This window comes from Chelonia mydas, chromosome 8 (genome assembly GCF_015237465.2).
Source record: "Chelonia mydas isolate rCheMyd1 chromosome 8, rCheMyd1.pri.v2, whole genome shotgun sequence".
NCBI lineage: Eukaryota > Metazoa > Chordata > Testudines > Cheloniidae > Chelonia > Chelonia mydas.
Genome location: NC_057854.1, coordinates 21,420,325 through 21,704,461, shown reverse-complemented (window position 1 = coordinate 21,704,461; position 284,137 = coordinate 21,420,325). Strand labels below are relative to the sequence as shown.

At 50.5% G+C, this 284,137-nt stretch overlaps 6 protein-coding genes and 1 long non-coding RNA gene across 23 annotated transcripts in view; 2 read left to right on the top strand and 5 right to left on the bottom strand.

The window, feature by feature from the left end:
* Positions 1 to 6,127, top strand: part of IL17B (interleukin 17B) — a 7,283-nt gene extending 1,156 nt beyond the window's left edge. Inside the window, exons 2-3 of the mRNA XM_043552903.1 lie at positions 1,410 to 1,744; positions 2,239 to 6,127. Of these exons, the coding sequence (XP_043408838.1) occupies positions 1,410 to 1,744; positions 2,239 to 2,500 (597 nt within the window). The 3' untranslated portion in view covers positions 2,501 to 6,127. The remainder of the gene's footprint in view (positions 1 to 1,409; positions 1,745 to 2,238) is intronic.
* On the bottom strand, positions 5,288 to 14,972 carry PCYOX1L (prenylcysteine oxidase 1 like). The gene is made up of 6 exons (XM_037907334.2): positions 14,452 to 14,972; positions 12,938 to 13,144; positions 11,986 to 12,160; positions 11,547 to 11,758; positions 11,179 to 11,319; positions 5,288 to 7,204 (listed from the first exon to the last, which is right to left on the bottom strand). Exons 1-6 carry the CDS (start codon positions 14,570 to 14,572, stop codon positions 6,546 to 6,548), a joined length of 1,515 nt encoding a protein of 504 aa, XP_037763262.1. The 5' UTR covers positions 14,573 to 14,972; the 3' UTR covers positions 5,288 to 6,545.
* A 6,860-nt stretch (positions 14,973 to 21,832) lies between these two features.
* On the bottom strand, positions 21,833 to 45,193 carry GRPEL2 (GrpE like 2, mitochondrial). 2 transcript variants are annotated; one of them, XM_043552902.1, is made up of 5 exons: positions 44,943 to 45,193; positions 33,139 to 33,327; positions 29,204 to 29,285; positions 27,534 to 27,745; positions 21,833 to 26,875 (listed from the first exon to the last, which is right to left on the bottom strand). In XM_043552902.1, the coding sequence occupies exons 1-5, from the start codon at positions 45,017 to 45,019 to the stop codon at positions 26,836 to 26,838; spliced, it is 600 nt and encodes a 199-aa protein (XP_043408837.1). In that variant the 5' UTR covers positions 45,020 to 45,193; the 3' UTR covers positions 21,833 to 26,835. The 2 variants fall into 2 exon arrangements, with proteins under 2 accessions (XP_043408837.1, XP_037762829.1); XM_037906901.2 differs by lacking the exon at positions 27,534 to 27,745 and having other exon boundaries at positions 33,171 to 33,327; positions 44,943 to 45,105.
* A 4,906-nt stretch (positions 45,194 to 50,099) lies between these two features.
* Positions 50,100 to 107,507, bottom strand: AFAP1L1 (actin filament associated protein 1 like 1). 4 transcript variants are annotated; one of them, XM_037907195.2, is made up of 19 exons: positions 107,362 to 107,506; positions 73,192 to 73,320; positions 71,366 to 71,449; positions 70,629 to 70,726; positions 70,102 to 70,228; positions 68,738 to 68,836; positions 67,644 to 67,855; positions 66,658 to 66,837; positions 65,044 to 65,139; positions 64,509 to 64,593; positions 63,834 to 63,986; positions 60,080 to 60,291; positions 58,853 to 58,998; positions 57,977 to 58,055; positions 57,615 to 57,726; positions 56,717 to 56,881; positions 55,090 to 55,268; positions 53,843 to 53,971; positions 50,100 to 52,546 (listed from the first exon to the last, which is right to left on the bottom strand). In XM_037907195.2, the coding sequence occupies exons 1-19, from the start codon at positions 107,375 to 107,377 to the stop codon at positions 52,523 to 52,525; spliced, it is 2,325 nt and encodes a 774-aa protein (XP_037763123.1). In that variant the 5' UTR covers positions 107,378 to 107,506; the 3' UTR covers positions 50,100 to 52,522. The 4 variants fall into 4 exon arrangements, with proteins under 4 accessions (XP_037763123.1, XP_037763124.1, XP_037763125.1 ...); XM_037907196.2 differs by having other exon boundaries at positions 70,117 to 70,228; XM_037907197.2 differs by lacking the exon at positions 53,843 to 53,971 and having other exon boundaries at positions 107,362 to 107,507.
* On the bottom strand, positions 101,239 to 106,054 carry LOC122461395. Its single transcript, XR_006283255.1, has 3 exons — positions 106,017 to 106,054; positions 105,545 to 105,644; positions 101,239 to 101,250 (listed from the first exon to the last, which is right to left on the bottom strand). It is a non-coding gene; the product is annotated as an uncharacterized LOC122461395 (long non-coding RNA).
* A 7,768-nt stretch (positions 107,508 to 115,275) lies between the features above and the next one.
* ABLIM3 (actin binding LIM protein family member 3) lies at positions 115,276 to 223,633 on the bottom strand. Of its 10 annotated transcripts, none has more exons than XM_007062376.4 (23): positions 223,157 to 223,632; positions 167,777 to 167,917; positions 162,232 to 162,415; positions 158,135 to 158,247; positions 152,576 to 152,702; positions 148,061 to 148,154; positions 141,989 to 142,076; positions 138,648 to 138,706; positions 136,999 to 137,070; positions 136,361 to 136,516; positions 133,345 to 133,374; positions 132,163 to 132,292; positions 131,059 to 131,157; positions 129,072 to 129,122; positions 126,326 to 126,460; positions 125,926 to 125,990; positions 125,020 to 125,167; positions 121,744 to 121,773; positions 120,144 to 120,202; positions 119,259 to 119,319; positions 117,847 to 117,854; positions 116,498 to 116,578; positions 115,276 to 115,550 (listed from the first exon to the last, which is right to left on the bottom strand). In XM_007062376.4, exons 1-23 carry the CDS (start codon positions 223,167 to 223,169, stop codon positions 115,437 to 115,439), a joined length of 2,058 nt encoding a protein of 685 aa, XP_007062438.3. In that variant the 5' UTR covers positions 223,170 to 223,632; the 3' UTR covers positions 115,276 to 115,436. The 10 variants fall into 10 exon arrangements, 8 of the variants coding, with proteins under 8 accessions (XP_007062438.3, XP_037763315.1, XP_037763314.1 ...); XM_037907387.2 differs by having other exon boundaries at positions 126,326 to 126,445; XM_037907386.2 differs by having other exon boundaries at positions 167,777 to 167,914.
* Positions 223,634 to 243,779: 20,146 nt separating this feature from the next.
* SH3TC2 (SH3 domain and tetratricopeptide repeats 2) lies at positions 243,780 to 272,302 on the top strand. Of its 4 annotated transcripts, none has more exons than XM_027824783.3 (18): positions 247,452 to 247,625; positions 248,822 to 248,941; positions 250,506 to 250,610; positions 251,441 to 251,568; positions 252,640 to 252,745; positions 253,197 to 253,340; positions 253,476 to 253,677; positions 254,468 to 254,541; positions 255,496 to 255,691; positions 258,040 to 258,170; positions 260,977 to 261,018; positions 261,119 to 262,828; positions 262,957 to 263,137; positions 265,579 to 265,729; positions 267,449 to 267,571; positions 268,399 to 268,549; positions 269,287 to 269,483; positions 269,694 to 272,302. In XM_027824783.3, the coding sequence occupies exons 1-18, from the start codon at positions 247,571 to 247,573 to the stop codon at positions 269,817 to 269,819; spliced, it is 3,942 nt and encodes a 1,313-aa protein (XP_027680584.3). In that variant the 5' UTR covers positions 247,452 to 247,570; the 3' UTR covers positions 269,820 to 272,302. The 4 variants fall into 4 exon arrangements, 3 of the variants coding, with proteins under 3 accessions (XP_043376972.1, XP_027680584.3, XP_043376971.1); XR_006283312.1 differs by having other exon boundaries at positions 247,477 to 247,625; positions 269,349 to 269,483; positions 269,694 to 269,707; XM_043521037.1 differs by lacking the exons at positions 247,452 to 247,625; positions 248,822 to 248,941 and adding an exon at positions 243,780 to 244,048.
* Positions 272,303 to 284,137: the final 11,835 nt, after the last annotated feature.

Below are 284,137 nucleotides of genomic sequence, written 5' to 3'. Positions count from 1 at the left end.
CACTTTATCTACCTCCGAGAGATGAGGGCTCAGTCAGTCTCCCCTGGGGGTGGGGGCGCTGGCCCTATCAGGGTTTGCACTAGTGGCTCCAGAGGGTCGGAGTATCCCAGGCTAAGCCTCCACTAGACACGTACTGCAGCGATGGGAGGGGTTCTCCCGGCGTGGCAGCAAATCCACCTGCCCCCCAGGCGGTGGCTAGGTCGACAGAAGACTCATCCATCGATCTAGCGCTGGCTACACCGGGACTTACGTTGGTTTAACGACGTGGCTTGGGGTGTGGATCCTTCACACACTCAAGTCATCTAGCTGAGTTGATCTAATGTTCTGCTGTAGATCCGCCCACCTGCAGCTACAACACCCAGAATCCCCCTCCCCACTTTTCATGACAACAAGTGGTCCACTAGAGATGCCATCAGGGTGGGAATTGCAGATGTGCACCAACACACATCCCTGTGGCACTGCCAGCCTTTGGTACAGCAGTGCATTCAGGACTGACTTTCCATGGTGGGTTTATCTTTTTGCATTTCACCAGCGAAGCTAGACTGGCCGCTGTCGCTCTATAATCATTTCCTCCTGCAGGTCTCTGCCATGCCAGCCCTGCAAACAGTGGCTTAGGAAATAAACAGACCAAAGCTCTGTTTGCCTTGGCCGTAGGGGAAAAACACAGAGAAACCCTTTCTATCCCATTAATAAACCAACCTGACATGGGGGCTAGTCCCCTCCCCCCAGCCTGTCCAGCTTACTAGGGAGTTTGTCCTGACTTTCTGCAAACGGCCTCCCCCCTACATCATTGCAACACTCAGGGCACTTGCAACAAGCAGCTATTCAGCCAGCCTAGCTTTGGAACTGCCACCATGGGGCTCTCCCCACTAGCAAGCTGGGAACGCTGCCAGCTGCTGGTAACTAGGAGCAAGGCTGAGCCAGCCAACCGCCCCATGTACCCAGCCAGCACAGTGGGCACCTGAGGCTGACACCTTACAGGATGTGCCTACAGGAAACGCCACCCCAGGAGCTTAGATTTCACAGGGCAATCTCCCCCCAGACAGATCGTTGCTGGAATCCCCGCCTGCGAGCCTGTTACAAAGGAGAACCTGTCTCATTTGCCCCACTTTACTGAAGCAGAGAGGTTGAGAGCTCACCCAGGGTCACCCAATAAGGCTGTGGCACTCAGGAATGGAACACAGGAGTCCTGCTGCCCTAGTCTGTTTTTACCACTAGACCCCATACTGCCTCCCCGCACTGATGCCCCTCTGGGACATTCCAGCCCTGGTAGGTTCGGCAATTCCTATGATAGAACATTGTTCCCTTTGAACATAACCTCCAAGGGCCCCAGCCCAGCATGGGCTGGGTGGAAGCCCAGTGCTGGTCAGTGCCTGGAGAGTCATGCCCTGTCCTGGCTTCCTTCTCAGCTTCTCTTCTGCGCGCTCTCTGTCTCCTTCGCGTGGGCTGCTGCTGCCGAACCCAAGCACCAAAGCAAGGGAGCGAAAGGAAAGAGGAAAGGACCGGCTAGGGATGAGGTCCAGCTGCCGGAGGCACAGGCACCTGGCCCCGACCGTGTGCTGAAGGGGAACTCCATGGCCTCAGCGGCAGACAGCCCCTACACCCTGCTGGAGGATTACGAACAGAGCATCCAGGAGATGGTGAGCCAGCTGCAGAACAGCTCGGAGCCAGCTGACAGCAAGTGCCAGGTCAACCTGAGACTCTGGAGGTCCAATAAGAGGAGTCTGTCTCCGTGGGCCTACAGGTGAGACTGCCGGGCAAAGCGCTCCTGGGGACTGGCACTCCCAGGGCAGGGCTCTCGCCAGCACCACAAAGGAACAGGGCAAGGCTCTGCTGTGAAGGAAACCCCACTTAGACACTCACCTGTGAGCCCTAATGGGCACTAAGTGGGGAACGCCTATGGGTGCTGTTCCATTGGGTAGTGATTGCACTGGGTGAGTGATCTGCATCCCTGAGCATGCATGTGCCCATTGCCCTATACGAACCCATTCCCCCAGGTGTGGGCTTTGCAACATGGGTGCCCATTAATCCATGCACAGGCAGAGCCCGGTGCAGGCTCATTTCTCCATGTGTGCATTATAGTGGCACGTATTCCCCCTTTCCCTGTGTGCAGGCACTGCCCCCTCACAAAAACACACTCGTCCAAGGCGCCTCCGTGTGCAAGTGGCCTGCACTCCTGCCCGCATCCCTGCTTTCCCCTACAGGCTCTGTCAGCCTCACGCTCCCCCTCTTCTCTAGTATAAACCACGATCCAACGCGGATCCCAGCAGACATCCCAGAGGCGCAGTGCCTCTGCACCGGCTGCATCAACCCCTTCACCATGCAGGAGGACCGCACCATTGTCAGCATCCCCATCTACAGCAAGCTGCCCGTCCGCCGGCTCCTCTGCCACCCCCCTGAGGGCTCGGGAGCCAAGACCCGCAGGAAGAAGAAGAGGTGCCACAAGGAGTACAAGATGGTCATGGAGACCATTGCTGTGGGCTGCACCTGCATCTTCTGAGGACAAGAGGGACCTTTCACCCTCACTCCATGCTGGCAGCACCAAACCCCCGGCCTCTATATGGACACCAGCTCCAGTCTAACCAGCCTCCTCCACTTGCTGGATCCATTTGGCAAAGGCCCCAGCCACTGCCCACCAAGCCTCTCCCGCAAGGAGAGGTGGTCAAGGCACAAGCACTGTGTGTGTGTGGTGGTGGGGGATCTGAAGCAAGGAGGCAGCTGCTTAGACTAGAGATGGTTTGCCCCTTTGCACCCACATATCCCTATCCGGCCTCCAGCATGAGCAATTGCCACAGGGCCCTGCTCTTTGGGGTGCCCAATGTGCCATGCCAGCTCTGCAGCTTGCAGCAGGGCCCTGAAAGGAAGGCCATTCTGCAACCCTCGCCCCAAGCTAGCTCAAGCAGAAGAATGGAGGGGAGGGGGAGACGGAGGTGGCTGCTATCCAGGGCTCCAAGGCTGCCACTCCCACTCCCCATGCCCCTCAAGACGGCCCCATCGGCTGCCACCTGTCACCTGCTCCCCTTGCTCAGCAGCCACTCAGTTCTGAGCTCGCGTCCACGCACTCGCATTGCTGCACAGCCTTTCGGGCTAACTGTCCCACCAAGTCCAAGGGGCCGCCCCTTCTCGCGGCCAGGCAGCATGACCAGAAGGGAGGCAACATCTCATGGGCAGGTCCCGAACCACCTCAGGCAAAGAGGCCGGGAGAGGCAGCTGCTCCTGGCCTGATTTCCCCTGCTGCTAGGATGGGGCGGCCTATCGCTCCCAGCAGTGCCAGCACAGGAGATCCAGTGTGTGGCCAGGCTAGCCCTGCACACGCCCCAGGTCTGCAAGGGGGGGCTTGTATTTGATGGTGAGTACAATGCACCCTGACTCCAGCTCACTGCAGCCGATTCCACAACTCTCTGACCTGGTCAGGTATTAGTGAGAGCACAAGCCAGGGCTGCTGTGGGCCACTGCCAGCAGCTTATCATTGGGATGGGGGCACATCTGCTGAACATAAGCCCCCGGCAGCAGATGCTGCCTTTGAAATTCCAGGCTCCCTGGACCCTGCCACTCCTGTTGGGCTGCACCCAGCTGTGAGGAACGTGCCTTATCTCAGTGCCACCGGGACCAGTCCTGGCCCCACTAGAAACACCTGATAGCAGGGTCCGGGTTGGAGCAGGAAGCCTGGCTGGCTGCCAAGGGCCTAAGGGCTTCTACTGCCTTCCAAGGGTAGTGTGTGCTAACAAGTGGGAAGCCCACCATAGAAATCACCCCTTGGGGAGGGGCAGTGCCCTCTAGAGAAGGCTGCCACATCTACCCATGCATGAAGCAAACCAGCCCCCCAGGAGCAGGGCAGGAGAGGTCTTGAGGATGGGGTCAGAAGACAGCTGGGAGTGGAATGGGGGCACAGCATTAGCTTCTCACCCCAGGCAAGCCTGGTTCAGGTACAGAGCCAGGCAGCATGAGGAAGGGGCTGGTTCCTGGCTGGTCTTTGGGCACTAGACCAGGACTGCCCCTCGGCACCCTGGGAGTGTCAATCCCTCCTCCCCTCGCTGATCAGAGCCCATCTCCCCTTTGCCAGCCCCTCCAATGCCCTCTTCTGCATCCACCAACAGAACAATGGCACCAGGCCCTGCTACTGCCCCCTCACAGAGCGCAGGGAGGGGACACCGAAAAACAGATGAAATCTGGCTGGGCCTAGCTTGAGAGGCAGTGTCTTCAGGATGAGCCTGAGGGGAGCTGGGCTCACTTTCAGCAGCACCATGGCCCTTCACACACACTGACCAACTCAGCTTCACAGCTGCTATTGTGTTACCCATTGTACACATGGGGAAACTGAGGCAAAGAGAGGTGGGGAGGCTTGGCCAGTGCCCTGGGCCAGGCAGTCCTAGTGCAGACCACTAGCTCCCTCTGTTTCTACTGAGGAAAGTATTTCTCCCCCAAGGAAGGGGTGACGGCCACCACCCCATCCCAGCCTCAGTCACTGTTCCCCCAGAGCCGGCACAGCAAGCAAGTCACCGACCCGAACAGCTCGGGAGCTTTAATGGGGATGGTCAGAAGGGAGGCAGTGCCCCTAGTGTCTTGGCCCTGCTGGAGCTGTGGTTGGCAGGGGGTGGGTTACACGCTCTGCTCTGTAGTTCAGAGATGGCACTGGAGGCTGACAATAAAGGGCATCCCTCACCCCAACCTGCAGGCACCGCTCCTTAGCCTAACAGGGCTCCTTGGCATTTACTTCTCCTCCAGCGCACTAGCCCCAGTGCATGGGCCCTCCTCCCGCAGTGGGGCCGGCCATTCCTCAAGGAGCCAGAAGGGAGTGCTCATGCTTTTCTTCTAGTCCCAAAAACTGAACTCCTCAGCCCCCCCTCTACTGGGGATGCTGCTGGCCAGTTTCCATCTGTTACCACAGGGCCTATCCAGCCAGCAGAACAGTCTCAGCTCCTCAGGGACCACAGGGATGCTGTGGGCTGGTGGTTGAAGCCACATGGCTCTAGGCAAGGAGAGCTTTCACTAGCTCACAAGCGGCTCTCAGCCAGAGGGCACCCCACGTCAAACTTTCTAGGCAGCACTGCCAGCCTTTCCCCTCATTCATGGGGTCACGCCAGGCATCGAAATCTGGCCCAGCCATCCCTGTATGACAGGGGCATCTGGGCCAAATTTCAGTGCGTGTTGTGACGGGGCATACGGGGTCTTCAATGCTGAAACTGAGAAATACTGCCCTGAACACCGGGTGGATATTAAGGTACGTGCTTTTAAAAGGTTTTCTAGCCTCTGCTCCGTTGGACAGCAGGATCAAAGGACTGATTTATTTCAAGTAGAATCCCCTTTATTGAAATCAATGTATTAATGGCCTCAAGTCCCTCTAGATTACATTGGACAGTCCCATTTTGTAAGGGGGCGGCTTCACCGGTTTTTTTAAAGATTCAGGGGACATGACTCAAGAAAGGTTGAAAACCCGTCTTACACTGAGCATCAATCCCTCTGCCCCAGGGAACCTGCCAAGGACCGCCAGCTGCTACAGCGCTTTCTGAGTGTGCGTTCAATCTGTCCCCACGCATGGGCTTAGAGAGGCTAGCAAGGCCCAAAGGGGTCAGGGTTATCGCTGGGAAAGAGGTTCGGACGTCATGCATGTACAGAGAGGGAGGTGAGTGGGCCTTGTGACTGCTGCAGCATCGGCCCTTCTAGCTGGCAGCTCCCTCCAGTTCTTGCCCTGCCTGCCTGTGTTTAGACGGGAGCTGATGGGCTTGGTTAACAAAGCAAGAGAGCAGCTCTGGGTGAGAAGCTGAGAGGGACCCACTAGCCAAACGGACTCACAGCACAGACATGGAGAACCACATACCTGTCGAGACCTGAGCGCTGGCTCCAGCACAGGCCTTGCAAGGACTGATGACAACCCCAGCAGCTAGAGCAAGGAGTGTGACTGCACTGCTAGCCAGGGGAGTCCTGCACAGGAAATGCTGGGGCCAGGCAACTGCCTAGACTCAGCCCTAGTCTATAGGATAGCTGGGTCTTGCTAGGTGGGTCATACTAGAAGGTCCATATCCATCTCTGGATCTGTGCCCATGGTACATGGTCCCATAGGGGTCAGGGCCCAAGGCACATGGCCACATATTTTAGGCCCCATATCTGCTCTTCCCATCATCATATCTTACCCCTTGAAAGTCTCATGGGATCCCACACTCAAGTCCCAGAAGGTAAGTGATCGGAGAATGGATTTGCACATCCCACCTCCACCCCATCCACAGCCCCAGCCCGACTTAGGATCTGAAATGGGTCCTGGCTGGCAGTTCCCTGGTAATGAGCTTAGGTTCCCTCCTCACCCCTCCCTGGTGCTAGCTGGGTAGGGAGGAAGCCTGAGCATTGATGCCTGTAGCAGGCACCTCGCATTAGCTCCACAGGGTGGTGCAGGGACGGCGTTACTGAAGGCAACAACATACAAGGACCTCATTGGTCAGACCCTCCCTTCCTCTCGGCCAGAAATCCAGTGGTCTCTCCCCCAACGATAAACCCTCAGCAGGCTAGTATATGAAGAGGCTCCTGGCCAGCTCCCCAGCAGCCCCCTGGTGTCACAGTTCAGTCTTCATCTTGTGCATCAAGTCCTTCTGGTCAATCTTCTCCAGGTCCTGGTACCACCGGTTGTATGCCAGGAGCGCCACATTCTTGGCTGCCACAGCAGCCATTTCCATGGAGCTGGCCACCCACTCCACACCATTGAGGTAGAAGAGGTTGTCGTGGAGGATGATGGGCGGGATGCTCTTGGTGGAGTCATAGTGGGGGTAGGCCTGCCATTCTGTCACCTGGACTGAATAGTAGGAGCGGAAGAGGGTCTTCAGCTGTTGCTTGTCCAGGGGCTGCTGGGAAAGGACCCGCCAGATGGCAGCCTCCTGGGGCTGCTTGCGTCGGAAGGTGCCTGAGATGTTGACGGGGCAGATGTTGTCCATGGCGTTGAAGAAGAGGTCAGGGGAGTCAGTGGTGAGGATGCTAGCGAAAGGGAAGAGCTTGGGTTCAGGGAAGCCGAAGTAGGAGGAGTTGAGGTAGCCGTGGATGACGGAGGTGATGGTGGGATGGAAGGAGCCTGGGAAGTCAGTGATGGGGGGGTCAAAGTTCTCAAAGGTGATGTTGCTCTTGCTGGAATGCAGCGGCGTGGCGATGACCACCATGTCGTAAAAGGCCGAAGCTTGGCCTTCGTCATCCTCATAGCGCACCTGGTACAGGGCTTTCCCGTCTGCAAAGGGACAGCACGGAGACTCAGAACAGCCATCAGCCCAGAGCATCGTTTGCCAACAGCATCAGGTTCAGCGCTCAGGAAGGTGGGGGCACCGAAAGCACAAACCATAGCCAGGCAAAGCACTGGGCACACTCCCCACCGCCATCCTGACCTGCAGCCCACCTCAGCTCTGCCAGCGCACCTCAGTGCTGACCTGCAGCTCCCTGCTATTCCAGTCCAGCCCCCCCCGTACTCCCACCGTATCTCACTATTAGACTGCAACATCCCCCCAATGCCCCCATTCCAGTCCTGGGGAGTCACCTGGCAGATGGCAGAGCAGTCAGGCAACACGGGGTCACGGAGCAAAGGAGACAAACTGTGGCTGATCAATAAACATTCCCATTCCCACGGCAGCAGACGGGGCTGGGGTAACAGTCTCCCTCCCCAGCACAGACTGGAGAAACACCTGCTGCCACAGAGATGCCGGTATCTCAGCGCAGAGCTTTTGAGCCATACGCTAGCCTCATTGCACCCTCTAGTGTGAGAGGTCTGCACTGCAGCCTCCCATTTCACAGCTCTCCCTCCTCAAAGACCTGTCCAGCCACAGCCAGCTTGGTCTGGGTCAACAGAGACAGCCACAGCCAAAAGAAGGGCACCGGTGAAGTAGGAGCCAGTGCCAAAAACCATGTGGGAGTCAGATCGGAGTCTCACCCAACAGGCCAGGCTGATTGTGACACTGGCAGAGCAGCCCACCTGTGTAAGACCCTTAGCAACTAAACTAGAGGCATTACAACTGTATCAGGACAACTCACTTGTCTGTGAATTACAAAGAGATGTACTAGACCAGCAATCACCAGCTCATTCATTTGTAGTAATAGAAATCAAGGGCAGATGCTAAATGTGTTTGCCTGAGTACCTGTGTCCTGTTAGAAGTTTAATAATGTAACCAAATTAGTTTGTAGATGCTAATTCCCTTTCATGTCGTCTTTGCCTTATATTATGTACAGCGTTCAGTAAACCTTAAGATCAAAGATTTGAGACGCTGCAGGGAACTAATAAGATTACGTATGTTGTCTTCAGCTTATCTGTTTCTGTTATAACGAATGATTGGCTGTTGTCTTATAGTGTAACTAGATTAACTGTGTATGCATAGGAAAGAGAAAATTAACTTCAAAGCAGTGGTCCACAAAATACCTGCATTGCCTATTCTTCCTCGGAGGAAAGCCCGGCTGTGACAATTTCTGAGAGGAGGCTTGTCAGCTTCTAGAAGCTAAAAAGAGAAACCTCTGGCTGATCCTTTCATCTCTAGTCTGCTGAACTTTGAACAGGGAAAGTTTAAGCCGTGGGACTTAGATCTTCCAAATAGTGATTTGGAATACCCTGGAAAATGCATGGAAAGACTATCAGACTTTCCATCTAACCTGCATTTGGATGCTAACCTTTTGGGATGATTCCAGAGAGACTTTTACAAGCCAGCAGATAACACCTCACTGCTATGATTCTGATCTAGGAACACTGAAAATCACTTGTATGTATACAATTCCTTAACCATTCAATAACTCTTCTTTTCTTAATAAATCTTTTGTTCGTTTACTAAGGATTGTCTGACAGTGTGATATTTGGGTAAGATCTGATTTATATTTTGACCTGAGGGCAAGTGTCTGATCCTTTGGGATTGGTAGAACCTCGCATATGGTGAAATGGGTTTTCAGTAAGCCCTCACTATATTAGACTTGGTTGTCTGGCAGGGAGCCAAGGGCTGGAACGCTTAAGGGGGATGGTGTTTGGCTTCTGGTTAACCAGCGCGGTGCTACAGAAGCTCTTGTTACTGGCTTGGTGAATCTAATTATAGAATAAACTAGGGCTGTCGATTAATCGTGGTTAACTCAAAAAAATTAACTGCGATTGAAAAAATTTATCATGATTAATCACACTGTTAAACAACAGAATACCAATTGAAATTTATTAAATATTTTTGGATCTTTTCCTATCTTTTCAAATATATTGATTTCTATTACAACACAGAATAGAAAGTGTACAGTGCTCACTTTATAGTATTTTTTATTACAAATATTTGCACTGTAAAAATGATAAAAGAAATAGTATTTTTCCATTCACCTCATACAAGTACTGTAGTGCAATCTCTTTATTGTGAAAGTGCAACTTACAAATGTAGATTTTTTTTTCGTTACATAACTGCACTCAAAAACAAAACAATGTAAAACTTTAGAGCCTACAAGTCCACTCAGTCCTACTTCTTGTTCAGAAAACTGCTAAGACAAACAAGTTTGTTTACATTTACGGGAGAAACTGCTGACTGCTTCTTATTTACAATGTCACCTAAAGGGAGAACAGGCGTTCGCGCAGCACTTTTGTAGCTGGCGTAGCAAGGTATTTACTTGCCAGATGTGCTAAACATTCATATGCCCCTTCATGCTTCAGCCACCATTCCAGAGGACATGCTTCCATGCTGATGATGCTCGTTAAAAAAATGTGTTAATTAAATTTGTGACTGAACTCCTTGGGGGAGAATTGTATGTCTCCTGTTCTGTTTTACCAGCATTCTGCCATACATTTCATGTTATAGCAGTCTTGGATGATGACCAGCACATGTTCGTTGTAAGAACACTTTCAGAACAGATTTGACAAAACGCAAAGAAGGTTGTGAGATTTCTAAGGATAGATACAGCACTCAACCCAAGGTTTAAGAATCTGAAGTGCCTTCCAAAATCTGAGAGGGAGGAGGTGTGGCGCATGCTTCAGAGGTCTTAAAAGAGCAACACTCTGATGCAGAAACTACAGAACCTGAACTACCAAAAAAATAAATAAATAAATAAATAAATAAAATCAACCTTCTGCTGATGGCATCTGACTCAGATGATGAAAACGAGCATGTTTCTGTCTGCTCTGCTTTGGCTCATTATCGAGCAGAATCAGTCATCAGCATGGACGCATGTCTTCTGGAACGGTAGTTGAAGCATGAAGGGACATATGAATCTTCAGCGCATCTGGTACATAAATATTTTGCGATGCCGGCTACAACAGTGCCATGCAAATGCCTGTTCTCACTTTCAAGTGACATTGTAAACAAAATGTGGGAAGCATTATCTCCTGCAAACTGTAACCAAACTTATTTGTCTGAGCGATTGGCTGAAGTAGGACTGAGTGGACTTGTAGGTTCTAAAGTTTTACATTGTTTTATTTCTGAGTGGAGTTATTTTTTGTACATAATTCTACATTTGTAAGTTCAACTTTCATTATAAAGAGATTGCACTACAGTACTTATATTAGGTGAATTGAAATATACTATTTCTTTTGTTTTTTTACAGTGCAAATATTTGTAATAAAAAATATAAAGTGAGCACTGTACACTTTGTATTCTGTGTTGTAATTGAAATCAATATATTTGAAAATGTAGAAAACAGCCGAAAATAAACAATAATAGAATATCATTTATTTAAGTAACAGTGTGATTAATCGCAATTCATTTTTTTAATTGCGTGACAGCCCTAGAATAAACCACCAGTTTTGGGGAGTGTCTACCCTGTTTCTTGCAGTCTGTCCTGTGTGTGGCATTCTCGGCGTGACCCATCCCAAGCACCCTCACATCGATGCTTTACAGTACCATGACAGCACAGGGAGAAGGCATCCACCCAAACCTAACAGGAACAAATGGGCAGAGCAGGGGGAAATGGCAAAGGCAGAGGGCAGGCAGAGGAGAAGGGAATCTAAGGCCTCTCAGCCTGCCTCATCCTGCCATCAGATCTGCTATTTTCTGCCCTCTGCTTCCCCCATTGCTCTGTTCATGCCCCTCAATCCAGAGGCAAAAGGGGAATGCACTAATCCTAGAGATATCCCTGCCCCACTGAGGCCCCTAGTCCTACAGACTCAGACCCCGCCCCACAGGCTGACAGTGCTCGTCACAGACATACAATCCCCAATGTCAACCTCCCCCCGGCGAAGGCAGGAGCCAGAAGGCCCAGCTGGCTCACCTGAGCTGTGCAGAGAGACACCTGTCACCTTGGCCTGGATCACGTTGGCTTTAGTTAGCTTCAGCAAACCCGAACACACCAGCTTGTTGCCACCTTCCACAGCCCACATATTGCCCTGAGCCCCTGCCAGCGACATGGCCCCTGGGAAAAGGAATAAGGGGGATTAGACTCCATTTGCAGAAGGGACGCATTTCCCCAGGACGCCTGCTCCCAGGGAAGATAAATGCTTGTCTTTGGCTTCATATGTCCCAATGCCAAAGTGTCCCCAGGTCCACTGAGCAGCACCAGCTGCCTGCTCCAAGGAGGCTCCTGGAGACCTCGCAGGGCAGAGCATGAAGACAGCACTGGCACGGCCAGCCAGGCCTCACCTGCAAAGGCGGGCACGAGCACCGACTGGCCGTAGCTGGAGCGCAAGACGGCTGCGATGACATCGTCAATGAAGCGCTGCGTGACGCCCACCTCCAGCAGGGACTCGGCCACAGAGCGCTGTGTCATGTTGACAAAGGTCTCGCCGCCCAGCGAGCGCAGGAGCTCCTCCAGGTTGGAGAAGGCATAGCCATGTGCCTGGTACTTGTAGATCCTGCAGGAGGCGAGTAGAAAGGGAGTCAGGATCAGCACACACACCCATCCTGGCCCCTGTGCCAAGCCTGGAGGGCTAGCGTGCCCTCTCTCAGCTTGGCCACCTGGTGACAGAGTCCCCTGGGGGATCGGGCATAGCACCAGGCCTGGGGCCGAGAGGGGGAAGGCCACACCCACACCCACTCCCTCCCCTCCCAGAAGCGCTGGTGCTGCCGAGCCGTCCCATACCTCATGAACTTCTCCATCACCTCCTCCACCCACATCTGCAGGCGCAGGAAGCTGATTCCATAGTGCCACCAGAGCCGGAAGAGGTTCAGCAGGTACCAGTCCGTCTCCTCCAGGACAAACTGCTCCCCACTGAAGATGGCGCTCTTCCCTGCCACCTCTCGTCGGTGCTTCAGGCCTGCAGAGGGTGACAGAGAGAGAAGCTATTTCACCCTCCTCTCTGAAGTCAGCCATCCAGAGCACGGGGGCCACAGGACAACAAGACTTTGCTGTATAGACTGATACTGCTGATGGGCCCGAGTGCTGGCGAGCCCACAGCAAAATGCCCCTGTGCGTGGGGCGGGAATGGGGTGAAGTGTCAGGATGTTGATCCTGCCCACAGCCCCTACTCTTCCAAGCCCAAGTCCCACAGGGCCCCTGTCGTGCCCCTCTGCTATCCCAGTCCTGAGACCTGTGATGTCCCTCAGGACGAGGGAGTGATAGGGCTCGAGTGTAACAAACATAGAAGGCAGGTTGTTGGCCACTCTCCGACCCTGCAACTCCCTGGCCCTCTAGCTCAGAATGAGGGACACAGCTCATGTCAGGGTCTATCTACGCCCTGCCTTGGGTCGAGCGGTCAGGGAGCAGGAGTGCCGACTACACCAGCCCTTTTTGAAGGGGATTCAGCTCATCAAGTTGGGATGTCACATCAACCTGGTGGGTTTGGCGATGCTGAGTCCCCCCATCCTCACCACACTCATGACTGGCCCCTAAGCTAGGTGGAGACCTAGGTGTCTGGAGGGGAGGGGAATTTGTGCTGCAAATACCCCAGCCCTGCAGGCTGGAGCAGAAGGTTTTTCCTGAGGAGCAGGGTCAGCACCGAGAACCTTCTCTTCCCAAACTCCAGGGAAGGGGCAAGGACACAGGGGTTCCCGCCCACTCCCCGTGTGCACCAGATGGGAGGGGCAGCACTCACCCAGGAGCTTGACGAAGTCCTGCATGTGTAGGCTGAGCGAGTGGATAGAGGCGCCACCGCACTCGTACTGCTGCTTGTTGACGAAGATGGTGGCCAGTCGACCCCCCTCGCTGCCCTTCTCGTATACGTCCAGCTGCACCTGTGGCCCAAAGTGCTGCTGCAGGAAATAGGCCACTGCTGAGCCACCTATCCCGGCGCCCACCACGGCTGCCAGCAGGGAGGCAAGGGAAACAGGCCTGTTAGACACGAAGCACGTACCCGCAGCTTTCACCACGGCCACAACAGAGCGGAGCAGCACATCCGCAGGAGGCTGCTTTCGCAGGGAGACGCAGCGTGTACAGAGGGGACCCCAAAGCGGGGGCCATCCCCACACACCGCACCAGATCAAGAAAGCCTCTGTAATGCGAGACCCTGGGATGGGCTTGAGCAGTGGCTAGGGCTCCCCAGGCAGCAACTCTAAGGTACTCCGCTCCTAGTGAGCCAGCAAGAAGGCTGGGATCAAAATAAAACCGGCCCCAGAGCCTGGGAAGGGCCGAGGAACCTGAGTGATGGGGGAAACTCCATGTAAGGGGACAGCAAGGGTCAGAGGTGTCCGTTACCAAACGCCAGACACACTCAGTGCGACAGCAGCATCAGCACAAGCATCAGCAGCCCGAGGGTCTTTCCTATCTAGAAGCTAATTCAGCTAAACAACTGACTGGACACATGCCACAAACCAGCCCTGACCTGGGCAGGGAGGGGAGCAGACATACACAGGAGCAGACCACCACCTTCTGGGCATGTGCCATAGGTCAGCTGTCTGGGGGACACTCAGATCAGTCCCAATCTCCTGGCAGCTCGAGGGCTAGTTTGGCCACAAACACGATCCTTGCAAAGGGCACTAAGCAAACCCGGCTCGCCAGGTCCGGGGCACCCTAGCCCCCTGAGAACTGGAATGCTCCGAGTTATTTCTTCTTATACCCCCCAGGTGAAACGAGTGGATTCAGGAGGAGAGAGAGACACGCTGCCTGGAACCTAGCACAGCACAGGCGAGAGCTGGGCAGGTAACACTGCTACCAAAGCTTCACCCACGCACCTCAGTCCCGATGAGCGGCATCCATGGGCGTAGTGCTCCCCAAGTGCAAGCCTCGGGCAGGCGCAGGATTCCCCCACCCCCGCACACATGCAGCCCCACTGGCCTGGCTGGAGCTGCCCCGTCCATACAGAAGTCAAACTTCGCCAATGGCTGCACCCCCTCCCCTGACAGGCGAGCACTGAAGGCCCACAGCTCTGCAAAGCTTCACCACCCTGATCACAGCAGCCCTTGTTGGACCTGCGGATACCCCTGAATCCTGGCCCTCAGCACCGTTCTTCCAAGGCTGGGTTCTCCCCCCACCCCCATTGCCAATGCCTCTTCAGCCCCCGCCACTCCTTGGCCTCTTCTGATCAGTGGCTGCCCCCCCCCATTCATCTTTTCTATTGTCCTGATCTCAGTCTCTCTCCTCCATTCTCCAGCGAGGAGGAGCCGCGCCTACCTATTTTGCCAGGCGGGGCATCCCCTGCTGCAGCTGAGGAGGGACCTGCCAGCAGCACCCCCAGAGCGACAGCTGAAAGGAGCCGCATTGCACAGGGCAGCGGCTGCAGCTCAGCCATCATGGACGATGCGGGGGGGGGAGCAGGAGGCTGCACCTAGCAAAAGAAAGAGAATGCACCAATCCAGCGCGTGCAATCAAATCATCGCCAGCCACGCTGCCCCCGGGCACAGGGGGAGCCGCCACACCCCAGCCGGCTGAGCACGGGGCCCTCGGTCCGCCTCGCGCAGCCCGCCGAAGGCGGCGCGGCTCCAAGTGCGGGAAAGGCCGCGGCCGCGGCTCATCGGCAGCCCAGCCCCGCCTGCTCCGTGCGGCGGATCCCGTGGTGCACTGGCCCCGGCGCCTGCGGAGGGACCTTCTTAAAGGGACCGCGCCCCGAGAGCGAACGCACTGCCGTGCCTGCCTCAAGAGAGCGCCCGGGCTGGCTGCCGCTGCAGGTCAGCCACCAGTCCCAGCTTGGGTGCCCTGTGTCTCTCTCCAGCTTGCTGCGAGCCCTGTAGGATTCACGGGGATGGAGCCGGCAGGGCCCTATCGCCATGGAACAGGCTGCTGCTAGCTAGACAAATTCACCCGTGGCCCTGCTCCTGCACTGTGGACACGGGGCCGTTGCAGTGGAGCTCACTGGCGGATAAAGGCCTATCAGAGAGGGCTTTTTTCCCCTCTTAAAGCCAGATCCTGCAGCTGGATCCCCGTGGGTGGACCCCAAAGCCCATGTAGAGCCCCAGAGAAGTCAGTGGTGCTCTGAGCTGCAGCTGGCACAGGGCTCTACCCATCCACCCACATCCAGTTGAAAGATCAGGGCCTTCTGTTCCACAATGACGTCCCTTTCCCTTGTGTGCATAGTCATCTTCACCCACTGCACCCTTTGGCTTGCAAACATGGCAGGGGAACCTGCAAAATTTCCATCAAAATTACAAAAAAGAAGAAAGGAAAAGGAAATACAGCACATGTCCGGTTATCTGAATTCCCTTGATCCCAAAATTCTAATTATTCAAATCCACAGTGCGTCCCGCATGTAACCCTCTGTTAGTTAATAGCCCTTCCATTTATCTGACTGTGTGGTTACCTAACGGTTTGGGATAACCCGAGCCCATGCGGAAAAACAGCAGTGTACTGAATGTCTCGGGTTGGAGTCTGTACAGTCTGAACATAGGCCTGTCTCTTTAAAGTAAAAATGATGCAAAGAAAATGACATGTTAATAACACCCTAAGCGTTGTGGGGCACTCTGGGAAGTGGCAGCTAGGAGCCACCCCGCATCCTCCTCTGTGAACAGCTCATGACTCCACACGCACTCCCAGCTGCTTCCTGCCTACACTTTCATTCACGCTGTGGCAAACATCCCCTCTCTCTGCAGCTTCAGGTGATGGTCCTGGCAAGTCAAAAGGTAGAGCCAGCATCCACCTTTCCAAAGGGACACTAGGGACAGGCAGTCAGGAATTCAGCATGTGCAGCAGCCCCCTAGCACCAGTCAGGCACTCAGGCAGGGGAGTTGAGAGTAGCATGCATCCCTATGGGGCGGGTGCCCTATACAGTCAAGTCAATTGCCTGTGCTCTGCTGCTGCCATTCTGGGCTGGTAGGCAATGCAGTAGGCTACTCCCCCACTTTTGCCTTTGGAGAGCAGCTTTCTAGGCCAGAAGTGAGATGAACTGGGCAGGGTTAGTGGACATTTTATCCTCCGCCTCCACACACAATTGGGGTTTTTTAGCCTGATTATCAGGCTCTGCCCCAGTGAGGCTCAGAATCATCGTGACAGGGCGAGAGGAAGTATGGCAAGAGGGAATTATTTCTCTCTCTCTTAGAGGCTCCAGTCTCTGTAGCGTCAAGGCAATAAATTTAAGGTGTGCTACAACAGACCAGTTCAGATCCTTTTTGTCTCTGGAAGCAGGGAGAATGTGTCTGCAGCAAACCCCACCCTTTACTTAGAACGGGCTGAAAGGCTCCAGCTTACTTACAAGCCTCCATGAAGGAGAGATGGCTGTTCCCAGAGCTCTTCTCAGAACAGTTAGCACATGCCTGGCCAGCAGTGACCCCTGGGACTTGCTGTCAGAGCAGCAGCCAGGATCTGACATCACCGGGGGTTAGAACATTCATCTTTCTATCTGCTATCATAATACTCCATCCAAAGCACAGAACATCTAGTGCTCTGCTGACCTCTACGACCCTTCTCTGAAAGGACAGCCTTGATTCACTCCATGTCATCAGAAGTCAGACTAGTGGATGACAAACTTGGACATCAACTTTTAATGTTCTTTCCAAGTTGCCACACAGAAGAGCCATGGGTGGAGAGCTCCAGCTTCCACCTGCCATACTTGTAAAGCCAGATAGGGGAAGAGAGATGTAATCCTAGCAACAGGACACACAACTCCATACCCTCCAGTCACCTTACCCATCTCTCCCATTCATGAGGCTCACTGCCAGGGCCAGAAGGAACTTAACCCAATACCACACACAGGAAATGGAAATTGAAGAATGTTAGACTTCCATGTCCTTCCTTCTCTGCCAGGTATGCGACACTGGGGTGTGGCTGTTGGAAGAGGCGAGTCATTGATGGTTATAGGGGGACTTGAAATGTTGAGAGGGTGAGAAAAGAAAGTAACCTGTAGTACAGAAAGCACTGGCCCAAACCCTCCTCTCCCACCCCCTTGCTACAGAGATCTGGTTCAGGAAAATTGAGGTGGTTCATGGGGTGGAACCCTGGGTATTGGTCTCCACAGTCTGCTAAGGGATGTACAATACTTTTTATCTTCAGAAAGACATGGTGTGAATTCAGCACTTTGTGAAGATGCCAAGTGTTCTGTCTCCAGGGCTGCCAAAGTTTAGCTTGAACAGGGGCAACTTCCATCGCACTGTCCCCTGCCTCCTTCCCAGCACAGGAATCGACTCCGGGGCTGAAAGGGGAGTCCTGTCTCCATGGCCCATTGACCCTTGGCTTCTTTGCTGAGACTGCCAACAAGAATATCAATCAGTGCCCGTTGCAGTGAGTGAACTGGACCCATGTCCTCTAGCTACTAGACGGACTCCCGTGCTTCACTCAGACATCACCCCAATCTCTTATTACACAGGCCATCAGCCAGCCATCAGATGGGAACAACTTGGTGGGCTGGGCCGGGCAGCCAACCCGACTTTGAATTAGTGACTGAAAGTGAGTGCACCCCCCTTGAATGCCTCTATGTCAGCTTCTCACACAAACATCTCCATGCCTTCATCGGCATGGCGCCTAACACATGGAATGGCTCCTACCCTCTCCCCCTTTAAAATCCTCCGTGAGATTCACTTCTACTGCTATGCTTCTAAGAAGTCAGCCGGGCAATACAGCTATCTTTAACTCTGTAACCCCCTGACTGTTTTCTCATTCATGTCCTCTCTCCCCACTTCTCTATGGTTCGATGCATTCACTAGAGTTATTTTTAATTAGACTGCAAGCTCAGTGGGGCAGGGACTGTGAGTCTGTACTGTGTCTGTCATAGTGGGACCCTTCTCCCAATAAGGCCTTTGGCTGCTACCACAACACTAAGAGTGAAGGCCTGTTTGCATGCCTGCAGATCCCAAAGGCCTATCAGATAGAGTGCAAGCTGGATTCCAGAGTGGCTCATGCAACAGTGGCATTGCTGACTAAACAACAAGGAGTCCATATGGCACCTTAGAGACTACCGAATGTATCTGGCCATAAGCTTTCGTGGGCTAAAACTCACTTCATCAGATGCATGGAGTGGAAAATACAGTAGAGCAATATAAATACACAGCATATGAAAAGATGGGAGTTGCCTTACCAAGTGTGTGTGTGGGGGGGTCAGTGCCAATTCAATTAAGGTGGAAGTGGGCTATTCTTAACAGTTGACAAGAAGGGAGGAAAAATCACTTTTGTAGTGCTAATGAGCTCAATGTAATCAACGTGGCCCATTTCAAACAGTTGACAAATTCCTGACTAAGTTTCAGTTGCACACTCCACCCTAGGCAAGTCAATGATCCAGTTTCTATCCCATAGCCCAAGGGTGTGGGTGGGGTTGGCACTAGGAGCTGGAATTTCTAACTGGAGCACGCTGGATAGGAGTCAGTGCAACAACCAACCATGACCCTGCAGCACCATGTTTATATCATCATTACAGTGCCTAGACAGAGCAGTACACCACACCGGAGGCATGGCATGGCCACCTAGGGAGAGCACTTTGCACTGAGAGGCAGGAGTCTCAAGCTCCACTCACAGCCTCTCTCTCAGCCACACAATCTATAGTCTGGGTGTTGCTCTACAGCGAGATGGTTGGTCTCTGGAAGGACAACAGCTACAGGCAAAAGGTTTTGGTTGGAGGAAACAGGCCTGAGAATTACCTCTGCTCAGCCATATCCAACACCAGAAAGGCAAACGTATCAAGCCAGGAACTGCTATCCTAAGAACCACTTAGTGCAAAGCAAAATAGAGAATCACCATTACCTAAAGAGCAGACACCTCTGCAGTCTGCTTTAGAGTTCTCTTAACCAGTGGCTCTCAACCTTTCCAGACTACTGTCCCCCTTTCAGGAGTCTGATTTGTCTTGCATACCCCCAAGTTTCACCTCACTTAAAAGCTACTTGCTTACAAAATCAGACATAAAAATACCAAATGCCATAGCACACAATTACTGAAAAATTAATTATGTTCTCATTTTTACTATATAAATTGAAAAAAACCAATTGGAATATAAATATTGTACTTACATTTCAGTGTATAGTATATAGAGCAATAGAAGTCATTGTATGAACATAAGAATGCCCTTACTGGGTCAGACCAAAGGTCCCTCTAGCCCAGTATCCTGTCCTCCGACAGCAGCCAGTGCCAGGTGCTCCAGAGGGAATGAACGGAACAGGTAATCATCAAGTGATCCATCCCCTGTTGCCCATTCCCAGCTTCCGGCAAACAGAGGCTAGGGACACCATTCCTGTCCATGATGGCTAATAGCCATTGATGGACCTCTCCTCCATGAACTTATCTAGTTCTTTTTTAAACCATTATAGTCTTGGCCTTCACAACATCCTCTGGCAAGGTTGACTGTGCATTGTATGAAAAAATACTTTCTTTTGTTTGTTTTAAACCTGCTGCCTATTAATTTCATTTGGTGACCTCTAGTTCTTGTGTTATAAAGAGTCAATAACACTTCCTTATGTACTTTCTCCACACCAGTCACGATTTTATAGACCTCTATCATATCCCCCCTTAGTCATCTCTTTTCTAAGCTGAAAAGTTCCTCCCCTCAGATGGAAGCCATTCCATACCCCAATCATTTTTGTTGCCCTTTTCTGAAACTTTTCCAATAGATCTTTTTTGAGATGGGGCAACCACATCTGCAGTATTCAAGATGTGGGCGTACCATGGATTTATATAGAGGCAATATCATATTTTCTGTCTTATTATCTATCCCTTTCTTAAGGATTCCCAACATTTGGTTTGCTTTTTGACCTGCCACTGCACATCGAGTGGATGTTTTCAGAGAACTGTCCACAGTGACTCCAAGGTCTCTTTCTTGTGTTGTAACAGATAATTTAGACCCCATCATTTTATATGTATAGTTGGGATTATGTTTTCCAGTGTGGATTACTTTGCATTTATCAACACTGAATTTCATCTGCCAGTTTGTTGCCCAGTCACCCAGTTTTGTAAGATCCTTTTGTAACTCTTCGCAGTCTGCCTGGGACTTAACTATCTTGAGTAGTTGTGTATCCTCTGCAAATTCTGTCACCTCATTGTTTACTCCTTTCCCAGATCATTTATGAATATGTTGAATAGGACTGGTTCTAATACAGACCCCTGGAATTTTAGTTTGTACTGACTTAGCTAATACTTTTTATGTAGCCTATTGAAAAACTAGGTAAATATCTAGATGAGTTGATGTACTTCCTTGAAGACCTCTGCATAACCCTGGTTGAGAACCACTGCTCTACACCGTTTAACTGCCTCATTTTCACCCGAGCTGTATGTGCAAGTGACAGGGAGGCAGCATAAATAAATAGGTGTGCTAATGATAAGGCTAGTAGGTGTTTGATTTGGAGAAACAGCAGCGTACTCTTACCTTCCTTCAGCTATGCCTGTAAAGACTGCCCCAGCCTTGTCTGCAGACATTCTACAACTGGGTATCATTAGTGTACATATGTTTCCTCATATTTACAAGATCTCCAACTGACCTGGTTACACAGGTATAACCATGGTGGGGTGATTCTCATTTAGGAGTTCTTGCTTCTGGCTGTTTGATAGACTAGAAGAACCATTAGCATGCATTACACGGGGCAGCATACAGCACTTGCTGGGCTGGTTTTGTCCTTACGCTGGGCCACTCTAGACTAAGCTGCCACACTCTGCCACTCCTAGCGCCACAGCATGGGACAATAGTAGCGCATAGAAGTCCCTGCTGTGGCACCCACAAGGCAGTGGCCTCTGCAAACAGGTGGGGCAGGTTTTATCACTGCTGTCTGGTAGCTAGGCCCCTTTGAGCAGCAGCTGCCTTTCACATAAGAACTGGGAGTTCACCCCATATTGGCCACTTGGAAATAAACTGCAGAGGTCCCCTTAGGAATAGGTGCTGTACAGGGATAATCAAAGCTGCCGGCAAAATTAGGAGAGTGGGACCCACCAAAAAAGGGGTATAAGTTCCCGACATTCAGCCAAAACCAGAATGGAGGGCAGACCTTGTACAGTATGAAGGTCTGGGGCGGGGACAGGACAAGGCAATAATAAACAGGCATTTAGTCCTAGGGGAGCAGGAAGCCTGTCCTCCTCAGTAAATCCCAGAGACCATAACCTACCTTCGGATGACAATGAGTTCCAGTTGAAGAGGGTAACACTGTACAATAAAGCTATTTGAAATGAGTCGTCAATAAGGAGTAAACTTGCTCGAGTATATTGCATCCAAAAGGGCAAAATGCGACAGACCGTGAGTCACGTAAGGGCAGTGATTTGCAAGGTGAAGTATTGGGAGATGCAGTAGCATCCGATCATTTTGCAGTAAGGCATTTCTCTGTGCAAACGGGCTTAGATTGAGGGCTGTATTTATGGACACGGCAAACAGTCCAGGAAGCATGGGATAGCAATGATGCCATCACATCACCAGATCGTTTAGTCCAATACAGAGATCCTGGACGGCATACCTGTGGGAGTGTGAAAGAGCCTGCTCAGAGCCTGTCAGAGACATGAACAATATTTCTGGGAGTTCAGATGAAGGATCACTAAAAAACCCAGATGAATGCGTCTGACTCTAAACAGCAGGAACTAGAATAGCTACAAATCTTTAACCCTACAGTACTGCCCCCATTTAAACAGCACTTGCAATGCACAATACATTTCAACAGTCAAAAAATCCTGAAAAAAAATGTTTATTAGCGCACACACAGTATCCAGACATCTAGAAGAAATCAGCAAATTCCAACATTAACTCAAATCTCTGTCATCAATCATCAGCACCACTCCCCACACTTCCATATGAATTTCCCTTTCATACAGCTAGAACCTTTGGGTAAATAAGAGCATAGAAACATATGAAAAAAAACCATACAGAAGGTTTCCTATCAACTACAAGGATGTAACTTTTTGGAGATCAGCAATTCTTTGTTCATTTGACTCAGCAAAAGTGATATCAAAATACGTTGTGCTTTAAAATAAAAAAAATACTAAAATATAAAAACTTAAATATTTTTAAAATCAGAGTGCTAATAGCAATTGATTTATCACAGCTGTTTCAACAGAATCTGTTAATGAAATATTGAGAATTTGAGGTCCACATAACATTCACATTTTGCGCTGCATACAGACAGGCTGCCAAACTTATATGATCGTGCCACCGGGAGCCTCATGGAAGAATTGAGCCCCAATGTGCCCCACTGGCAAGATCTACAGAGGTCATGAAGTAAGGTGATTGCTAATATAAAGGAGGTTGTCAGAGTCCAAGGGCAGAGAGCCATTTCTACTGACCAACACCACATAAGAACAGCCATACTGGGTCAGACCAGTGGTCTATCTAGCTCAGTATCCTGTCCTCTGACAGTAGCCAATGCCAGATACTTCAGAGGAAGTGAACAGAACAGGGCAATTTATCAAGTGATCCATCCTCCGTTGTCCAGTTCCAGCTTAGGGCAGTCAGAGGTTTAGGGAAACCCAGAGTAGGGGGTTGCCTTCCTGAACACCTTGGCTAATAGCCATTGTTGGACCTATCCTCCAGGAACTTATCTAATTCTTTTTTGAACCTAGTTATACTTTTGGTCATCACAACATCCCCTGGCAATGAGTTCCACAGATTGACCGTGCAATGTATGAAGTACTTCCTTATGTGTTTTAAACCGGCTGCCTATCAATTTCATTCCGTGTGTTATGTGAAGGGGAAAATAATACTCCCCTGTTCACTTTCGCCACGCCAGTCATGATTTCATAGACCTCTGTCTTCTCCCCCCCCTTAGTCTCTTTTCCAAGATGAACAGTCCCAGTTTTTTTAATCTCTCCTCTTATAGAAGCTGTTCCCTACCCATAAATCACGGTTGTTGCCCTTCTCTGTGCTTTTCCCAACTCTAATATATCTTTTTTGAAATGGTGCAACCACAACTGCCCGAAGTATATAAGGTGTGGGTTTACCATGGATGATATAGTGGCATTAGGATATTTTCTTATTATCTATCCCCTTTCTAACAGTTCTTAACATTCTGTTAGCTTTTCACATTGAGCAGATGTTTTCAGAGAACTATTCATGATGAGTCCACAATCTCTTTCAAGAATGGTAATAGCTAATTTACATCCCATCATTTTGTATTTATAGTTGGGATTATGTTTTCCAATGTGCATTACTTTGCATTTATCAACACTGAATTTAATCTGCCATTTTATTGCCCAGTCACCCAGTTTTGTGAGATCTCTTCGTAACTCTTCATAGTCAGCTTTGGACTTAAACTATCTTGAGTAAATTTGTGTTGTTTGCAAACTCTGCCATCTCACTGTTTACCTTTTTCCAAATCATTTATGAATATGTTGTATAGCACTATTCCCAGTATAGATCCGTGGGGGACCCCATTATTTACCTCTCTCGACTGTGAAAACTGACTGTTTATTTCTACCCTCTGCTTCCTATCTTATCCCATGACTCCAGCTGAACACACATTTGTTATCCAGTCATCTACATTAAGTGCTCAGGTTCCAAGGTTCATGGGTGTATTAAAGTGGAAATGATTAGTGTTTATGTGACATTTTCCCTCCTCCGCCAAACCTTCCCTTCTAATACACTTCTGTGTTCAGGTCAGGCCATCATAAAGTGACTGGGAAGAAAAAGCCAAAGGGCCCAATTCCTCCATGGTGTAACTCCCTGAAGTGCAAAAGAGTTATGCCAAAGAGAAATCTGGCCCCCTGTGTTTAGTGTGCAAACTTTACACAAACCATGGAAGACAGCAAGGGGACAGGAATCTCCACAGAAGAAATTCAACTTAGCCATAGACAACCGACACCACATGAGGGATGTGTGTGTGTTTGAAAGGCAACAGGTCCAAAATTAGCCTAAGCTGTCTAACTCCTGCTAGGGAATTTGGGAGATTGGCCCAAAGGTTTGCTAAGTTGCACTTTCCTTGTGGGATTCAAAGTGAAGTCAAAAACTAGGAACAACAGCGGCGATACCATGCCTCTCTCTAGCACATTTAGTCAAAGGAACTCAAAGCACTTTATACACCTTAAATTAATCCTCACAACAGCCCTGTAAGGTACGCCAGTATTGTAGAAGTTACACAGATAAAGAAACTTAAGTGGATGTTTGCTAGAACTTCCCATGAAGTATTGATTTCCAGGGCTGAGATCTCAAGTACCTGCCTCAACATCCTAAATGGTCAGAGGCACGTACACACACTAAGAAGTGTTTTGTAATGAAGAATTGGAACGCTGAATCACCTCCAAGGGAACTATGGGTACCGTTGTCATTAAGAGGCAGTTTTGCACTAATCATAAGAGACAAGTCATGTCTGTCTTTGAATGAAACTCATTCAGATGAATATGTTCTATGTTTATGGAATCTTCCCAGAAAGTCTTAATTTGTAGCTGCCTATTGAGGGAGGCTGTAATCGAGAGCCATCACAACAAGACCATGGGTACCTCTCCTGCCTTTTTCAGCATCTCACATCTGCAAAGGAATACCTCCTCTGAGCTAGAGCTGGCACCCGCACTAGACAAAAGTCTTTGGAAGCAGAGCCCAAACGCCTGCCAGACCATAGGTTTGATAGCAAGTGAGAGGGCAAGAACTCCTGAAAGAACCACCTGAAAGTACACCTGTTCACCCTCCTTGCCTTTTATAATGCAGCTGATAGCTTGGGGTCTTCTCTTTCGTTATTTCTTCTGCTGTTCATTAAATGAGGATTAGATTCCCATTTAGCTCAGAGATAGACATTAGTGTCTAGTAAGTCAGTAATGCTCGGGATGAGGAGTCTACCCATCCTTTCAGTTTAGCTGAAGGTATCATACATACAAACTGTTCAGCAACAGAGATACACATGCCCTATGATCTTTCGCCAGGCTGCACCAGCCAGACTGCCTTGAGCTAGAACACTTTAGGCCAGCTCCCACTCTCGACTGGCACTTGGGTCCCTGCCTCTCTTCACTTGCTCATAATTGCTGCTGCAACTGATTCAAGGACACATTTTCATCTAAAAAAAATGAAATAAAGCCTAAATTTGATGTCTATCCACAGCCAGGCAGAAATAGGCTATGAATTAGGGTTGGGAAAGTCATCAGTGTTAACTGTGTATCTGTTAGCTGGTATTTTGTTGACAAAATAAGAGATCATATTTCCCTTTTCAGGGTTAGTAAAGAGTGAACCGTTTCTGGTGCTTGGAAGCTGTAGCACAAACGATCTAGAGATAGATTTCCCTTCTCTTAAAAATACTTCTTGTTTGGAGAACAGGCCTAGATCCTTGCTCGGTGGCTGAGACTTGAGAATAGTTCCTGCTCCCCCTGCCTGGTGTCACTCCCACTGTTTAACTTCAGTGAGAAGCAGACAGGTCTGCAGGGCCGTCCCTAGGGAGGTGTGGGGACCGGGGCGAAAGTGACATCACTTCCGGGACTGACTGCGCCGGAAGCGGGTAGGAGAGGCTGGTGGAGGCGGTGCCTTCCCAAACAGCCAAGTGTGGCTCTCCCTCCCCCAGCCAGCAGTTCACCCACCGCCCATGCGGCGCCGGCCCATGGGGGTCCTCAAGTGTGGGGCTGGGAGCGGTCACCCTGATTCACTGTCCCCTAGGGACAGCTCTGCAGGTCTGAAGTCTTAGCTGGAGAGCAAACATTAATCTGATCAAGTTTCAGTTGATAATTTTTTTTTTTAAAAACCCTCATCCATACTCAAATACAAGATGATTAAGGCTTTGTTAATTCAGAATTGCTTTTTCTGAAGAGAGATGAGAAAAGTCTGGCTGAAAATGGCAGATGCTTTCACAGCTCCTTCTGCCTAAGGGAAACGGGGGAAAAAAAAAAAAAAGACCACAAAAGAGTCTCATAATAATATTTAGCACTTAGCTAGAGCTCTTCATCTCTATGGTGCATCTCGAATATTATTTAATCCTCACAATGGCCCTGTGAGGTGGTCAGTAAGTATTATTATATCCCTATTTTACATATAGGGAAACTGAGGAAGAGTGGCTAAGTGACTCGCCCAAAGCCAGGGAAAGAGTATGTCAGAGCTGGGATTGGAAGGCATAAATTCCTGGCTCTCAGATTCTCTCTCCCCAACTCCCTCTTCCCCCAGTGCAAGTTTTGAGAGAGACATGAATCCAACAGAGAAGGGGAGCTAGCAGTGCCACATGCTTCTGATAAATAGCAGGACTCCCAGTATTACATACACTCAGAAAAAGTGACATTAAATAATTGAGCCTCTTGGAATTAAAGCCAAGATTATGCACATGTTGTGAAGAAGCCAATGTACAATACAAACCTAGCTTAATAAATAAAGAAAAGACATGCAGCTGCTATCGCCACTGTGTGGCAGAGTCCTCAGCTCATTAAGGTCCCAGATCCCAGTGGGTGCACCCACCACATTACTCCTGCGACTCTACTGCCACACCAACTTGTGCGTGTCTGATAGTGCGGCCGTGGAGTTTATAGCCATCCTGAGTCACTAGGGCCACTGTGCCCGGCTGCATTCCCTCTGCTGGCACATGGCAGACTATTTCATGGTCGTATGGATCATATTTGCCACCGACGGGGTTCATCTTCTGAAGGCCATGCTTGGCAAATACTCTTTGCAACTTGGCCTCTATGAGGGAGAGGCCTTCATAGATCTTCTTGAGGGTTGGTTTTGGATCACTAGGCTCTGCTTCTCTTGCAGCACTCTCAGTAGTCTTCTCCAAGATATCAGCTACCTCCACCAGGTCCTTGCAGAAACTCTGGATCCCTGCAACCACATACACAAATAGGCAGGATGTTAAGCAATGTCAGTTCATTGTACAGTGGTAGACAGTGCAAGGCTACAGCATCAGCCCTGGGCATATTGCCATGCCACACTGGAAGGGACTAATCCTAAGAGATGACTGCCTTCAACTGCCACTTCAATGGTAACTGAGGGCATTCAGCATCTCCTGCGACTGGGACCTCAGTATTGTAGGACCTCAGTCCTTAAGAGTGCACTACAGGCTCCCAGAGACCATAGTAAGGGGTGAAGTATATACCTAGGCAGATCAATAGCTATGCAATATACACAGGTTCCATAAAGCAGAGTTATTTCACAAAGAGTCTCAATACTTTGTTTGTCCTGTAACCTGGGACATTACAGTGAGACTTCAGGTGACCCCTGGTAACATAGGCGTGGTCTAGAATCCAAAGCTTGTTGCCATTTAGGAAACCCAGCTCAGTTTGTATACATTTTGGGCAGCTGTATATTTCTGGTTGCAGAGAATCTGATATGAAGATTGACCAAAAAAACCCTCTCTCAGGTAGTAGGCACATGCTCACTGAGGCCTGGTCTACATTGGCGGGGGGGAGATCGATCTAAGTTACGCAACTTCAGCTATGTGAATAACGTAGCTGAAGTCGACGTACTTAGACCTACTCACCGCGGTGTCTTCACTGTGGTGAGTCGACTGCTGCTGCTCCCCCGTCGACTCCGCCTGCGCCTCTCGCGGCGCTGGAGTACGGAAGTCAACAGGAGAGCGCTCGGGGGTCGATTTATCTTGTCTAGACTAGAGGTGATAAATTGACCCCCCCGGATCGATCGCTGCCTGCCGGGTACTATAGACATAGCCTTAGTAACATAACAAAAAGGGATCTGAGATAGATGGGAGAGGAAAGGGGAAGACATTAGCAACAATTAAACACTGCATACTCCTTCATATATAGGCTTGACAGCTATGTAGAGAATCAATATGGAGGAGGAGGAGGAGGAGGAGAATGAAGAGAAGAGAAGCATCCATAGCAGATCAGATATTGGCCTATGTAGCCTTGCATTCGGGCTTATTCCAATGCCTTACTGAACCCCATGTCTTCCCAGCTGACCAAGTCTAATGTAAAGCAAGAATCTTTATTATTTCCTTCAAACCTAAAACATACACTACAAAAACACCCCAAGAAATTCAAGAGCACCAACAATGTAGATGGACCCTGAATGCAATAGCTATTTCCAAACAGACCAGGCAGGCACAAAGCAAAGGAAATATAGGCACTCTTACCCAGGATAAACTCGAAGAGCCTCCAGATAAGCGTTAACTAATGAGAAAAAAGGAAACTCCTAGGACTGATATGGGCTACAGAGCTTTCTATCCTTAGGTTTCTGGCTTGAATCAAAGTCATACCACTAGTATCCTAGAGTGCTACCATCTGATGATTACTTGGCAACCTACGTGATATGAGGTGGACGACTCAGCCCAGTTCCAAGCTGACAGGTACCCACATCACATAAAACCATAACTAGCATTTTTGATGACAGTCTAAGCAAAGGTGCCCAGGACTGGATTCTCCATGGGGACTGAACTATCCTCTCACCCCTAGAGGTAGTCCCTTCACAGAAGGGTTAAAGTACATTGACAGGACAGAGTTTGGAATGCTTGCTCTGCTGTTTCTCATGTTGCACCTGCTCTGTGGATAATCAAGGATATCAGTCTCCAGAGCTATCAATCCAGCCCATTTCACCAACACTAAGTTTACTCAACATATTTTAAGAAGAATACATTAATTGAGAAACATTAATTGGCCTCTATCCCAGCATGCACTACATCCATTAATTTCATAGTGGAGATGAAGGGAAGAACAGGATCTCAGTACTAGAAAGAAGATTGCGGCTTGATGACATTGCACAGAGCATGGAATAAACTCCAAGTGCCAATTCTCAGCTGGTGTAAATCATCTTCGATGAAGTCAAGGAAGCTACGCTGATTTACACCAGCTCAGCAGCATTTTACAAATACATTCCCAAAATCCAAAAGGATGTATGGTTGATTAGTATAGATCATTCTTACAAAACAGACCTTGGAAAAAAGAAACAAGCCCTAGGGCTATCACCGAGATAAGCCCACAGGATTTGGGTGAACATGCAGATACAACAGCTAGCGAGTCCAGCCACCAGTCACTTCAGGCCAAACACAACAGGCTTTAGAAAGAACAAGGGCAGAAGGACGGGGAGGGGAAGCTGCTTATTTGTACTTTCTGCTCTGTTTCTTAACTTTGCTTAGCCAAGCAAGTCACACTGCCGCAAACAGCTCCTGCACAGTGCCAGCAGCTCTTCACTTACCGAACAGCTTGGCATCTTCCACAAACTTCTGTGTTCTCCTCCGGACGTTTTCAGAATCCGCCAAGGCTTTCCGGTATCGCTCCTGCACACACACAGCAATGGGCACAGGCATCAGACAAGGGGAGTGATCCATCACAGGGCCACACCTATTGCTGTAGAAACTTGTATCCCCCTACACAGACAATCTATTTAAAGAGATACTCCCCCTGCAAGTTACCAGCTCATGCTGGCTCCCCGACCCCAGTTACAAAGCACACACATGCCCAAAGGCCTCTCCCATTGCTTGAGGAAGCAAAACTAGGAGCAGATTAACAGCACCCAAGTCACTGGTCAGGAGGATTTTGGGCACAGCTGAGCAGACCACTCTGCACGGTCAGGTCAGTCTGCTGTTTTTGAACCATTCAGGATGCAGCTCTTGATGGATTCTTTCACTTAGCAGCTGACTGGGAGGTCCTAGCAATGAATGTGCAATCAGCTGATGCTTTGCTGGTGCAGAAGATAGCTGCTGTCAGGGCAATAATTTCTCGAAAAGCCCTGCATCTTTCCCTCTTCTTTAGCCTTTCCTACTCAAGGGGGTAGCTCCAAAAAAAATCTCACCAGTGCAGCTGAACCAGTGTTGGCAGAGGTGGCACCCCTAGGGAAGATTAGCTCTTTTTAGTACCATGTGAATTAACCCTGTTTGGAACAAGTCTAATCACGGTGCTCAAATCGTTGTGACAGAGGGCTGCCAACACTGCTCACACCACAGTAGCTGAACCAGTTGCTCTCCCCAACTGGACAGTGATGGCACTGTGATAAAGTAGTATTGGTGACCTCTCTCTCTCTCTCACACCCCCCCTCCCCGTTTGTTTGAGTGAGGAGTAACATTTCTCAGAAAGTGCCTCAGCAGAAGTGGAGTCTTTTACAATATTTCAAATTCTATTTTCACGTGCCACATTGGTACGTTTGCCACCCTCATTTTCTTCTTATCCCAATGCAAATGTACCAATGTGGCAAGTGAAAATAGAATTTGAAATATTGCAAGATGTAGAGACAATAGAGAAGTCCAATAAAATGCATTTGTTTGTAGCACCCTTCATAAAGTGATGATGCGCAGGAGGAATCTCAAGAGAAGGCTCTCAACTCTACTGTTTGCCTGCCCTGTTAGTTTGTCAGGCCAGAGTCTGTTGCCCTTAAGGCACAGTGTATCCATGAGGGAGCTTGGAGCCATCTTGGGGAGGAAGTTCATATAGTTAATACATTAGTGGTGTGCTAATTCACTATTTGCTCAGGAACTTATAGCTTGGTGGATAAACCCATTTTATAAATGTAAACAGTACAGAATCATAAAGGGATTCAGAGCATCAGCCAGTAATGACGGCTATGAATTTACCTTAATTGTGAGCTCAACTGTAAGGAGTGAGTGAAAGCTCATAAAATGGCACAATCTATAATAATACAAATTGATGGAAAAAGATGCAAAAGGGAGACAAAGGCTGAATTAATCCAAACAAAAAGGCCTACTGATGTAACTCAAGGACTGGGTTACAATCAAGCCTGATAAACAAGAGAAGCTCTCAACTGGAAATCAATTAACCAAAATCAGGGTGCTGGAAATTAAGCCTACTTGGTGAACATAAGGGGTTGGGATATTTTGCCCATCACTCCCTTTTGGGATCCTTAAAAGACCAGACTTTTGGGAGAAAAAAATATCAAACAGCAGCAGCAGCTGTTTGCCAGCAACTGCTGAAGCAAGCTTTAACACCATGGCTGCCACCCCCGCTGTCTCCTGGGATCCCACGGTCTATTGTAACACCCCTGGGCCGTCCTGATCCTGAGAGATGCCCTGACCAGACTGGACCAGAGAGAGGGACACAGATGACATCACCACCTGCTCTCTCTAAATCCCAACCACCACCTGGGATCTGACACTGTCACATACCTCCAGACCCATCCCATGTGTCCTTTTCCTTCTTCACCTTATTTCTTCTCTTTCCTACCCCTCTCCTTTTTCCTTCTAATAAGAGTCTGACTTAGTTGGCCAAGACTGTGTATTTTGCAACACCATTGTAAACCAGAGAGGAAGATAAAAGCAATGCCCTAAACAGCCCGATGTGAGTACAAGTTTGCCAGATCTCAGAGCGGCTAATAAGACAGTGCATGATGCCTCTGTTTCTCCAATAGTGAGGTTGCAAGTGAAAGTCAATACCAGAAATGGAAGTTGCATTTTCTATCTTTGTCGTTCTTTCTTCTCTTTTGTTAGGTTTCAGAGTAACAGCCGTGTTAGTCTGTATTCGCAAAAAGAAAAGGAGTACTTGTGGCACCTTAGAGACTAACCAATTTATTTGAGCATAAGCTTTCGTGAGCTACAGCTCACTTCATCGGATGCATACTGTGGAAAGTATTCTCTTTTGTGTGCATCTTATTTTGTGTTCTTGAAAATGGGACTGGACTTTAACAATAACAGCAGCTCCAGCCCATTTCAATTAACTTTCTCTCTTTTCCCTAAAAAAGGGACAGTTATTAGGATCTTTAATACCATCGAAGAGACTGTCAGCAAGGGAATTTTCCCCACTAAAGACTCTATGGCAAAAAGGAAAGGGAACAAGGCAAGCTGTTACAATGAAAGCCTTACATAATACTTTACCTGTTTTCCTTTCTTTTCTGTATCTTTAACAAAAGATAAAAAAAATTTTCATCATGTGTTTGCCATGAAACGAAGCAGGCTGAGATCTGTTTAACGTTGGATTATGACAGGGTCACATTAACATCTTTGACCCCATTAATCCAATTGAAATTAGTACAATGGCGGAAGGGTTACAGAATGGAAGTAACTCATTGCTTTGAGGTGGAAGTATGAGGGTGTTCCAGTTAAGATGATTCAGCACAAATGAAACAGCCATCTCTTTCAACTGTGGAGAGTCACAGGGAGAGGACAGGGAGGAGGCCAAGTCTAGAAATGCAGAAGGAGTGGGTGAGCTAGGACGTGATTACAAGTTCACAGAGATGGGATGAGTGATTCCATTCTAAAAATGATGAGAGTGATTAACTGATAAGATGAAGGAACTGAGAGGGATAAAGGCAAGGGTAGAGGCCCCCACTCCACCTCTTCCCCCAACCCCCCCACCCCGCCTCTTCCCGCCCCCTCCCCTTCCCCCTAGTGCCTCCTGCAAGTCCCTGAACAGCTGATTGCAGTGGGTGGGAGGGGCACAGGGGAAGGGGCTGATCTGCAGGGCTGCAGAGCACGCACTATTTTTTCCCCTGGAACATCCATGGAGTCGGCGCCTATGGTAGAGGGAAGAAACACTGCTCTGCTACCTAAAGCAAGAGTAACTTGGCCACAACACCTTGTACCTAGAGTTTAGAGAGCAGGATTTCAGAACGGATGCTGATTTCCAAATGCATAGGAAACCATCTCCTCAAATAAGAAAAGCAGCTAAATACATTCCACACATCAGGCCTGCCTGAGCTGGATCATTTTGCACATTTATCTGAGCTGTATAAACCCTTCTAAGACCTGGTGATCCTTGAATGCCATAAGGCCAGGCTAATCAGGATCATCATCCTTTGAATTCTCACAAGACACAGGCAAAATTACTGCAGGTCTAAATAGACAACACTCAGAGATTTGAACAGGGAATCTCTAACACACTCAGGATTTCCTAGCCAGGACCAGACTACTTGGTTCATCCAGTCTGGTCTCCTATTTCCAGGAGTAATCAACAGCTGATGTTTTGGAGGAGGACATAAAGCACTTTGCTAACTGGGCATTGCCTCCTAACGTTATGCAAGGGTAGCTGGTTGTCACCCTGCAGCCTGGAGATGGCTGCCTTTCCGTGGTGAAGAGCTTTGGGATGAAAGATGTCATCTATAATGTATTCAGGCAGGTGGCTTAACAGTGAAATGAATGAGCCCTCCCACTTTGAAGGGACTGAACCCTGAAGACATGGGGATACCTTTGCAAAGATGCTGCTAGTGGTAGACTCACAGTTAAATCACGGACTTGTTCTTCCAGTTTGCTGGCTTTGAGCTCTAGAGTTCGCTCAGAAAGAGGATGCCTTGGCTCATCGCGGGGATCCTCTGGTCCACATTCATCTCCCGTGCTCCTCTGCTGGGCCGCAGTGCTGAAGACACACAGGCAATCTCTGAAATACAAGCCAAGGGCAAAGAAGGAAGAGAAACATGATCCAGAGCTCAGAAGGGAAGATGTTGCTTTGTGCCCATCATCAAGGTTAAAAGCACATTCTGTTTGGAGACACCTAGGTAGGATCTTAACTCATGTAAAATAAGCAGATATGAAAGGCAGATACCACGCTTTGGTGCTTAGATAACACAGTGACTGGTGCCAATCAGACACCAAGGCCTTGCCCACACTACGAAGTTTTGTCGGCAAAAGCTGCCTTTTGCCGACAAAACAGGGGAGGTGTCCACACTACAAAGCTACTTTTGGCAGCAAACCTCTGCTGTTCTGCCGACAAAATAAAACCACCTCAGCGACAAGCATAAAGTTTTTTGCAGCAAAGTTAAAGCGACAAAGCGTTAGTGTAGACACTGCTGTTTGTTTTGTCCACACAACTGGCTTCCACCAGTATCCCACAATGCCTGCCTGCTCACTATTTTGATCTCTGCTGCCTCACAGGCATGTGCCCCTCCCCTTTCAAAGCTCTTGGAAGTATCTGACAACTGCGTCCTGCTCCGTTTGGGGAACAAAGAGCAAATCATTAACATGGAATGCTCCTGTCCTGCCCTGCACTAGGAACACAGCAACAGGCTTGAATAGGGACTGGGAGCGGCTGGCTCATTACAAAAGCAGCTTTGCCTCTCCTGGAATTGACACCACCTCATCTATTATTGGGAGTGGACTACATCCACCCTGATCGAATTGGCCCTGTCAACACTGGTTTTCCACTTGTGAGGTAACTCCCGTCTCTTCATGTGTCAGTACATTTATGTCTGCATCTGTAATTTGCACTCCATGCATCTGAAGAAGTGGGGTTTTTACCCACGAAAGCTTGTGCTCAAATAAATCTGTTAGTCTTTAAGGTGCCACCGGACTCCTTGTTGTTTTGTGGACACAGACTAACACAGCTACACCCTGATACTTAGCAGCAGGCAGACTGCTGCTGCAGGGAGCAGGGTAAGTGGGGGTGGGGGGGGAATGACAGACTACTGTGCTGCTTTGACACTCCTCAGCACAGAGAGCTCACCAGGCTGCTCAGACTGTGGCTCCCAGCAGCTGAGGAGACTGTGGGAGAACTGGGAGGGAATCACAGGACCGCAGGCAGAGCGGGCTGCCTGGGGAGAGAATGTTAGTTCCATCATGGAGGATAGTTCCACCAATGGCTGTTAGCCAGGATGGGCAGGGATGGTGTTCCTAGCCTCTGTTTGCCAGAAGCTGGAAATGGGCAATGGGGGATGGATCACTTGATGTTTACCTGTTCTGTTCATTCCCTCTGGGGCACCTGGCATTGGCCACTGTTGGAAGACAGGACACTGTGCTAGACAGATCTTTGGTCTGACCCAGTATGGCCATTCTTATGAGAGACTGCTGTGCCACGCAGAGCCGAGGGCTGACGTGGGGGGTGTCCCCTTCCCCCTGCCTCAGGATAGATCGCTCAGCCTGCTGTTTCCCCCGCCCCAGATATACCACTCTCCTCTCCCTCCCCTCACACAGTTCAGTTGAAAAGCTGACAATCTACTAGGAACTGGAAGCTCCGAGAAGGATGGGATTGAGAAACCCCCATCAGGGGATGCTATACCTGCCCCCCCATGAAGCATTGCAAACCCTTCCCAAAGCACCCTGCCGCGACCTATCCTGAGGCAGGAGGAAGGGGACACCCCCCATGTCAGCCCTCGGCTCTGCTCGGCACATAAGTCTCTCATAAGAATGGCCACACAGGGATAGCTACCACAGTGTTTCACTGCTCTCTGTGTCGATGCAACAGCTGTTAGTGTGGATGCACTTTGCTGACAAAAGAAGCTAGTGTGGACATGCAACAGTGGTTTTAATTAGAGCTGTCGATTAATCGCAGTTAACTCACACGATTCACTCAAAAAATTAATTGTGCTTAATCGCAGTTTTAATCGCACTGTTAAACAATAGAATACAATGGAAATGTATTAAATATTTTTGGATGTTTGTCTACATTTTCAAATATATTGATTTCAATTACAACACAGAATACAAAGTGTACAGTGCTCACTTTATATTATTTTTTATTACAAATATCTGCACTGTAAAAATGATAAAAGAAATAGTATTTTTCAATTCACCTCATACAAATACTGTATTGCAGTTTTCAGAGTAGCAGCCGTGTTAGTCTGTATCCGCAAAAAGAAAAGGAGTACTTGTGGCACCTTAGAGACTAACCAATTTATTTGAGCATAAGCTTTAGTGAGCTACAGCTCACTGGGGCCCCCGAGGGGCTGTGAACAGTTTCAGGGGAGCCACCCTGTAGGGCCAGCATTAGACTCACTAGGGCCCAGAGTAGAAAGTTGAAGCCCCACCACATGCGGCTGAAGCCCAGGGCCCTGAGTCCTACTACCCAGGACTGAAGCCAAAGCCTGAGGAATGTAGCTTCGTGGGGGTCCCTGTGGCATGGGGCCCCTGGCAATTGCCCTGCTTGCTACCCTCTGATGCCAGTCCCGGCTTTTATATGCAGAAAACTAGTTATTGTGGCACAGGTGGGCCGTGGAGTTTTCATAGCATGTTGGGGGGGCCTCAAAAAGAAAGTCTGAGAGCCCCTGAAATAGTATTTTTCAATTCACCTCATACAAGTACTGAAGTGCAATCTCTTCATTGTGCAAGTGCAACTTAACAAATGTAGATTTTTTTGGTTACATAACTGCACTCAAAAACAAAACATTGTAAAACTTTAGAGCCTACAAGTCCACTCAGTCCTACTTCTTGTTCAGCCAATTGCGAAGACAAACAAGTTTGTTTACATTTACGGGAGCTAATGTTACACACTTTTTATTTACAATGTCACAATAAAGTGAGAACAGGCATTCCCAGGAGACTTTTGTAGCTGGCATTGCAAGGTATTTACATGCCAGACATGCTAAACATTCGTATGCCCCTTCATGCTTTGGCCACCATTCCAGAGGACATGCTTCCACACTGATGACACTTCTTAAAAAAATAATGAGTTACAATGTTTAAATTTGTGACTGAACTCACTTTTTCAATTCTGGCTCTCTTTTACCTGCATTCTGCCATATATTTCATGTTATGGTAGACTCAGATGACAACTCAGCACATGTTGTTTTAAGAACACTTTTGCTGCAGATCTGACAAAATGCAAAGAAGGTACCAATGTAAGATTTCTAAAGACAGCTACAGCACTTGACCCAAGGTTTAAGAATCTGAAGTACCTTCCAAAATCTGAGAGGGATGAGGTGTGGAGCATGCTTTCAGAGGTCTTAAAAGAACAACACTCTGATGCAGAAACTACTGAACCAACAAAAAAGAAAATCAACCTTCTGCTGGTGGCATCTGATTCAGATGATGAAAATGAACATGTCGCACTTCTTTGGATCATTATCGAGCAGAACCCGTCATCAGCATGGATGCATGTCTTCTGGAATGGTGGCTGAAGCATGAAAGGGACACATGAATCTTTAGCGCATCTGGCACATAAATATCTTGCGATGCCGGCTACAACAGGGCCATGTGAACCACCTGTTCTCACTTTCAGGTGATATTGTGAACAAGAAGCAGGCAGCATTATCTCCTGCAAATGTAAACAAACTTGTTTGTGTGAGCAATTGGATGAACCAAAAATAGGGCTGAGTGGACTTGCAGGCTATAAAGTTTTACATTGTTTATTTTTGTATGCAGTTATTTTTTTGTACATAATCCTATATCTGCAAGGTCAACTTTCATGATAAAGAGATTGCACTACAGTACTGGTATTAGGTGAATTGAAAAATACTATTTCTTTTGTTTTTTACATTGCAAATATTTGTAATAAAAATAAATACAAAATGAGCATTGTACACTTTGCATTCTGTGTTGTAATTGAAATCAATAGATTTGAAAATGTAGAAACATCCAAAAATATTTAAACAAATGGCATTCTATTATTGTTTAACAGTGCGATTAATTGCACGATTAATCATGATTAATTTTTTTAATCGCTTGACAGCCCTCGTTTTAATTAAAGCGCTTTAATTAAAGCGGCATAACTTTTGCCGACAAAACTTTGTAGTTTAGACAAGGCCTAAATTACTTGGAATACGTAAACAGAGTTCAAATGCAGAGAGTTGCATCTGCTCTTTGGGGAAAAAAAGCAGATATAGCCCAGGTGGACAATAAAACTTATAACCATACAACTTGGCATGTTCGTATCTAGTTCAGAATCCTTGCTTTCAGGTTGCTTCACCTGCTGAAAAGTGTGCGCACCTAAAAGCTTGGAGACTAAGCTACTGTGGTTCACGCTGCAACAGCCAGGTCACTCACCCCGGAGAGGTTTCAGAGTAACAGCCGTATTAGTCTGTATTCGCAAAAAGAAAAGGAGTACTTGTGGCACCTTAGAGACTAACCAATTTATTTGAGCATAAGCTTTCGTGAGCGACAGCTCACTTCATCAGATTGATTCTAGAACAAGCTGGCTCCTACATTGGCAGCTGAAATTACAGAACCACGAGAGTCAGGAAATTGGACTAAGCTGTATAAACGCTAAGTACTATCCAGGTTCATAGGAATTTGTCCCAACACAACTTGGTGACTCTCTCAAAAACTAGTTAAGTAAATAGAAAAAAAATCAATCAGCATGTGAGACATTTAAGTCAACTTGCAAAACAGGCAGCAGGTTGCACAGCTGCAAAATAATTAAAACATTTAGCACTTATGTGGAACTTCAGAGCCTTTGGCTAACACTAACCATAATGCCACCCTGAGAGCGGAGTCACTATTTAACACCCCTAGTCTACAGATGGGACACTGAGGCAGAGAAGCAATATCTTTCAGAAAGTCACAGAAAGAGTTTATGTCAGAACCAGGACTGACACTCAGGAATTCGCTGGCTCCAAGTCCTGTGCTCACCCCAAGCCTGCCTATCATCCTCTCAAACTTCACACCAGATTAGGATTACATTCATAGTTTGGGGAAGTGTTCCTCCAAGAAGGCTCCATTCAGAAAGCACATTGGCATCTGCTGAACAAAAGAGTTTCTAAATTCTTGGGACTGCCTGTTGAGCTCTCCCCCAAACCAAGATTTTCAATATCTCCTTTAAAAAAGGCTTGTTGTCATGGGTAACCAAAAGCTTTACACCAACCTATGACCATCAAGCCTAACTATTAGTTAACAGCGAATAGTGTTACAATTCCTCACTCAGCAGGCCACCTTCTTCGCTCTTTTGTCTTTGAAAGGAGGTTGTCCCATGTCCCACAAGACCAACAACCGATATCCAGAAACTTCCTTATCCCTTCCAAACTACATCTGCATATAAATATCTGCTAATTAGGTGCTTAGTGCACCATCTGCATGGCAAACTGTCCCTTTTAGTGTGCGGCAAGCCAGGGTGCGAATCTATAGCACACTAACTTGCCCTGTGAACCCTGCTACCATGAGGTGGCTGTCCTTACACTAGGCAATCCTTACGTAATAACCCAAGAACTATCCTAGGGCCTGTCTACACTAAGCTGTTTTCCAAAAAAATTACCCATTATTCCAGCTCTATCTGTGAGAATACCAGCATAGACAAGGAGCTGACGGCTGCTAGCATTTTAACCACCACAGCATGGAGACCTGTTCTGGACAGAGGGATGTGATTTGGAGCACTTTTAAGGGGCCTATTGCTGTGATATCTAAGTGCCAGCCAAATCTATGTTGGTGACGGTTTCCCCCTCAAATCTATTATAATGGCTGAAGACTGAGCAAGCTTTTGCACTACAGAATAGACTTCACAATGCAACATTAAAGAGATAGATTGAGGATCTCTCAGTGTACAAACTAACAGTGGTGTCCCATTTGCTTTATTAAACTTAACCACTATTGAACAGGGTATCAATGCTGGTTTAAAATTGAACCAAAAGCTGAGAACAAGTATGGTTTGCATTCCTTATGTAAAGCCATAAACAACTTTTGACAAACAATTTCTATTTCTTTCCAACTTACTCCAGCTAAATGGATTCAAGAAGGATGTTGATAAATTGGAAAGGGTTTAGAGAAGAGCCCCAAGACAACATGCCATATTGTAACTGAGTTCCTTGAATCTATTTTGTTTAACAAAAGGGAAAGTGAAGCAGTGATGTGATTACAGTCTATAAGTACCTACATGGGGAACACATTTGATAACAGGCTCTTCAGTGTAGCAGAGAAAAGTAAAACATGATTCAATGCTGGAAGTTGAAGCAAAACAAACTCAAACTGAAAATACATTTTTAACAGTGAGGGTGGCAATTAACCACTGGAACAATTTACCAAGGATGGTGGTGGATTCTCCATCACTGGCAATTTTAAAATCAAGATGGGATGTTTTTTTCTCAAAGATATGTTCTAGGAATTATTTTGGGGGAAGTTCTATGACCTGTGTTATACAGGAGGTCAGACTAGATCAGTGGTTTTCAAACTGTGGGTCGCGGAATGTAAGGCACTGGGTCGCAGCGGCTCTGGTCAGCATCGCCGACTGGGCCGTTAAAAGTCCTGTCGGCGGTGCTGCCCGGCTAAGGCAGGCTAGTCCCTATCTGTTCTGATACCGCGCTGCGCCCCAGAAGTGGCCAGCAGCAGGTCTGGCTCCTAGGCCGGCAGAGGGTGGTGGTGGGGCCACAGGGCTCCGTGCGCTGCCCCCCTCCCTGAACACCACCTCCACACTCCCATTGGCTGGTTCCCAGCCAATGGGAGCTGGGGTGTGTGAGGGGTGCCTGCGGGTGAGAGCCTCGTGGAGCTGCTTGCGCGCCTAGGAGCTGGACCTGCTGCTGGCCGCTTCCGGGGCGCAGCGCGGTCCATGGTGCCAGGACAGGCAGGAAGCCTGCCTTAGCACCCCCACTGCGCAGCTGACTGGGAGCCACCTGAGGTAAGCCCATGCCCCAATCCTCTGCCGCAGCCCTGAGCCCCTTCCTGCACCCCAAACCCCTCATCCCCGGCCCCACCCTGGAGCCTGCACCCCCAGCCCAGAGCCCTGACCCCCTCCCACACCCTGAACCTCTCATTCCCAGCCCCACCCTGCAGCCCTCACCCTCGAACCCCAACCCTCTGCCCCAGCCCCCTCATCCCCAGCTCCGTTGGTTCTCGGGCATCAACAATTTTCTCCAACTGGGTCACCAGAAAAAAATTTGAAACCACTGGACTAGATGATCACAATGGTCCCTTCTGGCCTTGGAATCTGTGAATGAGATTCTGTGTCTCAGTGGAGAGAGACTATCCCACTAAGAGATAGATAAAAAGATAGGACGCAACTGTCTAGCCAGTCATCCCACAAAAATGCACTATCACAAGACAGAGAGAGGCGGAGACTTAAAAATAACTAGGGTGTGTTATTTTAGAATTAAAAGCTGCAAATAGCAAGCAGTTAATTAAAAGTTGCTCTTTAAAAAGAAGGTAACAACATTAACAGGTCACTATTTCCCAAAATTAAAAGGAGACACACAAACTGTAGGGGGAAAAAATTAGCTTAGATTTCAAAACAGATCAGTGCAAGTTTGGAAAATTTTAAGATTTGTAAAGGAAAAAGTGTATATGGGTTGAGTATATGAATTGTAATTATGACTTCTGACCCATAAACTTTTTACATTTCATTTACATAAACTTCAGTCACTGAAGTTAACAAACATGCAGCAGATGAACCATTGAGCCAAAATAGCCTTGAAATGTAACTGGCAGCTCAATCACCTACAGTTTTATAATCCACAGATCAAGACAAATTTTGCTTTAAAACCCTATATAGATATTTCAAGGTGTTGCTGCTCATTCACTTCCCAGGAACAGAAGTTTAGTGAGCTGTTTGCATGTGACTTGTGGTGGTGGGTGTGTATGCACGCAAGAGCGAGAGAGGAATAAACGAGCTAGAGTTTCAGCCAGAGAAACCTGCCTACGTGAAGCAGAGAGCTGCCTGCATGGACTCCCTTTCCAAGCTACTGAAACCAAATCCAAGTCTCAAAACACACCCTCATCCTACAGAAAGTCCCAACTCCCACATGCTGTTTGGATTAGCCTGCCTCATGTGGCAGAGGAGGAACAAGAGCTCTCTCACAGAGCAATGTTTAAAAGGGGTTTGCTCAGAACTGCCATATGGAATGGAACACAGGGAAAAGCTGCAGAGTTTGCTTCTTCCTAAGAGATATGAGGCACATACTACACTAAGGAAACAAACAAGTGTTTATCTGCAGCTACTGTAATACTGTCCCGCCTTCCAGACACAGTGTTAACCCCAGTTTTCCTAGGAAGAGAGAGACAAGGTGGGTGAGGTAATATCTTTTATTGGACCAACTTCTTTGAAGATGAGCTCTGTGTAGCTCAAAAGTTTGTCTCTTTCACTAACAGAAGTTGATCCAATAGAAGACATTACCTCACCCACCTTGCATCTCTAATATCCTGTGACCAACATAGCCACATCAACACTGAAAACAACTATGAATAGATAGTAATTATACGAGAGGAAGTTAGGAAATTCTGACATGACAGTGACAGCACTGGGGAAATCTCTGAAGGAGCGAGCTGGGTGTGAAAGACTCTGAAACCAGTGCCAGAGATGGACAGATCAATGGGGGTAGAAGAGGATTTAGGGGACAACACCCAAATCTATCCATATAGTTTAATTCAGTTATCCTTAAACCTCAGACTTTAAATGATGAGACGGGTAGGTGTGTGATAAGATACATAGCACCATCTCTCCTTCCGCCATACAGGATGTCATACAACAGTCTGAAGTTCCCTGATCCACTTTCTGAACACCCACCTGTCTCATATTATCTCTTCTCCCAATTCAAGCTTCTCTCCATGTTCCCTTTTTGGATGTGAGGAAGCCTGCTTCTCTAACGATAATCAGTTACACATCCCAGGCACACATGTCAAAGACCCAGGACAGACAATCCAATCTGAATGTCACTTTCTGCAATGCAATCATCCACCTAACAGTCACTTTATTAGCATGACAGTGTGCAATTGGAGGATACATTTAACATTTTGCATCTATGGACTGGTTTCACACTACTGATGCGGCTTGACTGTCTGTCATGAACTATCCCAATGACACCATCTACAGATCAGAGGCCACACCTATTTCAAGCCGACAGCACATTTACAAGGATAATTACCCAATACACAAGAGTGCATGAAGGGAAGGATTTCTGGACATAACATGCTTTTACTACAAACCCCAAGCCCAGCAGTTCCCAAAGCACATATGGGAACTCTCCATTTTATTTTGCTTAAATTTTCTTATTTCCCTTTAGAATGATAAATATGGAATAAACCTGTGAGCCCTTTGTCTTTCCCCTTCTCTGTTGTCTGCATTTCAACCAAGGAACCAACTAGTAGGCATCAGTTGTGCTTTAACACAAGGTCTGAAGTGGGACTCACATAGAATGGACACTCCAAGTTAAGCCTCCAGGTTAAATCACCCAAAACAGGAGTCAACTACCCCAATCAGATACAGTGTATCTGAGTACAACTGTATTCAAATCTTGCTAGAAACTAAGCCCAAGAAACACTTTAAGAATATAAAATATTAGGTTATGTATGTAATGGACAAAGCAGCAACACTACACTAATTGACAAATTTAAAAGCCTTTTGCAAGGTGTTTATAGAGGCACAGAACTGTATTCATAAGGCCACTTGTCTGCTTTTCTAACACTGAGATAAAGTCAGTGGGAGGCGAGGGCAGAACTTGACCCACTGCATTTACTATACAACCACTTCCTTTTAGAGGCAAGCTGAACTGTTCAAAGAACCTGCTTTTCAAAATACATCTTGCTTTCACGATTATTGTTTGCAGTGTTGCTATAGCCATGTTGATGCCAGGATATTAGCGATATAAGGTGGGTGAGGTAATATCTTTTATTGGACCAGCTTCTTTTGGTGAAAGAGAAAGAGGAAAAGCACTAGGCATCTGCCTGAAGAGCTCTGTGTAAGCCTGAAAGCTTCCTGTTTCACCAGCAGAAGTTGGCCCAATAAAAGATATTACCTCTCTACTTTGTGTCTCTTATTTCTGACTAGTTATCTGAAAATCCATTTAATAGACATTCAGATTCTATTAAGATAGCTACGTCTATACCCAGGATGTTTCACCAAATTTTTCCAAAGGTTCATTGCACCAGTGGGATCCCCTGCGTAAGCAAGTTTCCTGCAGCCGAGACCCACTTCTAAAACTATTTTAGTTAAATCTTTTGTAAGCTCATGTATTTAGAAGAGTTTTTACAACAGGTTCAGCCACACGGAGCCTGTCCACACTACGCCCTCCACCAGTGCAGCAGAAGCAATGGGAACTTGTGTGCCATTTTCCCTCGTGTAACCAAGACTGGTTTTTATGTTTTTTTTTTTTTTTTAAATTCTAGACAACAATTTGCTTTCTATATACTCACTGCAACAATTCCATACCTAGAGCTTTGTCACATATACTAACTTCCCCACACATATGCCCCAATATGATTATTTATTTGTATTATTGCAGTCTCTAGATGACCTGGTCATGGACCAGCTGCAGCTACATTTGTTTCTGGCCTCAAAAAGAAACAGGGGCCACCCACGTTCTCATTAAAAGCCTTAAAAATGACTGCAGTGAACACGCCTCCAGCAAGGTCTATGGTTGGAGCTTTCCTGAAACACATAGACTGAATTATTAGCCCTTGTGCCCCAGACGTGATTAACACCTGTTCCTCCTTACTTCCAGTTACCTTCTCCTCCTCTCAGTACCAGCACCCAGCAATTTTTCTTCCTTTTATTGCTAGAGATTAAATGAAATAAAGTACCTATTTACATCTGATTTAGGAACAGGAAGGCCAAGCTGAAAACACAAGTGCAAGTCGAGGGGGAGGTCGGCTCATTGCTGGGAGAGGCCCCTCTCCCCTCAGCGGGCCAGGCCAGCACTCAGCAGCGACCCTGGCGCGGGGAGCGGCTTGAGGCTGCTCGCTCTGCTCCCCCGCGGGTCGGAGGCGCACAGCCCCAGGTGAAAACCAGTCCCGAGGCCCTCAAGGTGGCCTCCCAAAACGGAGGAGCTCGGACCAGGGGCCGCGTTTTAAGGTTTTAACCTGGCTGCACTCCGACGCCTTCCCCCTCCTCCACAGTAGCGTAGCCGTCCGGGCGGCCGTCTGCCTGGGCAGGGCACCGGACCCCGGCCGCGCCGCGCCGCGCCCCCCCGTCCAGCCCCGTCTGCCTGGGCAGGGCACCGGACCCCGGCCGCGCCGCGCCGCGCCCCCCCGTCCAGCCCCGTCTGCCTGGGCAGGGCACCGGACCCCGGCCGCGCCGCGCCGCGCCCCCCCCGTCCAGCCCCGTCTGCCTGGGCAGGGCACCGGACCCCGGCCGCGCCGCGCCGCGCCCCCCCGTCCAGCCCCGTCTGCCTGGGCAGGGCACCGGAGCAGCAGCCAGGCAGTACTCAGCAGTGGCACACAGCTCACCCGAGAGTGCAGCCGCCCGGGCTCCCTTGCTAGCCCGCAGTGGATCAGCGGCCAAGCCCCCCACGCTGCACAGCGCGGACAGCCCGGGCACCACGGTGAGGGGCACACAGAGAGCACGGGGGACAGGGGAGCGATCGGGGCCAGGAAACGCTGTGGACGGGGCCCCTGGGTGATAGGATGAGTGGCCGGCTCCCCCCGCCTTACCTGCTGGGCCGCCGAGCGCCCAACGAGAGCAGCGAGATGAGGTAGTGCCGGGCCGCCCGTAGGGACCTGCCAGCCATGCTCCCGCCTCCCTCCCTTGGTCCGCTGGCGTGTGACTGAGCGCCTCCCGCCGGGCAATGCGCCCGCCCCCGGCAGAACTACAGGCCCCGTCGGCCCCCGCGCCGCCATGGACTCCAACTCCCATTAGCCCCCGCGTCAGCGGGCACGGGCCCGTGTGCATGCTGCCGGCAGCACGGGGCGGTGGGGACTACAACTCCCATTAGCCACTGCACACGCGGCGGCGCTCCCCATCCCGGCAGGCACCGCGCGGAGCTGCCCTTTAAGCCAGGGCTTGGGCGCCTGTCGCTGGAGCGTGGCGCTGGCAGGAGGATCATCCTTGCTCCCACCCCCGGGTCTTAGTGCTGCCGGCGGCTGCAATGTTACACGCCGCCGCCCGTAGCGGTACATGGCGTCTAGACCAGGGGTTGGCAACTGTTCAGAAGTGGTGTGCCGAGTCTTCCTTTATTCACTCCAGTTTAAGGTCTCGCGTGCCAGTAATACATATAGAGGGTCTCTTTCTATAAGTCTATAATAGATAACTAAACTGTTGTTAGATGTAAAGTAAATAAGGTTTTTAAAATGTTTAAGAAGCTTCATTTAAAATTAAATTAAAATGCAGATGGCCAGGACCCAGGCAGGATGAGTGCCACTGAAAATCAGCTTCTGTGCTGCCTTTGGCACATGTGCCATAAGTTGCCTACCCCCGGTCTCGACTCTAGAGATCCCTTGGGCTGCCCTGCCCAGGCTCTGGTGCAGGTTGGGGGAGGTAGCCTGTCCCAAGCTGCCCCCTCTGTGAGATATGGGTTGCCAGCCTTGCATAGTCTGATGGCTCTGCCCTCCCCCATCTTCTGGAGGCAGGTAGGGTTGCTAATTTTCTAATCGCACAAAAATGAATACCCTAGCCCCGCCCCTTCCCCGAGGCCCTACCCCTGAACCCATCCCCGCTAACTATATTCCCATTTCCCTTTCCCTTAGTGGCTTGCTCTCCCCCATCCTCACTCACTTTCACTGGGCTGGAATGTGGGAGGGGGTGATGGCTCCAGAGTGGGGCCAGAAATGAGGGATTAAGGGTGTGGGAGGGGGCTTTGGGCTGGGGCAGGGGGGTGAGGGCTCTGAGGGCTCTGGCTGGGGGTGCAGGCTCTGGGGTGAGGTCAGGGATGAGGGATTTGGAGTGCAGGAGGGGGCTTAGGTTTGGGGGGGCTCAGGGCTGGGACAGGGGGTTGGGGTGCAGGCTTACCTCTGGCCACTCCCAGTCAGCAGCACAGCGGGACTAAAGCAGGCTCCCTGCCTGTCCTGGCTCTGCACTGTGCCCTGGAAGCAGGAATCAGTAGGTCCAGCCCCAGCTCCCATTTTCCAGGAACCACGGCCAATGAGAGTGCAGAGCCAGTGTTCAGGGCAGGGACAGCGCTCAGAGCCCTGTGGCCCCTCCGCCTAGGAGCCGGACCTGCTGGCCACTTCCAGGGCACAGCACGGTGCCAGGACAGGTAAGGACTAGCCTGCCTTAGCCCTGCAGCACCGCTGACCAGAGTTTTAACGGCCTGATTGGCGATACTGATCAGAGTTGCCAGCGTCAAAAACAGGACACCTGGCAACCCTATGGGTGGCATGTGCCCATCACACTGAACTAGATGATCTGTCAAGGTCCCTTCCAGTCCTACACCTCTGATATTTAGAGTGCTCCATTACTTCACTCCTCTTTGGACTTGAAAAATCACCTGGACCGTACCACATTTTAAAAATGTTCAAGATAGGTCAAAGGTCTGATGATTAATAGCTGTTGGGGAAGGACTCCTGCAATCTGTGCTTGCCCTGACTGACATTCTCAAAACTAAGACCACTTTATTTCTGAATTTAAGTATTCACGCAGGGGTTTAAGGTGCTGTAATTTATGTGCATCAACTCCACAGCTGTGTCACACCATCTGCAGGCCCTTATAAGGGAAGAGGATAAAGGAAATTGAAGGGGGAAATGCTGCTGTTAATTCCTTTAATTTAAAATGCTTTAATTGGTTTTCCATGACACCCACACAATGGCAGGCTGCAGACACAAACACCTCTGGTGGCGAAGGAGCAGTGTTAGCCACAATCCATCTGAGACTTGTCAGGCTCTGAATAATAATTTAACACCTGAGTCAACATTATAGGCACTTAACACTGAGAACAGAAATGTGTGTTTTTTTTCATGGGGCAACTTATGCATTAGCCTTCCCCCTGTAAAAACATAGTGGAGACAAGGCACATTGGTTTCTCCAAAAGGCAGCCAATGCAAAGGAGTAACAGGCTAATTCGTCTTAAAAAATTGATTTTGGCAGTGAAAATCGTAAGGAATATCACTGAAATGGATCATAACAAATCTGTAGCATACATAAAAGGCATTAAAATATGCAATTAGAAGTATAAACAATTTAATAGAAAAATCAACATTTATGTATTCAACAAATGAAGTAATAGAAGAGGCAAGTGTGCAAGTCAGTGTTTGCAGGACAGGGAATTACATACAGAAACAAAAAGAAAAGGAGTACTAGTGGCACCTTAGAGACTAACCAATTTATTTGAGCATAAGCTTTCGTGAGCTACCCCTCACTTCATCGGATGCATCCCTTACAAAAACTTTTTGTGAGGGATGCATCCGATGAAGTGAGCTGTAGCTCACGAAAGCTTATGCTCAAATAAATTGGTTAGTCTCTAAGGTGCCACTAGTACTCCTTTTCTTTTTGCGAATACAGACTAACACGGCTGCTACTCTGAAACCATACAGAAACAAGGATTTTTAATAATTTTTCAATACAAAGGGGGGGGAATCACATATTACTGGAAATCCAAAATGGAATTGAATGTTATACGAGTGTACAACGATTTTAGGTATATGGATTCTTTGGGAAAGTAACAGCAAAGTATGAAGCTAACGTGCCCTAAAGGCTCAGAAACAAAAAGGCAAATTAAGAGGACTCTAAATGTATTTATTCATTTTAATTTAATGACTTTTTGGTGTAGAACATGATTTTTGAATACTTATGGTTGTCAGTTTCTCTCAGGGTTGTAAATGTATATTTACTAAACATCACAGTAGAAGTTTGCCTTTGAAAAGGATTACATACAAGATAGTACAGTATAATGCCCGTAGGGACAGATTTTTAAAAGAATTTAGGCAACTAGTGGGATTTTCAAAAGCATCTAGGTGCTTTCACCCTTTAAAAGTCTGGCCTGTGGTGAATATTTGGGAACCAAGTTCCAGACACAAGTGATGACATGAAAAAGCACTAGGGTGCTAGATAAAGATGCAAAATAACTGTTGACAAAGGCAATCCCCATTGGCTGCTCAAAGGCATCTGAAAAGCTCTGATGTCAAACCAGGAAATGTCAGCCTTGATGTCATATAATCCCAAAAAATAAACTTGTGCATAAAAAATGAAAACAAACAACACAAAACTTTAGAAATAAAAACTAACGTTGCAATACCAACCAGAAGCGGTCTACTAGAAACTCTGTGAGACGTTGTTGCTGAAGCTACGAGTAATTATTACTATTTTCAATGATTATTTGCTATTAAAATATCACTTAATAGCACAATGACATCCATCTGCACAATGCTGATGAAGCTAAATGACAAAGTGCTACGAGTAATTAATATAGCATTTTAAAAAGGAAATAATTTAAAGGAGTGACACTCCATTTACAATGGAGTACAAGAAACAGGCAGTCCAATTCAGGCAGTGCGAACAGCAGAAGAGACAAATTTGTCTATGAGCTATGAGGCTTTATACAGTCTCTAAAAAACTGTGTGACAATTACCATTTCTGGAAGTGGGTGTATGTGAAATATTTCACTGACTCAAGCCTCCTTCGGCAGCTCAAGACATCATTTCAGACAGGGAAGAGCTGCCTTGCCTAGGCATTGGGACACATGGTGCTTTTAAGAACACAGCTCTGGGAAGCAGGTGCTGAGCTGTACTGTCCTCTGGCCCCCTCTCCCTGCCCCCAACACCCTATTTTTGCAGCCACTGCAGGTGGCTCACTCCATCTGGGGTAACTTTTATCTTCTCTGCCCCTGCTGATGTCGGGTTTGTCCCCCTTTGTCACTGTCTGGCAGCATCTCAAGCTAGTTCTTAACCCCAGCTCCTATCTTCTGCCCCTGATTTCCCCCCCTCCACCCCTCTTTCCCCTGCCTCCAGCTGTTTGACGTTCCTGTGCATTCAGTCCTTCTCCCCACCTCTGACTCAGCCCATCCCTCCCCTCCAATTTGCCCCCTCTTATCCTATTGAGCAGCAGGGAGTGCATTGTCATCACAAGGGAGGGCAGCGGCTTCAGCAAATGTTATGGAGCAGCCCCACTTCGTGCCAGCAAAGCCACAGATTCTGAGGGGCAGCAGTTTGTAATCTTACACCTGCCCAGCCAGGGATCAGGCTGTGGGACCTGCCCCTGCCAGAGTCCCAGTGTGCACACCACCAGCTCTGCTCTGGCGACCCCAGGGCATGAGCAGCAAGCCCGGCCTGTGCAGCATCATGGTGTTGGGTTGCTGCACCAGGCCCCCAGTGGGAGGGAGCAGCTAACCCCTCCTCTTGCCTAAATCCAGCCCAGGCCCACCCCTGGCTGAGCTCAGTAAATGGGCACCGCCTGGGTTCTGAACAGCAGTCTCTTTATTAGGGGAAAGGACACAGCTCCATGGAGTGCAGATGGTTCTTACAGAGGAAGCATGGGGCACAACGTGCTGAGCCAGGCGCCTTCCACCCCCACATCCAAAAGCAGGTGGCACAAGGCTACCCGGGCAGCAGGGAGGCCCACCAGGCGTGGCCATTCCCACGTTTCTGTCTCCACGTTCCTGCTTGTTTCCCTACCCCTCCCAGCTTCTGTTAAGGCGGCAGGGCTGAGAGACGCAGCGAGTGAGCCCCCATCCCGTAATCATAGGGCACTGGGCAGGCACCGTACGGTGAAAGCCTTAGTTTCTTTGTGGGAAGTAGCAGCATATGTCTAGCTCATTAGTGAGCGAGCACACCTGTGCCCCTGCTGGGCTGAGTTATAGGAGAAAAGGATGGCTGCCTATCCTGAAGTGACACCTGCCTTCAGCCAGGAAGACCAAACAGAACTGCAGGAGACAGAGGGAGCAGTATGCCACGGCAGGGACATGCTGAGAGATGCTCTAGCATATGGCAGGAGCAGCTGTGGTTGCTCGGAGGGGGACATGTTTCAAGGAACAGAAGCATCCAGTTCCCCTTCTTCCCACATCTTTGGAGACAAGGCCCAGCCTTCAACCAAACTATCAATTAGCACCAATCACAACGTAGCCTTGGGCATGGCCAGGGCAGTGAGACCAGCAATGTTCTTTAGCAGCCTCAGCCATAGCATCCCATCATGGCTTGGAGACTATCTAGGGGCCAGGCCAAGGTTACTGTTGGGAGCAGGGAATGGGGAGTCTCCCCAAAACTGCACTTTTAGGAAGGAGCATAGGTTTATCCAAGTGCGCCATTCACTTCTGTTCACGGATGCTGACTGCATCCGAGGCAGGGAAAAATCCCACTCAGGCACCTACTGGTGCAATACTCTGGTTTGACACTAAGACAACTGAGGCTAGCAAGAGGGACTGTGAATCAATATTAACACTGCTGCAGCATAATCTACTCTGAACCGTACTTAGACTGACTGTAAACCAGCTTGAGCTCTTGTGTATGTGGATGCAGGGTGCATTCAAATTGGATGAAGAGCAAGTGATGCGGCTTCCCCTCCTCCCCCCATGTATTTCTTTAGTGCAGACACTAGCTGGGGGTGGGGGATTTACAACTACAGAACAGCTCACGGCCTGCAGTGGCAGGAAGGAACACACAGATGGTTTTGAGCCCAGCTGTTTACCAGCAGTTGCTATTTTTATTAATGGTTGCTTAGCTCGTTATCAGACGAACACCCCAGGCAGTGAGTTCCCCAGGTTCTGTTGTACTGAAAGCTTACTGGCACCGTGTTCCTGTACTACATCAAAGGGTAAAGAGGAGTGCATTGGGCTTTCCCTCTAGCCCCCAGGCTTCCTGGTTCTGCTTACTCTTCTCCATACTATACTGGCTGAAATGGTTTCCCTTCTCTGTTCTTGCCCCCTTCCCTGGCCCTTCTCATCTGCTGCAGGCTGTCGCTGAAATGAAGGTGTCCTGCCCTGCATGCAGTGTTGAGGACGTGCCATTATTTCAGGCAATACCCTCATCTTCTCCCCCCCCACGCCCCCCGCCCATCCCCTTCTCCACACAGCTCACCGTCTGACAGTGCTGTGAGGAGGCAGCTCCATATGGCCCCGCCAAGGTGCTGAGCAAGGCCCAATGGGGGTGCTTTCAAATGTTGGCAGCAGAGCTTCCCCAGAGTTCGTTCTCCAAAGGCAGTCAGCCCTTGCCCTGCACGGGGCAGCACTGCCCTGCACCACAGCCGTTTCCAGCAGGAAGGAGACAAGAATTAGATAAAACAGTTGAGCCAGAAGCTACAAACTTGAGACAAGCTGGCCCCCCACTGCTCAGAGGTGCTGAGCACACAAGCTCCATGTGCAGTCAGGAGAAACTGGCGGGGGAGCAGAGAATTAAGCCCAGGGTGGCTCATGAACCCCAACACAAACATCCAAAATCAGTGGCCACTAAAGTTTTAGCCTCATCGCTGTAGTAGCTTCATAGCCTTCCTCTTCCCCCGTTGTGCTGAATTTACCTGACGTATAAAAAATATGAAAGGACACCTGCAATGAGACAGAAGAGACTGCAAAAGGGCAGAAGCACACCAACTGAGTCAGAAGCTCTAAGGGTCGGAGATCTAACAAACAATGCACAAGAAAGCCCCATGGTGACACGGTCGCCTTCTTCTAGGGCCTCTGGGCTTGGCCGCTGCAGAGGGCAGAGACTAGGCTAGCTCCACACAATCTCTGCTCTGGTTTGGGATAGAGGACTAACTGCGCCAATAGCCCAATCCAGTAAAAATCACACGTAAATAGCACCACTTCCATGTAATGCCTATAACGAAAGCTCCCCCCACCCCTTGCTGGAGGATAGATCATACTGACCCACAATTGAGAGAGGGGGGAAACTGAGCACCAGAAGGCAAAGCACAATCTAAAGTCACAGACCACCTGTGGCACAATCGAGACTAGAACCCAGGCGCTTGGACTCTGAGTTACCTGCACTCTCCCCTAGCTCACGCTCCCCCATGTTTCTGTTAGTTTGTTACCAAGAGCAAAACACATCAGTGGGGATGGCTGACGTTCCAGTCCCAGTGGGGTGCTCCTCCCCAGAGCTGGGCATTCCAGCTGCATGGGAGCCTTACTCTTGAAAGATTCCCCCCGCCCCATTCCCAAATATCCCTCCCCTCTCCCCCACACCCAATCTTGTCTGCTTGCCAAATGTCCCCACCCTTGGAAGGTGGGTGCTTTCCCCATGCCCCCATCCCCCTGCTGGAGATCCAGGCTTGCCAGAATCCTCTTCCACTCTCCCTGGGGAAAAGGGGCTCGTGGCTCTTCAGTGTGTCCCAGGGCCCGAGTCTGTTTGCTGCAGGCAAGGCCTGGCTGCCCCAGTTAGGTTTGCTTCATCTCCCACTCCTGCAATGTAAGGAAAAGAAAAAAGTTTTCGGGCGTGTTGGCATGAAGAAAGAATCAGGCCCAACAGCTACAGCTACTGAGCCCCATGCTGTAGACCCTCAGGAGCCAGCAGGGGTACGTCTACCCTGCAATTGAACCCCCGTAGCCAGCCCACAGCAGCTGACTCAGGCTCGCGGGACTGGGGCTGTACAATTGCTGTGTAGACGTTCGGGCTCAGGCTGGAGCCTGGGCTCTGGGACCCTGGGAGGGCAGAAAGGTCCCAGCGCCTAGGCTCCAGCCTGAGCCCAAAATGCCCACATGGCAGTTTTATAGCCCCGCAGCCTGAGCCCCACGAGCCCAATTCAGCGGATACGGGCCAGCCGTGGGCGTTCAATTGCAGCACAGACGTACCCTGGTGGGCCAGGGTACAGCTCTGAGTAGCTTCTTTAGCTTGTGAGAGACTGTGTGGAAATTGGAGATGGGGAAAGCCTGAGGAGGCCCGATCTAGCTCCGCCATTCAGGGACCAAGCCAGGCCAGCTCCCTGCGCTACTGCCTGCTACAGGGCTTTGGCCACTCTAGATTCCAGTCTTCAGTGACTGAGCCACCACCATTGCCCTGGAAGTCGGGTCATGAGTTGGCACTTCCATGAGCTCCGCCAGCGAGCCTGGTTCCTCTCAAGTCCCAAGGCTTCCCACCCCCTCAGCAGCCATAGGGCAGGCAGCTCTGCAGAACCTGGCAGAGCGACTGATGCATTAGAGCAGGAGTGGCCAGAATTTAACCAATGTACATTGCCAAAGAGCCACAGTAATACGTCAGCACCCCCCGCCCCCCGCCATCAGCTCCAGCGCCTCCCGCCCACCGGCAGCCCTGCCAATCAGCGCCTTTCCCTGCCCACCCCCGATCAGCTGTTTTGCGGCATGCAGGAGGCTCGGGGGCAGGGGGGAGCGAGGGCATGGCAGGCTCAGGGACGGGGATGGGAAGGGGTGGAGCGGGCGCAGGGCCTGTGGCAGAGCCAGGGGTTGAGAAGTGAGCACCCCCCGGCACACTGGAAAGTTGGCGCCTGTAGCTCCAGCCCCGGAGTCGGTGCCTATACAAGGAGCCGCATATTAACTTCTGAAGAGCCGCATGTGACTGCAGGGGTAGCCACAGGTTGGCCACCCCTGCAGTAGAGTGTGGTGTTGGGGGAAGCCAAGAATGGAAGGGGGAGAGGTGACCAGCTGATTCCCCGGCCTCAGGGTCTAGGGATGGTGCAGTGTCCAAACACCTGCTGGTGAGGCAGAGGAGGATGCTGCCGGGCAGGGAGAGCACAGCTGTACCTTGGCCTTCTGCAGCACTTTCCCCTTGTTGGCAGGGAGGATGGAGGGGCTCCTCTTCCTCATTTCTGCTGCACAGTTCACTGGGACCAAGTGCTCTGTGGGGTTCCCATTCGGCTTATTGCCAGTCTCCTGGGGGTGAGAATAACCCTTTAGAGACCCAGAAAGCAGTGACAGCAGGAGACAGGGAGACAGCTAGGGAACCCAGATTAAAGCACACTCCACAGCTTCCGAATGTGGCAAGGAACATTTACCATCCACTAATGGACTGCTGGGATAGGCTGAACATTGAAGGGCACCGGCAGAGCTGGTGGGAGCCCAGGACTGGAATAGCAGAGGGGTTGAGGGGTCACCACACAGCTGGAGAAAATCCTAGGACTGGAATGGCCAAATAGCAAGACAGCCGGGGGCTGCAGGGCAGGGCTGCCTCGAGTGGGATGGGGTGAGCATAGCAGAGGGGAGGTTGCGGGTCTCAGGACTGAGGTGCATTGGCCCTCCGCTTGTATCCCTATGTCTCCCACCTGAAGCAGGCACAAGCCAACAGAAAGAAAAAAAAAAAAAAAAGAGTCCCACCCTTCTGCATTAGTAGGAGCATTGCCAGCAATTTGACGGAAGTGATTATTCCCTTCTATTCGGCACTGGTGAGGCCACATCTGGAGTATCACATCCAGTTTTGGGCCCCCCCCACTACAGAAAGGATGTGGACAAAAATCGGAGAGAGAGTCCAGCGGAGGGCAACGAAAATGATTAGGGGGCTGGGACACATGACTTACGAGGAAAGGCGGAGGGAACTGGGCTTATTTATTCTGCGGAAGAGAAGAGTGCGGGGGGATTTGATAGCTGCTTTCAACTACCTGAAGGGGAGTTCCAAAGAGGATGGAGCTAGGCTGTTCTCAGTGGTGGCAGATGACAGAACAAGGAACAATGGTCTCAAGTTGCAGTGGGGGAGGTCTAGGTTGGATATTAGGAAAAACTATTTCACTAGGAGGGTGGTGAAGCACTGGAATGGGTTACTAGGGAGGTGGTGGAATCCCCATCCTTAAGAGGTTTTTAAGGCCTGGCTTGACAAAGCCCTGGCTGGGATGATTTAGTTGGGGATTGGTCCTGCTTTGAGCAGGGGGTTGGACTAGATGACCTCCTGAGGTCCCTTCCAACCCTGATATTCTATGAACCCTAGTCTTCTATGATTCTGCAGGGGAGCAGGAACCCTCTGGGAGACCAGGATTGTGGAAAGGAAGGCGACTTCGTACCCCATTTTCAGCTTTGCTGGTCATGATGAGCCCCAGAGCCGGCCCTCCTGCTAGCGACTGTTTCAGCCGGTCCTTCACCTCCGTCAGCTTGAGCTCCAGGTCCACGCGCTGCTTCTCCTTCCCTTTGCACTGCTCCTCCAGGGCCGCCACCCGCTCCTCCAGCTCCTTCAGCTTCCTCCCTGATTGAACGAGACAAGGAACAAGACCAATCAGGTCCCATCGGCTCAGCACAGAGCCGGGGAGAGAGAGAGTTTGTAGATTGAAGGAGACTCCAGAGCCCAAATTTACCACCCCCTCCAGTGAGTGTGGTTTGCAGGGGACAGCAGTGATGTGCCAGCAGCTAGGAGATCGCAGATCAGCTGTTCTGGTGAGGGCCTGTTTCTAGTGTCAGATACCTGTTAACCACGCTCTGCTGCAGCCTCACTCCTTTGCTAGGATTTGTTAGTACGGTAGAACCTCAGAGTTACGAGCACCAGAGTTACAAACTGACCCGTCAATCACACAGTCAGGCAGCAGCAGAGACGAAAACTCCCAGTACAGTACAGTACGGTGTTAAATGTAAACTAACAACAAGTAAAGGGAAAGCAGCATATTTCTTCTGCATAGTAAAGTTTCAAAGCTGTATGAAGTCAACGTTCAGTTGTAAACTTTTGAAATAACCAGGATGTTTTGTTCAGAGTTACGAACACCTCGGGAATGGAGGTTGTTCGTAACTCTGAGGTTCTCCTGTGTAGTACTAGTACGTTTCCTGCTCTAGCTTTTCAACCTTAGAAGCTGAAAAGGAAACAATACAATGACCTGCCTCTTTTACTGGAGGGGGACGCACCTGTTCGGCCACTAGGTGATGCTGTTAGGCACAGTTTGAGGTGGCCACAGCAGCAGGTGGTCAGATCCCCGCTGACTCAGCACGACAGCTGGGCCCCAATGTTCTGCCCAGCGGAGTGGAAAGCACTAGCCAGCCTGGCAGAGGGCTGAAGGCACCGCCCCGGCTCTGAAAGGGGTGCCAGGAACAAGGAGTACGAGGAACAAAGGAACACAGCAGCTCCAGCAGAGAGCTTTCTACTGTATCCATGCTGGTGCTGGGCCAGCAGGGAGCCAGCAGCACCAGGGCTGGGAAAGAAGATAGTACAGTCATGTGCAACCCCTATGGGGGAGCAGGGGTAGGAGTGGGAGTTTGCTGCTGAATAATAGTTGGCAACTACACTACTGGCTAGCAAAGAAGGGAGGTGGGCCTGTCTGCTCAGTTGGGAGGGGAGAGAGGAAGGGGCTTTCTCGGGTTCAGGGTGTGGCCAAGGAGATGACAGGACTGTCATGCTCATGAGAAGCCTGGAGGACCAGCAGGGAGCCTTACCGATGGATGGCCAGAGCTGGGACCAGAACAGGTCAGCAGCAGTAGGTCAGGCTAGGGGGCATTGGCAGAGCTGGATGGAGGAAACTTGCACCGTTTTGCTGGGTTCTATTCACCCTGACTCATTCCTGCTTTGCTGGGCATTAAAAATCCACCAGCCTCATTGCCGAGATGTTCTCTGGTCTAGCGACTGTTGCCATGATCCCCTATTGCGGGACTCAGGTCAGATCAGCCAGGGGGGTATTTCCTCTCCTTCCCGGGCCGCAGCAGGCTCCATACCTGTGCTGCTTTTCATGGCCTCCCGGAGCTCCCTCTTTTCCTTCCGCAGGGTCACCAGCTCATTCCGGATAGAAGCTCTCTCCTTCTCCAGCTTCTCTTTCTCCGTCAGGAACATCCTGGCATCCTCCTCGGCCCGGTTCTTCCCATACTTGTACTGGTTGGCATCTACAGAACAAGGACACAGCTGGTCAGGCAGGGAGTTTGCACACTGGCCTCTGCCTCGATCGAGGAGAGCGCAAATGCAGGCTCAGCGAGACGAGTTCAGGACTTGCAGCCTTGACGCCTCAGTTTCCATGATGGGAGTGTCACAGATGAGCCGGTCACTCCCAAGGCTCCACTAGGCCATGGTGGGGAGAAGGGGCTGCTTTTGGGAACAGGGGCATCACATCAGTCTTCCCAGGAGGCACAGGAGAACGCACTGAAGCCCATGCAGGATCAGCCTGAAACTGGCACCTCCTTCCCCACTGCCTGTGGAGGGGTCGCTTTTCGTTAGTGAATTCAGGGCAGGTGAAAGGTGCCAGAGGAGCAGCTGAGTCCCCACTCTGTCCTTAGCAGGGGCAGTTCACACTTCCCACTCACCACAGCAGGCCAACATACCAGAGTCCCAGCTGGTAAGGAGAAGCTGCAGGCCTCTCAGATCATGCTGCCAGTTACTCCAGTTCCTAAAGGACACGTGGCCACCTGTGACCATCACTAGCCCACATGGGACTAAGACCCCACCAGCTCATCTCATGGAACAGCCAGGGCTGGGAAGGGCTCCTGCCATTAGTGACCTGGGGCTCAATAGGAAATGGTGGCCAGAAATGGGAAGTCCCAATCCCTGAGCCAACTAGGCCCCTCCCATGTGGCTGAGGTTTGGTCCCAAAGCACGTCGGCCAGCAGGCGAATCTCAACCTACTTGATGCATGTCTCTTGACTTTGACTTGCGGGTCCACACGGCGTGACGACTCACTGCAGGACGAGGCATGGCGCTTCACCTGGGCCCCGGAGGGCCGCGGTGGCTCCTCTACCTGCATGGATGAATGCAATGAAAAACAGATCCCAGCAGAGACGCTGCATGGCATCACTACCAGGCAGGAGCAGAAATCCACACTCAGGGCAGGGTGGCTGCTGAGAAACGATGGACCCCAAGTGCCACTGAGGGGAAGGGGGCGCCTGTCTCCCCAGCATTCAGTTACTTGGGGGTTGCAAGAGGTTGGGTGGGAGAAGGACCATGGCCTTTCTGTGGGGAGTGTGAAAGGAAGCAAGCCACATTCGTACCTGCACCTTCTCGTAGGGGACGTCATCATACACCACCCGGGAGGAGTCAGCCTGGCTCTCGTGGGAGGCGCTGGCCCACCTGGGGAGGAAGGGACGGGAAGATAAGAGTGCGTCAGCCCCTTCCCACACAGGGGCAACATGCCATTCTTCTCTAGCTCCTTCCACCCAAAGATCTCAAAGCAAACTTTGCAAACTTTCACAAGTTAGCCCTGCCTCCCCTCCCCCATGCAGTCCCCAAACCACTGTGAGCCAAGTCCTGCTTCAGGGAAATGAAGCCAGTCAGGCACTGCCACCCCACCTGGCCACATCCATGTGCAGGTAAAAGCCTCTCCACCCCCAGCTTGCCCTTTGTACACCCCGCCCACCTCCTCTCAGAGGCAGGTGCCCCACACTTTTGGAAATGTGGTAGTAGATATCCCATTCCAGGGGCAAATGAGGCACAGAGATGCGGTGACTTGACCAAGTCCACTCAGCACAGCCAGAGCTGCCAGGTCCCAGTCCTGAGCGCCAGTCCCTAGACAGCTTTTAGAAGGCACACATGGCTCAGGGCCCCACAAATCATAACCCACCGCTGCTTTCCCCGCTGCATGTCCCTACCCCACAATGCTACTCATGCGGCAGGTGGTTTATTCTGGCTCTGAGGCTGCATTCAATGACTTGGGGCTTTGTTGCCACGAGGGTTTGAAGACACAAGATGCATCCATGGTGGAAGTGCTGGCTGGGATGGCCTCACAGGGAGTTTTGCTCTCCCAGGTCCAGGCAGAGAGGGAGTGGGCACCAGGTGAACCTCATGCCGGAGCTGGATCACACCCCCCCATCCACACCCCCCCATTGCCTTAACAAAAGCTCTGAAGCAATGGGAGGAGAGCCCCTTACAGATAGGAGTGTCGCACAGCAGTGACTATGTTGGCTATTGTCTCTACATCCACGTAATCATAGTGCAAGGCCTCCGGGGTTTTCTGGGAGCCAGTCTCAACCAGCAGGATGCCAAGCCAGCGGCCCAGATCTTCAGAGCAGTTTGCCTAGGGGGTGAGAAAGCCATCATCATGAGCATCTGGGCCCTGGATATGCATCTCCCCTTCACATCTCTCCAGGTAGATGACCCATATCCTTCAGATCATGGGCAGGGAGTTACAGCAATATTTCCCCTCACCCCCCAAAGCCTCCTTGCTTTGGGTCTCCCCACACCAGCCCAACCCATCCATGCCACACAAGAAAGCACAGGCCTCTGCTCATATGCAACACACGTGCTGAGACGCAGTACGTCTTCAACCCTGTGTAGTGAGGGGGTTCCCAGGGGAAATGGGAAGACGTTACCCTCCCTAGAGAATGAGGTTGCTCTCTCCACACGGTGCCAAGCTGGATTCCATCAGCCCAAGCACCTGCCAAGCTCCGCTCCTGTGTGGAGGAGCTATTGGGTTGAAGCTAAGAGTCAAATGAGTTCATTCACCTGCCGTGATTTGCCTGGTTCAACCAATCCAGCAGCTTCTCTGTGCGGATACTATCAGCATCTGGGCTGCCCCTATACAATCATTCAGACCCAAGTGAAATTACTTTGTATATTACATTCACTTGTCTGAAACACATTAACAGGGCGCCCCACGCATGCCTGCTTTAATCAATTATGGAATAAAAACTTCACATAGCCTAAGGGATCTTGCCAAAATAAAGATTAGATTTAAAAGACCCCAAATCCCTTGCTTGTGTAACGAGGTGCACCACAGATGATTAATGAAAGAATTTCAGAGGCTGCTCAGCATGGTTTATGTGATCGCCTGCATTCGGCTGGGCTCAGCAGTGAAAAAGGACTTCGCTTTTTGGTTCTAGTCAATTTCACTTGCCCAGGCCACGCACCAGCACACCTGGCTGAGTTTGGGGTCTCAAAGCACAGCCAGGGAAGGGGTAAGTTAAATTGTCCCTGGAGGTTTCCCATTAGACTCTATTCTGTGTCTCTGTTCAGTTCTCGGTTTCGTTAAACCCTTAAGGAAACAAACAGCCCAGGATTTGGACCCAAACTGCCCGTCCATACCTTCCAGAGGGAGGCAGGAAAAGCCTCCACAGCCTGCATGCCTCACTTGGAGCCGCTGAGAATGAAACACTCACCTCCAAGGCAGAGACCTCCTGCCCACTGCGAAGGATGCGGAAAGCAAGCGGGTGTTTAGGGCCCAGGCCTGGCACCACCTCGCAGCCACGCAGGACGATGGCATTCACGTGCGTCCGCAGGTCGGAGCGGTCCTTGTGGAAATAGAGCGTGTTGCCTTTCAAGCAACACCAACGCTCCTTCCAGCACTGGTTAACCAGGACATTCAGGTAACCTGCAGGGAGAGCCGGTTCCCCAAGGGAAGAGAGTCTCAGTGCATTTCAGCTGGACCTAATGAACCAACAAGCATGATGCTAAGGGGAAGGTGAAAAGCGAGAGCCAATAGGGGCAGTGTGGGAGCCTCCAAAATGTTGTCTTATCTCGCTGTACTTCTGTCAGAGGGTCTGTCTACACTGTAATTAGACACCCACGGCTGGCCTGTGCCAACGGATTCAGATTCATAGGGCTCGGGCTAAGGGGCTGTTTAATTGCAGTGTAGACGTTCAGGCTCAGGCTGCAGCTGGGACCTTCTCACCTCACAGGGTCCTAGAGCTGGGGCTCCAGCCCAAGCCCAAAACCTGTAGACACAATTAAACAGCCCTGCAACCCAAGCCCCAGAAGCCCAAGTCAGCTGGCACAGGCCAGCCATGGGTGTCTAACTGCAGTGTAGACAAACCCAGAGTCTGAAATGCTGCTCTGCGATATCCTACCAAGATACGTCCAGGCCTGTCAGTGAATCACTGCCCATCTCCCTACCTTTGGGTAGGCCTTGTTCCCCCACATTGTTCCGGCAGTGGAAGCACTCCACAAAGCACTGCACTGGGGCAGGACCCTCTCTCTGGGCACCAGGAGATCTGGCCCTTAAAACTGCAGAACTCAAAAATCAAAGGCCCAAGTGCGGCTTGGTCTTTAGTAAGTTCATACTCTGCAAAATCTCTGCCGAAGTCAACGGGATGTTTACCCAAGTAAGGACGTTAGGATTTGTCCACAGAAACTATAGATGCAGAAGCCCTATGCGGTCACTATGCTTATCCCCTCCCTTCTGGGGGCAGAATTCATGAGGTAAATGGTCCAGTGGTTAGGGCACTAGCCTGGGACTCAGGAGACCGTTTCCAGCTCCACAGCAGATAGTCTGTGTGATTGATCACTTGGTCTCTGTGCCTCAGTTCCCCATGGGATAACAGCACATCCCTATCTCCCAGGGATGTAGCAAGGATAGCTACATCCAAGATTGTGACGCACTTGGGTGTTATGGGAATGGGGGCCAGTATGAGTATCTCAGACAGACAGACAGACATGGAGCTTCATTTATTTTCTTTAGCAGCGTCTTATCTCAGAGGATGCTTATCTTTTGAGCAACTTACTAACTCAAAAAAACCAGGGTGGATGTGGCCCATTTCCAACAGTTGATAAGAAGGGGTGAATATCAATAGAGGGGGAAATTACTTTTTGTAGTAAAATGGGCCACATCCACCCTGATTGAATTGGCCTCATTAGCACTGACCCTCCACTTGGTAAGGCAACTCTCATCTTTTCATGTGCTGTATATTTATACCTGCCTACTGTATTTTCCACTCCATGCATCTGATGAAGTGGGTTTTAGCCCACAAAAGCTTATGCCCAAATAAATTTGTTAGTCTCTAAGGGGCCACAAGGACCCTAGTTTTTTTTTTGCTGATATAGACTACCACGGCTACCACTATGAAACCTGTTACTAACTCATAGAATCATAGGGCTCGAAAGCACCTTGGGAAGTCATGAAGTCCAGCCCCCTGCACAGAGGCAGGGTCACGTAAACCTCGATCATCCCTGACAGGTGTGTCCAACCTGTTCTTAAAAGCCTCCAATGATGGGGATTCCACAACCTCCCCTGGAAGTCTATTCCAGGGCTTAACTACCTTTACAGTTAGAAAGTTTTTCCTAATATGTAACCTAAATATTCCTTGCTGCAGATAAAACAATTACTTCTTGTCCTACCTTCAGTGGATATGAGGAGCAACCAATTCCCACCCTGTTTATAACAGCCGTTAACATATTTGGAGATTGTTATATCAGGTCCCTCCTTAGTCCTCTTTTCTCAAGACTAAACATGCTAGTATTTTTAATCTTTCCTCATAAAAGATTTAGAAAACCTGACCTATCATTTTTGTTATTCTCCTCTGGACTTTCTCCACTGTTAATAAACCCCAGAATAATTATAGCCTTTTTCGCAACTGCATTACATTGTCAACTCATTCAATTTGTGGTCCACTATGTGGTCCCAGATCTGCAGTACTACCATCTAGCCAGTTATTCCCCCTTTTGTAGCTGTGCATTTGATTTTTCCTTCCTAAGTGAAGTAGGTTGCACTTGTCTTTATTCAGTTTCATCTTGTTGATTTCAGACTAATTCTTCAATTTGTCAAGGTTGCCTTGAATTCTAATCCTGTCCTCCAAAGTGCTTGCAACCTCACCCAGCTTGGTGTTATCTACACATTTTATAAGCATACTCCCCACTCCATTATCCAGATCATTAATGAAAATATTGACTAGTACTAAACGCAGGACTGAGCCCTGTGGAACCCCACTAGATACACCCTCCCAGTTGGACAGCAAGCCACTGATAACTACTCTGACTAAGTGACAATTGTCTTTCAACCAGTTGTGCTCCCACCTTATAGAAATTTCAGTTAGACCACATTTCCCTAGTTTGCTTATTAGAATGTTGTGTGGACTGTGCCAAAAGCTTTACTCAATCAAGACATATCACATCTACTGCTTCTCCCCACATACTAAGCCAGTAACCCTGTCAAAGAAGGAAATTAAGTTAGTCTGGCATGATTTGTTCTTGACAAATCCATGCTGGCTATTCCTTATAACTCTCCTTTTCTCTAGGTGTTTACAAACTGATTGTTTAATACAGGGATCGGCAACCTTTGGCACACGGCCTGCCAAGGTAAGCCCCCGGCGGGCCGGGCCGGTTTGTTTACCTGCCACGTCCGCAGGTTTGGCCGATTGCAGCTCCCACTGGCCGCGGTTCACCGCTTCAGGCCAATGGAGGCTGCGGGAAGCGGCGGCCAGCACAACCCTTGGCCCGCGCGGCTTCCCGCAGCCCCTTTGGCCTGGAGCGGCAAACCACGACCAGTGGGAGTTGCGATCTGCCGAACCTGTGGATGTGGCAGTTAAACAAACCAGCCTGGTCCGCCAGGGGGCTTACCCTAGCAGGCCACGTGCCAAAGGTTGCCGATCCCTGTTTAATAACTTGCTCCAATTGTTTATGTAACTTGCAGGCTTTAGCTCTACTGCTCTAGCTTGGAAGAGAGAAAACCAAATCACCCTGTTCAAATGGCACTTAACATAACAGCTGTGTAGTCCCCAGCACCTTCACAGATGTGTACCCGGAGTGCTCTGCCCTGGGTGAAACAGTCTGGTCCTGCGATCATGGACTGGGGACACTGAGCTAGAAAAGGTGTGTGTGTCTGGGTGTATATACATAAGGGATGGAGGAGGTCAATCCCAGGCTACATGCTTGTAGCAGGAAATCCCCTTCCATGTCATGGCAGAGTCCCCGATGCTGTCACAGGGCTCGTGAGCGATGGGTGGAATTCAGAGGAAATAGTGAAATTCCCTGTGTCTTGGATAGCATCCCCATCCCTCTTCTGGGTGGTCTGGCCCGTGGGCAAGAGAAAGGCATTGTGGCACAATTTACACCTGGCACCAAGTCCCCTATGAACAACATCCACCTAGACCCAGGATACCCCCTTCTTGCTCCTATCTCCCCAGAGCCCTAGGTACGAACCACAGCAGGGGAGGTCTTCCTCGGTGGAGGATGTCTGCGTGTCCTCAGGGGACGGCTTCTTTTTGGAGAAGCTGATGATCCTGGTGATTTTCCTCCCTGCTGCCCGGCTCACTGAGCCCTTCAGTTCAGCCAAGCCGCTCTTCTTGCCTTTCCCTGGGAACAGGGAGGAGAGCTCAGCTCAGGAGTAAACGGCAAGTCTCCCCACCAAGGCTGGCCAAAGCGGAGAGGTCACTATGGTGCTGTCCTTCAGGCTGGGATTTGCAATGAGAGCAGGAAGGGGTTTCGGGTGTCAGACAGTGGCAGGGAGGGGAGAGCAGAGTGGGAAGAGATACACTGACTGGGAAAGAGCAGGACATCCCCACCCCCAGCAACTGTTGCACTTCAGAGGACTGGCGCATGGAGCCAGGGGCAGATTAGGCAGAGGATGTAAATATTCCTCCGTGTCAGGGGCTTTAGCAACTCCACCACATGCAGCAGGGCCGCATGGCGGTGTGGGGAAGCTGTGCCAGCAGGCGTGCCCCCTTCCTACCTCCCTGCAGCAGGCGGCTTATTGAGACAACTGCAGAGAGGTGATGAGGTGGGAGGATGCTTTCTGCAGTGGGGTGGACCCTCCCCTCCCCACAGCAGTGCCAGCTCATGGGCCCACAATGGTCAGAGCAGGGCTGGGGCTCTCACCGTGCTCCCTTCGGCTCATGGGGGTGCAGTTCTCTCCTGCTGCCACGCTGTCTGAGTCAGATGCCTGTTTGTCTTGTGATAACCTCTGCGGGGAGGAGGGCAGGCATCCATTTCAGTGCAGTTCCTCTCCCAATCCCTTCCTCCCGCTTGAGTCCCCATGGCTTTTAACCACTTCAATGCCGCACTGAGTGACCATCCCTGACCAGAGTTCTGCGAGTCTGGCAAAGGTCGGTGTCCAGCCTAGCTCCTGATAGCCCCACCCTAGGCAGGGGGAAGGAAAGGGCATATGCCCCACCCCCATCTCCATTCCAGGGCGGGCTGGGGAGGTGGTCTTGGCTCTGTCACCCATTGGAGAGGGTCCCCTTCTGCTATCATAGGGGGTGCCACAGAAGGGCCATGCAAACATTGGGAGCAAGGCTGATCTTGTAGAACCAAGAAACCCAGCCTTCAGCTGCCTGATTCCTGTGAGTTTAGTCACTGTTCCCTTCTGCTGTGTATCACTAACCCCCCAGGGGAGAGACAGAGAGCAGGACACCTTGTCAAGGTCCATCTTGCAATGTAGCACAGGGGATGTAGGGGCTTCAGTCCCACCTGTTCCTCCTCCATTGGCACTGCTCCCTTCCTTTATCACCTGTGGAGACAGACCACTCAGCACCGGCCTCTCAGGACCCATTGGGAGCAACTGAGCCCCGAGTCGTTACCCCAGTAACCACGGAGCTCTGACCACACAGCTTGACCCAACCACAACAAACTGCATTTTGCTGTAGCTGTTTATGAATTATCCCTTCCTGGAATGATTGATCCAGTTCCCTGCTGCCTTCCAGAGGGGACAAAGCAGAATGTGGCACCCTGCAAAGCTCCCTTTGGAGCAGGGTCTTCTTAAAACTCCCTCCACAAAGTCCTGTTTGAGATAATAAACGGTTTGGCCGTTAAAAAGGTTTAGGGGCATTTAACGAGGACTCAGACTACAGTCACAAAGGCCCCTTGGGTTCCAGCTAGCTGATCTGGGAGGCTTTGTCCATCTCCTACAGGGGTTCTGCCCAAGGTACTTATACAACCCCATCACCATAGATAGCGTCTGAGCACCTCACAATCTTATGTACTGATCCCCAGGAAGGCTGTAGCAGAGCAGGTAATTGAGCCTGCATCTCCTAAGCCCCAGACTAGGGCCTTGACCATCCTTCCTGTGAGGTTGTGGTGAACCTAGGCTCTCTGGGGAGATGGATGCAGCATGAGGACAGCCCACCCTACTTCAGCCTTCCCACGTCCCATCCCTGCCAGCCAGGGAAAGGAGAGGGGTGAGGAAAAGCTGCTACAGTCATAATGTGGGCAATAAGGGTGACCAGAACTTCTTGCTAATCTCCACACAGGTTCAGCCTGGGAGAAGTTCTCCCATCCCTCTCCCTCCCACACATGGCCCTTCACCAAAGCACACGCAGTAGCCAGGCTGGGTAGGGCAGATCTGACAGGAGCCCTGGAGTGCAGTGTAATGGGGCTTGGGGGGGCGGAAATGGGGCAGGCTGGCGTCCCAATCTCTCAGCGGTGAAATGCCCCACATCGGCAGATTTGGGGTGGGCAGGGGCTCATACTCCCCGGGGCAAGATGGTGCTATTTAAACACACTCCTGTTTCAGGCCTTTACACGTTGCCAGCTCAGAGGCAGATCTGGTGACTTCACCAAACAGCTTCCAAGCTACACAGCCTCCCACTGGCAGAACAAAGGCAGGAAAAAGGAGGGGGAGGGTAAACAAACAGCTCCCCTCTCCCTTTGCCCATGGGACTCCAGCCTATCACACAGGGAGCGGAAAGGGGCCAAGGCTCCCTGGGCCTGGTAGCTCGCCCCACAGCTGGTGTCCCAGTCTGGCAGGAATGATAAAAGAAGGGTGGAAAATCCCCTTCCCTTCAGAGATAAGGCAGCACTGGAAGCCAGGCCTTTCCCAGGAAGGCAGCTAACCTGCCTACCCACTTATGTCAGACAGGGATCACAGGAGCTAAGCCATGTACTGAGACAGCACCAGACCACGGAGGACGTTCCACCAGAAGAACAAAGGCTGGTCAAATGGGGAAAGGCTGGATTTTGTGGGGGGAGGAAGCCTGTGTGACCAGTGGTGTGGGCTAGGGAGAAAGGCATAAGCTGCAGTAAGAGGTACCTTAAGCCACTCCTCAGCCTGCTCTTTGCTCTGCACTGCCAGCACCAGGGCCTCGGCCCCTGGCAGAGAGAAACGCAGCTCATGCTTCTTGCGGCGCCCGTCCTTGGGCACATAGATGACGCTGCAGGCACTCAGGGGCACCTCCAGGTGTGGCTGCCGGTCCTTGGAGCTTTTGTAGCACTAAAAGAAGTGGAGACAATTGTTTCCCAGAGTCGAGGCCTGACTGCATCTCCTGCCAGGCGGTGGAGCGTGAGCATGCTAGCACAAAGGGGGAATATCCCTGCTGAAGCGCTGTCTGCCCTTACACAGGGCTTCATCTAGCGACCTCGTAGTAATTCACAGAGGTGGCACAGTATCATTAGCCTCATTTTACAGAGGAGGAAGCTACAGGGGAGTGAATCAGCCAAAGTCACAGAAGGGGCCAGGACCAGAACCCAGGAGTCCCTGCTCGTACCAGCAGACAACACTCCCTTCCCAGAACCAGGAACAGAACCTGATAGTCCTGTACCCTACCCTCTGGGCCACACGGTCTCCCAGCTAACTGACCTGCATGATGACTTTACTCATGACGTTTTGCATTAATTTTTCCAGTGACAAATATACAGGGTGAACCCATATGGCTTCTGGGTAGAGATCTGGACTGTGGGCCTCGTGGTATAAATGTTTCCAGGGGTGCTGTTATCCTGCACGGCAGGTATGGATTAGATATGCAACATTGCCATGAAAGGCAGTCTTGGCCCCACTCACATCCCCATGGAAGACACACCCTTTCATTTACTCAAACAATTCACTGAACATACATGGTTAGGCTACTTGAAAGCAGCAGCTTTGCCAATCCCTGCCTGTCCTTTGGTGCACTTGGCTCACTTGCACCCTATACACAGGAGGCTCCCCGTTTCTCCAGCCCAGGATCTCTCAGACTCTAGATCGCTCCAAAGATTTCCTGTATCCTGGGTCCCCCTGCACTCCAGAAGCTGAAGTCTCACCAGAAGTTTGTTGTCCTTGATGACCGTCAGCTGCTTGGCCCACTGCCCAAAGCGCTTCTTACGCAACAGGAAGGCACAAATCCTGCAGTCCTTCACCAAGTTCATAGAAGCTTCCTCTGATGGCCATTGGTGTGTCAGCCGCTGGCCCTTCCCATCCTCCTCCTCTTCATCGTATGACTCATAGGAGCTGCTCATCGCATCAGAGTCATTGTCTGGAAGGAAGCAGAGACCCTCCCAGTCACCCCAGGATGCTATTGACAACGGAGCTCCAATGCCCTGCACATGGAGTGGGACTTCAGCCTGGAGGATCACCTTCTCCTAGTAGTGTCTTGGGAGAGAAAGCCTTTGTGTGCGGGGAGGGGGCGGGGGGGAATGGAGGATCAAACTCTGGATCAGCAGCAGTTCAACACTAACTATTTCCATTTTCCTCCAGCTCCTATCCAAGTTGCACTAGCATTTCTCTTTATGAAATATGCAAAACATGGAGGGTTCTAAGTGACCTCTTACATGTGACAAACCTTCTCTTTAGATGGAGAGATGCTCTTGGAGAAAACCAATGGCTAGGACATGCAAGAGGCCTGACTGTTTCTGAGCAGCCTGTGTAAGAGCAGCGTACATGTCTGAATTGCTCAGGGATTACTGACCTTCGAGAGATACTCCAGGATGCAGCTCTTTACCCAGGCAGCTGAAGAGACTGGACAAGAAAAGTCCCACCTCTTGGGTTGTGCTAGAGCTTTTCTCAGGTTGCTTGCTGCTGTCTTTGTTTTCATTGCACTGGTACTTTAACTCAAGTCAAGGGCTCCCAGAGCAGCAGGTGGGTGCCTCTTATACATGCAGTTATAAACTGCCAGAAATAAATAGACCCTGGCTCTCTTCCTCGCTCTCTTTGCAACACCTAGAGCGATTCCTGCCTTGAAGGCCACAGAACTACCACTGATGGTTACCACAGGGCTGTGGTCCACGCAGACGCTTAGGTACTCTTTGGCTCTGTGTAGGATTCCCCACCCCCATCCATCAGGCTGATGGCTCATCCCCTTTGGCTCTTTCCCCCTGGTTAGGCACCTGTCTTGAAGAGTCTTTGCCCTGGTACCTACAGGAGTTTTTCTGCTCCCCATTCATCCTGGTAACAGGGTAGTTGCTGTCGGCGTCCTCATAGTAGCCATCCTCGATTGAGTTGGGGGGACTGGAGCTATCTGCAATGAGAGCAAAGGGGGTGAAATTTGTGATGGAGACCCCTGCATAGGGACTGGGATATTAACGGGGCACGTGCATGGCACAGACACTGGTGACAGGGCCCATCAGAAGGCTGCGCTGAAGCAAGTCATGCCACTGCTTGGAGCTCTCACAGTTGCCAACATGAGCTCCGCAGCAAGGCCAAGTGTAATGGATTAGACATGGGTGCAGTTATAGCTGGATAGAAGCACGAACTGGTGGCATAAGGGGAGGGACTTTGTCCACAGGCTAAGCTGAAAAAGCCTCAGCAGCAGAAAGCCTCCCTCCCTTCCTCTGCCAGCTCTCCAGGAGCCACCGGAAAGCTCCACCCACAGGAGGAAGGAGACCAGCTGCCAAGTGACCTGGTTTGGGAAAAGCACCCCGCTCCTTTCCTGACTTTCCTCCAAGGTCGCAGCCACTCCCGGGGAGGCTCAGCACTCACTCCCCCTTCACATACAGGGTCTGGGAGCGCTCTGTCCCCTTCCCCTCAGGCTGCTCTTCACACAGGAATGGAGCTCAGCAGCCAGGAGATGAGGGAGCGTTTGAGGGGCTGAATCCTACAGCTGAGAAGACCAAGCAAAACCTCCCACTTTGGGGAAACCTCTTGGTTTCTTCCTTCCCTTGGGGAGTGTTGGAGCCCCGGCCCAAGGGAGCTCCGGGCAGCTGCCCCATATCAGGCCCTGGACAGTACCTCCTTGGGAGCCCAGTAACATCACCCCCGAAGGGGCTGGCAGGTGTTGCTACTGGGTGGAAGATCCCCTTCACTCTCTCTGCACACAGCAGGAGCCAGGACTGGGGCTTTGTTCATTCCAAAAGCCTCAAAGAGACCAGGACTTGACGCAGATCAAAGCCAGCTCTCACTGAACCCTCTGCCCCTTAGCCACCCCCTCTCCCTGCCGTAAGCCATTAGGCCAGCTGTGGGAGGATTGTCTTGCCTCAAGATCTCAACGTTCCTGGTCACTCAGCCCTGACTGAGGCGTTTCTGGAGGGGTGGGTGCAAACAGCCCCTGGTACCACCACCACATGAGGATGGGAAGGCAGCAGGGACAGGAGTGCCATTGCCCCCACCCCAGGTCATTGCCTTCCCCAAGACAAGCCAGTGAGGGTCTGCCCCTTGTGGGACTCTGGCGAGGGCCCCCTGTTTTGATAGGCTGGCCTGGGAGCTGCAGAGCCACTGTACAGACATTCCAGGGGCCAGCCCGCTGGGTGTTCTCCAGTCCCCTCCCCACAGGTGCTTCCTGTTTACCAGGGTCGGACTCACTGCGGGAGGTGATGTATTCGGGGGCCTTGCCTGGGCCCAGAGGTAGGGCCTCCTCGTAGTAATCTTCAGGTGGGGGGGTTGTGGGAAGCGGTGGAGGAGGGTCCCTAGGAGCCTACAAAGGAGACAGAGAGAGACCAGTGTGAATTAGAGTGAAGGAGTGGGATGGGGCTGAGTTACAGGATGTCCAAGGGGCCATCAATAAGAGCTGTTCCCAAAACGGCAAGAGAAGGGTAACAAGTCTCCTCCCCATCCTCCTGGATCTGTGGGTGCCTCTCCCTGTCCAAGAGGTTATCAAACCCAGAGCCCAGCCCCTCCTCCTTTTGCTGTCTGCTTCCACCCATTCAGAGCAGGCAGGGACTGTGACTTGAGAAGCCCCAGCCCAGCCACCCAGATCCACTGCCACAGTCACGTTCCAATCCAATTGCTTCCAATTCTTGTCCTTTCACTACCACATGACTGTGACAGGGCCCAATGACCTGTGAGGATGGAGATTTTGGGGTTGCTGGACTCACATTTTTAGATGGATGGCTCCTTGTGAGCTCCAAGCCAATGCCCTCGCTGGTGTCCCCATCGTCCTCCTGCATATCCTGGAGATCCCGCAGGTCACAGTCTGGAGGGGGGTTGGAGAAGAGATGCTAAGCCAAGCTATGATGCCAGGGACAGGGCTCCCCAGACAGACCTTCAAGGAAGGCCTTTCTCTTCCTCAGTGCTACATACACTGACCACCCCTAGCCCACACCAGAATTAGCCTGTTGTCACAAGAATGTCATTTATAGTCCACTTTACACCACATCATCATCTTCCCAAGCGGAACAAGCTTTGGGGTTTCTATAGGTGAGTTCGTATTTGGGTGCCCCAAAGTGAGCTAGATATGGGGGGGGGAGGTGAAGGAACTGCCTAGACCACTGTGACGGCAATGGGGTCACACCCCGTTTTGGGCAGTGGATCTGGTTTTACTGGTGCTGTGAATGTTCCCACTACACCAAGGTTACATCCTGCTCTTTCCATCCCTGCCCTGGGAGTGGTCACCTGGGCAGCCAACAAAGAGGGGCTAGAGCCCTTGAGTAAAGGATGGGGCTTCACTCCCAGTGCTGAGGGTGTCAGCCCTCTGCCTGGGGTTGCGGGAGTTGAGCTCTCAGCCTTGTAGGCTGGAGCGAGAGCTAGAAAGTCACGGCAGTTCAGCTGCATAGCCAGCGAGGTGTGGAAGGGGGTCTCCAGACCAGTGATGAGCTGGCTGAGCTGTACGTACCAAACTCTTCAAAGAGGGACTCCACGAAGCTGGTGCTGTTCTGCAGGGCTGCTGTGTTGGCGTACATGTAGTCCAGAGCCTTCCCTGGGAAGGAGAAAAGACGTTATCGCTGTTGGGGAGGAGCAAAGTCAACTTCTGACTGCAGGGGCAGGGCAGGATGGCATGGCCAGCACAGAGATCTCTTTGGTGGACCCCACTCATCAAATGGGCACATGCCCAGCTCCCCAGGAGTTGTAACCCAAGAGACCACCGCAGCCATAGGGGCACCCAGTCCAGCTAATCAGACTGTGCATGCTCATGTGAGGCACCCCTCACGAGGGCACCTGGTTCCCAAGGACAGCAGCCCGAGGGAGGGGAGAGCAGAAGGGAGGTGGCTGGCGGAGGAAAGGGAGTGCACAGAATGACACAGAGCCAGGATAAGGAAGCAGAGGGGAAAAAATCTAAAACTCTCCATCCCACTGAAGATCATTTCAGAGGGTCCCACAGGGATAATTTTCACTCTGCCATGGGGAGGAGGCGGCCCTCCAGGTGTGAGGCCTGTTGGGATTTCTATGGAAAACCCCCCTCAGCAGAAACTGCCGGCAGGAAGGCCGGTGGGAATGAGCGTTTCCACAGGAAATGCAGAGCAATTCCAGCCCAGTCACAACAATTCCCTTCCCTGGGCTGGGTCTGTTTGCACAGGAGCTGCCGGTGTCAGCGCGCAGCGGCGTGCCAGGCGGCCTGACGTACACCTGCTGTGTAACTCGGGCGCCCGACAGCTGGGGAAAGGGGAAAAGAGGTCTCATGGGGGCCCTGCTGCGGCAGGGATCTGCCAGGGTTTGCCAAGGAGTAGCGCCAAAGGCCGACACGAGCAAGCGCTTCAGCCGAGGATACAGAGACTCGTCGCACCGAAATCAGAGAACTTTCCGTCCCAGAGCACCTACAGCTCCCATCGCACGGCAGGTGAAGCCGTAATAAATACAGAGAGCTCGTCGGTACCCAGAAGGCTTGAATAAGTCAAAAGGGTAGAGCAGCAGGATCTTGCCAGCTATTGTTTAAGGCCGGTATCTCTGCTACTCAAGGTCAACTGGAGGACTCTTTCTTTGCACAAAAAAACCACCAGAGGGAGTCATGCGCCTCATCAATAAAGGGGCCTGATATGCAGCCAAGCAATAAATGACTCTCTAGGGAGAGATCCAAGGGCTGGGCGCTCCACCTTCCTGGCTGGATGCTCTGCCTGATGAGCTAGAGGAGAGCCAATGCTAGTTCATTCATGCCTCACCTCAGTCTTCTGCATCCCCATTTTATATTCACTGCACTGGGTGAAGAAAAAGGCAGTTTCTACGGCTGCTCCAAATTACCTGGCTGCTGCAGAGGAGTCCAGTCCTGAACTACAACCTCCCTCTGTCCCCAGCCAGGAGATCACAGTGTCTGTTTGCCATGGACAGTCCTTGGCTGAGACAAGCTTTTCTCCTCCCCAGCTCCACGGACAGATCTGTGAATCCCCCAGGATGGAGATAGGCTGCAGGAGTGAGGGCCTGGGAGCTGCCCACAGGCAGGCTTTACCCTAAAGCACCAAGAGGGGTTCTGACATCTAGTCTAATTTAGAACCAGGCTTTTCCATCCAGGGCATCCTCCAAAACGTAATGCTGTAACAGCAAGCGCACTGCACAGAGCAGGCCTGCGCTGAGGCTGTGCAGACTGGAGGTATGACACTGCCCCCCGACTCTGAGTCAGGGGCAGAGCCTCCTTTGTAAAGCCAGTTAAACCTCAGGGCAGTCCTGGAGAGAAGTGGGGGGAGAAGAAGCTGAGGATGGGTAGAGTAGGGGCAAGGAGAGCTTACTGACCTGCAGGGGGCTGCAGCTTCTGCAGGATAGTGGAGACGGCCAGTTTCTTCTCCATGGTGGTAGCGCTCAGGTATTCATGATCCAGCAACTTGAGCAGCAAGCTGAGCTCCGGGAGGAGCTGGTCCAGCACTGGGGAAAGCAGCAGAGAGAACAGGAGTCAGGGAGCCAGCTGGGGGAGGAGAGAACAAGATGATCCAGGCTGAAGGGTTTGGGCTCCTACAGAGGCTGGAGGAGAAAAAGCAGCTTGGGGCAGGGACTCTGTGTTTTGAGTTTGTACAGTGCCTAGCACGATGGGGCCCTGGTCCGTGATTGGGGCTCCTAGGTGCTACGGTGATACAAATAACAAAACACACACCACCACCTACTGAGTGTTTGGACAGAGATACAGCAGAGCCTACGAGGAAGCTGGAAACACAATAACTCCATTTCCGGCTGGTCCCACAGGAGGGCACCCATACTGTTAGGTCATCTGATCATCGCCTGCTGGCAGGGAACCCTGCTCACTGCTTTTGGATGCCCTCTATAAAAAAAACAACCCTCTCGGGGGTCATTTACATATTGGTTTGAAGCCAGGGTCCATTTTTCAGACCCCCTGAGGTTTGGGGCCAAAGGGGATGTCAGATAAATAGTCTCCGGTAAACTAAATGCACTTAACCCAGAACTAAAACACACTGCGCATGTACAAGCAGAGGCAACTGCAGGTGAAGAGCAAAGGGGAAGATGGGCGAGCAGAGACTCTAAGGGTACGTCTACACTACGAAATTAGGTCAAATTTATAGAAGTTGATTTTTTAGAAAGCAATTTTATACAGTCAGTTGTGTGTCCCCCTCCACACTAATGCACTAAGCGCGTTAAGTTGGCGGTGTGCGTCCACAGTACTGAGGCTAGCTTCGACTTTTGGAGCGTTGCACTGTGGGTAGCTACCCCACAGTTCCCGCAGTCTCCACCGCCCATTGGAATTCTGGGTTAAGCTCCCGATGCCTGATGGGGCAAAGACATTGTCGCGGGTGGTTTTGGGTACATGGTCATCAGTCGCCCCTCCCTCCATGAAAGCAATGGCAGACAATCGTTTCGCGCCTTTTTTCCATGCAGCCGCCATACTGCTTTCAGCAGATGGTGCAGTAGGACTGCTAACCGTCATCATCGAACCACTGCTTCCGTTGCCACTCTGCTCTCCTGCTCGTCTCGCAGGGCCGCTTCTGCTGCAACTCTGCTTGGCTGCTCTTGTCTCGTCATAACACAGCAAGCGTGCAGCCCGCTCAGCTGTTGTGTCCTGGCAGCAGATGGTTTGCAGACCTCCTGCACCATCGTCATTGAACAACTGCTTCCGCTGCCACTCTGCTCTCCTGCAGATGCCATACCACAGCAAACATGGAGCCCGCTCAGATCACTGCGGCAATTATGAGCCTTGTAAACACCTCGCGCATTATCATGCGGTATATGCGGAACCAGAACCTGCAAAAGCAGGCGAGGAGGTGATGGCAGCATGGTGACGAAAGCGATGAGGACATGGACACAGACTTCTCTCAAAGCACAGGCCCCGACAATTTGGTCATCCTGGTGGCAATGGGGCAGGCTCATCCCATGGAACGCTGATTCTTGGCCCGTGAAACAAGCACAGAGTGGTGGGACCGGATAGTGTTGTGGGTCTGGGATGATTCCCAGTGACTGCGAAACTTTCGCATGCGTAAGGGCACTTTCATGGAACTTTGTGACTTGCTTTCCCCTGCCCTGAAGCGCAAGAATACCAAGATGAGAGCAGCCCTCACAGTTCACAAGCGAGCGGCGATAGCCCTCTGGAAGCTTGCAATGCCAGACAGCTACCCGTCAGTCGGGAATCAATGTGGAGTGGGCAAATCTACCGTGGGGGCTGCTGTGAGGCAAGTAGCCAACGCAATCAAAGATCTGCTGATATCAAGGGTAGTGACTCTGGGAAATGTGCGGGTCATAGTGGATGGCTTTGCTGCAATCGGATTCCCTAACTGTGGTGGGGCCATAGACGGAACCCATATCCCTATCTTGGCACTGGAGCACCAAGCCGGCGAGTACATAAACCTCAAGGGGTACTTTTCAATAGTGCTGCAAGCACTGGTGGATCACAAGGCATGTTTCACCAACATCAACGTGGGATGGCCAGGAAAGGTACATGACGCTCGCATCTTCAGGAACTCTGGTCTGTTTCAAAAGCTGCAGGAAGGGACTTTATTCCCAGACCAGAAAATAACCGTTGGGGATGTTGAAATGCCTATAGTTATCCTTGGTGACCCAGCCTACTCCTTAATGCCATGGCTCATGAAGCCATACACAGGCATCCTGGACAGTAGTCAGGAGCTGTTCAACTACAGGCTGAGCAAGTGCAGAATGGTGGTAGAATGTGCATTTGGACGTTTAAAAGTGCACTGGTGCAGTTTACTGACTCGGTTAGACCTCCGTGAAACCAATATTCCTATTGTTATTACTGCTTGCTGTGTGCTCCACAATATCTGTGAGAGTAAGGGGGAGAAGTTTATGGCGGGGTGGGAAGTTGAGGCAAATCGCCTGGCTGCTGATTACACGCAGCCAGACACCAGGGCGGTTAGAAGAGCACAGCAGGGCACGCTGCGCATCAGAGAAGCTTTGAAAACCAGTTTCATGGCTGACCAGGCTACGGTGTGACAGATTTGTTGGTTTCTTCTTGATGAAAACCTGCCCCCTTGGTTCACTCTACTTCCCTGTAAGCCAACTGCCCTCCCCTCCCCGCTTCGATCACCACTTGCAGAGGCAATAGAGTCATTGTTGTTGCAAATTCATGCATTCTTTATTAATTCGTCACACAAATGGGGGATAATTGCCAAGGTAGCATGGGAGGGGTGGGGGAGGAGGGAAGGACCAGGCCACACTGCACTTCAAAACTTGTTGAATGCCAGCCTCCTGTTGCTTGGGCAGTCCTCTGGGGTGGAGTGTTTGGGTGCCTGGAGGGCCCCCCCATGTTCTTGGGTGTCTGGGTGAGGAGGCTATGGAACTTGGGGAGGAGGGCGGTTGGTTACACAGGGGCTTCAGTAGCCATCCATGCCTTTCCTGAATCTCAACCATACGCCAGAGCATATCAGTTTGATCCTCCAGTAGCCTCAGCATTGCATCTTGCCTCCTCTCATCATGTTGCCGCCACCTTTCCTCTTGATCCCGCCACCCCTCCTGTTGCTCCCACCACCTGTCCACATGTTCATTTTGTGCTTTCCTGGACTCTGCAATTGTCTGCCTCCACGCATTCTGCTGGGCTTTCAGTTTGGGTGGACTGCATGAGCTCAGAGAACATTTCATCGCGAGTGCATTTTTTTCGCCTTCTTATCTGTGCTAGCCTCTGGGACGGAGATGCTAGTGGCAGCTTTGAAACATTTGCAGCTGCGGGAGGAAAAAAAAGGGGATGGTAAAATTGAAAAAGACACACTGGCCATTTAAAAAGGAGGGGCTGATGTTTTCGGGTTAACATGTAGCACAAACCCAGCTAACCCCCCCCACACTCAATTCTCTGGGATGAGCGCTTCACCCCTCCCCCCACCACAAGGCTAACAGCAGGGATGATTTCTTTTCAGCCACAGGCAAACCGCCCAGCAGGAACAGCCACCTCTGAATGTCCCCTTAATAAAATTCCCCTATTTCAACCAGGTGACCATGAATGATATCACTCTCCTGATGTTAACACAGAGAGATAAAGAATGGATGTTGCTTGATTGCCAGCAAACACCGGGACCACATGCTGCCAGGCTTTCTTATGCAATGATTCCAGACTATGTGCTACTGGCCTGCCGTGGTAAAGTGTCCTACCATGGAGGACGCAATAAGGCTGCCCTCCCCAGAAACCTTTTGCAAAGACTTTGGGAGTAGATCCAGGACAGCTTCATTGAGATGTCCCTGGAGGATTTCTGCTCCATCCCCAGACATGTTAACAGACTTTTCCAGTAGCCGTACTGGCTGCAAATGCATTCCAAGTCTTCAGGGCAAATCATTAAACATGCTTGCTTTTAAACTGTGTATTATATTTACAAAGGTACACTCACCAGAGGTGCCTTCTTTGACTTGAAGGTCCAGGAGCCCGGCTTCAGGGTGATAAACAGTTCCTGGCTGTCGGGGAGAATGGTTTCTCCGCTTCTCTGGTGTGCGCTATCATCTTTCTTGTCCCCAAAATCCTCATCCCTGTTGCCTGAGATTCCCTTGCAGGAGTCCACGTACAGGTGTGGGGTAGTTGTAGGGGCACCCCCCGAGAATTCAATGCAGCTCATCATAGAAGCGGCGTGTCTAGGACACCGAGCAGGCGTTTGCCTCTTGGGTTTTTTGGTAGGCTTGCCTGAGCTCCTTAAGTTTCACACGGCACTGCTGCGGGTCCCTGTGATAGCCTCTGTCCTTCATGCCCTTGGAGATTTTTAAAAATATTTTGGACTTCCGTCTTTTGGAATGGAGTTCTGATAGCACGGATTCGTCTCCCCATACAGCGATCAGATCCAGTACCTCCCGTTCGGTCCACGCTGGAGCTCTTTTGCGATTCTGAGACTCCATGGTCACCTCTGCTGATGAGATCTGCATGGTCACCTGTGCTGATGAGCTCACCTGGCCAAACAGGAAATGAGATTCAAAAGTTCCTGGGGCTTTTCCTGTCTACCTGGCCAGTGCATCCGAGTTGAGAGCACTGTCCAGAGCGGTCACAATGGAGCACTGCGGGATTGCTCCCAGAAGCCAATACCGTCTAATTGTGTCCACACTAAGCCAAATTCGACCCGGCAATGTCGATTTCAGCGCTAATCCCCTCGTCGGGGAGGAGTACAGAAATAGATTTTAAGAGCTCATTAAGTCGACAAAAATGGCTTTGTTGTATGGACGGGTACAGGGTTAAATCGATCTAACGCTGCTAAAGTTGAGCTAAACTCGTAGTGTAGACCAGGGCTAAGGGTGTGTCTACACTGCCCATATCATGTGTGCAGTGTAGTCACGCTTTATCGCCGGGGGAGAGCTCTCCTGGGTATAAAAAGATAGCCACCCCGAATGAGGGGTGGTAGCTTTCTTGCCGGCAGCGCAGCTCCTGGCGATAAAACGCTGTCTATAGCGGTGCTTTTCAGCGCTAAAACTTTTGCCGCTCAGGGGGGTGTTTTATCACACCCCGAATGACTAAAGTTTTCGCGCTGAAAGTGGCAGTGTAGACACCACCCAAGCCTTGAGACTGAGCAGGTCTTAACCTGACACCCAGCTGCCAATAAGGATGGTGTCAAGAACGTTATTTCCCCCTATTCCTTGACCTGAACTTCAATTCCTATCACGGTTTTTTAAATAACCCCCCTCCCTGAAAATTTGGGAATTACGTTCCTTATATTTTTTTTCCCCCCCCGTGAGGCATGGACACAGCACTGGTATTGTAGGGTAGCTCTTGGGTGCTGGAAGCCAGTTTCAGAGGAAGAGCACGGGAACAGATGTTTTGAAATCAGAGCTTCCCGAGGACCTTGCAGGCCTAGCATTCTGAGCCTTCTGACTTCGATGCAGAGAGGGGCTGCTTCAAAGAGTTACCCATGATTGGTGTCGTTTTAAACTGGTTTAGGAGCCCTTTTTGCTTTGTGGCTTCTCCTTCAACAAGGCCAGCTGGCCAGAGACCCCTCAAGCCGCCTCTGGGCTCCTGCAGCTTTTCACACCCCTGCGTGGAATGCAGCAAAAGCCAGCTGGTATCGTCAGAGGTGCTAAAAATCAAGCTGCTGCTACAGAGCAGGGAGGGAGAGAGATAAGAGGGGCTGAAGGGTGGGGTTGATGTTGTGCAGAGCACCCTTTGTCATCCAGAGAGCGGCTGCTCTCCTGTCCAGACACCTCTTGGACAGTGTTTACTGTGCAAACACACACACATACAGACTCTTCAGACCTTGTGTCACAGGCAGGAGACAGCTGGCCACCTGCAGAGCTCACTCGGGAACACTGGCCTATCAGATCACTATTCAAATGGCTCAGCAGGGCATTCCTCAACTTCTGATTGGCATATAATACAGTGCCCTGGTCTATTATTTATCACCCATATTACCATAGAGCAGAGGTGGGCAAACTACGGCCCGCGGGCCTGGCCTGCGGGACCATCCTGCCTGGCCCCTGAGCTCCTGGCTTGGGATGCCCCTGCTGTCCCCCCCTTCCCCCGCAGCTACGCAGTCACACGGGCAGCGCTCTGGGAGGCAGGGCTGTGCGCTCATGCAGGGCATGCTGTTCTGAGTGCCATGGTAAGGAGGCTGGGGGGCAGTCAGGGGACAGGGAGCAGAGGGGGTCTGGATAGGTGGTGGGGTCCCAGGGGGGCGGTTGGATGGGTCAGGGGTTCTGAGGGGGGCAGTCAGGGGGCAGGAAGTGGGAGGGGTGGATAGGGGGCTGGGGCACAGCCTTCCCTACCTGGCCCTCCATACAGTTTTGCACCCCAATGTGGCCCTCGGGCCAAAAAGTTTGCCCACCCCTGCCATAGAGCCTAATGGTCCCAGCCAGTGTGGGGCCCCATTGCGTCACCTACTGTACAGGCAGACAACCCCTGCCCCAAAGGGCTCACAGTATTCTTGAATACCTACAGGAGGCCTCCAGGAGAGCTGACAATGCAGCATAGACTCAAGTGCCAGCAGCACACAGAAGACTCTCAGCTCTATAGTCTGTGTGTCAAATGGGAACTACACCATGGCCTAGTTTTCTCCATGCCTGGCCCAAGTCAGCAGCTGGGTGAAGAACAGCTGGCTAAAGCGGATCCTAGGCAATATTGGGGGGCGTGGGGAGGATACTAGCTAGATCAAAACACAAACTGAAACTGCTCCACAGAACTTGCCTCCACTCTAGGTTTGTCTTGGCTAGGTTTTAAAGGTGATGCTGTTAGTAACATGGTCTAGTGGAGACAGATGACGACTCTGCCCTGTCTCCATCAGGCGTTTGGGTATGTCAGCACAGCAAACGAAGGCACGACTAGCGCTGACAGGCATAGCCCTCAATCTAGCTAGCACCGATAGCAATAGCGGGGAAAATGCAGCAGCACAGGACAGCAAGTAGGAGTACAGGCTCGCTGGGGACCTGAGGTAAATACTCAGGTTGTGAGCCCATGCTGAAGCCTGTACCACTACATCTACACTACTCCTGTCGGTTGTACCAGCTAGATGCCCATGCTGGTGTCAATGCCTACCTGTGCTACAATCACACGTTCACTGGTGGTGTAGAAGTACCCATCGAATGTGTGAAAAAGTGCCAGCTAACCCTGCACCTTTAAATCTTACTGATAGCAAGCCTACAACATCCCCTTCTTTTGAGGGCATCTGCCCTCAGACTGGCAAGTCACTACACTGCTCAGTGCTACTGGATACCCAAATAACCATGTGGTGAAACGGGCCCACTTCTGTCTGCACCTGATGAGAAGATTGCAGCCCCTCCTATAAGACCAGGCCTGGCTACCTTGATCTATGCATTCATGACTTCTGCTTGATTATTGAAATTCATAGCTAGGAACAAAGCACTGGGTCCCAAAAGAGATTCCAGCTGGAACAAAACATGGCAGCCTGTCTGCTTCACAATACAGACTGGCATGAACTTGCTCCTGGCACTGGCTCCCCATTGAATACAGAGCCCAGTTCCAGGTCTCTGTTCTGTTATCCAAAGCTCTCCATGGAATTGGCCCAACTACCCAAGAGATTGCCTCTCTGCCCATGGCCTCAGCCTCCAGTGGCAGTAATGTTCCGTGGAACCGCGAACCTGTTGACCCTCAGATTAGTCCAGGAGGCAGACTGCACTTGGACTATGGCCACAAACTAACCACTTCCACAACTGAATGCAAGACTCACTTCTTCAACTTAGCTTTCCCGCTCTTTCCTACAGGCTGGGAAGAAAGAGACATCATTATTTCTGGTTGGAGGGACTTGGAGGTGCTCAGACAATGTGCTGAGTTATGTGGGGGTGGAGGTGGGGAAAGCGGATCTATGAATCTAGATAGCGAGCTACATTCCAATAAGCAGGTGTCTACCACATAGCTGTTAACCCAATTCCTTACTCGAGTTCCCATCTCCGTGCACCCCACGGCAGACAATACCCTAACCAACCATATATACTACAAAAACACACTCTGCAGCTTTCATAGCGCTTCTCCGAGTATCCCTGAGGCTGAGCGGACTGGCTTCTCCCTCCCCAGCACAGAGCTACCATCCAGGGGTTTGGCCTGCATAGGGAGTGCAGGTTTAGGCTTGTTAGATTAGGGACATGAGAGCTGGGGCGGATAAGATCCAGACAGGGCACAAACATCACACAGCCTGAACGAAGCTGCTGAGAGTTAACGTTTGCCCCTCTACTTTGTTCCATTATTTTTCATTTTCACGCTGTCCCAGTTCCTAGCGGACAAAAGTGCAGCGTGACTGGGCCGTCCTTGTGGTACTGCTGGTCCAAATGGAAGCAGCATCTCGCTGGATCTCTCACGTGCAAGCCTCACACAAGATCTCCAGCCCAATTTTGCAGACTCAGGGGATTCTGAGGAGGTCTGGAAATGCACCTGAACTTCTGGGGGCTAGCTTCGATCTAAAACTAACCTTTAAGGTTTGCCCATCGCTAGTTATGGCACAGCAGAGACTTCAACACTTAAAAAAAAAAAAAAAAAAAAAGGCAGCTCTTTGAGAGCAGAAGGCAAGTCAGATGCAGAGAACACCAGGGACAGGAAAAACCTGCCATTATAGAACAGCAAAGGGAAGAAACATCAGAAGCCAGAGATAGAGTCTTTCTTTAGGCATGTCTGAGCAATCACCTGTTGCCAGCAAATCTGGGAGGACAGGAAAGTGTGGGCTAGGGAGGGAAAGGCTGAGGACTCAGTGGGAGAATTGCAGTTGAGCCAGCCACTCATCTCTGTGTTGACATTAGTGTAAGTCATAGGACCTCCTTGCACCACAGTTACCCAGATGGTAAAGAATAGGCCGTGAAAAGAAACCAACCAACCAGGCCCAGCATGAGCCAAGATCCCCTGGGGGAAAGCACGGAGGAGGAGGGGAAAAAGGACTTGCATGCCCCAGTCACTGCAGCTTGCTCGGAGGTAGAAAGCAGCATTCCCAAGTCAACAAGAGCTCTCTGCTGATTTCATACAGCTCAGCAAGCCCTCCACCTGGGACCCTGTCCCATCGTGGGAACCTTCTCTCTCCAAACTACCTTCAGCCCAGCCCTTCCCCCACTGCCTCCAGGGAATCAGTGTGTCATCAGCACAGCAACAAGATACCCCTGAACTAATCTGCCGCTGGTGGGATGAGTTTGTCAGCTGCTGTTACCCTCCCCGGCACACCCAGTTCTTGTCTTGCTTGTGGGAGGTCGGAAGAGGGAATAGGACAAGAACAAACTATACCCAGGCCCAAGTTCTCCTTTGATTTCATCATGGGTCCTGGAGACCCAATAATAATCCCTGCCAGCTGGTCACCATATGAGGCAAGAGTGTACTGAGTGCACCAGTGGTGGGTGCCAACCTGAAGTCAGGCTCTGAAGGGATCCAGGACGTCCCTCCCCTCATTCCAGGGCTACCAGCAAGTTTGGAAGGCAGAGATTAGTGAATCCCAGTTCAGGGGGCCAGAGGAATGCGCAGTGAACCCCATTGCTGCAGGGGTTGCCAAGACGATCCTGCACCAGTACAAACGTCAGCCAGACCCTGTTCTGAGATGTGCACGAACTGTGAGTCAGCGAAATCAGAGCACGGCACGGTTCACAGCGGGCTCCAGGTCTCCGCAGCCAGAGTGGTGGGAGGCGAGTTCCTGGGGCTGACCACAGGAGGATTCTAATGTGCTGACGAATGGAGCGGGGCGGACGGTCGAGATACGCAGCATGTGCATGCACCAGCCCCCCAGAACAAAGAGCTTCAGTTCTATGGCGTGTGGGAGGTCAACAATCTGGCCCTCGAGGGGAGGGTGCCACCCCCTAGATTGGGATGCCTGCACAGCAATCCCCAAACCACACAGGCCTCTCGTTGCCATTCGAAATGGAAGCCTGGTTAGCCACCTGGCCTGGGGGGATTTGGTGTTGTTTTTAAACAGGATTGGCAGCGAGACCTGCCACAACACCTTGCCATCTGTGTTAAGGAGGTGCTGAGAGGAGCGAGCAGCTCCAAGCGGAGCTCAGTGGGGGTGCTCCGCCTCCTACGGGGTGAGTATCAAGGCAATGCTCCCGCATGGTGCTAGGGGGTGCTGTGCTGCATGAGGCATTGGAAAAGAAGGGTCCCCGATTGCTAATGTTCATTAAAGACCCTGTGGGCGTCTTGCAATAGTTGGGGACAAAGCCCACATCCTGTCCAAATGCCAATTCAGACAGCGGTCTACGGTTCCTAAATTCCCCCTGCAGCTTCCATGGGAAAACGGCTTTGCTGTGCAGCTTCAAGACAAGATTCTCCTTCACTTGGTGTGGTGTTGCTTTATGGCTGATGGCACCTTCCATCCCAGAGGTAGCTGCATTTCAACAGAGCTCAAAGGGATGCCAGTGTCTAAGCGCTTGCGGACGGAGTCCAGGCTGGTTTCTCAGGAGTTCAGCCTAGGCGAGGTAGGGCGAAGCTGGCTTTAAGCCACCCCAAGCAGCTCAGGCTCCAGGCTGAACTGGGGGCCACAGCACAGCTCTCCCTTACGGCCGCCGTACACAGCGGGCTCTAGGTGCTCTGGCCACTCGCACGCCTGCCCCCAGCACACCCCTCTGCCATTGCCAGCGCTGGAGGGAGATAGCGCAGGATCAGATGGAGCAGCTCTGCATGGGTGGGGGGGAATTCCGCCAGGGGCTGTTCCAACCCCTTTGTGCCCCAGGAGATGTAGACGGGGCTTTGTGAGCTCGTCATTGTTCAGCTGCTGGGCGGGGGCGTCTCCAGCTCATGTTCAGGCCGGTTATGTCTCCCTCCGGGGGAGGCTCTGCTCCGGAGGAAGGATGGAGAACTGAGCAGTAAGCAGGGGGCAGTGCTGGCCCAGCTCAAGAGGGAGGGACCCTATAGAGGAACCCGTCCGGCTGCTACTCCCAGACATGGTGAGAGACACTGGCTTCTTCCAGATTTATTTCCAAAGATGCTCTGGTCTCAGATGGAGTCTCTATCTGTCACTGATGGGTTCACCAGCCTTGAAACATGGCTGCTTTGATAAATGGACTGAGAGGCAGAAGCCGTCTAGTTCCATGATCATGCTTGTGGCCTCTGCAGAAGCAGGAGCTTGTAGTCGCATGCGGCAGCCCCCCTGGGAGCTGGCACTAAGCTAGGTTGGTCCATGGCTGTGGGGAGCAGCAATGCTAAGCAGGCAGCCCTGGCCAAGCTGGAGAGAATACAGCTGAGGTCCAGCTTTGCCAACTCTTCCGATTGTCTCTCAATGTTTGGGGGTTTCTCAGAGCCCCAGCTCGTGGTGCCAGAGGACTGTGAGAATCTCGGCTTTCTTTTTAAAGTGAGCCCATGTCTAGCCCTCAGGATTGCAGAGAGCAGCCGGAAAACGGGAGCTCTAGAGGCTACGAACCAAAGACAAGAACCCAACATTTTCAACGTCGGTTTTTGGGGGGCTGGACTTGAGTTTTGTTCACTTTGGGGTGGTGATTCTGCAGGTCTAGAGCCGACGTGGACTCTGAATCTGGTAGAGATGGGCCCAGCCACACCCAGGTTCCCCCTACTCTCTCCCCACCTATCCTCTGGCTGAAGGTGACCAGACAGCAAATGTGAAAAATCAGGACAGGGGGTGGGGGTGGGGTAATAGAAGCCTATATAAGAAAAAGACCCAAAAATCGGGACTGTCCCTATAAAACTGGGACATCTGGTCACCCTACTCTGGCTGGACCTGAAGCCCTGACAGCTCTGGTTTCTGGGGCAGGTTTCTAATCCAGGTCACTGCCTGTCCAGGATGCAGGCAGGATACGGCCCTCACAAGCCTCTTCCTGCCTCCTCAGCTGATGCACTTCTATCTCCACAAACCTTCTGTTTCCTTCTCCCTCACCAGAGCCAAACTAGACATTAACCCCTTAGCACCTTGGTGGAGATGGATTTGTCAGTGCCTCTCTCTCCACCAACCTCCGTGCAGGGGGTTTGCTGACGCCCTGCTCTATCGCTGGGCTCCAGACCATGAGGGGCTAGGAATCAGATCTCCACCCCTCTCCGGAAAGCTTAAGCAAGGCTTGGGAGCAGGCCCCACCCAGGTGGTCTGTGATGGGAGAAGGTGTGTGTAACACTTGGCTAAGAGAGACCAGGGCTCCTGTGCACTATAAACACAGCTGAACTCCTGAGTGGGAAAGAACAGAGACATGGGACCAGCCTGCTTAAAGAGTGTCAAGCTACTGTAGGAAACCCCCTTCCCTGCTAACGGCTCCAGAGCCACATGGCCCAGTGTGCTTGAGGTTAGGGTTGCCCATTTTGGTTGGACGTATTCCTGGAGGTTTCATCATATGACATTAATCTTTAATGAAAGGTTAATCTTTAATCCTGGAGAGTTGGCAACCCAGGCTCCAGACACCACCAACAAAATAAATGGATTTCTTCAAACGCAGAAGCTAGGGGAGGGGTGGATGAGGTCAGATAGTATAACGGGCTAGGACAGTGCTCAGCTGCCACCTAATCAACCTTTCATTGTCCTCATTCTCCAGGAACCTGTGGGTGCGGGGGGGGGGGGGTGCTCCCAGTGGGACAATCTCTCTTCACAACCCCTTGAGGTCTACACTGGAATATCCCCTCAGGACACTGGACCAACAAACCGCAGCAAAACCACCACCACCATCCAGAAACACAAGGATGCTCCACGGGCCAAGAAAGCAAATCACCCCTTTGGGGTGGGGGGTGGGGGTGTCATTCCTCCATAGCTCAGGAGGGGTGACAAGCTGGTAGGGCACAAGGGTTGAATGAAGTCTCTGGGATCCTCCGTCTATTGTGCCCACTTGTCTTTTGGCACATAGCTGACCCAGGAGCCTTGTTGAGAGGCTCTGGCGGCAGACAGGGAAATTCAGTCCAGCCAGTGTAGGGAGCGTGTCATCCACACACACCCTCCCACTCCCCCACATGGATGGGAAGTTTGCTGTCAAGACCCCACCTACCTGGCAGCCCCCACTATAGTTCTCTTCCCTTCCACTTCTCAATCCCTCCTCCCAGTCACTGACCCAGTTATTCGCTCTGTACATTAACAGGGTTTCTGAAATAAAAGGGACACTCACAGCTGCCCAATACCTCTGCCCTCAGCCACCTTTCGTTATTAGCGGTTCACTCAGCTAAAGTGACATTGACGAGCTAAGTTAAAAATCACCCAGAGACACAAAATTCACTGTTCGCCCGAACGAGCCCACGTCATCTCCACATCCCACCACCGGCTGGGGCAAAACCAGGCTTAGGGAAAGGGAACAATGCAGCCCAGGAACATCAACTCCTCTGGGCTGCCCTACTGCAGAACAACCCGTATGTCCCCTATAGCCATACTTCTAAAGCTGACCTTGGCCTTGGCGGTTAAGAAAAAAAGCAATGCCCGAGGGCACTAAGAAACGCCCTCCTCCCATGCAAACAGGGCCATTCTAACAAGTGGGACCTTTGTCCTGAACCTTGCACACCCCTCCCTGCCGTGCCCAGACTAGCCACCCATACCAGGCGCTAGACCTCAGTCTGTGGTGCAGGCTAGGCCCTGGCCTCTTGCCAGCCTGAGTCACAGCCACCAGCTCCTGCCCGAGGGTGTCAGACTGGCAGAGGGTGAATGGGCAAGCGGCTGGTCTATTAATAGTCCCAAAGCAGGCGCAATGTGGTATGAGGGGGTGACGGGGAAGGGTCAGGAGACCCCGGCGTGTACACAAACTCCAAGTAGAGTCTGCAGAAGAGGCGAGAGCCCTGATAAGTGAGGCTTGTAACGCAGCATTGCAAGCTGGTGAGCTCATCCAGTACTGCCTTGACGGATGGCTCTGGAGTTGGGGTGCATGAAGCTAGGATCCGGACCGGCACTGAGGGCTCCTTTGTTTTCCCCTTGGCTGTCCCTGCCTGTCTCCCTTGTTAAACGCACACCAAAATACAAATTGAAGGGGGGAAAAGCCAATCAAAGAGGCCTGTGATCCCAGCTGGGGGCATGCGAGTCGCTGAGCTGAGTCTGCCCTGGGGGAGGGGAAGGAATTAATTTCCGACCTCGTTAGGCTCCCAACCCAGATAAGGTTAATGTGGTGGCTGCAGGAAATGAGAGAGGAGACTGTCTGAGGCTTGGCTCTCAAGGGGCTTTCCCCCACCCCCATTTTGCCAGCAGCTTTTGCTAGAGTTTGGGGTGCTAGGCAGGTAACCAACCTCCACTGATAGTGGGGAGTCTCATCTTCACCCTCACCTTCTCATTTATAATGGGGTGGTGCATGGTAGCAGGGAAATGCCAGGACCTTCCTACTCTTCAAGAGGGTACAGCCACGATACAGGGGGCGGTGGCTGGGGGCAATGGGGTAGGATATGGCACGCTGCTAAAGGGAAGATGCATCAAGGAAAGTCCCAGTTAAGGCAGGGAAATCTGAGACATTAGGTGTGCCTTGCATCTCCCCTCAACAATGCAGGATTGCTCCCTGTACTGTATTCTCCCATCTAAAATAGCTCAAGAAATGAGGCTATCATTTTGTGAATTTTGTGTCTGCTAGCCAGGCCCCATGGCAAGCACTCAAACCCTTTCCCTCCCCCGTTTCTGGAAGGCACCACTACTGACCCACACAGCTCTATTAATGCTAAGGAAACCCAGGCAGCCATTCACTTCGCCCCACACACACCTCCAAACCCTGTTTCCTTTAATGGGTTCCCTTCTGCTCTCATAGTTGCTCATCAGTTTGTATCTGAGCATAGTATAAACCCTAGGTAGGCTTCCACAATATTGCTCTGCTTCACTCAGCACTGTACAAGTGCTCTGTTCAGCCACAGACAAGTCCTCTCCGGCTGGTAAGACTTGGAGCACTGGAAGGAGTAGAGGGAAGAAGAAAGAATGCCGGGTCAGCAGAAATGGACTTTGCATTAGCATAGTTCAGAGCCCCGCCTCCCAGCACTGAAGCCTAAGTGACTAGATTGTCACCCGGAGGCAAATTACTCAATGGCAGGATGGAAACAGCTTCCAAGACAAATACAACCAGTTAGTAGAGATCTACCTTCGTAAAATAGATTGTAATAGTTTGCCCTTCTCTAGCACCATCCATCATAGGAGCCGAAGCTCTGTACAGACATTAATTAATCCTTCTACAACCCTGTCAAAGTAGGCAAGATTTTTACACTGATTTTGCAGATGGGGCAACCGAGGCATAGATCAATCACATGAGTTGCTCACAGTCACACAGCAGACCAGCAATAGACCAGGAAAAGGAATCCAGGAATCTTTCTGATTGGTAGATCACGGTCAGAAGTGGTCTTAGCTGTTTTGCCAGCAGGGCAGAAGATATTTTCACCCCCCTTTCTCCCCCCCCCCCCCCAAAAAAAAACCCCCCAAAAACCCAGCAGAGCAAACAAAAGAGCTAGACAATCGAGAGCAGAGCAATATATATATAGCCAAGTGGCAAGCAGTTCAGTGCCCCCTGGAGGTCGGTACCCCAGTCCTGATTGCTCTCCCTCATGGATATTAAAGAAGTGACATAAGCAAATCTACTTCTTTGAGATTTCTCTTTGCCCAAGAAATTGAAGACTCAGACCAGAGGCCCCCCGGGAACCAGAGCACCAGGGCAGGGGCTGTGCAGGGCCTTCCAAATGGCCTAGTGTTTTGGGGGGTTTAATGTTCCGAGTGGCTGGGCGTCTCGTGTTCTCCCTCGAAAGCATTTGTGTCAAACAAACAATTCTGGCCTCAGGGGCTCGATCAGCCGCAACCGTGAAACCACAGAGCCCTGGAACAGAAACAACAACTGAGACATCAAAAGGGCCTCCCTGCTCCCCAGAGGGGAAACTGAACTCCACATCAAAGCTGGCCAGAGGGTCTGAGCAGGTGAATGCAACCAACAGAAGACCCCACGCCCTCACCACAGAGAAGTAGCCTAGCTGATGAGGCATCTATAGGGGGCTTCCCGCCCTTATCTGGCTTTAATGAATGGCTCTCACCTGTTTGTTTCTTCAGGGACTTCACTAACTTGCAACTGCTTGTTTTTAACCCCAGACTTAGTTACCTGGAGCCCTGCGGGGCTGAGATGCCCCTGGAAGTAGGTGAGTCTAGGATGGAATAGTGACAGAGGCCTTTCTAGGGAAGGGGCAGCCTGGTCCCTCCCTTGGTATCCTGGACCTTCCCCAAGAGGGAGCTGGTTTCCAGCCCCTGCTTTTGGGATTTGGAAAAGGGAGGGAGGGATTTTTAGTTTGTGGGAGATAGGGAGTTGTGGAAGCAGCTGGTTTGGTGCTGGCACTGACTGCCATAGTGGGGAAGTGGAGGTGACTCAGCTGAGCTGTTGTGGGAAGCCCAAGCCTGGAGTAGCAGAGGTCAGGACTGAGATGCATTGGCAGAGCCAGTGAGGTGGGACAGCACTGGTCTGCCCACACCATGCCTGGCTCTGGCCAGTGCTATCAGCCCCTCACTTTCTTGAATGCCAAAAATACCCCACCAGAAAGCAGATGCGCTGGCTTCCCTGCTGGCTGTGCAGTCAGCCCAACCCCTTCGGGGTGGGGGTGGGGGGGGTGTTTATCCTCCTGTGCAGAAGGGAGAGACTTGATCAGTCCTGCCATCGTGGGTGTAACTCCTCTTCTGTTTTGTTTCTTCAGTGCAGAGAGCTCTATCTTTGGAGCACCGCTATTTCCTCGCGGTGGGGGGGGGGGGCATTCCCACATTGCCGTGCCATAAAGGCATTGTTTGGTAGCAGTTAGCAGCTGCTGGCCCTCCTCTGCGGTGCTGCTGCTGCTAGGCGCACTCCCATCCAACCTGCAAAGAGCAGGGCACAGGAGAGCTTTTGCAGCAGTTTCCCAACCAGCGGAGCCTCAGGGAGGTTTGTTTCACTTGGAAAGGGCAGTGGCCGGACTCGTGGCATTGATCCATACACACGGGCTGGTGAAACTACTATGTGATAAGGCCCAGCCACTTACAAGGACAGGTCCAAGCCGGTGACTAGGAGTCTCAGTGGGTTAATGCACTGGCCTTTCACCTTGGTTCTAATCCTGCCCAGAGGTCACAAGCAGGATACGGAGGCCCTCGCCTGCCCCCGTGTAGGACAGGTGGGCATGGTGCCCGCTCCCAAGCCTGATTGGCCAGGGAAGAGCTGTAATGAAAGTTGAGAAGAAAGCATCTCTGGAACCCCCTGTATCTTCTCTGTGCTTGGACTCCCAGCCCCAGGCCTGCAGCACTAGAATCACTGAGCTGCTGAAGCCCCGACGTCCTGTCCCTTCCTTCCTGTGGCTGGACATTTACAAGCATTTCCTTCCGATCACAGGTGAAGGCCAGGAGTGGGAGAGTGAATGGGGGAAAATGATGACCATTGTTTGTAGCTAAAATAAAATACACACTTCCCGTTGCTGTAGGCAGGGCCCCAAGACAATGCAGCTGCCAGTGGAGGGTTGTTTAGAGCAGCAAACAAACCAGCAATAAACAGAAACATTTATAGTGCTACTGACCCTTGGAAAGCCATAAATAGCCAGGGAGCCCAGGGACAGCCATGGAAGGGAGTGAAAATTGGGGAAGACCAGGGAAAAGGGAATTAGCCTGCTACATTTCACTTTTACAAAGGTGAAAACTCACCCCTGCTGGAATTGCTCAGCTGCCTGGATAGAGTAATGCACAGAGAGCAGCTCTGATAATGCAAGATTCATTTGCTTATCATTTATTCAGTGAAATGTGGCCAGCTTCATCAGATAAATTATTCCCATCCACTCTGCATCCAGGCTAGTCCTAAACAGACAGCCTGCGGGCCCATAGGGGATTCTTCACACTAGAAGCTGGTTCTCCTAACTCCCAGACCCCGCCTGTCACACCATGCCTGGGTTTGGCTGTTCTGGCCACTTCAACTGTAGCTCACATCAAACCCGGGAGCCTGGTTTACTACAGCCAGGAAGGTAGGTCAGGACACCATGGTTCTTCCCTACTGGTTTGGGAAGTGCCCTTAGATCTTTAGAGTGCACCTGGACAGCTCCCCAGAGAAGAGTCATGTGAAGTGAGCTGTAGCTCACGAAAGCTTATGCTCAAATAAATTTGTTAGTCTCTAAGGTGCCACAAGTCCTTCTTTTCTTTATGTTTGTGACCATGCAGGCCCCTGCAACATGCTCTCAGAGGCACTCCTCCAGTTCTGCTGCCTGCCTCCCAACCCATCCACAAGCCAGCATTCAAGGTCTTGTTTATTCACTGTAAAAAGCTGCAATTGCTGGAGCAATTTGCTGAGGGCCCCTGCTCATTCCCCACGCCTCTTCCATTCACAAGCTGCTTTCTTTTCAGTGGGGAAGGAGGTGGAGGGGGTGGAAAGCACAGGCCCCAACAGGCAAGGAAGTTCCCTGGTGTTGGAAAACTCGGCTCTCCCACCATTGTTCCTTTGTGTTGGCTGTATTATTTTGAACTTCCAGAAGAATTGTTATGAAGCTGGGAACCTGCAAAGTTTGCTCCCCATTGGGCCTCTCCCAACGCCTCAAGGGAGGTCCATTGGCACATGCTGTAGTGTGGATGGGTGTCCTAGGAGGACTAGGTGTACACAGCTGGGGCAGCAAGAAACATGGCAGCAAAGAGGCTGAGAAATACAATGGGGAGAAGGAAGGACTTTCAGAATCCCCCACCACACCAAAGTCCCCCGCAGAGTGTGGGAATGAGAGGGCTCCCTGTGGCACCTGCTCCCCATGAGATAGCGCTCATGCTGTTGGCCACCCCCCCCCCCCAACGTGGCTGCGTTTCAGTGGTGATGCGTGCATGCAGATGAAGCACCTCGGGACTCACTCTTCTCTAGAGTGCTTCGGTCATTAAGAAGCCCACTTAGGTCTTACAAGATGTTTCCAGAACTGAAGGCCTTGGGGATTCATGCAAGCCTAGTACCCATACTCAGGCTCATCTGGATTGTCTGGCTAGAGAACACCCAACCCTCATCCCCTTCTATTATTCAAGTGCTGAATACTCTGAGGACTGGGTTACTAGAGGCAGTTTGCCCTGGAAGAACCTCTGCTAGGCTGAGGTGCTCCTTGCGTAGCCCCTGACCCCGACACCGTTGTTGCATTCTAGTGCCCAATTGCTGAGCAGGAGCCAATGCTAAGCTCTCCTAAAAAACCATCTCCACTCATCCCCACCCATGTGTGGGTTTGCAAGCCTTCTGACCTCATTGGACTGCCCCGGAAGGGAATTTACCCACCCCACACATACAGCAATCCTCCCTGCAGCCTCTCCAAACAGGGGACTCTAGGATCAGAGACTGGCCGGCTTTGCCTTTCAGAACAGGTTAAAAATCTCCACCATAAGCCAACATTGTGTGAGTCAAGAGAGGGATGTGTGTCTCCGTGTCCCATTGTGGTGATTAATAGCCTTACCTGATAACCCTAGAAAAATCAGCCTTGAAGGATTAACATGAGAGCCACTCAAAGGCAGGGGGAAAAGGGGGGCGGTGTGGTCTCAGTTCACAATGTAATTGCTAGCTGGCTTCTCTTTTTACACAGGATGAAGGAGCCTGCAGGTTTCATAAGAGGCCCACTGGCTCCTTTGTCCTGTCCCAGTGCTGGGGAGAAGACATGGGAGAGCCAGAGATTAGATAGTAAGAAGGCTGCACCAGCACTGACCTACTATTCCTTCTTCACCCGTGGCTCCACTGCCAACCATGACTCGCTGCTGAGAGCAGCTGGCAGCAATGGGCTCCCCTCTGGGCCAGGCTGAAATGCTAATGTAGATAGGCCCAGACCATTTTCAGTAGTGTTACAGCTCCCAACGTTGCTGGCTGCACTGAGTTCAAGTTCAATTTGGCTCCTGACCTCATGAGTGCCAAGCTGTTTTCAGCACTAGTTGAGGGGACCAGGAGTCCCCCTGTTGATAAACGATTGCCTGGAATGGACCATTTTCCTGGCATAAATAGGGCTTTTGCTAGGGAGCGCTTATCACTTATTAGTGTCAAGTCTCTCAATTACACAGGAAGACGCAGAGATCCTGGCCCTAATTCTCAGTTATGAACTTGTGGCAGGAGCAAGGAGTGTGCGGAAGAAGGGGGCAGGACAGTGCAAGTCAAAAGTGAAGATGGGCCCTGGGAAGCCCACAATAGCTGTTGTTCAGTGTGTCCTACATGGCCTACACCCTTCCTCCTCCTGCCCCATTTTCTACACCAGGGAACAGTGCTGGTTTAGAGCTCTTCCATCAGCTCAGCCCCTTCACCAGCCAGAGAGGCCCATAGAACAAATGGTATTCTCAGGGAGTTCATTCTACCCCCTTTAAGAAGCCAGAGCAGCAAAAAGCGGCCTTAGTGTAAGAGGACGGGGCCTGCTACCTTCAGTTCATAAAACCGAGTGCACGTGCCAACAGTCCAAGACCCAAGGAAGGGGCTGGAGGGAGAAGGAACCCACAGTTCTCCATTACAGTAAGGGATTCCAGCTCTGTTTAAGCTTATGAGGCATTTTGCTTTTAAGGTTGCCAACTGGCCCTTAGGAAGCAAAATACATATATCTCTACCATGTTCTCTAGTTTGGTAGGGGTCAAACCCCAAGTGGAGAGAGCTGGAGTTACAAACCATAAACTGATTTAGCACGAAAAGCCCTCCTCCTTTTGGACTCTCCAAGAGCCAGAACACACTGGATTTAGGGTAAAATCAGGCAATGTGATTGCAGCATGTGTAGACATACCTGAGCTAGCTTTGATCTAGATAGTTCTAACAATATCAGTAAAGCCACGGCAACACAGGCTAGCCACCTGAGTACATAAACCAGGGTCCCAGGTGGGCTTGTACTCAGGCAGAAAGCCTGAGTTGACACCCACATTGCTGCGGCATCCCTGCTATTTGAGTTAGCGAATGTACGCCTACACATGCTGCAGTCACACTTCTGACTGCAGTGTAGACGTCCCTAGAGACTGGGGTAGCTCCACTGATTCCAGTGGAGTCCCTCCTGACTTACCCCAGCACGCATGAAAGGACACCTGTTGGGGCCTGATTGTCTGCTGAACCAGGGGTTTTACCAGCGGCTCTTTAGCTCACACACACAGTGGGGTTCACTACCTGGCATTTAAATACTGTTTGCGTATACAGATAGTGAGGGAACAACAATTAAAAAAAACCCCATTATGCTTCTTTCCTGTTCCCCATGGGCACCATTTGGAAAGCCCTGTAGAATGCGGGAGCATCAGGACACTGCTGCTGGGTAGTTTGGAAGCATTTGCTACCCACTTTGGTGCCACTCAAAGCTAAGGATTTGCAGATTATTGCAAGAAGCATAAAGGATCACACAAGACCCTTTAGCTAATCACTTATGTATCTTCATCATTAAATGGATGGAAGTAGCCTGTGCATGAACCTCAAATCCACATCTAGTGACAGTAGCAAAAACTCCAATTGACTTCAGAGCAACTCTCTACTCACTTAGACCAGGGCTGGATGAGGGCCAGCCCATTCTCCTCCAGACTGACTTCTGTCAACTCTTTGCACCTCCAGAGGTATATCTTCAGCTCTGTGGAGTTTCAGTTTATCATCCCTTGCCCCACACATGAGTCCCTTCAGTTCAGTAGTCAGACTGATATCTCATTTGTGGCACGGTAGCTCCAATTAAGTCTGGAGTCACGCCAGGGATGCACTTGGCTGAAGGAGTGGTGTGTTGACTAGCTTTCAATAATCCAGCTACTGGGATCATTTTCAAACAAATGAAAACTCCAGGCCTAGGGCACCTGGGGGGGAGAAAAGTGCTGCTCTTCACAACAGCATAACCAAACAATGGCTCAGACCCAAGAGATTCAGAACTATACCCTGGCATTTCTAGTGCCTTTCTCTGAACTTGCCGGAAGAGGAAGGTCTTCCACTAGGTCACGTCCTTGTGGTTGTCTGCTTCTTATAGCATCAATAGAAACAGGGGTGAGGGGGTGGGTTATGGTCACTGTATACTGAACAAACACAGGTCAGCAGTTTGTACATGCAACTAGTTTGCAGTTCCACATTATGTCTGGGGAGTTGCACAGTTTGTGCATGTAATTACGTGGCTTAAAGAAATACAAAGAGCTGGTATTTATTGTCACCTGTAGGGTTCAGAATTAACATTCTATCAAGGTGAAATGGGACACTTTGTGCTGCTCCAGACAGACGTTCTGAGAAACCCCAGGCACTCACACTGGGAAACTTCTTCACAAGCACAAGGCCTATATATTTTTTTTTTAAAAAAAGTAAAATTTTGCAGAATCAGAATCTGCCAAGGAGGCCGGATAATACTTAGATGGGAGTGGCCAGGAGTAGGACACCCCAACCTAGTCCAAAAAGCACTTGTGGCTTTTACCCACACAAAGCTTCAGCCCTAGAAAAGCCAGACTGAAGGCTCCAGCATCGGATTTGGATGGGCAACATACCTTTCCTCATATGAGTAGCCATGCTGAAGTCAATGGAACAGCCCACATGTCTAGAGACTAACTGCATAAGCAAGGGTCAGCTCTTGCAGACCCTGATTGCAGTTTGGTTGCGGAGTCAGTTGCTATCATATTTAGAAGTGAACTTGGAGCAAGACTAAATTTAAGACATTTTAGTGACGCAAGTCATTTTTCAACCAGTGAAACTCCAGACTAGCCATTAGAGCAGGGGACTGGGTGTCAGACTTCCTAGATTCTACACTGACTTCTGCCATTGGCTCAGTGAGAGATCTTGGGTAAGTCACCTCCCCCTGACCCTGCTCAGTGCCTCAGTTTCCCCATTGCTAAAAAAAGGATGATACTTCATGTCTCACAAGGATTTGTTGTGAAGCTTAATATTTTTAAAATGCTTGGGGGTGTGTAGATGAAAGATCCAGGAGAAGGGCTAATTATGTATTTTCTAGAGCTCTCAAATTAGGTTGTTTTTACTGGCATGAGCATCACACATGTGGACACTAGGGATGCGTGTGCACACATACTTTAAAGAAAGTGTGTGTGTAAGATTTAATGGATGTTAACAAGAATAGCTAATAGAAATGTATGCAGTGGTGTAGTCCTATCGGTCCAAGGATATTAAAGGGACAAGGTGGATGAGGTAATATCTTTTATTGGACCAACTTGTGCTGGTGAGAGAGACAAGCTTTCCAGTTTACACAGAGCTCTTCTCTTCCGGTCTGGGAAAGGTACTCGAGTATCACAGCTAAATACAAGGTGGAACAGATTGTTGAGCTTAAGCAGTTAACACATATGTTAAGAGACCACTTAAGGTCAAGTGGCCTGTTGATACCCCTCCAGTCAAAGAGGGAAAAAGATGGGGGGAGGCAGCTGGGGGTCATTGTTAGTGGGTTACAGGTTGTTGTAACAAGCCATAAATCCAGTGTGTCTATTCAGTCCCTGATTTTTAGGGTCTAGCTAAATTATGAATTCAAGCTCCTAAACTCATCTGTTGAAGGTGTTGTGGAGGTTTCTTCTGAGGATGAGGAGAGAGAGAGAGAATGATAGTTTTGTAAAAAAAGTGTTCACCCACAAGTGACAGGGTGTTTTTCTCTTATTTTCCCCGTGTCAATCACTGCACCCTGGAATGAACTGTCTGGGGTAAACACCTTTAACAGTCCCTTGAAATAGATGTTAACTACTCATGCTAAACTCTTTTCAACCCTGTATTTAGTGCACCCTGTATCTGTTTACACTATGGACCTTACAGTGGCACTGCTGCATTGGTGTAGCTGCATGATCTCCTGTGTAGCCGCTCTATGCCAGTGGGAGAGAGCTCTCCCATTGACACAATTAAACCACCCCAACGAGCAGCGGTAGCTATGACAGCGGGAAAGCATCTCCCACCCACATAGCGCTGTCCACACCGGCACTTTTGTTGGTGTAACTTATGTCACTCGAGAGGTATTTTCCACACGTAAATTATACTGACAAAAATGCTAGTGTAGACACAGCCTCACCTACCTTGTCTCTCTAATAGAGATAGAAGAATACAGCTGCCTTCACACTGATTCATAGAAATGGAAAAGCCCCATTAGGTTACCTAATCCATCTCCTGCCATTGGAGAATTGTTCTCTTCGGTATATTCTCCAGTGTGTAATAGAGAATAGCTGCACAAATTCAAAACATGAGCTATCCAGATAATTATTAACAGATCATTTAAACTCACACAAAACATCCCCAGTAATTGAATTGGATATAAAAAATAAATTAAATTCACACAGCTAGATACACAAGGGTTTGATGGTTGCTTTAGAGACCTTGAAGTCTGAGGATGGGGAGGCGCCTGAGAAAGATTATTAGCAGACTCTCTGAAAGGTTTTTGTGGTTTGTTACAGCTAACCAAGGAGAAAAAGCAAACTGAACTCTCCTGAAATGGACAAGTTGCAGCTGTCGGTCCACTGGTCAGAAGGGGGCTATTGTTTTGGATTTTCTTTGGCTGAGTAAAACAAAACAAAGAAAATACACTACTGTGTATATTCACAAACAGCGATGCCATGCCTGACTGCCCCTTGTGCAAGGTAGAACAGGTCTGCTCACCTGCTATGGGAGACCCCTGCAGCTCAAAGCCATAGTGTGGCAAGTGGCTCCATCAGTGTTGAATTGCCCAACTTTGATCAGTTCCTATACCAGCCTTTGCCCCCCTTACCTCATCTGCTCTACAGCTATATACAAACACACACAAACCCGTATTGTTTCCCAACCTGGTTACAAACATGGTTCCAATCTGTAGTATTGACTGGATTGTAACCATAGCCCATAGCTTTATAGGTACTTGAGACAGATTTTGCCCAGGTAAGGATTACAGGTTTGGGTCTTTTGATTAGAGGCCAAATTATAATCTCATGTACAGTGTAAATCTGGAGTAGCCCCATTGAAGTCAATGGAGTCGCACCAGTGTAAATCTGGTGCAACAGAGATCAGAATGTGGGTGTATATTTACAACCACTCGCCTGAGAGCACTTCATGATGTCTTAAACAATGAATGAAGAGAGAGGGCTGAAATGCCCTTTTAAAGGAATAGCCAGCCAGGGTGCAGACCTGCTGAGTAATGTATAAAAACAAACTTAAGACCAAAGGAGCGAGTGTTCAGATTACTCAGAACCCAGAGTAAACTCTCTTTTTCAAGCCAAATGCTGGCATCGGTCTCTTCAAAACAAACCCTGTGGAGTGCAGAAAGCAGCAGGTTTGCCTGGCCTCAGTGCATGGCCCTCCCCTTAGATAGGGGACAAGGGCGCAGGAGACCACAGAGACTGGAGCAGGGAGCTGCTCAGTGGCACAGTTCTGGAAGGCAAGCCAACACAGAGAGCCAGACCCCCTGTCAGGAGGGAAATGCGTCCCCCAACCCCCCTGTAGTCTCTTTAAGCCCCCAATTAAAGCTGCCCCAAGGGACATGCATTTCCGGCACTGGGGTTTTCTTTCCTGGATTGGTGTTGATTTTGGGAAACGAAAGGATGCAAATAGCTCATGAATAAAACCCACAGACATGGGGGCTTCAAAGAGCCTCCGGGAAGCTGCAGCCGAACAGACAAGGACAGAGGTTTCCATCACCTCCTCTGGGAGGCAGAGGACAAACACGCAAACAGGAAGGGCTCCGTGGTATGGTAACACAGCTATTTATGCCTTCAAAGCACTCAGTGACCAGCTCTCTAGTGAGCTGTCCCAACCCCCAGCGAAGGAAAGGTGGGTCCATATCCTTAGCCCTATTTTGAAGATGGGGAAACTGAGGCAGACAGCCACGTGGGATACTTATAAAAAGGGAGGACTGCCATCTAACTAGCGATGCCCTCACAGAGGTGACCTTAACAGAAACATTCTGGGCTCATCAGAAGATTTCTCAGTGGAGTTAAAACGAAGGGATACCCACTGGGCAGTTGGATCTCAGGAGCTACCGATAGGCTGCTGAGGACAAAAAGCCATCTCTACAGGCACTAAGAGAACCTGGAGGCAACATCAGGAAACCCTCCCAGGCTGAAGCTTCCTCACTGCCAGAGCCATTAGCTCATGGTGCTGGGAGAAGATCCAAAATACTGGGTTTGTCTTTGCTTACCCACCTCTCTCTCCGAAACCCTTTGGCTCCACCGTGCCCTCCCCCATCAACCTCAAGCTCCAGGACAGCTAAGATCACCGCTAATTGTGTTCACTGCGGTGGAAATTCTGCACACTCAGCACTCCAGGGCTCAGTTACTCCAGCCATCATTACAGCTGGCCCCCTGGCATCACTTACTGCTGAACGCTGCAGAGACAAGGGCATGGCCTCGATGGTTAGCAAGGCACAAAGGTGGATCTCTAGAGATCCTGTAGGGCTTGAGTATCCTCTGGAAGGGGGTGGGGACCCTCCACTCCTATTAAAGTCAATGGGAGCTGAAACACTCACAACCCTGCAGGATTAGGCTCATATAGATGTCACACAATATCCTAGTATGCTTAGAGTTAAATAATCCATCTTCAGGAGAGAACAGCTGAGGAAGGGGGAAAATAAGACACAAAAAATATGTTTAGATTTGGCAGAATCAGTGAGGGGATATGGGGAGACTGGTCCAGACTTCCATGAGCTGCAGAGCAGAAGGCTCTTTTGCCAGCTGTGGCCAGAATGGATGAACAGAAAAGATGAAGCTGTCGCTAGAGCAGCAGAGGATGGAGCAGAGTGAGATCCAGCCCATGAGGTCAGCAAACCCATGGAGAGTTTAAAACCCCCTCACCCTGGGTAGTTTCGACCTAGAACCTGAGAATGAGTGGGGAGCCAAAGGGGCCATGTATACAAGACACACAGCATTTGTGCAAATGACTTTGAGCACCACAGGAGAGCAGCACAGAGTCTGTCGATGGCTCAGCCACCCTCAATAGCCCAGAGTGGGAGCTCCTTTTCGGAGTTCTTTGCCAACCTCGGATTTTTTCCTGAAGTGAGGAGTTCCCGCTATACAGAGTCTCAGTTTAAAAATAATAAATTTTTAAAAAAGCACAAGAAGAATTTGGAGGCACAGAGTTACATGAAAAAGTTCCCCAAAGCACCACCTTCTATGCCTGGCAAAGGCTGGCATGTGCAGCAGGCATGCACTGCCACTGCACCCAACTAAACAGTGTTAGCAAGTGACCAGGAGCCCAAGGGCTGCTCTTAGTTTACACAACCTGGATCTAATTGCAGCACAGCCACCACAGCACCCTGCACCTTGAGCTAAGCAGCTACTGAAGAGCAGGATGCCGTGGCGAATGTGTGCAGGTAGCACTTTGCTCACTATCAATACACAGCATTGGTGTTGCACAGGGAAAGTTGACATATTAGCGGGCCACAGAGAAAGCAAAGCTGCGTGCTTGGGACAGCAGCGTGGTACAAGGAGATTCTCCCATGAATGACTGTGCACACTGAAGGGATACTGTGGCCTGTGATTTGTGTTCCCAATAGGTTCCTTCCAGCCCAGCTGAGAGCAGGATAAGGGTATTTTCTCAGCCGAGACAAGCCCTTCCCTTTCCGCTCATTGCGGAATGCCATCAGAAGAATCAGGTGCAGCATCAAGGTCGTGGATTTCCTATCAGCTTAACCCTTCCTGTGCTGGAGAGGACAAGCCAGCTTATAACATTAACCAGGAAAAAACCTCAAACAAAACCAAGACACTGTATAGTCTTGGACGCATGCGGAGATTTCTGATTGGCAGTCATTGATGTCACGCAGGTTTATAGACAACAGATCTGGGCATTTCCAAGTCTGCATTTAATTTCAGGACACAGTGCCTGCTCAGGGGACAGGAATTGGGGTCGATGGTGTGCGTGGTAGCTTCTATTCCTGACTAGAGCAAGTCCTAAGCAGGTTTCTATCCCATGCTGTGCTTCAGTTCCCCCACTCTGTAAAATGATACTAGGCCGCTACAAAGTACCAGCAATGAAATTCAAGCCCCTTGAAATGAGATGTCACATTTTGATTTATTTAATTGAATTTTACTAAAAATTTGCAAAGTTCCAGGATTTTAAAAGTTCAAAAATCCAGAAGCACCCCCCACCACACACACACTAGTCGAACCTTCCTTTCTAATGAATTACCAGGATGTCTTCCTGCTGTTCTGACTCTTGATTAGCAAAAGACATTTGGCATCACCCAGCAGTTGGGTTCACTGCGGTTCTGCTTTCAGGACCGAGTGTGTGAAAACAATGCTGTTGGAGGAAGAAAACCCATGGCATTTGTAAAATTTCTAATTGCAAAATTGATTACAGAAAAGATTAATTTTCACATCAGACTATATGAAACATCAATAGTCTCACTTATTTCCAGGAGAAGCCTGCCTTTTTTTTTTTTTTTTTTTTGCAACAAATGTTATGAAAAGCAAAATGTTGGGGCCACAGAGTGACTCAGAACTAAACTGCAAATACAGGGGAGTGAGAGGGTTGGGTTGGTGAACCTTCTTAAATAATACACTTATTTATTTTCACACAGTGCTGGGCAAGCCTTTCCTAGTGCCTAGAGGGAAGGATAAGGTTTAAATGAAAAGTGCTTTGAGCTCCTTGGCTGGAAGATGCTACAGAAGGGCAAAAAGATTTTAGTACTGTAAGTGGATGAAAGCCAATGCAGTCTCTTTGGCCTCATGTGGGTATCCACCAGTCCCAGGTGGCGTGGATGAGCTCTGCTCATCAGACTTTTTGCAAGCTTGATGGGGTAGCGCATGGAGCTGTTTATTCATGCCGTGTTCCAGCGCGGCTGGGCTTGCGTCATCTACTGCAGCTGAACAACAGAGTCAGAGGGCCTTGACGCGAACAGAGCGATCATTCTGGAGAGTAGCATTTCCAGGTTACAGTGAGCTCTGGAAACTGGGCACCGTTTCCACACCACACTATATGCAGGACAGCCCTCTGAGTGATAAGTGGCCTGCCCTGCAATAGCCTGAGGAGTGTGGAACAAAACAGATATCCATTGCCAGCAAATAGTAAAGTGCACAAGCCTGCTCATGGCTTTTCCCCAACCCAAGTAGTCACCCTCTATTGATGTGAGGAGGCTGGCAACGTGCAGGATGGTATCACTCCAGATATCCAGACTGAGGTGCTGGGGAGGGAACCCAGCCACTGGAGTCACAGCTGTTCCTCTTTTCCCAGGATGGTCCTTTCTGAAATTTATTTGAAACTAGTGCTCTAGCAAAAGGCACTCAGGACAGAAAACTTTGTCCTAGTTAGAGATAAGCCTGAACCAGAACCCCAGATCTAAATACTGCCACACTTGGGGCTCCAATCACATCTCTAGTTACAACCTCCTCTGATCCAGCAGATGCAAAGTAAGGAGCAGGTTGTGGCTTAGGGATCTGGAGCCAGAGGAGCTTGAACTCAGCACTGAGCAGAAGCTGAGCAGCAGGGCATGGCTAGTTGCTGCTGGCCACTGCTGGGGTGGTATGTGCTGCCTTGTATGAGAGGATGATCAAGGATTCAGGAGTGTGAGGAAACTTGGTGGGGCACTGGAAGGTGGAGTCCCTCCACGGAGGTGCAAGCCTAGCAGGAAGCAGGGCCAGCCTCATGGGTGGGCAATGCCGGCAACAGCTCAGAGCACTGTGACCAGGGGCACTATGGTCAAGAGCTGTGTTTCTCAAACTGGTGGGGTCCCAACTCAAAAGGGGGTCACAAGGCTATCGTAGGGGGGCAGTCAGGAGAGTGGCAGCTGGGCACCCAGCTCTGAAGGCAGCGCTGCTGCCAGCAGCAGCAGCGCAGAAGTAAGGGTGGCATGATATTGTAAAGATGGCACCAAAATACAAGCTCGCCCAGGGTGCCGTTTCCCCTAAAGCTAGGCCTGGCAGGAAGTCTTGTTTACAGAATGAGCTGCTGAAGTTATTGGACATCCTAATGTCTGGGTGACGGTGGGCTCATTGTTGCCTGCAGTTCCATTCACAGTGCCTGCCCGATTACCTTCATCTTCCCCTGGAATTGCTGCACTCCAGGCTGATGTTCTAAGGAGCATATGCAGCAATGGAAGCCCACCCAAAAGGACGGGCTTCCATTGCTCTTCTCTGGTTTGCACTGAGCTATAAAAAGCGGCTGCCTTTTAGTCCAGTTAGAATTGCAGTGGCTTAGTTTCCAGAAGAAGGAATGGCTGCAATGTGGGGGAGAGCTCTCCACTTGCCTTGGAAACCAACAGCTGGGCTGATACGATATTTCTCACCCCCTCCACACGCCCTTCTGCGGGGCTGCATTTTAGTAGAGGCTGGGATTCCTGCAGCAGAATTTTAGGCAGCAGATCAAGTATGATCCAGGGTCCCTCCCACCAAGCCAGTGCCTCCTTGTTCCTGTGGTGAGATGAAGTCAACTTTAGCCCTGGTGCATCTCTATTGGCATCAGTGGATTTACACCAGGAGGAATTTGGCCTGAGAGCTGGAATTTTAGAGAAGCCAAAAAGTCAGGAAAGAGCAAGTAATGGCAAGAAGCAATGGGTCCACGAGGGCTGTATCCATAGCTATCTAACACAATGCTCAGATTAGTTGCTTGTGCTGGCCTGTCTCTTGTTAAACTAAATGGCCCCCTCCCTACACCACTCATGGCTTGTTGCTAAAGGCTCAAAAACAGGAACTTGTCAACAAGGGAGATCAGTGCAAACACATGTGTGCACACTCAGAGCATTATTACACAAATCACAAGAGTTTTCAAGTTCCACTGCTCAGGAGCTTACAGGAGGGAGCAGGAAAGCTGGACCCTTCCCTGGGGACAAGAGTTTTCCCACACACCCTCACTTGCAAAGCCTTTGGCTCACCTGGAGCATGAAATCCAGTAAGGCTAAGGGCCAGAGAAGCACTAAGCAGGGATAAGGGGCAGAGCATGTGTGGCATGGAAGCAGCACTGGATGTGGCTAGAGGGCAGAACATAGGCAATGCAGGAGGGACACGACTTTTCTATTCAGGGTGACCAGGACCCAGCCCTGCAGTTAGGAAAGGGGAGCCCTAGGACACATCTGAAGTTTCTCTCCAGTCACTGATGCTCCTTCCAGAAACCACACAAAGCATGGAGGGCTCCCAGAGCCTGCAGATGATAAACAGAAGGGCAGCAGGACGTTTAGATTAGCACAGAGCAGCCCGGGTGCCAATGGCAATTTATTGTAAACATGAAAGGAGAGAGTGCAATTGCTGCTGAAGTTACCATAGAAGGCACCTAGGAGAGAGAAGCAGCAAAGCAGAGCTCAGCACAGGCAGACCTCAGCCCCTACTTGGAGAGTCACAGCTGGTATACACTGAAGAGTTACAGCGGCATAGCTATGTCTCGCAGTTAAACAGCCCTTAGCACAAGCCCCATGATGAGTCTGAGTCGGCTGGCCTGTGCCAGCCATGGCTGTCTAACTGCAGTGTAGACAGACCCTCAGAGTGCCCAACTGGAAACTCATCTTACTAGGGAACCCCCTTAGTAGGGAAATGCTGGCATTTCACAGACATATTCAGCCACATTTTTAAGGGGCCACTGATTTCGAATGTCTGTTCGGAGATGCCTGAGAATCAGGCCTTGGGTGTCTCAAGTTGCACACTCAGGATCAGTGGCCTCTTTTGGAGGCTGTGTGTATCAGCCCTTTAATTCCTTCAGCCCATTAGTTTGTTAATCTGCTGGTCACAGGAGTGCAAATGTTAACACCCAGCAAAGGGGATACAGTGGACTCCACTGAAATCCTCTGAAGTGAGGATGGGGAAAATTAACTTATTTTTTTAAAATTCAAGCTGTGGCTTCATAAGCCCAAATAAAATGGCCACAGACAAGGGGTTACAAGCACAGTACTGTGTCAGCTGCATACACCTCAACCCCTTCCTTTCCCGTGAGGTTAGGATTAGCCCCATTGCACAGGTGGGGAAACTGAGGCACGGAGAGGCAACATGACTCTTCCCCCAATTCCCAGAGGGGGTTAGTGGCAGAGCTTTCTGTAGCCTGATTCCCAGTTCCCTGATCTGACTCCCTAGACAGACACATGGTCCAAGTGGCCAAGGGATGACCCTTGAGCACCAGTCTCAGTACAGTCCTGAGCACCGCACACCCAGCAAGGCTACCTCACCTGAGAGAGCACCCCGACCCAGCTGTGAGAAGTAGTCCCAGCTCCTTGGCTGACTAGGACAGGTCCCTATGCCAGATGGCTGTGCAGCAGATAGGGTGACCTGAGTTAGTTAATGAAGAAGAGGGCTGTCAGCCTTCCCTCCAAGCCCCATCCTTCACGGTGGATAGGCAGTCAGCTCTGAACACTGAGCAACCTTGCAATGAAAAATAATAATAAACCCCAACACAAGTTTCCACTGAGGAAACACCACCCATCCTTTTACATAAAGGGAAGGGAAACACTTGACCCTCAGAAGATTTGTCTGCTGCTAATGCAGGGCTCAATCCAGCTCAGAGCATTCCCACTTTTCACAGCAGAAGTGACCCCTTTGGGAGGCTCATTCTCCTAGTCTCTCCTTCATCCCACTGGCCCTGTACCAATGCTCTACAAAACGCTAACAGCGCTTACATTGGAGTCATCTTGCCTTTCTGGTCCAGGGATGCTCCTCCCAAATCTGAAAGTTGGGATCTTCATCACAAGTTGCTGGGTCAAGCAGGTTTATTTATAACTACAAATCAAAGCCATGTAGCTAAATGAGATTGGCTCCATAGACAGATGCAGGAATGCATATACATAGAGGAGATATGTATAGCACTTCCAGAAAGGAGCAATAACACTCCCATCTGAGAGCTACCCCTGCTCTGTCCTGGGTTAGGAAGCACCTTCCACAGATGGTCTCAGATGGCACTTCTCTCCTGGGCTGATTCACTCAATGCAGAAACACAATCCTATATTACACTTGAATGCAATTATTTTTCTTACTGTTCTTATTCATCCCTTAAATTCTTAAAACATTTTTTTTTAAAAAAAAGCTAGGCTACTTTCCATCATTAATTTCTCCCAGTTTGGACAGTGAAACATGGACCCTAAAGTCACTAACTTTTGTTTCTAGTCAAGGTTGCTCTCAGCTTCTCCAGCACTAGAAGGATACTGTGATATTTGTGTGGCCGACACTAAAGGGGAAGGGTTATTAGTTAAAGCTGCTGGCTCTGTAATTTCCAAAAAGTTTCAAGGAAACATCTCTATTGATCTTAGGTTTTTGTTAAAAATACATACAGAGCCTGGGCCAAATCTTGAAGTCCTGCTCAGGCAAGAAATCCCTATTGACTGCAATGAAGATATTGTCTGAGTAACGCCTGACTTAAATCAGTTTAAGGAGCCTCAGGATTTGGCCCCGTTAGTCTGGGGATACATTGGGCCCAACAGCCTCCCTTTAAATGGCTAAGCCGAGGAGGGGAGCTGGTTTACAACCCACCGCGCAGTGAGAATGTAGGGCCCAATCCTCCAACACGGTCACGCAGCTCTTGATCCGCGAGCAGCCCCCCCACCCCCAGCGGGGCCACCCCCGCCAGCGAACGCCAACGCCCAGAGCACAACGCGCGTCGGCGCAGCGCCCCAGGCAGCACGGGGCCAAACAGCCCATCGCGGAAGGATCCGCCGCTGGGATTAGCGGGGCAGCACAAAGCACGTGTCTGGGAGCACAAGGCCATTGGGTGCCCAGGTGCCAGGCAGCGCCACCTGGCCGCAAGGACACTGCTCGGGTTTCCCAGCCGTGCCTGGGTCCCTCGGAAGCGCCTTAGCGACGGGAGACAAAGACACCGGGTCGGCTGCCGTGCCAAGCGCTCCAGCCCCCCTGCGGTAACAGCCTCCCCACAGCGCTCTGGCTGCAACCCCCGCTGCCAGCCCGGGCGGGCGCTTGCTGCTGCCCCAAACACGCACGAGGCCCCCTGGGACGGGACCCAGCCTCTCCGCAGACCCTGGCGCGTCCCGCAAGCCGGATGCTCCCGCGCACAATGGGCGGCCGCCCCCCGCGGAGAGCAGGGGTGGGTGTGGCAAGGCCCTTTCGGGCCAGGGGGTGGGAGGGGATCGGACCCCGTGCTGGGTGGTTATGTCCTGGGCCTGCCCCTAAGTCCCGGGGGTTCTGCCCAGGCTGGTGCAGGCACCTTCCAGCCCCGGGGCCGCAGGAGCGGCGCCGGGCGCACGCCGCGCTCAAAGCGAGGAGCAGGCAGCAGTCCCCAGCCCCGCGATCCCGCCGGCGGCTGGGCGCTAGGGTCCGGGGCTGTTCCCGGGAGAACCCACCGCAGCGCCCAGACGGGGCACCTGCTCCCCGGCCCGGGCTGCCAGAGCCAGCGCCCGCAGCCCCCCGGCCCGGGCTAACGCACCCAGCCCGTGCGGGGCAGCACGGCCCCAGCGCCCGGGCACAGCCCCGAGCGAGCCGCGCTTACCGCTCAGCCTGTCCATGCTGCCGGCGGGCGCGAGGCGGCAGCGAGGGGTGCAGGGTCCCGGCCTGGAGCGCCCGGTGTCCGGCCAGAGGATGCGCCTGTCTCGCCTGGCACAGAGACGTCAACCTTTAAATCAGCTGCCCCGCCCGCCCTGCGCTTCCCCGGCTGGGTGCGGGGTCTTAGCGCCCGCCCAGCCCGGTCGCCGCACCAGCGGCACGGCCCTGCGCTAGGCGCAGCGGGGAGGACACCTCTGCCGCCTCCTGCCCCTCTTCCCCCCCACATCTCCCCAGCCAGCCCCCGCCCAGCCACCTCTCCGGCCCCCATATTCCCCCAGCCAGCCCCCACCCCACCCACTGCTCCTGCCCCCCAGCCAGCTCCCCCACCCCAGCCACCTCTCCGGCCCCCACATTCCCCCCAGTCAGCCCCTCGCCCTGCCCCCCACATTCACCCCAGCCAGCCCCCACTCCAGCCACCTCTCCTGCCCTCCCCATCCAGCCCTCATCTCTCCACTGCTCCTGCCCCCACATTTCCCCAGCCAGCTCCTCATCCTGCCCACCGCTCTTGCCCCCCACAGCCAGCCCCACACCCTCCCATGCTTCTGCCTCCCAAGGTCCACCCCACAGCCACACCTTCCACCCACACACCTCTCCTGCTCCCCCACAGCCAGCGCCTCACTCCACCCACACACTCCCCAAGCACTTCCGCCCCCCTGCAGTAACAGCCTCCCCACAGCGCTCTGGCTGCAACCCCTGCTGCCAGCCCAGGCGGGCACCTGCTGCTGCCCCAAACACCCAGCCCCTCACCCCAGCCACCCAGCTCTCCTGTTCCCCCCTCTGAGCCAGCAGCACCTCACCCACCCCAATCCCTCATCCTCTCACCGAGATCCCTAGGCACCGTGCTGCAACAACCTGTTCCGCCATACACACACCAGCTTTTCTTCCCCTCCCCAATACCTGTCCACTGGCAAAGCTCAAATGTGGTGGGGCACTGAGCAAGCCAAGAGGAACGCAAGCAAGCCGCAGATCAGGCAGAGCTGAACAACGGGGGATACTTTTAACAAAAAAACAACTCTTGTTTCCTGAGTCAGCACTTTTACTGTACATAGCCTGCCTTATTGGAAATCCTGGGGTGAGTGCAAGTCTGTGTGGGGTGGAGGAAAGCTGAGTCTAAAATGAGGGGCAGTGATCAGGATGTTCTCCCCCTGCCCTTACACTAACCCCCTCCCCATACTCCCCCTTACCCATTTCCATAATGATAGGAGCAAGGCTTTCCTAGCCTGAGAAATAGGCCAGCTTTCAGTTTCCTCCCAGGTGAAACCCTAATCACTCTCCTTTCCCGCTGCTGTGCTTCTGTAACTCCCAAGCTGCTCTTCCTTTCAGGGTTCTGGGGTGTTTCCCTTGTACTCTGGATGTTGCATCACAGCTGGGGTGACAGGCGACACCTCACATGGCAGGCAGCATCTGGAGTAGTAGAATTCCCATAAGTACACAGTCTGTGTGGGAGTGAAGCCCGAGAAGTTCATCCTGATCTGGGCTGGGAATTCGTCACCTGCTTATCTTCTGCTGGCTTTACAGGATGGATCAGTGTAGGGCATGTTGTTGATAATCACTGGGACTGAACAGACACATCTGGCAGTGCTCCTAGAATGCTTTTGTGAGGTTCAAGGGTGCAAGGGGTAGAGGTCAGCCACCAGCCAGTAACATTGACGCTTCTGGGCCCCAACCTGCGCAGACAAAGGGACTGGCATGTTTTGAGTCCACCACACCCAGGTGTGTGTTTGGGAAAGATGGATTTGCACTGTTGTCTACCCAGAATAGATGAACATGGACAGTGTCAGCGGAAACTCCCCCCACGACACTGCCTTCCCTATGTTTCAAAGTCGTTCTGGAAATACCAGCTCTGTCCAGAGAAGTTCAGACTCTTAGGTCCGCTGGTATCTCAGCCCCTGTGCTGAGATTGCAAACATGGGGGCCAGTTAGTGTTTCTCCTGGCAGTCATTTCCATGATGTGCACATTTGTCTGCAGAGAACTCCCAGACTCATGTCACGGGACCTTTCAGATCCTTGTGACTTTTAGGCACTACCACTCCCAGACCAGAGGTGAATGGGTGATACAGAGGCAAATAGCTCCATAGCCCATTAGCACCCCCAAGAGCCAACTATTCCCCAGAGGAGCCAGCTGCCTTCCCAGACACGCTCCCTCCCCAACCCCATCCGGGAACCCAGATTACTTTCTTTTCTCAGAGCACATTGGGTTTGCTGCAGCTAAACTGCAAATAGATCTTTTCCTCCAATTCAAATTCTGGTTAGTGGTGGAGGGCACACTCAGGCCACAGCCTTCAAAGCAACTATAGAAATGGCCAGCTGGGCCCAGACAGGCTTGTGGTTGTGGCCTGCAAAGCACTAAAATTAGCAGATTAGAACCAGCCAGAACAATGGTCTTCATGGAAAGGTTTTAATGCCCCCACCTCACCCTTCTCCTTGTGGTGAGCTCCTGGGGGAACAGAGCATAAGGCAAACACTGCTAGCTGCAGGGACTGGCTCCTTCTTAGAATTCAGTAGGCTGCCTCGCTGGAGAAAAGATCTGGTGGGATGGGAATACAGCCTGTACTACAGACATGGTGGACACCAAACACAAAGGTGACAAGGAGACAGCCCTGTCTGCTGCCCCCTTAAGGCATATATAGGAACAGCACATGTCTGCTAGTAGCATATTTCGCCAGCCAAGGAAATTGCTCCCAGTGCTGTTTGGTGAATCTTCTTGCAGCCCGGCCAGGCCTTTTGCACCTTCCTTGCTTTTTGAGAGCAGCTGCCTCCATTTGTCCTTTGTACTTTCTTTATGTTTTGACCTTTCCTGTCAACCTCTCATGAGCCCAACAGGAGTTTTGCCTTTGATTTCAGTGGGAGCTGGTTTGGCCCACCAGTATTCACACATAGTTTGCTGCTGGGGTTAGGTAAGTGAAGGAAGGTGCTTTGCCTCCATCATCGTGGGCCCTTTGGCATGCTGGCTAAAATCTGTGTCTCCCCCACTGAGGCTTCTGTTCCCAACTTATCCTAAAGACGAAGGCCTGTGTGGGAGAATAGGGCCCTTTGTCTCCCCTGCCACAGAGTGAGGAGCAGGAATACCGAGGCCAGAGGGCTCATGCTGTATGCACTACAATGACAATGCAGTGGGACAAACTACACGAACAGGGTGGCAGGGTGCTGGGCTTCAGCTTTTCCCTTTTGCCCCTCCTCCTGAAGGGCCACGCAGGGGCACCCCACAGGGCAGCTGCCCCAGGGCACACTAGATAGGTACAATATTAATAAATGGAAACATCCAACCCCAGCACCTAACAGATGGCAGTCCTGCATCTTTCCTAAAAGATCCTGCACTTCAACTGAGTCTGAAACGAAACTCAACAATCACAGCTGCAAACGTCTTCCTTTTTGACAGGTTCATGGGGAGGATGTTTCCTGGTAGGTTCCCCCTGGAAGATCACAGACTTGGAGGGAAAGCCCTGCCTCCCCACATAAAACAGTTTACTACTGTGCCCCCAAAATATACACCAAAACTACCTGCCAGGAGCAGGGATCAGCAATTATATTCTGCCAGCGTGAACTAATGGACTGATCACAGGGCTGGGAGCCAGGGATTTCTAAAACTGGCTCTGTCTGATACACTGCAATAAGTCACTTAACCACTCTGTGCCTCAGTTTTTCCACCTGCACCACAGAGATAAACACACCTCTGCCACCAGGGGGATCTGAAGAATATTTAGTTAATACTTACAAAGTGTTTTGAAAATGAAAAGTGATTTGTGAGTGCTAAGCATTGTTATGATTTGAAGCTCTGAATCCTCTAGGGATTATCAAGGGAGTTGCTGCTGAAGACTGAGGTTTCTCATAGCCCCAAATAGCTGAGCTTGATTTAGGGAGATGCAGTTTTATGTGGGTGAAATCATTATAAATTCAATTGGCTGCACTTACTGCTATGCTAAAGTAGACAGAAGCAATTACCAGCACAATATTACACTCTTCACTTCATTCCACAGCCCATTCCATGCTGAGGTAAAGCTTAAAGACCCATTGCTGCGTGCTGAAGACATATTTTCTTCCTTCTGCTCCAGTCTCATGGTGCCAGCCAGGGGGATATGCAATGGTGCCATGTACGAGCACAGCAGGGCAATGGACCAGAGTGGGTAGTTCCCCTATCGCACATTGGGAATCTGATGCCAGTTCTTTGTGTATTGAGTTTGGTGGCCTCAGCCTAGAAAGTAACATGAGGCAAATGCAGCACAATCAGCAGCAAGAGGCTGGTTCTCTCTGGGGAGAATTCAGCATTCACCTGAGGATGGCCTCGGTGGTGGTGCTCACCTGATGAAGGGGATGAAACCCAGCAGATGACAGAAACCAGCATGGAAAATTCCCAATACAGGTTTTAAAGATAATCACTGATAATCAAAGAGCTGGAACAGGCCCATTAGGCCATGGAGTCCTTTCCCTTTGCAAGAGCAGAACATTAGCCTCCACTCCCATAACAGAGAACGTAACAACTGATATGACACTGGAGTGTGAGCTTGCTTTGCTGGGCATGGACTGGAGAGCATGGGGTGGGCACTCCTGGGACCTGCCTGAACATTCACTCAAGAGACCAAACAGGAAATCAGAGAAACATACAAGACAACAGGCAAATGGATTTCTGTTGAAATAGCATATTAGTAAAAACACCAAACAAGCAACAAAACTCTACAATTTCCCCCAGAGTTATAGAGAGTCCTTGCAAATGTCTTTATTACCTCCCTCCAAGAGGCTGCTCTCGCAATTTGATCTGGGACAGGGGACGTTACTAATGGCTGAGAATCAGGAAAACTCCAGCTGATAAAATAAAAAGGGGAGATGCAGCTGATTCAGTTTCTAACAACAGTCTAACATGCCTCCTTCCCCCTTTCCCTACAGCTCTCAACCAGCTACTTACACACCCACTTAAAATCTCATGAGTAGACTCCAAACAGACCCCAAACCAGCTGCTGCTACTTCAGGACAATTCCTAACCAGAGAGATAGGGCCTAAGCTACAGAGTTCAAAGAGTAACATCCCAACTCCCCCAAGTCCAGGCCTGGATGGATCTGGGATCTTGATTCAGGCCCACTTCAAATCCTTACAGCCACAAAACCCCTCAGCAGAGGTGCTATTAGGGACATATCCACCCCCAATCTTGGGCTTTATGCATTACACTTTGTAAACGGCTTGGATCTGTTACTCTGATGTAAAATTACTAACAGTGGCTTTGGATGTGGGGAGAGGGGGGCTCTGATGAGGACAAACCACCGTTCTGTTACTTGCAGGAGAAGAAATTTGCAGGTATGGGTGGAAGGAGCCTGGAGCAGCTGGAAAGGAGTAGACTAACACGGCTGCTACTCTGGAGCAGCTGGGACACTGTGGTTTGGAAATATGAAGGTTGGGAAACCTATTTCATAGCACAGTACTGACAGAATGACTCCTGTGATCAATGCCAAATCACTCTGCCATGGCCTGTTATTAAAGAACCACCACCAGTACCAGGGAAACTAGTGACAAATACTCCACCCAGAAACAGTTCTGCTTCTACTGCCTATATTTCCTTCCCCCTGTGCTTTAATTCCCAGGGACTGTTTTCAGGCCGTGGGGGAACATGTCTCCTGGAAGCCTCTGTTGCTGCTTATTTACTATTCCTCCCTCTGAAGTCATAATCATCTGCTTGTGACATCCCAGCTGGCTCTGTGGAGAGACATGTGATCTCACAAGCAGATAAGTACTTTTGTGGAGGGGAAAGGAATAAGCCACAGAGGAATGTAAGACCCTAATGGGATGAGATCCTGTTTGCAAATGTCCCCAGTAATTAAACAAAGAACAGGGGAAGGGAGATGCTGGGAAGATAGGGTCTCTCAGCAGGATTGTCCCCCTGAAGAAGGCTTTGCAGAGTTTACCATGTCAGGCTGGTGGCCCTTTAGATAGGACAGGGGGATGGTAGGCTCATTAGTGAGCCCTCTGGAGCGAGAGGTAGCACATGTTCCAGTCTCTCAGCTCTGGGCCCTGGAAGTGTTGCAGATGACACAGATCTGACACATCTTGTAATGTTAGGTTTCAGAGTAGCAGCCATGTTAGTCTGTATCCGTAAAAAGAAAAGGAGTACTTGTGGCACCTTAGAGACTAACAAATTTATTTGAGCATAAGCTTTCGTGAGGTACAGCTCACTGCATCGGATGCATTCAGTGGAAAATACAGTGGGGAGATTTTATATACACAGAGAACATGAAACAATGGGTGTTACCATACAGACTGTAACCAGAGTGATCAGGTAAGGTGAGCTATTACCAGCAGGAGAGCTGGGGGGGGACGGGACCTTTTGTAGACAGCCCCCCAACCTGAAGCAAATATTCACCAGCAACCACACACTACACAATAAAAACCCTAACACAGGAACCTATCCTTGCAACAAAGCCCGTTGCCAACTGCGTCCACATATCTATTCAGGGGACACCATCATAGGGCCTAATCACATCAGCCACACTATCAGAGGCTCGTTCACCTGCACATCTACCAATGTGATATATGCCATCATGTGCCAGCAATGCCCCTCTGCCATGTACATTGGCCAAACTGGACAGTCTCTACATAAAAGAATAAATGGACACAAATCAGACGTCAAGAATTATAACATTAAAAAACCAGTCGGAGAACACTTCCATCTCTTTGGTCACTCAATTACAGACCTAACCCTTCAAAAACAGACTCCAGCGAGAGACTGCTGAATTGGAATTAATTTGCAAACTGGATACAATTAACTTAGGCTTGAATAGAGACTGGGAGTGGATGGGTCATTACACAAAGTAAAACTATTTCCCCATGTTTATTTCCACCCCCCCCCCACTGTTCCTCAGACGTTCTTGTCAACTACTGAAAATGGCCCACCTTGATTATCACTACAAAAGGTTCCCTCCACCCCCCCACCCCCCGCTCTCCTGCTGGTAATAGCTCACCTTACCTGATCACTGTCCTTACAGTGTGTATGGTAACACCCATTGTTTCATGTTCTCCGTGAATATAAAATCTCCCCACTGTATTTTCCACTGCATGCATCCGATGAAGTGAGCTGTAGCTCACGAAAGCTTATGCTCAGATAAATTTGTTAGTCTCTAAGGTGCCACAAGTCCTCCTGTTCTTTTTACATCTTGTAATGATTCCCTACGATTTGCATCAGCAATGCCCTGCAGGGTTTGGCTACCCCTGAGCTCCAGTGCAGGGGTATTCTCCCCTGGCAGCTGGGGATGGGAGAGCAGGGGAGGGAGAGAACAAAATTAAGGCGCTGCCAAATTGGGGCGAGGGGCCATGTCATTTCTACCAGGTGCCAACACAGATGAGGCATCTAGGGAGGGAGTCTATGTTAGCAAGGGGTGGGGTGGGCCACGCCAACTCCATTCACTTTCCTCTTTCAGTTCAAGCCCAGCGGGTAGGACTGACGAAGGGGGAGGGAGACTGCAGCCCCCTCCCCCAAGGACTGAGAAGAGGGGCAGTTTAAGTATACCAGGAACCATCCTACTATTAATGGCTGAATCAGATGGCAGGGCCCCGCCTGCTGGGAACCCTGGTGTGAGGGAGGGAACCTCTTCCTCTGGCTCCTGAAGGCGCCTGGCCAGGCTGTGCAGCGTGAGTGGGTGATACCAGGCCAGGAGCCCAGGGTGTGAAGGGGCAAGGGAGGGAAAAGGGCCAGTGTTTTACTGAACTTGTGTTGCAGATACCCCCTCCTCCACTGGCCTGGGATTTCCAGCCACTGCAGGTGAAGGTGGGTGTCTGAGATGGCCTGAAACTCCAGAAGGTTCAATACAAAAACAGTCTCATACCCCACCCCCAATCGCATTAGAATAAAAAAAAAACATAAAGGAAACAAAGAGCATAAAAATATCTGAGAGACTTCAATTCGCTCTACGGAGTTCCAAAGAGAGTGGCCGTTCCTCCTATTGTACAATAGAGAGAGTTATACAGAGCTTCAATATAGAGATCTTTCTATACATATATATATATATTTATAGGTATGTATATATTTATAGTGCATTGCGTTTAAAACAGCCGTGCCTGCTTCTTCAGCTCGTTCCTCTTCCACAGGGCCAGGCGGTCGAACTCCGCAATGGTCATGCTGAAGATCTGATAGAACTCGTCCTGTGACAGGTGGCGCTGTGGGGACAGCAGAGGGGGGCATGAGGCTGGATGTATGGGCCTGTGACAACACGAGGGAGTGCGGCTGCCATGGCTCATAACTGAGAGGGCCTGTGCAGATGCCATTGTGACTCTGCGTGAGCATACGCAAGCGACTGCCTCTGTATATGTGTGCGTGTCTGTGTGTGCACACATGTCATTGTGACTATCCAAGTGTTATTGTGTGCAGCTGTGTGTGTGTATCTGTGTATGTGCAATTGTAAGTGCGACCAGATGCAATTGTGGCATGAGCACACACAAATGCCTGTGAGTGTGCGATTGTGGCTGTGCAGAGCTGAGTGTGTGCGATTGCGGCTGTGTGTGTGCATGATGTGTGTGAGCATGTGTCTGAGTGTGATTGTGTGTGAGTGTGACTGTGGCTGGGTGTGAGCATGACCGCATGCCAGCGTGTGCATAAGTGACCCCCTTCCTCGGCCTGCGGTTGGGACACAGATTTGCACTGCCAGTGCTGAACCCCGAACACCACGCTGGTGACCTCTGACTCTCACCCAGCACTGGGGCTTTTGTTGGCTTCAGGCAGCCAGCCCCCCACAATGGGTCAGTGACCTTCTAACCTGAGCTTTTCAAAGGAGGGAAGCTTGGGAAGGAGCCGGCAGGGGGAATCCCCTCTGAATTGTCCCAGAACTCGATGGGGTGGGGAGGAGTGATAGTATTGGTCTGATGCTGCGCTCAACAGGTGATATCCATGCAGACAGCATTAACCCCTGCTCCATCTGCAGGGACCTTAGGTCTGAAACATCTCAGGTCTCCATGCTGGGAGATGACATCTAACAGGCAGGAGGGCAGTTACCCTTGCTCCATTCAGACCTCCCGCCCCAGCCCTAGCTGCACTGGGGGAGGAGGGAGACAGTGTCAGAAGGGAGTGTCCCAGTGATATTCTCCCCAGCAGGGAAGGCTTTGCTTACCTCTAACCGAGTCCTGTCCACATCCTTGGGCAGCTGGTTCCTCCCCCTGGTGGTCACCATGAGCAGCTCATAGGGATATATCTGCAGAGAGAGATGAAGAAACGTGGGTAGGCTCTCTGAGCTGAGGGAACCCACAGCAATAACCCAGCGCCTAGTCCTTGGATCTCTTCTGTTTGGCTCAGGGGTGGTGATTCTCAGGGGCCCAACTCTCATGGCAGAATGGAGCTCAAGCTGACACTGCAAGGCAGGGGAGCTGCTCTGATGGAGAGGCTGCCCTGAGGGGCGACACTAACCCAGCTCCCTGTCTGCCCATCTCCAGGCTGACGGCGAAGACCGCTTGGCTTGTCGCAGAATGGTTCCAAAACTTTTTACTCAGGCAACTCACCAACTGCATTTTGTCTTTTTTTGCAACCCACCATTACGTACATGCACCCTCTGCCCTGGCATCTCAACCCTAACCCCGGCCAAGTGTAGAGGAAAAGCCAGGGAATGAGCCTGCCCTGCATTCCCCCTGCAGCAGTGGCTCCTGTCCCATGAGGCTAGAACCGGCTCCCTGCTCTGGGTGTTGTGACCTGGCATGCAGGGTTGTAGCACTCGGGTTTGGTCCAGTTGGTGGTGCTGCAATCCCATGGGCCAGGTTGCAACACCTGGAGCGGGGAACCAGGCCCAGCCCTGTGGGACCGGAGCCAACAATGTGGGGTGACTGCGGAACAGTCTCACAATCCATCTCCCCAACCCCTCCAGGGTCTCCCCTCTGCACCAGGCTGGGAGAAATGTATGTTTGCCTAGGCCAGCGCCCAGTGATGCATTAACCTGGTTCTGGACATAGTGACCCAGCTAGAACCTTCTTGGGACTCACTGGTGGGTCAGGACCCACCGGTTGGGAAACACTGGTGTAGGCGATGACCTAACATCCTACCTAGCATCCCCTCTCCCCATCTAATAGGTTCAGCATCCACAGCTGGGTGGGAGCTGCTGCTGCTGAGCCCAGCACGACAGCTGTGGTCACCCACCTCATCAGTTCTTCCCCCAGCATGCAACTCGCTGCTGGGCGAAGCGTTTGGAGACACCCACAACGTAAACCATGCTCAACTGCAGCCCATTCTGTTGGAGCTGATAATGGCAGGAGGGATAGGGTGGCTGGAATTGAGGGAAAGTGAAGCCAGGGCATGTCTGAGGGAAGGGAAGGTGTCTGGAAAGGCCTCAGTTCAAACATGGGCTCCGGAGACCAGCCCAGGACACAGGAGATGGAGGGACAATCCCCAAGGACCCTGCCCTGGTGGCATTCGGACATTAGATGGCATCACTGACTGGATGGCAGCTGTTCCCCTCTCCAAAGAGAGTTTTACCTTGTATTCTGTAGGGAGAGAAAGAGAAGGAAAGAGACAAGAAACGAGTCAGTCAGCAGCCTCCGAGCCTTCCCTTTGCCATCAGGCGAGAGCCCCGACTCCCCACAGGAGACACGGCCCCATGTGTGTTCTCCCCTTGTGTGTCTTGTCTCTGGCAGCTGCTCCCAGGGGGCTGGCCTGAGGGTGGGGTTACAGTGTGCAGGCTGCTCTCTCTCACTCCCACAGCTCCTGCCTTCCCCACTGCCGCTCTACACCTGGCATCTCACTCATGGTTTCTAACGCAGCTCAGGAGGAACGGAGGCACCAGCAACACTGCGGACAGTTCAGCCCAGCTCCATTGAGAGTGCTGGTGAAGTCAGGGCCTGATCCTGCAGGGTGCTCAGGGCCCTTCTGCAGCATTGACTTCATGGGAGTAGAGGGTGCACAGCTGCCTGCAGCATGGTGGGGCCTATGAGAGACGCTGCCAAGTGTTTTAGGCCCTAAAGGTACTTGTTGCTTTTCAGAGGTTTTTAAAAGGCTTTTCATAATATGAGCCCAAGTCATCCCTGCTCTGGGGCTGAACTCAGCACTGGGCAGAGGAAAGGGGGGGCAGTGGTGGGTCTCCAACAACTAACCTGATCCTGCTGCTAATGGCCCCTAAGGAATAACCAGGGGGCAGTATTGTTCAATGAAGGGGGTATGAAATGCCCCTCGTATGCTCTAGGTGCTGGGGGTGGCTCTCTGCGCCAGAGGGAAACTCGCTGTCATGAGAATTCCCTGGATGATAGGTCAACCACCATTGCAGCCCCTTGATGCAGAGATGAACTGGGCCCAATATTCATAGGAATAGTTTCATTACAGTACTTTTACATTTCAAAGGAACCAGTGCTATGGTTTAATTTTAAGCCTTCCCCTGCTGGGTTTGTAACCCCAACACTGCAGGAATTTGCTAGGGAACGAGAACTGGAAAGAAAAACTAACTGGACAGTGACAAAGCAAGAAACTGATTAGCCTATTTTCATTCCCCAAGCTGGCAGAAATGCAAAAAGCAATAGCAGGAACAGTGACAAATCCATGGATTGTTCTTTCAGTTTTACAGTGTCAGGGGCCATCGGTAACACAGCTTTGAAATGCATCACTAGCAACGTGAGGGAGTCCCTGATCTGCTGCCACAGGGCCAGCTGGGGGCTCTAGGCAAGAGCACAAAACAGTGTCTCTTGTGCAGGTCCTGCAGGCTGTCGTGTTCAGAGCTCACAGCTGACTCCGCTGTGCAGGATCTGGAGGAGACTATCTAGCAAGCGCTCACTCCCATAAGAGGGGCCATTCTCGGGCCTCAGCAGGATGGCGGTGTCCCTTTTAAGCACATTGCCACAGGCTCTAGCAGCACATACTGTAGGACTGCTCAGGCTTCCCAGGCACTGTGCCCTGCTTACCTCGCATCCCCCAGTTGACGGCGTTTGTGCTGTCGTAGTGGAAGAGTTCAGCGCTGGGGGGCTGCAGGAGACATGAGCACACAGAGGAGTCAGCACAAGGGGAGTCTAGATAAATACTCAGCCCTTCTATCGCACCTTCCATCTAGGGATCCCAAAACATTTTACAAATGTTCCAATTAATCCATCCCCTGGTAAGTGTCATTCCCCTCATTTTACAGATGGGGAAACGGAGGCACAGTGAGGTGAAATGACTTGCCCAAGATCACATAGTGAGTTAGTGGCAGAGTCAGGAATACCACCCAGGTCTCCTGACTCCCAGACTGGGCATCAATCATAGGACCATTTCTAAAGTCCTTGTTGCCCAAAGTTATACAGCAAAGACATCACTCTGGAAAACACACGCCTCCCGACACTCTGAAGCAGAGGTTCTGTTCCCCTGCATCTGAACTCTAGGAATCTGGAAGAGATTTTACTTTCAGGGTAGGGCACTTGCCACTCCTAGATTCCCGGAGCTGGGTGAGGCTTTTCTGATCTCTAGTTTCTACTTGGATTCCACACAAAATACACCTGGGAATCTCTGGATGTGTCTTAGCAGAGGTTGCAGCGCCTGGAGGCAGGTGCTATGGCCAGGGTGCCTCTGTTCCAGGAATGCATGTACCTCCAGAAAGAACTCCCCCAATTCTGAGGATCCTGAACCCCAGACTGAGGATTCTGAACCCAGGCACAAAGAGGTTTCAATAGCCATGAGGATACTGCCCTAGAACTGCTCCCCCTCCCCATTCCACAGGAGGAATATGTACCCCACCTGTGCAGCCACTCGCCCATGAGAAACACTCTGAAACACCGCCACCTGGTGGCAGGTCAGGGGTAGCCAGAGACACTCACCCTGTGCAGCCCGTTCCTTCTATAGGCAGGGAGCGATGCAGATTTCGAAATGAGGGGATCTGAAAAAAGAAACAACAAACTGCATAATCCCAAGAGCAGGGACTTGTGCCTTAGAAACCCTCAGCTACTGAGCCAAGGCCAAGGCATCTGGTCCCCAAACACAGCTCAGGTTTAACTATGAAGAGGAAGGAGGATGCCTGCAGGGTCTAGCCCAGGTGACGACGCTCCCTCATAGCCACAGCATTGGCAGGTGCATCAGAGAAAGGAGAGATGCAGTACTGCAGCTGGCCCCTTCTGCAGTCAAATGCAGGAGCCCATTGGATACCTTGCCTGGGGGGTGGGTTCCTCTGCACTTTATATTGCTGGGTCTACCCTTGCAGGCCCCTGTCCCAGTCACCTCCCTCCCAGCTGAGGGCTGGATACCCCTTGGAGCTCTTGGATTCTGCTCCCAGTGGCTGAGTGGGCTGTTTCCCTGGGGAGTGAGACACCAGGACAGAGATTCAGAGCACAGAGCGCTGAGTCACCTTGGGCCCAAGCGGCAGGCTGGGAGGGGCCTCTCAGGACCTAGAAGACTTTGCTATATGCACTCTGCCCCTCCACCTGAGGTGACAGACACTAATGCAAGAGGCGTTCCATCCCCACTAGGAGCTGGGTACACAGGAATATCACCATGTTCCATGGGGGAAACAGACTCAGGCCGTCTACAATTTTAAGTCAACCTATTTTAGGTCAACATAGGGCAATGCCCACACAACTCTCCTTCTGTTGGTGGTGCACGTCCTCACCAGGAGCACTTCCACTGACTGAAGAGGGGAAGTGTAGTGGGCAGACAGCCAGGCTCTCAGCTCTGCATAGCTCCCTGCCAGGAGCCTAGTTGCCCCCTGGGGCTTCTCACCTTCCTACTCCCAGCTGGGAGCAGTGGGGAAGCCGCCCGGGGCTTCTTGCTTCCAGCGGGGAGATCCACATCCAGAGTCCAGTCAGCTGCCATGCTCCCAGTGGGGAGGGAGAAGCTGGGACCCTAGTGGGCAGCAGAGTTCCCAATAGGGACCTGTGTGGAGCTGAGAGCCCGGGGTCTCAGCCCACTACGCTTCCACTCTGCAATTGATGAAAGTGCTCCTGGTGAGGATGTGCACCACCGGCAGAAGCTTGGAGAGGAGGCCTGGCAGCAGGTCCAGCAAAGCCATGAAATTGACAAGACAGCCAACAGCCCATGTAAGGAACTCAGCATCTGCACAGACCCTGTGTCACCCTAACTACACCGAAATAAGCCCTATGCCTCTCGTGGAGGTGGAGTTATGATGTTGATGTAGTAGGGCACTTACATCAGCTGTCTTATGTTGAACTAACTCTGTAGTGTAGAGCAAGTCTGCGAGAGAAGGGACTTACCCAAGATGACAGCAAATCAGCTGCAAAATAGAGACTGGAACCCCGGAGTTCTGACTTCCACTCCCATGCTCTTATGACCAGACCACACTCCTTCCTAAAGGAAAAGCCACCCTGGCCTCTCCGCCTGCAGTGGATAACCCCCTCCCCACCCCACTTTCACAAGGCCTGCAGATGGAGGATCACAGAGTGGAAGGGAGGGGGAAGATATACATACCACTGTCAGCCAGGTAATGTGTCCGGGGAGCTGCAATGAGAGACAAAGCGGAAAGTCAGCACATCAGAGGCAGAAAGGCATTTACTGTGATAAAAAGCCCTACCAGGCAAAAGGATCTGGATTTTCAGAGACCGGCATGCCTCATCTTGCTTCCATGGCCAAGGACAACCTCACTTCACAGCATTCTCTGCTTCTCCCAGCACTACCCCACCCTCCCTCCCACCGCTTTCATCTCCACAGCATTTATCCTTTCTCTTCACAGCACCTTCCAAGTGAGCATCTCAAAGTGCTTTATGAATATGGGTGAGCTGAGCCTTCCTGCCTGTTGTGGGAACTGGGCCTGCAGACTTACTCTGTGAGCTCAGCTGTAACAAGTGAGTGGAAGTTTATAAAAGGTCACAATGAGCTGTAACAACAGATCTTGATGGGAACAGGTATGCCAGGGAGACAGAAAGACTGAACAAGTCCACACACAAAGGCCTATTGATCTAACGCAAGGGCTGGGTTAAGCTCATGCGCGATAAACAAGAAAAGTGTGGAACCAGAAATCAGTGAACCAAAATTGGTGTGTCAGAAACTAGGCCTAATTGGTGGACAAAATGAAGGGATGGGCTATTCCACCCGTCACTCCCTTTTGGGGTCCTTAATGAAAGAGACACTGGGGTAAAATTAACTGCTGGAGAGAGCTTCACCATCATGGCTGCCAACCCCACCATATCCTGGACCTTCTTTGTCCTAATTCTGAGAGATGTCCTGATCAGACTGGGCCAGAGACAGGGACCTAAATGACACCGCAACTTCCACCAGTTCCAGCCTAATCCCAAATATCACCTGGGATGTGAGATTTTCTCTCTCTCTCCTCCCTGGCATATGTCCTCTTCCTTGCCCATCTAATTTCCTCTCTTTCCTAACTCTCTCCTTTTTAGCTTCTGTCAGGCTTAGCTGGCCAAGACTATGGATTTTGCAACACTGCTGTAAGCCTGTGACCAGAAAGAGGCAGCTAAAAGCAATGCTCTAAACAGCGCAATGCTGGTACGAGTTTTCCAGGTCTCCGATTGGCTGATAAAACCATGTGATGGGCCTGTGTGTCTCCAGCAGAGAGGTTGCAAGTGAAAGTCAGAACCAGAGACAGAAGCTGCATTTTCCATCGTTGCTGTTCTTTTCTCTCCCCTTTTTGTGTTTATCTTGTTTTCCCTTCTCAGGAAATGGGACTGGACTTTAACAACAGCTCCAGCCCATCTCAACTAACTTCTTCTCTTTTAACTAAAAAGGACAGTTATTACCATCTCTCATACCACCTAAGAAACTGTCAAACAAAGTTTTTTTTTTTAAAGGGAATGAGGGACGTTGTTAAAATGAAAGCCTAATTTAATATTTGACATTTCAAATGCTTTAACTAGTTTTCCATCTTTTTCTGTATCTTTAATAACAGGTTACTAAGGATTTTTAACAGGGTGTTTGCCATGGTACTAAACAGACTGACTGAAGTCTCTATATACCAAACACCAAACCTTGTTTAACACTGTTTAATGTTGGACAGAGACCGGGTCATGTTAACACCTTTAACTCTCTGTGCCCCTTTATTCCATCTAAATTAATACAAACCCTCCCACCCACATTCCCAGAAGGATTGGCCCTCATTTTACAGATGTGGAAACTGAGGCACAGAGCGAGAAAGGACCACACAGTAAGTTAGTGCAGAGTGGGGATTAGAACCCAGAGCTCTTGATGCCTAGATTGCTACTCTAACCACTAGACATGCTCCCTCTCTACAAAGGCCTGAGAGCACAGATGCAGGTAGGCCCATCCTCCATGTCACTCTTCGCAGCTCCTGCAGCATCTTGCAAGCCTGGCCACTGGGGCTGAGGGAGGTGGCTCTGCCCATCTGCAGAGGGGAGACTGCATCTGAAGCCTTGATGAGACTGCAGCCTTGGGAAGCTCAGAGCTGCCTTTTAAGGCCACAGTTACTCTGGCCATATGGAGAACTGCTAACCTGTCTGTTAACAGTGGCAGCAGGTTCTGCCTCTATTGCTCCCTCCCTCTGAGAGCTGATGTAATTATGGGACCTCAGCCAGAGCAGCAGGGCTTGTGCATGGGCAGGAACCTCCCCCTGCTCCATGCCTTATATCCCCTGGCGGACCTGCCTCCAAGCAGCCCTGAAATATCCCTGTTTTCAGAGACTGGCACTACGGAGACTCCATAGCGGGCAGGGGCATCAGCACCAGAGCAGCCAGCGAACTCCTCCATAGGAACTCAGTCCAACCAAGAGGCCAAATGGAGGATGAGCTGGCAAGTTGGCTACGGTGCCATCTAGTGACCAGACTGTGCAATTGCAGGTGTGTTATTTCTTTGAAGGCCTGAATTTTCCAGTCCACAGAAAATGAAGGTGGGACTGACTGCGTGGCAGCCCTACGAATGTGCACCCCTAACTCACAATGACAAGGGGCTCCCAGAGAAACTCAGCTAAGCCCAATGATCTCGGGAGCTGTATTTGTCTTTGTGTTTGTCATTTCTTTGCCTCATGGATATAGCTATGGGACCAAACTAACACAAGCTCTGGTCTCCTCAAGGCTTCTCCACCATCTAGGCGCTCAAATACCCTAACAGACGGATCTGATGTTATTCTGGCTCCCTGAGGCATTCAAAAAACCAAACACAAGCACCAAATACCTGAAGCATAGACCCAAACACTTGGCCTTGTACACACGCCTAGGGGAGTGTGTGTAAAGGACAGATGGTTCCCTGATGCAGCCAGCAGGGGAAAGAATTGTCCAAGACTAATTTCTTGGGGCAAACTATGTCCCTTACAAACATCCAACCTCTCCAGCCATGTTAAAAGGCTCTGGTTCAGGTGTCCTTTCTTCCCCACCATGCCAACACCTCATGCCAGGTCGTGCCCTTGTAATGGAAGTAGAAGTGGGAACACAGTATGTGGTGGGAAGAAGAGATAGCAAAGCCAATGGCTGATTTTTGTGATGTGGCCACATAGTCTGAGACCCACCAACTCATTTCCACCCCACCCCACCCCCCACCCCCGGCCACAGAACAATCCTGCTGGGAGAGATTGCTGGCCAGCCCCATGGATCCTTTCACGCTCACATGGCTGGATCCGATCCAGCCTGTGTACATCTGGGCATTGGGGGTGAAAAACTGTTTATCTCATTCACAACCCCAAACGTCAGCCAGCTCCCAACCAATTAGAAACCACAAGCTCTTCATCTTGTGTGATCCGAGAAGCCTGCCCGTTGCTGCTATGGTGCTCTTCGCATTCCTTACAGCCGTTCAGTGAGCTCTCGTAGCCGGCTGTGTGCAGGGCCTCTCTGCTACCGGCTGAGCTGCGGGGCGGCGTCCAGGGGTCAGCGTAAGAATTGGATCGTGCCTTCATCTCTTCCTTCAGGATCAACCTGCCGATGCCGCTCTGGATCTAGGCACCGCGAGGGGAGACGGAAAGGAAAACGCTTCAGACACGGGCGGGAAGTTCTCTGCCAACCAGCAGCGGCAGCACAGCTGCTGACGTTACCACGGCAGCACCACCCCGTCACGGTGTCAGCACCCAATGCCACTAATGCTGGAGTTTGCTGGTCCTGCACTCAGAGCAGGTAAGGCCAGCCCTCCCTATGGTTCTCACATCCAACCCAGCACCCAGCCAGCAAAGAGGGCTTGGTGCCCCTTGGTGAACACATTGGCTCCTTCCCCTCCCCAAGCAACACCTGCCCCATATGGCAGCTCCACCCTCCCCCTAGTCACATTTCATAGGAGAGTGTTCTTAGCCAAAGTCATTAGGTCTGCGGGTGTCTGTGCAAGGAAGGAGAAAGTCCGTGAAGGGAAGGAAGGCACCAAGGAACAAGCGGGCCTGGGCGGCCTAGTGCACCGGCTTCCCCTGGGAAGGCCTGAGCCTGGAATGGAGGGGCCCACAGCATGTAGATGGCACAAGACCCACTCCTGGGGCAGAAGCATCTGGAAAAAGCAGATGTCACAGATTTACCCCAGCTGTGATCTCCGAACAAGGAGATTGGGCCAAGGCAGTCTTTCCTGGCTCTCTGCCACGATCCCTGCCAGGGCGTGGCCTCCAACCTCGCCACCAGCTCTCCGCTTGTCTCCTCTGTTGCATTTCTCTCTCAGGGGAGGAGTTGAGAGGAGATACCAGTGGGTCAGTGGGGAAGGGATGAGACAGCCACTCACCTTGTGCATCCCCCGGTCAAACCCGTCCTCTTCTCCCCCTGATGAGAATCTGCGGGCTCGCGGTACTGCAAGGAGACAGGGGGCAGGCCCAGTCAAATGCACAACATGGACAAATACAAACAGCAGGCAGACACCCAGGCGGGATTGCTAGTGCTGGGACCCAAGGTGAATGTGCATGGCAAATAACCCAAAGGCTGAGGGGACTTCAGGTCCTAGATGTGTCATCATCTTCCATTGGTGCCTACCCTTGATTTAACTTACATGCCCTCAGCACTGGGCCTTGCCTGGGGAATAAGGGCTCAAAGTCAACTCCTCCCAGAAAATGACACATGCAGAGGTTGTTATTGGGCTTCCTGTGGCCTTGGCCGCATCCAGGGCAGGTCTGGGCTCCCTGCATTACCTTTGGGCGAACCTTGGAAAAGCCAGTACTCGGACTCTGAGTGGTAGTATGGGTCCGGGGAATAGGCTGGGCTGTATTTGGAGGACTGTGCAATGTCTTCGCTGGTTTTGCTTTTGGTGGCTGCAGGTGGATTGTCTGCAAAAGCAACAGATCGTGAGATTTAGGAAGGAAACCCAAGTTCTGGAGGAGATGCTGTCAGCATCACCATGGCTGTCCCACACAGACAACCAAGTGCCTCCCAACTCCAGTAAGTGGAGCCCCCCCAGCTAGCTTCAGTTTGGAGAGAACAGTTTGGAGAGAACAGCTTCTCCCCAAAGCCTGAGGGGCCAGGTATGTCCCCCAAGTAAAGGGCAGCCAATGGAGGTAGTGAGCTGGCTGAGGCCGATGGGTCACCCACCGGACCTGGAGATCCAGCGGGGGGTGTGGCACATCCCCCTGCTCCACTCTCCCCAGTGGCTTGAGGTCTCCTGTCCTGATTGGTAATAGTCCATGGTCAAAGTGCTGAACAAACATTAACTGATCACACCTCGCACCGCCGGGAGGTCAGTAGCATAACCCCCATTCTACAGATGGCGAAGCGGGGGCACAGAGAAGGGAAGTTAAGATCATGCAGCAGGGCAGTGGTAGAACTGGGAACAGAACCCTGTAGCTCCCAGCACCCAGCCCCAGGCTCAGTTGCACACAGCAGCTCCGTAGAGAATGGGTCGGAATAGGTTGCCAAGCACTCGGATTGTCAGGGCTCTGTCTCCTGCACTCCACGCCAGCCTTGCATCTTGCTCTGAGTCCATGGCGCTGAGGTGCAAATGCCATGACATCATGATGCAGAGCCTTTGGCTGCCAGGCTGAGTTACAAGGTAGCCACCAGGATGGTGCCGATCTAGAGCCCACTGTGATGCTGGCTGGTACTAATTTCTTCCTCTTCCTCTTCAACGTACAATTTTCCTACTGCACCAACCAAGGAAGCAGGAAAACACTAGTGCTACTGAGACCAGCTTCTCCTCCCTCCCTAGGTAACCTCACTCCAGGAATGCAATGTCATCACCAGAAAAGGGCAGTAAAAGTGCCCTGGGGACTTTTTGAGCCTGAGCAGAGATCCAGAGGCAAGGGGCACAGCCCCGGGACAGGGCAGAGGGAAGGCGTGAGCTTCTCAAAGGGCGTGTTTGAAGGGATGGGGGAGGTGACGTGGTGGGGTGTGTGTGTGTGTGTGTGTGTGTGTGTGTGTGTGTGTGTGTGTGTGTGTGTGTGTGTGTGTGTGTGTGTGTGTGTGTGTGTGTGTGTAAGGGGAGCCCCATGCACAATGTTGTTGGCTCTAGTTACAGCCATGAATACAGGCCCACAGCTCCTGTGCTGAAGAGCTACAGCCCGCAGCAGCAGTGGGATGGGGTCACCCCTCCGTGCACAAAAGGACTCTAGGTTGGCTTCAGGCCAGACGGCCAAACGTTGGAGGCTCCTGCTCATATGGTTAAGAAAACAAAATGGCTGCCTCTTCAGAACTAATCTCTTCCTCAGCAAGCACACGAGGGGCAGAGAGCACCCCGGCAGGATTGCTGCCACCTGGGCTTATGGTGAGCTCAGAGAGACGGTGCCAAACTCAACCTCAAGGCCTGGCCAGCTAAGAGTGCTCAGAGCCCCCCAGTAACATGCCAGGGGTCAGTCCAGAGAACATGGTAAAGGCAGCTACTTACAGCGCAGAGGGGTGCAGACAGTCAGCAGGGGGCGTTAAGGGTGTTAGGCAGACAGGACAGGAGAGACGCACGGAGGGAGAAAGGAGAGACAGAGTTATGGTTTCACAGGGAAAGCTGGTACACGAAGCAAGTTGGTGAGCACACAACAAGCCCTCCTCAGCAAGGGCCTGGCTCGTGCCAGGCGCCCTTGTGCCACCTCCCCAGACATCTCCCACTCCCACAACCCCAGCCCTCACCGGATCACTCTCTCCAGGCTACCAACACTCTCTTTCAATCTGTAATGTCCGCCTGGGACGGTCAGGGGTTTTCAGGAAATTGGGATTCCCTTTTTAGTTTTTTCCAGGTAATTTATATTATGGCTAGTGTAAAAAAAGCACTTTCTGCTCACTCTTCTCTCCTCACAGTTCTGCCAGTGCACCCTGACCCGCAGCACGCCTCTTATTCCAGCCCTACGCTCTGCTGTTAATGCCCTCCAGGCTCTTGACCTGCAGCACCCTCTCATCCCCTGCCATTCCAGTCCCTGTCCCCCCCATACTCTGACACTGTCCCTCAGTCCTGACCTACAGCACCTGCTTTCCCAGCTTTGGCAACTGCTGAGCACTGGAGACAAATATCCAACCTGGTGTTATATTTGAGGAGGGGACTGAACCCCCAAATGACAGGTAAGCAGATAGATCTCCTGTGCCACTCAACTTCTCACTCCTACCTCCTGGCCTTTTTGCTGAAGGCAATGTGAAATGTCACAGCTTTGTGCCTGCACTAAATCCCACGCCCGAGGAAATGCAGCCACCACCGTTGCCAGCACCTCCAGCCTTTCTCGCCACCTCCTCCTGCACCTGCCAGGGCATCCCCACAACCTAACCCTCTGCCTAACAATGCCATTCCCCTCTGTCCTAGATTCATCTTATCTCGGTCTCACACCGGTGAGAATCTGGAGTAACCCTGTCCTAGTCCAAGAAGTTACTCAGCAGCGTAACTGGTCCCTAATCTCTGTCTGGCCCTTCCGATGTCAGGACTATTAAGTAATTGGCAATCACCCCAAAGCAACACTCAGACTATACCGTGTCGTTTATAGATGGGGGGTTTCCGGTAGATGTTACTCTCTCCGGCAGCTGGAGAAAAGAAAAAGAAAAGAAAAGAAAAGAAAAGAAAAGAAAAGAAAAGAAAAGAAAGGACATGGAAGTCAGTGTGTGTTTGCTGGGAACAGTGGATATGGAGAGGGCATGGAAGAGGAGGTGAAAACCCCCAGTCACTCATCTGTTACGTTCAACGTTTTTCACCTCCATGGACTTTAAGCAAAAAAATGCAACCTAATTCCAAGGCATTTCATCAAAGATGGATCAGTGTCTGGTTTGGCTTCTGAGGTGGGGGAGAAAGAGGGTTAAACCTGTTTTGGAAGCTAAGCACCCGTATACTATGGTGATGGGTGCTACAGAAAACCCTAGGGTAGAGAGGTCGTGTGTGTGCTAGAGAACATGCAGTGAACATGCTGAGTGTTAACACCATGCACTGACAGAATGGCAGATGCTTCTTCTTCCTGTCCCCACTGTTGGCTCTTCTCAGACAAAGGTGTCTTGGAGGGGAAGAGGGAGAGGGGACACCTAGAGACCCAGGATCTGGGGATACGTCTCTGTCAGTCAGCCCCATGGAGTGGTTACTGATGGATTTTCAGGAGGGAGATCATTTCTTGGGGGTGCAGGCATCTAGAAGAACTATTCATGATCCACCTGAGAGCAAACCAACATCATCAGCCAAAGCCTCTTTCAGCAAGGGAAATAGAGCTAGCTGGGAAGGGGAAGCAACCTGGAGACTGTGCCTATAGCTACCCTACCAGCGCTAGGGCCTATCAGCTGAGCTGGCGGAGCAGGGATGGGGCCATCCATAAAAGACATCAGCAAATGGGCAGGGGACCACATATAGCTGTGGTGGTGGGGTGGCCAGACAGGGAGAGGGTGGAAATAGGGCCATTGCAAGGAGCATGGGACCCTGCAGGTGTGTGTAGAGCTGGTCACCATGGTGGTGGCTGCTGCCATGGATTGGTTACATGGGCGAGCATGAGGAGAAGGCTGTGAGGCTGCAGCTCCAGTCCAGGCCCTTGGTATCCACCTTGAGAGATGCTAATTCTGCACTGTGTATGTGCATACTAAAGGTGGCCTGGATTTTTTAAACACCTCCCGCAAAATCTGGGTGCCTTTGATCCCAGGTCACCAGCTCGGCCCACTCTAGAGACAGGGGCTAACTGCAACATAAGGAATCTAGGTCTGCAGTCAGCACCCCACCACCCAAGTCTGGGGGTTTGGTTCAGGCCCATCTTGAAGGTGAACTTGAGAGCCAGTTAAATGGCTTTAGAAGGGGGCACAGGTCAAGGTCCCTTGAACTTATTAGGGTGGGTTTGCTTTACGTGGACTGAGTGGATAGTTTTGGATTTGACGAATGGTCCAGTCTGTCCCTGTGACTGCAGCTGGGAGGGGGAGTGAGTACCTTCTTGCTGCCCTAATGCGTATCCTGAAGAAGTGGGACAGGTGCTTGTTTCCCTCCCAACCCCTCCGAAGATCTGTGGATGGATTGAGGGGGCAGTGGGCCTTACCTGGTGGCCCCCTGGAGTCCCTGCTGGAGGGGAGCAGCCATCTGGCAAGCCCAGAAGACTCTGGGGGAAGGGTGCACCGGGCCCTAGGGGGAGTAGGAGGAGTATAAAATAAATCATCTGTAAAGAATGGGTATAGAAAAGCTTCTAATCAGAAAAGCTTTGCCTTGTGATCTGCTAGGGAAGGGAGGGCAGGGTCCTTGCAGGGAATTTCACTTTGTGGGGGACAGGAGGCAGTGGGAAATGGCAGGGGAAGGTATAGCAGACTCTGGACGATGGGAAGTTTAGGTGGGGTTAAAGCTGCAGGTCTTGTTTATGGATGGCCTTTACCGTAGGACGTGTCCTGCTGCTGCTAGCTGACTGTAGGCAGGCAGTGGTGCTACTCATGCGATACACACATACAGCACATACATGCATGCAATAGACACAGTGCTCCCCACAGGCCAGAGGTCTCCAGAGCCTACCTGGAATGTGGAAATGCTTGGGAGCTTGGTATGAGGTTGGAGTAGAAGACCTCACATCTAACTGGCTATAGTAGGGGGAGCTGCGCCCACTCTCTGTGCCTGGAAAGTGCGGATCAGAGGGAGTGACAGTGATTGAGAGAGAACAAGAGGCAGAAGAAAACTGGTGTTAAATGCAGCCATGTTAGAAGAGCAGCAAGCCACGTGTGAGTCAATGGCTGGGGAGGAAGGAAGGGATGGATGGATGGGGGTGGGGTTTCCTACACACGTCGTGAGGGAGGAACTCAGGGTTTACAGACAGGGGTAGACGGGAACCAGAGGGAAATCCACGGGTGCATGCCATTCAGGGGCCTAGCCCAGAACCCATTGCAGGGGCCCCAGACTCCTGTCCAGGATTCCCCTGTCATTCTCACTGGTATGGCAGCCTTTGATGGCGACTGTGCTAAGAGCTTTATCTACAGGGGTTGGAGCCTTACTGAACAACACGGAGGCGAAACCAGTCTGCCAGACTCATCTCTCTCTGGGTTTTCCTGCCCATCGCCTCTCCCCCCAGATTTCAAGGTACAGCTGTGCCCTGCTTCCTCACCCGAAGATGGGCTAGCCGGGCTGTGTGTGAGGAGTCACCCCCCACGTTGACAGGTACATGCATTCTGATGCATCCCTCGCTTCCCAGGATAAGCAAGTCGAGCATCAGCTGCGCCTCTAGTTCCAGTGCCGGCATGGAGCCACCATCTCGGATTTTCTGTAGTGATGGGGCGACGCTGTGACTGAGTTGGTTATGAGACAGGAGGAAGGCCCCAGGGAGCGGAATTAGCTGAACTGGATTGTGCATGAGGCAGCCAAAGGCAGGTCACTCCACTCTCTTGGGCACACACACCTCAGAGAGGAAATCCCCCTTCCCAGCATCCTACAGGCACTGTCGAATTTAACTCCTCCTTGTTCGGAATTGGGATTTCCCCAACATGACTTGCGCTGCTGCCAAAGGGATGGCCGAGGCCTCCGGGAGAGGCGTGCGTGTCCTTGTGATCCCAGCACGCTGCTCTGCTGCTCTCCACTGGCTGTTTTAACCTGGGCCAGGCCTGGTAGGGGGTGGGCCAGTGTCCTTACCTGAGCGGTAGTAATGATGTGGGGAGCGTGGGATGGTGGGAGACATGCCCTGGCGGCTGTAGGTGGGGGAGTCGATGTAGCCCGGGCTGGAGGCCCGTCTCTGTCCTATGTCAATACTTTCATAGATATCCTGGATGGGTGAAAGGAGATGTGAATAAAGGGCATGGGTCGGAGAAGGTATATGCGCCTCAGGCTGTGGGGCATGGAGATAGCTGAAACAAGGCCTCATAAAGGAGTCATAGACTGGGGGAAGGAGGTGTTTGTATAGGCAGAGTCACAGCTTTTCAGGAAGGCAGGGTCTTCTCTTTCCTTCAGGGAAACTTCTCCCCTCCCCCCATGGCAGCCAGGCTCACTGACTCTTCTCAGCCTGGACAGGGTAAAGCCTCTGTGATGTAAAGGTGCAGTGGGTGTGGTGAGCTGGGTGCTGCACAGGCCTGTGTGTGGCTGTGGAATGAGTGTACAGTGCAAAGCAACCATCTGGCACTTAAAGACAACAAGTCATGCATCTCCCATGTGAGCTCTGCTCCTCTTAGCATGCATGGGGCTTAACAGAAATAGCTGACTGGAGTCGTGTGTGTCCCCTGCAATGGATCTTTGCAAGCAGAGCCGCTGAGAAATACCACATTCCCATTATTTGGTGGTTTGACTTTCTTGGTGCCTGGAGAATTCCCTGTTTGTTCCCCTCACAATGTCCCCAGAAGCGTGATGCTTCCTCCTCCACCCCACTGCTTTGGCCACGGAGGACTGGATGCAGCTCTCTCCAGAAACTGTCAACATTGCTCCAAGATGCAACTGATGGGCCCACCTTTGTGTAACAGAGATCTCCCCCCTCTTACATCAGGGCTGAGCACCCAGGCCCTGTTCCCTGTTCCACAGTAATCTCAGGAAAGCATGGCAGGACTGTCGGGCCGGCACTGCAGTCCTAACTTGAAGAAAGCAACTTCCAGTAGAATTACTGCTTTAGCATCACAAGCCAAATTCACTCTCAGAGTAATTCCACTGACTTCAATAGAGTTACACCAAGAAGGGATTCAGCCCAACAACTGCCTCCATTCAGAAAATGCATTGTCAGGCATGAGGGGTCCCCTTGGTCCAGCCAAATCCTTCAGTTATAATTCCACGCAGGTCCCACCCACCTCCAGCCTTGTGGTCCCAGAGGTCTCCAGAACACAGTTTGCTTACCTGAGAATATGGAGACAGCGTTCCAAGGGACTGGAGGGGGCAGGAGGTCCAGAGACAGCGCAGGAGGGAGAGAAGAGAGAGGTACATGATGAATGGTCGATGTGACTGACCCGGACCTCATAGCACTTCATCTGCCCAAAATTACAGCCCTCTTAGTAAAACCACAACCTCATTAAAATGGCTAGGCACTGAGGGAAGCCTGTGGAAGAGAAGGCTCCATCGATGGGAAATACATAGCACCCTGTCCCTCCACCTCAGCCACTCTGAGTCCAGGCTGGAGTGCAGCGGGGCTGCCTTGATCCCATCCAGCCACTGCTCCAGGAGAAATGCCTGGTGGAGGAATGCATGGGAGCAACTCATTTCTCCCCCATCTCCTGGGGAAGGGAAGAAAGACTTTGGGGGAATTCTTCAGCTTCTTTCATTTGATGCAGAATATCCCCCTTCCCCTTCACTGGAGCTGGCAGGCAGGTGCTCCCATGGCCACGCTGGTATTTCCCTCATGCTGGGATACACAGTGTATGGGAGAGTGAAGCCATCCAAGCTTGGCGTTCCCAGTTTGGAAACAACTGAAACAACCAGCCCTTGGAGCCCGTAAATCAACCCCTTGCCTGCTCGTGTCTACGGAGTCTGACCTGTTCACAAAGAGCCCAGCTCTGCATGCTTGTAGCAAGACTCCAGATATAATGCTAAGTCCAAGAGGGTCCTGCTCTGCCAACCCAGACCCTAGCGTTCAGAGGGGATTTCTCCTCTCTCCTGACTGTCTGAGTTTCACATACAAATGGTAACATTACAGCAGCTGCACAGATGGGGAAGGTGAGGAGAAATGCCCTCAGAGGATGAGAAGGGACAGGCTGAACCTGGGAAGCTCCAGATGCGAATGTTTGGCTATGAAAGCTCCTCGCTGATGCGTCCCTTGGAGCTGGTGAAACAGCCACAACTAACTCAATGGGGAGGATAAAAACAGATGGGAGCTAAGCGAGGTCAGCTGGGTTCACAGGAGACACCATCCCACTATGAAACACAGCCTCGTGACCTACCATGCACATACAGGGGTCAGAAGATGCCACCAAGAGCAGCACTGGGCTGTCTGTACATCACACTGAAATTGCATCAATCCAGGGGTTTATACCAGACAGCAGCAAATACAGCAAGACCCACCCACAGCAAAAGGTTCCAAACCCCACCTCACAGCCTTCGGTAACAGCATGTTGCTGAGCCATCTGACGGACAGTAGCTTCCCATGCTACCTCTCTGTTGCCCTCTCAGTTGCACTATCCCCTGGCGTTGGAGGTCTGTGCCACTGCATGCCATCTCTGTCTGTGTCATAGGCCATGTCGCTGTCCACAAGAGGCCCTGACATGGCAACCTGCATTCTCTGCTTTATCCAGAGATCATTTGTAGGCGCAGCTCATATAGATGAAAGGCTGCAGAGCCCCCAGTGTACAGTGCTGTAGAGTGCCTCGGGGCAGTTGCCTTAGCCAGCTCACAAGCCAACCACCCTTAGACCTGGGACAAAGACACAACTGAGAAAAAGCAGAGGTGCAAGGAATCCAGAAGCCAGCAGGGGTGTTTTCTTAGCTTCCCCCGTATGGTGCTTTCCAGAATCCAGGGATCCATTTTCCTCTTGCCTACACCAGTTTTACACTGTGGAATGTCAGCGACCTCTCTCAGTTTACACAGGTGTAAGGGAGAGAAGAACCAGGCCCTCAGTGCCCCAAGGCCCTGATCTGAGGCCATTAGGAAAATCAACACAACACAGTGAGCCTGTGTCCTGAGCTATGCTTCGCGAGCAGGTGAGAGCCCCATACAGCTCTAGAACACTGCACACAAAGGACAGCGTCACTGCTCCCACCTTGGTGCAGAGGGCACAGACAGCGGAGTGCTCTGGATGGCTGGCTCATGATGAACCCTGGCACCTGCTTCACACTGGAGATTTCAGAGAAGTCGTTGCCGGTTATTACAAAGGCCTCTTCTGTGACTATTTTAAAGGGCCCAGTTTTGCCCTCAGCTTCTGCAGTCCTCAGTGACAGCTGGATCAGGCAGGACCTGGCTTCCTTTCAGGTCAAATCCATGCACTCATCTCCTTCCCATTTAAGTGGGTGAAATTGTCCAGCAGTCCCAATCCTACCTCCAGGAGTAGAGAAGGGGAAGTGCCATGCCAAGGGCTGTGTTGGTTTCATTCCACACAGCTCTTTCTAATATCCCCGTGGACATGGACAACACCATTCAGCTCGCTACCCCCTTCCCGTTCCCATCCAGCGGAGGCAGCGCTAGATAAGGGCTGTCCTGCCTAGGCCCTTGCTCTGCGGACACTGGTGAGGCTTCCCTGCAGCAGGCCATCTGGTGACACTGTCCTACACCCCATCTAAGCAAGGGAGGATGCTCTTTGGAAAATGGACTGCTGGGCAAATAGCTGCAGTTAAGGATCAGATTTTCAACAGCACCATTTGATGTGTGAGCAGTTCAGGTGCCCGTAGAGTGATCCTGCTGCATATCTGTCCTTATAGTCTATGCTGGGGCTGAGGGTGCTGCGGAGACACCCTTTCCCCCTCATTCATTTCCTGGGCTCAGATGGACTAGGAGACATTCTCCAGAGGAGCCATTCCTTGGGGCTGCCTTTCTCCCCAAAACACTCCCTTCAGATTACGTGGTGTGGCCATCGCTAATGGCCACCATCAGCATGGGCAGCCTTGTAGATTGTGGCTAACTGATGCTGTAGCAGTTTTCTGGCTCTCAATCTTGTGGCCCACAGTGGAGGAGGCTGGAGCCAAGGCTCCTGTCCTGGCCCATCCTGGATTTTCAGACGACAGACAAGAATCCTCCTTGGAGATGTTCTTGGCCAGATTCTGTTCTTGGTTCCCCCACTGTAAATCTGAAGTAACGCCACTAATGCCAATGGAGTTATTCAGGATTTACACCCACCAAACTGTAATAAGAATCTGTGTCATCCCACCCACCACCCCATAACCCTCATCAGATCCTGAGGTCCCTGTCTGCAAATGCCAAGACTCAGTACCTCCCCATAGCTATATCTCTCCAGCGTCTCGTCTGATGTGTATCTGTGATAGGGCTCGTAGGAAATGAGGTCGGGACGCTGCACCTCGTAGATGGCTTTAATCTTGGGAAGAGCTGCCAGGTCTTTGTAATTAAGGATCTCATTATCCACTTTAGCCTAGGAGAGGGAGAGACAGAGGCAGAGAGATGGAAACAGAGAGAAAGATGAGGAGAAAGGGAAAGGGAGGCTGGAATATACAGTGTGAAGCTCCCATCAGAGCAAACTGATGTGTCACCACAGGAAAGGGAAAAATGTAAGGAGATGTCCTCAGGAGAGCACAACATTCTCCCAGGATGAGAAGAGGCTGCAGTGGGGAAAGGGCTGGGTGGATTATGGTGTTGAACTGCCTTGGCAATACTCTTCCGAGATCTCCCGTTCATCACAGAGGGCCTGCTGAAGTCAAGGCAGGCAGACACTAAGGGTAGACTTACCCCCCAAGACCCCTTCCCCATCCGCATCGCTTGCATTGCAGATTGGAACTGAGAACCCGCTGCTCCCCTGATCTGTGCAGGGAGATCTCCTCCTCGTGTCCCCGCTGGAACACATGGAGCCACCCTTTCCCTATCACATTGGAGACTGTGCGGCAGAGCTGTACTTACACAGATGACTCGGTTGGGGGAACCAATACTGGAACCAGGGGGTGAGATGGACGTTTCTGATGTTCTTCTGTGCTGTGTGCATAGAAAACCACAAACTGGTTCAGAACTGAAGCTGACCGTCATTCAAATCATGGAGACTGAGGGACCAAATCCAGCCTTGGCACAAGGCAGGCATAATGCCATTGAAGTCAATGGAATTTCACTTGCTTATATCAGGGCTGAATTTTCCCCCACTGTATAACTCCAGGACAAGGACAGCACCCCCAAAGTCCCCCACACCTCCAGCAGCAGGCTATAACCCTGTGAAACTGCCCAGCAATGCCCTCTGTACTCCTTCCTAACCACTAAGATTGTTGTATATCGGCATTCTGTCTGGGTTCGCATAGTCCAAATGTGCAGTTCACTTTAATGGCCAGATTCAGATCCAGCGAGACAGGCCCTGCCCATTAAAATCGAATGATTCTGAAAGACATGTAGCATGTGGTCTGCTGGTTGCAGACACACATGCCGCTGTTAATCATACCTAACGGTAACTGAACAGAGCAGCAGTGAGTAACTGCAATAGAGGCTAGAGAACACTAGAGGGAACCTGGGGCAGGGCTTGGAAGGGAGAAGAGGCAAGAGGGGGGAGGACTGTTACAATCTGTGGGTTTGCTTCCATAAAAAGTTTGTTTCTAGTGAGGACTTCAGTCCTTCAGACCAACCCCCACAACGGCCTGTCAGTGAATTGGCAGGCATGGTTTATTCCGGCATTGCTCTAGCATCTTGCACCACAACCGACAATGCATGTTCAACGTGCACCTGAGGACTGTGAGCATGGCCAGCAGCCTTGCCATGGACAAAGGCCTCCCAGTGCTTCTTCTGAATGGCGCACAAAGAAGAGGTTTGAGCAGGCCAAGTCATCAAACTTTCCAGCAGGATGGAAAGGCGCTTTACAGCAGCTTGCATCCTGCAGTATGGCTGTCAAGCTGTCACTGAGACAGCAGGGAAGCAAGGGACTGATCTGGCTTATCCTGATGTTATGAAGGGTGCAGAGGCAGGCAGCTTTGATGGGCCATATGGTGACTGCTCTCCTGGCCTGGAACATTCCTGGGTTTGTGTCTACCTACAATTTAACAATCGGAACAAACAAACACCCACTAAAGCACAGAGAGGATGGCCGACCTCTGACTCTGTGGGCTGGGCCTGGAAGCATCTCTCCGCAGGGGAGGAGGAAATGCCATATGGAGTATGGGGGAATGATGCCTCCTCACACTGCTCAACATCACTCCCTGCAGACATTTACAGAGCTGCAGCTGCTCTTCAAATGGAGTCCTGCCCATGACTCACCATGGCTAGAAGGATGATGGCTGCAATGCAAAACCTCTGAGGCGGGAGGGGGATCCTCAAAGTTCTGGGTTGCAGAGGACCCTTTGGAAAGCAGGAGGCTGAATGTGCTGACCCTTGGGCCAGGGTCTTGCAGTGTTTTTGGTATGGCAGGTCCCCCTCAGTTTGGGTCTTCCCCCCATAACTCATTTCCAGCCAGGGACCAGAGCTCTCAGGGGCACTTTCAGAGATGTCTGGTTGTCTTGGAGGCATACTGGAATGTGCTTCTGGCCCAGCCACCTGTCACAGAAACTCCATCATGAATCTCTGATGCTCCAGCTTACCTTCAATTTCTTCTCTGCCCTCGCTGCCTGTTTGCAGATCGGGTGCCACACTTCAGAACCTGGAAGCCAGGAGAACAGCAGAAGATCAGAGTCTTTCAACTCTCCACTGGAGAGACAAACTTTCCACTCACAGTCAGAACCAGATGTAATAGTACCCCTTCATCCTGACTGTCAGCACACCCAGCTAGCTTAGTCCTGGACCTGCAAGCAGCTCTGCAGATGCACTTCAATCCTGCCTTACAACTGCCCCCACTATTATAGTCCTGGATCCTACAGCTCCGCTGAGAATTCCCAAAGCTGGTCTGCAGCATCTCCTGCTGTTCCAGTACTGGGGTTCTTGGGAGCAAAGCCTGGAAGTCATATGCATCTTTTAGATCAGTGGTTCTCAACCAGGGGTACGCATAGCCCTGGGGTACACAGAGGTCTTCCAGCATCAACTCAGCTAGATATTTTCCTTGTATTACAACAGGCTACATAAAAAGCACTAGCGAAGTCAGTACAAACTAAAATTTCATACGATGACTTGTTTATGCTGCTTTATATACTATACACTGAAATGTAAGTATAATATTTATATTCCAATTGATTTATTTTATAATTATATGGCATAAATAAGAAAGTTAGCAATTTTTCACTCATAGCATGGTGTGACACTTATATTTTATGTCTGATTTTGTAAGCAAGTTGTTTTTAAGTGAGGTGAAATTTGGGGTACACAAGAGCAATCAAACTCTTGAAAGGGGCACAGTAGTCTGGAAAGATTGAGAGCCACTGTTTTAGATTGTTAGCTCTTTGGGGCAGGGGCTGTTTTGAGATCTGAATCTTGTACAGCACCAAGCACATTGTAAAACAATGAACAGGGATGATAATATTCCTTCCGAATTAGGAGGAAACCAGCAAATTCCTTTCACTTGTGATGTAAACTTGAACTTGAATCCAGGTCTCCACAGATAACAAGCCAGTGCAATATCCCCCTCCTACACGTATGGGTCTGTCAATGGGAGACCCTGTGAGCCTGTAAATGGTGCGAGTCTACATCAAATCACCAAGACATTCCAATGGAGCCCTCACTGATGGAATACTGAGTGAGACTTAGACGGCATAGCTGCACAGCTGCTGCCGGATGGGAGGAAAGCGACAGGCACCCAGGCCCAGCAATGTGTTTGTTAGTCTTTGATTTGTCAGGTTTATTGACTTTCCTGGGCACCTTCTATATTATAGTGTGGCCACAGGAATGTCCTTGGACTGGGGCTGATGGATAGGAGGGCAAGGCAGAGGCACTGGACCAGTGCTGTAATATGATCTTTTGTGCCTCAAAACAATGCATAAGCCTTCCTTTCCAATCCATTGCAGCCTCTCTAGCTCCCAAAGCCTGAGATTACTGGCTGGTAAAGCCTGAGATTACTGGCTGTGGTGTAAGCTCACAGATCCTCGGTTCTCTTGGCTACATAAGTCATTCACTGTTGAATCTGATTGTGCGGATGGGTCGATAGAAGACTAAAACACCACCAGCTAAATGCCAGACAAGTAGCTCACCTCAGAGGTGAAGGAACAGATTATTTAAAAATAAACTTTCAAACAGAAGAAAGGGAACTTGCAGGAAGAAAACTGACAGAAACAACAAACCTTGACTGGAAAGTCCATTCCCCATTTACCTACCTACCAGGACCTGTGTTCAGGATTCCGTGCTTTTCATGGAAACAGCGGAGCATTGTCCTGCCCCATCCCCGCTTTAGGTGGCCATATTGGAATCAGCTGTTCCTGGGGCAACACAGAATCTTGAACTCAGGTCTTGGCTGGTAACGTTAGACGTTCACCTGTGAGATCAGGAACCAGCCCCCAAGGGAATTCAGGATCAGAGTCAAGGTGAGAATGGCTGTAGCAGCCCCAGACTGGGCATGTACCCAACACAATCGATCCGATAGTCCTGGTTCATAAATTATCAGTGCCAGAAAACCAGACCCCTTCTCTTCCTTCACCCAATTGTTGGTGTCACATTTTGGGCCCCTGGATGCCATGATAGCACTGGTCTGTCACAGGCCATGCATTAGGGATGACAGCCAGGTGCAGAGCTTTCATAAAACACCCCTCCCTCTCCACCAAACAAGGGGCACTCTTCTGGGAGCATGCTGGCTGACATTCCAGCATGACACTAACAGCATGGCCACTCCCCCGTGTTCGTGCCAACACGATTAGCATCTCACGGAGGAGTCAGTCAGCCCCGGGCAGAGGCTCCTGCCACAAATCCTGCAGTGTGGGAGCGGGAGGGACCCAGCCCTGCAATTACCCCACAGACCTACGGGGTAATTAATGACTCAGGGCGACAGGCAGCTGCAGGTTACCTAAGGGAAAACACATCCTCCCTCAGAGCTGGAAATAGCCCCAAAGGCAGCTTCAGCAGGGGATGAACATCTCCAGAGACCCGATTATTTATTTCCTTCTTGCTGAAACCAGTCAACCACACTACCTGTGCTGCATGGCTTAACCCCTTCAGTGCCGCACTCAGCAGAACGTGGAAACAGAGGAGGGTTGGTTTTGTGGTTAAGGCACTGGCGTGGGACCCAAGAGATCTTGGTTCAATTCCCAGGCTCACTGTGAGAGCTCAAACATGTTCCTTAAACCAACAGTGGCCCGTGATTGTGTGTGTCTGTTTCTCAAGTTGGGCACCCAAAACCTGTGGCCATTTATGAAAACACTGGTCCTGTTCTCTCTGTGCTTCAGCCTTCTCTCTGCAAAATGGGAACAAGGAGGCAGCTCTTTACCTCACAGGGGATGGCGAGGGCTAACCTCTGAACAGTGTGAAATGCTCTAGACACTACAGTGCTGGAGGCCAAAGAAGGTCCTAGATCGGTGGCTCTTTAGCCATGGCTGGGAATCCCCCACCTGGCTCAATGATCCCCAAAGGGATCCAGTGGGAGATTCTCTGACACCATTGGAACACAGCTAACCTGCATTAACTACAAGTTAGCAACAGCTCTGGAGATATGATTGCATGAGCCAGCCAGGACTGAGCCTAATGTGATAGCCACTCCAGAGGGCTCTTCTGGGGCAAGTCACCACAGGGATTTCGACTCCTAGTTTGCAGGCCAATTTCCATCTGCCCGCTGCGACTGGGGTGACCCCACTCCCAGTTCAGTTCACTGCATTGCTGGTTTAGCACGCGACACTAGTGACCATCGGCTGGGGGAGATTTGTACAAGGCCACACTCCTGACATTGCTGGGCTCAACAAATTATGTTACAGGCAGAGTTCAGTGACAACAGATCTGTGGGGCACTGAGGAGGTGTTAATCTGCCCATCCCACAGCCTGAGCTTTCTCCCTGTGGCGAGGGTGTCCATACCTGTGAGGTACATCTCCTCCCCTTCCGTGAACATCTGGTGGCAGCGGACGCATCTGGCACAGGTTGGGTGGTAGTGCTTCCCTCCTGCCTACAAACAAGCAGAGGAAAATGGTTCCTAAGCAAGCAGAAAATGCAGATACACTTTTGTCTCCATTCCTCTGAGTGTGAGCTGCTCAGTCCCCTCCACACTCCTTTTGCTTGCAGTGCAAAACACAAAGCAAGATGAAAGAGCCTAGCAAAGGAGAGCTGGGGCCCCAACAGGGAACCACAGATGGCAGACCAGCCCTAGACTCACTAGGAGACTAATATCTTTGCCATAATGTATGAAGAGAACCCATGTCCAGGGTCCCATTTCCTGCAAGCAAGCTGAGCGCAAGGTGGATGTACAATGCTACAAGCTCTACCTTTCACACTCACCTGGCAGTGGGGTAAATGACTATCCAAAGTGCAGGGCAGCAGAGAATTAGGCCCAGGCAGCCCCAAACCAGCAAACTGGGGACCAAATCCTGCAACCTTTGACTCCCACAAGCACACCTCAAAGTCAACAGTATTACTTATGTGAGCAAGGACTTACAGGATCAATTTCTGCATTTGCTTTCGGAAGGATTCTGTAGCTGTAGCTCAAAAATGTCCTATTGTTCAGCTATGGAGCCGTATTTTTCACCAGTTCCCACCCCGAACATTTCCACTGGAGTTGGACAGAATGCCCACTTTGGCCCAGGGGGGTCACAGCTGTGAAATATCATAGCAGTGCCATAGTCTTCTGTTTGGCAAACTGTCACTGGGATTTTTACCATCTTGGGAGCGGGAGAGACACACCCACAACAGTACAAGGGGCTCACTAGGTTTCATTTTGCAGCCCACTCCAATGAAGTGAAAGCCAAAATGATTCCTGCTTTATTATTTTTTTCCCAGCCCTGATTTCTTGGGACTCTCTAGAAACTTTTCTGCTGCCTTCAGTGCAAATGATGCCCAAACTTTAGAAATAGCAACCTGCTATTTTTCCAGTTGTGATGTAGCTGGTCTGTTCTCCCTGAACTCTGACAAGGATAATAGGTTTAATTGGTAGCTTGCTTCCCCTCAAAATGTCTGCAAGAATTTCAGTTATAGACTCGTTTGCTGGGCTTCCAAGCTCAGAGGCAGCAGTTGGCTCTGGGCTGTACTGAGACCTGGTCTGTGCTGTATACAGCGTAACCCCCAAGGGATATTTTACGATAATGTCAGAAGGGGGAAAGACTATTAAGGCTGGTAAGGGAATGAAAGAAGAAGGAAGGGCTGTTGTAATTTACTGTATCTAACTTAACTGTTTCTCTTGTATCAGGAAACAATGAGGAGAATGGGATAATTTGCTAAGAGGGGATCACTGACTCCATCATGAGAAAGATTCTTACTCGATTATCTATGGGGCACTGATAATTGTATACAGAGCTTTTCACCATCCTAGTCTTGGTTTCAGTTTGACCCAGATTAGTTTAGATGGAAATGTTACTGTCCAGTGGCTCTTCTGCAGCTTGTGTATGACATGAGTGGATGGGTCTCAGCAGCAGATGTCAACATCATGCAATGCACCCACACGACTGGTATTAACTGTCTGTTTCTGGTTGGCAGCTTCATCAGACAGGCCCAGGACCAAATGGACCACGGAGACTGAACTCCCCTCTCCAGGTATGTTGGCAGGGTCACTGTGTGAGGGAAGCTCACTCTGCTGCCCATGCAGTCCATGTTTTGTACACAAGCAGAGGAGCTCAGGGGCTCGGGCTGCGAACCCAGCATCCATACTTCACGAGTGCCAAATTTCACTTCCAAAAGAAAGGACGAAAGTCAGAAAAGCCACTTGTGGCACTAGCTGTGGAGAAGGATCTGACACTAGTGCAGAAGAACGAAGGGCCCAATCCAGTTCTCACTGAAGTCCAGAGGACTTTCCATTGCCTTCACTGGGGGCTGGATCGGTCTCTAAATGAACAAGGACAAGTGGAGCAGTCTCCACTGTCCAGAATGCTTTTGGACCATATCTTTCTTTTAAATATATTGTATATTTTAAATAATCTGTTCAATTGTTTCAAGATTATGCAAATCCTAACCCTGCCCTGCCTCTAAAAATCTAAAACACGCCCCCCTTGGATTTGTCAGGAGTCTGCTCTGTATTTCCCATTGTTCAGAAAGGCTTGGCTATTTTTATTCCAGACACTTTGGGGAGGTGTACCCTGTGACTGGAATAGCAAGGGTTACTGCAGGTCAGGTCAATACTGAGCTGTATTGGCTGAGCTGTGTGGAGACACAGGCCTTAAATAGGATGGGGCACTGCCGGTCAGCACTGAGATACACTAGCTTGGCTGTGCGGAGCAGAGTACACCACAATTCAGGCCTATCTTTCCCTTTAATCACAAGCTCTGAAACAAACATCCACAATTTAAAACTCAACAGTCCCTCTGCAAGGAGAAGTGATTACACTTCAAAGCAGAATGCAACAATCTTGTTTATTTTGTATTGATTACAATTACAGCCATTGTAAAAGCCTGATGGAAGCTGTGAGTGAAGAGAGCTACTCATTATTACGTGGGGTCCCTTAAAGATTCATTAATCATTCAAGGCTGACTGCACAACTCACAATCATTTGGAACACCCAGAGGGTCATGGGATAGCGCAAGAAAGCTCATTAAGGCCTAAAATTATTTAAAGGAGCCTATTCTATTTTGAGCTCTGCCAGACAAGACAATGAAAGCCTATTGCTTTAAGGAAAATAATTCAGCATCCCACCCTAGCCTAGTGACTGGTTTGTGATTGGCACTCGCTGGCCAGAGGTGCAGAAGGAGCCCTCTTTAGAGCAATGCAGGAGCAGAAGAGACATGGGAGAAAGGTGAGGGGTCACTCACATTCCAGGCCATGACTGAGCAGGAACTGTGAAGTGGCACTGCACTGGCTTTCTGGAAAGATAGGTCATGTAGTGCCCCAAGAGCTCTCTGCATCTCCATCCCTCTGCAGCCTTCACTGCACAGCACATCCGCTCCCCCTGCCTTGTTTCCCTCAGCTCCATTCCAATAGCTGGATGAAAGTCAGTAACAGAGTCTGCCCAGAGGTACCCCAGAGCCCAGCTGATTTATTTCCAGCCCACTTGGTCACTATTGCATAGTTCCCTTGCCTGGGCACAGGGAATCCCACCTGCCTGTTGCAGCAGAGATCTCAACTAACGGGGCGTGGCTGATGTTCAGAATGCTGCACAGACATGAACCAATTCTTCCCCACAGCAGGCCATGAAAGGATCATTATCCCCCCATCACAGATGGGGAGGCTGAGGCAGGAACCAATGACGGAGGTGGGTCTGAACGGTGGTGTCAGTTACAAGCTGGTGAGGTGGCGTAATGTGGACACAGAGGAGGCAGAAGAGCAGTGTGGCAGCATGAAGAACAGCCCCAGGACGGGGCAAGAAGGTGGAAGGCAAGGCAGCTCCTCTCACTCTATATTTCCCCCTGGTGATCACTTTTCTGGTACAACTCTGCCCTTTTGCTCCCCAAGCACATGCACATTGACCTCTGATGGAATGGATCCAAAGAGGTGAGATGATTTGGCTGAGGTCACAAAGGGAGTCAGTGTCAGAGCCAGGATGAACGCTCAAGAGTGCACAGCACCCAGGTCTCAGCTTCAGCCACTTGTTAGCGATAGTCCCCTGAAGGGGATGGGGAAAGGGTTGGATGGCCCAGGGGGCTTGGTACCAGCGTCCAGAGATTTTCGCCTCAAAGTCACTGCTTTGGAGCCAGCCCAGTTCAGTAGGGGACCAAAAGCAACTACCATCTCCCGGCTCTTTGGTGGCTCCTGCACAGAATGAGTGAGAGAGGCCTCAGCCCAGCTACCACCACAGTTGCCGGCTGGCTCAGCAGGGAAGCCACGGAGACGGTACCCCACTCCCTCCAGGGCAGCGACGAGGCACACTCCCCTGCAGCTGCCCATACAGTGCCCATCATGGTGGTACACACAGGACCCCTCTCCAGGACACTAAATTCACTTGAAAAATTTCTTTAAAAAAACAGCCAAGTTGAGTGAGAGCAGTGGCCAGCAGGATCACTCTGCTGGCACCTCTGGATTTCAGGCCCCCTTCATGTCCCTGAGGGTGTCGGAGTTAGAAAAGCCCTCCATGCCTTCTGCCTAGGACTAACCTGGTGTGGGAACCATGAGGAGCCCAAGACACCTCCTTTGGAGTGCCCTCCTTGACAAACAGCACTTGGAATGAGCTCCATTAAAGGGACAGAGTTCCTCAGACATCCGATGAAGTGAGCTGTAGCTCACGAAAGCTTATGCTCAAATAAATTGGTTAGTCTCTAAGGTGCCACAAGTACTCCTTTTCTTTTTGCTTAGACATTCTTGTTAACTCCTGGAAATGTGCTGGAAATGGCCCACCTTGATTATCACTTCAAAAGGTTTTCTCTCCCCCCGCCCCACTCTCCTGCTGGTAATAGCTCATCTTAAGTGATCACTCTCCTTACAATGTATATTTTTTCATGGTCTGTGTGTATATAAAATCTCCTCACTGTACTTTCCACTTTATGCATCCGATGAAGTGAGCTGTAGCTCACGAAAGCTTATGCTCAAATAAATTGGTTAGTCTCTAAGGTGCCACAAGTACTCCTTTTCTTTCTACTAAAGAATCACACCTAAAGCCCTGCTGGGATGCAGAAACCAGCCAGGTCCTTTGTGCTGCATCCCTGCTAAAAGAACAATACAATGCTGCTTGGGCTCGCTAATACCATTCACATAAACCGCTGCTTCTCCTCTTGACTGGCCAGTCTCCCTTGGATGCTTGCACTTCACCACTGGCTCATTCTACCAGCCTAAAGGGCGTGGCTAGTGGGCTTGGCTCGGGCCTGCTGCTTCCCCTTGCAGACAGCTCTGCACCTCTGCCAAGCCTTTCCCCTGCTAGTACACAGCCACATGACTAGCAGCCCTGTTGGATGTGTTGCCATGGCAACTGGTAGGGGGAGTGGAGTCTGGCTACAATCACGCTCCTAGGTGACTGTATTGAGAAAAGCATCTGAAAAATGTGCCAGTGTCACCAGGAGAGCAGGGGCAGTAACTGATGGTTATCGCGGGTGCTCAGCAATGCCCATGCTGCACCTGGGAGATCAGACATGTGCTGGCAAAGTCCCTGGCCTCCAGTAACGGGGGAACGTGGCTAGGATTGGGGAAGGGGAAGGGGGTCCCTTTGGAGAGGCACTGAATTCCAGCTCAGGTGCTGGGGCAAGGCTCTCTGTGGACAAATACCACACTGCCTCTGCCCATCCATCCATCCTTCCCCGGTGCTCCGATATTATAGTGTGGGGCATGGTGCCATATTAGAACCCACACAGATCTCTAGGAAAACACCTATTGGACACCCACACTACATACACATGCTGACACCTGCCAGCTGGGAGGACTGAACCAGGGGATCCTCCTTCACCCTGTCACTTGTGCTAAAGGAATAACTTCCTCAGCTTCGAGTAAGTAGCAGGCTCTTGTATGTACCCATCACCTGGGCCACATCAGCCAACCATTTCTATTACCACAATCACCTGTACCACCTCGCTACTGCCCTGCAAAGCAGTGCTGCTGCTTCTGTGGCTATGACTCCAATGCCAGAGGACAGTGCTGCTCTGTCCCACCCCAATCCCTGGGAGCCAGCCCCTTGTGCATTCAGGATATTGAGGTCAGTCAGCGTCCATACCTCCATACTACAGAGGAGGAAACTGCGGCTCAGCGACAGCAAAGGGCTCACCCCCAGGTGCACAGGGAATCAGTGGCAGAACCAGGAATGGAAGTGAGGACCTGCAGTGCCCTGCTCTAGCCCATAGATCACACTACCTTTCAGTCATTTGCATTGCCCAAGTGTGACCGGAGGAGCCATGGGTTGCAGAGAGTGTGATTTAGGAAACACCCAGTTAAAATGGCTCACGACAGTGCTTAGGTCAATGACAAAACTCTCAGGGGGTCCCTTCTGCAAAGGGCTGGCTAGATGGTTCCTCTGCACCGTGGGTGGGATTCACTCGCCCAGCCCTCTCCTGCTGGAAGGAAGCTAGCAGTTCTCTGCCTGCCCCAACTCACCTCCAGGACCCTGCCACTGATGTACCGGTCACAGGTCTCACACTTAATGCCGAACTGGGCATGGTAGTCAGATTCGCAGTATGGAACACCGTCCCTTTGGAGGAGAGAGGGAGACAGGAAGTGAGAGGAGTGGGAGGGCACGCAGCAACTGAGAGACCCACCCCACACACACACAGATGATACGTAGCTTTCACTGCATCAAATGGCTCAGCTGAGACGTGGCCTGTATTAGAACGACCTCCCCAGAGGGGTGTTTGCTGGGAGGCTCTTCTGCTATCAAGGGAGCAAGCAAGTGACCATTGGAAGGTTGGTGGTGAAGCAAGAGGGCAGCTTCTTCAGTTGTCACCCCTCCTACCAGAGGCTCTCCTCACCTAACCCATCCCTGCCCATTCCCACCCTCTCCCCCCGCCCCCAGGCTCTCCTCACCTATCCCATCCCCGCACCTCCCCACCCCGAGGTTCTCCTCACCTACCCCAGCCCCGCCCCTCCCCACCCTCTCCCACCACATGCTCTTCTCACCTACCCCTGCCCTGCCCTGCCCCTCCCACCCTCATCTACCCCAGCCCTGCCCCCCCCCCTTCCCCCACAGGCTCTCCTCATCCTTCCCTCCCCACCCACTCCCCTGCGGGCTGCCTTTCCTCTATCAGCTTGTTTCCCCTGCAGGCTCCAGCTCATTGCTCACTCCACACAGGGGCAGAGCGAGGATTTTATTACAGGCTTCACCTTCACGCTTCAGTGCTTTTCTCAGAGAGCAGCAGGAGAGCAGTTCCAAGTGCAAGGGGACATCTTCCTGCAGGCCAGGTGCCTGATCCCCCCACACCCCAGCCAGGCCAGGCTCATGCAGCCACTCCGCCCCCAGGAGGGGATGCAGGGCTCCCGGGCTGCCTGTCAAGAGGGCCCCATGCTACCCTTGGTGTCTCAGACCCACCGCATCTGCACAGACCACAGCAATTGTATGTAAGAGAGCAGTATGACTCTCTTACAATTGCATTGTATGTAAGAGAGCAGTGTGACTGCTCAGAGCTCCAGTATGAAACTGCAGAAAAACCTGAGTGTCTCTGGATTAAGTTTAGAAGCGTGAACAACAAGGGTGATGTTGTGGTGGGAGTCTGCTATAGACCACCAGACCAGAGGGATGAGGTGGACGAAGCTTTCTTCCGACAACTAATGGAAGTTACTAGATCGCAGGCCCTGGTTCTTATGGGAGACTTCAATCACCCTGATATCTGCTGGGAGAGCAATACAGCGGTGCACAGACAATCCAGGAAGTTTTTGGAAAGTGTAGGGGACAATTTCCTGGTGCAAGTGCTGGAGGAACCAACTAGGGGCAGAGCTCTTCTTGACCTTGCTCACAAACAGGGAAGAATTAGTAGGGGAAGCAAAAGTGGATGGGAACTTGGAAGGCAGTGACCATGAGATGGTCGAGTGCAGGATCCTGACACAGGGAAGAACGGAGAGCAGCAGAATACGGACCCTGGACTTCAGAAAAGCAGATTTTGACTCCCTCAGGGAACTGATAGGCAGGATCCCCTGGGAGAATAACATGAGGGGGAAAGGAGTCCAGGAGAGCTGGCTGTATTTTAAAGAATCCTTATTGAGGTTATAGGGACAAACCATCCTGATGTGTAGAAAGAACAGTAAATATGGCAAACGACCAGCTTGGCTTAACAGTGAAATCCTTGCTGATCTTAAACACAAAAAAGAAGCTTACAAGAAGTGGAAGATTGAACAAATGACGAGGGAAGAGTATAAAAATATTGCTCGGGCATGCAGGAGTGAAATCAGGAAGGCCAAATCACACCTGGAGTTGCAGCTAGCAAGAGATGTTAAGAGTAACAAGAAGGGTTTCTTCAGGTATGTTAGCAACAAGAAGAAAGTCAAGGAAAGTGTGGGCCCCTTACTGAATGAGGGAGGCAACCTAGTGACAGAGGATGTGGAAAAAGCTAATGTACTCAATGCTTTTTTTGCCTCTGTCTTCACGAACAAGGTCAGCTCCCAGACTGCTGCACTGGGCAGCACAGCATGGGGAGGAGGTGACCATCCCTCTGTGAAGAAAGTGGTTCGGGACTATTTAGAAAAGCTGGATGAGCACAAGTCCCTGGGGCCAGATGTGCTGCATCCGAGAGTGCTAAAGGAGTTGGCGGATGTGATAGCAGAGCCATCGGCCATTATCTTTGAAAACTCATGGCGATCGGGGGAGGTCCCGGAAGACTGGAAAAAGGCTAATGTAGTGCCCGTCTTTAAAAAAGGGAAGAAGGAGGATCTGGGGAACTACAGGCCAGTCAGCCTCACCTCAGTCCCTGGAAAAATCATGGAGCAGGTCCTCAATGAAGCACTTAGAGGAGAGCACTATCAGGAACAGTCAGCATGGATTCACCAAGGGCAAGTCATGCCTGACTAATCTAATTGCCTTCTATGACAAGATAACTGGCTCTGTGGATGAGGGGAAAGCAGTGGACATGTTGTTCCTTGACTTTAGCAAAGCTTTTGACACGGTCTCCCACAGTATTCTTGCCAGTAAGTTAAAGAAGTATGGGCTGGATGAATGGACTATAAGGTGGCTAGAAAGCTGGCTAGATTGTCGGGCTCAATGGGTAGCGATCAGTGGCTCCATGTCTAGTTGGCAGCAGGTATCAAGTGGAGTGCCCCAAGGGTCGGTCCTCAGGCCGGTTTTGTTTAATATCTTCATTAATGATCTGGAGGATGGTGTGGATTGCACCCTCAGCAAGTTTGCAGATGACACTATACTGGGAGGAGAGGTAGATACGCTGGAGGGTAGGAATAAGATACAGAGGGACCTAGACAAATTAGAGGATTGGGCCAAAAGAAATCTGATGAGGTTCAACAAGGACAAGTGCAGAGTCCTGCACTTAGGATGGAAGAATCCCATGTACCGCTACAGACTAGGGACCGAATGGCTAGGCAGCAGTTCTGCAGAAAAGGACCTAGAGGTTACAGTGGATGAGAAGCTGGATATGAGTCAACAGTGTGCCCTTGTTGCCAAGAAGGCCAATGGCATTTTGGAATGTATACGTAGGGGCATTGCCAGCAGATCAAGGGACGTGATCGTTCCCCTCTATTCGACATTGGTCAGGCCTCATCTGGAGTACTGTGTCCAGTTTTGGGCCCCACACTACAAGAAGGATGTGGAAAAACTGGAAAGAGTCCAGCGGAGGGCAACAAAAATGATTAGGGGACTGGAACACATGGCTTATGAGGAGAGGCTGAGGGAACTGGGGTTGTTTAGTCTGCGGAAGAGAAGAATGAGGGGGGATTTGATAGTTGCTTTCAACTACCTGAAAGGGGGTTCCAAAGAGGATGGATCTAGACTATTCTCAGTGGTAGCAGATGACAGAACGAGGAATAATGGTCTCAAGTTGCAGTGGGGGAGGTTTAGGTTGGATATTAGGAAAAACTTTTTCACTAGGAGGGTGGTGAAACACTGGAATGCGTTACCTCGGGAGGTGGTGGAATCTCCTTCCTTAGAAGTTTTTAAGGTCAGGCTTGACAAAGCCCTGGCTGGGATGATTTAGTTGGGGATTGGTCCTGCTCTGAGCAGGGGGTTGGACTAGATGACCTCCTGAGGTCCCTTCCAACCCTGATATTCTATGATTCTATGATTCTATGATAATTATTTGGAACTGCTGGCCCTTGACCAGCTTCTGAGGAGGGGATGGAGTGGGACTCCTGGGGCAGCTAAGCTGTGCTCTGGAGTCTGAGGAGGAGGAGAGGAGTGGTACGAGGGTACAATAGAGTTGCTCTTGCCTGCTAATGTTACTGAATTTGCCTGCAGCCTCCTAGGGGCCATCTAGCCTGGACTGTAAAAGCCTGACAGTGGGCATGCTTCATGAGCAAAGGCTGTGCCAGAAACCCTGCAGCTGGCCAGCATGCAGAGAAAGAAACCCTTTCCCTGCTGCCTGCTCTCAGCCTCAGACAGTCACAAATACACACGGAGACCCACAGCCCTCGATGCCGCTGCTGTGCCCCACACCACAGCCACCAAGGGGTGAGGGAGAGTGACAGCCTGCCTGGGCCAAAAGCACAGGCCACTTGAGCTAATGGAGACTCTGCCCCGGGGCACCAGCACTACGGCCTCTGACAGGTATGTGAGCAGATGTGCTGTTCCATTCGGAAGAGGGCATGCGTGCCACATACTCACCAGCCGGCCCTTTCCCTGCGCAGTAGCATGTCTTGGAGGGATTCCAATGATCCCCTTCCCCATCATGGTGAGCCCCTTCCCCAAGTCTCCTCAGAGACGTGTCTAGCACTTCCAGGATGCATCCTTCCCACCCAGCTGTGGGGGTGTGTGTGGAGACAGGTGATCAGCTGGCTCCCCACCCAAAATCCATTTCTGTGATATGTGCTTCTGAAGCCCCTGCAGCCTGAAGGACGAGGGAAGTCGTGAGCCTGCAGCAATCCCAGGGGCATACACTAGCCCTCGGCCTCCTTGCTCCCTCCCCAGTGAGTGGCCATGGTGCAGTGAAGGATGCCGGGAAGGGATGAGGAGACACTCACTTGCTGATGTACTCGCCGGTCAGGATGATCCCGCAGGTTTGGCATTTGAAGCAGCTGACGTGCCACTGCTTCTCCAGGGCCAGGAGCGACTGGCCATGCTTGATCTCCTCCTTGCAGCCTGCACAGTCTGGGGAGACAAGGGATGGGGCAGAGCATGAAACCACCACAGCTTCCTGCCCCAGGGGGCTCTGCAGCCTGGCGAAGGCACAGCTGGCAAACCCTCTGGGAAATCGCAAGAGTTGGCAACACAGTTGGCAACACCCTCCCGCTCTCATCTTGCTGTCATCTAGAGCAAGGCACTGTGACTCGCATATTTCAAACTCTGCCCAAGCTAGAGGGGACATATTGAAACACTTTGTTGACTTGTGCCATCATTCCCTAAAATCTTGGGAGCCGGGACAGGATCCTGTGCACACCGAGAGAATCAAACGCACAGCCCCACACTTATAGCAATGCACACAGATACACACACAGACTCACACTGAGGGTAGGTCTGCACGGCATTCGGCAGTGTGATTGCAGCTCAGGTGGGCATACCTGCACTGGCTTTATTCTAGCTAGCGCAGCTGAAAATAGCAGTGAACACCCAGCGGCATGGACCCCGGCACTGGATTGAACAAGCTTGCCCAGAATCCGGAGTACATACTTGCATTGATAGTCCACACCAGGGTCCATGCCACTTTATCTTCACTGCTATTTTTAGCCAGGCTTGCTAGAGTCAAGCTTGCAGTGTGAACATACCCACAGGCACACACAAATTCCCATGCACAGAATCAGAGAGAAGTGCGTGCACACACACACATATAGAATCAAACCACTCTCTCCCAGAATCAGACACCTTTTCACCCTCTGATTTGGGTGCTGGGAGAGAGGCCTCCGATGAGAGCTATCCCAACACACATTGCATTTTTCTTCTAATGGGAATATGCATCTTCAGCACTTTCCCTAATGAGTTCCAGCACTTTGCGTATTGCGTAGCAAGCTTCCACAGTTGGTGCTAAGAAAGAGCTGGGCTCCTCAGAGGAAAACTGGGTGGGGTGGCCAGGACCACAGACAGCACATGGGCAAAATGCACTGGGAACATGCCACGATCCTACTGAGCAACCGGCACCCCCAGCCTTGCCCAAAGCAGATGGCCTCACTTGGTGGGCTTCGGGGCGCGGCCAACCTGCTTGGTTTGTCCTGGTTTTCGAGCTGCTTTTCTGAGATTCTTAGAGCGAATGTTGGCAGGAAGTCATGTTTGGAAGGGGAATAAATACCAGTGACAGCCACTTCCCAGCTTGGGTGGATGGGGATGCAGCAGTCTGGTGTAGCCAGGGACTCTTTGCCAAAAATTTCCCAATGTTGCTAGCAGCAGTTCGGCTCCACCAGTGGGAGCCCTGGTGCCAAGCAAGATTTACCCATTCGGTCATGAGCTAGGTGACCCTGGGGTTAAAATACTGGCAGGCCTTGAATCCTATCTGTATTACTGCTCCTAGCATAGCTCCCCCCTCGGGTAGCAATGGTGGGAAGTGTCTGGCAGCAAGCCGAGCATAGGAAGGGCTGTTCTCTAAGCTGTGTCTACATCAGTCCACTGCAGTATTTACCAGCCTTCCTTCCTTTCCCATTTCCCTGGGCTCCCATCAAGGCTGGAAGCAGGAAGCATATGGGCCTTAGAGCCCTGGCTTTGACTCCTCTCTGCCCGTCTCTCTCTCTCTCTCTCTCACATCAGGGACTCTCTAGGATTTCAGGAGTCTGTGTGATACATGGACAAGGTGTTCCTTTTTAACCTCTTTGCTGCCGGTCTCCAGGGAGATTTCAGTCCCCTGTGCTACACGAATGCAACAAATAAGGTGCATTGCAAGCCAACTGAGTGGTAATCTTGACAGCACCAAAGGTGTGTTTTACCCAGCACACTTCAGGGCAGCCTTGCAGCTGCATTTTACCCCCATGCATCTGCCTCATTGGGCAGCACTGGAGGGACATTTTGACCCTATATACCTGGCACAAAGAGCAGCAGCCCAATTAACCTCTTCTCAACATTAGTCATTCTCTGCTGTGCTCTGGCACGTGCCCCTACATGGCACCACTCCCCCGGGTTTGCTGCTCACGCGCCTTTCAGATTTGCTCCTGTTATGTTGGCAGTCAGGAGGCTTTGGAGGAGACTTGCAGAAGCAGCCTGCAGCCTTCTTTGGGGACGTCCTCATCTGAGAACTTACTCTTGCTTTTGCTACTAGACCACAGTGGCACTTCCCTCATCTCCCCCAGGGGTCCGAGGCTCTGCAGTCCCCAGCTGGCTGCAGTGCCATGGAGGTGATAAGGGTGCAGGCCAGGAGCAGTGAGAGAAACTGTCTTGGCTCATGCACATCCTGGATGCCGCCTGCAGCTAGTTATGAATAATCCATGCTGCCCTCGGCTAACCTCAGCACTGCAGCCTAGCCGAGGAGCGTCTGAGAGTGGATTTCAGAAGCTATGGTCTCCAGGGCACCTGACCGGGAGAGGAGATGGAAGGGGTTGGGAGGAAACAGATGACACACGTGGCTCCCCTTCCCTTCCTCTCTGCCAAGAGCCTCCTAATGGACACTGGGGGGTAGTGGTGGGGGGGAAAAAAAAAAAAGCAACCTTGTGCTGACTCAGCGCTAGTCTGCTCTAGCTCGGATAAAACTGGCCTTGCTGCTTTCATCACCACCATCTGGGGTCTGTCATGTCCAGCTCTGCCAGGAGTGTCCCCACTGGGGCAATGGGTTCACTTGCCTCTCATGCCTGGGGCCGACAGGAGCACACTGTAACACGATGCCAAGGCCAGACCCCTGAGCTAGGTTCACACCAGATCAAACAAGTGGCCTCTCCAGTCCGGTTCCCCATGTCTGCCCGTGGTCAGTACCAAATGCCTCAGAGGAAGCACTGTAACAGACAGTAATGGGATAACCTGCCTGGAGGGGATGTTTCTTCTTGACCCCATCAGTAAGTGGCTGGCTCATGCCTTGAAGCAGGAAGGGTTATAGCCTAGATACATTTTAAAATCCTGTCCAGCGTAACTGTAGCCTCAGCTCAGTTGGTGGGGGTCATGGAATGGAGTGGACACACGAGAGAGAAGTGGGGGACCTACTGTTTATGGGTTCCCAAGTTCGGAGCAAACCAGACCCCCTTAAATCAAACTGAAATTAAAATGAACTAGATTTAAATCATAAATTGGGTTTTCCCCCCTCTGCTTTCCCCCACACCTCCAATGCAAGAGCTCCCTGAATCCGAGAGCTATGGCTAATGCGAATCAAGCCCACAATGGGAAACTCCACAGTTCAGGGGCCCACACCTTGGCCTTAGGCCTCGAGTGGGAAAGCAAAAAGCCACCACTTCCCCTGCCCAGTGGTGTGAGGGCAGATCAGCCAGTGCCGTGGGGTCTGTCTGGGTTCACTGGGTCAGTGCTGTGACTTTCACATTCTGATCCACAGACTTCTTTGCATGAAAATCCCATTGAAAACAAAGAGAAACAGAAGGAAGAAGTCTTCCATGGCAGTTTCTAAAAATGGACATTGTTCTTCTGAGAGTCTGAATCTCCCTCCATTTGAGCTGTCACCTGCTAACCTCTACGGCAAACACATATGCAAACTTCTCCACAAATGCAGGGCTGGCACTGCCCAACACACCCTGTCTGCCACCCACCAGCTGACACTGCTATGCTCTCTTGGGCACCTGCTGAACAGTGCAACATTTGCAGGACTCCCGCCAGACTGTCCTGGCAGAGCAGTGAGTGACTCCTGCTGGTCTCAGGGGTGTCCCTTACTGGTGCTGCAGTGAGGGCTTATGCTCCTGCCGCTCAGCAGTGTGGTACAGCTGATATGACAGGAGTTTGGTCACCAGGGGATGGCATGGCTCCCATTTATCTCAGTCTTCTGCCATCTGCGCAAGAATTATGCTGATGCAGTTCTCCCATGACTTGGATGGCAGCATACACTGTATATGTGGGTACCAGCAAAGGATAGACCAGTTATTAACTCATTGCAATCCCCTTCCTTGGACAAGGGCCTCAGCCTGCTCCCTCTGTGAATGGCTCATCAGTGGCATAAAGTCCCATACCCCCTAGCCATATATTGGGCATTCAGCCACCTTTGGTTGAGGGCAAAGCCAGATGCCCCCTAGCCAGCCCACAGAGCAGCAAGGAAAGTCTTTGCAGTCACACAGGCTGCTAAGCTGAGCAGACAGAGACACAAAGGGAGGGAGGAGGTAAGAGGTGAGAGCTCTAAAAGCCAAAGTGCAATGTAACTGGGGAGAACCAAGACAGAAAGAAAGAACGAGAAAGAGAGAGAGAGGAAAAAAAGAAAGATACTGTAAATATAAAAGAAACAACAAGACAATCCTAGGCCTAATCCAAAGTCCATCAAAGCCAATGGAGGCTTTCCACTGCCCCCAATGGGCTTTGGATCAGGCCCTGCGTGAGGGTTTGGGAGGTGGCCGTTCAAACCCAGCTACCATAGCAGGGTGAAGTGAGTAAATAAAACCCTAGCTAAAACCAGTGCCTGTTTCCCCTGGGTGGTGCTGTTCATGTACAGAGGGAGACCCCTGGAGCTTAGTACATTTCTGAGGAAGAACACAAGTGAGCAAGCAAGACCCTGCTTTTCCAGAGCAGCTGCTGGCAGCCCCAGCTTCTACATTGTTCAGTTACCTGTTGATCGTAACAAGTGCACTGAATCTTGCTCTCAGGTGTCACAGAGTGCCTGGCTTGTACCTCCTGGGAGCAAGGGCAGGAGGAGTGACTTGTCCTCCTACTCCTTGCCTTCCCTTAACAGGGCAATCCCACCTCGGACTTACACAGGCGAGGTGAAACACAGCACCTTGTCCTTCCTCCCCTCCCTGCAGATTTTGGGTTTGGGTATTGTCCCAACTATCTAGTGCTGTCTTCAGAAACGCCACTTCAGACTGCCTCAGGCTGCAAAGGGCTCGCTAGCAAAGCCCTGCCAGGTCATGAATACAACATGAGATTTCCAGACACCAGTGGGCCATAGGGAAAGACCAGGTGGAACTGGGAGATGCCCTGTCTGAGCTGCGTCCCCCACCAGCTCCACAAATGAACCCTAACCACACCCACTTCACCAGTGCTCCACTACACTGCAGTACTGGGGCCCTTCCCGTTATTTCCAGCACCGGGGAGAAATCCAGCATTGGGCATGTGCACCACAAGAGAAGTCCTCTGCCCTGGTTGAGTGTCCGTGTTCTAATAGGATCTCTGATTGCTTGTGGGGATGGGAAAGCGTGGATCTGTAACTGTGGTAGGAAACATTGTACAACTCTTCTCATAGCCTCTGAGTACATTTAAGGAAACACCAGGGAGCAAACAGATCACATTGCTGGCCCCACATATGGATCCAGCTGCTTCTCTTCCTGGTACCTGCTATCGCTGGGTCTCTTAAAGACACAGGTTACCGCAGCCATAATGACCTAGCATGAAGCAATTGCTCCAAGATGGGCTCTCTCTGCCAGGTCACATGATAGCACCAGGGATCAGAACCTGCAGGATCACCTGTCATTAACCCTTTACAGACAGCACACATGAGAGAGCAAGATCAAATCTATCCAACTTACGGCTCGGCCCGTGAATCTTGATAGGCTTGGTGCTGATCAGCGAATGGGAACAGGCTTGGCAGACGCAGTCTTTCCCGCTGAATGTCACTTTGTCTCCAATGGGGAATGGCTTCCTGCAGCCACAGAGAAGGCAGGAAAGCATAAGAAACACACCTCCCCTGCTTAGAGCTCCAGCTAGGCTTCATGGCTGCTCCCTGGGTTAGTCTGTCCTTCTAATCCCATCCCTGGGCCTCCGTTTATTCCCTCATGGGGCAGTCATTCAGGGCAGGGGCACCAGCTGCAGCAGTCTCGGTCCCACTCAGGAGTGGTTGCAAAGAGCTGAGCTGCACCTGTCTCTTTCCTAGTTTCTCCCCTGGTGAGATCAGGCTGTCCAAGGGAAGGACGGAGCAGGTGTGGGGAAGATCTTGGGAGAAGAAGAAAGGGTCTAAGGGGCAGAGCAAGCAGGGTGTCAGCTTGTCAGGGGGAGGATTGAGGCAAGACAAAGGATTGTTTTCTTCCCCTGATGAAAAATGGTGATATAGGAAATGTACACACGCACCTAGATGAATGCACACACCAACAATCAACCACACAGTGAGACATACACCAGCAGAAGTGTACACCCCTACATCCAACCACAGCTACACACATAGAGATACCTCCCCCTGGAGAACGCACACACCCACAGCTGAACACAACCACACACAGAGGCATGCACCCACCCCCAGAGATATGGGTGCAAAACATGGAGAGAGACATGCACAAACATTAATGGATTCCAAAGGCACAAGGGACCACAATGATTATCTAGTTTGACCTCATATAGAACACAGGCCAGAGAACTCCCAAAAGTAATTCCTGGAGCAGATCTTTTAGAAAAACATCCAATCTCCATTTAAAAATAAAAATGTCATGGAGAATCCACCACAACCCTTGGTAAGTTGTTCCAGTAGCTAATTACGCTCACTATTAAAAATGTGTGCCTTATTTCCAGTCTGAATTTGTCTGGACTGTGTTATACCTTTCTCTGTTAGATTGAAGAGCTCACTATCAAATATTTGTTCCCCATGTAGGTACATATAGACTGTAATCAAGAAACTCCTTAACCATCTATCTGGTAAACTCAATAGATTGAGCTCCTTGAGTCTATCACTATCAGGCATGATTTTTAATCCTTTAATCATTTTCGTGGCTCCTCCCTGGATCCTCTCCAATTTATCAACATCCTTCTTGAACTGTGGACACCAGAACTGGACGCAGCATTGCAGCAGCGGTCGCACCAGTGCCAAGTATAGAGGAATGCATCAAAAACATGCAGGAATACAGCCACACAAAGGCGCAGATGTCCACAGGGACAACACCCGCACAGAGACACGGACACGCACACAGTCACACAGGCAAACACAGATGGTTGTCTCTGCACTGCTGCTCTGCTCAGGTGGCAGGGCACACAGAGTAAGGCGCTGTTGGTGGGGAGGGTGAGTTTCAGTGCCTGGGTGTCAGAGTACAGAGCCAGATAGGAATAGCATAGTGGGCTACGGATTAGCATTGAGAGGCTGCACCAGAGCTGGGTTGGGGGTCCTAGGACTGGAGTAGCAGGGGTGATGTGAGTCAGGAATGAGGTGCCCTGAAAGGGCAGTTTCAGGGGAGCCTGTCCAGTGCCTGGTTCTAATCCGCTTCCTTTAATGGTCCCTTGATTCACTCACAATGTTAAAGTAATAGACCCGACCCTCTCCAGCACTGCTCAGAGCTGCCCTAGAGGAACAGTGTCTAGCCCTCTTCAGACAGATTTACAGTTCCCCATGGACATTAATAGCTCCCTGTGACACACAGCTGGTGGTTCACTGCTCCGTGTCAGCAACTCTTCTCAGGACTGACAGACTCACTACACCCAACACACTATTGTCATGAGATATACCCAAAACGTGGCATGCAATATATCACTGGAAAACTAATAACTCACTGATAATTAATATTCCTGCCTGATCTGTATACAGTAAACCCACAAATCGATAGATGCTGGAAATATGTGACTGAAATGTGTTTAAACCAGGCACGTCAGGGGGAGCTAAAAACTGGTTTTCTCCAGACAAAGAAAAGAGGCCAACACCTCAGAGCAGGTGTGGCCAAATTCAATGGGGTATTCATTGGTATGGGCTGTTGCAGGAAGAGATAATTTGCATTGTGAAAATCACCAGCAGGAGAGAAGACAGCCTGGTGTCTACACCAGACAGCCTGGCATTCACACCCAGCAGGGAAAGGAACTTTATCTGGGGATACATTTCCGAAGAACACATTTCAAAGGTTCACTGGACTATAAAGACAGGGGGAGCGAACCCCTAAGTTATCCTTCACCTGAGAAGACAAGGAAAATCAGTGCCCGGGAATCTGTGGGGAGCCTGATTAAGAGCTACCCAGCCATTGCTGGAGGAGGAAGATTGCTGAGGAAACTACCTTGAACAAAGACTGTAGCTTGTTAAGTTAGGCCTTAGCCATTAGAAGGGGTATTTTTACTTTGGGGAGGGTTGTTTGTAACTCTTTCTACCTTTATCTCTCTCTTTTTGATTAAATAAACTCGTTTCACTTCTGCCTAAACCAACCCAGTGCTTTAATTGAACTGAAGTGATTGTTAGCTCCAGTCCAGATAATACACTGCTGTTTCTCTTCTGTGAGCGTTTCAGCAGAGGGCTGGACACGGCAGGGAGACAGTTTTGGGGATATTTGGGACGGGGTGTTGGTGTCACCCTGCAGCAAACAGTAACTGGAAGGGAGATGTGACCTGTGTGCGTGTATGCTGGCTGTTGGTCTCCGGGCTGAGAGCAACAGCAACATAGCATGCATTTAAGACACCCAGAGCTGCAAGGGAGGTGGTGACACAACCCCTTACAGATCTGGGTTGAACCCCAAATGTCAGACCCCTTCAGCGTCTGCAGTAACGTTTATTCACCTTGTACTAACATTTAACACGTCAGATCCTGACATGCTCTCAGTCCAGCTCATGTGCCTTGGCAGTAATTACCAGCAGTGCGAAAAGGAAAAGCCACAGCAAGTCAGCTCATTCCTTTGCACACGCTGGCTCAGGGAGACATATGGCCATGAAGACCTTAGCAACACCTCTGCGGAGGAACAAGCTCTCCTGCTAGTTAGTTAGTTGGTTTAGTTCATTCTTTCGAAAACACAGTTCTGTGCAGTGTCTCTGAATGGCAAGGCCATTGTAAGCTTCTCCCACATGATGCTGCTACCACACCTCACCCCTGCCCTTAGCACCTGCTATTCTAGTCCTGCACCCCCACAGCTCCCTCAATGCACCTCAGCCCTGCCCTTAGCACCCTGCTATTCCAGTCCTGCACCCCCGCAGCTCCGTCAATGCACTTCAGCCATGCCCTTAGCACCCTGCTATTCCAGTCCCGCACCCCCGCAGCTCCATCAATGCACCTCAGCCCTGCCCTTAGCACCCTGCTATTCCAGTCCTGCACCCCCGCAGCTCCATCAATGCACCTCAGCCCTGCCCGTAGCACCCTGCTATTTCAGTCCTGCACCCCTGCAGCTCCATCAATGCACCTCAGCCCTGCCCTTTGCACCAGGCTATTCCAGTCCTGTGTGATGAACAGATTATCTCCATTCAGCCAAGGTGGGGATTGTGCAAAGCCAGAGGGTCTGGTTAGGAATTCACCAAAGCTACTTTCACTAGTACACTTATCCAGGATTGGAACCCAGCTCCCCAGGGGTGAAAGGTGAGGGTTCTGACTTGCTTCGCTGCTTCCCTGTGGCTTTCACTGAGGCAGGAAATGGAAGACTTGCTTATTGGGATGCCAGACTTTGGGCAAAGTGGAGTAAGGAGAGAAGATCCAAAGAATTGATGTATGTCATCGTCATCACCGCCGCGCCCCTCCCCCCCCCCCCCGCACCACCCATTGCAATGTCCCCGGTGGGAATATCATGTTTGCTATGTCTTAGGGCACCCATTACACCAAGCTACAAAATACATTCAGGGCATTGCTGAGACGGGTCCTTTGCCCCAGCACTGGCCTGAAAACCAGCAGTGCCTTCCCAGCTTCAGGCATTGGCCTGCCCCTGGGGAGGGGGTGTGGTACCCTGCAGCTGCATGTCCAACTCACCTGCACATGCTGCAGACAAAGCACTTGGGGTGGTATGTCCTGCCCAGGGCAGAGATGACCTCTCCAGTGATGAAGTCGCGGCAGCTGTCGCAGCGGGTCCCATAGAGCTGCTGGTAGTCATGGGTGCAGATGTATTCTCCATTCTTAAAGAAGAAGCCTGATTGGGCCAGGTCACAGCCGCACACTAGAGAGGGAGAAAACAGCCCCAAGGGGAGAACAGTCAGCTCAGTGAGCACCTTCACAAGCTGGGCATGTTTCCTCCAAGAGCTTCCGAGAGGTGCCACGAGGTGGGACTTTCCTGAGTCAAAGTGAAGTCACTGGGGGGGTCGGCCTGGGCTAGCATGGTCACAGCATCTCAGCAAAGCACTTGGAACACTCCAGTGCATGCTGCACCCAATCCCATAGGAACAGCAGCTGAGGGCATGCAGGGAGTGAGGCCATGTGCTCCCCCAGTCACTTTTACAAGGTCCCCTCGGTGCCCCTGTATCTTCACTCCTGGTTTTCACATTCCTCCCTTTCCTACAGCCCTACCTTTTTTTTTTAAATGGTTGCAACTTGGCCTACGCACATGGGAGCTTTGAATTAAGCCTCAGAGAACAAGCATTAAGGTGAAGTACTAACTCCTTTGACCAACATAGCCCGTTGGGCTGGACTTCTCTATAGAAGTCACCAGCCACATCCCAGTGCACACCGGGAGGTCTCCGGGAAAACCTAGCAAGAATTCTTCAGCCGTAGTCTCTCAAATGTGATTGTTCCAAAAACTTGATCAGGAGCCTTGGGGGCGGGGATCTGGCCTGGGAACTGCAGACATCTCAGTAGGTTCCTCCCTTTCCACAGCTGGCCAGCTCTGAAATGCTGAGGGGCCGGTGGGCACCTCCTTCAGCCCCACAAGATGTCACTGTTGGGCTGCGGGCCCAGTCCAGGATGAAGCCTCCTGGTTTTGGAAAGGGATGGGCCCTGCTGAGAGGAAACTGTAGGCCGCACCCAATGGTCAAAGGAACTGGCCAGCAAGATGATTCCAGTGCAGAGCAGCCTGGCACGACCGGACATGGATTAGGCTAATCCAAGAGCTGCATTATTCCCTTGCCCTGCCCACCACACCTGATGGCACCTAAACAGGGTCAGGCACATCCCTCTTCCCTCTACATTGTGCCTTTACAAATGTAAAAGGTTTTTTAAATGTTAATTGCTTTAGTGCTCATGAAAGTGATCGCCAGGTAGTATTAGCTAGCGCCAGGCATGCTGGGGACAGGAGCCGTGCAAACTTCCTCCACCCAGCCCCAGCCCTAGGGCTTACGCACTGGCAAGCTCTTCCTGCAGGCTTGGCTAGGAAAGAGGCCACGTAGCTGCAGTAGCTGTCCAGTGGCTCTAATGGATAAGCCTGGCCCCAAGGCTGCTGTGCCAGGTTTGGAAAGGCAGCCACCACCCCCTCCTTCACCTGCTGTGGCACCAGATAACAGTGGCACCAGCATGAGGTGAGTGTCATGATTACGAGTCTGACTTTCACCCTGACTCTCTTTCAATACCAATAAAGCACCACACGCTCCAGGGATTGTCCTTTGAGCAGGGGTACAGAACTGAGGGTTTTCCAGTGAAATCCCCCCTTCAGCCCGGGAGCTCTGCTGCAAGGTGGTGCAACTGCAGAGAGTAGCAGAGCAGGCAACCGAGCATTCAGTGGCACAATCCATCCGGCCTGGATGGTGGATCTTCTGCTCCCTTAGTTTTGCCCGTGACTTGGGACTGTTACCAGGAGCTTTTAAACCACCCCAGGAACCTCCCATGGGTGACAGGTGCCTCTTCAGTTTGTTTCTTTTAAAAGAAATCAAGAATCAGCAGGATTCAGCTGCTGCTCCTGCTGCCTTGTCATGGCAAAGGCATTCATAGCCCTGGAAAATAGGAATGGGTGTAGGAGCACAGAGCTGCTGATGCTGGAGACAGGAACAGGACTAATCTCAGCCCATTAACTTCTCCAGGAGAAAGAGACTGCCGTTAGAACTGCCATGCAGGTGGCATGGCTGAATGATGCATGAAAATGCCTGTCGAGGGCTGAGTGGCCAAGGGGCGCTGCTTGCTTGATGGGGCAGACAAAGAGCTAATTCTGGTCTGCAAATGGATGGGCCCCAAAGCCCTGGCAGGGTGTGTGTGTGATTTAACATCACTGCATCAACTCGGGAGTGCAAACTCATGCTTCAGGCTCTCTTATATGCCCTCTCATTCCACAAGCTCAGCAGAGGGATCTGGGCACCCAGGAATGAGGCAGGGGAAAGTGCCAAGATTATCTCAAAGCACTTTATTGACATTAATGCCCCACAGTCCCTCTGTGCCATTGGGCAGTATCACCATCCCTATTTTACAAGTGGGGAAACCGAGTCAGGGGAAGGGTAGTGACTTGGTGCTCCAAGGTCACACAGGAAGTCTGTGGCACCTGCCACAACACGGATTAATCTGGTTCCATGCTCTAATACCCCAGGCTCCCTCCCCTAGCACCAAATTGTAGAACAGAACAGCTAAGCTGTGTGGGGAGTCTAGCTTACAGTCAGGGGGGCTGGGTCTGCACTTGGAGGGGCGGACCGGACTTGCATGGTGCTTGGAGAGACTTGAACATTCAGCGGAAGTCCAGCAACCCCTTGGGGTATTTAATGCTAAGCTGAGCAGCTCAGCGTCCTGCCAGCCATGCTCTGTGCAGCTCTCCTGTGCGCTTGTCCAAGGCATTGCAGGCCTGGGAGCAGATATCTGTCCAGCCCTCTGAGCCTTATGCCCTGCCAGGGACACTTACCTGCAAGAGGAGCTTCTCAGAACAACCCTTCTTCTGACTGCCTCCAATGATACCGCCAGCTTCCCTTCTCCTGCTCAACCATCAGTGCCTGCCCCCACATCTGTTCAGAAAGCAGCTGGAATGCCCAGACCTGCAGAAGCAGCACGCAGCCCCCCAAAGTCTGCAACCAGCTCTGTGTAGTGCTGTGTTTCTCCCACCTTTGCACAGATGTGTGTCCATTCCCCACCTCCCCGCTGGGGACAGTGCCACCTGTGGGGTAACGCTCAGCTCCCCGGGCCTCTCGGAGCCGACAGTGCTGTTGCTTCACTCGGCAAGCAGCCCTGGGGCAGAACAATAGCAGGTGCCTCCTCATTCCTCCTGCTGCATCCTCCAGGTGCCGCAGGGATGAGGATGGACAGACGGACGGACCAGCTCAGTCAGACTCAGCGCAGGCCCAGACACAGAGGCAAGAGCTGCAGAGGCAGGTTTTGGCCCCATCTGCCCCAGGCCCAGAAGCACGTTGGCGCTAACTGTTGGGCAATCGCTATTGAGCGCTCTGGGCTGAGGGCAGGCAGGGGCGATATGGAAAGCCTGGCGGGGGAGCAGGGCTGCAAGCGAGGAGGCCAGCGCAGGGGCTGGGGAAAGGTGAGGCTGGGTGGGGAAGGAGCTGGGAGGAGCAGGTTGGGGAGGAGGGTTTCCTCTCATAATTTATTCCCTTTCACTTTGAAATCAGATGGCAGCCGCTGCCAAGCTCTCCCCGGTGGCTCCTCGTCCCCTTTGAAGCTGGAGCTAGTCTGAGCTCTTTGTCTGGTGGAAGACTTTGCTGTTTCGCACAGATAACGCAGTGGGGGAGGGGTTTCTGCAGCAGAGCGCCGTGCACCTGCAGGCCAGCCCCGAGAGCAGCCTGGGCCCGGCGGTGGGGGTGTCTGGGAATCTGGGAATCTAAGGCTGGCTGTATCCTGGGAGGGGGTCCCTGTGTACACACAGGGCGGTGTGTGCATGCAAAGGAGATGTACGTATATATATAACTACAGAGAGAGAGATAGTGTGTACATGGGGTGGGCTCTGACTGTGCGAGAGACCAAAACTACCCTGGAAAGAGACACCCTCCTCCCTGCCTGTGCATGAAGGAGTCACTAAGTGCAGGTGATTTGTGCCCAGGTTAGCGTGAGGGAACTAGGAAGGATAGATGTCTGTAAGAAACCCTAGTAATTCTGTACTTTACAATTTATAGATCCCGTTATTGGCCTCGTAAGAGCGGCTCTTTTAATAAACGGACTAAGGAGCCCGTTAGTATCTGTTCCGGGCCATTGGCTTTAACGGCCTCTCAGCTCTGCTCCCCTTAAGTCCATCCTCAGGACCGGGGAAGGAGCCCAACTGGCCCACGTTGCTCTCAGCAGTCACGGCAAATGGCCCAGAAAGAACACAGGGAACTGGTGTGCTTGGGCAATGCACAACGGTGGGCAGGGGGAGCTTTACGGCTCCAGGAGGCAGACTGCAATGCTGCTCAGGGCACTGTGCCAGGAAGGCCTTGCCAGCTGTTGGGAATGTGATGGCCCCTGCGTGAAGTGAGTTGGTGGCTCTCCGTGCAGTTCCTAGTGGCCAGGTGTCCACAATACACAAACCACCGTCACAACCCTACGCCCCATCCTCCACCTCCCGTTGGCTCATTCCCAGAGTGAGGCAAGTCCCAGGATCCGGCTGAAATTAGAAAGTAAGAAGCCCACACTTCTCCTGCACAGGTTGGTGGGCCTTGTCAAATGAATTAACTGCTATTAACTATTCATTTATCCAGCGCAGCAAACGTATGTGGGGCTTTGCGGATACAGATGGGGTCAGGTGTATTTCCCATCCCAGCTGCTGCAGGAGATGCACTGGGGCCAGGCTTAACATCTCTACTTGGCATCTTCACTGATCTGCCTTATTAAGCGTGAGAGTGTCTTTGAAGCCTTGCAGCAGCACATGGCCAGTTGAGAAGCTGGGGGTGTGCAGGGCATTTCTCCTTTGATCAGCCTGTGTGAAAGCACCTCTGGATCAAATGCACTGTCCCCCAGGAGTCCCCTGAGGGAGTTTAGCCCTAGCTGCAGTACATGGCGTCCTGGAGCACATTGATTTCATCTTCATTTCATATCAGTCGACTTCATTATTGTGGATTAGTCAGTTACCAGTTGAGGACCCTGCCAGGAGCAGGTCTTGGTTTCTGCCCCCTTTCCTCCAGGTTTTATCTCAGCTGGGGCCAGCTCGCTGTCAAGGAAGCCTGGGGGCAGCAGCAAGGCTCAGAACAGCTACTCCCTTCTCCCCTCTCCCTGGGGCAGGAGGACTACTAGGATACTGGCTGTGGCAGACTGCAAGGCCATGCATGCAGATCAGGATCATGGTGCATGAGCTGAGCTGTGCACAGGTCCAAGACTAGAAAAGGAAAGGGGGGCTGTAGAGCAGGATTACGGTGCCCTGGAAGACCCATGTGGGATGCCAGGACTAGACTAGCAGAGAGGTTTGCAAATGTGGAATTGAGGTGCATACACAGAGCTATTGGGGTAGGAGAAAAGGGGGCGGAGTTTGCGCAGCACTCCCCCAAGCCTGGCTCTAGCCAGCTCTCTGTCTCTCCTGTGCACAAGCACTAAATCCCCACCCCTACCCAGGGAATCAGAACTCCTTGTGAGAACCACGTAGGTTTCACCACGACTCAGTGGGGCTGGATTAGTCAGACAGAGGCCTTTCGGCTTCCAGCACAGATACCAGGCAGGTGGGGCAGCACGACCAGAAATCCTTAAAGCTGTAGCCTCCTACCTTGGCAGGTGAAGCACCTGATGTGGAAGTGATTGCTCTGGACGCGCACCACCTCTCCCTTACATGTGTCTCCACAGCGGTAGCACTGGATGACGGTGGAGCTGCCCCGGGAGCTATACGGGTTTTGTTGATAGGGAACTGCTGGTGAAAAGGAGAGAGTGACAAAGACAGCGTGTGTTATCACGAGGGAAGCAGTGTGTCCCAACGGGGCACTGCCCAGCCGGCTGCAAGTCATGAGTCCAACACAACTTAAACTGTGAACTTAAACCGTCTTTTTGTTGAGTGTTTGTAAAGCACCCAGCACAATGGGCCCAGATCCATGACTGGGGCTCCTAGGTGCGACTGAAATATGAATAATAAACACTAGTCATAATAGTGATGGAGAAGAGCTACGTAGTGAAAACTGTCAGCAATTCATCACCTCTGTGAAAACAGTACATGCCCCAGATGGGCTGTCAATGAGAGGTAGCTCTACTGAGCAGAGTAAGGGACTGGGAGTCAAGAAACCTGGTGTTCTGCTCCTTGCTCTGCCCCAGATTCACGGCAGGCCAGGGCCCCATCTGTGCCTCAGTTTCCCCATCTGCACACTGAGGACAATGAGACTGACCCAGCTTTATAAGCTCTGCAAGGTCTTGGGACAACAGGCTCTAAAAAGGGCAACACATCACTCCTTCTCCTCATTCTAGGTGAGCAGGCTTGGAATAAACCACCAACTGCCCCCCCACACAAAAAAAGATGGGGCAGTTCTGTGTTATGGGCCACATGCCAGCCATGTACCCGCTTCTCAGAGGCTCGTCAGTTGGGTGCACAGAAATGGAGGCCAAAAATGGAAATTGGGATTGGCCACTGGGCCCTGTCTCCCTAGGTGCAGCCCAGGACTCACCTGGCCCCAGATTCTTACTGGCTTTTACCAAGCAAATGATGCCAAGAACCTGCTGCCTGGAAACGTGAGAGCCCAGGAGCAGGAGGATCCATGGGGACATGTACTGTTCTCCCAAACTCAAAGAGCCTCAGGTCTTGCACTGGCAGGTGGAGCTCCCTGAGTCCCTGCTATCCCAGGGGGCCAGGTGGGGCAGGGCACTGGTTTTCTGAGGTTCCTTTCTGGACTGGTGTAACTATGTAAAAGAAACCCAAAACTTAGCTGAGAGGATGAGAAGTGAAAGCTCATGCATCCTGCAACCGTGCTGAAAAGTACAGCCCCAAAGGAGTCTGTCCCTCCCACACCTGCCCCCGCCCCATTGTCTCCCCTTCCCTCCCATTTGGGTTGTATATTTACTGCCGCAGCCAGACAGCGTCTCTGCAGTTCCCAAACATCTGTTCCCCAGCCCTCGGAAGAGGAGCTGCTGCCTGAGTAAACACATCCTAGTCCAAACACTAACCCCACTCTCCAGCAGATGCTTCCCAGCCGCAGAGTCATCAGGGAGCCTGGCGAACAGCAAGCCCTCCCAGAAACTGCATCTCCTCCCTTCCGAGACCAGCACAGCAACTTCCCTCCCCACTTGGACAGTTGCCCCTTGCTCCTTTTGCATGATCAGCATGCAGCCACCTTGCTTTCCTTTTCTAAGGTGAGTCTGGGACTGGGGAAAGGCCCCATCAGGCATCCCCAGGGAGGGACGTCCCTTCTTTCTCCACAAACCAGAGGTAGTAGGGACAGTGGCTGGACAAGCTTCCTACCCTCTGCCAGGCTGGTGCATCACAACAAACCTGGAGGGAGAGCATTAGTCGTGTTCTGTAGCCCATTCAGTCCTGGGCATCTGCTGAGAGAGACAACAAATTGACAATGCCAAACTTTGTGTGGGGGAGGGGGCGGGGGGGATGGGATTTTAGCGATGCTGACACCTATTTCATTAGGAACTGGAGTGACACCCACTAATTTATTTCATCCAGGCCACCAAACAGCTGTCAGGAGATAACAACTTTCATTCTGTACGGACCTAGGTTGGGATCAAATCTGCCCCCGGGTGGAGAAAGGCTCCACTTTTCATCATCAACCCCCAGAACTGGTCCTCATCACCAGTCTGTCTGGGGGATGGGACAGCTCTCTTGTGGAAAGTGTTCTGCTGGGAGCTAGAGAAACACTGGGTGGGAGCAGCCTCTCCAGAAATCTCCTTGGGATCCCTCAGGGCAGACACTGGAAGGGCAGTTAGACTGTGGAGTGCTCTGTTTGTCCAGGTAAATGGTGGAAGCTCCACTACTTGAGCCATTAGACTGGAGAAAACCCTGGAGAATAGACTGTAGGGCAGGAGCGCACCAACTTCCTCAGTCTGACGAACATGGAAAAGATCCTCTGGGGGGATTCACCTCCCGCTCCGCTCCCCAAACCCACGTCCCTCACTGCTTGCTCAGCGGAACATTTCACTCTGCAGACCTCCAGGAAGGGCTGTGTACACCTCAGCGTGAGAAGGACGGCTGAGCAGAACAGAACCCTGCTCTTGGCTCTAGGGGAAGAGGGAGGAACTATACAACCAAAGGAGTCCTTCCCCCTCGGATTTCGATAAGCGGGCTCTCCCTCAGAACACAGACATCACAGAGAGATAAAGGGCACGTCCTGTCCATTACAATTTCATAGTCCTTTGTTCTAGGCGCGTCTCCCCCATGCAGTGTGTAGGAGCTTTTGGACACGGTACTGGGGTTTTTAGGCCTGAGCAGCAAAGTATTTGTTCCTGCTGCCACTACTGTAAGAATGCAAAGAGAGTCTGAGGCTCGGAGGAGATGAGTGGAAAAAAGGCAGTAGGATGAAGCCCCTGAGCAGGAATTTAAGTAGTTGGCGAGTCTGAGCCAATGGGCTGGAGGCTTGGTAACCCCAGGATGAACTGTTTATATGGGGAAAAAAGGAAACTGAGGTCACTGAAAGCCTGGTACATGAACAAAGGCCCAGAGCTTGAGTGAAGGGACATCAAACAGCAGAGATCTCTTCGCAGAAAGACACATCATTCGCTGTAGCGATGGGGCTATATTCAGCAGATTTGGTGACAGACAAAGAGAATCAGCCCACTGTGAGTTCTTATGCTAAAAACCCAACACAAATTAAAGAGTATTTTGTGCCCAAATTCCATCTGATATGCCAAACCCTCAGCCAGTGATCATCTGAGCTCTTCTACCAGTCACTGAGACCGGCTCTTTGGGTGCAGAACAGTGTCCACAATTAGTGACTTCTAGGGTGTGGCCCCTAGTTCTGCCTAGACAGGCAATCCATCTCACGATATTTTTGAGCCTGCTATTATCCATCTCCCCTTCGCAGTGTGGAAAGCTGCTGCCTAGGCAGGGCATGGGAAAAGCACACTATCCCTGATGCATTTGATATAGGTCACATCCAGAGACAGACTCAAGCTCAGGCCCAGATCTGGAGCTGAACTTCCAAGGTTTGCTGGACTTTTCATCCTGCAAATGTTTTGCATACACAGAACTCCCAGTGATGCCAACACAGATTCTTCAGGTGGAGGTTTGCAGGATTGAAACCTAGAGCTGTGGTTTGGCCTATCATAGAGATAGCAACTAGCTACAATGTGAAGGAGTACTTGTGGCACCTTAGAGCCTAACCAATTTATTTGAGCATAAGCTTTCGTGAGCTACAGCTCACTTCACGAAAGCTTATGCTCAAATAAATTGGTTAGTCTCTAAGTTGCCACAAGTACTCCTTTTCTTTTTGCGAATACAGACTAACACGGCTGCTACTCTGAAACCTGATAGCTGCAATGTGTGGCTCTGGACCTGAGCTTCTCCAAGGTCCCAAATGTTGGTTCTGACTCGCTTCTAGTTCCAAGAGATGAAATTATTCCCAAATGGGCTGATTTTCCTGATGTTTGAAATGAGCTGGGCTGCCCAGTTGGCGAATCCAGCAGTGACAGCATAGGAATCTCCGAGTTCTGCCAATAGAGCTCATCACGGCAAACTAATAAAACCCAGCAACAAATTCATGTGCTTGCTCAGACATCGCCCATATGGAAATAAATAACAGGACATGACTCTGGGGTCCTCGATCAAACCACAGAACAAGGCACTAAAAACAGACTAGCATGGACTGTTACAATAGACAGCTTCTCAACAGGGAGCATTTATAGTACGATTGCATGCCTACGTACAGGCGATGTCGAGGGCTACAGAGAACTCTCCTCTCAGGAAATGCTTGATGAGAGAGGACTGTATATGTGGAGGAAGGAAAAGAGCCTAAATGCTACACTGGCTAGGCTCTCTCCCTTAGTATGCTCAAACACTGACCAGGAAGAAACCTACATTGGCCTCTAGAGGATGGGGCCTAAAAGTCCTTTTCCAGTTCTCATTTCTGAGAGTCCATGAAATCCAAGACTGTTCTGCAAGCCTGAAGCACAACTGTTAACAACACATAGTCTAGGAGGGACCCTGGATCAAGTGGTCGGGGTCCCCCAGGGATATACATGATACTAATAGGTGGTATATTGCAATACCTTGTGAATACCGATATCTTCTGTATGGGATGCCAACAGAGAAAGGGTTATAGCGGTGCAAACTGCCTCTGCCAGCCCATGGGATAGAGCCACGTCACTCCAGAGGCCTCGGCCAGAGAAGCTGGGGATGTGAGTCGAGGAATTAATCAACATTTGAATAAACATTAATAAAAATCTGTGTCGGAAAATTCATCCATCAATTATGGGCTTCTTGTCTCTAGGGGGAACTTCCCGGTGACCATAGCAACATGTCACCAAGCCCTGATCTGATAATCTGACAGAAGAGAGGAAGGCAGAGAGAGCGCGAGAGAATAGGGAAGAGTAGGAGAGTGATGGAGGAGACTATAATGGTTATGGAAGCCAGAGATTCAGCTTCTGAACTCAGTTACACCAGTGTAAATCCTGAAATCAGAGGAGTCACTCCAGATTTACACCAGCATATGTGGGATCAGGATCTGGCCCAGGGAATCATCACCTTCTTGCATGCTCGCTTTGCTCAGCATGAAGTGGAAAGCTCCCCCAAATTGAGATTAACCTCAGGCTGGCTCTGGAATTTCTCCCTCTAAACATCAGTGCTTTGTTTTGCTCTGCGGCCTTTTGTTTTCGAGAAGCTGGCTGCTCCCTCTTGGCCCTGCACAGGAAGTATTACACATTGCTTCACGCCCTAGCAGAGGGACAGCCGATCAGGGCAAAGCTCATTATGCCAAAATAATCCAGTAATAATGTAAGTGGCATTAGGCGACTCACAGGCTGAGATGCAGGAGTCCGGGGCAGGGGGTGGGGATCTGAGCTGCGCTGCCGCTGGAATGCCTTAATCTCACACTGGTTCACTCCTGCCCGAGATGGACATGCTTGTTTAGCAAGAAAATTAAGCCAAGTTCACCTAATTGTTAATGCGCTAACTCCTAACGGCAGCGCTAAAGGTTCCGTAGGGCTAGATTCCTCCCTGGTGTAATTCCAGCCTCTTCCAGCAGGGGTGATTTGGCCTATAGAATCCGATGTGGACCCCTGGCCGTTGTTTACCTATTTTTACCCTATGCAATGGTAGGGGTGAGGAAGGGAAGCCATCTGGACCTCACGGCTCCCCAGGCTTGGGCTGTATCTCTTTCCAATGTCTTTCCGGCTGCATTTGTCATCTCCAGTCAGTGATCAGGACCCCACTGTGCTAGACACTTTCAGAAGCCTGGGACCCGTGGCCACATCACCAAGGGCTGTGATCACCAAGGGCTATGATCTTGTCAGATCTTACAAGCTGGGTGGGGCTGGGCCTGGTCAGCCCTTGGATAGGAGACCACTATGGGAAAACCAGATGCTGTAGGGGTAGATGCAGCTGCTAGTCCCTGGAAGTCAATCCTGAAGCAAAACCCTAGCAGAGCACCAGGTGTGCTGTGCTGCTGGGACACCAGCTGAGAGGCCACATACGACTATTCACTAAAGAGCTCCTGGGGCACTTCCTCTGCAAGTAAAGATGTTCGATCCAGTATTCGTCGGTAATCGCTTCCTCCTAAGGCCCCTCTGCAATCTCAGTTCGGTAAACTATTTTTCTTCCCTTTCTGTCCTGTCCACATGCTGTCTGTGTCCTAAATCGCTGTGTTCTAAATTGCTATGTCCTGCCAAACAGCTGCTGCGTTCCTCCCCAGAGGAGTGGCCGGGGGAGCAATCCCCGGACAGTCTGGGATCCTTCGGGATGAAAGAAATTATCTTCATCAAAAGGATAGGGGAGTGAAGCTGACACAAATAACAGGCAGAAGCCATCTGCCAGGTGGCAAAAGAACCTGCTGTCACCAACCATGCCCCCTACGGACATTGCACTCATCGGCCAGGGCTAGTGTCCCCACCTGCTGCTGCAGTGAGAGTGACTGGTGCCTAGATACTAGCTGCTTAAGAAATGCTGCTGATAGATGTCCTGGGGACCGTGGAATCCGATCTAACAGGGACTCAGAGCAGCATGCTTAGGTGCTGAGAAAGTGTGAAGCACCTCATGTGGCTTTGCAGTGCCCCCTGCTGGCTGTCCCAAGAGATATTGGCTGGCTTAAAATGGTCATTAACAGCTTCTGGAAGGGTCTTAAGTGCCGGATATAAAGAGAGTGTACAGACCAGCTTGGTGCTGTGATGGAAGCAGTTCAGACAGGGTGATATAAACACAGAATCAGCTGGCTTGTGGGTGTGATGTAAGCAGCACAGGACTGCCTTACGGATGAGACGTGATCAGCAAATCACCTGATTGAAAGGTGTGACATAAACAGAGCGTAAGACGGTTAAAGGTGTGATATAAACAGAGCATAAGCTGCCTCAGCAATGAGATATAATCAGGGAGTCAACTGACTTGGAAGTGTAGAAAGCAGGCTGGATCCGCTAGCCAGAATCCCTGTGTCCAAGTGCCCTGTTAAACCCTGCGTGCACTGAGCGGACTGGACGAGTGTTTCGGGACAAGCTGGATTGAATCCATGTACTCAGCAGGAGGAGAGTGTCCAGATGCACAAGCTGGCCATAACGGAGGCATGGGGCTGTAAGGGGAGCAGGGGCTGTAGCAGACATTTTGTAGCAGCTGGAATATAAGCTGTGGGGAACAGGAGACCAACGGGTATTTCTAAAATCTCCCGCCACTGTCCTGTTTTTTTATCCTTGCTTTTTATCCTTGCTCACCTGATATAACCCTGTCCCGTCTTGTACGCCATTAGTGCTCCAGGACATGTCTGATGTGTGTAAGCCGTGACTCCAATTTTCATAGTCAGGAGCACGCAACTGCAAGCTGTCACACCTCGCTTGGAGATCCTGACTTTGTTTGATACGAGTGTATTTGAGAGATACCTTCCCCCACAGTAGCATGGTGAGTCTGATATAATTAACTACTGATAATTAATGTTTGCACAATGCTTGGAAAGCCACAGGTGAAGGGTACTGCAGAAATGCAAAGTATTCATTATTAACCAGCACCAGTATTGTGCGTTGTTGTGTGAAGTGTATTCTGGTGTACCGATGTGTATGATATGGGTGTGTAGGTGTAGAAGAGCTGAGCGTGATGTGGGTGCGCAGAAGTGCATGCACATATATGATGTGGATGTGCTGGTATGCATTGGTGTGCAGATGTGTGCATGGATGTATGTGTAGATGGTTGATGTGGGTGTGTTGGTATGGATGTATGTGTAGATGTGTGATGCGGGTGTGTCGGGGTGTGTGTTGGTACGGATGTACATGCAGATGTGTGATGCGGGTGTGTTGGGATGTGTGTTGGTATGGATGTGTGCTGCAGGTGTGTATTGGAATGGATGTATGTGTAGATGTGTGATGTGTGTGTGTCGGGGGGGTGTTGGTATGGATGTGCGTGTCGATGAGTGATGTAGGTGTGTTGAGGTGTGTGTTGGTATGGATGGATGTGTAGATGAGTGTGTGTTGGTATGGATGGATGCGTAGATGAGTGTGTGTTGGTATGGATGGATGCGTAGATATGTGATGTGGGTGGGTCAGGGTTTGTGTTGGTACAGATATATGTGTAGATGTGTGATGTAGGTGTGTCGGGTGTGTGTTGGTAAGGATGTATGTTTAGATGAGTGATGTGGGTGTGTCGGGGTGTGTGTTGGTATGGATATATGTGTAGATGAGTGATGCGGGTGTGTCGGGGTGTGTGTTGGTCTGGATGTATGTGTAGATGTGTGATGTGGGTGTGTGTTGGTCTGGATGCATGTGTAGATGTGTGATGTGGGTGTGTCAGGGTATGTGTTGGTATATGGCTATGCAATGGAAGTACTGGTGCGTGAGGTGCTAGGTGTGGAAGGGAGTGACTGGCCAGGAACACACGCCATTATGAAGGAGGCATGTGCAGTCTCTGTAACTCTACAGAATGGGGTTCTTGGGTCGGCCGTCCCCATGCAGGTCAGCGCCCTATGGACACTTGTCCTGCTCCCTTCCTGCGTGGGAAGGAGCTAGTGAATGATTAATAACATTAATCCGCTGCACATTTCCTGCAGTAATTGGCCCGTAAATCATCCTCTCAGAAAAATCCACACTGTGCAGAGGTTGCCAAGCGCAGGGAATGAGAGCGTGGTAGGTTTTACAGGAGAGTGGCTCCTGCAGGCTGTTCGCATTGCTGCCAGGTGTGGCATGGTGTGACGAAGGACTGAGGGGCAGCAGCACGGGAGGAGCAGGGAGCACATGACTCGATAGAGGTGCAAAGGGGAAACCTTCACGATGAAATGAACCCCAGGCTGAAAAAGGCACTAGGGCCCCAATCCAGCAAGCGCCTACACACATTCTCAGCGATAGGCTGGGGAGCAGTCCCACTGAGAACATCTTGGAGTAAAGCACGTGCTTAAGTGCTCTGCTGGATCAGGGACTAAAAAGAAAAAAGGAGACTTGAGAATAGCCCATAGCCGAGTAGTGGATTATTGTTGTTAGCAGCTGGGCCTCGGGATCCTGGGGTAGGGCATGGGGAGGTAAAAAACTGAGTCTGCTGCTCTTAATCCCCTCAGTGCCCTGCAGTGGGCTACCCTGGCCTTCTCCCTGCTTACCAGCTACCCTGCAGATAATACCCTGCATGAGCGTAGTGTCTGTGTGTCCTGCCAATCATTGCTGGAGACGCTGCTGTCACGGGGGAACTGGATTAGAGATTGATTCTCGAAGTGGGTACGCCCAGGGCGGGTCTCAACATCCATCCATTCAAAGCTGCCCCACACAAACTGTAACTGCTATATTTGTTAGCTACCTGTAATTAGCTGCAGCCCTCGTAGTGGCAGACAAGGGGTTAACTGGGCATGGCCTGCCCAGGACGGGATTCCCAACTGCAGACAAACCCAAACAAAAAGGAACTACAACCCTGCCCCTTTATTTACATAAGAAAGAGGACAATGAGCGCAGTGAGCAACCCGTGTGGGTGAGGTAACCAGGAAGGTCCCTTCCACATGAAGTGCTCCTCAGGAGCTTTCAAACACCCCGAGATGCCATGTCCTGTGGCTGCTGCAATCTGTTACCCAGGGCGCTGCGTTATGGTGCCAGGGCACTGGATCTGGACCAAAGGGAGCTGCCAGCTGTGGGCCCATATGGAAAACAAGCTGCTAAAGGCAGCTGATGGGCTTCTGAGCTGAAGGATTAGCTATGAGCCTTTGCCTGTACTGACTGTGGCTTAGCAAGAGGAAGGGAGAACATCAACAATCATCATTGTTCCCCTGACAAAGCTGGTACCTGCCTACGTCGCTCCAAGACCTGAGCCCAACAGGCTGGTGGACACTGGGAGGTCCAGGGACGTCCCTCACTGAGTGGCCAGGAAAATTTTATGCTTCAAGTTCTTTTATGGAAGGAAGCTGGGGCAAAATGCCAGATTGTCAGCCATGGAAAGGAGCTGGATAGAGGTCAGCGCCAGAGGGAGACCCCTGCTCTGATAACTGGAGGGGAAGCCCATGTCTTGGTGCCCCAAGGGAGACAGAATCCGCTGAGGAATCTGTGGAGATGAAATGGTGAGGAGAAGGGGACCCAGCCCCCAGATGAGAGTGTGGGCAGGGTGGGGCCTGGGCCCTGAGCTGGGCTAGAAACTTAGAGCCAGGGCTCTGTTATCCAGCCGGGAAAGCTCACAAGCAGATACCACTCGGGACTCTTTCACTGAAGAACAGAGCTGGCTGTAGTCTCTTCTCCCAAACTCAGAAGTAAACAGTTGCTAAAGTCCTGAGCCAAATTCTGCCTGGGGTAAGGCCTTGGAGTTGCACCAGCGAGTCTGTGTACGAACAGCCACTTTCCAGTGAGGTGACCCCACAAATGCAGTTACTTCTGGGCAGTTTGGGGAAAGCCAACATTAAATCCATTGAAACAAGGAACCCCCAAATACCTGTCTGGCTCTGCGGTTCTAGCATTCCAGGCCCCACACTGACCACAGGGCTATTTACTCCACCTGCAATTAATTTATCTAGCAAAGAAAAGAGCAGGGGCAGCAAATGTCTCCTTTTAGTTCCTGAAAGCATTCTAGGCTTGCCCTGGTCACTACTCATCCCCACATCTCAGACTACCCTCAGTCAGGATGGAATTCAGGCCTGTTTCTCATCCAGGGGACAAGCCAGCAGTGTGGGAGGAAGGGAAATACCCCAGCATGTGGAGATTTAGTTAACCCTTTCCCCACAACCTCAATGTCTCCCCCGAGCCTCTTATCATCCAATAAGCAGAAACCGGGATTAGGGATGTATAGTCTGGTGGTTAAAGCAGCGGACTGTGGCTCAGGACTCCTGAATTCTGTTCCTTGCTCAGCCATAGGCTTCTTGTGAGCCACTTCAATCATTCTGTGCCTTGGTTTCCCCATCTGTAAAATGTGGATAATGATTCCTCCCTACTCCATATCGCTGCGTTGTGTGGACAGAGCCATACTATGGTAGAGACGTCGAAATTCCTCGATAGACAGAGGGAGAAAAGAAAACCACAGTAGTTTTACTGCAGGACAGAGAAGCACCTTCCCTGAGGAACTTCAGGCCAAATCCATTCATCCGGTGAGACCAGGAGAAGGAAAGCTCCCAACGCCAGTTCCCAGTAATACAAGCACCTTCCCCTAAGATCCAACAAGCCCATCATTTCAATGTTGACTAAAAGAAGTGGATGATCTTGTTAATTAACTGTATGGCCAGCTCTGTGCAAGTCACAGATTGCAGAGCATGTGGTCGGGTGCCTCCTGCCACTTACAGCATCTGAGGACACAGCTCTAGGCTGTCACTGTTCTATTATCATGGATCTTTCCCTTCCCCTTTGCTTGTGTCTCATTTCAGAATTCTGACCTTCCCTTCTTGGAACAGCCAATTCTCTAACCAACAGAGCGGGGTTTGATGTTTGCATGTGGGGGGGGGGGGTGTAATACAGATTAGAGTTTGGAAACTGGTCTGGGGTGGGAGGTGTAGGATCTTGACCATTTCTGGCACCTTGATATCCTGTTGATGGGCCCCGCTCGGGAGATAGTTGGTAGGACTATAATCTAATGAGCACTGACAGCAGCTTTTGCCTTTCTCCCTTAGCAGGTGAGGGGGGAGAATGCAGAGATCTCTCTCTCTTCTCTTCCCACAGTCGTCACTGTACACTGTTTGATAGAGATGAAGTTCACAAATCAGTAAGTGTGTCCCATCAAAAGAAGGCACGAGCAGATAAACAATGAGCGAGAGAATTTCGCTGCCACCTGAATGCAGCAGACAGCTTTTTGGTCAATGTTTTCAGCCGGGGCGATGATTTTGTACATCCAGCATCATGTACCTTGGCCCTGATTTTCACCCACACTGATCATTCCCAGCTCCAGTTGAAGTCAACAGGACCTGAGGGTACTTGGTGCCTCTGAGAATCAGGCCGAAGGGGGTCTCAAGTTGGACACCCAAGAACTGGAGCACCCAAAATTGGAGCCCCTATCTGAGAAACAGTGTCATTTATAAATAGCTGGAAGAGAGGTGAACTAAGCAAAGGGGCAGGGAGTAGTGGCTGAGGGGAAGAGCAGCTGCTGGGACAGGGATAGTGGAGTGATGCTGAAGCACTGGGTGCGGAAAGCCGGAGATGGTGATGCCCACTGGATTCTGCCCAAGACGGCTACATAAATCAGGGCTATCATACCAGTCGATTGGAAGGGGATATGGTGATCCAGTCAGTGAGAGGAAAGCTGGTAAGTTGGCAGGGTCTGTGCTCACACATAGGCTAAATACACTGTACCCATTCTGAAACACATTGTGTTAAGGGGTCCAGAGTCCTAGTCTACTGTACAAGGCACACAATGGTGTGCAAGGCACTTTGCAAACTTGGAAGAAAGTTAAAGGTCCCACCCTGCCTCAAGAAGCTTACGATTTAATTCATATGCTTGGGAGGGGGGAGGGGAATCAATTAGTTAGAGGGTCAAATACTCAGTTTAGCACCTGAAATTCATTCTGCAGGCATTGCAATGCCAACAAAAGTTTTGTACATGGAAATTGTGCCCGCAAGTAAAGAGACCAGCCTCAGCCTTGCTAAAACTTGCCCCGTATGGATCTATTCTGTCCACAGATGCACAGGTACAACTGTCACTGGGATTTGCACAGGTGTGTTTGAGAGCCAAGTTGGGCCCATGTGATGCACGGCATAACATCCTGACGGATATGCAGATACAAAGAGAAACGCTCTATGGGAAGTACTGAGCATAGATCTACTGCCTGGGTGGCCAACCTGTAGCTCCGGAGCCACATGCGGCTCTTCAGAGGTTAACATGCGGCTCCTTGTATAGGCACCGACTCTGGGGCTGGAGCTACAGGCGCCAACTTTCCAAGGTGCCGGGGGGTGCTCACTGCTCAACCCCTGGCTCTGCCACAGGCCCTGCCCCCGCTCCACCCCTTCCCGCCCCCTCCCCTGAGCCTGCTGTGCCCTCGCTCCTTCCCCCTTCCACCCCAGAGCCTTCTGCACCCCACGAAACAGCTGATCGGGAGGTGCAGGGAGGTAGGGGGAGGTACTGATTGGTGGGGTTGCCAGTGGGTGAGAGGCACTGGGGGCGGATGGGGGGGGCTGCTGAAGTATTACTGGCAATGTACATTGGTAAATTCTGGCTCCTTCTCAGGCTCAGGTTGGCCACCCCTGATCTACTGACTTCAGTGCAAGTCCCACACACAGAGGGCTTGCAGGGTCAGCCTATTTAGTTTGCATGAACCTATCACGCAACAAGCAGGTTGAATGCTAAGCCCCACCCCTTTGATCAGGTGCACTATCTCTTTAAGTTTGCCTTTTCTGATGCTGCCTGTCTCCCATTTGCCAGCCTCAGTGAAGGCAGCAGTGTGTTGTCCCTGGTGGTCTGAGGGGATCTCCAATCCAAGAGGCTGCCCTGATCTGTGGGAAGGAGCATGCACCAGCTGAAGCTGGACGTTTTACTCACACTACAAGCTGCTGCTGGGCAGACGAAGGTGGGGAAGAGCAACAGGAGCTGGCACAAGGCCGTTCGCCAGCTGACAGCCTGGCCCGACGGCAAGCATAAGCACAAGGGAAAGGACTAACTCAGAGCCATGGTAGCCAGCTGAGAAACTCTGACTGCAACCCACAACAGCCTGATCTGAAGTACTGGCTGGCTCTAGCTGTGTAAAAATGGCAGTAGTTCCTGGTGGAAGATCAGGACTGCTGGTTCGTGCCCAGTTCTCAGCTGCACAGGAATCACTCCAGGCTCCCAAATACAAGAGACACAGGTGCAGGAACTGTTTTCTGGGTTGGAAGCCCATCAGGACAAACACAGCCGTGGGCTAGGAAATGATGCTGCACTGATCCCCCGCTTTGCCCTGCCCTCCCCTCCCCTCTCGCTCCCTTTTCCACACACATGCATCCCCTGCCCTTATCATCCCTTGGCATCGGAGCTGCTCATTACAACCACAAAGGGTCAAACGCTTATATCTGTACGTTTAAAATGCACCAAGATTACTAGGCTGAGGGCCAGGGTGATTTACTGATGCTCTGTAGTGAGAGAAGATGCCCAAGGAAATTGCATCCACCAGGGACCGCTAGGCTTGGGAATTGGGTCTGGGTCTCTGGAACCGTGGTGGAAAACTAGTGTGCTGGCAGGGCCCAGTTTGGCACCGGCGGGTTCAGTTACCAGGCTGTTGCTGGCCAGCTCTACTGAATACGGGAAAACTGATTCTTCATCAAAACCTTCTTTGAGCGACAGACGACATTTGGACTGAAGAGAGAATTTTCACAGAAAATTTTCATTTGGGACAAAATTTTCCTCACTGAAGCCCCAGAATTTTTTCAGTTAACGTTTTCAGGTGTTGGTAAAAAGGTTCAGATTTTGTTTGTTGAAAACAAGACATCCTTACCCAACCCCAAATTTGTTTTACAAAAAGTGGTTTTAAAAAACGGAACATTTCTTCTGGGTTCTGAGGACAGGTTGGAAGCACTGCAGATTTGTTTAATTTCACATGGAAGATAATTGGTGGATTTTCTGATCAGCTCTAATATAAATTCCTGAATGGTCTGGGTCCTGGCTGCCTGGATGACTTCATAGTTCCACCAGGGAAAGGGGGTCAAGCTAGCAGCCCCCTGGTTTAAGATGGAGACGACATTCTCCAGGAAGGGCCTGGACTCTGCAGTCACCCCTGTCCACAGCCAGGAGTTAACCTTCCAAGCTGGCTGTTTGCCGCCCCCCCCGCCGCATCTCCTGCACTCTCCTCTGGGGGCGGCTTGCAGGCAGGTGTCACTAGTATATTACTATTCTAGTTGAGAATTTCTAGTCCAGATGAGCCTGGTTGGGATGTTGGTTTGCATTTTTCATTTTATTCCAATAGTTGCATGCTTTTGAATGATGGTCACTGCACCCAGAGCCAGGGATACGCACGTCTAACAAATCACAAATAATAAAGGATGAAAACAGCAGAGGGGCTGCGGATCAGGAGTGAGGTGCACTGGCAGGGCGGGTCTGAAGGCTGGGAATTTGGTAGGCAGGGCAGGACTGTTTAGGGGCCCAGCCCTTGAACAGCAGGTCAGGACTGAGGTATTTCCACCCTCTCAGCCAGTGCTGGAGTTAGCTAGTGTGGTGTGTCATTCAGGCAGGATTACAAACCTTAGGCAAAACCAGGCTGGCTCCTTCTCTGGCCTCTTCCATCAGAGCCATCTACAGTTTACAGCTACAGGTCTAAACTGTGCTACTGCTTCTAATCTGGCCTCAGGCTCCCCTAATTAGATCACAACCAATTATTGCTTCCACCTGCCTTGTGCTTTCACCCTCCGTAGCCATCACCGGCAAGCGGTGTCACCAAATAAACAAGATGTGGATGCTCAGGAGGAGAGCAGTGAGCAGAACCGAAGTGGCAGATGCCGACTCAGACAACATCACGTCTCTGCTGGCTGCAGGACAGCACTGCTAAAGGCTGCCAGACACATCACACTCAGCAGGGGCTGGCATTCACAGGGGGTTGTGTTTATTTGGGGTTTTAAAGGGAGGAATTTAATGCAGTTTAATGTTCATGAATATACAGGATAATGCTAGCCAGACCAGCTGTGGCTAAGCGCTGTGCAATCCGTCTTTGCATAGCTCTATCAATGATCCTCAGTCCTGACTGGTAGCTGCCCCACTGTTCCAGTCCAAGCACCCCACACTGCTCTGCCATTACACTCCTACCTCACAGCACCCCCTGCTCTTCCAGGCCTGAGTCTCTCTTGACTGGCAACTGCTCAGCTGTCCCTGAGCGGAGTGAGGATACAGAAGGGGAATGAAGGGTGAAAGAATGTAGGCTCTGTGAGAAGTTGCTCGCATCCACTAACGGCAGGGAAATGTCAGAGTCAAACACACACAAGTCTTTGAAGCAACAGCTGCTGGACGATGATGTGGGAAGACACGTTAGCGGTGCCAGAGCTCCACGCTACCAGCAAGGACATGTCAACACCACGTGGTGAAGCGTGCTTGGGAAGGAGTCGGACATGCTGTAGGGAAACACTGCCGTGGCTCCAAAAAAGAAGCAGCAAAATAAAAATAGAAAAGGGGAAAAAGAAAGAGGGAAAAGAATAAAAGGAAAGACAAACAGAAAGGGGCTGGGAAAGAAAGAAAGAAACGCAGAAGTAAAAAAGGAAAAACCTAGAACAAGGCAAGAAGAAAACAGGCATAAAGAGGAGAACAAAGAAAGAGGGAGAGGAAAATAGGAGGCAGGGAATAAAGAAAGGGCTCAGAGCATGGTTAGTTTCTGGCTGGGCTTATGGAAATTATACTCTAAACTCAAGTGTGGCAGGAAACTGGTGATTGTCTCTGTGCGCTGAGTAACCCAGCTACCTTGCAATGCAGCTAGCGGCTTTCATAGCATGTTTGCTGCTTGCAGGATGTTTACTTCCGGAGGATCTGGCAGGCTGTATAGAACCCTAATATACAGGAGGAAAACCAAAGGCCCGAAAGGCATGTCTACACTGCTGTTGAGAGTGAGCCTCCCAACCTGGGTAGACAGACTCATGAAAGTGGGGCTCGAGCTAGCATGCTAAAAATAGCAACGTGGCCACTCTGCAGGCTGGAGCTCTGCCTCTCAAGCCTCGGGGGTCGGCTGAACCTGAGAGCCCGAGCTCCAGCCTATGTTTAACACCCTAGTTTACGCCTTACTAGCATGAGTCTTTCTACCCGGGCTGGGAGGCTCATTCCCAGCAGCAGTATAGGCATGCCCTTTGGGTCTTTGGTTTGCCTCCTGTATATTATGGTTCTAATGGAACCTCTTGACCCCTCAGACTGTGCCAAGCCATGCAGCTAAGCCTGGCACCTTTCATTTGCTACCCTGCAAGCTACAAGCAGCCCATCCCGTTGGTAGGGCGTCATGCTGTCGCACCACACCGCTGCAGCCTTGTTCCATCCCCACAGCAGAGTTTGGATTCTTCTCACCCCCTTGAAATTGTTTTGTGGGACACGAGGTGCAATGTGATCAACTCTCGACATTTGGTGGCTTTCTTGACACTCCTCTAGCTGCTGGAGTCATGTTATTACATGAGAATATCAGCTTTCGTTAAAAAAAAAGCGGGGGGAGGTGTTGGCTAGCTCTGCTGGCTGTTGAGAAAAGCTTGAAAACCTGACCTCTAAGTGCTCCGAAAGCAGAAGGCAAGTGAAAATAGCCCCGTATTTAATGTTTTGAAAATAGCCTGATTTTTGAACACTCAGAGCTTGCAATATAGGGACAGACTTTCCCAGTTATGGCCCCCTTGCAAAATTCGAGCTACGGAGCAACACAACCATCCATCAGAAGGTTAATATGCTTAATAGTAGTTGCCAGGTAACCCTGCCTGGTCCTCAAGGAACACTGATCAGCCAATGAAAGTGTGTTCTGATGCTATAATGCTCCTCTTTGTGTTTCACTGGCTGAGTGTGCTGCCACTCCAGGGACCATATCCTGCTGGGGGAGCTGTGTGGGTGGAGCTTCTGGGGAAACCAGCAAAGTGCATTTGGTGGAGGGCTGGTTTCATTCTCTGCTGTGATCAGCCCCCTTCATACTGCACCCAGAATCCTGCAGAAGTGACAGGTCCATAAAGAAGTTTATCAGGTGGTACAGAGCTTCTGTAATTGCTGTGCTCTGTGTCCATAACAGATCCCAATGCAGGGCATGCCAGGAACATGTTGAGGAGAGCGGTCATGGCAGGACTACTGGATAATTCGCTGTGGAATGGCCCTGCAGCCTTGAGGCTGCTCTAACTTTTACCATGGGCTGGGCCCAGAGTACAGGAGGTGCAAAGGTGCCTTAAAACAAAACTTGGGAGGAACAGAGATTCTGTCCCCATCTCCCTGCTTGCGTGTGCAGGTGATCTTAGCTCTTAATCAAAAGTAACTAATACATTCCAATGGGCTTCTTCAGGGTGACTGCTGTACATGTAACAGTCAAGCCCCAGCTACGACCAAGGCAGGCTTGGAACAGTGTGGGGCAGGTGACCCTCTCGCTGCCAGAGCAGCCCACAAAGCTGTACTGCACTCTCAGTGCCCAAGGGAAGAGGGGGTGCTGGCTGAATTCTCAGCTCCCCTGTAGCAACGTTCCAGGCTCTGCTACATTTGGTGGTGTTCTTGGGGACACCCCTGGGAGTCTGGCTGCATTCCAGGGGGTCTCCCCCAAGTGCCTCAGCTCCAGCATTTTCCCTGAGGTTCCCCCCAACACAGCAGTGGGAGAACGAGGAGCCTGGATGTTAAAGGGACAGGAGACATTGCGCAGAGTCTCAGCTCTGAGCCGCCGGATGTAAGTAAGGGGATTAACCACCCTGCCGTGCTGAGAGGGGACGGTGGGGGTGATATGGCTGGAAGGTAAAGCAGGTTCAGCAGCACCAAATGGGCCTGAAAATCCCCCGAGTCCTTTCCATTAAAGCAGCCCTTTTAACGAGCAAAGCCGCCGGGATATTCTCCCTGTTGGGGCAGAGTGAGCCCCAGGGAGGCGGCTGGCCCAAGCAGATGTCACAGGGCTTGTGGTAGTGGGGGAGGCCCCCTGTGCAGGGGTAAGCAGCCTGGGCAGCAGGCAGGTTCAGCCACCACTCAACTAAAGCTTGCCCAGGGCCTGTGCAGCCCCCAGCAAAGCTGCTTAATCCCCAGGATCCATGGAGACAAGCCAGCGTGCAGCACCGCATTAGTGCCCTCCTGGCACATGGGAGCCTGCCACGTGTCTGTACACAGAGGGATGAATTGGGGGGTGGCGAGGAGAGGGTGCTCTGAGCCAGCTTGCTGGGGAGCGGGCACACAGAGATGAGGCCTATGGGTGTTGCTGTGTTCCATCTGAGGTGGCAGCCCCCCAGGATTCCCACAAGGTGACACCCCCCACACCCAGACACAGTGTACCACCTTGAGGGGACTGGCGGGGAGTGTGTGTGTGGGGGGAGCTCCCCGGCTTTCCACCCAGCAGGATGCCTGCCTCCACTGCTTCCAGCAGGGAAGGACCTCCCTTGGGGAGCTCTGAGCCCAGCCATCAGCTCTGACTGTGCAAGACTCAGGTTTCCCTTCCGTAGCTTCTGGCCCACTCTCCCTTTTCGATAGCACAGGTGGGGGGCCATATCTCCACAGATGGTTTTTCTAGCTCTCAGGATCTGCCAACACAGCCTGCACCCGAGGGGGTGGTACCACTGGGTTCATTCCCTCTCCCACATCAGCACCAGGGTAAAGATTCCACTGGGGTAGATTCTGCTGCCAGTGTCCCTCGTGTAACCCCACTGACAGCAGCCAGGCTGTACAGGGGACCATGTTATGAGAGCTGGCTTGGGCCCTGCCGTTGGAAGCTAGGCAGCAGCTCTGGAGCTGAACACAACTCCCTCTCCTCCAGTGCTACAGGGTATTAAGGAACTTGCTAGTCCCCCTCGGCAGCGACTCCGACTCTGAGCTGTGCAGTGAGCAGCCTGGCAAGGTGCGAAGGGGCCATTTTTACAGAGTCCCTTTCCAGCACAAAGCCACATTTTAAAGTTGAATCAAATAGCATGGCACTCTCTAACCAAAACAACTCAATAAATGAAAAGGCAAATGGTCTAAAGAGAGCGTAATGGTGGCACAGAATTTCCTGCCACCTGGCAGGCTCTGTATTTCAGGACCAACTTCGAGGCAAAAGCTTCTCTCGGGGGACACTGTTAATATCTTCAGCTTCCAGTAGGAGGGCTGTGCCGGGAACACTCTACTTCTGCCTGGAACAGAGAGGGAGAGTGGGAGGGATGGGGGGCGGGGGGGAAGGAGGTGTGAACAGCAGAGAATACACGGAGGAGACAGTGGGGGTGTGCAGGGTAGAGTGTTTGTACTAGAATGTAGGTGCATGTGTCAGTGTGTTACAGTATATGCTAGATTGCGTTCTAACATCATAGTGCAGTCTAACCCATGCAAACAGATAAATGAACACACATGCTAAAGCAGGCTGCCTGTGTTAGCAGGCAGGTTTTATTGCATGCAGCTGTATTAGCATGTGAACATCACAATGTGTAACCCTATCGTGGATGGATCTTCCCTACCTCTGACAGATACCTGAGGGGCTTGTCTTTAAAGAAAAATACAACACACACAAAACCACCACCTTGGTTGCACCGGCATGACAAGCTGTACAAATAACATCTCACTGAACTGAAATTGTTTCTGTTTGCTCATGAGCGTGAGCACACCTGTATTAGTGCTGTATCTGTGTTATGTGCTACACCGTGAGTAAGGCTGCAAGTCTTTCACGGAGGTGATGGAAGTCATGGACTCCGTGACTTTCTGGGACCTCTAGGACTTCTGCAGCGGCTGGTGCGGCTGACCCAAGCATTGCTCAGGCAACCCCAGGCAGCTGGTCTGATAGCATGTATATGTTAGCGTGTGTCTTCCAAGAAAAGTGAAGAATCAGTAAGCAGCTCCCTGGGACCTGCAATGATGTGTGGTGGGTGGCAGGCGAGGGGTTGGGAGGGAGAGGAGGACTACAACAGCCTTACAACAGCTGGTTGCAATTTCTCTAGGAAACTATTGCTTCTCTCTCCAAGCCAGGCCCAAGCTGTGTCTGGAGCTGGACACTAGCTGGGTGGGGTTTGGCTTTAAGTTAAAGATCAACAAACAACTCCTGAAAATTTCTTGCATCTGCAAGCTGAGCTCATTCACTTGTCCCGGGGAAGGGTCTGTGGCAAATTCAGCCATCCTACCTAGGCCAGCCTCCGAGGGTATGTCCACACTGCAATTAAATGCCTCGGGCTTGCCAGGCTCAGGGCCGTAAAAATGTGGTATAGACATTCGGCCTTGGGCTGGAGCCAGAGCTCTGGTACCGCATGAGGTCTACACAGCAATTTTACAGCCCCTCAGCCTGAGCAGGAGTCAGCTGACATGGGCCAGCCGCGGGTATCTAATTGCAGAGTAGATGTACCCCTAGAGGCTTCCTGGCCTGCCTCTCCCCATCTATGATGCTGGAACTAGGGGCGCTGCTGCACTTCCTGGCTTGAAGTAGTAAAAACAACCCAAATGCATGGTTTCCTCCTCTAGCACCCCCACTCGAAAAATTGTTCCACCCACTGCCTGCAAAAGACAGGAAACCCACACCTTTTTTCAGGGAGGAAATGAATAACTGGATAGGCTGTTGTAATAGGGGCCACACATCTGAGCAGCAGGATAGACAGCATCACCTTTGTAGCTAGCACAAGGTAGCTTGGGATTCGGAGTCTGCTGCCCTTGCTCCTGGTCAAAGAAAGCCAGTGTAAAACACTAAGAACAGCAAGCAAAAATCACTGCACAATCTTCTGATCCCCGGGTTGCTGTTCCCGGTCATGGAATAGACGGGGCTAACTTCCCTCCAGGATCAGTTTGGCTCCCCAAGGAGAAAGAATGGAGCAACTCAGCAGGAAACTACTTTTATGACTCTGACTTTCCTAACATCATCCGGCTAGGAGCAGTTCATGTGATGGTGATGCTTTCATAAAAATCAGTCTGCGTGAACAGAGTACGGAAGCATACAGGTTAGAGATGGGAAAGGCCTATTAGATCTCCCAACACATCTCCCAGCCAGTGTAGGACGGTTTCCCACCATGCACAGCCTAGTGTATAATAAGTCTGCACTTGTGTATTTCCACATATCACACAGCTGTGCACCATTCGTTTGTAAGGGTGATACATGTATGGTCTACATTAGGGTGACCAGATAGCAACTGTGAAAAAACAGGATGGGGATGGGGGTAATAGGAGCCTATATAAGAAAAAGTCCCAAAAACCTATAAAAATGGGATATCTGGTTACCCTAGGCTACATGTACCATGGATAGGTAGCCACTGCATCTATGCAGCACAGGTCTCAATGCGAAGCAACTGACAGGTTCCCCTAAACTGTATTAAATACATTAATTTATTTTTACACTCTGACAGCACCTATCAGTCCCTAAGGGCAGGAAAAACTACCCTAATATACAGAAATCAAGTTCCACAGTAACTTTTAATTCCCTGGCCTATTATACCAGAGACTATTTCAGCAGCTCCCAGTGCTTCTGGGAGAGGGACAGAAAGGACAGATGTGTTTTAATTAATACTGGTGAAAATGTATGGCCTCCGGGGGGTGGGGAGTGATAGCGAGCCAGGGGCAGCGAGCACAGGGGACAATTCAGTGGAGCCGCTGTCTCTCTAGGCATTTACAATGCTCTTGGCACTGGCCTCCCAGTGAGCTCTTAGTGAATGTGTGAGAACAGCTGGGCAGCACCTGCTTCTCTCTCCAACGCCAGCTGGAAGGGAGGGTGCTCAGCACCTCCCAGAGTCGGAGCAGAGCTTCCAGGGCTCCTTTCATCTCCACTGTGCCGTGCGGACATTAGCTAATTAATGCCCTGAACCCACGCCCCGTTCTGACATGGAATCAGACTGACGAATGAGTCCCAAAATAGCTCCACTTCCAGAGGGATCCACCCTAAGCATGAATCCAGGGTGCAGCTGACATCTGAAAGGTGGCAAAGGGCCCAGCAACAGCTGCTATGTCGAGAGACAGCGGCAGCTTCAGAGCAGAAATGCAGGATGGAACTCCAGCCACCAAGTCCCAGTCTGTGGCTAGCGGCACACGGTGTCCAATTGTGGAAGAGACAAGACAGCACTTGGTTATGAGATGTGCTCAGTGGAGCTGCTCAGATCGCAGAGGCCCTGGTAACTGGCGATGCTCCGCTCTCCTTCAGAGACAGCCCCTCTCAGGCTGTTTGGGGCAATAGTGTTTTAAGAGTCCCCCGAGGGAAGGTAGGAAACACCCGAGCAGCACAGCCTGGAGAGAAACTTCTGTAGACTCCACGGAACTGCAGCTCCCCAGCCCTGCATAGCAAGTGACAGCATTCTCAGCCAATGAGACAGCCGTGTGGAAGCACTACATCCCCGGAACAAGCTCTCGCTGAGGTTATTAAGCTGCCTCCTTTTCCAACATAACCATTTCATGGGTGTCACAGACACTACGTTGCCTGCTCACATAGCCAAGGAGTGAATGCTCTCCTGCCCCCCACTCACAGCTGGAGTGGTCGAGGGCAGCACATGTGCTGCAATCACAGCATCAGTGATGGGGATGCAGACTAGTGGGGCTGAGGGCACCTGCAGAATGATGGATTATTGTAACTTCACCTTCCTTGTGGCTACAACATGCCTGATCCTCTGAGTGCTGGATGGTATACCAAGGCATCCTGCCCTACAGCCAGCATAGCCAGCTCTGGCCAGGATGTTATGAAAGGCCCTAGCTTGTTCTGGTTTCACAGCTCTCTGCCATTATCAGCTGCAGCTGTAAACCCATCTGGAAACACAGGGGACAAAGAAGGAGAAAGAGAGGAAGAAAGGTAACGGAGCTGCTCTGTGGACTTGAACACACTGCTCTGATGACTGAGGAGGTGGAGAAGTTGTATTCTGGACTGGGGCTTTGGACTGTCCAGAGTTCTGTGTAGGCCTCTGGCCTGGCTGGCTGAGTTCTATAAAGCTGGGCAGGAATCATTCTAGGCATTCATCAGCCTAAGCCACCACAGGCCTCTCGGCTCCAAGCTAGGGCAGCAAGATTTCTTCTTAAACCTGAATTTCCAACAGGTTAAAGCCTTGAGGATGGGTCTAGGAGGAAGCAGGGTACAGCAGGCCAGTCCCTGATCACATACAGCAGGGAGGCCAAGGAGCTGCCAGTGGAGATGCAGAAGGAATAGTCAGCAAGGCAAGAGAGCAGAGTGGCCGGAGCCCAGAGGAGAGAGAGCGAACAGCAGTATCAGAGATAGCCAATGCAGAGAAACGCAGAGCCAGGCAGCCTTACCTAGTCCAGAGACAGTGCAGCAGGTCTCTGGGAGAAGTCGTCTCTGGGGAAGGAGAATGTCTGGGCACTGAGTACATGCCACACTTCACACAGACCTTGAGGCCATCACAGAGCTGAGAAGTTTGACTGTCAGCTCCAAATTCTGCAGCCAGCAGTCTGAGCCGTCCCTGGCCAAGTGGCTGCTCCAATCAGGGAGCAGACATAAACTGCAGGGGCCACAAAGCCTCTGCTCCTTAGAGTGGCCTCGGCGTGATCCTGAGCAGTTCAGAGAGGCTGGCCTCACTTTCTGCAGCCCTTCTGCACACTCGCCACAGGAAGGATCCCAGAAGCAGGTGGGATGTCCGTGTTACCAGCAGTCATTCCATCCTCCCCCTTGTCAAGTCACTCCTTGAAGGCTGGAGACTGAAATCTGTCTCCTGAAAGATGTTTCTCCCCCACCCAGAGCCATCTGAATAGCATAAAAACCCACTTGCTCACAGGTCACTGAATTAGAAACTGGTTTTCAGTGCAGCCTGTTCAGGTCCCTTTGCTAGTCGCTGTTTGCAAGCTGTCGCCAGACCACAGTTTTGCCCCTATGAATGGTGCGCACAGTGGTTCCCTGGCCTGTTGACCAAGAGTCACTTACTGAGAAACATCCATTTTGGGATGAAGGAAGGGCTCTGTTTGCAATGTTAGGACGAGACTTCATGGGAGGGACATTAACCCATGTGCCTATCACGGGATTTTGCACCTTCCTCTGAAGCAGCTGGTACATGCCACTGGCAGAGACAGGACACTGATCTAGATGGAGCTCAGGTCTGAATCCATCTGGCAATTCTATATTCTTAATTCATCAGCTACCTAGTTCAGCTAGCTCTGCTCTCCACTTACTGGTGTGTTTCTTCTTCTTCCCCTTATCCCATCAACTGGAGTTGGGTCATTATGCAAGCATTCGCCAGCTTCATCTGTCCGAGGCGGCACAGAGGTCCACTTGCTTGCCTTCTTCTTTGATGCAATCCATCCATCGTTTCCTCGGCATCTCTTTCCTACCACCCTCTCCTGCCATGCTATCTTCCGCAGGTCCCCTCCACTCATCATCTGCCCATGTCTGAGCCAGCAAAGTCACGTTTCCTGGATTTTGTCAGCTGCCTCATGGACTTTGACTTCCACCACCCTAATGCTTTCATTCAGCAATCTGTCCATCCAGGTAACTCCTCTATGACACACATCTCATCTCAAACATCTGTTGGCGTTGAACCTGCCCGCCCTTTATCACCCACACTTCTGCACCACACAGCACTGTGGGGCGCACCACTGTTCTACACAGCTGGTCTTTTAGACTCAGTGGCATACACTTGTCACACGCAACCCCTGAGATGTTTTTCCCCACTCTTCCAGCACCCCCCATCCTGGACTGCATGTCAAGTCAAGCTTGCCATCTTCCGTGACCCAGTCGCCGAGGCCCTTGAACTGGTCAGTCCGGTTTAGTCTCACTCCATTAATCTCTAGGTCCAATTTCTGTGTGGTAGCACTGTTGACCCACATAGCCTCAGCCTTAGTGGTGCTCATTTTCATCCCATACTAGTTTAGCTGGTCTTACCATTTTCTCTATGCCTTTTTTTGAGGATGCCCTTATTGCTATGTCATCTGTATACAGCAGCTTCTAACCCTTTGCCATTGGGATCTGGTTTATCATGGTAGGGTGGCTCCGGAGAGCTGGGGCTGGCGATCAGGCAATAGCCTTACTGTTGTCAGGAGCACATGGCTATGCACACTGGTCTGCTGTCGCAGAGTTCCTGGAGTGCTAGGCACACCCTGGTTAGTGGTGGTAGGGTGGTTCCTGCATGCAGGGATATGCCTGTTTGCATGTTATTTTAGGGTTGGCTCACAGGCACTGAGGTGTGTCCCCTGGTGTGCTGCTAGAGAACTATTTGTGGGGGCTGGGCTGTCTACGCTACTTTGCTGTCTTAGGACTTCTCCTGAGTGCTGAGCTGCTGGTATTGATTTTCTTTCCTTTCTGGAGAAAGGACAGGGAAGCTTTTTTCTGGGAGGGGAGGGGTATGTAGAGGAGCATAAGGAGAAAATGACATGGACTGTGGAAAGGCACTACCAGGAAATCAAATTCCAGCCCTTCCCAGCCACGGGGTGGTGGTGGTGGTGGTGTGTGTGTGTGTGTACTGGAAGGAGGGATTTGTCTCCTCACCCTCACAAAGATGACAGAGGTACTTCCCCTCTCTGGAGGAAGCACATGCTCAGACACTCCACCCTTGCTTATGTGCATGCACACGCATCCCCTTCCTAGTCCAGGAGGCTGCAAATGACAAATAACAGAATTCTGGATTAGGCCCCTGTGAGCTAGAGCAGGGTTATCTTTGGGGATTACAGCACATGTCCGAAGGGTAACCCAAGGGTTAGTAGGTCTAACCAAGCCAAAGTCACCGAAGGAGATATGTGGTCTCCTGTTGGAGACCCCATTCTGGATCATAAGCCTACTCTATTATGGAATTGTGTCCTGCACAGCCTGAGTCACCCCCTAAAGATCCAGAAAGATCTCAGCTCCTGCTAAGTGATCACCCCAGCTGATCCCACACAGGGGCTATGGCATTAATGAAATCCCTGCATCGCAGCTGGGCGACCTGCCAACAGCAAAGCTAGTGTGCAGGGCTTTTAGCCATCACATGGTCTGCCTGCCCCAGAACAGCATGGGCAGGAAGCAGGCATGGCATGACATGCACACATGGGAACCCGCACAGAGCTGTGAGGGGCCACTTTACGTCAATGGTCTCACTCAGAGTCTTCAGTGTGGTTCTACTCAGAAAAGCGACTCTCTGAAGCAGCACCTTCTGACTCTACAGACCTGCTGCTGCCCATGTGCATGGGCAGTCAGAGCTCCTAGTGTTTGGGATGATACATTTCTGGTTGGCTCTGGATTCCAATCAGTGTCACTGGAGCAAACCGACTGAAAACAATGGGGTTACACAGGCATCAATGAAGGAGGCATATGTCCTGCAGAACCTTTATTACAGTGATGATCTTTGAGAAGGAAAGAAACCAGCTTGACTCTCAGAGCCGAGGGCATGCTGGCTGAAGTGGCATTTAGAGCTACTGTTTGACTAGCAAAGAAACTAAATTTGAGCTGGAAATAATTGAGCACTGGCAAACATCACTGCCCCAAATGCTGTTGTATCAGTCACTTTTCAGAGCTGCCCTGCTCCATAAGAATTTCCTGACCTTCCTGTATGGCACCATGATTATACTACTGCCTGTCCCATCAGTTTCTTCACATAGTTCCTGCCAATCCCTCCCTGCCCTCCAATCCTTACCGCGGCACATGTGCGACATGTTCTGAGATCAGCATTTTAGGAGGTAGAAGGGTTCATTTGAGGAGAGTCCCCGCTGAGAAGCTGAAGATGTAATTTCATTGTTACATCTGTTTTGACTTAAAAATCTTGTCCAAGCTGTTAGAGATATAAATAAATTGTGGATGATATTAAGGGAGTGAGAGGGAGTGGAGAATTGCATCCTTAGTTTCCCTTTTCTGTAACTTGCAGTGTTTTGAACTTTTGATGGTTCACAGGCCAGGGGACAGGAGTTGGAGATACCCCAGGAAAGAGTCCTAGGTTAAAAACAAACAAAGGAAGAGTTCAGAGAGAGACATGTCTCCAATCCGTGGCCGTTTTCTGACCCCAAGCCACAGTGGTATTGGCCATCAATTACATCCTTTAATGGACATGATGCCCTGCACGACTCAGCCAGAATAACCACACTAGCATCTTCCACCCACTGCTTATCCCAATTTTTAGGGAAGGGGAAATGGAAGCAGATTGAGATGAAATGAAAGCCCAGGCCTGTAAGGTGCCAGGCACCCTCAACTCCCACTGATCTCAATGGAGACGGGCCATTCAGCACCTTGTAGGAAGATGTCCTCAGGACCTCACAGGATCAGCTCCTTCGATCATCAGGTACAGCTCTCAAGCTGGAGTCTACATCGGTGTGCACCTTCCGTAGTCATGCCCACCAGAGAAAAACAGGTATAAAAAAGCTACCAAGTCATTACAGTGGAATTTACCTGCCTCTGAACTAGTGGTGCCTCGTGTTACCAAGCCAGATCCTATAGTGCAAGGCTCACAAGCAGTCCTTTACGAAACTAAAACCAGTTACTTCTCCCCAGGAATCCAACCTGCCCAGCCCTTTCACAAACTCCCTCCCTAGTACCATCTCAGCTAGGAGGGAGATGGAGGTAAGGTACTTATAGTCTTACCCGCTTTCCCAGCATGCCTCACTGCCAGGGTATACTGTGTCCATGTTCTGTGGGAACTACAATTCCCAGAATGCTTCTTTCCTAGGCTGACGACAATTGCAAGACAAAGCTGGACTATGAACCCCTGTTAAAGGGTCAGCTCACCCAAAGGCAGCTGAATTCCCCAAGAATTGCCCTCAGGGTATTCACAAGACACCTTAGTGGCAACTCCAAGGAGGCTCTTCCTCAGGGAACTGGGCAAGTCAATGAATGTTAAAATGAAAGGAGTCCCATTCTTGACTTTGGGGTAGGGGGTAAGACATGGTTAGGGCTGGGAAGGTGGAAAAGATCCAAAGTGTGCTGGGTTGTCACCTGAAAAGCAGTGCTGATTTCCATACCTGGTTTGAGTCAGGGTGAAAATTACATGTGTCAGGCAGAGGGAAGGAGCAACTTTGAGGCGGGCTGCGAACTGGTGAGTGTGCCAGCTGGCTCAGCAGTGAGACACAGTTCTGAACGCATCTCCTCCTCCAGCTTTTATTCATGAGGTGTTTCAAGTGGGTTGGTTATAACAAGAGAAACAGCAGGCAAAGTGGCTTCACAGAACCACAAAACTAAGGGGGAAACCCCAGTCTGGGACTCCAGCCCAGCACTGTGCCAATTCACAGAATCATAGAAGATTAGGGTTGGAAGAGACCTCAGGAGGTCATCTAGTCCAACCCCCTACTCAAAGCAGGACCAACCCCAACTAAATCATCCCAGCCAGGGCTTTGTCAAGCCGAGCCTTAAACACCCTCTAAGGGGATGGAGTTCCCTCTTCTTAGGGGATTTGTCCCAAACGCCCACCACGGGGCTGCCCCATATTTCCTATATAGAGTCTGGTTGGGACTTCCTGCTCCATCCCTTAACCCTGTACAACTGCAGGGGGACTAGGCAGGGAGCAATTTCAGCTCCTATGTCCTCGTTTTTCTTTTCTTTTTTTTTTTTTTTTTTTTTTTTTAAAAACACACATTTATGGCTCATTATCCAAAATTCTTTGCCTAAAGAAATCCTGCATTTGTGCTCAAAATGGCAGCCGCATTCTAACTGGGCCCAGCGGGCAGGGCAATCTTGTCCCGAGGACACTTGTACCTTGTGGGCACAGCTGAGTATACTTCCCTGGACTCAGTTTCACTGCCTGCCTTCTGTCCCCTGTGAACGAGTGCTGGGGATGCTACACCCAGAAGCTTTACTGGGAGAGCGCTGAATGTCAGTCTGTCAGCACTGAATGAGAAAGGCTGACAGATCACTGAGGAAGGGGAAGGGCGAATGAGCTCTTACACACATACACAGGCACTCTGTGACACAGTGGCATCTCATGCTGGGCCCAGGAGGAGGCTGCGGAGATGGTGCCATGGACAAGAGCTGACACAATGGATACATTTAGGCTGGTTCCTTGCACACGCATGCACCAGAAACATCCAGGACAGAAACAAGTGCATTTCTGGCTCTCTTGCTGCGGTGTTTCATATTTGCAGTTTCCTGTATGGAAATACTCTGTCCCCGTAGCTCTTCCCCCTCCACCCACAAACCTCATGGATATGTTCCATTTGCTGAAACGTATGGTATATACATCAAAGGGAAAAAGAGGATGCTCTATTTAAAATATTACAAAGCTAGCTGAGAGCCAGAATGTTTAAAGTAGGACACTATCTGAGTCGTGAGAGAAATGTGAGGATTTAGGGTTTGCTGCTCTGGATCAGGAAAATGGTCTACCTAGACTAAAGCGATAGATACAATCTGGTGTCCTGCCTCCTGCCACCCTGCATCAGATCAGTGGGCCATCTAGTCTGGTCTCCCACTTCCTGCCATACCAGATGAGATGATTAGTCCATTTAGTCTGGTAACCTGGAATAGCAGGGTGCAGCTGAGACTGCAGATACATATACACAGCAATTAAACAACGGCAGCTGGCCTAGATCAGCTGACTTGGGCTTGTGGGGCTCAGGCTGTGGGGCTGTAAAATTGCTGTATAGATTTTAGGGCTTGGACTGGAGCCCAAGCCCCATCCTTGGCTCCAGCCCAAGCCTGAATCTGTCTACGCAGCAATTTTTAGCCCCACAAGCCTAAGTCAGCTGATCCATGCCAGCCTTGGCTGTGCCATGGGTCTTTTTGTCATTGTAGACATACCCTGGTCCTCCTAGGCCAGTATGCCATCTCCTGCCACATGGGGATCTCACTGTTCAGCATCTTGCCTCCTAATTGGTCTATACCCGATGCTTCAGAAACGTAGTCAAACCCCCAGGATGCTCTGAGTCCATTTCTTCCTAATCCCTATTGTGATCAGCTGATTCCTTAAAGCATCAGAGTAGATTAGCCAATTCACTATTGTGTCATACCATATATTTTGAATAGTGGCACTGTTAATATATATGTAACGCATTTACTCAAACAAATATGACCAATGTATGGAAGAGAATTTTTTGTCTCTTTTAGGCACACGTTAGCAGACTGGAGATTCTTTTACCTTCTAAACCTCAACTTCTTTCCGACGGGGGTTGGTTCTCCCATACTCCAGAGCAAATGGAGTGCGCTCACTGGTGTTATTTTAAATCTCATTCACTCCGACACTGAGCTTCCAATCTGGAAAGCTGCCTAATAGCCAAGGAATGAGGAGCCCAATATTTGCTAATTTTAACTCTTTCTACTCCAGGAAGAATTGAAATGAAATCTCTATCCAGGGACACTCTATAGCTCTCAACGCAATGAAGTGGGAATTTAGACTGGACGTGACAGCTGGCACACAGAGCTCTGGCGTCTTCCAGGGGGCAACTCTCTCATAAATAGACCACAACCATGGGGGGAGGGTGTACATTTACAGGGCCAACATGGAATACCTTCACTGGGTTGGGAGGCAGAAGGTCCAGGACCAGAAGACAACAAACAGCCAATCCAATTTCAGCTGATTAGTTACTGGTTACAGTTGTAGTCTAAAAGGGTATAGGCGCTCTACTGAGTGGATTCCAAGTTCCATTATTTCTATCACAGTTTGAATACAGGTTACCAAAATCTGGAATGTAATTAGTTTTCCTGCATATACTTCATGTGTGTATTGTCTGCACATTGTGTAACTTAGTTCCTATTCCTGCAACTGATAGCGTATGGCTGGACTGCTGCATCCACACAAAGCCCCATGCAAGTCAACGGGGTTCTGCCTGTGAGCAGCAACGTGCCTGCAGGCTACCAACTGGAGGCTCGGAGCTAATAAATAATAATAAAAATGAGCGTGGAAGTGAGCAGATTCATGCTGCTGGAACCTGCCCATGCAACTCCATTGAAGGCAATGGGGTTGGGTGGGTGTAAATGTAGGGCAGAACTCTCCTGAGTCCCAGTCCAGTGCTCTATCTGCTAGGTCACGCTACCTCCCCGTGTGAGATCCAAAATGCTAAAGGAAAGGGCTTCCTAGGGAGTAGTCATTCAAAAATGAACAAATGAATCACGTTGCCTAAGCGTTTCACAGTGACAGGTCTTTGTGTGAGGACGTTTATGGTACGAGCATGTGCGCTTGCGTGCCTGGTCCGTCTACGCGTGTGTACAGTAGCTAATGTGCCACATAATGGAAAATACAGTGCATGCTTATTTTTCTTCTTCATCTGTCATAATTTCTCCTGTGATTAAGTTAAAGATAGGAACTGGAGCCTTTAATTGGTCACAGAAAGATCATATCCCCCTGTGAAGCTTAAATTAGACAGTGGAACATGCGCTCAGGTTGTGGAGGGGGAATGTTAACTGGGTGCTGATGCTCCCCTGGTAGCCTGGGGAGAAGGGTGTCGAGGCAGCATGGCAGGGAGATCACACCGACCAGAAATCATTTAATGGCACAGTAAATACGGAAGGGTTCAGGCAGAATTGCTAGCTCCCTGCCCCTTGGCAGCAGCACACAGATAGCCTACAGGGTATATCGACTCTGCAAGCAGAGGTGTGACTGTACAGCATGTGTAGACATACCCAAGCTAGCTCTGATCTAGCTAGCTCCAATAGTAATGGCAAGGAGACTACGGCAGCACAGCCAGCAGCTTCGGCTGTACTAACCCCCATGGGACCCTGATCAGATACTTGAATGGCTCCCCCTCTTGTTTGTTTCTTTCACCTGCCTGTTGAGCACAGCACAGCAACAGAGCACAGCACTTGTTGTCTTAGGCCTGGTCTACACGTAGCCATGATGCTCAGGGCTATGACAAATCCACACCCCTGAGTGCCATAGTTAAAGCAACTAAGCCCTGGTGTAGACATGGCTAGGCCAAAGGAAGAATGCTTCTGCCGACTTAGCTACCACTGCTCAGGGAGGTAGATTAACTGCAACAATGGGAAAACCCCTTCCGTGGCTGTAGGAAGTGCTACAGGGGCATAGTACTATGGCTGTACCACTGTAGCTTCCATAGTGTAGACATGGCCTTACACTAGGTTATAAACCCTCAGGGGCAGCCTGTCTTCCGCTGGGTGTTTGTGCAGCACCCAGCACAATGGGGGCTGCCAGCACTACTGACATACACATCACGAATAAATCCTTCTCATGGATACTAGTGGGAGTTTCTCTGTCTTTTACTCGCCCAGTGGCTCAACGCTCCACAGCATGCAGCAGTTGGAGCCCCTTTAGCATCCATGGCACTGGTGTGACAGCGCACAGCTACGTCACTGCAGCTGTGCTGCTTCCCACAGCGATGGAAGGGGTGTCTCCACCACTGTCGTTAATCCACCCCTCCAAGAGGTGGTAGCTCGGTTGATGGAAGAATTCCATCTACGCTAGCAGCATCTTCACTAGGGCTAGGTTGACCTAGCTATGTTGCTCAGTCATGTGAACTTTGTCCTAGGCCTAGGTGGACCTAAATCTTAAGTGTAGACCTGGCTTATGTTGTCCTCCTTACTGTACCTATTGTTCTCCTCTCTATTCCCTGCTTCCTGGATCCATCCTCCCGGGGAGGATTGCTGTGCACCATACAGACAACCTGCCATCCACACTGTTTCCCCAGATGCCACAGTGGTGGGCATCTCTCCCCAAATCCCAGAACTTTTCCATGAGCAAACATCCCATCATCCCCCTTGCAGCCCACATGCCAAGTTCATGGAGGTTGGAGATACAGACACTGCAATAAACCAGTGCATGTTGTCAGAGTCACCAGCCTCCCCTCGCTGGAAAAGGCTGCACCTGGTCAAGTGTTTACTGGTTGCCTCTGCTCTGGAGCCATAGCTTTAGCTGGAGGCCTGGCTGGAAGAGTCAGAGGTTGCGAGTTCCAGCCTCGGCCCTGCACTCATTTAGTTAGCTGCCAGCCATGTGTGGGGCGATTGATGATTAAAGCCCAGCCTCCCAGCTCCATGCATAGGCTGCTGCCATGGAAACACGAGTGCCTGCGCACTTACACAGAGATAAGTAAAGGGCCTCCGTGGCCTTAGCTTCCTTTGCCTGGACTTAGAGGACTTCCGGGCAGCCTGGGGAAATGCTCTAGTCTAGTCCAAATCTGTTGCCATTCATTTTCCATCACATGTCAGTTTCACTTGGCCAGAAACAAGGCTTTCACTATCAAATGACAGCCGTTTTTGTTCTTCTTGCCATCTGCATGTTTGTGTATTTCCCTTCCCAAAGAAATTAGCAGGCTGGGCCCCCGCCAGGCTGAGCACTCAGTAAACATCTTCACATCCGTCTGGACAGCTTTGCCATTTCTTTATGGCTCCACAGACATAGGCCCAGTTATGAGGCTCGTCATACAAGTTCTAGCTGCCATCTCTATTACTTCTACAGACAGAGGAGGGCAGCATGGACCTGTGCTCCCAAATCCAAACAGCCACCTAGGCATGCAGAAATGAGAAGGGTGCAGGCACATCAGCAGATCTCTGGGGGGCTTGTGTCAGCTACAGTCTGACCTGGTCTAGGGAACCAGAGCACAGGTGACCACATGCTCTGTGGCATGGGGGACACGGAAGCAGGGAGGGAAACGCTGGCCCCACTGAAGTCAATGGGAGTTTTGCCACCGACTTCAGCATGGCCAAGGTTTCACACAGAGACCGGAGCAGCTCTCTCCGGAGCCATTGTCTGTCTGCCTGGGTCTGAGCATGGCTCCAGCATGCCTATTCCAAGGGGGAATGAATCCATGCCAATTATGCCTAGGAAGTGCTGTCACTCTCTCATCTACGAGCAGCATGCCCCATGCTCTGACTGGCACTTTGACACACAGAGGGCACCAAACTCTCCTTCTCTCCCTTCAGGGCATTTGCCATCACATTCCATGGCGTATTTTCGTGTTTTAAAAATATACTACTTGCAATCAATCAAGCCCCACCTCACCCTTGGAATCATCCTCCAGCTCGAATGGAATCTGGCAAAACTTGTCCTGCTAACACAGGGCCATGCAGCATTCTCTGCGTAGGGCACCCCACTCCTGCGTCCCACCCTGACCTGCACAGCTGCTTTTGGGCTTAACAGCTGCTTCAGGTTAGTACAGCATCAGCATGGGACTATCTGAAGCCCAATAAGATGTTTGGGCTAAAAACAGTTTGTGTCAAGGCCTTGTGGGCACATCCATTGCATAAGGACGGGGCACTGTCCTGTGGTCAGAGCACAGCACTGGGAGTCCCAGCTCTGCCTCTGACACGACTGTGCGATCTTCAGCAAAGCCACCCCAGGGAGTTAAGCGCATAACTCCCATTGGATTTGATTGGGATTTGGGCAGGCAGCTCACTGAAGAGCTTTGAAAACCCCAACTTTGGCATCTTTGCTCCTGTTTCATGATCTGCAAAATGGGGATAATGAGGTCCAGCTGACAGGGGAAAGAGGCTACGGGCAATCAGGTTGCAGTCAGCTGAGGGGGGAACAGAAACACGCAGTGTTATTGTGTTCTACAAGGGGACTATTTCGATTATTATAGCTACTCTGCCTTGGCAAACTGCAGCTTGGTTTAGCGTTGTCTGGTAAACAGACTTGAGTTAGCACATACACAGACATCTGCCTAAAGCAAACAGCAGCTCAGAAAAGTACAAGAGAATTTGGCAGCACTTTTTGTGAAATAAATGTGTATTTAATTGGGATTTATTAGCATGGTTTTGCAATAGCAATTGATTATCAAAAACAAATTATTTATGGGGGTTTAGCAACTATGCGGGAGATTAATGTCACTTCCAGAGCTAATCCTCTGCAAATACATTTTTTTCCCAGTAGTCAGCTATTAACATGTCATCCTCATTATCTCATTAAAGGCACACAGCACCTCTGACAACTATTTAAAAAAATATATTATTGGCCTTAAAACATCACTAAACAATCATGAGTCAAGCTGCGCCATCAAATATCTACCCACAGTGCACAACTGGGCCAGATCCTTGGCTGGTATAAATTTAGTCCCACTGACACCACCAATTCACACTAACTGAGGATCTGGTCCACTGACTTTAATGTGAGTAGTGTGTGTGTGTATCCAGCTACAGAATATAGCCCTCTGTACATGCTGTTCTGGGGCTGCTGATCAATTAAGCTTTTCTCATTCGTGTCCTGCCTGGATTCATTCATTGATGTCACAGTCAGAGACTGGATCTGACGGTAAAGGTTGGCTCTGGCTCCGGATGTCAACTTTCCCAAAGATTCAAGGCTGGTTAGATCCTAGGTTTTGCTTCAGGCCTAATGCAGAGTTTATGACATCGCAACCCCTTGTGCGTGATGGATTGTGATATCATCAGTGGCAGATGATGACCTGGCTGCCTGGGTCGGGTTAGATAGGAGAGGGATGTTCTGATGGAGATTCCTTGATGAGTCAACACACTTAGTGCTGAGGGAGAGGAAAGGCAGGAGAAGGCTGCAAGAGTGAAAAGGGGTTTCAGAAGGTGTTATATGGCTTTAAATGAGTGTCTGCCAGCATGTGGCTGTGGCCTGTTAAGTCTACAGAGACAGCTCTCACTGCTGTAGTTACTTTATGTTGCTCAAATACCATTTGCTCATTAAAAACATATTTATTGCAGATTAACCACCACAATGGGCAGAGGGTAGCAAAGCCTTGCTATGAAATTAAACGTGTGGCACGGGTGCCAGGTCCTTCCCCAGTCCCACTGCATCAAGGTGTTGCTACAACATCCATCTGGGCTGGGCTGTGGTGGGGCTGCCATCGGACCTAGGCACTATACCCCCCTTTCATTTAAGGGCTGCGGTTGAGCTGGCCGTGAGGTGAGGAGCCGGGGCCACACAGGGTATGGAGAGGCATTACAGGTGCAGGGTGCTCTGGAGTAAGAGGACAACAATGCAGGAGCTTTAGAAATCTGGCTTCACGTGTCACCCTCCAGGGCTGTCTCCATCGTGTCTGTGGTCTGAGCAGCAGCCGTCCCAGAGATAAACCTGTTTGCTCCACTGAGTCGGTGAGATCTTGCCTCTCTTCCCTGTCCCACCCCCTTCCCTCCTGCCTCTTCCAACCTGCACAGCAAGCACATGGCCCTGGAGTGGAGCATCCCAGGGACAACACACACTGCGAGCTGCAGCAGAATCGCCATGGCAACCCCTGGATGCAGCTGGGGTGAACAAAACTGACAGGATAATAAAGGGAAACAGCTCCTCACCCAAAGACCTGGAGTAAAAGTCAGAGGCAGGCACACAAAGCCAGGTTGAGATGGGACCTCATGTAACACATGCCTCTCTCTAGTTTCCAAAGCCTTCTGGACAATCCCAGCTGCCTCTCTGATCCTCACCTTGGTATGACCTTCAGGGAGGGGACTTGGCTGTGATCAGCTCATGAGGATGCCATAGTTTCAATTAACTTTTAAAATTACTTAGTCTATGAAATCTTTGCATCACGGACTGTCTTGTTCTGTTTGTACAGTGCCTAGCGCCGGGGACGGGGGCGGGGCGTGTGTCCTGGTCCATGATGGGGTCCTAGATGCGACAGCAATATAAATAATCGCTAACCAACAGTGCGGTAGAAGACGACAGAAATATCTTAGGCCAGGTCTTGGCCTTGGAGCCTGAGACAGTGCTGGGAAGCTCCCTTGAGAAGCTCCCTGTGCAGTACCATGAGGATGCTCCTGGATAACTAGGAGTTTCTGGTGTGAGGTGAGAATACCATGTCCATGTATCTAAGGCCCTTAAGATCTCTCTACAGGCAGACCAACGAAGAAGAGGCACAAAGAAGAAGTTGGGGGGGGGGTGCTCTTAGCTGTGTGCCACAGACTAATTTGCAGCTCTCTCTCTCTCGAGAGGATTGAACCAAACCTTAATCTACCCTGCCCCCACAAGTTCAGATCTAAATTGGTCCAGCACCCCAATAACAGGATGAACCAAAATCTCAGATCCAAATACCCCTGAATTATGGCAAAAGTTGGATGCAGCAGCTTTGCATTCGATGTCCATTGCTATTTGAGCTGGGCCTGGCTGTTTGACCTGTTGGTTCCCAAAGCAGTGCAGGGCTGACTGCATGCCCTGCTGCAGGGGATGGCCCTGGCTGCCGTACATGCTGGCAAGCTGTGTGCAATGCTCACAGTGAAAACCCCCAAGTCATACAAAGCTTGAGGAGTTTCAGGTATGGGGACACAAGCCGTGTACAAGCCAGGTTTGCTGGAAGGTTCAGTGGAGACCAACGTTGGGCCCATCTGGAATCTTGCTTGCCAGTACTGTGCAGGGGCGTGATGGGAACGGCCTTGGGATTTGGCTACGGTTTCACTGTGTGGCTTGAGGGTTATTCGAACTATAAATCTGAAGTGCAAGTGAGTTCCAGGGATGCACTCAGGAAAATGTTGGCACAAGCCCCTGTGAAACAAACGTAGCAGAGCTTTTCCTTTTCCAAAAGGAATGCTGCCCCGCCCCTTCCTCCCTGAAGATTATCAATGGAGTGAAAGGCAAAGAGAATTAAAGACAGAGGTTAGGGATAGGGCTGGAAACAGTAGCTACAGCGTCTCTTCACTGGAATGGAAAGTAACAGCCCACTTGGCCGTTTATTTTAACGAAATACGTCCCACAGGGGAAGTTCCCCTTGTGCTGAGTTGTCCTTGCAGTAGCTGAATGCTAAAACAGGAAAACAGCCTCTTGCCCTGAGCGAGACAGCAACTGCCTAGCTAGCGAAGCCTCCAGCCCTGCTGCATGTCTGCAGCTGAGGGATCACAATTCAGAAGGCAGAGCATGGTCAGGGGCTGGTTGCTGGGAGAAAGCCCAGGAGAGCCCTCGAGTAGTGGAGCATCAGCGCTGAAGAACTGTGTGGGAAAGGGCTGCTGAGTGAAATCTCTCGGCCATTTTAATGAACAAAAACGGGAGAGGAGAGGAGAGAGAGAGTCAATAGCAAGAGTCATTAGTGTGCATTCCTGATTACCAGCCTGGGAATGGTCAGGAGCGATAGGTGACAGAGCACAAGGAGAGCATCTGCGAGGGAACTGGGCACTCCTGTAACTCACAAGTGGGCCAGGCTGCCACAAGGAGTTAGCGCATTTAGCCTCTCCTGCTGGAGGCCTGGGTTCAAGTCCTGCACAGCTCAGGCGGTGTTGTCTAGGTAGTTAGCACAGGGCATTGGGAGTCAGGAGTCTTGGGCTCCATTCCCAGCCCTGCCACTGATTCACTGTGTGATCTTGGGCAAATCCATCCATCTAGTTACTTATATGGTCCTCAGCACTGTAGTATCTGAGCGTCCCACAACCATCAATCAAGTGACTGTCCCCAGGGGCATGCAGGGCTCAAACCCAGGTCTCCTGAGGCCCAGCCCACTGTGCAAATACACAAAACCTTCTTTCTACTTTGCTTCCTTCTCTGCCCCTCAGTCCCCTGGGGAGACCGATACCTGCCCTTCTTTGCAGAGCACTTAAGTGATATATTTATTCTAGTCATTTCCTCACAAGCAGAATGAATTTGGTGCCCTTAGCCTCATCTGCATCTATCCACACCACACTGTTCAGAGTGATTGGCAGGCAGGGCTGATAGGCTGGATGTGCAGCATGTCAGAATTGGGGTGCATTGACAGAGAGGAGCGGGTATCCCAGGTCCAGAATGGCTAGGAGTGCTGCATGTCAGAGGAGTGTTGATGGAGCAGGGTGGGGACCACAGTACAGCACATCAGAATTCAGGTGCATTGACAAAGCAGGGTGGGGATTCCCAGACTTAGAATGACTAGGAGGGTAGCCGGGTGGGTGTACACTGACAGAGTGGGGTGGCAAGGGCAGTGGGATGGGGGCGCACTGGCAGAGCAGGGTGGGAACATTCGCGGAATGGGGTGCACTGGCAGATGGGGGTGGCAAGGGCAGCTGGATGAGAAGCACTGGCAGAGCAGGATGGACGTTCACTGGCAGAGCTGAGTAGGGCATGCAGCAGGATGGGGAGCACTGGCAGATGGGGGTGGCAAGGGCAGCTGGATGAGGAGCACTGGCAGAGCTGAGTAGGGCATGCAGCAGGATGGGGAGCACTGGCAGATGGGGGTGGCAAGGGCAGCTGGATGAGGAGCACTGGCAGAGCAGGATGGACGTTCGCTGGCAGAGCTGAGTAGGGCATGCAGCAGGATGGGGAGCACTGGCAGATGGGGGTGGCAAGGGCAGCTGGATGAGGAGCACTGGCAGAGCTGAGTAGGGCATGCAGCAGGATGGGGAGCACTGGCAGATGGGGGTGGTGAGGGCAACGGGATAGGGGTGCACTCTCCACCCTGCATGAGGGAATCTCGCACAGCACTTGCCTTCTTTATTCACCACAATTTAAAAGCAACCACTTAGACTCCTTTCAACCGGGACAGAAATAAAAGGAGAAGAAAAAGCACTTGGATCATGTCGGGTGTTGCGACACAACCTGGGAAAAGCAAACAGCAGAGCCTGCCTAGCACAGCGAACTCCCACCGAGTTTACGCAGGGTTTTCAGGCAAAGATGTCATTCTCTCTCCCCTTCCTTCCCATACTTGCTCTCTCTTAGGCAGAAGCCCAACTTCAAAGGAGAGGGCTTGTCAGTGTGGGAAGCAGCAAGCAGACAGACCGTTCTGTCTCTTGTTAAATGCCCTCCATGCCTTTCATCAGCATTGGGCGGGGGGGAAGGAATATTAACTGATTGTGCCCTTGGGTGGAATGCCAAGTACTGGGGCCAAGTTCTACTGTCACGCAGCAGCAGCCTCGTGCTCCTGACTGTGGGGACCAGCGACAGAGCTATATGAGATACAGGGGTTTTATCCCCCCCAAGCAGAATCAGCCCCCCCATCTTGCTGGAATATATGCATAATAAATCCATCTGTGTACAGTAAGCACTGGAGATCCTCTTAACACTCCCGCTCTCTGCGCTGGAGTCGGAATTAAGCCCAGGCTCAGAGTACAGTAGGTACGAGAATAGAGGCAGTCTCCGATAACAAATCCATTCATGTGGCTAAACTAGGCCGCTCTGAGGTCAGAGCTCCCTCCCCCACCCACCCGACACAATCCACTGAGGAGCATTCTTCCACTGTGGAAGTGACATTCCATCTGCCGGGGATTCTGGGAGCAGAGTCTTCCATCCCCTCATTAGCAGCAATTAACGTGTGGTCAGCAGGCCAGGCCAAGTTGGCCATTTCCAAAGAACAAGTCCCTTTTCACGGAATAGAATGGGGAAAATATCAGTCCGTGGTTTGTTGTTGTTAGTTTTGGTTTAAATTGGATTTGCAGGATGTAAAATGATTTCATTAATCATACTCTCTAGTGCCACCTAATCAACTATGGTGCAGGGTGAGAACACCCAGTGCAGAATTCTGGGGAAACGGCATTAACCAAGGTTGGTTAACCATTTCTTGTGTTAGTTTTTTAAACATATAGTTGATTTTCTGATGTATACAGGGGAAACCACTGGTTGGAGATTGCATTTACTTTATCCTTGCAAAGGCAGCAGCATCGTACAGGGTAAGGCAGAGAAACTCTGGCTCAGCGTATTGTGGGGATCATGGGCAGGGCCCTCCCTTCACCTTGTTGCCTTAGCAAAGCAATGCTATCTCTCTGCCCAATGGCACTGCTTCCTACCCATGGACAACGTGAGCTAACCAAATGAAAACAGATCCAAGAGATGTGCTTTCCTGAGTAAGAGCAGAAGAAGTCAGGAGAAATGAGTGAAACAAGGAAAGGAGGGAAGAAAATGAGGAAGGGCTGTGTTGCAGGCCTGAAATATGACCAGTGCAATTTACCCTTAATAGTGGATATTGGTTCAGTGTTCCTCTTGGCCCTAGCTTTATTAATGATCAAGGCCTTGAACAAAGGCTGAAGCTGTTAACCCAACTTCTCTCTCCAAATCCTTCTCCCAGGCCAATGGGGGCTGCAGGAAGGGCAGCCAGCACACCCCTTGGCCCACGCTGCTTCCCGCAGCCCTCATTGGCCTGGGATGGCGAACCACAGCCAGTGGAAGCTGCAATCAGCCGAACCTGCAGATGCTGCAGGTAAACAAACCAGCCTGGCCCACGAGCAGCTTTCCCTGGTGGGCCGCAGGTTGCCGATCCCTGGGCTAGATGCAGGTAGTAATGGACTCTACTCCCTTTACAAGGGTATAGAGGGTAACGGAAAGGGAGCATGCTCTTTGGCAAAGAGCTCAATAGAAAAGACCTCAGGCACACTCCAAGCTAGCTCTGGTTTGTTCTCAGACCCCAGCCCAAGCCGTCAGCTGTCAGAGCATTCTGGGAAATGGTATGCAAATGAACACCATCCTTTTAGAAGAGAGGATAATACATGCGTTATTCCTGACGCCTGTGTTTTACTGAAGTCGGTTGGGTAACATTAGCTCTTTTCCAGTTCAGCCTCCATGTCTCCCAATTATTTGGGAAACTGATGCAGAAAGAAATACAAAGCGAGCCAAAGACAGCGCGGGAACAATGACCTGCACTTGACAGGCTGGCAAGTTTGACAGAGGAATCCTGTTAGCAATGACCTCACTGCTGTTCCCAGCATTGGGAAGAGGCTGAAAGTGCTTCCCAACAACCTGTACAGAACGCGGCTCGGCCAGCCTGGCTTCTGGCAGGCAGCTCTGCAATGTTTTAATTGTTGGTGGCTCAAGCAGGGACCTGGGAAGGATGAGTTTGGAAAACACACCAATACAGACCCCTACCTCTACAACACATTGTGCTATATAGCAGCCTTGCCAAATTCTTCTCACCTAGGAGGAGCACAAATTTTTAAACTGGGCAAATGAAATATCTTCCCGTTTTTCATTATCAACCTTGGCACAAGGCTGGCAAGTGGATTTTGTGCCAGGGCTGGTAAGTTCCCATGGTAATTTTGCAGGCCTGCTGTGGTCTATGTATTTCTTCTAATGGTTCATAAAATACACAGTAGCCAGCATCAAGATCACGTGATTGGGTGGTGCTATAAATGTGTGTTAACAGTCATTAGCTCTGGCACCTGCACCTGCTGCAATGCGGGCTGACACAGAGCTCTTGGCAGAAGTCACCCAAGATCCCTGCCCCTCCTCCCCATAAACTCGCATGGTAATTCACACATGTCCCTACTGCACTGCATGGAAGTGTGAAATATCACACAGATTAAAAAAAAAACAAAAAAACAAAAAAAAAAACTTGACAAGTGTTTCAGTGGTGACTTCATCATATTTCAAATATAGAGAGGGGGGCCTGTGGCTTGAAATAGATTGTGGCACTGCCACACCTTGTGTGATATTGTATGACGGGTGCCGCTGTGTTCAGATCTGGATTCCAGCTTACACAGAGTCTGGAGGGGTTGTGACTGGGGAGGTTTGGTTTGGGCGCAGGTTTTAGACGTTTGTTAAATTTCAAAGAGAAAGGGGAATAAACCAAACCAAACGAAAATGCAGAACACACAACACAGGCTTGGACTTTCCTAGCTGCCTACAGGATCTGGAGAGTCTCCAAGTCACCTGAGGGATTTGAATGCCCAATTCCCAAAAATCTCATCCTAAGTCATCTCAGCCATAGCAGCTGTTTGGAGACAGGTGCACTCCGTTATCTTCCACCAGTGAGGGGGAGATTGCCTAAACCACAGATCATCAGGGCAAGGTGGCAAAACTGGCTCTGGAACTTTTCTCTTGGATACCAGGAAGGAATATTCTGTTTAAAAATACACAAGAGAAAGTGGAAATTGCCAGGCAAATGGATAGGGAACTCTCCTCTGTTGGGCTGCAGGACTTGGCTGCTCTGCCATGTTCCTCTGAACATCCACGTGAGGCTGTTACGTGGAGGAGCGCACGGAGCAGCTGACAAAACCCCCCAGAACAGCTGAGTCCTTCAGCTCTGCCAGTGCAAACTGGCAGAGAGTGGAAACCCAACAGCCCCTAAACTGCAAAGAATTACTGCACAAGACCCAGATTCTATATGGGTCACTTAGTAGATGTTTTTGCTTTTAGCCCTTATTCCTCCTGTAAAAGCAGCTGAGTTCCATGTGGGAACGGCCACGTCTGTGGAGGGGTTGCTTCCCCCTGCACCTGTGTGCTGAGAACTTGCCTCATCAGCTCACTGGTAAGTATGTGGAGTCAGAGAGGGGTCTCCATCCCGGGATTTGTGGGTGAGAAATGAAAACCATTTATCTCACACTAGCCTAATGATTTCCCCTGCAGCTCAGGAAGTGACAATCACAGAGGGCACCAGGGGAAGCAAGACCAAGCAAGGCTCAGTCCGATATTTTTAAAATGACAACTTGTCTCGCAGGAGCAGCAAGAGTGCTTTTAACAGAAGCTGTTTGGGCTGGTGGTGAGCTGACACCTCTCCTGAGCAATGTCAGCTAGCCCATATCAGAGCCAGACTTTTGATAGGGTTCCCAGTCACCCAGGGGCACATGGCTCAGCAGCACTATGTGACAGCATTCCCCCAGTGTAATCACTCAAATGCATTACCCCCCAGCCCAGTTTCCTCTTCTTTCCTTATTAGGGATCCACCCACCCACCTACCCATCCCTTTCTCTTACCACTGTTGGCTATTTGAAAAGTGCCATAACATCCTCAGGGATCTGGGGTTTGGTATATATAGCCCAGCACAAACAGACCTCACTATATACCTAATCGTATAGGCAGGTCACCTGCCTGTTACAGCGAGTTCATTTACAGGGAGAGGTGGGACTCGGCTTGCCATTCAAGCCATTCCCCATAGCATCTTTGCTGGAGTTCATACATCTTACCTGGTCCTTACAGAGATTCACAGTAGCTGCTTATCTGTGGCCAGTTGTTTGCATACATCCCTGGGCCAGACTGAAGAGCTGACCAGTCCCAAGCTGCAATCTCCCTCTCACCATCCCTCCCCAGGACACATTATGGGTCTTGGCAACGTACGCAAGTCACATGCAATAGGCGAGGGTGTGATGTTTGGAAGCAGAGTCCCCATAAACAAGAGCTATTTGATGAGACCACTAGAAACAGTCCAAAAATCTTGTCCTGCTAATCTACAGAGCCAAAGAAAGAAGGAACAAAGGAAGCCAGCAGCACTTAGCTTTGGGTCTAGTTTCCACAGAATGCATTCTGCACCTAAGCGAAGGCAACAGCTCTGCCTGTCATGGTCCCAGTAAATCCTTTGGTTAGCCACTTGCTGGTCTTTGGGGTGTAACACACAAGTGCGCCCATGCTGCAGAGACATTCTATCAGGCTTCACTGCGAAGTTATGTTGCATTTGTTATGTCTACACATCCATAACCTATGCAATGGTCTGTATTGCCACAGGGTCACAACTCAAGGGGTGGACAAGGAGGTTGTCCTACTACATTGAACAAACTCCTATCTCCTCCATGAACAAAGCAAAGACCTCCAGAAGCTCCTGCCAATAGAATGGAGATGCCTTGGGGTTTTTTTTTGTTTGTTTGTTTGTTTTAAACTGGACCACTAGCCTAGGGATACCATCTGTGGGAGGAACAGAATTTTAGGAAGGTCTGAGTTCAAGGATGCTGGATGCTGTACTAAGACTGAGTGAAGATGGCCCAATGCATACAATGAGAGAGAAGAGTCAGATTTCTTGGGATGAAGCATGGATTCTGAATGTCATTGAGGAATGAGTATTTTGAACAGCTTATGGCTAAAGCTGACCAAAACAGACTGGAGATAGGAGGAGATGGACCTTGAAGGCATCTCACCAGCTTCAGAGAAATCACCACTCCCTGTTTCCCTCACTCTTTCCTCAAACTGTTATTCCAAAGTAAACTGGCCATCTTCCCAATAATAAAGCTACTCAATGACTGACCAGGAAAAGGATCCAGCAGGACAACTGAAGTGCATGACAAAGCAACCTCTGTGCCTGGATTGCACGGGCCCCTCCCGATAATAACCTTCTAGGCCATTGATTGGTTAAAGCTAGTGGAACGCTGATAAATCTTTGTTACGGTGGCAGAAGGCTCCCTGTTGCAATTCATCTGTCTCCCTTTGCCAGCTATGTGTTTGCAAGCTGACCTAGCCACAGGAAGGCTGCCTCAGATGTTGCTGCTGGTTGGGATTACACCATGCATAATCTGATAGATGTCCTGCAGCGTGCTAATGTGATGACACAGTGTCACTGTCAGGATGTGCAGGAGTTCTTTTGCCACCTATCACATTATCAAAAGCTGGGCGAGTCTGGAAGCCAGCTCACAGTTCTAGAAGAGCCCCAGCCAGATCACATCACTTTCAGAGGACACTCTGGTGACCTGAATATTTATAGCATGTAAGAGACTAAAAAGAACTCATCTCACCTTGCCCTACCTTCTTCATTCTCTAAGGACACTAAGGCTGATAGCTAGTAATGAAATATGAAAGGACAACCCTACACTCCCTCCCGCTCCCAAAGCGTGGAGATACTAGAAGGAGAGAAAGAGGAGCAGTCTGGATTTCTAGGGGTGTTGTCATATTGTTAGAGACTGAAGAGGGGGAGAGAGGCCATATAGAATCCATGGGAGACACTAAGGAAGCCTGCGCTCTTTCCCACTCGAGGGGCTTCTTTGATACGAGGAGAGAGAAAATATAGAGCAGACAACAGCTGCCGTGAGGGGAGGGAGAGATTACACTGTTACCTGGAGCACTGCCTGGCAGAGAGTTCCTGTGGCAGAAGCAGTGTTGAGAGCAGTTGGAGTCTAACTGTTTATTATTATTATTATTATTTAAAAAAAAAACAAAAAAAGTGAGGGTGATTAGCTATTGGAACAAACTAGAAATAGAAGTGGTGGATTCCCATCTCCTGAGGTCTTCAAATCAAGACAGGATGCTCTTCACCAACTACAATGCAGGGGTAACTGTCCTTAAGATCGATGGCCTGTGTTATGAAGGAAGTTAGGCTAAATGATCAAATGGTCCCTTCTGTCTTTAAACTCTGTAAATCTATGAGCTCAGTGATCCTCCCATGAAAGACCTGCAGTGTGATGGTCCAAGCCCAGACAAGAGACCTCCTCTCCAACTAAACTACACAGCAGGTCTATCCCCCTGGACATGATCTGAATGCAGGAAGCTTTGGGATGACAAATGCTTCCTGTTCTGTATATGAGGTGGCTGCTAGGTCTTCCAGCCATCTTCTCACTGCACCAGGCAGAAAGATCCAAGGCCCCCAACAGCAGCGGGGAGCAGGCGCAGGACTCACAGACATGCTCTTCTGCTTCTGGGGAAGGAGAGGATTAATTGGTCAGAGACTCACCTAGGGGAGGGGGGGCGGGGAAACAGTGACCCAGAGCAGCCCAGCTCTAGAGAATACCAAACAGCTTTTCACTAAAGCTCGGTCACATCACCCAGTGGCTCAATGGAGGCTCAGCAGCTGCTGAAGAACAGCTCAGTCTGGCCGCAGAATTCTTCCGCAGGATCGCCTCCCGATCACAGCGCCCTGGGGGAGACCAGTGCGTCAGACGTTCCCTTCTAACAGGCTTCACCTGGGGGCTCCAACAGATCAGGACATGCTCCGAGAGTCTGGTAAGAACAGAGATGGGCGATTGGTTCTTCTTTTTGGCAAACAGTAAATTCGCTGAAAAAGGCATTTTGATGCGTTTCAGCTGAAACGCCCCCCGCCCCCATACAAACATTTCCAAAATGTCAAAGGGAACTTTTACAAAAAGGTCAAACCGGAATGACGTTTCCTCAAGGAAAGGGTGACTCAATCTGCCATTTCATTTCACAGTGTGGTTTCGAGTCAACATTCGAAACATTTAGTTCCAACTCAAAGTGACAATTTTTCTTCAGTTGTTTGTTTCGTCAAGAAAATGCAACTGTGTTTTTTCAACCGATTTTTTTTGGTTTGGGGGTCTTTTCCAAGCACTTGGTCAAAAGGGAGTGACTGAGCTCCATCAGTGAAATAGGCTGAATGACGGTGCCTGCTGGTGACTCGCCATTTATTATCTCTCCATCTATACCCTAACACGAGGTCCCTGCTCGAGCCATTTCCCCCACTTTCCCAGGCAGTGCTGCTGGAACCATGCTGCAGCCGATCTCAGCTCTCCACACTCTCACCTCATCATTCCTTGGTTAAGCTCTGAATAATGCAGGATGACGACGACAATCTGCTTATTACTTCGTGGCCCACCGCAGAGACAAGGAAAAACTACTAGCCCTTCAGAAATATTCCATCGTTAGCCACAGTGATGGCTACTTAGGCTGGGCGATTATTATGGTGGGGATGTACACTCTCTCATTTAGAATAGACTGGGGCACTGAGAACAGACGGGTGGCTCATGATCCATCCACCTGTTTGGAAGGCAGAGTTCTAATCACACGGGGAAGGGGGAAATGAAATCGCGTCCTTAGCAAACTTGCCCTCCCCACCCTAATCTTTGCTCTAGGCATATGACGAAGCCTGCATTGCAATGCTTCTCTTGCAATCAGAGTGGGACAAGCGCCTCCTAACTGACAGGTAACTGGCTGGAGACAAGTGTCGTGATCCCCTTCCCATCCTCCTCTTGCCCTCCTGGTGAAAAGTTTCAGTATAGGAAAGTCCTTGACCAGGGCTTGAAACTCAATCCCACTCCTCCTCCCAGCCTGTACCCTCCCCTCTTCTCAGAATCCATACTTCACTGCGAACAGCTGCGTCCAGGAGATGCCAGCAGTGAAAACTGACATGTGCCAACAAGTGCCTCTGAACAAAGAAGAAGCCACCAACCCCAATTGGTTCCTAAACCTCTTTGAACATCCTCCCAGCCCTGAAGTCTGTCCTGAGACCCTAGATCAAAAGGGCCAAAAGGTTTCCTAGCCCTACCCCAAGTGAAAGAGGAGTCAGAAGAACTGCAAACGCACATGGTGGGAGTGATGCACAGGGCACCGCTAATGTGCTTTTCCCAGTCAGGGATTCTGCCAGCATGTTTATAATGGTGCGTTCTTTGGTACAGAGTTCAGAGGACCATACTCTCTGGAAAAGCTTGTCCTGGGTCTTGTCCAGTGTAAGCTCTTCATGGCAGTTTGTGTGTGTGTAAGTTAGATAAAGGGGGCTCTCCAATGATAACGGTCCAAACTAAAGCTCTTTCTCAGGCAAGTCTCCCACTTCCCTAAGTAAGGACAACAGGGCATAGCCTAGTAATAATAAGGCTGGCCTGGCAGCCCATTGCCCCTCGGCAGCACTTCATGGAGCCCCATTTCTTGTCCTGGGCTGAGAAATTAGCAGGGAACCACAGAGCTCTATAGGGTGATTCAAAAACCTTCCACAGCATCTAATTTCCTATTGCATTCAATAGCTTCTTAGAGTCACTACTGCAGAATTCTATTCATTTAATCCCTATTATCTCTGGAGGGCCTGCTCCAGAAGGGCCTGGATTCATTTCTATAAGGGCCCATATTCAGTTCTACTGTGGGACTTTTCCATACGAGCCCATAGGATGTCCTGTCCAGTTCTCCCCAACCAAAAGAATGGGCCTGGCCAAGTGAGAGAAGGGTAAAATAGGGATAACAGAAAGATGAAGGCAGTTTATGGCTCAGAGGAGAGCCGGGGTGGGTGGAGGAGAGGGAAAGGACACACCAGACAAAGCAACAGCTAGCTCTTGTTCATTTCCAATCATATGTCCTGCCTCTTCTTGTCACTTTCCAACCCATGACAAATGGCAGGATGGATGCTACTGAGAAAGCTTTTAAGCGAGCAAGTCCAGACAGGGAAAATGCCTGCATGAACTATGCCCTGTCAAACACCCGAAACACCAGCAAGTGTAATGGCCCCCAGTGCCTGAGCTCCCAGAGAAGTTTGATTAGTTCTGTACTGTTATTCTTCAGGCAACCCTTCTCCAGAGAGCAATGTGCAGGCAGTGGGGCTGTGTATCACAGCACTTACAAGCTTTCCAAAATTTCCAGAGATTTATGGTGCAACGGTGAATACAAAAGGCAGAGAGGGTGGTAGCAGATAGGCTAGCTTTTGTTCGCCATGTCATCATCATTGTAAGAAGCAAAGATCACCTCCCTTGCTGCAGCATCCGCCGCCCTGGCCATGCCTTCAACTTGCCCGGGAGCGGCTCGCACGCTGCCTGGGTGGGAATGGGTTCGCAGCAGCCAGAATTCCAGCAGGACGTGGGGCTGGCAATCTCCCCCCCCCCCCCACCCCATCTTGCCTTGTTTGCTGCCCTGCCAGCAGCACTCTCCCCTTCTCTCGTGAGGTGCTGCAACGCTCTCAATAGAGAGGTGCTGATTTAGTTAGTCTAAAAATACCTAATTAGAAGTTCCAAGCACTTCATTAGGGGTCCGTCATGATAGGACTGCAGGCTCTAGCAGGAACTTGGTGGGCTTGTTGCCACTCCCTCACTAGATCAAAATGGCAGGCACCATGCTGCCGACTCATTGATAAGAGGACAGTCTATCATTAGCCCAGCCTGCTGGCATCACAGATATAATTATCTGGCTAAACTGATCTCAGCTCTAGCATTCGCAAACTCGCTATTTATTTTGTGAGATCCTGTCAGGCACTCAGAATAATTCAGTTGCTACAATTGACTTTACCGCTTACTTTTCACGGGCCTTCCTTCAAGGCTGGTTAACATGGCTTACGTTTTCCCCGCCCTCTGAGACGCACCCTGCCATGCAAGATGGAAGGAAGCTCGAGAAGAGCGGTGAAACCTGACGGGATGGAAATTTGCACGTGACCACGAGGGTAGACAGTAGCTGACTGGGATCAAAATCCCCTGGGCTGGCACCATGTGCAAAAAATTAACAAAGACGCCTCTTTTGGAATGTGTGCTAGCAGGAGCTAGAGTGCTGCTTGTTGCCAGGGAGATTGTGAGGAAGGAATCTAGGCTGCGTATTAACTAATGGGAGATAGAGGTGGGCGGAGGCTCTGGTGACCCTACAGACTAGGTCTACGTTTGAGCTGGGAGGTGCGATTCCCAGCTCACATGGATGTACCCATGCTAGCTCTGCTCAAACCAGTGCCCAAAGACAGCAGTGTGGCTGGGTAGCACAAGGCAGCTGCCCAGCCTTCCTCCCCCCCCCGATACACACGCGGGCAGCCCAAGCTGCCACCTTGTGCAGCCGCACTTACCTCGCTATTTGTAGGCGCTAGCTGGAGCGGAGCTAGGGCGGGTGCATCCGTAGGAGCTGGGAATCACTCCTCCCGGCTCCAGTGTAGACTGCCCATAGTTTCAATACCCCTACACCATGGAACTCATTGCTGGAATGTCTCTGGATGCTAGACACCAGAGGTAGTTCTTTACTTGCAAGGCCCTAGATAGATCTGCCTACATCTCTGCTCTGCTTTCCCATTGCTACGGTCACCTCTTGCTGCCTGGACTGTAGCAACGGCAAAGCAGAGCAGAGATGTAGGCACTCAAGCTGCTCTCCTTAATGCCCTCTTTTGCAGCTTTCCCCCAGGCCACCCCTCTCTTGCAATTTCCTCTCTCCTGGTGCATCACTAGATCTCCTGCACATTCATCCACCTGGTCAATGGACTTTGAAAGACTGTCTCTATGGCACCTGAGGTTTCCTGAGATGCTGCCTTGTGTGACAGAACTAAGTCCTGGTGGGTTTGGGGAAGAAGGGACAGCAATTTTGTTCCTCTGGATTAGCTTGGCTCAGAGGCAGAACCTGGGTGTCAGTGAGGTTCCCGACTCTTAACTATTCTTTCTCAGTGTGGCTGGCTGAGGCAAAAGGTGGTTGAAGGATTTGCTCAAGGTCATGCTGAGAGTCAGTGGCTCAGCCTGTATAGGCCCTCCTAGATCTTTACTCTGACCCCTAAACCACACAGAGTTCCGTATTTGATGCGATCCAGGCTCAGAGCAGGACAAGCTGGGTTCAATACGCACTAATGGACGTTAGCTTGTGTTTAATCTCCTCTAGGAGGATTTTCACTTGGGTCTTTGTTCAAAATAGAGAAAGGCCACAATGATGCTTTGTCATGAATTAACTGCTCAAGTCAGAGCAGCCACAGGTGGAACAAACACTCATATTAGGAAGCCATGGCTTGACACTGCAATGTTTTCATCTCCATGTCATATGATGCTGCGTTCTCTCACCACCAGAGTGCCACCGCTCACCGGGCTGAAATACACTTGAGGCTCAGTAACCAGGGTACAGAGATGGTTGGGGACTGAGCTGAAGACACCTTCACTGCTGTTTAGTTGTGAACCCGAGAAAAGATTGAAGGTGTGTTTCCCATTGGGGCTACTGCATTCAACTGCAAGGGTCAAACCCTGGTTCCACTCAAGTCAGTAATAGAACTCACAGTGATCTCCCTGGGACCAGGATCTGTTCTCTTGGCCTGAAAGACAAGCTGTAAGAATTTCAGCTCAAGTGTATTCTGCCTGGAATGGCCAAGGTGCTACTGGCTTTGGAGACCAAGCCCACACCACAGACCTGAGGCACTGAAAGCTGCCTGAGATTTTCAAAGCTGTCTAAGGGATTTAGACACATGTGCCATTAATTTCAATGGGAATGGGGTGTCTAAACCCCCTGGACAGTTGGGCAATATTAGACTTCGGGCCTTCAGGTCAACAGAAAGACGAGGCCTTTCCAGCATGGCTGCACACAGGAACAGGTGGCTGTCTTCTCCTGCTGACATCCCTCCACCCACATTGTCCTCGGAGCAAGCATAGCCTGTCTGTAAACTAGGAACGCATTTATGGCCAGTAACCTGTAGAGATTTTGGAAGCTGCACAGAGCAAGCCCTTTTTGGCAACAGTTTGCATCAAGCGATCCAGCTTCGATAGAAGTGCTCAGAGGCATTGATGTTCCTATTTATAACCCTATGAATCCATTTGTAACCAATTAGTGGTGCTGGCTGGAGCAAGAGGTATAAATAGCTGAACAAATGTAAATATTAACACCGCAGTCTTTGATCCGGCCCTCTGAACTGTCACTGTGTGTCCTGTGAATCCAGCCCACTTAGGAAAGAACAAAGACCCTTTCCCCACATTACAGCAATCTCTGACCTTCTCTCTCTGCCCTCCAGCATCAGGACACATTTGTAACTGAGCTCTGGGTCCTTCATATCAGGACAGCTTTTCCATGCCGGGCTGTTTCCCCTTGGAGGTGGGAATGGGGAGGCAGAGAAGTGTGTACAGTGCCTCTAAAATCAGGTTCTATTTCAAGGCAAAACTCCTCCATCCCCACCCCTGTCACTGACTGGCACTTCAAGAAGGCTGTGTACAATTCCATGTGGTTTGTGCACCTGTGTGGCCGAGGTCAGACGAATGGACGGAGCACGGAATATCCCGTGCTGAACTCTCTGGAGACCCCCACAACAGGATGAGTTAAGGAGAGTGCAGCTGTCCTTAGCTCTGAATTTCCTGCCTCTTGGTGGTTTCAGGCAGGATCTTAATGTTATCAGAGTACACGGTTTAGAAATGAAGGAAGGAGTCGTAGGAAATCATGGGCCACTTCCTGAGTGGGTGTAAATTGCTGTAGTTTCACTGAAGTCAATGGAGCAATGCTGATTTTCACCAGCTGAGGTTCTGGCCCCAGGTGTTTGGACGGCATGAGTGATCTATTATTATTTGTATTCTCTGTAGCACCTAGGAGCCCGTCAAGGACCAGGCTCCACCGTGCTAGGCGCTGTACAAACACAGAACAAAGACAGTCCCTACCCAAACAGTTTCCAGTCTAAGACAATAGATAGATACCAACAGCCAGGGGAGTACAAGGAAAGGTGAGACAATATTGGTCAGCATGGTAGGCAGTGGTCTGAGCACACCAGCAGCGTGACCGTTGTCCAGTTTTTTGTAGGCCTCCTGGCAAAGGAGAGTTCTGAGGACAGTTTTAAAGGAGGACAATGAGTTAGAGATATTTCAGTGTACTGCCTCATCAGAGACACCCCATTTGGCTCCTGATCCTGCTCTGATTCCCTCGGCTAGGAGTGCGCTGCACCGCCCTGTGCAAGACTTGGGTTCCCTGCCCATGCACGGCTCTGGGAGTGACCCAGCTCTGACTCCAAATCCTGGCTCTTCCCTTCAGGCCAACAGGCACTGGAAACTCTTTGGGGGTACTTCTACCTGATCAGATTGCATACCCATTTCCCGCACTGGGGCAGCTGCTCGGAGCGGGGTGCCAATGACGTGCCTGAACCCAACACTAACACGTACACCACTGAGAATACTGGTGCTGGAAAATGTACGCAAAAAGCTGCAGTGTCTCTGGAGCCAGCACACTCAACCGCTGGGAGAGACTCCCCTCCTATCACCCATCTCTCCAGCTAACAAGTGGCACCGGGAGTCTCTAAATGGACAGCCTCTCCTGAATGGAGTCCCTTCCAGTGCTCTTGGCCAGAAGAGCTGTGGGTCACAACGAGATGGCATCTTAAGGACTAAGCTGAGAAGGGAGGGAAGACACCAGGACCAGGTTCCTGTTTCTCCCCTGCAGGATTGTGGAAATTTGATGGAATCTCAAGTGCCTGGCACAGCCTAGCAGGGGCCTGATCCTGGTGGGGGCCTCTCGGTGGTACCATAAGAAGCAGCAGCACTATGGCAATGGATGCACTAAATAGATAGCCATGTAGAACTCCCTTTTGTGCCCAGTTCGGGCTCAGAATCCTTTGGTGAGGACAGAAATGAATTACATTTCTAGGCTTTCATTAACCATAATAATTATATCACATTAACAGCCATATAATAACACCACCACATAAGCCCCTTTCATCCAACGATCACAAAGCACTTTACAAAGAGAGTCATTATCCCAGCTTCACCCTTCAAATGGGGAAGCTGACGCATGGCAAGATGATGTGCCCAAGGTCACACAGAAGGTCAGTGGCAGAATCAGGAATACTCCTGGGCTCCTGAGTCCTGGTCCCCTGCTCTAGTCACTTGATCATGCTGCCTCTCATATGGCACATTTTTCTCACCCACAAGCGAGGGGCTAATTCTGCTATTTGGGTTTGACTGGCCCCTCTGCACGTGTGGGAGCTTAGTGGTGCAATTGGATCGTTAAGAAACACTGGTTCCACAAACAGTGATTATCAGCACCCAAGCTGGTGGCTAAAAGCTGGAAGCAAATAACCAGGAGGAATTGTTATGCATTTGTCAACATTCTTTTGAGGGCAAAATCCCTTCCCAGTCTCTCCCGCTTGAATCCAGCTCCTTTGTATTCTCCGCTGATCACCCTAATCCCTGAAATCCAGCAAGCAAAGAAGTACAATCCCCATCCCTCCAGGACATTTATTCATCAGCCGTGGAGTTTATCAACTAGCAAGACACAGAGGGTGGGTACATCCACCTGGTGTCTGAGGAAGGATTTGATCTCTATTGTCTCCTCTGTGAGCATCTCCCTCAACACCCGCCCAATAACATGTAGGCAGCCCAAGTTCCAGGTGTGGCTCCCGCAGAGGGGCACCTGGAAAGTTTACTTGTCTATGACACAGTCCAACAAATCTGGGATCACCTGTTCTGTCGGCTGGAGCTTGCCAAAGAATTTTTCCTCGCACTTTGCCTTGAAGCTACTCCACCCCCATGATGTTGAGAAACCCAGGACTGGCAGGCCCAGGACTGTGATGGTGCATAGAAGTCACTGGGCTGCCATTCTTGGTCAGTGGGAGTTCAGTTCTTCACGCACATAACCTTTAGAACTAAAAATCAACCTGGGGGAGACCAGCGATGGCCTCCTCTGGTAACGAGGCTAACCCTCAGATGGTATTTTGCATTGATTGGTTTGGGTACTGTCTGACTTGGGTACATTTTTAAGGGTATGGGCCAAAGTTCTGCTAACAAGCTAGATAATAACAACAATAAAAGAGAAGAGAAATAGATTATTTGCAAGCACCAATTAATCAATCCCTCAAGACTTTAAAATCTAAGTTGCAAAATAGGGAGCCATCCAGACTGGCAGTAAATGCCTGTACTGATCTCATGCAGCACATTAGCTAGCTGTGCTCTGCTTATTTAGCAATTCATACGTAGCGTGTGTCTGTCTCTCCCACACATACAATAGATACCCACTAACCTGGATAAGGGAGGGGACATCATTCCTGGATCTCTCTTCATTCTGATCAAACTCTGCCCACCTATCAGATCATGTCTATTTATACAAAGGTGGTGGTACAAGCGATTCTCTTGCACATCAGTGTGCGTGTGTGTGTGTGTGACTGCACAGATCTTTCAAACCATGTTGCGCGTCGACACTATATTCCATGCACTGCTGTCCAAAAAGTCTTTAAAGGAGGTGGACATGGGGCTTGAGCAATTAGTCATAACAAAGAAAGCCTAAGAAAATAATTCCTTGTCGTGAAGCAAAAAGGGGGGAAAAACCCAACCCATTGGGCTAGTCCACCCTGATGTGACATTTTCCTTCCTCTCAGCCAGACCCCATGCAAAATAAGCCCCTGTTCCCATAGCAAAGGAAGAGCTGTACTTACTGCTAGTGCTCATGCTGCTGATCCTGCTCTGTCCTTCTCATTCAGCAAAGCTGCTCTTTCAATCCTCTTTCTTTTTTATGGGACCGGGTTTTCCCCCTTTTCTTCCTAGGAAAAATATTTCCGTGCGATTGCCATCTAATTCATGCCAAGGTGTCTCCGTGCGTCCCACGCTATTAGCTCCCCAGGCTCCTGCCTTTGCTCTTAATTTTGAGCAGGCAGATAATAAAGTCAGGGGTGGGGACAAAAAGAAGCAGGGAGCCTGAGAATAAACCAGGGCAGGGTGTTCCTCCGCCTCTCTCTCCTCCCAGCACCCGATCCGCCGTGCGAAGCCGCACACAGAGGCGGCTGACTGACTCCTGCCCAGGGCTGAGTTCTATGGAGGGTGCTGTCATGCACTGCAGACCAATTCCCGCTACAGCGCTTCTTATAGCTCAAGGGGGGGTGTGGACCACAGAAAGGGGAGGGGGGCCTGCACAGAGCTTGCTCATCGGAAGGAGCTGCTCACCCCAGTTGTCACATAGCTATTGAATGGAGCCGAGGGGAACCCCACCTAGCGCTCCCCTCCTCTCGGGCAAGTTGGTCAGCAGAAGGCTCGTTCCAGAGGAGTTCCGCTCAGGCGGGGCTGGGCTTGAGACAGAGCATTTGTGATGAGAAGGGAGAGAGAGAGAAACTGAGCTACACTGGGCAGGGTTGCTTGGCTTGAGCCAGCGGGTGGCGAAGGGGCTGTTCGGGCTGCCCTCTGCTGGCTGAAATGCGCCGGCGCTTGTTGCATGCAATGATGTTTGCAAAGTGAAGGAAGCAGGCAAGCAAGCAGGTGTATCCATTTGCAATATTGCAAATTCCTTCCCACCCCCTCCCCCCGCCCCCTCAGTCCTCCGATGGGTTCTCCAACTTTCACCTTTCCCTATCATCAAGGTCCCGACCATATTTACAGCCAGGGAGGGCTGCCTGGGAGACCCTCAAAGTTTCTTCTTCAGTCGGTTTGGCAGAATAGGATTTGCATTTGTTTACAATTTCCAGGGAGAATATCAGTGTTTATTTTTAAGCATTTTTTTCCCATTTTGATTGATTTACATTGTCACCGTTGTGCAAACTGATGGGCTTTCGGCTTTTTTTTTCTTTTGATCCGTTTAATTTTTCACAGAGTGGGAAATTATGGGGAGTCAGACGTGGCTTATTTAATAACAGGAGACGATTTCAAAACATTCAAGCTTTATAATTGTTAAAAAACAAATCGTCAGCACTATATATCAAACTATACAATGTAAGTGTCCCTAAATCAGACTCTAAGTTCTCAAGCAGCATTTTTCTTACTTTGCCCATTTCAGTTATAATTGCTGGAAATATTTTTTCCTGGGTTTGGTGTGTGTAGGGCGAAATCGAGCTTTACTGACATTTACCGATAAAAATCGAATCCTTCCAAGCCTAAACTTAAGTGGCCAAAGGAGTCACTATTGGCCCTCTTCATCCGTACGTGAGCATCCGACCTTTAGCTCCTGTATCTCCCACCTGTCATTCCGTAGGAAGGAGGCTCCTCCATTTTGGCGCCTATAAAAGCACCTGGTATTCTCTCTCTTGCACCATAGTAAGTGATCCATCCCAGAAATGCTGCTTAGTGAACTGAGGCTATAGAAAATACTATTTTATGTTAAAGAAAAGCCTCTCTTGTGTTAAGATTCTCACTCAAGGTTTCTTGGTGTCCTGGTCCCTCTGGCTTCAGTGGAAGGTTTGCTGGCTTAAGGGCCTCAAGATTTGACCTTTGGTTGCAGGTCTTTTCCCCACACCATGTCCCACATTTGGAACTCGGGAGCTCTGCTGACATCAGGATGTCAGGGAATGATTTGGACGAGCGCCTTACGGGAACTGGAGGAGGGTGTATATCACACCTGGCTGTTCAGATAGAAGGAATGCTCTTCCCTGGGAATCAGTGAGGAGCTGTCTTTGCAGGCATCAGATCAGGGTTCCGGAAAGGACTTCAAAGTCACTCACTCTTTGTTTTGTTAGTAACGCTGAACCCACCAGCGCTGCTCATGGAGTTCAGTCAGCGGCAAGGAGACTCTGAGGAGCTCAGGCAAGGTTCAAAGAAGCAAGCAATGATCTCACGTCCAATGAAAGGGGTTTCTTTATACAGCGTGACAAGCTTTGCATCTCTCGCAGCTCCTTTGCCTGCACTGCCTGCCGTGCAGGCAGGGCCATTTTTCTGTTTGATTGGAGGAAGCAGATGTTTCAGGGGACGTGTAGCAGGTCGTGTGAATTACATGTGCACCTTTGGTTGCACTGCAAACCAACTGACTAAACCCTCTATGTGTCTATTTCATTTGTATATCATAGGAGCAATCTGCTCATTTCCATAGAGGGAGGGGGGTTCAGGACACTGGAAGGGCAGTTGGAAATTTACATGGGGAGTGAGGGGTATAATTTAAAACAAGAAAGCAATGCAGTTAGTAAGCCGGGAGTCTACTACCAGCTCAAAGACCGACAAAGGGCAGGGGACAGGTATACAACACATAGGCAAAGTGATCAGAGTGGTGGTAATGTCTATAGTTAATGTTTTTTTATAAGAGTCTGTTTTCAGTTGCTTATAACTTTGCCAAACAAGGTTGAAATTTTCAATGCCAGGTGGCCGGCTTGGACTGATTTTTTGAGGAGATGGGAGGGGGGAGTATCAGCAAAAATGGCTCACCTGTTTATGAGAATGAGGTTAGGGGAAAATACATTGCTTGAAACTTGGCAAGCGAGTCACCCTTGGGCCAGAGAAGTGTGTGGTGTTGTCCTTATGAAAATCCACCGTGACATGTCTGAGTGATACACCTCTGAAAATCACCATTTGCACATGCATATTTCGAGGTTTGTTAGAGGCTGGCAACTAAATTCTCCAAATGTTCCATCTGTACTGAGCATGCTCCACCAGGGCAGAGAAGCTGAGTAGGACTTTTCCTGCAGTTGCTTCTCCCACCAACCAGAGGCTGTTGTGTCAGAGAGGGGAGACTGTCCTCTCTTGTGCTCTCAGTGGAACCAGGAAAAGGAGGATATAATAGAATATATTATGGTGTTTTAGGTTTAGCCAGTAGGTGGTACCCTCTGTAACATATCTGGACTTTGCAACAGCCATTCCTGGCAACGCAATGACAGTGAGCATATCTGGTGTGTATCTCTGGGAAGGCAGCTCGGTAGCCAGTCCATATTGAGTACAGAAGCCTGCCTGACTAGTAGCAGTCCTGCAACCTGTATAAGGTGTACGTGACAGAGGAAGTCAGCAGCCTGAATCAAAGGTAGAGGGAGAGAGGGGCAAGGGTGGTGGAATAGGAGCAGTCTGGATAGGAATGGGGCACAATAGCCCATAACCACTAGAGAGCACTGCTTTCCACAACCTGGAAGAGAGTCCAGGTTTCCTGAGTCCTAACTTTCCTCGGCTAACAGCAAATATTTGGGAAACCCATTAGCAAAGGGGGTGTCTTATCTCCCTTTAGTGACCGGTCCATATAGAGGATAACTGCTACCACTGACTCTGTTACCTCAAGTGGTAGATGTCTGTGCTACGGAGCTAAAGGTCCTGCTGCTTCTGACCTAAGAGGAGCACCAATATAGTTCCCCATAATGGAATTGCTGCTTTTTCAGTTTGCTTTTTTAAAAATACTGGGTTTTTTATCTGTAATTTCCTATATTAAAGGAACATTACTGTTGCAAAGCCAAGCACTGACACATTAGGAAATGCCAGGAATTAGATTGCCTGTGCCACCTTAATATGGCTCTCTTGTGCCTAAACATTGCACCATAACACTTAATTATACAATCAAACACATTTTTTTTTCCCACAAGACTCCTGCCTCATTCAGTGCGCAGCATGGATGGTGCTAAGCCCTGGTCTACACTAGGACTTGAGGTCGAATTTAGCAGCATTAAATTGATGTAAACCTGCACCCGTCCACACGATGAAGCCCTTTTTTTCGACTTAAAGGGCTCTTAAAATCGATTTCCTTACTCCACCCCTGACAAGTGGATTAGCGCTTAAGTCGGCCTTGCCGGGTCGAATTTGGGGTACTGTGGACACAATTCGACAGTATTGGCCTCCGGGAGCTATCCCAGAGTGCTCTATTGTGACCGCTCTGGACAGCACTCTCAACTCAGATACACTGGCCAGGTAGACAGGAAAAGAACCACGAACTTTTGAATCTCATTTCCTGTTTGGCCAGCATGGCAAGCTGCAGGTGACCATGCAGAGCTCATCAGCAGAGGTGACCATGATGGAGTCCCAGAATCGCAAAAGAGCTCCAGCATGGACTGAACGGGAGGTACGGGATCTGATCGCTGTATCGGGAGAGGAATCCGTGCTATCAGAACTCCGTTCCAGTTTTCGAAATGCCAAAACCTTTGTCAAAATCTCCCAGGGCATGAAGGACAGAGGCCATAACAGGGACCCGAAGCAGTGCCGCGTGAAACTTAAGGAGCTGAGGCAAGCCTACCAGAAAACCAGAGAGGCGAACAGCCGCTCCGGGTCAGAGGCCCAAACATGCCGCTTCTATGATGAGCTGCATGCCATTTTAGGGGGTTCAGCCACCACTACCCCAGCCGTGTTGTTTGACTCCTTCAGTGGAGATGGAGGCAACACGGAAGCAGGTTTTGGGGACGAGGAAGATGACGATGATGAGGTTGTAGATAGCTCACAGCAAGCAAGTGGAGAAACCGGTTTTCCCAACAGCCAGGAACAGTTTCTCACCCTACACCTGGAGCCAGTACCCCCCGAACCCACCCAAGGCTGCCTCCTGGACCCGGCAGGCGGAGAAGGGACCTCCGGTGAGTGTACCTTTTAAAATACTATACGTGGTTTAAAAGCAAGCATGTGAAAGGATTAATTTGCCCTGGCATTCACAGCTCTCCTGGATGTACTCCCATAGCCTTTGTAAAAGGTTTCTGAGGAGGGCAGCCTTATTGCGTCCTCCATGGTAGGACACTTTACCACTCCAGGCCACTAACACGTACTTGGGAATCATTGTACAACAAAGCATTGCAGTGTATGTTTGCTGGCATTCAAACGACATCCGTTCTTTATCTCTCTGTGTTATCCTCAGGAGAGTGAGATATCATTCATGGTCACCTGGTTGAAATAGGGTGCTTTTCTTCAGGGGACACTCAGAGGTGCCCCTTCCTGCTGGGCTGTTTGCCTGTGGCTGAACAGAAATGTTCCCCGCTGTTAGCCACGGGGGGGGGGGAGGGTTGAGGGGGTAGCCACGCGGTGGGGGGAGGCAAAATGCGACCTTGTAACGAAAGCACATGTACTATGTATGTAATGTTAACAGCAAGGTTTACCCTGAAAGAGTGTAGCCACTGTTTTATAAAATGTGTCTTTTTAAATACCGCTGTCCCCTTTTTTTTCTCCACCAGCTGCATGTGTTTCAATGATCACAGGATCTTCTCCTTCCCAGAGGCTAGTGAAGATTAGAAAGAAAAAAAACGCACTCGTGATGAGATGTTCTCTGAGCTCATGCTGTCCTCCCACACTGACAGAGCACAGACGAATGCGTGGAGGCAAATAATGTCAGAGTGCAGGAAAGCACAAAATGATCGAGAGGAAAGGTGGCGGGCTGAAGAGAGTAAGTGGCGGGCTGAAGACAGGGCTGAAGCTCAAATGTGGCGGCAGCGTGATGAGAGGAGGCAGGATTCAATGCTGAGGCTGCTGGAGGATCAAACCAGTATGCTCCAGTGTATGGTTGAGCTGCAGCAAAGGCAGCTGGAGCACAGACTGCCACTACAGCCCCTGTGTAACCAACCGCCCTCCTCCCCAAATTCCATAGCCTCCACACGCAGACGCCCAAGAACATGGTGGGGGTGCCTCCGGCCAACCAGCCACTCCACCACAGAGGATTGCCCAAAAAACAGAAGGCTGGCATTCAATAAATTTTAAAGTTGTAAACTTTTAAAGTGCTGTGTGGCATTTTCCTTCCCTCCTCCACCACCCCTCCTGGGCTACCTTGGTAGTCATCCCCCTATTTGTGTGATGAATGAATAAAGAATGCATGAATGTGAAGCAACAATGACTTTATTGCCTCTGCAAGCGGTGATCAAAGGAGGAGGGGAGGGTGGTTAGCTTACAGGGAAGTAGAGTGAACCAAGGGGCGGGGGGTTTCATCAAGGAGAAACAAACAGAACTTTCACACCGTAGCCTGTCCAGTCATGAAACTGGTTTTCAAAGCTTCTCTGATGCGTACCACACCCTCTTGTGCTCTTCTAACCTCCCTGGTGTCTGGCTGCACGGAACCAGCAGCCAGGCGATTTGCCTCAACCTCCCACTCCGCCATAAACGTCTTCCCCCTTACTCTCACAGATATTGTGGAGCGCACAGCAAGCAGTAATAATAGTGGGAATACTGGTTTCGCTGAGGTCTAAGCGAGTCAGTAAACTGCGCCAGCGTGCCTTTAAACGTCCAAATGCGCATTCTACCACCATTCTGCACTTGCTCAGCCTATAGTTGAACAGCTCCTAACTACTGTCCAGGATGCCTGTGTACAGCTTCATGATCAGCCTGTAGTTGAACAGCTCCTGACTACAGCTTCATGAGTCATGGCATTAAGGGGTAGGCTGGGTCCCCAAGGATAACTATAGGCATTTCAACATCCCCAACAGTTATTTTCTGGTCTGGGAATAAAGTCCCTTCCTGCAGCTTTTGAAACAGACCAGAGTTCCTGAAGATGTAAGCGTCATGTACCTTTCCTGGCCATCCCACATTGACGTTGGTGAAACGTCCCTTGTGATCCACCAGAGCTTGCAGCACTATTGAAAAGTACCCCTTCCGGTTTATGTACTTGCCTGCTTGGTGCTCCGGTGCCAAGATAGGGATATGGGTTCCGTCTATGGCCCCACCACAGTTAGGGAATCCCATTGCAGCAAAGCCATCCACTATGACCTGCACATTTCCCAGGGTCACTACTCTTGAGATCAGCAGATCTTTGATTGCGTGGGCTACTTGCATCACAGCAGCCCCCACAGTAGATTTGCCCACTCCAAATTGATTCCCAACTGACTGGTAGCTGTCTGGTGTTGCAAGCTTCCACAGGGCTATCGCCACTCGCTTCTCAACTGTGGGGGCTGCTCTCATCTTGGTATTCATGCACTTCAGGGCAGGGGAAAGCAAGTCACAAAGTTCCATAAAAGTGCCCTTACGCATGCGAAAGTTTCGCAGCCACTGGGAATCGTCCCAGACCTGCAACGCTATGCAGTCCCACCAGTCTGTGCTTGTTTCCCGAGCCCAGAATCGGCGTTCCACCGCATGAACCTGCCCCATTAGCACCATGATGCATGCATTGGCAGGGCCCATGCTTTCAGAGAAATCTGTGTCCATGTCCTGATCACTCACGTGACTGCGCTGACGTCGCCTCCTCACCCGGTATAGCTCTGCCAGGTTCCGGTGCTGCATATACTGCTGGATAATGCATGTGGTGTTTAACGTGCTCCTAATTGCCAAAGTGAGCTGAGCAGCCTCCATGCTTGCTGTGGTATGGCGTCCGCACAGAAAAAAGGCACAGAACGATTGTCTGCCGTTGCCCTGATGGAGGGAGGGGCGACTGACGACATGGCTTACAGGGTTGGCTTACAGGGAATTAAAATCAACAAAGGGGGTGGCTTTACATCAATGAGTTTTTCAGGCAGGACTTCACGGAGGGTTCCAATAAGAAATGGTGCACCTAAGTAATTGTTCTGATTGGAACAAGCAGGTTGGTCTGGCCTCTGATTGATACATGGCTAGATTTACCTCACAGAACCTTCTCTGTGAGTGACTGCAGTGTGACCTAGAGGAATGAGTCCCCTAGACGGGGGACGGGGGGAAGCAAATGAGTACAAAACAAATCTGGTCTATTTCTTGTTTTGATCCACTCCATCTATCTTTTACATCTTTGGCTGGCAGCAGACGGTGCAGAAGGACTGCAAGCCATCCACATCTCATGGCTGCTCGGCAGAAGATGGTGCAGTAGGACTGCTAGCCATCCTCATCTCTTGCCTGCCTGGCAGAAGATGGTCCAGTAGGACTGCTAGCAATCCGTATGGCCTGCCTGCTCACCATAAGATGGTTCAATAGGACTGACTGCAGGACTAAAGAGAATGACCTGGTCAAGTCACTTCTAATGTAGTCCCTGCGCCCATGTCTGCCCAGGCGCTCCCGGCTGACGTGGCCAGGAGCACCTCGGACATGACGATGATGGCTACCAGTCGTATTGCACCGTCTGCTGCCAGAAGGCAATGGGTTGCTGCTGCTGTGTAGCAATGCAGTACCACGTCTGCCAGCACCCAGGACACATACGGTGACAGTGAGCTGAGCAGGCTCCGTGCTTGCCGTGGTATGGCGTCTGCACAGGTAACTCAAGAAAAAAGGCGCAAAACGATTGTCTGCTGCTGCTTTCAGGGAGGGAGGGAGGGAACGGGGTCCTGACGATATGTACCCAGAACCACCCGCGACAATGTTTTAGCCCCATCAGGCATTGGGATCTCAACCCAGAATTCCAATGGGCAGCGGAGACTGCGGGAACTGTGGGATAGCCACCCACAGTGCAACACTCCGGAAGTCGACGCTTGCCTCGGTACTGTGGAAGCACTCGGCCGAGTTAATGCACTTAATGCACTTAGAGCATTTTCTGTGGGGACACACACACTCGAATATATAAAACCGATTTCTAAAAAACCGACTTCTATAAATTCGACCTAATTTCGTAGTGTAGACATGCCCTAATGAATCAGGGTTGTGTAGTAAATGAAGCTGCCTCTCCTGGCTTCATTTGGTGCAGAAGTTGGAAGCTGTGTAGCGAATGAGGCAGAGGACTGCAGGAAAGGACAGGGTGGTCGAGTGGTTTAGGCTGTTGAATGCGCCCTGGAGAACTGAATTCTACCCCTGCCTCTGCCACAGCGTTCAGGCATGATGCTGGGCAAGTCTTTTAAACCCAACTTCTCACAAGTGGCCATTGCTTGTGTTCCTCATTTTTTTTGGCGCCTGACTTGAGACCTCGTGGTCTGATTTGCAGAAGTCCTGAGCAATCAGCGGTAAGTGAAGTAAATGTGAGCTGTGCTCTGAACATGCAATGTGCTATGAAAATACTACAGATGCTGAAAAATCAGGCTCTAGATTTCTCAGGCTGGACTCCCAAAACTACTAGACACTTAATACGTTTTGGCCTTAATCTTTCTGTGCCTCAGTTTCCGACCTGTGAAATGGGGATAATAGCACCCCCTCAGCTTACAGGATTGCTGTGAAGATAAATCCATTCATGTCTGTAAAGCACCCAGATCCTACGGTGCTAAGCGTGATAGGAAAGCCAGGGAGGAAATTAATAACCAGTATTCAGTACAGGATTTGATGGTGTGCAGTAAATATGACATTGGGCCACACATTGTATGATGGGGATAAAAAGAAATACTGAATAACTAACTACCCATTCAGTGAGCACTATCCATATGGTGCACTGTATGAGGCAGGGGTCCTTTGGAACAAATTGTACAGTATGTGATCATTTAATTAAAGACTGTATCATAATGTCGACACACAAGAGGGCTGAATGAAGGTTGCACAGGTAGCTTTAATTCTGGCATTTCCTAACTTTTGAATGCTTGACTTGGCAACCTTAATGTCCCTTTTCATCTCGCTTTGTTTTGTAGATAGCTGTGGTGAGAGAAAGGGAGCAGCTGCCAGAGTGTTCTCCACAAGGGCCCCTCAGCTTTGGAACTGTCTCCCTCACCCCTTCCATACTAGCCCCCATCTATTGCCTTTCAGGGTGCACTGTGGGGCCCATTTGCATTCCGTAGTGGTGTGGGAATGGGAAGGCTTTTCGTGGGAGATACATGTCTTGCTGCTGTGTTGTCATAGGTTGTTGGGAAGGGGCAAGGGTGCCAGGAGTTGTCAGGGCAGGAACTCCCTCTTAATAGACATGTGTGCAAGTCTAAACACCATCAATCTGAGGCCCTGGGTGACATCTACGCAGCCCCATTGCCTTCAGTGCAGGAGTGAACTAAATTGCTAAGGAGAAAAGTCCTGACCTATTAGAAGCTGGTGGAATTTCATGCAGAAACTAGTTATAAGTCGGTTGGAAAACGAGTGATGTCCAGATGTTGCTCTCTAATGTAAATCCAGAGTCACTGCCTTTGAAGTCAATGGAGTATTCAAGATGTACCTGAGATCAGAAACTGGCCCTTGGAGTCCCGAGATAAGCTGGCAGTCAGGACAAGGGGCGGAGGAGTGGTTAATTTCTGAGATACTCTGGTTTAGTGGAGCAGCCAGGAGCATGGGCAGCTACGGTAGAAGTGGGCAGAACATTCAGTGCTTCAGCCAGCATAAATCCCTACTCCCATTTCCCAACTGCAGCACCCACAAGTTGTCTGCCAGTGGTTGGGCTCTGTTCCAGTCTACACAGCCACATGACAGCCCTTCCCGGCATTCCCCAGAGCCGAGAGGAGGAGACACAGAGAGACAGAGGCAGATGTTCCCTGGGCTGCATGCATTACAATGATAATCAAATGATAGGTTCTTTTCAAGCAAACTCACATTTTCAGACGTTAATTTTAGCACTGTCCAAATGTTTAGGGGGGAAAAAGCTACACAAACTGTCTGGAATGGTTGTGGGCTGGCCCTGCTCAAGCATTGCTCAACCATCGCTGGAGTGCAGTTTTGCTCAGCTCTTTATGAGCATCCTGCAACACAGACAATACATATGTGACTAAAGGGACAGCGCTTCTGAAGGAATTTGGCCTCTATTCGCGGAAATCAAATCACAGAAGGAGCTAGAGGGCTTTTGAAATTGACTAGCTGCTTTACCACCTAATAAACACGCCAACATCCCAGCATAAACATTCCTGTGAAAGGGTGGAAGTGTTCCTCGAAGAGGAAATCAGAAGAGTGGGCACCAGGATGCCTGGGGAGACCTGCCTTGCCATGTGAAAATTTCTGTCCCTCCACTTCCCCCTATCTAAGATGCGGATAATAATACAGACCCATCCAACAGGGGAATTGGGAGGCTTAATTAGATGGGTGACTTTAATAGGGTTGCCTGGGGGGGGTGGAACTGAGAGCACAAAGCTTCAAATAATTCACCTCTCAGTGTCTAGTTTTCATCAACCTTTCTGGTAGAGTTTATAGCCTTGCCCTGGACCAATCCCTAGGGTTGCCCACTGCATGATCAGCATTTCAGAAGGGCCAGGCTGAGAGCTCAGATAAGTCCCTGAGAAAGCAATAAACCCGTCACAGGGACAAATATCCACTTGTGCTGAAGAGGGAGAATGGTACAGACAATTAACCATGCTAAAGACTAGGGGCTAAGTCACTCCTGGGGTAACTGCTCTGAACCCAATGGAGTGGCATTGCAGATTCACAGGAGGCCCTACAGTTGTTAAACCCAGACATTTCTGGTGTCTTGCTCCAAATGCTGTCTGCTCTGACAGCACAGGCTTCTGGGAGGAGTGTCGCTCCCAGGAACAGCAGCATGCCGGGACCTGCTCTGAGGCTAGGACTCCCTAGTAGTTGGATAGAGATTGATACCATAGGTCAGACACTCTGGCCATGAGTTTTCACTACTTGTGCATGTGCAACTTTACACATGCATGTACCTCTAGGTGCATGACACCTACACTACACCACAGCCTATGTGGACAATTTACTGTGCAAAAAATGTGCACGTGAAAAGTTACCCACACTGCCTTGTGAAAGCCAGGCTCTGAAGCAGTTCTGGGGTCAGATCGATCGTCTGATATAAAGCAACATCAGGGAACTGAAGTCAGTGGGGCTCTGCTGATTTATAGTAGCTCAGGTTCTGCCCGCTGAAGTATCTGACCTGCTTTCAAGAGTCCTGCTGTGTACCAGGCCATTAAGGTCACAGAAGTTGACTTTGGTTTTTCGTTTTCCCTTTCAACTTTCCCTGCAGCAATGAGGATTGATTGAAAGAACAAGCACCCTCCCCCGACCCATGAGGTCAGGATCCAAATACGTGGTCAATGGATGGTCCTACCAAACATGAGAGTTTCTTGTAAAACAACCTCAGAGCTTCCTCCCTTCATGGAGGCTCGTTGGCTCTTCTCCCTCAACTTTCCCAGACCCCCTTAGGGGATAACACAGTAAGAGCAATTTAGCCTTGGCAAACATTTCTTCTGTCTTGTTGCTGTAATGGCTTTATCACAGGTCTGTGTTTTTCCTTCTGTTCCTCACATTGTTTCACTGGGAAACTCAAATTCAAAGTGGTTCCTGCAATTTTGGGGGTGAAATTCAGTACTGAATGTGAGGAACAACCAGCACTAGCCAAGTACGGGACTGGCAGGTACTGCACAAGCTTTCCTCCCCTCCCACCAGCTCTGCCAACCTCAGCAGTAGCCTGCCCATCCCCCCTGCTATTCTAGTCCTTCCTTTTCCTCCACACCTCTTATACACCCAGCCAGTGCACCTCAGTCCTGATCTGCAGCCTCCGCTCCTCCTGCTGATCTAGTTCAGGTACTCCCACAGCTCTGTCAATAACCCTCAGCCAGGACTCACAACATCCTCTCTCATTCCCAACTCAGGCACCTTGTGACACTGTTTGATAGTTCTGGGGTGTGCACATAATCATATGTAGGCAGCAGGACTAAACTCATTTACTCTTTTGTTTTAAGGCAGGAGTTGAACTCAGGCCTCCAGAGCTGAATGGCCAATGCAGGAGAATTAAGATCATTGCATTTCAGTAGCTGGACAGAATTATGTAGTCAGTAAAATCAACTTTCTTTCTAGAATTCCAGTAACTGGACCTGAGCGATTCATGTACAAAGAATACTTTATTCAGCTAATGTGGTCTCTTTTTCTGCCAGAGGAATGCCCACAGATATATGGTGATTTTGTCAAAATTATTGGTTAGTCAAAATAATTCAATGATTTTTTTTCATAAACTTCCTTTTCCTAATGGTTTGATATTCCAAATTTGAATCTGAGCTGTATCTCCAGGGGTGGCCAACCTGTGGCTCCGGAGCCGCATGCGGCTCTTCAGAGGTTGATATGCGGCTCCTTGCATAGGCACTGACTCCGAGGCTGGAGCTACAGATGCCAACTTTCCAATGTGCTGGCGGGTGCTCACTGCTCAACCCCCTGCTCTGCCCCAGGTCCTGCCACCACTCCACCCCTTCCCCCAAGACCCCTGCCCCTTCCCCGGAGCCTGCCATGCCCTTGCTCCTCCCCCCTCCCCACCAGAGCCTCCTGCACACTGCAAAACAGCTGATTGCAGCAGGCAGGAGGCGTGGGGGAGGGAGTCTCTGATTGGTGGGGCTGCTGGTGGGCGGGAAGCGCTGGGGACTGGAGCGGGGTAGCGGATGTGGGGCTGCTGACATATTATTGTGGCTCTTTGGCAATGTACATTGGTAAATTCTGGCTCCTTCTCAGGCTGGCCACCCCTGTGTCTCTCTTAGATATGATTGGTCCTATAAGTCATGTGGTATTGTTTGTGCTCCCTGATTGACTGAGCATAACTCTTAACATCACATTTTTGGTGTTAATGCTCACAGAGAAATCAAACTTAATATTTCATTCTTGTTATTATCTGAGCATGAGATTTAAAATTCACTTAACACTATTAAACTTCAACCACATTAAGTTGCAATTTTTTTGGAAAAATTTGAGTCCAAAGTGGACAAAATTGGAAATTTTTGTGAAAACGGGTTTTTGTCAAAAATTTCCATTTTTTGGATTAAACTGAAAAATGAGGTTTTTAAAATTTATTTTAAGTTTAGCATTTTTCACCATTGCCACTCCTTCCACCTGTAGTGCAATAGCAAAATAATTTTTTTTAAAAGGGTAAAAAGGGAAGGCGGGCATGGGGGAAAGGGAAATGGAGTGGGGAAGGGAGAAAAAAGAAAACGAAGCATTTTGAAAATGAACATTTTTGATAATTTCATGAAAATTTTCCAATAAAAATTGTTCCTGTTTGAAACCCAAAGGACGAAAATGACTGACATTTCTGGCAATTTTTCTTCCAATTTTTGCACAAAATTTGAAGAAATCTTTGCAGAAAAATCAGGTGCAGTGTTTGCCTATTGTGTTACCAGCCTGCAGTGCCTTTAAAGCAGAGACATATTCCCCACAGACCCTGGGGAAAGGAGTTGGACTTTTACGTCATAGCACAGAAAATGATTTTGGGGAGTTAGCAGCAAACGCTTTCTAGTATGTGTTTGCTGCAGGCATCAGCTAGCTGAACTGGGACATCCGCTAAGGACAAATGTCCTCTAGGCCAGTGCCTCTCAACTTTCCCAGATTACTGTCCTCCTTTCAGGAATCTGATTTGTCTTGCGCACCCCAAGTTTCACCTCACTTAAACTACTTGCTTACAAAATCAGACATAAACATACAAAAGTGTCACAGACACATTGTTACTGAACAATGGCTGACTTTCTCATTTTTGCCATATAATTATAAAATAAATCAATTGGAACATAAATATTGCACTTACATTTCAGTGTATAGTCTATAGAGCAGTATAAACAAGTCATTGTCTGTATGAAATGTTAGTTGGTACTGAGCTTGCTAGTGTGTTTTATTTCGGCTGTTGTAAAACTAGGCAAATATCTAGCTGAGTTGATATATCCCATGGAAGACCTCTGTGTACCGCCAGGGATACACGTACCCCTGCCTGAGAACCACTGCTCTAGGGGCTAATCTGAAATCAAGATGATTTCACTTGTGTCCACGGCCAGGTGCCCGGAGGTGAAAGCTGAGGATGCTACTTCACTATGTCACAAGCCTTTCCCTCAATATGACTTGTTTGTTTGTTTGTTTGTTTGTTTTCATTTTTTCTTACAGCTGCAAGGATCTGAATGTCCTGACCCTAATCTCACAGTATTTCCCCCTCTGAGACATATGTCACGAAGTACAAAGCTGTTTACCGGGAGGGCTGTGGCTGGCTGGTTAACTGGTTAATTGAAGTTAATGTATTATTACAACTCTGATTTGGATTTGGAATGATCACTGTGAGGGAACAGGTCTTCATTATTAAAGCAAAGGAATGGGAGCTGGGGCTCCTGGGTTCTGGTCCTGACTCTCATTGGCTGGCTGTGTGATCTTGGGCAAGTCCCTCTGGCTCTCAGGGCTGTTTCCCTAGATCTAGCTGAATTCATTTGGGTGAAGCACGGCAAGATCCTTGGTAGGATGGTGATAGAGAAGGGCAGTGGGTTAGATTGCTATCTGGAATCTCACTATCAGCAGAAGTTTGAAATAGGGCTGTCCTGGAGTCTCCAGGAATTAAAGATTAATCTTTAATCAAAGATTGTCATCTGATGAAACATCCAGGAATGTGTCCAACCCTAGTTGGCAACCCTAGTTTGAAAGAATGTGGTCCCCTCTCCACTCCAGAAACATCAATCTCCCCCTGTGGGTAGCTGTGTGTCTCTGCGGTAGCTGAACACTGTCAGCTCATAGTCATAACCCTGGCTCATCCTTGGGGCAGGCCTTGTTCTGTAATGTGCTGCAGTTTGCTTTTCCCTCTTGTGGTCCTGTCCAGCCCCCAGCCCTTACTCTAGCTCTAACATGCTAATTTCTATGGTCTCTGGGGATGCCTCATAAGAGGCATGTACCCAAGTGCTATCCCAGCTTGGTCTCTGCCGAGACCTGAGCTGTTTCTGGCACAGTAGCTGCTGCCACCTACAGGCTGTAACAGTTAACGCCTCAGAGAATGGAATAACATTTGCACTTGGCATTTTCATCTTCCGAACAGCTTTACAAATATTAACAAGTGAATCTTCACACCGCCCTGGGCAGCCAGGGACTATTGTTATCTGTGTTCTGCAGATGGGGAAACTGGGAGGGGGCAAAGTGAGTTGCACAAGGCCACAATAGAAGTCAGAGCCCAGAACTCAGGAGCTCCTGGTGCCTAGCCTGGTGTTCAGACCATTCAATCACCTGGAAGGCTGCCTGCCTAGCTAGTGCTGCTCTCCAGATTCAGGTCTCCGTGTGTGAAATTACATCGAACAGCTTACTGGACTACCAGCAAGAACCTTCACGGTGTCCCCTGCATCTAAGGGCTGTTTGATGGGCTATGGCTATGTGACTTGTACTGGGTCCCAGTCCAGTTTACATGGAACAAACAGGCATGTCAAGAAATCCATCCCCTCAATTGCCCCTGTGTTGGCAGCCTCAGCAGAGCCAAGCCCTGGGGACTCCTCCCCTCTCAGCTGTGGAGGCAGTCCATCCAGGTCAGGGTTCAGACACATCAGCACTACCTGCCCCTGCCCCAGCCGTACCTTCCTTGGGGATCTAAACAGAGGACTTCAGGCTCTAGCACTGTCAATCTGGGGATGCCAGACAATGCTAAATTCACCTAGATAATTTAAGGGGAAATTTAAAGGATTTCCAGCAAAGACCCTTTGCTCAGTTACCGGAATCAAGCAGAAGTTATGCAATAGAGGGCTGTGCTCCAAAACTCATTAATGTCCTTTATTGTGCATAGCAGAACTGGAAACTGCAATCAAAGGTTCTTCCGAGGTTGTTTATTAGTTTTACAGATAACAGTGGCCAAGTGCCGGCTGGGGGGCTGTGATACTGCAGAGTACAGGCTCCTCTGACATTCCAGAGGTAGAGGAGGAAGGGGAACTGGCTTTTTTTTTTTTTTTTTTTGTCTGACAGACTGTGTAAGTGTAACAATGGTGTTTTTGATTGCCTGCCAGTGGATCTGTGCAGCGTGGCTGAGCTGAAGGTTTAGCAGACTAGTTTAATGAGGTTTGTCCATGTCCCTTATCAGAGTTCCTGATTTGAAATTTGCCTCTTTCTGCCACAGAGATGTGAGCAGCCCTTTCACACTCTTTATTACAACAGTGTCTGAGGACGGTTGGGGAGAAGCATGTAGAGAGGCAGAAGGTAGGAGTGTTGGACTGAGGATGATGGACTGAGGACTTTGTGAGCCAGATTCTTGGCTCTGGTTAGCTGTGCTTAGGGCTGATAGAAACAATTAAATCACCTTTCAGCTCCCCTGCACCTGGAGCTGGTGTCTGTTTTCCTCTGCACTAGCAGCAGTAAAGTCTCCTAGGGAACATTCCATAATCTGAGAACTGCTGGAGTGCAAGATGTTCTTGCAAAGCACAGGGGTAGAGGAAAGGGGTAGGGCAGAGCTGGCATAGAATGGGCTACACCTATTTTATGCCACCCGGGGGTTCCCCTACATCAGCTTTCATGAGCAAAGCCAAGCTGCTAGAATGGGGGCTGAGAATCGGTCCCCTATATATCCAGGAGCCCTATACATCCAAAAAAGGGCACATGATAAGTGATAGTGACTTATAGCATAGGGAAGATGTTCACCTTATTTCCCCTCCATGGTTAGCCACATAGAATTATGGGCCTGATTCTGAACTGAGTTATCCTGGGGTATAAAACAACCAAGTGAGTAACGGTGCTTGGGAACCATAGTGATCCTCACCTCAGAAGTACCCCGGATAGCTAGCCAACCTCTGTGAAAACATGCTGTTATCACTCTTACTTCACTCTTCCTCCCACCTTGTTGGGTATTTCACCCACCTCTTGTGCCTTGTTTGTAAGCTCTTGGAGCAGGAACTGTGGTTCTGGTACAATACCGAGCACAATGGGGCCCTCACTGCTGCGGGCTTCTACCTCTGGCTTCTACCACAGTCCAAAGAATAAATGACACATTTGCTTAGAAACAACAGAACTGAATTTAAAAAGCAGAACCTCTGAGATGGGAAACTCCAGGTAGTGTGTAGAACTAATCCTCACAACCACGTTATTGCAGGGCAATGGTAAATGCTCTCACTTCCTTCGTCCCACTGCTTATCTGTGGCCTTCACTTTTGTCCCTGATTAGTCCGGAAACTCTTCTGGGCAGTGACTGTGTCTTTGTGTTTGAAGCACCAGGGACACTCACAGTGTTAAATACAAGCGACCACAATAATATGAATTAATTAATAACCAAATGCATGTTTTCTCACGGAGCAACAGAGATCAAAGCCACAGTCTACATTGCTCTCAGCCAGTTCCTAAGCCACCAGTGCTCTCAGCCACTCTCCCGCATGGCTTTGTCGCCTGACTAATCAATTTAAACACAGATGCAGCTACACCATTTGTTGCAACAATGTACCTTTTTGTGTGCTCTAAGCAGCTTCTGGCCAATAGAAACACAGCAGACCCGTGTGGCCTAATTTTCAAAGGTGCTGAGCATCTCTAGCTCTGACTGAAAACAATGAGAGCTGCAGTGGGGAGGCTAGGTTCAGCATGTGGGAAAATTAGACACATGGAGTGCAGCTTAGTCCAGTTGCATAACTTTGAGTTGCTGGACTAATTGAGTAGCACTGTACAACAGACAGCTTCAGCTGACTGCAGTTCATGCAGATGAAAGGAGGTTAAGAAGCATGCATAAGGAAGAAGTGGATCAGTGAAAGGTTCTTGATGCTGAGCTACATGTCTGAGGTATGAATGAAAAGAGGAGTCCGTAAAGGCAGGACCAGCTGGCTCCATTTCAAGGCGTGGCCGTGGCACAGCTGCAGCTATGCGGCTGTAGCACCATAGGGTAGATGCTCCCTTCCTTGACGGAAGGGGGTTTTCCAGCGGTGCAGGTAATCCGCCTGCCTGAGCGGCAGTGACTATGTCGACGGAAAAATTCTTTCGTCGACCTAGCTGGAGCTATACCGGAGGTTAGGTTGGCTTAACTACACCTCTCAGGGGTATGAATTTTTCAACCCCTTGAGCCACGTAGCTAGGTCAATCGAAATGTTAAGTGTAGACCAGGGCTCAGTGATCTCCAGATACAGCGTTGCTGCCTACTGTTTCCGTCAGGCCCGCCAATGGGGGGGCAAAGGAGGCAATTGCCCAGGGTCCCGAGTGATTTAAAAGGGCCCATGCTGTGGCAGCTGGGAGCCCCAGAACCTTTTAAATCGCCTGGCTAGGCTGCAGGGCTCCTAGGCGAGCGTGGGGTGGTACTGGTGGTGGCAAAGGCGGCCAGGCGGGCACGTGGAAACCCTGGCCGTGCTGGAAGAGCACACCCAGCAGTGCAGCTGGCAGCAGCTCGCTGGGCACCAGCCAGCGCAGGCGTGGCACTGCCCAAATGTCAGGCGGACCGTGTCCGTGCAGACGCACCTTGTGCATGCTCCAGCTGTTGCACGTGGTCTAGCTCCGCGCCCATGTGGCGACGCCATGCCGGACCTGGGGGCCCAGTGACTGTACTGCCCTGGGGCATGGAATTGCTGTCAGCAGGCCTGGTTTCAGTGAACCCCTCCAATCCTGCCCAGCCAAACACATGCCCCAGCAAATGGGCTCCTCCCACCCTCCCTCCATGCTGTCCACTGCCCAGGCAAGAAACAGGTTTTCCCCTTTGCTGTCCAATGTCCCAGGGCCTTCCTCTTTGTACCTGGCCTTCTAGGGGCACCCAGGGAACAAGACTACACCCCTCGCCCCCTTAATGCCTTGCACAATCAAGAAGCAGCTTCCCCCACCCCCGAGCCGCCTGACATGCCCGAACTTGTTTGCAGCTTGCAGTGCATCAGAAGTTGCAGGATGGACGTGAGCTCTGGGCAGCCGGGTTTTTTCTTCCCTTTGGCGCTGTGTCACAGTGACTTAGAATGCTAGGCCAGAAAGGAAATGGCTGGGTCAGCCCACGTAGCCCTTCCACCGGGGGAGCTCAGTGCCTTGCTAACGCTGACAGACTCTCCTCACCCCCATTTCACAGAGGAGGAAGCTGAGAGCAGAGAGGGAAAGTGATTTGCCCAGGGTCGCACCGCAATAGGGCGACCACCCTTGTGGGATGGAAATAAGAGACAACCGCGGGAAAGATAAGGGACAACACTTTTTTTTGAAGGGACATTTTAGGGAAACTCCATTCCCCTTTCCACTGCATGTATTTTTCTCCCCTGTACATTTTTACTGCCTGCAAGTATGTGATACAATTATCATGAACTTCAATTTAATGTTTAAAATGGTCAAAGGATGACGCTTAAGGGACAAATCAATAAACTATGGGACGGGTGGTCACCCTAAGGGACAAATGAATGAACTATGGGATAGGTGGTCACCCTACACAGCAAGTCAATGGCAGAACCAGGAACTGCAGTCAGATCGCCTGACCGTAGAGCTGTGCATAAAACGTCTAGACTATGAGAAACCCCCATTGTGCTGCCCCAGCATAAGAGTCCTCTCCCCTATGCTCATGGCAGCTCTCAGTCTGGGGCCCGAGTCTCTCCTCATCCCCTTCCAGTCCAAGCCATCGCTCCTGGGGTTGTCTCTGTTTCCTCACCCTTCTTGTCGCCTGCTCTAGGGCCTGATGACAGAGCAGAGCTTTTCCACTCGGAGTTGATGTTTAACCAGCATTAAAACGTCTCAACCTCAAGGGCACAGAGGGGAGTCAGAGGCCTAGGGAAGCTGGACAGCAGGGCAGGTAGCCAGGCCGGAATAGCTAGTTTAGTCAAAACAACAGCTCAAGAACAAGACGGACAGGCTGCTGGTCCAGCCTGGACCGATGCTAATCTGGCTCAAAAGAACCCCAACCTGTTTCCCCAGCCCCTGGTGGATTTACTTTCTGGAAACCCAGCTCTGAGGTAGCTTTGGTGCTTTCCTTCTGTGAGCCAGGAATCCGAAAGCACTGAGCTGTTTACAGCACAGCTCCTGGGTAACTCATTGACCTCAGCATTCAGCTGCACTGCTGGGAAACAGAGGTCCCCTGCATGATAAGCTGCTCTCACAAGACATTCTTTTCTTTGTGCGAGGGAGTGGCTGTGTTGTGCCTGCTTGCCTGGCTCATAAACACACACACGCACACACATACACATGCTCTCCCTGACTCGCCCGGCAGTGCTGCTATCCTCAGGCACAAGGGTGTCCACACAGTCCCTCTGGGGCACTTCCTGAAGGGCCTGACCTGCAGAGACACCTAGGGAGAATGCTGGGGAGCAGAGCGACCTTGGGCCGATGAAGAATCAGGTCAGTAAAGCTGCTCGCTCTGCTGGGCAGTTGCGTTTTCCTTCTGTGGCAATCTGCCTGTCCCGCTGCAGTGCCTCTTGCCTACCTGTGAGATTTCTCAGCTGAGTAAACATAGCAGGGAGGCAGGTTTTCAGGCATTTCGAACAGCCCTGTGGATGGTACACAGCCACAGGCAGCCCGGCGGAGGCGCTGGGGGAATGGAGCTGGGATTTTCAGTCCCAACTGAGTTAGGCGCTCAGATACCTTGGCGATGGGCACGGCCTAAGAGCCGGAGCAGAATAGACTAGTTTGATTTCCTAGGAGGTTCAGAGGTCTAATGAGCAGGGAAACGCAGACCAGAGCTGGCAGCCTTTCAGGTTTTACTGAGGTGAATTTAGTCTTGGTGAAAGGTGCTATTGTGACAGCGCCAGAGACCAAAGCCTACTGTGTTATTACCACAGTACAGGCAATGCCTGGGCAATAGGCAATCGCAGGGCAAGCTCCCCACCCCATGGCTTAGCGTGCCCCACTGACGCTGACCTGGAGGATAGACCTAAGGGAGGGCTGGGAAGTGAGTCTCTGTGGTTCACTCAGAACTTGGCTTCCTTCCAGAAACTGCCAAGCAGGGGGCAGCTAGTGCCAGTTGTGCTGGAGGGTTCGGGTAGGGACCCCTCTCCCATGAGGAGTTGGGAGTGGAGGCCGCTCATGTCTTTCACAGGACTGACTGTTCACCTAAACCAGGTGAGGCTCCTCCTCAAATCAGCATGTGAAACGGTTTGCTTAGTCACTAGGATGAGGCTTTTCAACTGAGCTCGGGGCCAGATTTCCAAGTGCTCAGCAGCCAGAGCTCAGTGCGGGGATGGACAGGTAGGAAATGGGGGAAGTGCTCCTCTGGGTGCCAAGTTCTTTGGAAAATTTGTTCCCAGCACATCAGCACCTGTCTGGTAGGGATGTGTGTGGATTACCCCTCTCCTCCCAGCCCCCAACCTCCTGCTTTCACAGGGACAGCTGAAATCCACACTTGAATCTGAATTTCACCACTGGCTCCTGGATCTTTATGCTGGGAGGCCAAATACCTCCTAATTTTGGGGTTTTCAAAATCTGGAGCTAAATTTTGTGATTTGAGCCCATTTCCAGCATCTCTTATGTTATGGCCAGGAACAAGCTCCTTTGGTCTGGAGGGACTAATGGGGCAATACTAGGGAATCCAGCATGGTTGCTTTCCAGCCCACTTTCTGTCTGCTCCCCTCAGCTGCACAGAGAGTTAGCAGTAGGAGGACTAGGAGAGAGCAGAGACTGGGAAAACAGGGATTATTTGTTCTGTACAAACAAGGCCAGGAAGAGGAAGTTGCAGAGTGTCTGGAGGGCTGCAAAGAAGGCGAGTCACAACAAGATGTTAGTGAGAGTGTGGGACCGGGGGCAGGGAGGGCTAAACCAAAGCTAGGCAGAGTCCAGGCACTGGTGGACAATAGGAGTAGAACTGGGCAGAGAAAGGTAATTGCATGTTGCAGAGGATTTTGATAGTTCAAAATTTGGTTTTGTTCTGAATAGGAACGAAAACATTGAAATTCTCCTCAAAAGGGCCTGGAACCTTGGCTCCCCGCAGGGCCACAGACCTCAGAAGTCCTGGGGTCCGTGGCTCTGAGTAGATCTTGATAGTGGCCTGCCCTGGTGCCACGGGCCCTGGAGTCTCTGACTCTCAGGCAGATTGCCTGGCGAGCTGTTCCTGAAAGTCTGGAGTCCCCAGCAGTCCTCCAGGTGGGCTGCCCTGGAGCTGCGCGGATGAGCTGGCAGGATGCTCGGGGTCCCATCTGAACTTTGTCAAAATCAAATCGTCTCTGCAAAGACAACGCAGTTTGGCTGAATCAGCAAATTCAGATGGCTACAATGTTTCACCGGAATTTGTTGGACCAGCTCTAGTTAGGAGTACTCTGTGCTGGGGGATAACTGGGCTAAATGCACTGATACCCAAGGCAGCAGTACCAGCTTGGCCAAGGAGCAATTCCCTGTAGGATACAGACACTGCCCTGCATGCTTAAATGGACCAGGCTGACCCACACTGCCTCGTTCTGTCCCAGGCATTAGTATTATTTATATTATTGTCGTCCCTAGGAGGCTCAGTCATGGCCCAGGAGGACTGCACTGTGCTAGGTGCTTTCCATCACTCTATCATGCTGCTGCTTCTTGCGGAGAAGCACAAGCCACTGTCCGGCCTGGCTTAGTAGTGTTTTAAGTTGAGGAAACACTTTCTAAATCAGCACTTGTCCCTTTAATTCTATCTTTGGCCCATTGTTCCCTTTGGCCGTGCCCTGCTCCAACACCGCAGAAAGGTTGTGATACACACAGTTACTTTGGGTAGGCACAGCATTGCTAATTTAGTCTAGTCATGTCCTCAGCCGATGATGCTCCAGATGAAAACCAAAGCAAGTTATCCTGGGTAGGTTTATGACCATTCAGTTCCTGGTTTAACCCCCCAGCCCCAACAAGAGCACTGTCCATGCCATCTTTCCATCCCTTGGGCACTTTTGGAGGTTGTCTGATAGACTGAGGCTAAATTACACCCTTGCTATAGACATTCCGATGGCATCTGCCACCCTCAATGTGCCTACCTGTTGGGGAGAACGCCATGGAGCTTGCAGTGACATCTGGCACTCTGAGTCTGGGGGTGGGAAAGGACCTTTCAGGCCAATGTGTTGCTCTTCAGTGACCTGAGCCATGAGTTTAAAACCTCTCCCTGTGCCATTTGGTTGTATTTGTGCATCTCAATGATAGGCCTGTGACAAGAATTAAGGACCTGTGACAAGAATTAAGGACTGGGCAATAAGAGTTTAGTGCCTGGCTCTGCCATGAACTCTGTGTGACCTTGGACGACTCATTTCCCTCTTTGGGCCTCAGTCTCCCTGTCTGTGGAATGGGGAGAATAATACTTTCCTAATCCACACGGCAGTTGTGAGGCTTAATCTGTCAAAGGTTGCAAAGTGATCCCCGGATGGAGAATGCTAGAGAAGCCACAGCAATATTATTACTGCAGGTGAGAGGTGCTCGTGAAAGAGTCAGATGCAGGGTTGGCTTTTGGGGGCAGGGATGGAGGGGGATTCAGTGTCAGTGCAGAGAGGGTGTATGTCTGAGATGAGGCAGAACAGCAGAAGAGGGGGGTCCAGATGGCTTCCAGGAGAACCCCAACCAAAGCCTACATGTGGATTTCCTCCACCACTCTCTGAAGCCTGGAATGCCAGGAATGTATTGCATGGCATTCGAGATATGATCTGAAAAGACAGAGAGAGAAATGAACCCACTGGAATCACAGAGCGGACACTGGGCAGCCGCAGCCGCAGCCGCACCGGCCTGGGAGACAGGCCCAGCCCCACCCCCCGCCTCGCAGATGCCCAGCAGCCATCAAAAGATGCATTGTGCATTGAGAGTCTGAGTCCCAGTGCCAGTGGGGAGAGAGCGCCATTGCAGGGCTGGGTAGCACCGGACTCACCCCACGGCCGTGAGAAGGGACGACCTGCCGGCCTCGGGCCTGGGTGGGATGGTGGACACATGGGCTGCTGCTTTGGTGCCCCTTTGCAAAGGGATCTTTCATTATGGTGCGCAGGTAAGCTGTCTGTAGGGATATCAGCTCTCTGCATTCTCCTAGCTACTGTACAATGCTGAGCTGTGGGTCCTTTAGCCTTATATCTCACAGTTCTGCCAGACTTGCTGGGAAAGGCCCTAGTGGTCAGGTCTGGCTCTGTCAGACTGCTCACTCACGCACAGGGATAGCTGCTGTTCTCTCTCTTTCCCTCCCTTTCCCTTACCACTGCCTTGCCAGTGCCTTCTGCCTTTGACATGCAGTGAGGGCATTCTGCAGAAACCAGCTGTGTCATCAGGGAGGGGAAGGAAGGAGTCATTCAGTTTGCTTGTGCAGAACTTTCTTCCAGGTTTCCCTGGGAAACCTTCAGCAACCCTCTGCCTCCACTTCTGCCTCCTGACTGACGGCTCTTTGGGGCAATAGTAGGGCTTGCAGACAGCATCATCTGGTGGTGTTCGTCTTTTTAGGTCTGAATGCACATGGCAGGGCCCTTTGTCTTGGTGCTGTCAGGCCTGGTGACCTGATCTGGCAGAGCTAACATGCTAGAGAATGTATTGTAGGGAGGAGTCCTGAGGTGGCATGAAGACTGGCTGGATGATGATGTTTCCCCCCAGGCTGTAACTTTTCTGACTCGTGGGTTCTCTCTCTCCTGGAAAGAGAGGAGGGCCAGATCCTGATGTCAGCTACTCTGGCGGAAATCTGGAGTGAGTCCACGGCAGCAGAATCCCTGTGAATTTGCACTGCAATAGCTGAGTTACAAACCTGGCCTATTGTTCCCCTGAACCCTTTGCTGGAGGAGTTCAGCTCGGGGTTGGGATTCGCTCAGGAGATCTGCTGTTAGACGTTACAAAATATCATCTCAGCAAAGGCGGGGTGAATGAGTCACTGTTGGCAATTGCCCCGAAACCCGGCAACCAGTTTCAATTCATGTATCGAAGCGCTCCTAGTTCCCTTTCTGAGACAGCAGGAACAAAAATAAATACTGGTGTGGGCAAGCCTGTCCCCCAGTCGTCCACGCTGAGCCTGCCTGAGACAAATATCCCCAGGGATGTCCCACCAGGGCTGTTTGGCAAACCCATGGCAGCAGCAGTGAGAGTAGATACAACACTCTGGAAGCAGTACCCTTCGTTTTTGTTGATGTACCATTCCAGCTGGGTCCCATGGCCAAGAATACCCTACTCTGTGTCTGATCTGTTTTGTTTGCACCATGTGTTCTTCAGGTGAAGAGCCGGATTCCTGTTCTCCCACCCCAGCCCTACTTCTGCCCACTTGGTCCAGTCTGCAGAACTACACAGCTGAGCCTCAAGAAAAATGCTTCCCGGAGGAGACCATGGCATCAGGTACCTGAACACTGGAAAAGGGGAACATCCCACTGGTCACAGTCAGATGGACATTGCAATATTGGTGCCAATCAGCCTCCTGCAGGGCTACTGGCCACACTGAGTCGGAGATAAGGCTCTCCTTGTTATAACAGCAATAAGAGCATTAAGTGTGGAGAAAGGAAAGAGAAAGTGACGTAGGGGAGGGACTTGTTAAATGAATACTAGTCAAGCCCTAGTCTCTGAGGCAGTGTGGTCTAGCAGATAGGGCATTACATAGGAGTCAGGAGACTTAGATTCTATTTCAGGCTCTGCCACTGACTCATTTCCTGGCATTGGGCAAGTCACTTCACCCGTGCCTCAGTTTCCCCATCTGGGGAATGGCGATATTGCTACTTATACTCCTTTGTAAAGTGCTTTGAGTTCGTCAGATGTAAAGTGAAATATAAACATTTAGATAGGGGCTTCTGCGTGTAAGCAAAGCTCACTAACTAAGCAGCCTGGGGCTGTCTTTTCTACTGCTAACAGTAAATATGGTGTATAAAATGGCAGTTTATTTTACAAACTGGCAAAGCTGACTAAATAAAAAGAACATTAGAGAACAGTTATGGTCAGAAAAGTGAATTACAAAAGTACCTGCATTGTTACAGTCTCTCATCTCTTGGTGCCCGAACATCTTTCAAGTCACATCGGCTTACTGACAAAAACTGGGTTTTAATCCTGTTATCCCTGCAGAGCCAATGCAGCTGTGGAAGAGCACACTGGATTTTAATGCACTTCAGGCATCATTAATGTAATTGCCAGCTAAAGTTCCAATTCCAGAATCTTTATGGCGATGGTTGATGATGTGTGAAGCAGAAAGAATGAGGCTTGATTTTCAGATGCCGGCCTGAGCCAGCAGTTTGGAAAATCTCATTTTGACTGGCAAGATGATGAGAAAGGTGTTATTCAAATTACTGAGCCTCCTGCATTGAAGAAAAGTAATAACTACAGGATCCCCCAAAATGTCGCTTTTACAGTGTCATGTTACTGCCCAGATCAGCATGCTAAGGGTCTGAATTGAAAACAAGAAGGGAAAAACACCACAGCTCAGTGCTACCCCCGTACTGGGGCAAAAGCAAACAGTCATTAAGGGGTGTTCCATGGCGAGGGTCCTTAAGAACACAATAATCCACTAATCACTACAAAAGGTTGTCCTCTTCTGCCCCCCCCCCCTTCCGCCCCGTAATAGCTCACCTTAAGTGATCACTCTGGTTATAGTGTGTATGGTAACACTCATTGTTTCATGTTCTCTATGTATATAAATCTCCCCACTGTATTTTCCACTGAATGCATCCGATGAAGTGAACTGTAGCTCACGAAAGCTTATGCTCAAATAAATTTGTTAGTCTCTAAGGTGCCACAAGTACTCCTGTTCTTTTTACTAATCTCTCTCTCTCTCTCTTTCATTCGTTAGTCAGTGTGATATAAGAGACAGTGTGTAACCCACTTAATTTGTTTTAAGAGCGTTTTGTAAGGTAGAATTTACTGTATCTCCTCTGTGAAAACTGGCAACCGCCCTTCTGTTTCCATGATGTCTTGTTAGGTAACCCCAGGCAGCTGGATCCAGGAGATCAGCCTGCACAGGTAGCAGAGAGCCCTCTGGAGACCGAGTCTGTGTCACTGGCTGTAGGGGAAGGATTTCCAACTGGTAAGTTATTGTCTTGTCCACGGTCAGCGTTTCTAATGATAGTATGTAGCAAAGACTGACCCACACCCAAATGGATCTTCCCAGCCCACCAGTTTTTCCTCTTTAATATTAGTGTCCAGAGAAACTATTTGGGCTGAGCATTGGTCTGACCTGTGTTATTTAAACAATGTAGCAAATTGAGGGTCAGAGGCATGGGTGGGGCATGCAACTCTATGCCGGGCGGCTTTAATGCCAGGTGTCATAGCAGGACACAGCTAGGCTGGTCAGATGTCTCCATGTCCCATACCATAATACGTTCCTCCTTCTTTACAGTGCTTAATCACCATTATAGGCTGTAGGTAATCCCCATTAGGGTTAAGGGACGTTCATAAAAGTGAAAGACTGAGAGCAGCAGATGGAGCAAAGCCTGTGCAGGCAGGTGTTGTGCAAGCTTTTCCCACACAGCTCGGCCAGCAGGCCTCAGTGTGGGGTCTGCAGCTCTGCAACTGCACCGCCTGCTATTCCACACAGCTAAGCCAATGCATCTCAGTCTTGACCTGCAGTGCCCTGATGTTCCAGTCCTGGAGCCTGTCCTCTGCAGAGTCAGCCAGTCAGACTGTGTAACACACAGTCATGTGATGGTTTTGCATGTGGATGACAGTCCATGAGGATGAGCCTTCCAAACTCGTCCGGCTTGTCATCTAACCCAACCCCACTAGACGAATGTTCGGTCTAAGGGTGAGGTCAGTGCCCAAAATGGCCAGGTGGGGCGCTGGTGCTTGGGTTATTGTCTTTTATTTTTTTACATGTAACAGTTGCTCTTCTTTAATCAGCCGTGTTTCATTTTAAAGAGATTGCGCTTGTGTTCTCTGTTGAGAGTCGCACTTCTCAGTGTGTCAACTCCCAGCTGCAGAAGGCAGCAAGGAAGAAGCTGTGGGCCCTGGAAAATGATGACAAGGACATCTGTGATCTTTTCAAGGTGAGAGTCCCAGGTGTGTGCATGCAAGAGCAAGAGAGGGTGGAAGGGGAACTGCTCACATGTACCTTGATTGGATGGGAGCCACATGGTGATAGGAGAGTGGTGGATGCTAGAGGCAGCCAAAGAGTTGTGAGGTTTTCAAAGGTGTCTGAGGGAATTGGGTGCCAAAATCCCACTGAAAGTTAGCCTATGCAGATAGATGGACGGATAACCAATTTAGAGATAGGGCAATTCCCTTTCATTTTGTGTCAGCCAAGGTTCACAGAAGATGTCAGGATGTTGTAAGATTAAATTTAAATTTAAAAAGATGCCATGTATTAATGTTCATTGGTCGGATCTATCCTTCTGCCTGAGTTCTTCAAGTCCCATAGTGTTGCCACCATGTAGTACCACCATGTTCTTTACTGATATCTCTGTGATGGTCTCAGCTACTCAGAGGCTGGAGATCTGGAAGAAGAAATGAGTACAACTGCTGGTGACAAGGGAAAGTCTCTTTATCTCAAGAGGCAGATCTACAGCTCTCAGAATCAGAGGGTCCCTTGGATCAAGTCACAGGAGGGAAGGATTTCTTACACCCCTTAAATCCAGCTGAGCGGTAGTTTGGGAGGTGCCCCTGTCTTGATTAAACACTGCCCCTCCACCCCCACTGAACAATACAGATACCTGCATTTCATAAGCAGAAGTGCACTGGTATGTGCAATAAAGTTAGGAAAGGATTTTGTGGGGAGAGAGTTAACTCCCGCTCACTCATTCTGCTGCATCAACGAGCATCAGCGATGATAAGGAGGGAAAAACGGAAGAGATTCAGTCCTTCCTTTTGGAAGGACGCAAATGGCACAGCCTCCAGCAGGCAGCAAAGCCCTGCCTGTAACCCTGGCCATGAACTCAGAGTCCCAGATCTCCAGGTTGGACCACATCAGAATCCTGGTTCTGTATCACAGTTCTAGGCCCTTCCGTTATTAGCAAACATGAAATGTACCATGGCTACCCCTCATATCATGGCTGCCAGGGCAGAAGTTCCAGCTGAACCCCAGGGACTTCTCACATCCTTGTGCTATCTTCTCTCTGTAGGAGCTCTCAGCCAGGCTGGTCTGTATCCAGGCCCAGAAGGATCGGTTCCTCCTCGCCTTCAAGACCACAGAAGAAATCTGGAAGTTTTCCACATATTTGGCTTTAGGTAGAGCACTCATCACACCAAGCAGGGAGAGGGGGTAGTCAGTAAGTGGTGAGGTTGAATCAGATCCTCAAATGCCCCATGCCAGAGAAAGCCTGTGAGTAGGCATTAAGCCATGCCAGGGATGCCATTGGCTAACAGGGTGGAAAGCTTAATGAGCAAGGGATGGTGCAGGAGAAATATGTAGCATGGTACCCAGCTACAGATTTATGAAGCCACTGTCCAGCTCAGTGCAAGAGACACTGAGTCCATATCTGCCAACCCCTTCATTGCATACAATGGAACTGGGAATCACTGATAAGGATGGACAATATCATCACCAAAGAGGCTGTTGCTGCTCTGGTTGCAAATAGCTGCTCTGATGGATGGCAGAAACAGGACTTTGTCCTTTTACAGGCTAGGAGTATATGGAAAAGGAGCTTGTTTAGACTGTGTTCTTTCTTCGGTTTATAAGGCTACGTGGCTTGCTGTTTGGAGCATCTTCTCTTTGACCATGGGTACTGGTTGAACTGTTCTCTGGTGGAGGACACTGAGATCAGAATTACTGTAGATGAAGATCACTTGGCCACCATGTATCTGGGTCTGCTACTCCAGGAAGGTGAGAAGCGACTGCCCATCTGGGGACATGCATCCCAGCAGGATTGTGGTTTAGAGGGTGCAGAGCCAATCTGGGTTCCAGATTGCATGGATATATACAGAACACTGCTAATTGCTTCCCTGCTTCTGTTTGCAGGTCACTTCTTTTCCAGAGCAGTGTTCAATGTGCCTCAATCCCTGGAGGGGGGAGAGGAAAGCTTAAAGCTGCACAAGAACGAGCTAGTGCACGTGAAGGACATTGGGAAAGAATCGAAATGGGAAGGGATGTCCTTATCAACAGGTCAGCGAGGCCTGGTGGCTGTGGCAGCCATAGAGCCATTGCCCCACCCATTTTACCAGTAAGTACACAGGCTGTGATGTTCTACACAAGGGGCCATGCTGCCCACCCAATGTTTGTTCCTGATCATGGCACTTTCAGGGTCCCTATTGCCAGGGCAGCACTAACTCCAGGGTACGGGAGTACTCTTATCGCTGAGAGTGATGGGGCAGCCCTTTGTACCTGAACAGTAGTGGTCTGGAATTTCAGCACCTTTGTAAGATCAAGGGTTTAATTCTGGTCTCACTCTGCTTTTATACTGATGTTGGTCCTTTGACTTCAGTGGACTTACTCTTGATTTATGCTGGTGTAACTGGGAGGAAAAGCACAGGATTACATAAGGATTACATAAAGGATTACATAAAGTTGGTTGAAGTTGAAGGCTGCCACAGTGGCTGGCTGTTGAGGAATTACTGTTATTATTATGGTCCATCATGACAGATACCTGGCTAAGCCGTCGTGACATGGGCATCACTCACAGCAACCATTGTAGTTGCTCAGTGAAACTCCCCTCCACAGCCTGTGAAACTCATCATGCTTTTAAGTGGGTGGCATTTTATGTCACTCAGATGCCTGTACCTGCGCTTCTTACGTACTACCCCCTAGAAATATGGCATGCCCAGGGTTAGTGGATTGGCAGCACTGGACATGTGCCATGTGAGCTCCTGCTACCTAAGGGTCCCAGAGCACTTTTGGTACCCATCTGAGCTTCTCCTTGACAATGTGGCTGGTGGTCTGAGAACACTAACATTTATCAAGTGAACCATTCTCAGAGAGAAGTGATGTGTTTATCCAGGGTTTCCTCTGTTTAGGTGGTTTCTGAAGAACAATCCAATGAGCTGCGGCACCTCCAAGGAGATCAGCGGGACAACCTCTCAGCCCATTGGTGTGTACGCCTTTGTAATAACGCAGTCTTTCCAACACGAGGCCACCATGGCCCTTACCACACTGGGTTCAGCTATGGAAGGGCCTCTCCCACAGATGCACAAGGCATATCTCTCTTGCTCCAACAGTGACACTTGAGTTACAAGAAGCAATGGAGGAGAGAAAAGCAGCATCTTCAGGGTTCTCCAGCATTCTGCATGGGGCCTTGAGACAGCATGTGCTTTGAAAGGCTAACCTTAACAGCCTAGGGTAGAAAGAGCTGCCGACAGTCTGCAGCATCCTCTTATATTCTTTCCCCGCCTTTCCACTTTACTTTTATTCTCTCTTCTCTCTAGTGCCTCTGTTTCCTTTCGTCCTGTAGGGCCTGAATGTTAAACAATTAGACACACAGAAGTGCACACACCATAGCACACCAGACTTGTGCCTGCAATCCCTGCAACACCAAAGAGTAACTGGGTGAGCACATGTGCACACAGTCATTTTTGGGCATTTGCCTCCTCTTGGGTATGGTAACTGCATGTACAAATTAGACACGTCACTGGGTACCAGTGCTTGCCTCTCTGCAAGTCAGACCATGAAACATTCACAGACATCTCTGGCAAACTCTGTTCTATGCAGAGTCAGTTTTGCTGTGAGCAGTATGATGCAGAGAACCATGAATTTATTTCCCCCAACCAATCTTCATTGTCGGGGTTATTTGCAAGGATTTGGGTCTTTGTCCATCAGGCATCTGACCTGCTTTTGCTGCTTATAGCTCCCTCTCCCTGATATCACAAGCATCTTCGCAGAAACCACAAAAAGGAGCAGATCAATCAGGGACAATGGGACCCTGTTTTCATCCACTGCATAAGCATGATCTCTGATTGGCCACCCCACTTCCAACGAGGGAAGGTCCAAATATGCTTAGCACTTGGGCCAACCCACTGAAATCAGATTGTTTCCCTTTGTTTCTCAGGCACGGGGAGGTGCACGGCCACAGAGGATCACAGAGGGAGAGGATGGGATGAACTGAGTTTCTCCAAGGGAGATAGCATAGAGGTTGTTGGTTTTCTTATACCAGGACTGCTGTGGTTTGTGGGGAAATCCACAAGCAGTGGGACCATTGGCTTTGTCCAGAGCAAACACATAGCAGCAGAAACTTGTGAACCTCTGTAAGTATTCCAGACAAACTCCTGGGGCAGGAGGGAGGGAAGGGCTGACTTAGATCCATTCCAGGTATGTGCAGAAATCCCGGTTTCCTTGCAGGAGCTATGTCTAGATTCCATCCCAGGTGTGCTCAGAAGCCAGGTTCTCCCGCCAAACAATAAACAGACTGAAGGAGTCTCTACTTAGAACAGACTTAGCCTAGACCTCCTCACAGTCCTGGGTTTCACGGGACTGTCCTGCTTTGACCCCACCAAGCCCCTGGTCCCAGTTGAAGTGAACATTTCCCACATTCATGACCACCATCATAGGTGGGGCGGGGAAAGGGACCTCATAACCATGTTTGAGAGGACCCCAAACCGAGTAGTGTTGTGGCCTGGCGCACGGGGTCACAATGCCGCCCAGCTGCCCTTCCACCTACAGAGAGGCAGACAGGCCAAACCTGCATCCCACATTAGCCACTTGAATTGTGGCAAGGTATGTCAGCTGTCACTTCTCCCTTGTCTCAGGTAGTTCTCAAACTGGCTGTTTGTGCCTGCTAAGAACAGTACTGTTCTAGGCTCTGGTTTGTTTTATAGTTACACTTGTGTGCTGCTCCTCCCCCTCATCTCAGTGTCACACAACAATTGGCTCCTCTCCACCCTTTTAATATCAGTTGTAAATGTTTATTGGCCACCTAGCTTTGTCAAAGAGGCTGCAGGTTCCTCTGACAGTGATGCACAATGGGCCCCGAAGGAGGCAGAGGAGAGCGCCCAAGAGAGTTCTTTTCTCTGGCCTGCAGGAGAATGCAGCCACTTTGTCACAGCTCCATGCTGAGTGACATTAAACACCAGCTCCAACACCATCAAAAGGAAAAGGCAAGAGCCAGCAGAGGAGGCAGGCAGTAACCCCCTAACCTCGTAAAGCCCTTGGCAGTGGGCTTTGTTGGCTAATGGAGGACGTAGGCTCCAACTAGAGATACCGCTACTGGGGCTGAAGGTTCACAGAATTAGCATTTTGGTCTGTTTTTCACAGGCTTTCCAATGCTTCAGGCAGCCATTTCTGGGGGTGGGATAACTCAAGATCTTGTCTCCTTGTGGCTTTCATTGCCTAGTTGGTGGAAGTACTGTGAGGAAGCCAGGCCGCATTTTTTCTACTCCAGAAGTGGCTCCCGGAGACAAATAATGAAAGCCCTATTAAAAACACACATAAAAGTGCTAAAAGGAGTGCCTCATACCACGGGCGTAGTTTGGGGGAGGGCAGGGCAGGCATGGAATTTGTCCTCCAAATGTGGCCCCATGGGCCTGACTGGAGATCCCCCCTCCCCCGCCCCCAATATAGAAGTCAAACCTTATACCCCTCATCTGTGGCGCCCCATACATGGGAGAGGGAGAATGCTCAAACAAAGCCTTGGGCTTCTGCAGCTGTGTTCAGTTGTGCAGCCAAGGGGGTGCCATTGTTGCTCCGTCTGAGATCCCGGGTACCTTCGTGGGTGGCTAGCCCCTCCCGCCACACCTCCATTACTGTTTCTAGCACGCTAGCTCAGCCAAAGTGAGTGCACGGATGTCTGGAAATTACACCTCCAGTGTAAGCGTACGCTTTGGGCCTGCTGATCACTTATATTCTGCAGAGGTTCTCGTCTTGCTCAGGGCAGATTTTCCTTCCCCTGAAAAAGGGCCACGCTCCTGTTAGAAATCAGATCCTTCCCTTTGCTCCTGCTCTCGCTCCTGGCTGGTGAAAGTGTTCTTACAGTGGAGCTTCCCTTTCTCTACAAAGCTTTTTGCACCTCACCCCGGGTATGTGTTCGGCAGACTCCTTTCCACCCACATCCACCTCAGCACAGCACTCCTGGGTGTGGGCAGGGCAGAGGGAGCCTATCTCCTTCCGTGAGCCCGGTCCTGCTGTGTAGCCAGACTGACATTCCCAACCTCCACTCCAGCTGCTTGGGGAGCCTTGCCTTCACCCCAGGACGTGGTGCAATAAAGTGGGGTTATGGAATGCCCTGGCCTCCTCTCCAGGATGCTGCTCAGGACCCAGGCTGCCTGCCACTAGTTCGTGGTGGAGCACTGCAGGAGGTGGGCTTGGCAGCCCTGCCTCAGCTCCAGGACACAGCTCCACTGGCAGGATTTGCCTCGGGATGCAGGGTGTGGGAGGCCAGCAAAGCTGAGAGCCCCTTTGAGTTCCCATGGCAGCACTCTGATGGGGGAGGGGAGCTGGGCTCCTGTATCCAACCATGACAGAGCGCTGATGGTGGTGGAGGGCGGGGGTTGGGAGCCCTGGCTCTGCCCCATGGTAGAGTTATGGTGGGGGGATTAGGAGCAGGTGGCATGGGAGAGCTGCACTGGCTAATTCCCACTGGTTTGTGCCCCAAACACAGGGGAAAGGGTTCAGTGTTTCTAAGTGAAGAAGAGAAATCCTCCCTTCTCCTCCTCCCTGGCAGCGAGCAGCACTACACCAGCCTCCTCGAGGACCTGGCCCGCACAGACATCACTTCTGTGTACAGGCTTGGTGAGTGCCCCCAGCTGCCTCCTTGGTGCTGCAGCCCTGTCTCTCCTTACACGGGGGCCAATCTGGCAGTCTCTAGCAAGCTCCCTGCCTTATACCCACATTCGGACCTTCAAGGGGGAAATGAGCCGCTAAGTGGATGCAGGAGGGGCCATGTCTCGGGCAAGTCCTAGGCCAGGGGTGGGCAAACTTTTTGGCCCGAGGGCCACATCGGGGTTGCGAAATGGTATGGAGGGCTGGGTAGGGAAGGCTGTGCCTCCCCTAACTGCCCCCCCAGGACCCCACCCCCTATCCAACCTTCCCTGCTCCGTGTCCTCCCCAACCCCCCGGGATCCCACCCCCTATCCAACCCCCCCTGTTTCCTGTCTCTTGACTGCCCCCCCCCGAACCTCCGCCCCATCCAACCGCCCCGTGTCCCCGACTGCCCCCCGGGGCCTCCTGCCCCTTATCCAACCCTTACCCTTACGCTGCCGCTCAGAGCGGCAGGACAGGCTTATTTGAAAGCATGGGAGGTGGGCGGGCGCAAGCCGCGTTGCTGAGGGAGAGGAGAGACAGCAGGGGAGGGGTCGGGGGCTAGCTCCTGGCTGGCCCCTGAGTTCCTGGCTGGGGAGACTGCTGTGGTTTGTGGGGAAATCCACAAGCAGTGGGACCATTGGCTTTGTCCAGAGCAAACACATAGCAGCAGAAACTTGTGAACCTCTGTAAGTATTCCAGACAAACTCCTGGGGCAGGAGGGAGGGAAGGGCTGACTTAGATCCATTCCAGGTATGTGCAGAAATCCCGGTTTCCTTGCAGGAGCTATGTCTAGATTCCATCCCAGGTGTGCTCAGAAGCCAGGTTCTCCCTCCAAACAATAAACAGACTGAAGGAGTCTCTACTTAGAACAGACTTAGCCTAGACCTCCTCACAGTCCTGGGTTTCACGGGACTGTCCTGCTTTGACCCCACCAAGCCCCTGGTCCCAGTTGAAGTGAACATTTCCCACATTCATGACCACCATCATAGGTGGGGCGGGGAAAGGGACCTCATAACCATGTTTGAGAGGACCCCAAACTGAGTAGTGTTGTGGCCTGGCGCACGGGGTCACAATGCCGCCCAGCTGCCCTTCCACCTACAGAGAGGCAGACAGGCCAAACCTGCATCCCACATTAGCCACTTGAATTGTGGCAAGGTATGTCAGCTGTCACTTCTCCCTTGTCTCAGGTAATTCTCAAACTGGCTGTTTGTGCCTGCTAAGAACAGTACTGTTCTAGGCTCTGGTTTGTTTTATAGTTACACTTGTGTGCTGCTCCTCCCCCTCATCTCAGTGTCACACAACAATTGGCTCCTCTCCACCCTTTTAATATCAGTTGTAAATGTTTATTGGCCACCTAGCTTTGTCAAAGAGGCTGCAGGTTCCTCTTACAGTGATGCACAATGGGGGGGAAGGAAAGCTCAGTGGTTTGAGCATTGGCCTGCTAAACCCAGGGTTGTGAGTTCAATCCTTGAGGGGGCCATTTCGGGATATGGGGCAAAAATTGGGGATTGGTCCTGCTTTGACCAGGGGGTTGGACTAGATGACCTCCTGAGGTCCCTTCCAACCCTGATATTCTATGATTCTATGATCCTAGCCCTAAACTGTAACTCACCAGTAGAGGTTGCTGCGCTTAACTGTTCCCGGCCTTGGGCAACCTGCGTGTAGGTGCTAATGCTGCACCCCAGCCCCTAGTAAATGACCTTCTCGTGGTTTGAGGCAGCTTCTTCGGGAGATGGGCCCAGCCTGCCAGGATCGGACGAATTAGTGAAGCCCTTTCAAAAGGATTAAATGTTGAGAGGCAAAAAGAATTCAAAGGATTTTCTTGTCAAGTGGGAAACACGATGTGTGTGAGCAGAGACCCCGCCACTTCTGCTCCCTAGCCCAGCATTTCTGGGCTCGCAGTGGGATTCTGAGATTGTTAAATGGCTAAAGTGAATGGAAGTGATGTCTGCTTGCTAGAGCTGGGGGCTGGGAGCCAGGATTCCCGGGTTCTATTCCCAATGCTTGTTGGGTGATCTTTTGGCAAGATACCCAACCTCGCAGCCTCAGTTCCCCCATCTAAAAAATAGGGATAAAAATGTTTAGCTACCTCTACTGCGGTTTGGGAGGCTTAATCCATTAATGTCTGTAAAGCACTTCAGATGGGAGACAAGAGAGCTGCAGCATTATAAATTCTCTTGCCTTCTAGCTTTGTGCTTTAAAGGACGCTTTTCTGCACACACAAGGCAATTACCCTTAAATGCATCACCTGCCATGTCCAGAGTATGTGAAAAGGCGTGTGAAAGGCAAAGCATGTGTGTCCCCTAATAGCAAGCCTCTAGGGGGTTGCACACATAATGAGAATGAAGACAGGCTTGATCCCCAGAAAGTACATTAGCCCCCGCCCCCTCCACTAGCCTTTTGCTCCCCAGAGTTCCTCATTGTCAGTGAGAGATGGCATTGATAAAATCTTGAGCCACAAAAGGTGATACCCTCTCGTTTCCTGTGGGGGTGTGATGTTGCCAATACCCAATCAAATAAACCCTGCTACCGTCCAGCATTTGGGTACTGTTCTCCATGTTCTTGCATTGATCCCAGCCCTTCAGGATGGGGGGCGGGGAATTGAAATTCTAGCTGAATATGGAGTAGGAATATAGAAATAAATCCACTCCATTGAGTCAGAACACTATAGTTTAGCTGAGATTCAGCATCCTGGAGAGGGGGCAGCAGAACCCTTCCAGGACAGGTTTTGAAGTTACAGAGCTTGCCTCTGGCTCCTAGCACTGACCATGTTTTATTTCTGTTGGCCGTGTAGCTGGTTTCGAACCCACAGCCACGTTTCCAGGAGGGCCATCTGGTGAGTACATGTGAATGGGGAGATACTTTGTTCTGCTGGATTTTGAGGAGGAATCTCCATGTGGGGAAACATTTCTCTGTGGTCTATATGTCCCTTTCAGAGGCTGCTCTTCAGGGGTATAAGGATGTCCAGCTGCTCAAGACCTGTGGGGAATCTGCTGCAAACAGCCTGTCCACACCTAGTGACACAGAGCAGTCTAGCCTGGAGGGCGAAGCATCGCCCACTGCCCTGGAAGAATTTCTTCTGCGAGAGCCAGATGACCTCGATGACCCCAAGTTCTTTATTGACCTGAATGCTGGGCACATGGAGGACGCTGAAGTCTTTGACCCCATACTGACCTTCCTTAACCAAGGGTGCTATGTGGCCCCTTTCCAAAGCCTCTATGACCTCTCCTTTTCCTTCCTCCGCTCCACTTTTTATGGCTTCTCTGATGAGGACAAACTGGTCTTGTACCTCGAGACCTCCAGAAATTGGGCCAAGAGGACTCACCTAGGCTGGGCTCACACCAGGCTCTGTTTCCTTCTGGGAAGGCTGTGCATCAAAAGGGTCAAGTTCTCCCAGGCCCGAGTCTATTTTGAAGAAGCCATGAATGTCATGGACAAGGGGTTTGATGACCTGCCCCTATTGGCTGCACTGCATGTGAACCTTGCCGCTATCTACCTGAAGCAGAAGATGAGGCACAAGTTCTTCTCCATGCTGGGGAAAGCTGTGGCCCTGCTGGCCTGCTTGCCTGGACACTGCTTCAGCTCCGAGAACGAGTTGGAGGTCGTGAAGTACATCCTGAGGGAAGCCATCGTCGTGGGCAATGCCCCCTTGGAGGCCCGGGCCTGCTTTCTTGTTGTCAAGCTTTTCATGCAGTTGGGCAAATATGACGAGGTCCTGCCCTTTGCAGAGCGCCTTCAGTTCCTCTCTACCTGCGTCTCCAGCCAGGACTCCAGTGCCACATGCTTGGACACCACCCCTATCCTGAGCTACCTCTATGACAAGAAGTACTTGCCGCACATCACGTTGGCTTCCACCAGGCTGTTTGTTCCCAGTGGCATAAAGGGGGCACCGACGCCTATATGGAGAGCTGGCTTAGTCCTCCAAAATACCTCCAAGCTCTTGGGAAGCCAGCTGGGCAGGAGCAGCGTCCCAGCACTTGCTTGCCTGTATCTCAGGCATGCATTGGCCTTCTCCCATGAGAGTGGAGCTGTGTCCACCCAAAAGACCTTGTGTGCTGTCTTGTCCAAAATGTACCTCCAGCATGACATGTTAGATAGAGCACTTTATTACTCTGCCAGAGCTGTAGCCCTTGGCAGGCTGATGAGTGAGGAGGAGGCCTTTGAATCTTCCCTTTTCTTGGGGTGGATGTATGTTCTGGCCAGCCAGCCGGCTAAGGCTAAGGCGATCATGTTGCGGCTCCTGCATTCTCTGCGCGAGACAGACAGTGTTACTCAGGATGGGGCAGTTCGCAACCTCCTGGCCATTGCCCTCAAAGAAGAAGGAAAGGTGAAGAAGGCAGCAGAGAATTACCTATGGGCCTTAAACAAAGCCAAGGAGACTGGCAACAGGCAGAACCAGGCTATTGCCCTGGCCAACTTTGGACACCTGACTCTCTCGTGCGGGGCGAGCCAGCTGGCAGAGAGCTACTTCCTCCAGTCTGTTCGACTGTATATTGAACTCCAGGGTGGGGAAGATTCAGAGATAGAGCTGGTGCAGGTCCTGCTGTGGCTGGCACAGGCCATGCTGAGCAGGCACAGGATAGAAGACAGCAAACTCTGTTATGAGTTGGCACTGGTGTTTGCCCTGAAGTCACACAATGTGAAGAGTGAGTACATTAATTAGGGTTTTGTTGGGGGAGGAGGGTATACAGGGAAGGTACTTGTCTTTTTGCTGTATCTTCTTAGATCTCTAATGTAGCCCATTTAATCGTACCCCCCTCCCCATACCATACAGGTCAGCTTCATATCACTGAGTCCCTCTGCCATTTCTACAGCAAAGTATCCCCAAATCCCGGGGCCTGCATCACCTACCATGAGCACTGGGTATCCCTGGCACAGCAGCTCCGGGACAGAGAGATAGAAGGGAAAGTCCTGCAGACCCTCAGCCAGCTCTACCAGACTCTAGAGATACCCAAGTAAGTCAGTCCCATGGTCATACCCATTGCAGAGGTTGCTGGTTGGGAGTCTCTGCTTAAGACCAACAGCTTCCTCTCAGATGTACAGGGCAGGGTCTCCAGTGGGCCATGAAGAAGGGGCAGTTATATGTGTGTCATAGCACTTACCGTGCCTCACACTCTATCAGCAGAAGTCATGAAAAAGGCAACATTTGCCAGCCTTTACTATTCCGTCTCTGCCGATATCTCATATTGTAAGTAAAGGGGGAAATGGTTTAATTACAGATACAACCATATGGTAACTTGGCAAATGTTGAAATTTTAATGGTGACCACTATGCGATAGGATTTAAAACAGGTAGTGGTTCCTGATATTTGAACTACATGGAAATACACACTGTGCCTTATCTCCTGCATACTACCTGAGGTTGTAAGAGCTGGTAGCCTTACACTGACCTGGCACACAGGATACAGAGCGAAAATTTTAATAAGCATCTCCTCAAGAGGCTGTGATAGGAGCATCTTATGCAATAGAGAGCTTAGTACAAACAGGTGAGTTATAACCAATTGAACTGGGTCTGGGTGAGATCCATCCCTTCTGTAACTCTGCTGACGCCAGTGGACTAATGCTAGGGAGGAATTTGGCTCAGTGTCAACCGAAAGGGGTTCCCTAACTAGGGCTTGAGTTGTGCTGGACACTCCGGAATGCTGTTCTGGCACTGGGTTTTTTTTTCTTTTGGTGATCCAGTACTTCCATTACTGAGTGATAATCCCAGAAGTACTGGGAGTGTGTTCCAGCACTTATTTTTTTAGGACTTAGTCGCTGTCCCTAACCAGAATAGGAACTCAGCCTCTGACACTCTAAATACCCTTCAGCAAAAATCTGCATCGTGCCACAGAGATCAATAGGCTCAGAGCTCTGTCAGATCAACTGAGGGTGCAAATTCTAGGGGGAAACACCTCCTAGGGGAAATGCCTGGTTTCCAGTGCCCCTTGATGCACAGACAGATTAATAGATTCCCAGGCCAGAAGGGCCTGTTGTGATCAGCTAGTCTGACCTCCTGTATAATACAGGCCAGAGAACTTTCCCCAAATTGTTCCTGATGAACAACAGCATATTTCTTAGGAGAAACATTCAATGTTGATTTTTAAAATTGCCATTGATGAAGAACCCACCACAGCCCTTGGTAAGTTGTTCCAATAGTTAATCACCCTAGCTGTTAAAAATGTACACATTTATTTCCAGTCAGAATCTGTCAAGATTGCACTGTACCTTGGTCTGCTAGATCAAAGAGCCCATTATCAAATACTTGTTCCTTGGGTGACTCTGGGGGGTTCTGTTTCTTGAGGCATAGATTTGAAGGCTGTCAAGGACCATTAGATCATCCTGTCTGACCTCCTGTGTATCACAGGCAAGAAAATTTCACTGTTACCCCTAGATTAAGTCCAATAACTTGGTGTTAATTAAAATAGAATTTCCAGAAAGATACCTAATCTTCGTTTGAAGACATCAAGAGATGGAGAATCCACCACTTCCCTTGGTAGTTTGTTCCAATGGTGAATCACCCTCCCTGTTCAAAATTAGCACCTTATTTCTAATTTGAATTTGTCTGATTTCAGCTTCCAGACATTGGTTCTTGTTGTTTAATCCACTAGATTAAAGAGCCCTTTAATACCCACTGTCTTCTCCCCACGAAGATATTATACTCTGTAATCAAATCACCTTTTAATCTCTTGGACAGATGAGGCCAGAGGGGACAGGGAGGTGCACAGAGTTTGACAGACAACTGTAGTATTTAGTTTTTTAAAAGCAAACATGTTGAATCGCACTAAATTAGCGCCAATCTCCGTGGAACATTTAACTGGCCAGGCATGTGGTCATGGAGTAATTTGGATATTAACTTGCCCATGCGAGGTCACAATGAGCTCAGAGGGAAGGAATGCAGGAAGCAGACACCTGTCCTGTGAACTGTTCCCTCCCTGAACTAACAGGACAGCTGGAGTCTGGGAGCCCCAAGGACAACAACCAAACAGGCAGAGCCGCCATACTGTGCTGGTACTCCTGCATGCCACTGCCCCCTTTTGGATGAAAAATGACATGCTCAAGTGCTTGTCAGTTTGCCCGCTAGTGGCCTGGAAAGAGGAGCTAGGCCCTGGAACTGTTGCTAGTGGAAGTTCCCCTTTAGCTGGAGTGAACAGGAGAGAGATGTGTTTGGGGAACCAAATGTTGCTGACTGCAGGGCTGATGTCTGTAAGTGCTCATGGCTCGTGTAGTTGGACTATGCCACTGCATGCAGCAGCGATTTGCTCTGTACAGGAGTAACCTTTGGGGTTAGTGCCAGGGAGCCGAACGGAAGGTGGTCCATATGGGGCCGTGACAAAGGGGGAAGGAATGCAGGACGTTTTGCCGAGCTGCAGCTCTACAATTTCTCTGTAATGACTGATCACTTGTTAACCCTACAGGTCCCTGAGACGGTCTCTGGACTGCACCAAACAGAGCTTAAGGATCTTCATTGACCTGGGGGAGACAGCCAAAGCGGCTCAGGCCTGGCTGCAGGCTGGAAGGCTCTATTATCTCCTGCAAGAGGATGAGCTGGTGGAAATGTACTTCCAGGTAGGGTGTGGGTGGCTGGAAGAGTTTGCCATGGCAGCTCTTTGCTATTAATCTATAGGCATGGCTACCAATCATCCAGCCACCCGTTTGCTAGGAGTGTCTTTGGCAAGAAGATCCCACCATGCAGAGGGTCCCCTCACTGTTAACTGGCAAACCACCAACTGAAGGAGAAGTGAGCACACTGGTGTGTATGGAATAGCAGGTGTTACATGCACAGCCACTGGGGTTTGGTGACCTCCTGAGTGAAAGGCATTGGATTCAGCATGTGAGAATAGAAACTCAGATTTTCAGAGGGATTGTCAGGGGTTAGGTGCCCAGATCCCATTGAAAGCCATATAGACTAAAGGGAAGTGGTGGAAGCCCCATTGCTTAGGACTAAGAACAGGCAGGACAAAGCGTTACACCATGTAGAATAGGGAATAACCCTACCTTGCCAACTGGGTGGACTGGACTGCATGATCTAGTAGGTTCTGTCCATCTCTAATTTCTATGATTCTAGCATTTGAACAGTAAAGGGGAAAAACAGCCCATAATCTCTGGTGGAAACATTGATTGCGGGAAGCAATCTCCTTTAAAGAGGGTGCCCCTCCCATCAGCCCCAGACTAAGCAGAGCAGAGGGTTGCTGATGGTGTGATCTGCTGCTAGGATGTGCAGTAAAGCAACAGCCTGGATACACAGCATCAGGAACCCTTTAAACTGGTGGGACTGGCCGGCACGGGGTTTAGTGCTAGTAACAGGGGAGAGACATTCACCTTTATGTCACCAGCATGAATCTAAACGAAGACAGTAGTGGCTGGAAGTTGTCAGGATCAGATGGCTTCTCATGGACCTATGTGTAATGAATGGGTGGCCTCAGCCTCCTTCCTGATGATCACGTGTTCACAGCAGGCAGATCAATGGCGCCATCGTCAATGGTAGTAATTAATGCCCTGGCTGGTGGATGGTTTGACCAGGGAGGCCATGGATTTAATGAGCAGTGGAGAGTGACCTCTCATTAAGGAAGGGGAACTATAGGCTGAATATCAGGCAGCAATTCCCAAGGGTGGTGGTCTCCCCATCTGAGGGAAGATTATTTATAATACTAAGCATACACTAAGGAACAATCCTGCACTGGCTGGGAGATGGCCTAAATAGGACCTTGTAGCCAAATTCATCATTGCAGCAAGCGGGTGCTGCCCCACTGATGTCAATGTAGCTACATGTGCGTGCTCCAGCCATACATTTGGCGCAGCTGGTCTTTCCCCTCTCTAGATTTTGATTCCCTCAGCACCCTTTGAGGTGGTTGCACCAAGTCATGGCTGAAGCCCAGCAGCAGGGCAGCATCTGGGGAAAGCTTGCACAGCCACTGGCTGCCCTGTTCCACTTCCTATGAATAATATTCAGATGTCTTTGGTTTCCAGGGATGTCAGTCTGGCACATCACACCTGCATGGCAATTTGGGTTCCGCTCCTAATGTCAAAACTGCACGCATGTAACTTACAAAGGCAGTTATCACAGCTAGCTGTGCATGAATAGCAGTAACTGTGCATCCAAATGCAAATGACCGGTTGGTCTCCTAATTGCTTGCATAGCTGCTGCAACTGAGAACGCAAATTATGCATATACTCAGCTCTGAAGACTTGGGGCTACGCTTCTTATTGTTATAGTAGAAAATCACTCAGAGTGTGAATGTGGTGCTGCCTCTTTCAGGCTCTCACCCTGAGTCCTTCTCCTTCCAGGCAGCCATACAGACTGCACTGAAACCAGGGGAGTTGTCCTTGGCCATGGACCTGTATGAAGAGGCTGGGGATATCTTTTTCAATGGCAACCGAAACAGGCACCGAGCAGTGGAATATTACAGGGTACCTAGCCCACAGGGCATTGGCATCAGGGTGACCCTGCTGTGCAAATGGCCACAGCGAGATCTCCAGCTGAGCGGCATGTTTTGTGAAGTCATTCAGAAAAGGCAATAGAGAAGCTGAAAGGGGAAAATGGTGGTGGGGAGGTGGGATGTGTCCGAGCATGAGAGAGCAAAGATGACCACTGCACTCTGCTGGGCATGGCCAGAGGCACAACGCATCAGGTAATCCGGCTCTGAAGCCCAGACACCTCGGGCAGTAGTTACTGCCTCAGTCAGAGCTCAGCTGCGAGAGGGGACAGGGTTTCCTAGAAAGCCTGAGCCGTTGCTTCCCTGGAAGCTCACAGGATATACTGAGCAACCGTGGCTGTCTTTACACAGAATTACATTGTACCCAGGAGAACTGAGTTCTGAGGCTTGCAGGGCACCGGCTGGTGGAAAGTGCGTGGGCTGTAGTGATGCTTCATGGCAGGGCAAACAGCCAAGGACAGAATGTGCCAAGTTGGACTGAGGGCAGAAGCCATTTATGGTTCTTACACAGTTCCCTTTACTATACCGTCTGCAAGGGCTTTCCCCTGAGAGGTAGGCAAGTGTGATTAACTCCTGTTCATACGGGCTGAGGCAGAGAGATTAAGCAACTTGCCCAGGTCACACATGGTCTCTCTGGCAGAGCAGGGAAATTAACCTGGCTTTCTAAAGTCCCAGGCTCATGCCCTGACTCCCGCACCATCCTTCCTCTGTAGATGGCACCTTGGGGCTACTCTGTGCCTTGCAGGGTTTGAACTGGAACTGCCCAAGATGGCTGTGGGCTATTGTCCCCTCTCTCCCCAGGGAGGTGCTGTGCCTTTGGCCAGGAAACTGAAGGCCACCAGGACAGAGCTGCGGCTGTTCAATAAGCTGGCAGAGCTGCACATTGGGCTGCAGGGCTACGAGAAGGCCCTGGAATTTGCCACACTGGCAGTCAGGCTCAGCAGCAGCGCAGGTGAGTGGTTCGGTCCCCAGGCATCAGAAGGAGTTATCTGTCCCCATGTCTTTTCCAGAGTGGGGGGGGGGGGAGGAGGCAAGAGAGAAAAGTCTGTCTGAATGTATTGGCCAGGAAGGTAAGTTCCTAGTTTAATGAAGGCTCTGGATGGTCTTTTACTGTCTTGGGGTAAAATCTTCTTTAAGCACATGGCTGGGGCCCTGGCTGATAGGCTCATGGAATGCCTGGCTCTCCCACACTGCCGTGGGGGAGACCTGAGTCTGATGGGAAGTTTGTTGTTTTGCCAGAGCCTGGGATATTCAGGGTGGTTGTAATGTGGTGATGCCTCACCGCCCTGGTTCTTCTTTCCCCAACGGAACTCCTCACCACCCTTGCCCAATTCTGGGCAAGAATTGCTTCTGCCAATGCCAATATATACTCTTAGCTGCATCCTGTGTTGAAAGAACCCGTGCAGTCCTGGCATATCCATAGAATTATATATTGAATTATATACACAGAAGCATTCATCCCCTGTTAACCTGTGCTGATGGTGACAACGATCCTGTTGATGGCCATGTCCCCACTGTACCATCTTCATGTCCATTCTCACCCATCTCCTCATTCACAGATGTCCGCACTTCCCCTGAGTGTGAAGCACACCCATTCTAGAATTCCTCAGGGTCCGTGGGCTCCATGCTCAGTTGTCCAGAAATGGGAATGATTTATAGTGGCTGCAGTATCATTATATCATTTTCCAGGAGATCAGTTGCAAGAGCTGGTTGCATTTCACCGCCTGGCTACGGTGTACTATTTCCTGCAGATCTATGAGATGGCAGAGGACTGCTATCTGAAGACACTTGCCCTTCACTCTCCGGCGCTGCAGTGTGCGGAAGAGGCCATGTACTATTGCAAGGTTTACTGCCGCCTTGGCAACCTGACCCTGCACAAACTGAAGGTGAGAAGTGTCTTTCCATGCTGTGCTGAATATAATGGTCTAGCTGGAGTATCTGCTAGAGTATCCCTATGCCTATCCTGGAATTCAGCTGCTAGAAGAGAGGGGTCTAGTGTAGACAGAGACCCAGGGACTGGGCCCTGGTCCAGTTCCAGCACTGGGCACTTCAGTTCAAACCAGTCCCTCATGTTTTCCCTTGTCCTTTGTGATTAGGATGAACAAGATGCCGCTGCCTACTTCCTGTTGGCCCTGGCTGCTGCCACCGAGCTGGGAGACCAGAAGCTCCAAGGTGCCATTCATGCCAAGCTGACTCTCATATACAATGCTCCCCTGTGGTAGAAGGGCCAGGCCTGGTGTGCTACCTATCGGGCCAGGTGGCTGAGCGAAGGAGGACATGTCATTTGAGAAGCCTCCTCATGGGACCCACACGCTCCAACACGGAAAACAGCCAAACCAAGTTATCTTCTTACCTCATTGCTGAAGGGCGGCCATGTGCGTTCAGAGCAACAGCAAACAGCACACATATAGTCCTGCGCCCCGGCCTGTTCCCGAGCCAGGTTATCTTCACGTGTCTAACATTCAGATGGAAAGACCAGCTGTTTGGGACGAGACACCTTCCCCTGAGCTCACTCGCAGGCTTTGCTCTTGGGTCACCTGGAAACCAGATGAAATCATCATCCCAGCCTGGTCAGTTAGCATAAACAGCAAAGCACATAAGTAGGAGACACCACCACCACCACCCGGACCCTGCTTGCAAACCTGTGCTGTACTGCATGGGGGAGGCTCAGTGGCAACTCAGTTATCAGCCTGAGCTAGGATGGAACCAAAGTCCAGTGTTTGGGAATGCACGGGATGGAGATTATGGAAGTGGCCACTAGATGGCACTCCAAGAACGCAGCTGATCTGAGGGGACTGGTGCTGAAACTCATCCCTGATGGTGGGAAAGTGTTTTGTACGGTCATCAGTCCGATGCTCATCTCAGAGAATACGCCCTTCCCACCTGCAGCCCTATAGACTTGGGCTGAGCAAATGGCCTTTGGGGCCATCGGTGGGAGCTTTGGCTCTAATTCCAGGGGTATTTTAACGTGTCTGATAGCAATTGTATTATTTATTTCTGTATTTTCTGTTCAGTCTGTCTCCTGTCTGTGAGGGGGCAGATGAGCTACCTAGATGCCACAAGAACACAGGGTCAGTTATAAAGCATCCCTCCTACAAAGCACCATGATGTATGTTCCAACAGCTAGCCCAGCACCTATCTGGGGACAGTAAATAGGTGACAGTTTCCCATGCAGGAGGGAGCAACTGTCCTCCCTAAAGCCACAGGCAAAGGGTAGGACAGGATTCTGGCTTTGCACCATGAATGCCATGGGAAGAAGGAGGAGCCCATGCGTCCGCCTTCTGCCTGCACAGGCGAGGGCATTGCTAAACTGCAGCCCTTGCTGTCACTTTGTGCAAAGCTGCAACATGCGCCTCCAGTCATACCCCAGCAGGTGTGCAGGGATGATGAGCCATGATCATCCCCTCAGCCACATTGGCCTTGCCTCCTCGGGACTGTGCTGCATGGATATGTCAGATGGGAACACAGACTAGCTCCCAAGGGACTGCACTAGGTCTGTCTTAATATTGGCGCCTTCTGGGAAGAGTGGGTGGAAGAGGCTCTTCTCTCTGCCCAGCTCTTTCTCCCTGTCCTCAGCCCCTCTGCACAGGGACAGTCAGATTTTGGCCTGGATGTTGCAGAAAAGTAACCAACAGCGCATTGCCCAAGGAGCAGCAGCAGCGCTGGAGGTGCCGTCTCTGCTCTGGCCCTGATCTGCAGCCCAATCCTGCTGCTGCTGGTTTCTAAATATTAGTACTTTTCACTGCTGGGAGATTTCAAAGGAAAAACATGTCGCAAAATCTCTATTTCTTGAGCCCTTTGCATCCACTTCCTCTTACCAGGTATGAAGCCCTGTCAAGGGGAGGGGAGGAGAGATTCCAAGAACCAGTGTGTTTCTGTCGCTCCCATCCCATCCCCTGCCAGTATTATATTTGATGGGATGGGGAAGGCTGGGGAAGCAGGTACATATCTGCTGCCCAGGGAGTGATGGGGAAGAGGGGGAGTGATGGTGGGAGGGAGTGTAACACACTTGCTATTTCCATAATGCTACAAATCCTTCCTGTTTCCATAGCCCCTGGAATCCCAGGGTTCTCAGCAGAAAGGCAGCCAGCTCCGTCTGGGGAACGGGAGAGCCATTGTGGGTGGGGTGGCATGGAGGGGGAAGGGGGAGCATGGCAGCCACTGTTCTGCCCCACCAGCACTGCCCAGCAGGGAGGGGAAGTGACTCTGTCCTGGCAAATCCCAAGTCTGACAGTGACCGCCTGGCCTGTAAAGTGGAGTGGCTGACAGTCGTCCTGTGCGGGGACCGCCCATTGCACAGGTGGCAGACGCCAGGAAAGTTAGAAGGGTGTGCTGTGCAGACGGCAGGGCACGTGCAGAGCCTCTTCACACCAGCCTGCTTTGCGTCTGAACGCCTACTCCCTTGGGATAGGTCCTGTGATAGTGCGAGAGGGAGTGTTTCTGTGAAGACCCCTGGCTGCCTGCAGTAGCAGTTAGCCCCTCTGTCTTTTGTTAGGTCAGTAGGACACCTCATACTGTGAAGCTTTGAGCTGCACGGGGTGCTGGAGATGTAGAAAGACGCTTTAGAGAGTGGCAATGGAAGAAGCAGATGGGCAAGTGCCAAGTACACACAGTGCTCCTAAACACCTCGCACCTGGCTCTGGATGACTTGGCTGTCTTCTTACCATGTCTCCCCACTTGAGGGCAATAAATCACAGTTCTTCCAGCTTGACATGTCTGAGTCCTGACTGAAAACAAACAAGGAAGATTTTCATTTTTAATTGATATGGATTTACGAACTGGTTGGGGAACGGGGGGGTTTAAGATGCTGAGGCCCAGTGCTTCAGGAACACCTGTGGAGGGCTCCATGTTTGGACAACTAGAGTCTTATACGTCCAGCCCTGTCTTCATCAAGGGACATAGTCGAGAGCATTTTCATACTGTTTTTATTTATTCGTAAATCCTAAACAAATGACTTTTATTGCCCAATGGTTTTTGCAAACACTGGCTTCATTCCCCCCTCTGAACTGTATGGAGCATCTGTCGACATGGCAATGGATTGTTTGCTGCTTGTTTACCTGAGCGTGACCAGTCAACAACGCCATCAGCCTGTCAACCCTGCCCTGGGGATAGCTTGGGAAGGTAAATCCTAATCCCATCCAAAGTACTGCAGACTCTTAGAAGAGCCATTACCAGACCGCTCTCCTCCTCTTGCTACTTTTTAGTCTCTAGTCTCAAATTTCAGTGGAGTTTGCCCAGCCCGAGCCAGTAACCTCCTGAGATACTTGAGGCTGAGTTCCAGCCTCTTTTGCTGTCCGAAATATAGGGATTAAAGAAATCTCTCTTTTTCATTCATGAGCTCAGACTAGCTGAGTGGGGAATGGACCTTGCCTTAGAATCAGAGAATATCAGGGTTGGAAGGGACCTCAGGAGGTCATCTAATCCAACCCCCTGCTCAAAGCAGGACCAATCCCCAACTAAATCATCCCAGCCAGAACTTTGTCAAGCCTGACCTGGAAAACCTCTAAGGAAGGAGATTCCACCACCTCCCGAGGTAACCCATTCCAGTGCTTCACCACCCTCCTAGTGAAAAAGTTTTCCGAATATCCAACCTAAACCTCCCCCCCAGCAACTTGAGACCATTACTCCTCGTTCTGTCATCTGCTATCACTGAGAACAGTCTAGATCCATCCTCTTTGGAACGCCCCTTTAGGTAGTTGAAAGCAGCTATCAAATCCCCGCTCATTCTTCTCTTCTGCAGACTAAACAATCCCAGTTCCCTCAGCCTCTCCTCATAAGTCATGTGCTCCACCTTCTAATCATTTTTGTTGCCCTCCGCTGGACTCTTTCCAATTTTTCCACATCCTTCTTGTAGTGTGGGGCCCAAAACTGGACACAGTACTCCAGATGAGGCCTCACCAATGTTGAATAGAGGGGAACGATCACGTCCCTTGATCTGCTGGCAATGCCCCTACTTATACATCCCAAAATGCCATTGGCCTTCTTGGCAACAAGGGCACACTGTTGACTCATATCCAGCTTCTCGTCCACTATAACCCCTAGGTCCTTTTCTGCAGAACTGCTGCCTAGCCATTTGGTCCCTAGTCTATAGCAGTGCATGAGATTCTTCCGTCCTAAGTGCAGGACTCTGCACTTTTCCTTGTTGAACCTCATCAGATTTCTTTTGGCCCAATCCTCTAATTTGTCTAGGTCTCTCTGTATCCTATCCCTATCCTCCAGCATATCTACCACTCCTCCTAGTTTAATGTCATCTGCAAACTTGCTGAGGGTGCAGTCCACACCATCCTCCAGATCATTAATGAAGATATTAAACAAAACTGGCCCAAGGACCGACCCTTGGGGCACTCCACTTGATACCGGCTGCCAACTAGACATGGAGCCATTGATCACTACCCGTTGAGCCCGACAATCTAGCCAGCTTTCTATCCACCTTATAGTCCATTCATCCAGCCCATACTTCTTTAACTTGCTGGCAAGAATACTGTGGGAGACTGTATCAAAAGCTTTGCTAAAGTCAAGAATAACACATCCACTGCTTTCCCCTCATCCACAGAGCCAGTTATCTTGTCATAGAAGGCAATTAGATTAGTCAGGCATGACTTGCCCTTGGTGAATCCATGCTGACTGTTCCTGATCACTTTCCTCTCCTCTAAGTGCTTCAGAATTGATTCCTTGAGGACCTGCTCCATGATTTTTCCAGGGACTGAGGTGAGGTTGACTGGCCAGTAGCTCCCCGGATCCTCCTTCTTCCCTTTTTTAAAGATGGGCACTACATTAGCCTTTTTCCAGTCTTCCGGGACCTCCCCTGATTGCCATGAGTTTTCAGAGATAATGGCCAATGGCTCTGCAATCACATCCGCCAACTTCTTTAGCACCCTCGGATGCAGTGCATCCGGTCCCATGGGCTTGTGCTTGTCCAGTTTTTCTAAATAGTCCTGAACCACTTCTTTCTCCACAGAGGGTTGGTCACCTCCTCCCCATGCTGTGCTGCCCAGTGCAGTAGTCTGGGAGCTGACTTTGTTCGTGAAGACAGAGGCAAAAAAAGCATTGAGTACATTAGCTTTTTCCACATCCTCTGTCACTAGGTTGCCTCCCTCATTCAGTAAGGGGCCCACACTTTCCTTGACTTTCTTCTTGTTGCTAACATGCCTGAAGAAACCCTTCTTGTTACTCTTAACATCTCTTGCTAGCTGCATCTCCAAGTGTGATTTGGCCTTCCTGATTTCACTCCTGCATGCCCGAGCAATATTTTTATACTCTTCCCTGGTCATTTGTTCAATCTTCCCCTTCTTGTAAGCTTCTTTTTTGTGTTTAAGATCAGCAAGGATTTCACTGTTAAGCCAAGCTGGTCGCCTGCCATATTTAAAATTCTTTCTACACATCGGGATGGTTTGTCCCTGTAACCTCAATAAGGATTCTTTAAAACACAGCCAGCTCTCCTGGACTCCTTTCCCCCTCATGGTATTCTCCCAGAGGATCCTGCCCATTGGTTCCCTGAGGGAGTCAAAGTCTGCTTTTCTGAAGTCCAGGGTCTGTATTCTGCTGCTCTCCTTTCTTCCCTGTGTCAGGATCCTGAACTCGACCATCTCATGGTCACTGCCTCCCAGGTTCCCATCCACTTTTGCTTCCCCTACTAATTCTTCTCGGTTTGTGAGCAGGAGGTCAAGAAGAGCTCTGCCCCTAGTTGGTTCCTCCAGCACTTGCACCAGGAAATTGTCCCCTACACTTTCCAAAAACTTCCTGGATTGTCTATGCACTGCTGTATTGCTCTCCCAGCAAATGTCAGGGCGATTGAAGTTTCCTGTGAGAACCAGGGCCTGTGATCTAGTAACTTCTGTTAGTTGCCGGAAGAAAGCCTCGTCCACCTCATCCCCCTGGTCCGGTGGTCTATAGCAGACTCCCACCACGACATCACCCCTGTTGCTCACACTTCTAAACTTAATCCAGAGACTCTTAGGTTTTCCAGCAGTTTCATACCGGAGCTCTGAGCAGTCATACTGCTCTCTTACATACAATGCATCTCCCCCACCTTTTCTGCCCTGCTTGTCCTTCCTGAACAGTTTATATTCATCCATGACAGTACTCCAGTCATGTGAGTTATCCCACCAAGTCTCTGTTATTCCAGTCACATATTAATTCCTTGACTGTGCCAGGACTTCTTAGTTTGTTGGCTCTGAGGGACACAGAGTATGGATACAGTAAGGGTAAGGGAATGCTGTGCCCTGGGATGGGAGGCCAAGCACTCGTAGTGCTTCAGTCTGGCAATGCCTAAAAGTGGCCTTAGGTGCACTACAAAGGCACATGAGACTCGTGAGAGAGGAAAATGGGTTTTTATTCGGATGTCTGTTCATGACAAGGAAATTCTAGCAGTCAACATCACTTGGGTGGCAGAGGATGACCCAGAGCTTTCCCATGATGTTACACAGAAAATATAGGACTTGAGGATCTGTACAATGGTATCTGGATTTTAACTTTAGTTCCTCATCGAGTTCTTCATAGATCTTCTAGCTGAAAATGGCATGAAATGCAGGGCTCCCTGGATCAGGGGTCAAGATGATCCAGTATCCCAGCCTTGGGGCCAGCTGGAGGTCAGAGCATCCTGAAGAATGCCATTAAAGAACCTGATTCTCATTTACACTGACATCCCTTCACACCACTCTAGTAGTGTAAGTGTAGTGTAGCTTGCATGCACTTTAAGCCCCACTGGTATTTCTAGAGAGTTGTAAAGGCAGCCTTCTCTTCCAGGACACTCTCTGTCATGCCTCTCAGCCAGCTAATGGGCACAGAGTGCAACAAAGACCCAAAATGAGGGACATAGAAAACTCACTTATGCAGGAATGTCAAATGCTGTCAGATTCCTTTCCTTAGAAACAATAACTCTTCCCACAGCCTCAGCATCAGGGTTTTGCATTTCTGGTGTTAACCACTTTCAACAATGGAAGTGAGAGAGCCTCAGGTGTGGGTACAATGGTGGGGCGAAGACTAGTGATGTCCCTCGAAAGGAGGGACCCGAGAGAGTTCTGCCCGTGGTTTATTCCTGGCTAGATTTCATCCGGAGTTCACCATGGCTACTTTCAGATTGTGTGTCACCTAGTCTGAGGCACTTTCACTTATCAGCTCATGCTTGTCTTTATTTGCATCTTTTATTATTACTGATTAATATTTGTACAGTGGTAGTGCCCAGACGCTGCAGTTAGGTCCCATATTGCAAAGCACTGCCACAGACACAGGCAGACATTGTTCCAACCCCAGAGATTACAGTCTCACTATCTTAGTTTGCTTTTATCCTTGTAGAAATTAAAAAAACCTCATAATTGGTGCAAAGTAAATTCCCCTTTAAAAAAAATTCCTTCCGTGTTAATTATCTAAGGTCTTATTTCTAACATAGGTGAGAAACTTGGCCAGGTTGGCAGCTGGTGTGAATCAATGTAGCTCCACTGAAGTCAGTGGAGACATGGCAATTTGCTCCACCTGACAATCTGGCCCATGATTTGTAACCTGACATGGCCCCTTTAAATCACAGCAAATGATTCTGTGCTGCCTGGGAAAAATAAATAACAGAAAGAATCTCTTCTTGGGAATGTCCCATGTAGCACCAGTTCCCTTCCCTGCTACCCTGTCAAATCTGGGCTGCTTTCCTAGCGGCATGTGAGGTCATGATAGCCAGGGATAATTCAACTGAATAATAATGCTTGGAAATAAAATATTAGAGGGGTAGCTGTGTTTGTCTGTATCCACAAAAACAATGAGGAGTCCGGTGGCACCTTAAAGACTGACAGATTTATTTGGACATAAGCTTTTGTGGGTAAAAAACCCACTTCTTTAGATGCAAAGAAGTAAGTGGGTTTTTTACCTACAAAAGCTTATGCCCAAATAAATGTTAGTCTTTACGGTGCCACCGGACTCCTCATTGTTTTTGTGGAAATAAAATGAAACTTGGAGAGTTCAGTCGCCCCTGTTCCCATGCTGTGGCGTCTGTGTGTTTGTCAGCCTTACTGTCCATGGGAGAACAGGGCAGGGACGGGGACCAAGGAATGGAGAAGCAAGACGTGCTGCAAACCAAGACTCAGGTGCATTGGCAGAGCTGGTGTCTGTGTGCACAGGCTGGGAATAGCAGAAGCAGCTGCAGGTCAGGATTGTGGTGTGTAGGCAGAGCTGTGGTGAGGAAGCCCCATCCCGTAGGACATGGACAAAAGGCTAGACCATAGGGAAAATCCTACCTTGGCAAGGGGGACAGACCAAGAGGTCTAATAGGTCTTTCTCCATCATTAGTCTCTATGATTTAAAGCATCTGTCCACCCTGCACCTGGTTTTAGCCACACTATCCATCCCTCTTTCTCATGAATACTAAATTCACCCCAAAGGGTTAAAGAAGCAGAGTAAAAGGAAGTTTGGATCAAGTCTCTTCTCACAATAGGTAGCCATCAAATTATGCTGCGCCAGTCTGGGACCCTCGCTCTGGGCAGCACATGGCTCTGTCTGATTCTATACACTGGACCCACCGGGACTTGGTCGCTGCTCATGGAGATAGTTCAATTCACCTTTCAGCAAAGGAAGCTAAAAATGGCACAAGAGGTGAAATGGTGTGTATGGGAATATGCTTGCCTGTGACAACTGAAAACAACAGCTCCAGTCACTGTGCCTACCAAAGAGTATGGTAGAAATCTTCCTGCTATGGGAATTATTAGAGATGAGCATGGGCTCTAGCCCACGCATTTCCAGCAGTTGGGTCTGAGTCTGCTCTCACTCACGCAGAGTTTGCACCAGTGTAACTCCACTGGCTTTAGCAGTCACTCCTGATTTACACCAGCGTGAGAGCACAAGCTGGCACTCCGTGTTCATATTCTGTTAATGCCTCAAGGGCCCTTTTATGGGCCTGAAAGAGAGGGAGATCGGATTTCAGTTCTTGGACAGTGGAAATACCATGAGAAGAACAGATCTTGTGTTTCAGAGCCCCATAAATGGCTTCTCAAGGCACAAAAAATCCCACAAAACCAAGCCAAGAAAACCCTCTGAAAAATGTATCTCGAGATAAAGACAGAAATGTTAAACTAGCTGGTTTCATTTGGTTTAACATGGCTACCCCTGTTTCCTGAGGAAGATGGATGCCTAACAATTACAAGATTTTCTACAATGCTAAGGTGTCAAACAACAGCCCTCCGAACCTCAGAGGAAAATACCTTAGTTACCCAGCAAGTTGAGTTAGCCACCCAAAAGGTGGCAAGTGGTGTTAAAGTCTTTATAATCATACATATAAATGTAAGGGAGTATAACAGAATATTAAATATAAAAGTAGGTTATGGCAGTCATGTCTAATTTTGCTATCTCAGATAAATGTGACGGAAGGGATGTTATGATGGTAGCTTCCCAGTAGGGGATAGTATGCTTCTGTATAGGATAATGTCTGGGAATGTAGAGAACTCCACTTTCAGGAAGTGCATGATAAAAGAGGATATGTGGAAGATAGGGTTGCCACCTGTGGAGGTGTTCCCAAGATTGTCCCTTTTTAGAATAGCTGTCCTGGGAGATCTGTGAAGGTGCTCAGTACACATTGCCACTTTTCCAATCTTATGGATCATCCTGGATGTCCCAGCTTTTTGTTACCTCGAAGTTGGCAACCCTAGTAGAGGAAGAACTAAAACCTGAATGGTGCATGGTCTTGGCTCTTTTGTCCTATCCTTTAATATTGAACAGAAGTATCAAGTTGGTACAAACTAACTGTTGTGTTTTTATTATGAAAATGAAAACATAACTGAAATGTTGCAATATAAATCGTGCCGCCTGGTGCCATGAGGTCTCCGCACTAAATGCAAAAGGAAGGAAAGAAAGTGAGAGAGCAAGTGTTGAGTTCTGTTCTATCCTCTGTCTTTGACTTATGGCATGACTGGGAACACTCAGTAAAATGGAGCTTATCCCACTTTGGGAAGGTGCCTTGAGATCCCCAAATGAGACCTGCTGTAGAACAGCAAAGCTTTAGTGTCAAATCACTATTTCCAAAGGAATGCCCGGGCCCACTAACACCCTGCACTAACATTTCTTAATTGTTTTATAACCAGATTGTTACACAAGTTACTTACATTATGCAACTATCCAGGATTGTCCAACAAAACCCCCCAACTACAATAAAACCAGACAAAATCCCCTTTCATGTAATAAGGGATCACGAGATTCAGGAATTATCTTCACAGCAAACAAATGTGTTCTGCATTTGGATTAGTTAACCGCTTAAAATAGCAGTGAAGACACGGCAACTCGGCTTTAACTCAGGTTATCAGCTCCACTGCAAGCCTATAAGGGAGTGGGGATAAACTCAAGCTGAGTTAACCAGAGTTAAAAGCCAACTTGCCATGTCTTCACTGCTGTTTTAGCCCAAGTTAGATAACCTGAGTTAAGAACCTTTTATTGCAGCGTAGACGTATCCCAAGGGTGAGATATTCAGAACTGCTCAATGGTCCCTAACTCTATGCCCATTGAAGGTAATGGGGAGCTTTAGAAAATCCCACTCTCCGTGTAAAGGACCTTTTTTTCCCCTCATATAAACATTTTGCTGACATTTGGAGCTACACTATGGCTGGAAGCTTCAGCCTGCACTGCTTAGGGGTACAGAAAGGCTGTGCTGCTATGAAAGCCCGTTTGAGGAGTTCTAGCTGCCCCAGCCGGAACTGGGCTTGGGTTGGGTGGGCTAGGTAGGAAGTACACACTGCAGGGGTCACCCACTATACAAATATGCTCTTATACAGCCCCCATGACCATAGTGTCAGAGCACCTGCCTAGTATTTAATTATAGAAATAACTCCAGCTGGTTGTAAAATGAAAACAATATGCCAGTGGTTAGGTGGGAAGGCACTTAGTGCTCTTGTTATGTAAGAATTTGTTCTTCCTCTTTCAAAGGCGCTCTGGTGCTCGGGGGCCAGTTTCTTTGTTTTCATTCTGATTCCTGGATTGTGTCACGACAGCCCTCCTGGCTTTTGAGCATTAAGCCTTTTCTTTTTTTCCAGTTTACCATCATTAAGCAGCGTGACAGGAATCATTGGCGCTCGGGCTGTTTCCTATGCTAGTCGTCGGCGCTCACGCGAGACGAGATTGCTGCTGCCAGATTTCCTGTGCATGCTTCCCTCTCAGTGACGCGCAGGAGCCATCCAGACCTCAGGGTGTCGTACATAAGCTGGGAAAGCTACCAGGCAAGCAGATTGCTCAGGACTTCATGAGTGTCCTGCATCTCAGTCTCAGCCCACCATGGCACCAGGATCCATCCCATCCTCCCTGGAGCCAAGGCAGGATGAGGAAGAATTAACAGGGTAGCAGGATGGAGAAAGCAGCCTGCAATTAAAATACTTCCCACCCAGTCATCATTTGATACCACAATGTCGCTGCCACCCTTCTATAGGTTTCCATCCCAACAACATACACCACCTGCCAATCATCTCTATTTGGAGGGGACTGTATTTTAAGTCAAATATTTACCCTGTTCCCCACTCTGTCCTCTTCTAGTCCAAACAGATTTCAGAAAGAGAGTGTCTATTTGTCGTCTCCAGTTGTTCCCTGTCTGGCTTTCAAATGCTGGCAGGGCTGTCTATGCGTGAGGGCTCCCTTGTGGGTGTGAGACACCATGGGCTCCATGAAAGGTAACCTAGAAACCACACACTCCCTACTTTGGTCTGCCAGACATAAATAGCACACCAGAAACCTAACCTTTTAGCCTGGCGGATGTGGTTAGTTGCAGGTGGCCAATTGCGGAGGGTAAATGGGCAACCCATTATATTATGATACAGGTTGCGTGCTGTAGCTTTGTAGTTCAAATTTGAAAAGGTGCCTACAGCATGGATAATGTGCTTGCTATCAATCCGGTCTCGAATTTGGGAGTACTTGACGGTACAGTGTAACCAAACTGCTGTCTTGTGCTCCAGAATCTCAGCTCTCATTTTAAAAATGATTGTATCCCCTGTAGTGGTGAAGAAACCTTTTGAAACATGGTGTGAGTGTAAATGATGTAGCAACATCTGCTTGAGTCTGCAGAGAGTCTGGAGCAAAAGCGAAGAGAAGCATGACTTGCCCCATTCATCTCAGTGAGGTGTTAACTCAGAAGCTTTGCAAGGATAATTTAAATGTCAGCATTGTTCCCTATTTCATTAACGCATAGAAAGCCTAGAAGAAAAGAGAAGGACACTTGCCTCATGAAGAGCTGCAGTCTATTCTGAGTGGGCAGAGTTCCCAAGAGCACCACACTTTTTTTGCAGCGTGACCCCCTACTTCACATCTCGTTCAACTAATCAGATCAAATCAATGGTTTAAGCATCATGCCTCAGGAGTAGCTGGCTATCTTATCCTTGTATCTTACTCTGTGCTTCAGCTTCCCTATCAGCTTTTACATGTTATTGAGCTGTTGCTCCCCTTCTCGGCTCTGCCAGCACTCCCAGCTTTCATTGCCCTTTAATTCAAAGGTGTCTGAGGGAATGATGAATTTTCTCCCACATCATCCCTTGCGCAAGGCAGGGTCTCTGTCTAAAATTCCATAAAGCCGCTACCTTTTCTTCCTCCGAGTCCCTTTTTAAAACTCAAACCAGGTGCACTGGTAGAGCTATTCACTATCCCCAGCTCTGTCATTTCCCTGTTCCCCATCCTTCACCCCACTGAATTGCTTTGTCCACTTGTTGTCTCATTGTATGCTTGGATTGTAAACTCTTCGGGGCAGGGGCTATCTTTTTAATTTCACATGTGCACAGCACCTAGCACACTGAGGTCCCAATCCCTTCCTGTAAGGGTGCTACCACAGTTCAAATCAATAACAATAACTCTTCAGTCACTCTGCCATGCTGCATATCAAAGTCCTACCATTCAAAAGCTTGGTACTGCATTCTTAACGTGTTGAGTCATCCAGGCATTTCTCCCCCACTATTTTAATGCACACTAACAGGTTGTAGTCAAGAGGCCTGGTGCACTGTATACAATGCAGTGTGTGGGAAGGGAGGGTTTAATTTAAGCAAGTTATGTTATGTTTAGTGCCTCTTGGCTCTTGCTGGGGCTCCTACCATCTATCTCTTATAGGCTGCCGACCATGCATATTTATGATCTCAATTATGGTTGAAACAAAACCCGTGCTGCTGGGAAAATAAGTTAATTTTAATTTAAATTGCCCACTTTATATACTTCATGCACCTCTGTATGGCTGAACAGGTGGTGTTTACCAGTCTCCTCATTACCTTCCCATCCCAACTAAAGGAGATGCTGATCGAAGGCTATCATGCTCCCCTTAGATAATGCTCACTGGGATTCTTCCCCAGAGCCAGTCTGCCCTTCAGATCTACCCAAAAGTACAGCCAACCAAGAAAGAAACCAAAGCACAATGTTTATGAGAATGGAGGAATAAAGGAACACTCATGGGCTGTCTCCAGCTGTGAAACACGTGTGTCTGTGTATGAGAATCTTTGGGCAGAGTATAATGCTACAGTAGACCTCAGTTACGAACACCTTGGGAATGGAGGTTGTTCATAACTCTGAAATGTTCAGCACTCTGAACAAAACACTAGGGGTGTTCTTTCACTTTACACTGAACATTGACTTAATACAGCTTTGAAACTTTACTATGCAGAAGAAAAATGCTGCTTTTTAACTAGCTTAATTTAAATGAAACAAGCACAGAAACAGTCTCCTTGCCATGTCAAATCTTTTTTTTTTTAACTTCTCCCTTCATTTTTTTTAGTATTTACATTTAACACAGTACTATACTGTATTTGCTTTTTTTTTTCTTTTTTGGCCCTGCAGCTGCCGGATTGTGTACTTCCGGTTCCAAAGGAGGTGGGTGCCTGACCGGTCAGTTCGTAACTCTGGCGTTTGGAACTCTGAGGTTCTACTGTACAATTCAAAGTTGTCAGTTGTGCTAGAAAAACACTTGTCCACTGGGCTCAGGAGGCAGAGATTCCAGCATGCACTTTCCCAGTTATTCCCATCCTATACGCCCTTCTGTGGCCTCAGAAGCCCTTGTGTTCCAAGACTCCCCAGAATTTTTATACATAGTCATACCTACTCTTAAAGGGTTGGAATTGCTTTGATTTTGGGAGGGTAGTTTTGAGTGGTGGAGGGTGGATTCTACAGTTATCTCCCAGGAGTGAGGCTGGGTGGGAGGGAAAAGCCTCAAACTGTACAGTGTGTGTATCACCTTGTTCCACGAACCAGATTCCAGGCTGTGTGATGCTCTATGTTAGAGATTAACAGGTCCAGCACCCAGACTCAACCAGACCTTTCCTTCTTCCAGGTTTCCATGCTCCTGACCACTCTGCTGAATGGACTGAGAGCAGTTCATTAGAAAGCATAATTTCTAGTTCAAAACCACGTAGTGTTTACACCAAGATGAATACATATCTATCTATGGGCAAGAGGTTCATGGGAATCCCACCCAAGCTGTGCAGTATTAGAGGTAACATCCTTCATGTGATCTGTAAACCTCAGCTCACTTCTGGCTATCTCCAAGGAGCTGTGCTGGTGGAAAGCAAAGACCTCAAGGTGCATTTCAAGAGGAGTTTAAGAATCGCTTCATTGTCCT

Excerpts from the sequence above, each read along its gene's own strand:
- GRPEL2 (XM_037906901.2), bottom strand. The coding sequence starts at position 45,019 with ATGGCTGGCAGGTCCCTACGGGCGGCCCGGCACTACCTCATCTCGCTG. Across the intron at positions 33,328-44,942 it reads GGCGCTCGGCGGCCCAGCAG|AGATTGCCTGTGTGTCTTCA; the intron begins GTAAGGCGGGGG and ends CTTGTATTTCAG. Across the intron at positions 26,876-29,203 it reads GGAAGATGCCAAGCTGTTCG|GGATCCAGAGTTTCTGCAAG; the intron begins GTAAGTGAAGAG and ends ATGTGGTTGCAG.
- AFAP1L1 (XM_037907195.2), bottom strand. Across the intron at positions 64,594-65,043 it reads GCAAGATGGACCTTGACAAG|AGGTTATCACAAGACAAACA; the intron begins GTGTCCTGCTCT and ends TCCTCCCCGCAG. Across the intron at positions 58,056-58,852 it reads GCTGTGCGACACTCCTATCT|GTGGGCCAGCGCCTCCCACG; the intron begins GTAAGGGGCTCT and ends CTTCCTCCCCAG.
- SH3TC2 (XM_027824783.3), top strand. The coding sequence starts at position 247,571 with ATGGGCTGCTGCTTTGGTGCCCCTTTGCAAAGGGATCTTTCATTATGG. Across the intron at positions 251,569-252,639 it reads ACATCTGTGATCTTTTCAAG|GAGCTCTCAGCCAGGCTGGT; the intron begins GTGAGAGTCCCA and ends TTCTCTCTGTAG. Across the intron at positions 253,678-254,467 it reads TTGCCCCACCCATTTTACCA|GTGGTTTCTGAAGAACAATC; the intron begins GTAAGTACACAG and ends TCCTCTGTTTAG.
- PCYOX1L (XM_037907334.2), bottom strand. The coding sequence starts at position 14,572 with ATGATGGCTGAGCTGCAGCCGCTGCCCTGTGCAATGCGGCTCCTTTCA. Across the intron at positions 13,145-14,451 it reads TGCCCCGCCTGGCAAAATAG|CCGTGGTGGGCGCCGGGATA; the intron begins GTAGGCGCGGCT and ends CCCTGCTGGCAG. Across the intron at positions 11,320-11,546 it reads GCTCGTGCCCGCCTTTGCAG|GGGCCATGTCGCTGGCAGGG; the intron begins GTGAGGCCTGGC and ends TCCTTTTCCCAG.
- ABLIM3 (XM_007062376.4), bottom strand. Across the intron at positions 148,155-152,575 it reads ACCGGCGAGTACATCAGCAA|GGACGGTGTTCCATACTGCG; the intron begins GTGAGTGTCTCC and ends TCTCCTCCAAAG. Across the intron at positions 132,293-133,344 it reads CGCTGTCTCCATATTCTCAG|GATATCTATGAAAGTATTGA; the intron begins GTAAGCAAACTG and ends TCACCCATCCAG.